The 285,913-nt window shown below is 45.0% G+C and overlaps 3 protein-coding genes and 1 long non-coding RNA gene across 7 annotated transcripts in view; 2 read left to right on the top strand and 2 right to left on the bottom strand.

Moving 5' to 3' along the window:
* The window catches only part of ZCCHC14 (zinc finger CCHC-type containing 14), an 87,025-nt gene extending 78,867 nt beyond the window's left edge, over nucleotides 1-8,158 (bottom strand). For both annotated transcript variants that reach the window (XM_082270404.1, XM_082270405.1), the window contains exon 1: nucleotides 8,063-8,158. The gene's annotated coding sequence lies outside the window, so the exon portion shown is untranslated. The remainder of the gene's footprint in view (nucleotides 1-8,062) is intronic.
* Nucleotides 8,159-44,717: 36,559 nt separating this feature from the next.
* On the top strand, nucleotides 44,718-237,955 carry JPH3 (junctophilin 3). The gene is made up of 5 exons (XM_082270411.1): nucleotides 44,718-45,265; nucleotides 141,246-142,023; nucleotides 203,365-203,489; nucleotides 212,254-213,158; nucleotides 237,216-237,955. Exons 1-5 carry the CDS (start codon nucleotides 44,884-44,886, stop codon nucleotides 237,294-237,296), a joined length of 2,271 nt encoding a protein of 756 aa, XP_082126537.1. The 5' UTR covers nucleotides 44,718-44,883; the 3' UTR covers nucleotides 237,297-237,955.
* A 949-nt stretch (nucleotides 237,956-238,904) lies between these two features.
* Nucleotides 238,905-239,944, top strand: LOC309566080. 2 transcript variants are annotated; one of them, XR_014225849.1, is made up of 4 exons: nucleotides 238,905-238,928; nucleotides 238,962-238,995; nucleotides 239,132-239,165; nucleotides 239,199-239,944. It is a non-coding gene; the product is annotated as an uncharacterized lncRNA (long non-coding RNA). The 2 variants fall into 2 exon arrangements; XR_014225850.1 differs by lacking the exon at nucleotides 238,905-238,928 and having other exon boundaries at nucleotides 238,938-239,063.
* Nucleotides 239,945-257,697: 17,753 nt separating this feature from the next.
* KLHDC4 (kelch domain containing 4) overlaps nucleotides 257,698-285,913 on the bottom strand; it is a 65,812-nt gene continuing 37,596 nt past the window's right edge. The window contains exons 6-12 of one of the 2 annotated variants that reach the window (XM_082270262.1): nucleotides 285,332-285,424; nucleotides 284,060-284,219; nucleotides 282,163-282,232; nucleotides 264,661-264,869; nucleotides 262,630-263,050; nucleotides 261,736-261,855; nucleotides 257,698-257,971 (exon numbers count right to left, since the gene is read on the bottom strand). In XM_082270262.1, the coding sequence (XP_082126388.1) occupies nucleotides 257,796-257,971; nucleotides 261,736-261,855; nucleotides 262,630-263,050; nucleotides 264,661-264,869; nucleotides 282,163-282,232; nucleotides 284,060-284,219; nucleotides 285,332-285,424 (1,249 nt within the window). In that variant the 3' untranslated portion in view covers nucleotides 257,698-257,795. The remainder of the gene's footprint in view (nucleotides 257,972-261,735; nucleotides 261,856-262,629; nucleotides 263,051-264,660; nucleotides 264,870-282,162; nucleotides 282,233-284,059; nucleotides 284,220-285,331; nucleotides 285,425-285,913) is intronic. The other variant, XM_082270263.1, reaches the window with a different exon arrangement.

The raw sequence follows: 285,913 nt of genomic DNA, 5'->3' as shown, positions 1-285,913 counted from the left end.
TGGAGGGTGTACTGAGCTGTATGTGTGCTGCACTGTGTATACTGACATGTATGGAGGGTGTACTGAGCTGTCTGTGTGCTGCACTGTGTATACTGACATGTATGGACGGTGTACTGAGCTGTCTGTGTGCTGCACTGTGTATACTGACATGTATGGACGGTGTACTGAGCTGTATGTGTGCTGCACCGTGTATACTGACATGTATGGACGGTGTACTGAGCTGTATGTGTGCTGCACCGTGTATACTGACATGTATGGACGGTGTACTGAGCTGTATGTGTGCTGCACTGTGTATACTGACATGTATGGAGGGTGTACTGAGCTGTCTGTGTGCTGCACTGTGTATACTGACATATATGTAGGGTGTACTGAGCTGTATGTGTGCTGCACTGTGTATACTGACATGTATGGACGGTGTACTGAGCTGTATGTGTGCTGCACTGTGTATACTGACATGTATGGATGGTGTACTGAGCTGTATGTGTGCTGCACTGTGTATACTGACATATATGTAGGGTGTACTGAGCTGTATGTGTGCTGCACTGTGTATACTGACATGTATGGAGGGTGTACTGAGCTGTATGTGTGCTGCACTGTATTTCCTGATATGTAAACAAACAATGCATTCTGTATACAGGCCAACTAATCGATTATGAAAACAGTTGACAACTATTTTCATAATCAATTAATTACTAAGGGAACTAGTGCGCAGGAGGTGTTCTTGGGACAGATGTGTTATAGACCTTTAACCAATAGGGGTATACTATCAGAGATGCAGCCAATAAACCACAGCAATGCTATGTAAGTGATGAGTAAAGACTTTTTTTCATAATCGATTAGTTGTTTTGGCCCTAGTTTTTGGAGTGTTTTAATTTTTTTAAATGACCAAAAAAACAGCAAGCAGGATTTTTAAGGGCCAGTTCATACCACAGAAACAAAGTCCAGATGCGTTCCGGATGTTTTTCTACATGCCCATATTTAATGATTTTTTTAAAGCATTCTGGTGCATTTTTCCCTGTTTTTTACACCACATGCAGTCTAGTGCGGTTTTTTTTTTCTGCATCAAAAACACATGGGTAGTAGGCTATTATTATTATTATAATACAGGATTTATATTATCGCCAACAGTTTGCGCAGCGCTTTACAACATACAGACAGTACAGTTACAATACAATTTAATACAGGAGGAATCAGAGGGCTCTGCTCCTTAGGCTGCATTCACATGTCACATATAATATATATAATACATCTAATCGCGGGCAGAACCGTCGCGGTTCCACCCGCGATTCGGGGATTTATTGCAAATCGCGGGACGCCTAGCGTTGCCCGTTGATTTGCAATAGCCCCCCCAAACGCAGAGCGATGTTGCCGCGATTTACACCCGCCGAATCGCGGCAACATCGCGCAAACAAAATCGCGGGACGCAATACGCTCCAAAAAAGTACAAGAGCTTCTTTGGAGCGTATTGCGTCCCGCGATTTTGTTTGCGCGATGTTGCCGCGATTTACGCCCGCCGAATCGCGGCAACATCGCGCAAACAAAATCGCGGGACGCAATACGCTCCAAAAAAGTAAAAGAGCTTCTTTGGAGCGTATTGCGTCCCGCGATTTTGTTTGCGCGATGTTGCCGCGATTCGGCGGGCGTAAATCGCGGCAACATCGCTCGGCGTTTGGGGGGCTATTGCAAATCAACGGGCAACGCTAGGCGTCCCGCGATTTGCAATACATCTCCGAATTGCGGGCGGAACTGCGGCGGTTCTGCCCGCGATTATAAGCTGACATGTGAATGCAGCCTTAGAGCTTACAATCTAGTTTATTTGGTTTTCGATGGCAAAGTACACACCAGTGCGGTCAGTTGCAGAAAAAAAAAAAAAAAGTAGAACATGCTGCATTTTTTTCTGCACTGAGCTGTACTGGAATGCGGTAAAACGCATCAAAAACACACAAGAACACATCTTATTTAAGGTGAAGAAAAAAGAAGGGGAAAAAATGCATCAAAAACACGCACGAGAAAAGCATTCGGAACGCATCCGGACTGCGTTTTTATGGTGTGAACTGGCCCTAAATAAGGACATGTGTGTTCCAGTGCGTTTAGCTGCATTTTTGATGCCTTTTAAACGTTCCAGTACAGTTCAGTGCAGAAAAAATGCAGCATGTTCTACTCTTTTTCTGGAACTGGAATGTGCTGGAAGTGACCGGTGTGATCTATGCCATTGGAAACCATATAACCTACTTTCTGTGTGTTTTTGCTGCAGAAAAATAAAAAAAACGCACTGGACTACATGTAGTGTGAACTGGCCTTTAACCACTTTACCCCCGCTCACTCGAGCTCTACTGCGGCAAAGTGGCTCGTTCCCGTCCAGCGACGTAGACCTACGTTGCTGGACTCCTCCCTTGTGGGTGGCGCTCGCACGCCGCTCCCGCTGTATTCAGTCACAGCAGGAGTCGGGCCAGGGGAGGAGCGGTGGTGATCGCCACTGCTCTTCCCCGATCGTCAGGGAATCGAGTCTGGAGATCCGCCCGGGCGGATCTCCTAAGTGACAGACAGTGACAGATTGCAGGATTCAGCATAGCTGAACATGCGATCTGTCCCTGTGTCACATAGTCCCCTCCCCCCCCACACGTCAGTAAGCACCAGGCATACATTAACCCCTCCCTCTCCAATAAAATTAACCCCTTCCCTGCCAGTGTCATTTTTACAGTAACAGTGCATATGTATAGCACTGATTACTGTAGTAATGTCACTGGTAACCCCAAAAGTGTCTTAAATGTCAGTCAAGGGTCCGATCTGTCCACCGCAGTACCGCAAAAAAAAAAAAAAAAAAAATCGCAGATCGCCGACATTACGCGTTAAAAAAAACCCACCAAAAATGACATAAATCTTTCCCTTTGTTAGTAAACGCAATAACTTTTGCGCAAACCAATCAAAATACGCTTATTGTGATTTTTTTTTTACCAAACATAGGTAGCAGAAAACAAATTGGCCAAAAATTTAAAAAAATTTTGATTTTTACATTTTTTTGGGGGGGAATTTCATATAAAAAAAATGTGAAAAATATTGTTATTTTTTCAAAATTTACGCAATTTTTTTGTTTATAGCGCAAAAAGTAAAAATCGCACAGGTGATCAAATACCACCAAAATAAAGCTCTGTTTGTGGGGAAAAAAAGGACATAAATTTCGTTTGGGTACGGCATCGCACGACCGCGCAATTGTCAGTTAAAATCGCACAGCGCCAAATCACAAAAAGTGGCCTGGACGTAAGACAGCAAAATCCTCCGGTGGTAAAGTGGTTAAAGGGATGCATTTTTCTTGCGCTTAGGATCCTTTCACACGGGGCGGACCATTTTTTGATCCGCTTTTGCACTTTTTTTTTTTTTTTTACGGACACGGATGGCACTTGTGTCATCCGGTCCGTATGTCCGTTTATCATCCCATCCGTTTGCGGATGATAAACGGACATAATGTATGTCAATGGGATTGCGGATGTCAGCGGATGACACCACTGACATCCAATTTTGCGTCCGTTACATTTTTTTAAACTGAAGAAAAATAGGGTTCTGTTCCATTCCAAAAAAACGGAACTGATAGAAAAGGACGCAAATCGGATGGTCACCTGCTGACATCCGCAATCCTATTTACATGCATTATGTCCGTTTTTCATCCGCAAAAAAATGGGCAGAAAAACGGACATATGGACCACCGCCTGTGTGAAAGGACCCTAAGGCTACGTTCACATGTGGGCGTAGCAGATCACGGGCAGAATCACCGCAATTCTGCCCGCGATCCGGAAATCGTTGCAAATCGCGGGACGCCTGTGCTTTTCCCGTGATTTGCAATGGCACCCCAAACGCTGTGCGATATTGCCACGATTTCCGCCTGCCGAATCGCGGTAACATTGCGCAAACAAAATTACGGGACGCATGACGCCCCAATGAAGCTCTTGTACCTTTTTTAGGCATCATGCGTCCCTTGATTTTGTTTGCGCGATGTTACCGCAATTCGGCAGGTGGAAATCGCGGCAACATCGCACAGCGTTTGGGGTGCCATTGCAAATCACGGGAAAAGCACAGGCGTCCTGCAAATTGCAATGATTTTCAGATCGCGGTGATTCTGCCCGCGATCCCCTGCGCCTACATGTGAACGTAGCCTAAAGGTGCCGTTAATAGCTGCCAATAAATTCATATTCAGGAAAATTGACCTGGGCAGGAAGGGGGTGAAAGTGCCCTGTATTTAAGTGGTTAAATTCATGATATTAATAAAAAAGTAGAATACAATTATATAAAAAAAATACATACATTTTTTTTTCGGTTTTTCGGCCAAGTGCATCCTGCATTTTCGGTTTCAGTACCAAAATTTCCATTCGGTACACCTCTACCTGTCAGAATTTCAATGCCGTCTGTGCCCCCGTTCGGGAGATTTGTCCAATTTACTCTTTATAGAGTGAAAGAAAAATCCTAAACTTTAGGTTGTCACCAGAACAGGAAGAGAGGGGAAATCTTCCAATGGGGACACAAGTTTTGGTGTCAACCAGGGATTCCCTGAATTTGTACAAAATTCCTTTCAGTTCCTGTTGTGACTTTAGGACAGGAAGCAAAGGGAAATCTCCCCAGTGGGACACAGAGGGCAAAAAGAAACTGACAGGGGTTATAACCCTCCCTTACTCTCTCCAAAAATGGAAAAAAATCCTCCATTGGGGTCCATACAAAATACAGAACAAAACTAACTCATCTGTGCCTTTAGATCTTTCAGCTTGATTGAAAAGCCGCACTCTGATTGGTTGCTTGATGCACCCACTTCAGGTTTTACATATTACCCCCCCATCATTAGACAACAGACCTACAAACACTGGAGGTCTGCTGATGAGATAGAGGGGCCCTCAACTACAATCACATCAAAGGGCCACAATTCCTGTTCAGTATATGTAGTGCTGTAAAAGATAGTCAGAGACTGCAGACATGTTACAGGAGAGGGTCAGAGACTACAGACATATTAAAGGAGATGGTCAGAGACTGCAGACATGATACAGGAGAGGGTCAGAGACAGCAGACATGATACAGGAGATGGTCAGAGACTGCAGACATACTACAGGAGAGGGTCAGAGACTGCAGACATACTACAGGAGAGGGTCAGAGACTGCAGACATATTACAGGAGAGGGTCAGAGACTGCAGACATACTACAGGAGAGGGTCAGAGACTGCAGACATACTACAGGAGAGGGTCAGAGACTGCAGACATACTACAGGAGAGGGTCAGAGACTGCAGACATACTACAGGAGAGGGTCAGAGACTGCAGACATGCTACAGGAGAGGGTCAGAGACCGCAGACATATTAAAGGAGATGGTCAGAGACTGCAGACATACTACAGGAGAGGGTCAGAGACTACAGACATGATACAGGAGACGGTCAGAGACTGCAGACATGTTACAGGAGAGGGTCAGAGACTACAGATATGTTACAGGAGAGGGTCAGAGACTGCAGACATACTACAGGAGATGGTCAGAGACTGCAGACATACTACAGGAGATGGTCAGAGACTGCAGACATGATACAGGAGAGGGTCAGAGACAGCAGACATACTACAGGAGAGGGTCAGAGACTGCAGACATACTACAGGAGAGGGTCAGAGACTGCAGACATACTACAGGAGAGGGTCAGAGACTGCAGACATACTACAGGAGAGGGTCAGAGACTGCAGACATGCTACAGGAGAGGGTCAGAGACCGCAGACATATTAAAGGAGATGGTCAGAGACTGCAGACATGATACAGGAGAGGGTCAGAGACAGCAGACATGATACAGGAGATGGTCAGAGACTGCAGACATACTACAGGAGAGGGTCAGAGACTGCAGACATACTACAGGAGAGGGTCAGAGACTGCAGACATATTACAGGAGAGGGTCAGAGACTGCAGACATACTACAGGAGAGGGTCAGAGACTGCAGACATACTACAGGAGAGGGTCAGAGACTGCAGACATACTACAGGAGAGGGTCAGAGACTGCAGACATACTACAGGAGAGGGTCAGAGACTGCAGACATGTTACAGGAGAGGGTCAGAGACTACAGATATGTTACAGGAGAGGGTCAGAGACTGCAGACATACTACAGGAGATGGTCAGAGACTGCAGACATACTACAGGAGATGGTCAGAGACTGCAGACATGATACAGGAGAGGGTCAGAGACAGCAGACATACTACAGGAGAGGGTCAGAGACTGCAGACATACTACAGGAGAGGGTCAGAGACTGCAGACATACTACAGGAGAGGGTCAGAGACTGCAGACATACTACAGGAGAGGGTCAGAGACTGCAGACATGCTACAGGAGAGGGTCAGAGACCGCAGACATATTAAAGGAGATGGTCAGAGACTGCAGACATACTACAGGAGAGGGTCAGAGACTACAGACATGATACAGGAGACGGTCAGAGACTGCAGACATGTTACAGGAGAGGGTCAGAGACTACAGACATGTTACAGGAGAGGGTCAGAGACTGCAGACATACTACAGGAGATGGTCAGAGACTGCAGACATGTTACAGGAGAGGGTCAGAGACTACAGACATGATACAGGAGACGGTCAGAGACTGCAGACATGTTACAGGAGATGGTCAGAGACTACAGACATACTACAGGAGAGGGTCAGAGACTACAGACATACTACAGGAGAGGGTCAGAGACTGCAGACATACTACAGGAGAGGGTCAGAGACTGCAGACATACTACAGGAGAGGGTCAGAGACTGCAGACATGCTACAGGAGAGGGTCAGAGACCGCAGACATATTAAAGGAGATGGTCAGAGACTGCAGACATACTACAGGAGAGGGTCAGAGACTACAGGCATGATACAGGAGACGGTCAGAGACTGCAGACATGTTACAGGAGAGGGTCAGAGACTACAGACATGTTACAGGAGAGGGTCAGAGACTGCAGACATACTACAGGAGAGGGTCAGAGACTGCAGACATACTACAGGAGAGGGTCAGAGACTGCAGACATACTACAGGAGAGGGTCAGAGACTGCAGACATACTACAGGAGAGGGTCAGAGACTGCAGACATACTACAGGAGAGGGTCAGAGACCGCAGACATATTAAAGGAGATGGTCAGAGACTGCAGACATAATACAGGAGATGGTCAGAGACTGCAGACATGTTACAGGAGATGGTCAGAGACTGTAGGTCTCCAGAGCCATACAATAAATCACATGATCAGATTGTTTATAAACACCGGTGGAGGGGGGAGAGATATAAATGTATCCAATGAGACAGAACATTCCAATGTCTCTGATGACAGCCAGCTGGGGTGACTCCTCCCCTCCGCTGTCACTGAGACAGGAAGTGATGGGAATTCCACAGGTTACTGTTGTCACCAGAACCCATGGGGACACCTGTTCTGGTGACAACTGTCCGGGACAGGAATTGAAGGGAATCTCTCTACCAGAAACACAAATAGTAATAAATGTATATCGGGACGGCGTGATATCTGGACTTGTGCTGCCCCCCGTATCGGCCTCCCACCCCCCGTGTCACATGGTACAATCTGATTGCGGCTCACCAAATACCCCGACAGATCCGAAGACGTCCCACCTGGCCACACACCGAACAATCACCGCCAATATCATCTTTTTACGCCGATCGCCCTAAACGAGCCCGATCGTCCAATCAGATTGCGGCCAGCTGTACGGCATGACCTTGTTTACATCCCAGAACCGATCTCCAGAGGCGATTATCGTCTCACAGCTGGAAATCGCCAGCGCTGATTGCCATTCGCCGTCAGCGGTCGTTGCCATGGGCGATCGCATGGATTTGGCGGTCACCCAGTGTGGTTTGGCCCATTGACAAGGACAGGGTAAACTACAACTCCCAGCATGCCATGCTCAGGCAGTGAACCCCCCGACCGGTCGGCGGCGACTGCGGTCACCCTATGTGGTCCGGCCCAGCGGTGAGCATAGGGTTAACTACAACTACCACAGCATGCCATGGGCGGGCGTGGGCACTCCAGGGACCCCGCCCCCTCCCGCTTACACACACCCCCATACACAGGCCGGTACACACCGGGAAGGATCCGTCCGCCGTCTCTCCGTTCTCTGGTCCGTTCGGGAACCGTTACCAGCGAACGCCTCGCGCTGGTACCAAGTCCCGCCCTCCTCCCTTCGCGCCATTGGCCGGCTGCGCTCACCGTCCCGCCCCCTGTGCGCAGGACGCGCCTGCCATTGGCCGCCGGTACCTGTCAATCTCAGGGCGCCAGCGCTGGCGTGTGGCTGTCAATCAGCGAGAGAAGAGGAGGCGTGGCCGAAGCATCCTCCCTTGAGTGACGGTACTGTGGGCGGGGACTCAGGAGGAGGAGAGGAGCCTGATTGGTCAGTCACGTGACAGTGACCTGTCATCAGCTCTCTTAAAGTGACAGTACGACACGGAGCTTTACAGGATTGACAAACAAACGGCAAGGGGGTTACTGCTGCCCTAGGGGCCATGGACCAATTAAAAAAAATGTTTAAAGAATTAGATTTGGTGGAGGAGAGCAAGTTTAATAATGCTTAAAGGGTAATTCCACTTTCGCGGGGAAAAAAAATCAGCAAATGAAGAAAAAACCATATAGTGTATACAATTGTGACACAAATCATATTGTGATTGAATGGTATTAAAAAAAAAATTTGGTTGAACCTGACTATGTAACTATATAAAATTACTTTTCTTTTTCAATCTGCAGCCGCTGTAATTTTCTGAAAATGCAATATGGCCGCCTGGAGGGGTTCTGTACACAGAATGTATACTGACCACACCCCCAGAAACATCATTTCCTGCTTGTGTGATTGGCTCACCAATTTTCCCAGAAGTCTGCACTAAGATACAAGTCAGATTCCTGGCATCCCCTGCAATAAAAATGTCATTTTTGGTGAGATACTCCCAATAGGAACACGTCTAAAGGTATGCAGGCCCAGCAGATTTCTTCATTAGAGCCCTGCAGCTGCCACAGCTGATAGATAATTATGAAACCACTCCCATTAGACCCACTCAGCACAAAGGAACAAACAATGATTTCTTCAGAATAACAAAAGGTAGGAATCTGCAACAAAGTTTGGTAAAATCCTTGTAATGTACAGAGATCACCCAGAGGGGAATGTTTTTTTCTCAACAGAAGTGGAGTTACGCTTTAAATGGCAACATTAAAAATGCACAATTCCTTTAAATATAATGTCGGGGGGGGGGGGGGGTTGCCCTGCCCCTACCTGTGAAGTGAGAAATCTGTACGATATAAACAACCTACTACAGCAACGGTGAGATTTACAGAGATTACTCAACCCAGTGATGTATTTAGGTTTTGTGCTTCCCTAGGCCTGACTAAACATGTGCACCCCCTAATTTAAATATGACCCCCCCTTCCTATAAAGGCCACACCCCTTCCTGTTTATGACCCACCCTGTCATCTGTAAACCACAGACCATAACAAGAGTCTATCAGTGTCCATCAGCATAGCTTCATCAGTTCCCATAAGTTCAGCCTTATTAGTGCTGCCTCTTTACTGCCCATCAGTGCAGCATATCAGTGTGGTCTCATTAGTGGTCACCAGTGCAGCCTTATCAGTGCCTATTAGTACAGCCTTATGTCACAGGATTAGTAAGATTACTCTGTTAAGATATTTGGACTTGTGTTTGCTACCACTGATTGTAATTATAGGATTATTTCACTTATGTGTATAATAAATAGGAAGTCCTTAGACATTATACAAATAATGAAATATTTTTTTTGCTGCCCCCCTGCAAAGTGCCGCCCTAGGCCTGGGCCTTGTTGGCCTAGGCCAAGATACAGCACTGACTCAACCCCTTGGTGCTGGCACCTTTCCGGCCCTTCAAAGGGTTTCAGATCCTGGGGGCGGGGTTTATTATAATGTGACCATTGTGATTGGCTGTCACAGCGGTCGCATGATCGGCTGATTGCACGTAGCGATTTCTGTTAGTCATCGGTAACTGTGCCTGGAGTTCGCTCTGTGTTGACATTCTGGTACCCAAATGTGTAGCCGATCGACATCAAGGCCAACCCGCCGAGACCGAGAGGCCGGATAATTGCGTTCTGTCCCCTCAAAGGAGTTAAAACGGCTTTAACCTCTTCACGACCAGGGTCAAAACAAACCTTGACGCCCAAACCCAATAATGCAACTTTGACACGTGTTAATAAAACTGTACATAACATCCCAACTACTTAGTATATAATGGGGGAGTATACCATGGTTTATTTTTTTTTTCCAGGAAAAATTGGGCTTTTATTTGGTAATGGTAATGGATATCCCCAGATTTTTTTGTTAATTAAAAGAAACCATTCCAAAATAGAAAAAAAAAAATTTTTTTAAATTGATCTGTATATTTTAATGCCATTACCATGACCCACCACCAAAAATTCCGCAGAAATAAATTCTCCTACTCCTGACTATCACAGTGACAGCACATATTATTTATCTTTGTTCCTGTAGTAGGACCAAGAAACATTTGTATGCATTTTATGTCCTACCTAAACACACATAATATAATATAATATAATATAATATAATATAATATAATATAATATAATATAATATAATATAATATAATATTATATAATATAATATTATATAATATAATATTATATTATATTATATATATTTTTTTAATAGTAAATTGGAATTTACCCATAACAACTTGATAAAAAATAATGTTCTTTAGTAAGGAAAATACATTCCACAATAATATTTATTCTCCCAAAATTATTATGTGCTGTAAATCGCCTCCAGAATTGCTCCTGTTTCTTTTTGCTGGAGGCCGCCATTTTGCTGAAGCCCAGAGCCCCTGAGCAGCATTAAATCATAAAGCAGAACTTAACCCATTGATTTAACAGTTTTAATAAAAGTTACATTCCTGGAATGCCGGGATTGCTAACTGTCACTTTTGCTTGTGTCCTCAACCAAACTGTCACAAAAATAGAGAAATGGTCTGGTGCTACCTGTGATGCACCTTCATCCCTAATAGTCATACAAATAAAAACAAACATTTTCCCTGGGATACAAAATAAATTAAACATGATAGATACATTTATTGAAAAAGAAATACAACTGTCATCATGTTTTTTAACCACTTTACCACTAGAGGATTTTGCTGTCTTACGTCTGGGCCACTTTTTGCGATTCGGCACTGTGTGAATTTAACTGACAATTGCGCGGTCGTGCGACGCCGTACCCAAACGAAATTTACGTCCTTCTTTTTCCCACAAACAGAGCTTTCTTTTGGTGGTATTTGATCACCTGTGCGATTTTTACTTTTTGCGCTATAAACAAAAAAAGAGCATAAATTTTGAAAAAATAACAATATTTTTCACATTTTTTTATATGAAATTCCCCCCCAAAAAAATGTAAAAATCAAAATTTTTTTAAATTTTTGGGCAATTTGTTTTCTGCTACCTATGTTTGGTAAAAAAAATCACAATAAGCGTATTTTGATTGGTTTGCGCAAAAGTTATTGCGTTTACTAACTACGGGAAAGATTTCTGTCATTTTTGGTGTTTTTTTTTTAACGAGTAATGACGGCGATCTGCGATTTTTTTTGCGGGACTGCGACATTGTGGCGGACAGATCGGACCCTTGACTGACATTTTTGACACTTTTGGGGGTACCAGTGACATTACTGCAGTAATCAGTGCTATATATATGCACTGTTACTGTAAAAATGACACTGGCAGGGAAGGGGTTAATTTTATTGGAGAGGGAGGGGTTAATGTAGGCCTGGTGCTTACTGACGTGTGTGGGGGGAGGTTACTGTGTGACACAAGGACAGATCCAGGGTTCAGCTATGCAAAAGCGGGCGGACCTCCACACTCGATTCCCCCAAGGGGCATGAAGGGGAAGCCAATAGAGTAGCTGGTGCATGCCGAGACCGGCAAACGCCACCTTATTGGCAAAATGGTGCCAAGGCGCAAAAATCATCTGGTCGACAAATGATGGCCTAAGGCTCACTGGCGTGACGACACTGCGGGTGCCAGCATCACACGTCGAGTGCCTAGACATGGCGCTGATGTTTAGCTGGCCCCACCCACAAAGACAGAAGGGGACAGCCAGGGAGGAAACCTCCCATTAACATTGCATCTCCTGGGACAAAAAAGCCACAAAACAGACCCACCAAAAGGGAATGATTAAATTATTAAATAACTATGCCAAACATTTGTGCATTGGTGTCTAGTGTGTCAATGTTGGAAATAGGACTTAGAGGTAGAAACAGACCATGGTGCGCAAGAGGTGTCTTCCACCTAAATTACATGTAACAAAAATAGAGAAATGGTCTGGTGCTACCAGTGATGCACCTCCATCCCTAAGAGCCGGTTCACACTGGGGCGACTTGTCGCCGTGGGTCGCCTGCCATAGATTAGCACAGGACCCGTTCTAATAGGAGCGACACAAGTCGCTCCGACTTAGAAAAAGGGTCCTGTACTACTTTGGGGCGACCTGGAGCGACCTGCATTGACTTCAATGATATGAAGTCCGTCCATGCCGCTCCGAGGTCACGGTGCGCGCTGTGCACCGCGACCTCACAGGTCGCCCCGGCAAGTCGGGTCGCTGCTATGTGAACCGGCTCTAATAGTCATACAAATAAAAACAAAAATTTGCCCTGGGACTTTGAATGAGGTGCACCACTGGATACAAAATAAATTAAACATGATAGACACATTTATTGAAAAGTAAATACAATAGTCATCATGTTGTTTAACATCCAATACAGAGTTGGGGAATTAGTGTCCCCTATGATCTAAAAGATATTTACTATTACTATGGTACATACTCTAAAATCAATGCTTTTATTTTATAGACATGTTTTAATGTGCATCCACTCCTGAGGAAGTGAGCAGTGGATCGCGAAATACGTCAAGTATATCAGATGCCTTTTTTCAATCATGTATTTATATCTGAATTGTTTATATCGGCTTGGTATTATTGTATCTATATTGGATGTTAAACAACATGATGGCTATTGTATTTACTTTTCAACAGCCGGTTCCCTACTGCGCATGCGCAAACAGGGCCCGACGGACAACACTCAGGGCCCCCAGATTGGCCCACAAATATCACATGGTACACGGTGCTGTGATTGGTTCAAGTACTATGTGATCACTAAATAAGAGGGGGGTTCCGCGCTAAGGTAAAAGAAAAGGCTGTAGCCTCCCTTAACCGGTTGCCGACTGCGCACAGTATATTTACTGCGGCAGTCAGCCCCGGCCAGGCAGAGTGACGTAGAGCCAATAGCAGGCGAGCGCGCGCCCGCTGAGGCTCGTTAAGGGAGGAGTGCGGGCGTGTGACCGGCGGACCCGATGTCCGCCGGTCACTCGCCGATCGTCGGTACAGCGGGAGAAAGGCAGAGCGGCTTATGTAAACAAGCCGCCTGTCATTCTCCCTGTGTAAAAATGGAGATCAGACGGTTCTACTATGTAGAACCGTTGATCTTTGTTTTTACACCAATAGCATTGTCCCGCTACAGTTAGAATCACGCCCCTAGGACACACTTAACCCCTCCCTGTCCAATACAGTTAACCCCTTCCCTGCCAGTGTCATTTTTGCAGTAACAGTGCATATAAATAGCACTGATTACTGCAGTAATGTCACTGGTACCCCCAAAAGTGTCAAAAATGTCAGTCAAGGGTCCGATCTGTCCGCCGCAATGTCGCAGTACCGCAAAAAAAATCTCAGATCGCCGCCATTACTCGTTAAAAAAAAAAAACAAAAATTACAAAAATCTTTCCCTTTGTTAGTAAACGCGATAACTTTTGCGCAAACCAATCAAAATACGCTTTTTGAGATTTTCTTTACCAAACATATGTAGCATAAAACAATTTGGCCAAAAAAGTTAAAAAATTTTGATTTTTACATTTTTTATGGGGGGAATTTCATATAAAAAAAAGTGAAAAATATTGTTATTTTTGCAAAAATTACACTGTTTTTTGTTTATAGCACATGATCAAAAAATCACACAGGTGATCAAATACCACCAAAAGAAAGCTCTGTTTGTGGGAAAAAAAGGGCGTGAAATTCATTTAGGTACAGCGTCGCATGACCGCGCAATTGTCCGTTAAAGTCACGCAGTAAAAAATCACAAAAAACCCCCTGGTTAGGAAGGGGGTAAAATCTTCCGGGGCTTAAGTGGTTAAAGGGCTATATTAGTATGTAAAAAGCAGGGGGTAGAGGGAAGGTGGCGCTGCCTAGGGAGATAATATATAAGGAAGTATTAAGATTACACCAAAGACTCAGTACTGTATAACATATAAAGTGCTCCAATGCTGGGAAAAACCCGTGATAGTGTAAATCAATAATGATATTAAAATTAATAACAAACTTAAGAATAAAAAGGCATTCAATACGTGGTAAATAAAGTGACTCCATGCAGATGTAGATACAGTTAGTCTAAACCAGACCACATACTGACAGGTGATAATAGTGACTGAGTGCAAATAGTGATATAATATTTCACAGTCACGCAATAGATAAATTACATAAATAGTGAACAATACGGTGTAGTAAATCAATATGAGCTAATAAATAATTAAATTAAAAAATCTTGAATTCATGCACATCCAAACATGAATAAATGCCGGTTAACACTGATCCGACTTGTTAGGCGACTTGGTCGCCTGACAAGTAGCGTTCCATGCTGTGCAATGGAACCGTTCTAATCAGAGCGACTCAAGTCGCTCCGACTTAGAAAAAGGTTCCTGCACTATTTTTTTGCAAAGTCGGAGCGACTTGCATTGACTTCCATTATGTGAAGTCGTTGCAAGCCGCGCTGAAGTCACGCTGCACGGGCGACTTCATTAGTCGCCCGAAGTCGTGGCGACTTCGAGTCGGATCAGTGTGAACCGACTCTAATAGTGACTAAGTGTAAGGTGCTGTAGTAGATCAAATAAAATTAATAGTAAATAAATATGGTGAACGGTAGAGTGTTTCGCACTTTAAAAAGTCCTTGTATTCATGCACATCCAGTGAGGAGAACGATGATCGTGTTATATCCCAAGGGTCTAGTTGGGAGTATTGTGAAATTCGAGTGCTTGTGATCCCACTAGTAAATTATGCACTCACCAGACAGCAGACTTGTATAAAGTACTCAAAATTTCTACTTGAGTAAAAGTACAAGTGCTCGATCAAAAAATTACTTGAGTAGAAGTGGAAGTGCTCGCAGAAAAAGTTACTTAAGTAGAAGTACTAAAGTATTCAACATTTTTTTTACTTTAGTATTGCAAGTAGTTTTTTCAAAAAATTTGCTACTTAAGTACTAAAAGTAAAAAGTACCAGTAGTTTTGAAAAAAAAATTCTACTCAAGTACTAAAAGTAGAAGTACAAGTACTGTGTTATGTAGTTATTAAAGAAATAAGTCAAAAGTTTGAACATCATATTGTTTTTTATTATTTCAAATGATTTATTCAAATGATTAACCTGTGTTTGTTAGTAGTTTCTTGATGCACTTTAAGCGCTGTAGCACCATTTATTTGTTTGTTTCATATTTTCTTTTTATTGGAAAGATTTGGTATAGCAGCTTTTATTATACACAGCCTTTATTTTCGTATGCGCTGATTTACAAATGACATTATACACATTTTTTTGAGCTTTATGCAACCTGCCATCTACTGTTCTGGCAGTGGTAATTTTTTTAAAAGTAACGAGTAACTATGCAGCACAAAAAAAAAATACTTGAGTAGAAGTATCGAAATCATCGAAAAAATGTAGTGAAGTAAAAGTAGAAGTAGGAGAAAAAAATTCTACTCTAGGAAAGTACAGATACCGCATTTCGGTACTTAAGTACAGTACTTAAGTAGTTCTACTTCGTTACTATACATCTCTGCCAGACAGACCTACCCCACACAGGGGTAATGAGCCAAGATATAATCAGGGTATCCTCTATGTAAGATTCCAATCACTGGTTTCCATCAAGGGTCCCCAAATCCTGGGTAGGAAGTCCATGGTATCAGAGTACTCGTCAGTGCCAGCTATCCTCAGGTGGTGAGGTGTACCCCACATAAAATAAACAAGGAGGGACCAATAGCGTCAATAAAATATTTATTTGCAAAGGTAAAACAGGATATTCACACAGTAGCAAATGTATCAGAGCGTTGTATGTGGGTTGCCGGAATGCACTGCGTTCCAAAGCCCAGAAACCGGAAGTGACGTGACGGCGCTGTACGCGTTTCATCATAAGACATCCTCAGCAGCATCCGGGACATCACGTTTGGGTTCCTAGTAGGAAAGGGAGATCAGAAAACGGACATTTGCTGGTCTCCCTCACCTCTACCTGGTGGCCTAGCCTGGCCTGGCCAGTGGTGTGAAGCCCAGTAAACATGGCTGGGGGGCACGCAGGGATGTGATGGGGGTGTACATTGCCCTAATCACCTCCATTTGACAGCCGGCAGTCAGCTTGTCAGATTTACACACATTCACTTCCCTTTGTGCAGGAAGGTTGATGCTGTGATCCCGGGACATGGCCTGGGACACTGCAAGGGCTTGATAGAGCGTCAAGATGTGAGAGTGTCCTGGCAAATCCAGAACAGCTGATATCTATGATTTGGAGTTCCTGTTCTGGGATCTTCCATTGTGCATTTCTTGTCCAATATACTGCTAAAAAACGCTGATACTGCCTCTAACATCCTTCTAACTGCCCAGAGACTTTGGGAACTGTGGATTTGCGACATTTATCTCTATATTTGTGAATGGGATTAGCTATCTATTAGCTATTATCTATTTTGCATAGAAGTTTACAGAGGCGCAGTTTTACGCCAGCTCTTGCTGGATAATCCCCAGTTGTCAGATTAGGCCAAAACATGTGTATTTTCACAAATCAGTGGATTAGGCTGAATGGGGATTTTCTGCAATCCCATTTTCATCGAGTTAAAGTAGCTTTCCACAATCCCCGTTGATATATCAGATACCGCTGAATGCAGAGATAGCTTGGCTAGAACTTTGAGAAGTGCCTCTGTCCGTCAGGTGTTTTTCTAGGTGCTTCCAAAAATTCTTAGACCCTTATTTATAAAGAAGGCCACCAATACATTGTCCATTGGGTACTTTTTCACTACATTTATAAAAAACATTTGGCTTATTCTCCTGTAAGTCTACAGATTTCTATTTGGCCAACATCTGCATTTTACATTCTTTAATAGGAAATTGGGGTCACAGAAATATGCAGGGGCGTACGTACAAGGGTCGCCATTGCAACCCGGCCCCATGCTCCACTGGATCCGTGTGGCCCCCCTGTATGCCTGGATAGGAAGGCGGCAGGGGGCGGCGGCATGTAGAGGAACAGATCCCTCCATGCAGCCACTGAATGCTCAGTTACCCTCCTCTTCCGCAGACATTCAGCGGCTGCAGGAGGGAAATAGAGGGCATTGATTTCTCCACATGCTGCTCCCGCCACCTCCCTATCACTGTCCTGCTTCCTCGGGCTCATGTGTCCTTCCCTGGTCCCCCCTTGCCCCCCTGCTTTTCCTCAGCGGGTTTCCCCCTCCTACCTCCCGCAGGCTGCTGCAAGGAATCTGTCAGCATGGAGAGTAGGGAAGGAGCTGGTAAATGTGTAATTTACCGACCCCTTCCTTGTCTTTATGAATTGAGTCAGTGATTAGTACCAATCACAGACTATTTTTTCTTATTTTTGTATTCATTTATAGCTGAGGCATAGTAAACTGTGTTTACTATGCTTCAGTTTAACAGTGAACGCGAAGCTCTGTACAGAACAATTCCTGTTCATTCATTCTGTGCAGCTGAGGCTGCAGAGAAAGGGACTGTTGAATCTTTTCTCTGTCTCAAAAGTGAGACATCAGGGGTCTATTTAGACCCCTGGTATTTCTTCAAAGCCCCCCAACAGGGTTCCTAAAAAGTATGTAAAATAAATAATAAATAAAATGGTAAAAAAAAATAATAATAATAATAAAAAAAAAAAAAACTACTGACACCAGTGGCGGAACTACCAGGGTCGCAAAGTTCGCACTTGTGACTAGGCTCTAGTGTTCTGCCACAGTGGGAAGACTCGAAGACGGCAGGAAGGTGGCCCACTGTGGGACCGTAATCAAGTGTCCCACGATGGGACTAAAGGGCCCCGGGATCAGTGGGAAGGGCCCTGGTTCGGGGCCAGGGGGGCCCTTCATTATTTCTTGCACCCTGAAAGTTCTAGTTACACCTCTGAGAACATGTGTCTTTTTTAGATGTATATGTGAAATTTATCACCTTAAAGTGAACATATGGAGTCTTAGAAAAATTCTAAAGCCAGTTCCTGGCAATATAATAGGCGTTCCAGTGTTAGGTGACCCTTAATTCCAGTGCTGAAGTCTCCATTTTATGGTCCCCCTGGCAGGTGACTTGGGCTAACCGAGACTTGGGTCTGGCAGTTGGTCTTCTTCAGAGCTCCTTGTGGTAGAGATGGACCAGGAATCTTAGGGGTCTTGTTTTTCCTTTGATGCAAACTTACACCAGGTCACAGGCCTCAGGATTGTCAATAGAGACTGTTCCTAAGTCAGGACCCATTCAGAGGATTTTTTAGGCTGCAGACAGGGGAGTAGTCAGGTCCAGGTAGAGACTTATGCAGGCAACAGGCATAACAGTAATCAGGTCCTGGGATGGGTTGAGGCAGGCAACAGGCAAGAGATTAGTCAGGTCCATTCAGGGGGTGAGGCAGGCAACAGACAAGACAGTAGTCAGGTCCAGGCAGCGGGCGAGGCAGGCAGCAGCTGAGAGAGTAGTCAGATCCGGACAAGGGTCATGGTAGGCAGCAGGTGAGAAAGTAGTCAGGTTCAGGCAGGCGGCCTCACAATCCTGGAAAGCCTGGCAGGGATCTTATGAACACTGGAAGTCCCAGGAATCCTGGAAATTCTGTAAGACCTGGCAGGGATTTAGGGAGTACTCTTTTTTTTTTTAAAGATATTTTTATTGAAAATTTTCAAACAAAAAACATACAGGTAGTGATAAGAAGTCACATCCAATAGCATACGCCATTAGATGTGACAACATGAGTAACATGTGCAAATTAACATTGCAATAATACAGAACCAAAGGGTGCTTCAAACGTGGGATCATGTGGAGGTGGAGGGCTGCACCATCCCCCCCAGCACCCCTACTGGGAACAACCTGTGCCCGGGGAGGCAGCAGCCCCACAACCCCCCACATCATGTAAGAGGAAGATATAGGTCGCCATGAGATTGAAGCTAAGGTATATGGAATTATCATATAATTATAAATGAATAAGCAATGAAGAAAGAACATCACAGAATAGTGTACATAACAGAGTTGGTAGGATCAATGTTATAAAGGTCCTACAGAGTGTACCAGAATTACCAGTATAGTAGTATAGTTTACGGTAACTTTTTGTCTAGTTGAAAGTGTGAGCACCAAGGCATCCAATCGCGAGAGAACTTGGATGCACGGCCATCTTTGATCGCCAACAGTCTCTCAAAGGCATACATCTCGTGAACAAGTCTGATGACATCTCTAACCTCAGGGGGTTCCAAGGTTTTCCAATTTCGTTAGAGAGAAAGCCTCGAGGCTTCTTACACTCCATCAGCCTTTTAAGCATTTGTCACTTCCAGGATTGTCCCGTCCCGCACACTGTGGTTCCCACCCCTACATTATTGCTTTGCACTGTAGGGACACAGGGGTTAGGTAATAGAACTACAGCATGTGGCCAAGGAATACTCTTCGTAGTATTGTATGCCAAACAAACTAACGGAGGTGGCAGCACTGGATCTGGCTGTTTAGTGCCCATACCTTCCTGTTGATTGGATATTTTTTTTTGCCCATACCCTGCTGTTTTCTAAAGGTTCTGAGACCATACTCTCCTGGTTACCAAAAGATTTTGATACCATACTCTCCTGGTTACCAAAAGATTTTGATACCATACTCTCCTGGTTACCAAAAGATTTTGATACCATACTCTCCTGGTTGATTAAAAGTCACGCCCATACTCCATTTTCTAGAACTTTTTCTGCTCATATCATCCTGCTCTCTAGAAATGTTTGTGCCCATGTTCCATGTTGGCTAGAGATTTTTTTATGTCATTACCTTCTTGTTGTGTAGAAGTATTTGTGCACTTACCCTCCTATTGTCCAGAAGTATTTATATCCATACCTCCCTGTTGTATATAGGTATTTGTGCGAATACCCTCCTGTTGTCTAGAAGTTTAGTATCCATATCCTACTGTTGTGTAAAAGTATTTGTGCCCATACCCCCCTCCTTTTGACTAGAAGCATTTGTGTCCATTCCCTCCTGTTGTCTGGAAGTCTTTGTACCCATACCCTCCAATTATCCAGAAGTATTTGTGTCCGTACCCCCCTGTTGTATATAGGTATTTGAGTCCACACCCTCCTCTTGTTTGGAACAATTTATGTCCATACTCTCCTGTTACGTAAAAGTATTTGTGCCCATGCCCTCCTTTTGACTAGAAACGTTTGTGTCAATTTCCTCCTGTTGTTTAAAAGTATTTGTGTCCTTACTCTACTGTTATTTAGAAGTATTTTTGTCCTAAACCTCCTGTTGTCTATAAGTCTTTGTACCCATACCCCCAATTGTCCAGAAGTCTTTGTACCCATACCCTCCAATTGTCCAGAAGTACCCCCTGTTGTATATACTGTAGGTATTTGTACCCATACAGTTCTGTTGTCTAGTAGTATTTGTGCTTACACTCTCCTGTTGCATAGAAGTATTTGTGTCCTTACTTTCCTGTTCCGTAACAGTATTTGTGTCTTTACCTTCCTTTTGACTACAAGCATTTGTGCCTATACCCTCTTGTTGTCTAGAACCATTTTGCCCATACTACCCTTCTGTTGTCTAGAAGTAATTTTGTCCTAACCCTCTTGTTGTCTAGAAGTATTTGTACCCATACTCTACTGTGTAGAAGAGTATTTTTGTCCTTACCAGTGGCGGCTGGTGCTCCATGGGTCGGGGGGGCGTCAGACGGACCTGACCACAGACCACACCAGCTCCAGCCCGCACCGCACAACATACCCCCCCCCTTCCCCCCGGTTGCCATGTCCCCCCTTCTTTGGTCGGGCTTCCCCTGCGTCTCCTCTCTCCTCCTGGCTTCTCCTTTCCACCAGGACCCGCTTCTTGATTGGCCAGGAGGAGAATTTGTGTGACAATAGCGAATATAGATTCGCTATTGTCACACAACTGGGTGGGCTCAGGGCGCTGTGTTCTGCCCACCCTTTTTTGAAGCCTATTAGAGCCTCTGGCTCTAATCACGTGCTTCAAAAAAAACAAAAAATTCCCCCATTGCAATCCATGCATCCGGCACCCCGTATGTAGATTAAGGGGCTGAACGCATGGATGGGGGGGGGGCGGCCCCCCTGCGCCCCTAATGGACGGGCTGCCACTGGTCCCTACCCTCCTGTTGTCTAGAAGTACTTGTGCCCAAACCATCCCGTTGTGTAGAAGTATTTGAGTTCTTACCCTCCTGTTGGCTAGAAGCATTTTGTCCCTACTCTCCTGTTTAGAAGTATTTGAGTTCTTACCCTCCTGTTGTGTAGAGGTATACCCATACCCTCCTGTTGTGTAGAAGTATACCCATACCCTCCTGTTGTGTAGAGGTATACCCATAGCCTGCTGTTGTGTAGAGGTGTACCCATACCCTCCTGCTGTATAGAGGTATACCCATACCCTCCTGTTGTGTAGAGGTATACCCATACCCTCCTGTTGTGTAGAGGTATACCCATACCCTCCTGTTGTGTAGAGGTATACCCATACCCTCCTGTTGTGTAGAGGTATACCCATACCCTCCTGTTGTGTAGAGGTATACCCATACCCTCCTGCTGTGTAGAGGTATACCCATAACCTCCTGCTGTGTAGAGGTATACCCATACCCTCCTGCTGTGTAGAGGTATACCCATACCCTCCTGTTTTGTAGAGGTATACCCATAGCCTCCTGTTGTGTAGAGGTATACCCATACCCTCCTGTTGTGTAGAGGTATACCCATACCCTCCTTTTGTGTAGAGGTATACCTATACCCTCCTGTTGTGTAGAGGTATACCCATACCCTCCTGTGTAGAGGTATACCCATACCCTCCTGTTGTGTAGAGGTATACCCATACCCTCCTGTGTAGAGGTATACCCATACCCTCCTGTTGTGTAGAGGTATACCCATACCCTCCTGTGTAGAGGTATACCCATACCCTCCTGTTGTGTAGAGGTATACCCATACCCTCCTGTCTAGAGGTATACCCATACCCTCCTGTGTAGAGGTATACCCATACCCTGCTGTTGTGTAGAGGTATACCCATATCCTGTTGTATAGAAATATTTGTACCCGTACCCTCCTGCTATATAGAACTTTTCTGCCATATACATGCTTATGTTTAGAAGCTTTTTGTCCACATCCCACTAATATCTATTAGGTTTTTTCTTTATGTGAACATTCATCCCCCCATGTAGTTCACATCACAGCCTTTTAGTTAAGTGTGTTGTACACAACTGAAATTGGGTCTGGGTTGAGTTTCCCCAGAAGGCATTAAGAAGGGCTTTGAATCATCATAAGATTTTCAACTTGCTAGGAGTGGGCATCGATTACCTTATAGAAGACAGTATAGGATTGTTATCACAGAAGTACCATACAGTATCTACACATCAGCCAGTCTGAAAAAAGGGCAAGATTTGGGCAAGTCGGTGGATGGATGGTTGGTGGCCAGAAAGGCTGCAGATGTCAGGAGATAGTCATCGATATTAATCGCCCTTTTATTCCATTTCCTCGGCACATACAAAGCACAAACCAAAACGACAGAAGAGTCTTAAGAAGATTTTGCGGCTTCTTTCTGGGATTAGACGTAATTTGATGTAATTATCCCCAGTGCGGAGCTAAGAGTCTCACCATACATTGTGTCTCATCCAGGACCCCCATCTGATCCCTATTCTTTTGCACACTTAGATTGATGGTTTGTTTAACTTATGGAATTTACAGAAATAAAAACGCCTCCTTTGCTCCACACGGATCGATATCATCTCCGCAGATGGGTATGTATTGGACTTTGTATCAAAAGCAGAGACAATGGTTACTTTGTATGTTAGCGTTTTCCATTCTTCAAAAATATAAAAGACACAAATGATGAAGCTTTGCACTCAATAATATATCATTACATTTTAATGCAAGAAGCTTATATACCTGAGTTTGAAATTAGGTCAGACCCTGCACAGCAGAGCTCAGAACATGGGAGGAAAAAACAGCAAGGAACCAATCAGTTGTGCTGATGTGGAAGTCTCAGTCGCAGTCCCGCTAAAAATCGCAGATCGCCGCCATTACTAGTAAAAAAAAAAAAAACAATAAAAATGACATAAATCTTTCCCGTAGTTAGTAGACGCGATAACTTTTGCGCAAAACAATAAAAATACGCTTATTGCAATTTTTTTTTACCACCATATGTAGCAGAAAACAAATTGGCCTAAATGTTAAAAAAAATTTGATTTTTACATTTTTGTTTTTGAGAATGTCATATAGCAGAATGTGAAAAATATTGTTTTTTGTTTTTTTTTTCATAATTGTCGCTGTTTTTTTGTTTATAGCGCAAAAAATAAAAATCGCACAGGTGATCAAATACCATCAAAAGAAAGCTCTGTTTGTGGGAAAAAATAAATTCCATTTTATTTAGGTACAGCGTCGCACGACTGCGCAATTGTCCGTTAATTAATGCAGTGCCGAATTGCAAAATATGGCCTGGTCATTAAGGGGGAAAATCTTCCGGTCCAGAAGGGGTTAAATGTGTTCTATCTGTGTATTTGTATGTAGCTGTTTGCCTGGAGTTCTGCTCCAAGCTTAAATTTTATTTATTTTTTTTCAAGTCAAGTATAAGACCCCTTATCACGGGGCGGATCCGCTCGAGGACTCCACTAGGTCCGTTGATCCCCGCTGAGCAGGCGGATAACAGGTTCATCTCTGCTCACTGTGCAGAGATGGATCTGTCAGAGTCTTGCTCTCCTCTATGGGGAGAAAGGATGAAAGTGGACCCACTGAACAGATGACAAACGTGTCGCCATCCGTCTGTTTTCAGTGGATCTTCACGTATCGCCATCCGTCTGTTTTCAGCGGATCTTCATGTATTGCCATCCGTCTGTTTTCAGCAGATCTTCATGTATTGCCATCCGTCTGTTTTTAGCGGATCTTCATGTATTGCCATTTGTCTGTTTTCAGCGGATCTTCATGTATTGCCATTTGTCTGTTTTCAGCGGATCTTCATGTATTGCCATCCGTCTGTTTTCAGCGGATCTTCATGTATCGCCATCCGTCTGTTTTCAGTTGATCTTCACCTATCGCCATCCGTCTGTTTTCAGCGGATCTTCATGTATTGCCATCCGTCTGTTTTTAGCGGATCTTCATGTATTGCCATTTGTCTGTTTTCAGCGCGCTCCCGCCCCCACTCGGCAGTAGGGATTACGATTGTCGCCTGAGACCCGCGATCACTCCCCCGCTGAGAGAGAAGAACGGTCGGCTGTTGTAAACACAGCTGACCGTTCTTCTCCCTGGAATGATCACAGAGCGCCTGTGATCCTTCTATATAGGATCACAGGTCTCTATGAGCATTTCACAAACCACGCCTCCCACAGTTAAAATCACTCCCATTTAACCCCTTGATCATCCATAGTGTTAACCCCTTCCCTGCCAGCGTCATTATTACAGTAATAGTGCATATTTTTAGCACTGATTTCTGTAGTAATGTCATATAGCAGAATGTGAAAAATATTGTTTTTTTTTCAGCATTGTCGCTCTTTTTTTTGTTTAAAGCACAAAAAATAAAAATCGCACAGGTGATCAAATACCACCAAAAGAAAGCTCTATTTGTGGGAAATAAAGCAGATCAATTTTATTTAGGTACAGCGTCGCATTACTGCGTAATTGCCCGTTAAAGTAACGCAGTGCCGAATTGCAAAATATGGTCTGGTCATTAAGGGGGCAAATCCTTCCGGTCCAGAAGTGGTTAAATCCTCTACCCCTAAAATTTCCCCTCCTAGTACAAATCTTCTCTCCCCACCACTTTAAATCCCCCCTCCCAGCACAAATCCCCCTAAATCCCCCCTCCCAGCACAAATTCCCCCCTTAAGTTCAGCTTTAAGTGCCGGTTCACATTTCTGCGATGTGGGAACGCTGCGAATATACATCGTGTTCCCGCATCGCATCCGCACCCCTGGCAGTTCACACTGCCATATGCGATACGCTGGGAGTGTCAATTAAAAGTTAACGACACCCCCAGATCAGATCGCATATCGCAGTGCGATCTGAAAGTACGCACAGAATCGGATCGCACTAGTGTGAACCACCATGCGATCCAATTCTGCTGTGGACCAAAAAAAGGGTCCTGTGTGAGTTAGGTGTGATTGCGGTGCAAATTCAGCCATACAAACTGTATGGCTGAATTTGCACCGCACCGACATCGCATGTAATTTAGGAGCAGTGCGCTCCGAATTACATGCGATCTCTGTGATCGCAGAAATGTGAACCGGCACTGACTGGTGGGACTGCAGATCATTCACTAAGCTTTGAAAATCTTTGCTTCCTGAACTCTCTCAGCTCCTCTGTCTACGCACTGGAATGTTTGGGGGGAAAAAAAAAAAAAAAACATTCCTTCCAAGTAATGACCAAAAATTTCCATTCTGGTCACAAGCAGAGGCATGCGTAGCAGCGAGCTGAAAAGCTGTAGGATGCAGTACCCGTCCCAGCCCACTAGGGGCCCCCCTTGCTCTGTGCCATGATGCTACGTGATGATAAGGGCCGCAACTGTGCGACAGACCAACCCAGATATTCCGCTCACATCCCAATCTACACCGACTGACTGCAAAGTTCCAGCTCCCCTCCCCCCGCCTACTGCTGCTACCTTCACACAGATGATCGCTCCTCAAGATCTGCAGATTGTTACACCGAGAGTACTGCAGAACATCGCTCCAACCCAGCTGCCTCCTGACAGATACATATTGATATATTCTGCAGACTATTACACTGCAAAGCTCGAGATCTGCAGAACATTGCTCATCCCATCTTCCTCCTGACACATATTGATATTTTCTGCAGAATTGTCCCTCTCTCTAGAGATCTGCAGAACATTGCTCTATCCCGCCGACCCCCTAATATATACCTGTCAATATAATTTCTGCAGATCATTACACAGCAAATCTTTGTAGAGATCGACAGAACATTGCTCCATCCCATCTTCCTCCTAACAGATGCATATTGATATATTCTGCAGATTATTCAGTTTCTCTAAAGATCTGCACCCCCATCTAAACATTGATAACCCCCAGATAAACATTGATATACTCTGCAGATTATCCCATCACTGGCCTCTCCAGAGATCTGCAGAACATTGCTCCATTCCATATCCCCCTGATAGATCTATATTGATATACTCTGTAGATTATCCCATCACTGGCCTCTCCAGATATCTGCAGAACATTGCTCCATTTCACCTCCCTCCTGACAGATACTTATTGATATATTGTTTAGATTATTGCACCACTGAACTTTCTAGAGATCTGCAGAACATTGCTCCATCCCATCCCCCCCTCATAGATCTATATTGATATGTTCTGAAGATTATTCCATCACTGACCTCACTAGAGATCTGCAGAACATTGCTCCATCCCATTTCCCCCCAATAGCTACATATAGATATGAGGCATCAGATCCATAATGATATATTCTGCAGATTATTCAATCTCTCTAAAGATCTGCAGAACATTGCTGCACCCCATCCCTGTCCTGACAGATACACATTGATATTCTCTGCAGACTCTTCCATCACTGGCCTCTCCGGAGATCTGCAGAACATTGCTCCATCCGATTACACCTTGATAGATCTTTATTGTTATATTCTGCAGATTATTCCATCACTGACCTCACTAGAGATCTGCAGAACATTGCTCCATCCCATTTCCCCCCAAACAGCTACATATAGATATGAGGCATCAGATCCATAATGATATATTCTGCAGATTATTCAATCTCTCTAAAGATCTGCAGAACATTGCTGCACCCCATCCCTGTCCTGACAGATACACATTGATATTCTCTGCAGAATCTTCCATCACTGGCCTCTCCGGAGATCTGCAGAACATTGCTCCATCCGATTACACCTTGATAGATCTTTATTGTTATATTCTGCAGATTATTCCATCACTGACCTCACTAGAGATCTGCAGAACATTGCTCCATCCCATTTCCCCCCAAACAGCTACATATAGATATGAGGCATCAGATCCATAATGATATATTCTGCAGATTATTCAATCTCTCTAAAGATCTGCAGAACATTGCTGCACCCCATCCCTGTCCTGACAGATACACATTGATATTCTCTGCAGAATCTTCCATCACTGGCCTCTCCGGAGATCTGCAGAACATTGCTCCATCCGATTACACCTTGATAGATCTTTATTGTTATATTCTGCAGATTATTCCATCATTGACCTCTCTAGAGATCTGCAGTACATTGCTCCATTCCATATCCCCTGATAGACCTATATTGATATATTCTGCAGATTATTTCATCACTGGCCTCACCAGAGATCTGCAGAACATTGCTCCATCCCATCTCCCCCTGATAGATCTATATTGATATATTATGCAGATTATTCCATCACTGACCTCTCTAGAGATCTGCAGAACGTTGCTCCACCCTCCCCCACAGACAGATACATTTAGATATTAGAGACATCAGGTCTATATTGATATATTCTGCAGATTATTCCATATCTCTAAAGATCTGCAGAACATTGCTGGACCCCATCTCTTTCCTGACAGGTACACATTAATATGCTCTGCAAATTATTCCATCACTGGCCTCTCCAGAGATCTGCAGAACATTGCTCCATCCGATTACACCTTGATAGATCTTTATTGTTATATTCTGCAGATTATTCCATGATTGACCTCTCTAGAGATCTGCAGAATATTGCTCCATTCCATATCCTGCTGATAGATCTATATTGATATATTCTGCAGATTATTCAATCACTGGCCTCACCAGAGATCTGCAGAACATTGCTCCATCCGATTACACCTTCATAAATCTATATTGATATATTCTGCAGATTATTCCATCACTGACCTCACTAGAGATCTGCAGAACATTGCTCCCTCCTGACAGCTACATATAGATATAAGAGGCATCAGATATTTCACGCAGTCATGTGATGATGATTTTATTCCTGGAGATAATCATCCATAAAGTTCCTCTGGAGCCATGAAATACTGAATGTGTCTTCTTGTTCTCGGTTGAATTATAGAACAAACCTGGAAACAAACAGACCCATAAATCCCAGCCCACCCCCTGCTCAGGGCTGTCACTGGAGCTGGACAGATGGAGAAAATTCAGAGCCTCACAGATGTGTACAGCTGTAGCATTGGTGGTTCAGTGGTAGAATTCTCGCCTGCCACGCGGGAGGCCCGGGTTCGATTCCCGGCCAATGCAAAGCTGTTTTTTTAATCAGTAACTAAGTTTCTTTTTTTTTATATCCATCAGAGAACTGGAGGTTATTAGATTTCTATGTTGTATGTTGTGATGATGGCTATAAGAATCAACTTCTGTCATCCACAAGTTATTGTAGAACATTGTTTGGTGCAAACAACCCCACCATGAAATTTCCGGAGGCCAGTGGGTTTCCTCAGCACAGCTCAGTAGTAGAGTCTTGTACTGAGTTAGCCATCAATAAATGTAGAAAGTTCTGGCTTTAGCTGATCCCTTTATTTTAGAACTTAGGGCTTGTTTCCCCTTAGGTTGCTGGTTGCTAAAAATATGCAGCTGAGCCGTGTTTTTATTGCCCCCCTTTAACCTGTTTACGACCGCCCACCGCAGATATACTGCAGCAGGCAGTCGCTCCCGCGCGAATCGCCGTAACTGTACGGTGCTCACTCACAGGAGGCTAGGGGGCGAGCGAGCGTGCGCCGCCAGTGGCACGCTCCCGCGCCGCCGATGCAGCGGCCATCCTGAGACCCGCGATCGCTCCCCGCTGAGAGAGAAGGACGGGCAGCTGCCCACCGTTCTTCTCCCTGGAATGATCATAGAGCCCCTGTGATCCTTCTATATAGGATCACATGTCTCTATGCTCATTTCAGAAGCCACGCCCCCCACAGTTAGAATCACTCCCCTAGGCTTACATTTAACACCTTGATCACCCACAGGGTTAACCCCTTCCCTGCCAATGGCATTATTACAGTAACACATTGTAAAGCGCTGCGCAAACTGTTGGCGCTATATAAATCCTATATAATAATAATAACAGTGCATATTTTTAGCACTGATTACTGTAGTAAAGTCACTGGTCCCCCCAAAAGTGTCAAAAATGTAATTTAGGGGTCCGATCTGTCCGCTGCAATGTCGCAGTCTGGCAAAAAATCGCAGATCGCCGCCATTACTAGTAAAAAACAATAAAAATGACACAAATCTTTCCCCTAGTTTGTAGACGTAATAACTTTTATGCAAACCAATCAAAATACGCTTATTGCAATTTTTTACCATAAATATGTAGCAGAAAACAAATTGGCCTAAAATGATAAAAAATTTAGATTTTAACATTTTTTTTGGGAATGTTATATAGCAGAATGTGAAAAATATAGATTATTTTCAAAATTGTCGCTTTTTTTTTGTGTATAGCGCAAAAAATAAAAATTGCACAGGTGATCAAATACCACCAAAAGAAAGCTCTATTTGTGGAAGAATAAGGACATCAATTTCATTTGGGTACAGCGTCGCACGACTGCGCAATTGTCCGTTAAAGTCACGCAGTGCCAAGTTGAAAAAAGTGGCCTGGTCATTAATGGGGCATATCCTTCCGGTCTTAAAGTGGTTAAGCTGCAAAGGCAGTTGGATATGGGTGTACACATGCCGCGGTACAAATTATACACGGTGTCAAGTTCAACTGCCCTGCAACCGCAGAAGGGTTGAATCAGGCGATGAGGGGGCAAAATGTCACCTCCTTGCTGCCTGTCAAATGCACACTGCAATCAGCCGCAGATTATTTTTCAGAGGGGAGGCAAGGTCAGCCATGGCTAAAGATAGCATTAAAGTGGCATTAAACCCCAAAGCAAACATTTATTATATTGCAGCTTACCAATTCTTAGATGTGATGGCTGCATTTGTTTCATTTAGGCTTTCTTTCTCCTATTTTCAGTTGGTGATCCAGCCAGTAAGTCTGTTAGCACAAGCTCTCCAGCAGAATGTATTAGTTTACATGGATGAGACAGTGATACCAAAGAGGTTTTTTTTAATGACAAACCTGGTCAACACATGTGAGCTACTACTGGAATGTCAGATCACGGGCAGTAATTCAATATGTGGCATTTGAACGAATCATGTCTCAGGGTCTGATGAGGAAGCCATAGCTGTTCACTGTGCATGGCTGCAGCTTCCCCATTAGACCCTGAAGCAAGAACGGTATACCGCAGATGGCACACAGAACAGGGCTCAAGCTCAACCCCGCCCCCTGTTATGTCCAAGCCAATGAGGAGGGAGAGAGCCAGGAAAGCAATGGCTCCCATGCACATCGTTGGATCGAGATCAGGCTCAAGTGGGTATGGGGTGGGGGGGGGGAGCTGGTGAGCTGCACACAGAAGGTTTTTTACCTTTATACATAGAATAAAAGAAGAACCTACCCTTTTCCCACACTGCCTCCCACCTGTGCCTCTGCCGCCCAACTGTGATACTGCCTCTCACCTGTCCCTCTGCCCCCCACCTGTGACACTGCCTCCCACCTGTCCTGCTGCCCCCCAGCTGTCCCGCTGCCCTCCACCTGTGACACTGCCCCCGACCTGTGACACTGCCTCTCACCTGTCCTGCTGCCCCCCAGCTGTCCCACTGCCCCCCACCTGTGACACTGCCCCCAACCTGTGACACTGCCTCCAGGTGTCCGACTGCTCCTTCACCTGTCCTGTTGCCCCCCTACCTGTGACACTGCCCCCCACCTGTCCTGCTGCCCCCCATCTATGACACTTGCCCCTTCTGTCCTGCTGCCCCCCACCTGTCCTGCTGACCTCCTCCCATGACACTTCCTCCTCCTGTTTCGCTGCCCAGTGCCTGTCCCACTGCCCCCCTTTCATCCAGCTGCCCCTCTCCTGTCATGCTGTTCTTCTCCTGTGATACCCCCCCCCCCCCCCGCTGTGCCACTGCCCCTCTCCAATCAGCCTACCCCTATCCTGTCCCCCTTCCCCCTCCTAACCCACTGCCCCCTAGCTATCCCACTTCCCCCCTCCTGTGGTAGGAGGAGTTGGACTGGAGGAGGAGGAGGACATGGGATGGAGGAGATATGACTGGAGGAGGAGAAGGACATGGGACGAGCCTTTGTGTAATGGCCAGATTAAGTAGAACAGCCAGTAGCAGGCCCTGAGAAATGTTGGTGGTCAGGCTCGGGGGGGGGGGGGACTCAGGCCTTAAGCTGTTTAAGGGGTCCCAAAATTTCTGATGGCTGCCCTGACTATGCTTGACTGTAGGCAAGGCACACTTGTCTTTGTACTCCTCACCTGGTTGCCGCCACACACGCCACACCATCTGAACCAAATAAGTTTATTTTGGTCTCATCAGACCACAGAACATGGTTCCAGTAATCCATGTCCTTAGTCTGCTTGTCTTCAGCAAACTGTTTGCAGGCTTTCTTGTGCATCATCTTTAGAAGAGGCTTCCTTCTGGGAGGACAGTCATGCAGACCAATTTGATGCAGTGTGCAGCGTATGGTCTGAGCACTGACAGGCTGACCCCCACCCCTTCAACCTCTGCAGCAATGCTGGCAGCACTCATACGTCTATTTCCCAAAGACAACCTCTGGATATGACGCTGAGCACGTGCACTCAACTTCTTTGGTCGACCATGGCGAGGCCTGTTCTGAGTGGAACCCGTCCTGATAAACCGCTGTATAGTCTTGGGCACCGTCCTGCAGCTCAGTTTCAGGGTCTTGGCGATCTTCTTATAGCCTAGGCCATCTTTATGTAGGGCAACAATTCTTTTTTTCAGAGAGTTCTTTGCCATGAGGTGTCATGTTGAACTTCCAGTGACCAGTATGAGAGAGTGAGAGCGATAACACCAAATTTACCACACATGCTCCCCATTCACACCTGAGACCTTGTAACACTAACGAGTCACATGACATTGGGGAGGGAAAATGGCTAATTGGGCCCAATTTGGACATTTTCACTTAGGGGTGTACTCCCTTTTGTTGCCAGCGGTTTAGACATTAATGGCTGTGTGTTGAGTTATTTTGAGGGAACAGCAAATTTACACTGTTATACAATCTGTACACTCACTACTCTACATTGTAGCAAAGTGTCATTTCTTCAGTGTTGTCAGATAAAAGGATAGAATAAAATATTTACAAAAATGTATCTGTATATATACAGTATCTCACAAAAGTGAGTACACCCCACTTTTTTTGAAATACTGTATATATATACATATAGATAAATATATCAAGCTTTAAAATTCCATCCCCTACACACACATGCAAGCAATACCCCTTTGCTGCAGCAAAATTAACCACTTGCCGACCAGCCGCCGTACTTATACTGCGGCAGATTGGCTCTATCCAACGAAATGATGTACCTGTACGTCGTTTCGTGGGACAGCTAGTGGGGGCACATTTGGCCACAGGGGAAGCCAATCAGGGGGTCCAGCGGCTGCAATGTCTGCCGGGTACCCGCGATCACTCCTAGTGGAGACAAAATGGCGGTCTGCAGATGTAAATACGGGAGACAGCTATTCTGTCAGTAATGAACACAGGGATCCTGTGTTCCTCTTATTTGGGAACACAGGTCTCTGTGTTCATCCAGCAAGCCCATCCCCCACACGGTTAGAAAGCACCCCCTAGGGACACATTCAACCCTTTGATCGCCCTTGGTGGTACCCCCTTTCCTGCCAGTGTCATTAGTACAGTAACAGTGCATATTTTTAGCACTGATTACTGTAGTAATGTCACCGATCCCCCCAAAAATGTCAAAAATGTCAGTTAGGTGTCCGATCTGTCTGTCGCAATGTCGCAGTCCTGCTAAAAAATCGCTGATCGCCACCAATACTAGTAAAAAAATTAAATATATATATATATATATATATATATATATATATATATATATATATATATATATATATATATATATATAAAACTGACATAAATCTTTCCCCTAGTTTGTAGACGCAATACCTTTTGCGCAAACCAATCAATATATACTTATTGGGATTTGTAGCAGAATATGAATGAAAAAAATTTGATCTTAAATTTTTTTTTATTGGGAATGTTTTATAGCAGAATGTGAAAAATATATATATTTTTTCAGAATTGTCACACTTTTGTGTTTATAGTGCAAAAAAATTAAATCGCAGAGGTGATCAAATACCACCAAAAGAAAGCTCTATTTGTGGGAAAAAAAGGACATCAATTTTATTTGGGTACAGCGTCGCACGACCGTGCAATTGTCGGTTAAAATAACGCAGTGCCGTATCACAAAAAAATGGCCTGGTCATTAAGGGGGTATAACCTTCCCGTCCAGAAGTGGTTAAAGCGGAGCTCCAGGCTCCTTCAGAAAAAAATTAAAAATCAGCAGCTACAAATACTGTAGCTGCTGACTTTTAATATTAGGACACTTACCTGTCCAGGGATCCAGCAGTGTCTTCACCGGAGCAGATTTTTCAATCGGCTATCGGGTGCTGCCGCCAACATCTCGGCTGAGGGAAATCAGCAGTGAAGCCTTGCAGCTTCACACCTGGTTCCCTACTGCGCATGCGCAAAGCACGCTACACTTTATGAATGGCTAGCCAGCGGGGTAAGGAGGAGGGGGCCGAACTTCCAGGCTGAGTTTGCCGCTGCAAAAGTGAGCCAGAAGTGGGAGTGGGTACCTGTCAAAACCAGGGGCCCACTACCCCCAAAAGGTGCCAAATGTATCAGCATGGGGGGGGGGGGGGCAAACAAGTGGAGCTCTGCTTTAAAGTGTAACTCCACTTTCGTTGAGAAAAAAACATTCCCCTCTGGGTGATCTCTGTACATTGCAAGGATTATAACAAACTTTGTTGCAGATTCCTACCTTTTGTTATTCTGAAGAAATCCGTGTTTGTTCCTCTATGCTGAGTGGCTCTAATGGGAGAGGTTATCAATCAGCTGTGCACCTGCAGAGCACTAATGAGGAGAGCTTCAGGGTCTGCATTCCTTTAGACATGTTCTTATTGGGAGTATCTCATCAAAAATGACATTTTTGTTGCAGGGGATGCCTGGAATCTTACATGTATCTTAGGCAGACTTCTGGGAAAATTGGTGAGCCAATCACACAAGCAGGAAATTATGTTTCTGGGGGTGTGGTCAGTATACATTCTGTGTACAGAACACCTCCAGGGAGCCATATTGCATTGCATTTTCAGAAAATTACAGATTGAAAAGGAAAGGTAATTTTTAATAACATTCAATTATAATACAGTAAACCCCCCTCCATTGCGGGGGTTACGTTCCGGACCCAGCCGCGAAAAGTGAAATTCCGCGAAATAGAAAAACCCTATTAAAATGCATTGTAGGCATGTTTTTTTTACTGTCACTGTACGTTTAAAAGCATTTTAAGGTCTTTAAGCACACTTTTAAAACAATAGAAACTCATTTAAACACATAAAAGATACTTAGAGACAGAGCAAGTGCTATGGAAAACACAAAAATATTTCATTTTTAATGATTTATATAGTAAAATAACATTACAAAAAAAACCGCGAATTACCGGGACCGCAAAAACTGAACCGCGATGGAGCGGGGGATTACTGTATGACTTGTGTCACAATTGTATACGATATATTTTTTTTTCTTTGTTTGATATTTTTTTTCCCTACGAACGTGGACTTACTCTTGAAATAAAAAATGCTCACCTAAATCCATGGTAACATGATCCCAATTCTGGACCTGCAGAGTGTGGAGAATCCTTCTTCCATTGTCTATGTTGCTGTCTGGTGACATGGATACTTCCCATTGACAATCCATCAGTGGGACTCTTTCAGGTCCTGAAGACTCCAGTGCGGTGACATCACAATAAAGGCAACAACAAGTCCCATCATCAGCAGGCCAGGAATATGGACTGAATCCAGTCTCCTCCAGCAGAAGAGGCTCTATTTTATATCTGCCCAGGGAAAGGCTGTTGATAAAATATTTTAATAGGTTAGAAATATAACTATTTATTTTATTAAAGGCATTTGCTTTTCTTTTCATACATTTGAATGTCTTCTATGATATCATGTTTATTGAGTTTGGTATATAGCCTGTAGGTGTCACTATTGCAGCTGCTACTGTAAAGAGGGTGAGATTAGATTGTCAGCTGCTAAGCACCATGAATGAGAGTTGAGAGCATCTTCTAATCTAATCTTGTGCGTCTCTTGCTACAAGTGGCAGGTAGATATTGGGGGGTTACAATGAAGGATACAATGCTGTCAAGTACTCCCTATGCTTTAGTGGATTTCCTCTGGGTATTCCAGTTTCCTCCCACACTCCAAAAGACATGCTGGTAGATTAATTGGCTCCTGTCTAAATTGGCCCCTAGTATGTATATGTATTAATGTGAGTTAGGGACCTTAGATTGTAAGCTCCATGATGGCAGGGACCAATGTGATTGCACTATATACTGTATATATATACATATATATATATATGTGTGTGTGTGTGTGTAAAGTGCTGCATAAATTGTATGCATTATATAAGTACCTGTAATAAATAATAACAAATAATGTCATTACCAACTTATATAAATATATATTTCTACCCTTTTAGGTTTTCTTAGGGGTCTGAGGTAGTCACAATCCTGGCCATTGAGAAATGATAAAAGATTAATATCTTCCACCGGCTTGGTGAATAAACGATCAATATCCTCCATAAGGGACAATCAGTCCTGGGGAATAATAGAATCAGATGTGATCAAATGGATCTTTTATTTTAATTAACTTAATGAAGAGGGCATGGGTGTCCGCAGAACTTTTTTCAGGGGGGGGGGGGGCATCATTTTAAGGTCACCCATGCTCCACCCCTTTCAGGGGCAGACTGGCAACTTTCAGCCCAGGGGGCAAGTAAAAACTAGAGGCTCATGGTGCAGCAACTCGGCCCCCCGCCCACTTTCCCTCATCCCCACTCCCACTCTCCCAATCCTCCTCCTGACCCCCATTCAAAGCTGAAGCCCTGCTCCAGATACTCTCTACTTACCGGCTGAATCCGGGTTCCCGACCTGGCCAGCAGGGGGAGGTTGGGGGGAGCTGGGACAGTTTGGTTGGGGCTGGCCGGGGGAGGAGAGTCTCCAGTGGGGCATGAAACCGGCCTCTGTTCAGACACAGTTTACACCATCCACTCTGTCCTTGTCTTCACCTCGCACTCAGTAGATCAGTGGCAAGGACTTTTTACTTCTCTTCACCAGGAATCCTTTAGGCAAGTCTGTGGCAGAAGCGCTGCAGCCTTTTTAGAGGGCATCAGAGCAGCCCAGGGGGCAATTGCCCCCCTGGCCCAGTCCTCCCCTGACCCCTTATTGCCCCCATAGATCCCCCTTTAGAGCAGGCCAGGCCAGGGTCCCCCATAGATCCCCTTTACAGCAGGGTCCCCATAGTTCCCCCTTTAGAGCATGCCAGGCCAGAGTCCCCCATAGATCCCCTTTAGAGCAAGCAAGACCAGGGTCCCCCATAGATCCCCCTTTAGTCTTACATTTTCACTTATATTCCCCGTGCTACCAGGTTCTCCAGCACCAAAAGCTACTCCAGGCTCTCCCTGCAAAGAATATATATACATATTTAGCCAATATGAACCCCTTGAGAGCAGGCCAGGATCCCCATAGATCCCCTTTAGAGCAGACCATGATCCCATAGATTCCCCTTTAGAGCAGGCCAGGCCAGGGTCCCCCATAGATCCCTCTTTAGAGCAGGGTCCCCAAAGATTCCCCTCTAAGACCGGGCCAGGATATTTCCGGGGGGGGGGGGGCACTCGCCACCCCTTGCGGACGCGCATGGAAGAGGGGACCATTCAGAAGTGGGCACTCCTATCCACAGCTAGTACGGATGGCTTTTTGTAATTTCTGGGGTTGGGCTTTACCTTTTCTGGGTACCTATTACTGCTCACAGAGATCGCAGTACTCCCTCTGACAATACATTAATCTGCTTTTCTCTCCAAAAGGATGGTGCCATGTTTAAACAGGCATCGAACAGGGTCCCCGTCTACTCCCTGGACTGAGATGCCAGCTCAGAGATGACACAATTATGTAAATCTTGGCTGTGTTGACAAATGGCTGACACAGATCAGCCCCTGCTGCAGCCTCTCACCTTATGACTTGTCACACAATGTCTCTTTACAATGTAAGACAAGCACAGTTCATATACAGTACAGTGCAAGCCACACACAGTAACTACAAAGTGTAAGACACACACAGTCTTTGTACCGTGTAACACACACAGTCTATAATGTGTAAGACACATAAAGCCTCTATACAACTTAAAACATGCACAGTTCATATACAGTACAAGATACAAACAGTCTGTATACAATGTAAGACACACACACTACATAAAGTACATTGTAACAATGTTTTACAGACACACAGTACAAATAGCAACATCGTAACACACTTAATACAGTACAATATCTCACATATAATACACACAGTGTAATATATAACACATAATGCACAATACAATAGATCACACATAATACACAGTACAATACTGTATATCAAACAGACTCTGCACACAGTATCTCACATCGTAACATGTACAATAAGTCACATAGAGACACAATGGGATTGATTTACTAAAACTGGAGATTGCAAAATCTGGTGCAGCTCTGCATAGGAACCAATCTTTTTCCAAGTTTTTTTTTGTCAAAGCTTGATTGAACAAGCTCAAGTTAGAAGCTGATTGGCTACCATGCACAGCTGCACCAGATTTTGCACTCACCAGTTTTAGGGTGTTTGGCAGCCTAGGTTAGAATATACTGTAAAGGGAAAAGAGGGGCATCATTCCCAAGAAAAGGGGCATTATAAACAGGAAAAAAGAATCACTGGGAGCATCATCCATAGGAGAGGGGACATTAAAGGTGGCATCATCCGTAGAAGAGGGGACATCGCACATAGGAGAGGGGGAATCATCCATAGGAGAGAGAGCATCACAGGGGGCATCATCCGTAGGAGAGGTGGCATCACTGAAGGCATCACTCAGGGGAGGGGGGCCCATCATCTATAGGAGAGGGGGCATCACTGGTGGCAACCTCATCCATAGGAGAGAGGGCATCATCCACAGAAGGGGACATCACTGGGGACAACATCCGTAGGGGAGGGGGCTTTAATAGGGACATGTATCATTTATAGGAGATGGGCATCATCCAAATAAAAGGAGGCAGCGTCCATATGAGAGAGGGCATCACTGGGGACAACATACATAGGAGGGGGCATTATCCATAGGAGGAGGGCATCACCCATAGAATAGGGGGCAATACTGAGGACATTACCCACAGGAGAGAGGGCATCACTGGGGGAAACATTATCCATAGGATAGGGTGCATCATTGAGGGCATTATCCATAGGAATAGGGGCAAAATCCATAGGGAAAGGGCATCATTGGGGGTATCATCCATAGGAGATGGCCATCACTGGGGGCATGCATCATCCATAGGAGAAGGACACCATCCAGAGCAGAGAGGGCATCATTCACAGGAGGAGGCATCGCTGGATGCATCATCCATCAGATAAATGTGAACATTGTGGGCATGAAGTGGTATCACTGGGGGCATCATCCCAAAAAGAGGTGGTATCACTGGGGGCATCATCCACAGAAAAGGGGGAATTATCCACAAAATAATGGGTATCACTGGAAGCATCATCCACAGAATAGGGGGAATTATTGGGGGCACCATCTTCAGAAGAACGGACATCACTTGGGGCATCATTCATAGCTTCACTGGAGACATCATAGGAGGCAACAGGAAGGGGAGTCAGACACAGAAGTTGGGTATCTTCCATTGGGGCATATCCTGGAGGAATATGGAACCATTAATAGGAAAGGTGTCAGGGTTCTAGTCATACCCGCCAGACGGCTAGGCGTGGCCACTCCACTGGTGCCTTTCAGAGGTATTGAACCTGTGTCCTTCTGGCTTCCCAGTCTGCAAACTAGCCTCTGAGCCACTTCAGGACTTTGGAGAACTCCTGTTTATTCCTGTATTGCCTGCAGCACTAGGGGGCTGGATTTCACCAGAGGCTCAGACCTGTCAGTAACTCTCCAGCTGTATTTGATACCTAATTAACAAGGTATAAGTCACTGCCCCTCCCTAAGGGCAGTGTCAGTTCATTGATTCTGGTTTCCTGGTTTGGTTCCTGTTGTTTGAGTTCCTGCATTCCTGTTTGTTTCTGGCATCTGACCCCTGGCTTCACCTGACGGTTCTCCTGCTCTAGTCCTTGCCTGTATTTGGACCTGGTGATCCTGAACAGCCCCCGTGCACAAACTCACAGGCCAGGTGGTTTCTTACCTGGTCACCCTTGTCTGTGTTTGTTTGCAAGGGTGAGCATAAATCTCTGCCTGAATGACTCCCAACAAAGGTAAGCCCTGACAGAATGAACTGACCAAACATGGAGTCAGCAGAGATGTGCAAGATGCTAACCCTGCAAGTGTCCAGCCTGGCCCAGACTGTTTCAGAGCTGCAGCGTGAAATTCTGTTACTTAAAGGCACAGTACGCCCAGTCTCGGAACCTGCATATTCAGAGCCGTTTGTTGTCATGCCTGAGAGATTTGATGGTAGTCGTGCTTCTTTCCAGTGCTTTAAGGTGGACTGCGAAATTTTATTTGCCTTAAAGCCTCGGACATATGCCAGTGACTTTATCAAGGTCCGTGCAGCTATCAATCTGCTGTCTGGATGGATCAAGACATGGGCACACCAGATGTTGCTTGCTCAGAATCCTGTCCTTGACAGCTGGGTGTTCTTCTTGACTGCATTGGACTCGCAGTGTAAGACCTCTAGAAAACCGTCTACTCCAAGGTCAGGTTTCAGAGAATCCAAGATACCCAGAGACAGGGAAAACCAACACCACACGTCAATGTTGCTATCTTGTGAACCTGTTCATAGAGAAACTCCAGAGGTTTCCCATGTTCCTGCCGACTCAGAAGAACCCATGGAGATAGGTCTCATAAAGATAAAGACCAAATTGACACCTGATGAAAGAGACCGGAGGAGAGGCCGTGGTCTCTGCTTTTACTGTGGAGAAAGAGGGCACTTTATCTCTCTGTGCCCTACGCGCCCTCCTAGACCTCGGGCTCTCCATTTGGGTGCTGTTCAGTTATACCCAGTCAGCAATACACCTCTGTCTGTGAATTGCCAACATTGTTGTCACACAAGTTCATGTTCGTCTATGGCCAAAGGTACTCAGACCACTGTGATTGAAACCACCAATGTCCTTCAGGTACCTGATAATGTGACCTCTGTGACACTTCTGTCTAAAGCCCCAGAAGAGGCAACGCTGTCTCCTGAAGATGCAGTTCTTATTAGTACCAACACTACTTCAAGCCTGCTCGAAGAAGATATACCACCAGACTGTACCTATGCTTCTGATGGTACTGTAGTCTGCAAAAAAGACTTGCGTTTATTTGAGGAGGCATTGCGTGCCAGACGCTCCACTCCTGCTGAGGAAAATGTTCACGCCCGGCGGGCGTCCCTAAAGGGGGGGTACTGTCAGGGTTCTAGTCATACCCGCCAGACGGCTAGGCGTGGCCACTCCACTGGTGCCTTTCAGAGGTATTGAACCTGTGTCCTTCTGGCTTCCCAGTCTGCAAACTAGCCTCTGAGCCACTTCAGGACTTTGGAGAACTCCTGTTTATTCCTGTATTGCCTGCAGCACTAGGGGGCTGGATTTCACCAGAGGCTCAGACCTGTCAGTAACTCTCCAGCTGTATTTGATACCTAATTAACAAGGTATAAGACACTGCCCCTCCCTAAGGGCAGTGTCAGTTCATTGATTCTGGTTTCCTGGTTTGGTTCCTGTTGTTTGAGTTCCTGCATTCCTGTTTGTTTCTGGCATCTGACCCCTGGCTTCACCTGACGGTTCTCCTGCTCTAGTCCTTGCCTGTATTTGGACCTGGTGATCCTGAACAGCCCCCGTGCACAAACTCACAGGCCAGGTGGTTTCTTACCTGGTCACCCTGGTCTGTGTTTGTTTGCAAGGGTGAGCATAAATCTCTGCCTGAATGACTCCCAACAAAGGTAAGCCCTGACAAAAGGGGTATCGTCCATAGCAGATGGGTATCATCTATAGGAGTGAGGCATCTTCCATAGCAGAGGGTTATCTTCCATAGCAGTAGGGTATCATCTTTAGGAGAGGGGTGCCATCTGTAGCAGAGGGGCGTCTTCCATAGTTAGGGGTATCATCAATAGGAGAGGGGTTTGATCTATAGGATAGGTCTATCATCTATAGTAGAGAGGTACCTTCCATAGCAGAGGGCATCTTCCATACTGGAGGGGTATCATCTATAGTAGAGGGTTATCTTCTATGGGAGAGGGATATCATCCATATAAGAGGTGTATCTTCCATTATTACATATTTACATAGTTAGTGATGTTGAAAAAAGACACCAGTCCATCCAGTTCAACCTATGATGAGAGTGAGCGTGTGAGTGTGTGAGTGTGTGTGTATTTGCAGTTAATAGTACATTGTATACCCTTGTATGTTGTGATTGTTAAGGTGCCCATCTAATATTTTTTGAAACTATCCATGCTCCCTGGTGATACCACTGCTTGTGGAAGAGAATTCCACATCTTTACCACTCTGACGGTAAAGAACTCTTTACGCAGTTTAATGTTAAACCGCTTCTCTTCTAATTTTGGTGAATGGCAGCGTGTCTTTTTAAATTCCTTTACGCTGAAGGGGTTGTTCCCTATGCTAGGGTCAACAGTACGGTATTTGTACATCGATATCATATCCATATCCTCCATACTGTAGGCATCATCTATAGTAAAATTGTACCTTACACAGCAGAGGGCATCTTCCATAGGAAACGGGCGTCTTCCATACTGAAGGGGTATTATCTAAAGTAGAGGGCTTTCTTCCATAGGAGAGAAGTTTCATCCATAGGACAAATGTATCATCTATAGTACAGAGGTACCTTCCATAGCAAAGGGCATCTTCTATAGGAAAGGGGCATCTTCCATACTTGAGGGGTATCATCTATAGTAAAAAGGTACCTTACATAGCAGAGGGCATCTTCCATACTGAAGGGGTATCATCTATAGTAGAGGGCTATCTTCCATAGGAGAGGGGTATCCCTCATTATTGAGGGCTATTTTCTGTAGGAGAGGGGTTTCATCCATAGGACAAATGTATCATCTATAGTAGAGAGGTACCTTCCATAGTAAAGGGCATCTTCCAGAGGAAAGGGACATCTTCCATACTGTAGGGGTATCATCTACAGTAAAAAGGTACCTTCCATAGCAGCGGGCATCTTCCATAGGAAAGGGGCATCTTCCATAGTAAAGGGGTATCATCTAAAGTTGAGGACTATCTTCCATAGGAGAGGGGTATCTCCCATTATTGAGGGCTATTTTCCATAGGAGAGGGGTTTCATCCATAGGACAAATGTATCATCTATAGTAGAGAGGTACCTTCCATAGCAAAGGGCATCTTCTATAGGAAAGGGGCACCTTCCATACTTGAGGGATATCATCTATAGTAGAGAGGCTCCTTCCATAGCAGAAGACATCCTCCATAGGAAAGGGGCATCTGATCTTCCATAGAGAAGGAGTATTATCTATAATAGAGGGCTATCTTCCATAGGAGAGGGGTATCTCCCATTACTGAGGGTTATTTTCCGTAGGAGAGGGGTTTAATCAATACTACAAATGTATCATCTATAGTAGAGAGGTACCTTCCATAGGAAAGGGCATCTTCTATAGGAAAGGGGCATCTTTCATACTTGGGCGGTATCATCTATAGTAGAGATGTACCTTCCATAGCAGAGGGCATCATCTATAGGAAAGGGGCATCTTCCATATTTGAGGGGTATCATCTAGAGTAGAGGGGTACCTTCCATTGCAGAGGGCATCTTCCACAGTAAAGGGGCATCTTCCATACTGGGGGGGGGGGGGTGTATCTTCTATAGTAGAGGGCTATCTTCTTAAATAGGAGAGGGGTATCTCCCATTACTGAGGGCTATTTTTCGTAGGAGAGGGGTTTCATTCATAGGACAAATGTATCATCTATAGTAGAGAGGTACCTTCCAAAGCAAAGGACATCTACTATAGGAAACGGGCATCTTCCATACTTGAGGGTTATCATCTATAGTAGAGAGGTACCTTCTGTAGCAGAGGGCATCTTCCATAGGAAAGGGGCATATACCATAATTGAGAGGTAGCATCTATAGTAGAGAGGTACCTTCCATAGCAAAGGGCATCTTCCATAGGAAAGGGGCATGTACCATAATTGAGAGGTATCATCTATAGTAGAGACTGGTACCTTCCATAGCAAAGGGCATCTTCCATAGGAAAGGGGCATCTTCCATACTGGAGGGGTATCATCTGTAGTAGAGAGGTGCCTTCCATAGCAGAGGGCATCTTCCATAGTAAAGGGGCATCTTCCATCCTGGAGGGGTATCATCTATAGTAGAGGACTATCTTCCACAGGAGAGGGGTACCATCTATAGTAAAGGGGTGCCTTCCATCCTGGAGGGGTATCATCTATAGTAGATGGCTATCTTCCACAGGAGAGGGGTACCATCTATAGTAGAGAGGTACCTTCCATAGCAAAGGGCATCTTCCATAGTAAAGGGGCATCTTCCATACTGGAGGGGTATCATCTATAGTACAGGGCTATCTTCCACAGGAGAGGGGTACCATCTATAGTAAAGGGGTGCCTTCCATCCTGGAGGGGTATCATCTATAGTAGATGGCTATCTTCCACAGGAGAGGGGTACCATCTATAGTAGAGAGGTACCGTGCATAGCAAAGGGCAACTTCCATAGGGAAGGGGCATCTTCCATACTGGAGGGGTATTATCTATAGTAGAGAGGTACCTTTCATAGCAGAGGGCATCTTCCATAGTAAAGGGGCATCTTCCATACTGGAGGGGTATCATCTATAGTAAAGGGGTGCCTTCCATCCTGGAGTGGTATCATCTATAGTAGAGGGCTATCTTCCACAAGAGAGGGGTACCATCTATAGTAAAGGGGTGCCTTCCATAGTAGAGGGCATCTTCCATAATAGAGGGGCATCATCCATACCGGTGGGGTATCCTCTATACCGGAGGGGTATTATCCATAGGATATAAGTACCATCTATAGTAGAGGGTACCTTCCATATCAGATGGCATCTTCCATACTGGAGGGGTATTATCTATAGTAGAGAGGTACCTTCCATAGCAGAGGGCATCTTCCATAGTAAAGGGGCATCTTCCATCCTGGAGGGGTATCATCTATAGTAGAGGGCTATCTTCCACAAGAGAGGGGTACCATCTATAGTAAAGGGGTGCCTTCCATAGTAGAGGGCATCTTCCATATCAGATGGCATCTTCCATACCGGAGGGGTATCCTCTATACCGGAGGGGTATTATCCATAGGATATAAGTACCATCTATAGTAGAGGGTACCTTCCATATCAGAGGGCATCATCCATACCGGAGGGGTATCCTCTATACCGGAGGGGCATCATCCATACCGGAGGGGTATCCTCTATACCAGGGGGTATCATCTATAGGATTGGGGCATCTCAGGTCCGGTGTGTCCCTCGACTCTCCCATTGGCTGTGACGGTGGGGGCGGTTTCTCCCGGACGGGTAGCTGCATTGCTCCTCCCGCTCCTCCTCCGCTCTTCTCCCCCCCTCCTCCCCCCCTCCCCGGTCTGCTGGGGCGCCCGCCGGGGATCTGAGCATGCAGCATCGGAGGGGCCCCTGATCTCGGTGCAGTGGCCCCGGCCAGTTACATGCATGTCCAGTGGGGGCAGATTTAATTTCGATGACGGGGGGTCGTACTGCGGAGGCTGGCAGGATGGCAAGGCTCACGGGCACGGCATCTGTACGGGTCCCAAGGGGCAGGGCGAGTACAGCGGCTCCTGGTCACACGGCTTCGAGGTGCTCGGGGTCTACACCTGGCCCAGCGGGAACACCTACCGGGGCACCTGGGCGCAGGGCAAGCGGCACGGCATCGGCTTGGAGAGCAAGGGCAAGTGGCTGTACCGGGGAGAGTGGACCAACGGCTTCAAGGGGCGCTACGGGGTACGGGAGTGTACCGGCACCGGGGCCAAGTACGAGGGCACCTGGACCAACGGGCTGCAGGATGGATACGGCACCGAGACCTACTCCGATGGAGGTGAGAGGGGTCCCTACTGACTGCGGGGATCGGGGGTACAGGGGGCAGAGAGGGGTCCCCCGACCCACACCCTACTGACTGCAGGGATGGGGTGTGTGTGGGAGACACAGTATAAAGGGGTGTCAAAGGGCTATGGGAGGGGGGTCACCAAAATATAGGGGATCACGGGAGGATGAGGGGCACAGGGGTATGGCGGATTATATGGGATAGCAGAGCTATGGGGGGCACAGGTGGATGGGTGGGTGCAGGGGTATAAGGAAAGGGCCCAGGGGTATGAGGGAATCACAGGAATATGGGGGGGGGGGGGTCACAGGAATATAGGGAGTAACAGGTATGGGGGTTTACTTAGGGGTATGGGGTAATCATAGGGATAGCATTGAAGATAGCAGGGGTATTGGGGATCACAGGAGTAGGGGGTCACAGGAATATATGGGATAACAGGTATGGGGGTGTACTTAGGGGTATGGGGTAACCATAGGACTATAGGGATAGCATTGAAGATAGCAGGGGTATTGGGGATCACAGGAGTAGGGGGGGGGGCACAGGAATATAGGGATAACAGGTATGGGGTGTACTTAGGGCTATGGGGGTATCATTGAAGATAGCAGGGGTATTGGGGATCACAGGAGTAGGGGGTCACAGGAATATACAGGATAACAGGTATGGGGGTGTACTTAGGGGTATGGGGTAACCATAGGACTATAGGGATAGCATTGAAGATAGCAGGGGTATTGGGGATCACAGGAGTAGGGGGGGGGCACAGGAATATAGGGATAACAGGTATGGGGTGTACTTAGGGCTATGGTGGTATCATTGAAGATAGCAGGGGTATGGGGGAATTACAGGAGTATGGGAGTCACAGGAATATGGGGGTAACAGGTATGGGGGTGTACTTAGGGCTATGGAGGGATCATAGGACTATGGGGTATCATTGAGTTTAGTAGTGGTATGTGGGATCACAGGAGTATGGGGGTCACAGGAATATAGGGGATAACAGGTATGGGGGCGTACCTAGGGGTATGGGGTAATCATAGGACAATGGGGGTATCATTGAGGATAACAGGGGTATAGAGGTATCACAGAGATGGGGGGGGGGGTGGCAGGAGTAGGAGGGTCACAACTGTATTGGGAATGACTAGGGTATGGAATGGGGGATTACAGAAGTATAGGGGGTGGAAGAAGTATGGGGGGGGGGGGTGGCTAGGGAATGAGGGAATCACAGGAGTACAGGGGGTGGCAGAAGTGTGTGTAATCACAGGAATATGGGGGATGGCATAGGCTGTGGAGGATCACAAGTTGTGGGGGGTGACGGGGTATGGGGGATCACAGGGTCAGGTGGTGGAGGGGATATGAGGGATTGCAGGGCATGACAGGAATATAGGGTAAATTATAGGAAGGGGTATGGGGTAATTTGATAGGGGTATGGAGAATATTAGGGGTATAGATGTGATGGTAGGGGTATGGGGAAGGTGGCATGTGCATGGGTAAGATGGTATGGGGGAGGGTAGCAAGCTGGTATGGAGGAGGGTGGTAGAGTGTTGTGACATTGGGCAAGATTTGAGAGAGGAGGATTTCAGGGTGTTGGGGGCATGGGGAGGTTGGCAGGACCCTGGGGCTTGAGATAAGTGGCAAGGTGCTTGGGGAGGATACCCTGGGACATGGGGGAAGACAGCAGTGACAGGGCATGGTGGAGGATGGTAGAATGAAGGGACATGGGGCAGGATTGCAGGATATGCTGGGCCCATGGGTGGATTGCAATGTGTTGGGGCATGTAAGAGTACAGCAGGGTGATGTGCAACAGAGAAGGGTGGAATGGTGACCAGATATGAGCTGAATTTTAAGAAATCTTAGGATTTTGGGTGAGCTATTTGGGGTGGCAGTAATACTAGCCCTGCATGGCAGGGAACAGATGGAGGTTTGCTGGTTGGGCCTATGTTTGTACAAGGACTCCTGATTCTATATAATCCAAAGGCTGGCACATGGGGCAGGGAGCATCTCTTTAAAGCCGTCACTACAAATTCTGCCATCAAATACATTTTCTTTCCTATTGTTGGCAAAAAATTGATGGGCACCTGTGCTGGTTCTTGTCTGAGAAGTTGCTGTTCTTGCTGCCATCTGTGGTGTAAATGGCAAAGCTGTGGTTGCAGTGACTGGCACAGTTTAAACTGCCTGGCATAAGGGATGCTTATTCTCCAAATGTTGCTGATGTTGAATATTGTAAGAGAGATGCAGATATTATATTGCAATGGTAGCAGATATTACATTGGATTTGTATAAAAGTATATTGTAAACTTGATGTGTGCATGGGTATTTGGGCACTCTGCGGGGTCAATTGATGAGGGTAGACCTGGTACAATAGAAAAAAAACCTTAAAATAAAACTTAGTCCCCTTTTCATGTAGTCCCTATGAGCACATTGCACTAACCATTGCAGCCAATAGGATTTCTTCCTTTTTCCCATTTGACTGCAGTAAATGGAAATGGGATTGGTTGCTTGATTACTGCACTTTGAACCCAATCACTGCACTTTGCCCTTTTTTTTTATGAATACGTTTGATTGCTTTAAATGGCTCTTTAAACATAGATTTAAAGAACTGTAGCAAAATGTAACAAATCACCTCCAGTTTTTATAACTGCAACTCTAATAAAGCAGGTGGCTGCAATGATGTATCTCTTAAAGTGAACAGTTCAGTAATCTGAGACTTTGTGAAAGGCTTTGCAGAGATTTTTCAACGAAAGTGTGATGATCAGGTTATGTAGGGATCAAAGCTACTGACCTGGGTGTTGTAATCTGGTAGCAGCATGAATTGGATGTTTCTTTACATTGTAGCATTGTGTTAATCCATAGTAGAGGTAAGTAACTGGTCAATCCCTAGCTGCTCTGGAAGTCCCTGCAGTGAAGGATATGCTGGCATTTGTAGTCTTCTAGCAGCCAGTGACCTACAGGTACCAGCGGCCTAATGCAAGAGTTAATCTGGGCCTTGCATGTGAGGCTGCAATAAGCGATTTCCTCCGGAGACTTCAATTGTGACAGAGCAGCCTCCATCCTTGCTTCCTCTTCCAGATTAACAACCTCCCTAATGCTCCTGTTTTATACCTTCAGCCCTTCTAATGCTCTTGTTTTACACCTCCAGCCCCTTTTATCACCCCTTTTTTATACCTCCAGCATCTTTTATCACTCCTATTTTATACCTCCAGCCTCTCTAATGCACTCATTTTTTTACCTGCAGCATCTTTAATGCTCCTATTTTATACCTCCAGCCCCTGTAATGTTCTTATTTATACCTCCAGCCCCTCTAATGCTCCTATTTTATACCTCCAGCCCCTGTAATGTTCTTATTTATACCTCCAGCCCCTCTAATGCTCCTATTTTATACATGCAGCCTTTCTAATGTGCCTATTTTTTTAACCTCTATCCTCTCTAATGCTGCTATGTTATATTTCCATCCCCCCTAATGCTCCTATTTTATACCTGCAGCTCCTGTAATGCTCCTATTTTATACCTCCAGCCTATATAATGTTCCTATTTTTTTACCTCCAGCCTCTCTAATGCTGCTATTTTGTACCTCCAGCCCCTGTAATGCTCTTATTTATACCTCTAGCCCCTGTATTGCTCATATTTGTTACCTCCATCTGCTCTAATACCCCTACTTTATACATGCAGCCTCCATAATGCGCCTATTTTACACCTCCAGCTTCGCTTTTGCTATTTTATACCTAAAGACCCTCTAATGCTCTTATTTTATACCTCCAGTCCCTCTAATGCTCTAACTTTATACTCAAGACCCTCTAATGCTCTTTTTTTTTTATACCTCCAGCCTCTAATGCTCTTATTTTATACCTCCAGCCCCTTTAGTGTCCTGTTTTATACCACCAGCCCCTCTAATTCTCCTGTTTTATACCTCCAGCCCCTTTAGTGTCCTGTTTTATACCTCCAGCCCCTCTAATGCTCCTATTTTATACCTGCAGCCTCCCTAATGCACCCATTTTACACCTCAAGCTTCTCTATTGCTATTTTATATCTCCAGCCTCTCTAATGCTCTTATTTTATACCTCCAGCCCCTCTAGTGCTCCTATTTTATACTTCCAGCCCCTCTAGTGCTCCTATTTTATACCTCCAGCCCCTCTAATGCTCTTATTGTATACCTCCAGACCCTCTAATGCTCTAACTTTTTACCTCCAGACCCTCTAATGCTCTTTTTTTATACCTCCAGCCTCTCTAATGCTCTTATTTTATACCACCAGCCCCTCTAATGCTCTTATTTATACCTCCAGCCCCTTTAGTGCTCCTGTTTTATACCACCAGCCCCTCTAATTCTCCTGTTTTATACCTCCAGCCCCTCTAATGCTCCTATTTTATACCTGCAGCCTCCCTAATGTGCCTATTTTACACCTCCAGCTTCTCTATTGCTATTTTATATCTCCAGCCTCTCTAATGCTCTTATTTTGTACCTCCAGCCCCTCTAGTGGTCCTATTTTATACCACCAGCCCCTCTAATTCTCCTGTTTTATACCTCCAGCCCCTCTAGTGCTCTTATTTTATACCTCCAGCCCCTCTAATGCTCCTATTTTATACCTGCAGCTTCCCTAATGCGCCCATTTTACACCTCCAGCTTCTCTATTGCTATTTTATATCTCCAGCCTCTCTAATGCTCTTATTTTATACCTCCAGCCCCTCTAGTGCTCATATTTGATACTTCCAGTCCTTCTAATGCTCCTATTTTATACCTCCAGCCCCTCTAATGCTCTAACTTTATACCTCCAGTCCCTCTAATGCTCTAACTTTTTACCTCCAGACCCTCTAATGCTCTTTTTTTCATACCTCCAGCCTCTCTAATGCTCTTATTTTATACCTCCAGCCCCTTTAGTGCTCCTGTTTTATACCACCAGCCCCTCTAATTCTCCTGTTTTATACCTCCAGCCCCTCTAATGCTCCTATTTTATACCTGCAGCCTCCCTAATGCGCCTATTTTACACCTCCAGCTTCTCTATTGCTATTTTATATCTCCAGCCTCTCTAATGCTCTTATTTTATACCTCCAGCCCCTCTAGTGCTCCTATTTTATACTTCCAGCCCCTCTAGTGGTCCTATTTTATACCACCAGCCCCTCTAATTCTCCTGTTTTATACCTCCAGCCCCTCTAGTGCTCCTATTTTATACCTCCAGCCCCTCTAGTGCTCCTATTTTATACCCGCAGCCTCCCTAATGGGCCTATTTTACACCTCCAGCTTCTCTATTGCTATTTTTTATCTCTAGCCTCTCTTATGCTCTTATTTTATACCTCCAGCCCCTCTAGTGCTCCTATTTTATACCTCCAGCCCCTCTAATTCTCCTGTTTTATACTTCCAGCCCCTCTAATGCTCCTATTTTATACCTCCAGGCTCAGGCATCTTTCTGCAGATGGTGGTGATTTAGCGTTCCATTGTTTTCGCGCTCCACCCACCATTGATATATTTTAGTGGATCTCCTCCTTATATTTTTTATGGACCCCAGATATGAGATATCTGCATTGAGGTTCCCAGCTCCGCCTACTTATCCCCTTCTTTTTTTGTCTTAGTCTGTTTTAGAGTAGCTATAACTCCAAACACTACCCTGATCAGGATAATCGAATTTCGGACGTTTTCAATTGTTTAAAATGAGCAGCTTTAAAGCAGTTGTAAAGGTTATTATTTGTCTTTTTTTTTTTGTATTAAAATAAAAAAAAAAATGTTATACTTACCTGCTCTGTGCAATAATATGGCAGAGAGCGCCGCAAACCTCCTTTTCTTGGGTCCCCTGCTGGCACTGTTTGCTCCTTCTGTTCTGTGTTTTCCTTCCCAGCAAGCCGCTTACTAGGAGGGCAGGCGTGCATGCTGACTCCTGAGCCGCTTTATGCAGGGCCATCTTACGGAATGGGCATGCTGGGCAGTTGCCCGGGGGCCCCCACCTGCCCAGGGACCCAGTCCCAGCCAAGCATTAGTCCTGATTCCCGTGTGCATCCTGCTGCCGAACTTAGCAGGTGGTAAGCGCCTGTCGGCCCTGAGCTGCTGTCAGGCCACTTGGGCCATGGAGGGGAAGCCCACAACTGCAGGAATGCCTGTCTGCCTCCACGGTAACAGGTACACACAGTCCGTGTGTGTGTTCCCTGGACCCAACCACCAAACTTGGAAGCTGTCATGCGCCTGGCACTGCTGTATCAATAAATATCGCTTTATCGATAATTTGCATTTTTATTCTCATGAGTGATTGTGTAGGCGGGGCCCCAGTGCACTGCATTACCCGGGGCCCTTTAATGCTCTTAAGATGGCACTGGCACTATGTGCATCTGTAGTAACACACAGCTTTAATTAAAGGTCTTTGGACACTTCCTGTTAAAGGGTGACAACACTCTGTCCTGGTCCCCCAAATGTGCTCCTGTGGGTCGTCACCCAGAAGCACTCCCTGTTGGCTGTGCAGACACACATTGCACAGGCATGGTTCGCGATTATCATCATCAATAAGCAGGTCCAGGGCTGTAATGTGTAGCGATGCTGGAGTGCATATAGGCAGGAAGTGATGGAAAGAGGCTGCTGGAGATCAGCAATATTAGGATTGGGAAAATGGTGTAAATGGTATTTAAAAAGAAATAAAATAAAAAGATAAATGGCCATGGTTTATGTAATGCAGTGAACAGAGTAAACTAATATTTAATATGTAATACCTGGGAGATCTTCCAAATAAGGTCCCACAAGAGATGGTTCAGTCCTAGGACACCTTATGCAATGTCCTATTACCATTCATTAGGAGAGAGAACAAGCTGATCCTGGTGCACAAGAACTGTAAGATCCAAATTCTGATGACTTATTTTATAATTGCTACATCATTTAAATATATGTTCTGCTACAATTTCCCGACATCAATTTATCACTGGTCAGAAGCCAATTACAGTACATCTAAAGTTAAACTTTTTTTTTTTGTGTGGGGGGGGGGGGGGGGGATAGAGTAGAAAATAGTTAGCAGTACTGGGATGCACCGTCTGCGTCCAGGTCTGACCACTCGCAGGTAATCATCGCAAAGCGATTACCTGTGAACAGCTTCAATTAGTTGTGTGTGCCGGCAGCCTCCCATTGCTTTTAATGAAGCTTCCTCCCGCGGCTAATCGCCAGGACCCCCTGCTGATTTTCTGCTCGCTGTGGGCCAGAAACGCAGGCTGTACCCTTAAAGCAGTACTCTTCAGTCCTGCACAGTTGTACAGACTCCTCTCCTGTACTGAATGGCTTACTCCGATTTCACTGCACACTGTGAGCTTCTTACTTAAAATTTGCAGTGGAAGCTGCGGCAAGTCAGATAGAGCCCCCCTCATTTCTTGGCTGGAGGACGTCCAGCATCTATCATCTAGGCCATGGGTGATTGCGGTGTCTGTGCCCTCTGGGAGTGGTCGCCCCAGAGGTGCTCTTAGTAACACTTGGGTGTGGGACCCCAATGTGTGAACCAGCACATGGTCACAGCTCCAAAAACTTTTTCGGCACTGCGCCTTTTAGGGCCTGGCCTTTTGGCTTAATCCGGGGGCAATTTTTGTCTAGCAGGCCTCAGGGCCTAGTCCAATGCACATTCGGCACGGAAACTTTTCTATTTTCTATTTATTTTCTCCCATGTTTGTCACTCTCACTTTTGTGTGTGTTTTTCTCACCGATGAAGGGTGCGAGTCCTCAGGCTTACCCTGACGTCTAGGGGGAGGATGCGTGGCCATCAGGTTCCTTCCTCCCCTGCCTCTGGGGGGTCTCTCTTTGGGAGAGCCCCTCGTCCAAGTATTTTGGGGTCCGGGGTTCGGCTACTATAAGAATGGGGTCTGCCAGGCCTTCTGGCTAGGCGGACCATGTAAACCCTTTGTCCCTGTCAGGAGCGTTGGGCCCCAGGGAATCAGGGTGGAGGTCCTACCCCTTCGGGGGTGGACTAAAAGCACACCCTTAAGCCTCGTACACACGCAACGATCGTTGGCCGTGAATTTTCGGCCAACGTCCGATCGGCCGATTGTCGGCTTGTTAGTATGATGCTTCCGACAACCGACTGTGACTTTTCGGCCGAACAAAATCTGGTGTGCATGGTATAAAATTTGTACCGTCACCAGAACGGCCGATTGTTCCTCAGTCAGTACAGATTTCGGCAGACAAAAATGTGATGAGCAAGACTGGGCATGCTCAGAGAAGAAAAAACACACGGAAAGTAAACCAGAACATGACATCACTTCTGAAGTTGGTTGTTGTTGGCCGACAAAATTAGTGTGCAGTCTAGAGCACATTTCAACCAACACAACAACACTGGACAAAAGACGGCCGATTGGTCGGCCAACAATCGGTGCGTGTGTACGAGGCTTTAGATGCACTTTTTAGTGTGTGTTCACATGCGCAGTTTTTCTTCACTTACGGGTTTTTTCATTGTAGGTTTTTGCACCACCGCGGACTTAAAAAAATAAAAATAAATGGGTGATCGCTTTTAGGCCTTTTGGAAGGATTTGCACCCTAAATGACCAGACCATTTTTTGCGATTTGGCACTGAGTTATTTTAAAGGACAATTGCGCGGTCGTGCAATGCTGTATCTAAAAAAAATAGCTTCTTCTGTTGCTATTCTGGTGACAACAGAAATGTTTAAAAAATGTTCATCATGCTCAGTCCTGGGGATGCAGCGATAAAACCCTGCCAGGGGACTGTGGTCTCAGGCTGCCATGAACTCAATATGTATATTATATAAAGAGAACCAATACAATATACTTATTTATTGATTCTACACTCCATACAGGTTACATGCTCTAGTCTATACCCTTCAGTAGGGATGGGCCAAACACCCCCCTGTTCGGTTTGCACCAGAAAATCTCGAACAGGGAAAAAGCGAACATGTAAACTCTATTAAAGTCTATGGGACACGAACAAGAAAAATCAAACATCCTCATTTTAAAGGCTTATATGCAAACTATTGCCATAAAAAATGTACAGGGACCCGGATACTGCACTGGGGGACATGTATCAATGCAAATTTATCGTTTTTAAAGGAGCAGGGATTTTAATGATACTTAACGTGAAACAATAAAAATGAAAAACTTCTTTAAATAGCGTGCCTGGGGGGTCCCCTTAATGTGCCTGTAAAGTAGCACATCTGTATGATGTATGGAGCCTGCTGCAGCAATACTGAAAATTCTCAAGGATAAAAATGTAATTTAAACTTGCTCACGGCTGTAATGTATTGCCGGCTCCCAGCAATACAGATAAAAAATGAAAAAAAAAAATGGCGTAGGGTCCCCCCCCCAAAAAAAAATCTATACCAGACCCTTATCCGAGCATGCAGACTGGCAGGTCAGGAAAGGGGAGGGACGAGCAAGTGCCCCCCCCTCCTGAACCATACCAGGCCACATGCCCTCAGCATGGAGGGGTGGATGCTTTGGGGCAGGGGGGGCTCTGCCTCCCCACCCCAAAGCACCTCGTCCCCATGTTGATGGGGACAAGGGCCTCTTCCCGACATACCTAGGCTATGGTTTTCGGGGGCCTGCGGATGGGGGCCTTATCGGAATTTTCAAACCCCCTTTAACAAGGGGCCCCCAGATCCCAGCCCGTACCCATTCACCAAAAACGTAAATGTAAATCCATCGTCATTCACGATGCCCGTCGACCCGAAAAATAGGAAAAAATTAAAAAACGCTTTGCCTCTTAAGAGGCTACCCTTTGTATGCCCAATCTTCAGCTTTGACAGTTCTTTTATAGGCAAGGGGCAAGGCCACCCGGGGGCACCCCCCCCCCTTCTGACGTCACGTGAAGTCATGAGACGTCAGAAGGGGCGGTGCCACCGGGTGACGTAGCTGGGTGGCCCCGCCCTTTGCCTATGAAAGAACCGTCAAAGCCGAGGATCGGGCATATGGCAGGTAGCCTCTTAAGAGGCAAAGCTTTTTTTTATTTTTTTGGGTCCAGCGGGCGTCGTGTTTGACGATGGATTTACATCGAGGGACACTATTTTTTTTCTTTTTAATAAAGGACTTGTCAAAAACTCTTTCCTGTGGTTTTTACTTTTTTACACTTTTTTAGTGAATGAGTAGGGGTATGATGTACCCAATACACATTCACATGGGGGGGAGCGGGATCTGGGAGCCCCCTTATTAGAGGGGGCTTCCAGATTCCGATAAGGCCCCCCACCCGCAGACCCCAACAGCCACAGCCCAGGGTTAATGGAAAGAGGCCCTTGTCCCCATCAACATGGTGACAAGGTGGTTTGGGGGGCACCCCAAAGCACCCTCCCCATGTTGAGGGCAAGTGGCTGGAGTTCCCCTTAAAATCTATACCAAACCCAAAGGGCCTGGTATGGATTTGGGGGGGGGGGGAGCCCACATAGTTTTTTTTTTTTTAATTTTGGCGTGGAGTTTAACTTAAAATCTATACCAGACCCAAAGGTCCTGGTTTGAATGTTTGGGGGGAGCCCACGCCGTTTTGTTTTTAACTTCTGTAATAGGGTTTCCCTTAACCACTTACTGTAAATACAGGTAACTTTCACCCCCTTCCTGTCTAGACCAATTTTTGGCTTTCAGTGCTCACTAGCGTCTATGGAAAATCTCAGTCAGCTTGACATGGCACTGCTCCTTGTCATCTATGGGAAATCTTGGTCAGCTTGACATGAAACTGCTCACGAACCATAAGTGACAGGGACACCAAACTTGGGGAGCACAGAGAGGGGACCCAGAACTACAACATCTGCAGATCAGATGATGTCAAAAGGATGTTATAACCACAGTGCATCCGGAAATTATTCACAGCGCTTCACTTTTTCCACATTTTGTTATGTTACAGCCTTATTCTAAAATTGATTAAATTCATTATTTTCCTCAAATTTCTACAAACAATACCCCATGTGGCAATGTGAAAACATTTTGTTTGAAATTTTTGTAAATTTATAAAAAATAAATAAAAAATCCCATGTACATAAGTATTCACAGCCTTTGCCATGGCATTCAAAATTTAGCTTAGGTGCATCCTGTTCAAATAATCATCCTTGAGATGTTTCTACAACTTGATTGGAGTCCACCTGTGGTAAATTCAGTTAATTGGACATGATTTGGAAAGGCACACACCTGTCTATATAGGGTCCCACACAGTTAACAGTGCATGTCAGAGCACAAACCAAGCCATGAAGTCCAAGGAATTGCCTGTAGACCTCTGAGACAGGATTGTATTGAGGCACAGATCTGGGGAAGGGTACAGAAAAATTTCTGTAGCATTAAAAGTCCCAATGAGCACAGTGGCCTTCATCATCGGTAAATGGAAGAAGTTCGGAACCAACAGAACTCTTCCTAGAGCGGCCCGCCAGAGCTCAGACTTGAACCCGATTGAACATCTCTAAAAATACCTGAAAATGGCTGTGCATCGACGCTCCCCATCCAACCATTTTGGAATAAGGCTGTAACATAACAAAATGTAAAAAAAGTGAAGCGCTGTGAAAACTTTCCGGATGCACTTTATATTAACAACTGTTGATCAATACAAGGGGGTTTGGAAAACATGGTATAGTTTGGAAAACTCTTCCTGATCTTCTTCAGTGCTCTGTTGTCTAGACCAGGGGTGTCCAACCTGCGGTCACAGGGCTATAAGGCCAGGCGGCTATGAATGCTGCCCAACAGAAAATCGAAAAACTTACTTAAAAATGTTGATTTTGGAATTTTTTGTAAAAATGCATTTACAGTTAGCGAAAACATGCGGCTAAAGAAAAAATTGACAGTATCTCTTTACTAAACTTTTATAGGTTCTAGCTTCCCGTAAAAAAATCTCCAACTATTCATAGTCACATCTTATTCATGTCATCAATTTTTGGCAGCGCCTATATTTGGGAGCAGCTATTTCCAAGGATGAAGCACACAAAGGGCAAAATTAGAAACAAAATATCTGAGGAGCACCTTCAGAATCTATTGAGAATTGCTACTCCATCCATCCAATCAGATGTCAATGTGTTCGTTTATCAAAGACAGTGTCAAATATCGCACTAGTTTTATGTTACCCTCTTTCACTTTTATATTAAGGAAAAAAATTAAGTTTTATTACTCAGATAGGCATTATCTATATCAGTGATCGTTACATTGTGATCTGCCTGACTTTTTCTGCTCATCAGACATCCTTATTGTTAGTTTATTTTATGGGCGGCCCAAGAAAATCCCTCTTCTTCCAATGTTGCCCAGGAAGGTAAAAAGATTGGAAAGCCCTGGTCTAGACTTATATTCACCTTGGATTTTGGCCAGGTGGGGTTTGGGCTTCGGATACCGAGGACACTGATCCATTCTGTCCCCGTTTCTCTCTCCTATCTCTCTATCTCCCTCTACAGCAGGGGTATTGAATTAAAATTTACAAAGACCTGATCAGTAAAATGTTCTTCCAGCAGAGGTCAAAACCATATTTTTGTTCAATGAGTCTGATCCTTCACATTACAGCCTTCTCCCCATATCACAATCCCATTCTTACATCAACGTCCACATTCCTCCGCACATTGCAGTCACCCAATTCACTTCACAGTTTCCCCTTCATAGTAGAGATCTCAGGCCCCTTTCACATCACTCCCCACCCCCTTCACATTGATGTTCTGAACCCCCTTCCCCTCACACTCCCCCTTTATTCACAGCAGTGTTTTCAAATCATCATCTCCCCCCACCGACCCACCACAGTAATGTCCTCTGCCGTCTGCTTCCACTGCCCCCACTTCACTTCCTCCATAGCACTGCCCCTCTTTACATCAACAACCCCCCCCCCCAGCACTACCCCCATTTCACATCTCCATCTTTCCCATTAACAATAGTGTGCTCTACCCCTCCCCCCTCCTCCTTCACACACACAGCACTACCCCTCCTTCACTACTCCCTCCCCACAGCACTGCCCCCCTTTACTTCAATCCCCCCCCAGCACTACCCCCATTTCACATCTCCACCTTTCCCATTAACAATAGTGTGCTCTACCCCTCCCCCCTCCTGCACACACATAGCACTAACCCCCCTTCACTTCCCCCCTCCCCACAGCACTGCCCCCCTTTACATCCACCCCCCCCCCAGCACTACCCCCATTTAACATCCCCACCTTTCCCATTAACAATAGTGTGCTCTACCCCCCCCCCCCTTACACACACACAACACTACCCCTCCTTCACTACTCCCCCCTCCCCACAGCACTGCCCCCCTTTACATCCACCCCCCCAGCACTACCACCATTTAACATCCCCACCTTTCCCATTAATAATAGTGTGCTCTACCCCCCCCCCTTACACACACACAACACTACCCCTCCTTCACTACTCCCCCCTCCCCCCTCCCCACAGCACTGCCCCCCTTTACATCCACCCCCCCCCAGCACTGCCCCCATTTAACATCCCCACCTTTCCCATTAACAATAGTGTGCTCTACCCCCCCCCCCCTTCACACACACAACACTACCCCTCCTTCACTAAAACAGCGCTGCCCCCCTTTACATCCAACCCCCCCCCCCCCCCCAGCACTACCCCCATTTCACATCTCCACCTTTCCCATTAACAATAGTGTGCTCTACCCCCCCCCCCCCTTCACACACACAACACTACCCCTCCCTCACTAAAACAGCACTGCCCCCCTTTACATCCACCCCCCCCCCTCCAGCACTACCCCCATTTCACATCTCCACCTTTCCCATTAACAATAGTGTGCTCTACCCCTCCCCCTCCTTCACACACACAACACTACCCCTCCTTCACTACCCCCCTCCCCCCTCCCCACAGCACTGCCCCCCTTTACATCCACCCCCCCCAGTACTACCCCCATTTCACATCTCCACCTTTCCCATTATCAATAGTGTGCTCTACCCCTCCCCCCCTCCTTCACACACACACAACACTACCCCTCCTTCACTACCCCCCCCCCACAGCACTGCCCCCCTTTACATCCAACCCCCCCCCCCCCCACAGCACTACCCCCATTTAACATCCCCACCTTTCCCATTAACAATAGTGTGCTCTACCCCTTCCCCCCCTTCACACACCCAACACTACCCCTCCTTCACTACTCCCCCCTCCCCACAGCACTGCCCCTCTTTACGTCAAACCAACCCCACAAAGCAGTGTCAAAAGCAGGAGCTGTCAGGTTGAAGCAGTAGTAAACTTTCCCTATGAAAAAAAAAAATGCACGTTTGGGAGATATTCCTTGTACCTACAGGTAAGGTTTATTATAAGCTTACCTGTAGGTAAAACTAGCACAAAAGAGGTAACTATCACTATAACTTTTCATATTAACAACCTAGTATTGGTTACTAGGACAGCCCTGCATCCTAGCAACCAATCACCTGATGGTTAATTTGAAACGTTAACTCCCGCTTCCACCCTCCGTCCAGTGCTGCTCTGCCTCCCGCTCTCTGCTCTGCTGTAATAATGACAGCAGTGGAGGCTGGGGGAAAGAAGCAGCTCCTAAATAGCTTGACTATGGCAGTCAGGATGGGACAGTGGCTCAGTTCAGATCCAAACCTTGGTCTGCCATTTAGTGAGGCCTGCTCTACAGTATATATACAGTATGTCCCTGCTTCTCCTAATCATGGGAACCACATGATTAAGCTTTCGGGGTGGAGTGAAACATGTTGGGGGCGTGGCCTGGCTGAGCCACGAGCTGAAGCTGTTACACTTTCTTACCTTGGGTTTGCAGAGATGTGTGGCTCATATGGACATTTTCTTCCCTGTACATAACCGCTTCCTGTACCACAATGGCACTAAATGACTGAGTTGCTCAGTTCACATGCCTATTCTCAGGTCTGACTCTGTACATTAACAAACCTGACTCATTACTTCTCTCCTTGACCTCTCAATCAACAGTGCCCATTGCACATGGTTTTGCAGCCTTTGACATTTGCATATCCTGTAAAACCTCTACTGCTTAAATTTCCGCCACCTTGTCTAACCCAGCCATCCCAACCAATTTCATGGAACCTAAGGGTTTCTCCAGAGGTTGCAAGGGGTTCCTTGGATTGAAGCTGATTGACCTACCATCTGATGGTACCTACATAGTTCCTGGGTCAATGTAACTTGGCAAAGCCAACTGCATGAACCCATTGATTTGTGGTATGAGGCCAATTGTACTAACAGGGATGATTGGGGGTATTTTTACTAGGAGGGGAAATTTGGTGGGGGGGGGGGTGGGGTTAGGGTTTGTGTTAGGATGGGGTATAATTTTCACTGGAAGGGGGATTTGCACTAGGAGGGGGGGGGGGGAATTTGTGCTGGAGACATATAGGGAATGAGAGGATTTGAGCAGGGGTTGTTGGGACGGGGGGGGGGGGTTGGGGGGGCCCTCCCACTCCTTGTAATGACAGCCAAGCGGCTTCCCAGCCGCATCAGTTGTCATTACAAGACAGCTGACCGTCAGCTATGGACGCCGGTACCGGGTTGATGCCTCTAGCTGCAGGGATCACTCCGGTACAAGCACTTTCCGAAATATCAGCAATATTGACCACCTTGGTGGCCGACTCCAATATATCGGGGAAAGGGCACATCAGCCCTCGATATATCGGCTTTGCCGATAATCGGTCGATCCCTACTCAAAACGCAATAAAATCGGGCCAAAGTAGACTTCAAGTGGCACAGATATGAAGGGTACTCATTGGGAATAATGGAGAATGACTTGTTATGCGATTTGCAGTCCCAAATCGCAGGAAAAGTCGCACAAGTGCGAAAGGGGCCTTAAATGGTACCTAATGGGGAACTGCCCCAAGAAATAGGCAGACTGCTGGTAATTGAGCCCAGCACCCCAGTGCTTGTTGCAAGCCCACACTGCTAACCATTGAGCCACTGGGCTGCCTCTTGTTTGCTTCAGAATGTCCCGAGATAAAGCCGCTACGCCTTTGGGACCATCCAGCATGTAGCGCGTATGCGCGGAGCATCAAACGTGCCTTGTCTCAGTTGGCTGATCTAATCTGTGGGTCAGCATGGGGAACAATGTGCACTCGAGAGGTTATACAATATAAATCATTCCTGCTTGGCTGTAATAAAAGGCTATCAAAGTACTATACAACGTCCGCGTATAAATCTCATTTAACGTATGTGACCTAAAGGGGGCTCCTAGCCTCGGCCCTAATAGAACCATATACCCAACAAGATGAACAGAAATAAAGGAAGCAAGGAACTGGGACTTTTTCAGGTGCTGATCATCAGATAAAAATAAATATTGAAGACACAAAACAGCACAAAACAACAATAAATATAATATAAATATATAATATATAATAACTATTTAGGTATAATAACTTTATCTTTAACAAATACTTACTTTACCCAAAGGGGCCAATTTACTAGAGAGCTCAATTATTAAAGGCAAGTACATTAAAGTGGAACTTTAGGCCACAATTAAAAATGGGCGAACGGGCAGGATATTTAATGCAGAAAAAACATGCTTTGTCTTCTGCATTAAAGTGGTTCTAAAGCAAGTGATTGTTAACGATCGCCTTGTAAAACAACCCAATCAGTTTAACCACTTTACCACCGGAGGATTTTGCTGTCTTACGTCCAGGCCACTTTTTGCGATTCGGCACTGTGCGACTTTAACTGACAATTGTGCGATCGTGCGAGGCTGTACCCAAATGAAATTGACGTCCTTTTTTCCCCACAAACAGAGCTTTCTTTTGGTGGTATTTGCTCACCTGTGCGATTTTTACTTTTCGCGCTATAAACAAAAAAAACAGCATAAATTTTGAAAAAATAACAATATTTTTCACATTTTTTTATATGAAATTCCCCCAGAAAAAAAATGTAAAAATCAAAATTTTTTTAAATTTTTGGCCAATTTGTTTTCTGCTACTTATGTTTGGTAAAAAAAATCACAATAAGCGTATTTTGATTGGTTTGCGCAAAAGTTATTGCGTTTACTAACTAAGGGAAAGATTTCTGTCATGTTTGGTGTTTTTTTTTTTTTTTAACGAGTAATGGCGGCGATCTGCGTTTTTTTTGCGGGACTGCGACATTGCGGCGGACAGATCGGACCCTTGACTGACATTTTTGACACTTTTGGGGGTACCAGTGACATTACTGCAGTAATCAGTGCTATAAATATGCACTGTTACTGTAAAAATGACACTGGCAGGGAAGGGGTTAATTTTATTGGAGAGGGAGGGGTTAATGTATGCCTGGTGCTTACTGACGTGTGTGGGGGGAGGGGACTGAGTGACACAGGGACAGATCACATGTTCAGTCTGTCTGTCACTTAGGAGATCCGCCCGCTTTGTTTACACAAGCGGACAGATCTCCAAACTCGATTCCCCGACGATCGGGGAAGAGCGGCGGTGATCACCGCTGCTCCTCCCCTGGCCCGACTCCCGCTGTGACTGAATACAGCGGGAGCGAGCCTCCGGCGGCCCACAAGGGGAGGAGTCCAGTGACGTAGGTCTACGTCGCTGGACGGGAACTAACCACTTTGCCGCAGTAGAGCTTGAGTGAGCGGTCGGCAAGTGGTTAAAATGTATTTTATATAAAATATAATTATATAATTAAAAAAAATATTTGTTTAGATATAAAAAAAAACATTATAAATACCTTTTTCCCATTGTTATAAGTGATCACATCACCTCTTTTCCATCTGTTCTTGGCTGCATAAGAGCTGGGGAGGAGAAGCAGCAGCACACTGAACTTTACAGTGAATGGCTGTGCAGGGGGTGTGTGTCAGGACAAAGTCTGATCATTGGAGGAGAGCAGGCTGAGTTCCCAGAACTGACCACGCTGTGGGCTCCTGCTTACTGTGGTCAGTTTTTAATGGGAAAGCAGAGAGACTGACAGAAACACTAGGAATTTCACATGAAGGAAGCAATACAAAGAGGAGAGGATACTTTCTCATACAAGTACATGGTACATCCAGGACCACTAATGGGGGGGGGGGGGACCACCTGTCCTCCTGTAGGGGCCCCGACAGTGCATGGAATCGGTGCGGACGGATGGAGGGGCAATTACAGAAGGAATCCCTGTGCGGCTCTCTGCAGCAGCTGAAAGCCAGTTTCTTTCCCTCCTGCCAGCTTTCAGCTGCTGCGGGGAGAGACACAGACACAGGGCATTGTTCCTGTATTTGCTTCTCCGACACCGATCCCCCCTCCCTGTTCCCAATTTTTTTTTGGGGGGGGGGGGGTCCCTGCCAGGTAGGCTGTACGGGGCCCCGTGATTTCAAACAGCAACCCTGGGTACATCAGACACAGTTCAGGAAAATGAAATGCTCGGGTAACAAACACTACAATTTTCTTACCCTAATGCATACAGTAGAATGCGTTGCTTGCTTAATGCAAGTGCTGCAGTATACCCCCATCCTCCGCCCCCCTTTTTCTTACCTGGCCCCGATCTGATCCAGTGATGTGCACAAGAGCAGCGGCTCTCCCCGCTGTCCCCCTCCTCATTGGGCAATGCTGTGAAGTGAGAGCGCAGGGTTGGGGCCAAGCTGTCAATAGACGCAGACAGGGCGGCTCCAAAGTGAGCATGCACAGGTGCCCCCATGGAAAGCGGGTTTCCGTGGGGGCACTCGCCGAAGAGGAGGGGCTTGGAGCGGCGACAGGGGACCCCAGAAGAGGATTGGGGCTGCTCTGCAAAAGCATTGCATAGAGCAGGTAAGAATGACGTTTGTTATTTTAATACCAGCTCACAGTACAATCTGACTTAACTCCCACGCATGTGCTGGAGTAACGTCACCCAACCAATCTCCCCAACCAATGAAAGTGACCAATGGTCGGGACCTGGAAGCCGGCTGCCCAAAGATGTCAGCAGCCAGGGAGTTGAGGTGAGAATTGTTTCGCTTTAAAATTCACCCTAAATAACTTACCACTTGCTGACCACCGTATGTGTATTAAATGGCCTATCAGCAAGTGGTTATTACAAGATCATGGCAGCAGCTGCAGCCAAGATCTTAGTACCATTTCTGCTGCACAATCACTTTAAGGTATTGAGTTTTACTGCCCCCCCCCCCCCAGTGCACATATGAACAAAGCCTTAGTCTGGTGCTGAGGTGGATCAACCATCATTCAGCAAAAGGCCATTACATGGCTCTCTCCCCTCTTGGTGCAATACAGTGAATAGTAATACTCAGAAGGCGAAACGCGCCGAGCGCTTTTTTTGCCTCTACCCCAGATATAAACATTGTATCACTGGATATTGCACAATCTTGTACTTATGTTAAAGTGATATTAAAGTCTTGTTTTTTTTTTTTTTTTTCTTTTAAAATACCAAACCTGTTAGACTTACCTGCTCTGTGCAATGGTTTTGCACAGAGCAGTCCAGATCCTCCCCTTTCAGGGTCCCCTGACAGCGCCCCTGGCTCCTCCTTCATGCCAGGTGCCCCCACAGCAAGCAGCTTGCTCTGGGGTGACCCAAGCAGGGGTGTTCCCGACCTTCCTGTGATCCTGTGTCCATTCACACATGGAGCCACGACTCAGCCCCCCCTCTGTCTCCTGATTGGCTCACCAGCTGGGATTGACAGCAACAGGAGCCTATGGCTCCCACTGCTGCCAAAAGCCAATCAGGAGTGCGAGTCCCTAGAGAGACAAGGCTCTCAAGGACATCGCTGGATCGAGAGGGGGCTCAGGTAAGTATTGGGCGGGGGCGGGGGCTTCTGCACACAGAAAGTTTTTCATCTTCATGCATAAAATGCCTTTACAACCACTTTAAACCTATATGTTATTCTTGAGTGGGGTGGCCGTGGCGTCCTTTGTCTGTGGACGCACACAACCTAACTTGGTAGCGCATGCGCACAGGTGCCTCCTTAGCACCTGGCTTGCTAAGAAGGCACCCGAAGGAAGGAGAAGGTGACAGCACTGGGGGGTTAAGGGGACTGCCAGATGAGGAGGTGAGGGACCTCTCTTTGCAATGTTGTTGCATAGAGCAACCAAAGAAAAATAAAGAAGCCTTTAGTATCACTTTAATAATGAACTTCTGTTGAGCTCTCTAGCAACTATATACTTGTCTCCTTTGGGCAAAATAAATATTTGTTAAAGATAAAGTTTATCTATTGTTGTTAGCTTCCTAAATAATTATTTTTATCTGATGATTAGCATCTAGAAAGTCCCAGCTCCTTGTTTTTTTTCCTTTTGCTAATTTTTAATATTAAGGAATATTAGGGAAAGGGGGGGGGGGGGGCATCTACGTCAGAAAAGTGATTCCTTATGTCATTATTTCTCTGATCTGTATTGGCAACAATTTTCAAAAACAGAAAACATTTTTCGAAGAGTCGACCTAAGAGCCCATTCACATTAGCGCGACTTGTCAGGCGACTTGTCAGCCTGACAATTCGCGCTCGGTCGCGGTCCATTGATTAGCACAGGACCCGTTCTAATAGGAGCGACACAAGTCGCTCCGACTTAGAAAAAGGGTCCTGTACTACTTTGGGGCGACCTCGGAGCGACTTGCATAGACTTCCATTATGTGAAGTCTCTCCAAGTCGCCCCGAAGTCGCTGTGCACATCGGTGCACGTGACTTCACAGGTCGCCCCCCAAAAGTCGTGTCGCGCTAGCCTGGATGGGCTCAGAGTCCACAAAATGTTATATCTGATCGACCTTAAAGTGGACCTGTCCACAACCTTCAGATATAAATTCCTGACATGTCACAGACCAGTAAACAGCAACAAAATCATTTCTTAGAAAAGCTCCTTATTTTATCATTAGAGAGGCAACTGTGACTTTGCCTAGGCTGAGGTGATGTCATCAGCCTGCTGCAGACAGAATGTAACATTTTCTTAGTCTCCTCTTCCCCATTGATCAGGCTGGGACAAGGGGTGGGCAGTAGAGTCGGCTGCCCTGGGCACTGTGGTATCATGTGAGGGGGCACAAGGGGATTGGATGAAGATTTGTGTTGGGAAGGGGAATTTGGAGGGAGGCAGAGGGTAAGAATGGTCGCAGATTTTTGGGGTTTGTGCTAGAAGTCCTGATATGGAGGAGGGGGAAGGGAATTTATGCTAGGAGGGGATTTTGTTTTCTGGGGGGGGGGGGGGGTTTAGCAGGGGGGCAAATTTGTACTGAGAGGAGGGGGAATTTTAGGGGGTAAGCATGTAGATTAGTGCTTTTTTGGGGGGGCGGGGGGATTTTTGCTGACACATAATGCTCATACACAGTGCTAGAACCAAGTCATCCAGCAGCCAGGGCATGGATGCCAAACTGCGCCTCCCCCCCTTCCCTTATAGTTAGGGTCAGGGCACCCTCCCCCCATCCTTGCAATAAATCATTGCACCCAGGGCAACCATCCCTCCTGCCCACCCCTTGTCCCAGCCCTGCTCATACATCTTGGGGTTCGCTGGGGCTGTAGATGGCTGTAGCCACAAGGGGATTGGGGTAGGAGATTTGTGTTGGAAAGGGGAATTTGGAGGGCGGCAGAGGTTAAGAATCATTGCAGATTTTTGGGGTTCGTGCTAGAGGCCTGATATGATAGAGGAGGAAGGGAATTTATGCTAGCGGGGGGGGGGGGGGATTTCATTAGGGGGCAGATTTTCATTAGGGGGCAGATTAGGGAGTAAGAATGTAGATTCGTGGTTTTTTTTTGCGGGGGGGGGGGGGGTAAATATTTGCTGTCACATAATGCTCATACACAGTGCCGGGACCAGGTCATCCAGCGCCCAGGGTAGGGATGCCAAACTGTGCCCCCCCTTCTCTTATGGTTAGGGTCAGGTCACCCCCCATCCATCCCTGCAATAAACCATTGCACCCAGGGCAACTTCCCCTCCTGCCCACCCCGTGTCACGGCCCTGCTCATACATTTTGGGGTTGACTTGGGCTGTACATGGCTGTAGATGACCTTGTCCCGGCACTGACTACAACATTGTAACTTTGTAGCAAGTCACAAGGTGAGGGGCTGTTCTGTGTCAGACATTTGTGAACACAGGCACCAGTATTTACATGATTGTGTTGTCTCTGATCTCGGTCCTCAAAGTAGATAGTAACCCTGGATAATGCACTGGATGAACAAAGATGACTCCATCCTTCTGGAGAGAAAGGCAAATGAAGACTTTGTTAGGGGGTCCATTTATTCGTCTGTCACTCTGCGATCATTTTGATTGGTCTGATTTAATGTAACGAACGTTAACACGTGTGTATTAATGCAATGCACCTGAATGGAGAATAGTGGATGGGCCTATAGTAAATCTATGTGACACACGGGTCTACTTAAAGTGAGCGACCCTCAGTGACCTCTATTTTTTTATTTTGAGTGTGAGCAGTTATTGTTCCCAATCATTTACTCAGGGGTGTAACTACAGGGGTTGCAGGGGGTGCAAGTGCAACTGGGCCCCATGCTCCAGGGGGCCTGTGCGGCTCCCCTGTACACCTGGATAGGAGGGGCAGTGGGGGCAGCATGTAGAGAAATCACTGCCCTCCTTTTTCCTCCTGTAGCTGCAGGAGGAAAATGGAGGAGATTGGTTCCTCTGTACGCTGCCCCCACCACTCCTCCTATCCAGTTTACTTGTGCTCTGCTGTCTTTGCAGGACTTGTGAAAGGGTCCCGCTGCGGGACTGTAATAAAGGGCCCCGCAACGAGAGTAAAGGGTCCAAAGATCAGTGGGAAGAGCCCCAGGCTTGAAGGGAAGGGCCCTAGCCAGGGGTCCGGGGGGCCCTTCATGGTTTCTTGCACCGGGCCCTGAAGGTTCTAGTTACGCCTCTGCATTTACTTTTTCTACTACAAACCCCCTTTGCCTCCGATGGCCCCTCATCCCGATCGATCACTTGTATAGATAACAGTCCCCCCCTTTCCTGCTGCTTTCCGGTGGTTCTGATCCGACGGTGGCGGCGGCTGGCCATAGCGATTAGCAGAGGAAAGATGGCCTCCGCTCATCTCTATGACCTGGGAGGCCCAGAGCAGCATCATGACGTCACTTCTGATTCACAGCCGATGTAAAGGAGACCATTTATTTGGAAAGCATTAGATTAATGTTTTTTTTTTTTGATCTGATGCTTTTCATTGTAAAGGAGAGATGTGGGGTCTAATTGACCCCAGATCTCTCCATAAAGACCTGTCATGCTTTATTGTTGTCACAAGAGATGTTTACATTTCTTGTAACAGCAATAAAAGTGATCTAAAATATAAAAATAAAGGGACAGTAAAAAAAAAATAAAAAAAAAAAAAATTTGTAAAATAAATAATATTTTTTTTTAAAGCACTCCCGTCTCATCCCCATCCCCCGTACTCATGCGCAGTGATGAACACATATATCACGCCTACATATGTAAACGGTATTCACACCACACATGTGTGGGACCTCAGTGAACGTTATAGCGAGAGCAATAATTCTAGCACTAGACCTCCTCTGTAACTCTAAACTGGTAACCTGTAAACATTTTTAAGTTTAAATATATTTTTATTTTTATTTTAGTTTTTGAACTGACACCAATGTTGGGGTTATTACTGCGTCCACTGACACCAGTGCTGGGGGTTATTATTGTGACCACTGACACCAATGTTGGGGTTATTACTGAGTCCACTGACACCAGTGCTGGGGGTTATTATTGTGTCCACTGACACCAGTGCTGGGGGTTATTATTGTGTCCACTGACACCAGTGCTGGGGGTTATTATTGTGTCCACTGACACCAGTGCTGGGGGTTATTATTGTGTCCACTGACACCAGTGCTGGGGGTTATTATTGTGTCCACTGACAACAATGTTTGTGTTATTATTGCATCCACAGACACCAATGCTGGGGGCTATTATTGCATCTATTTACACCAGTGTTAGGGGTTGTTATTGTATTCATGGACACCAACACTGGGGGTTATTCTTGCGTCCACTGACACCAATGTTGGGGTTATTAGTGCACTCATTGACACCAATGCTGGGGGTTATTATTGTGTCTACTGACACCAATGTTGTGTTTTTTTTTTTATTGTATTCACGGACACCAACACCGGGGGTTATTCTTGCATCCACCGATTGTTGGAGTTATTGCACTCATTGACACCATTGCTGCGGGCTATTATTGTGTCCACTGACACCAGTGCTGGGGGTTATTATTGTGTCCACTGACACCAGTGCTGGGGGTTATTATTGTGTCCACTGACACCAGTGCTAGGGGTTATTATTGTGTCCGCTGGCACCAATGTTGGGGTTGTTATTGCATCCACTGACATCAATGCAGGGGGCTATTATTATGACCACTGACACCAGTGCTGGGGTTCTTTTTGCATCTACTGACACCAGTGTTGTTGTTTTTTTTTTTAATTGTATTCATGGACACCAATGCTGGGGGTTATTTATGAGTCCACTGACACCAATGTTGGGGTTATTGCACTTATTGACACCAATGCTGTAGGCTAATATTGTGTCCACTGACACCAGTGCTGGTGATTATTATTGCATCCACTGACACCAATGCAGGGGGCTATAATGGGGCCCCTGACACCAGTGCTGGGGTCATTTTTGCATCCACTGACACCAGTGTTGTTTTTTTTTTTTATTGTATTTATGGACGCCAACACACCAATTCATGAGTCCACTGACACCAATGTTGGGGTTATTGCACTTATTGACACCAATGCTGTAGGCTAATCTTGTGTCCACTGACACCAGTGCTGGGTGTTATTATTGTGTCCAATGACACCAGTGTTGTGGCTTATTATTGTATCCACTGACACCAATGCTGGGGATTATTATTGAAATGACTGACACAAATGCATGGAGGAGATTGCTCTAGGAAGGGCTGACAGGGTGCTGTACATAGTTTCCTGAAAACATCACAGCCCCCTGCCTTCGTATTTCTCTCAAGAACCCTCACTCCTGAGCCAAGCAGAGGGCTGCCTATTGGACAAAGCTATATCAAAATGCCAAGACCACCCTGGGTAATGCCCACATGGGATGCTGAGCTTCCAGGATTAAAGAATTGAAATCCAGTGAATAAAAAGGTGCTGGTCATGGACACAGGTAGGCTGGGGAGGAAAGGACTAAATGATGCTGGATGTTCTCCAGCCAGGAAATGAGGCGGGGTCTATCTGACTTGCTGCAGCTTCTAATACACATTGTGAGAATCACACAGTATGAAGTAAAATCTGATTAAGCAATTTCACTACAGCGACAAATATGTAATAAGAAAAAGTATTGTGACTTCTGATGGAGACTACAAGTGGCTGTTTGCTACATATTACACAGTCAGAGAATCCCTTTAGCTATTGCCATGACCAGAAAACCTGCCCTGAGAATTGGTGTGCATGTAGACAGGAATTGGCTGCAAAGAGACTGCAGGAGATCAGCAGTGCTAAGACATGCAACAAAGAATGCAAAAAAGAGGATGGAAACAGGATGATATATTATAAATGGCAATCATTCAGTTTTGGGTTTCTATCGATTTGAAACCACAGGGTCAGCAGCTTTCTAAACGTCTTTTTATTAGGTTTGGATTTGTGTAATCCTAGCGCAAAATGTTGTAATGATAATTTTCTTTTGAAATGAATAATACTGATTGCAAATAGAAATCATCTGTTATCTGTGGGTTGATAATAAGAAATAGAAATATGTAGATTTTATGATTGTTAGTAAACAGAAACAAAGATGTAAATTATTATTATTTTGTTACATTCTATGTTATTTTATGTTATCACCCCAGTAGGACTTCATATTATTATTATTATTATTATTATTATTATTATTATTTTGTTACATTGTATATTAGTTTCTGTCATTACCCTAGCATCCTCTGTAGTACTTCATATTTCATTATTTAGAGGTTGAGGAAGAGGTTATTATTATTATTATTATTATTAATAATAATATTATTTTGTTCCATTGTATATTTTATGTTATCACCCAAGCAGCCTGCTATGACTTCTCATTTTATTATTTGGAGGTTGAGAAAGTAATTAATATTATTATTAATATTATTATTTTGTTACATTGTATATTATTTTATGTTATCACCCAGCAGCCTGTGAATGACGTCTCATTTTATTATTTGAAGGTTGGTGAGGAGGTAATTAATTTTATTACTATTTTGTTAAATTGTATATTATTTTATGTTATCACTCCAGCAGCCTGTGTATGACGTCTAATTTTATTATTTGAAGGTTGAGGAGGAGGTAATAAATTTTATTATTATTTTGTTACATTGTATATTATTTTATGTTATCACTCCAGCAGCCTGTGTATGACGTCTAATTTTATTATTTGAAGGTTGAGGAGGAGGTAATAAATTTTATTATTATTTTGTTACATTGTATATTATTTTATGTTATCATCCTAGCAGCCTGTGTATGACTTTTCATTTTATTATTTGGAGGTTGAGGAGGAGGTTATTATTATTATTAATATTAATAAGGTGTTACTAAGCCCAGGAGCCTGCATTCTCTATATCTGGTCTCCCACAGTACACAGAACATGGAAATGCAACTATTTTTACTAAATATAAACTGCTTAATACCTTTTCCTATCATCAGTATATAGCAGTCTTGTGACTTCTATCAGTGTCTGGTTAAAGCTTGTAGGAGGAGTTTTCATTCTACTCTGACTGTCCTATGAGGCTGCAGGACCCCTGACCCTCTGTCTGGACAGTGCTGATTGGCCCTGTGCTGATCACATGCATCCTCCCAAGAGAAAAAAAAAACTCTCTAGCAATACACACCAAACTGAGCATGTGCAGAGTTCCCCCAAGAATCTGTTCTATGAGGAGATTGGTTGGGGACTGTGGAAGAAGGGGAGGATCAGAAAAGACAGGATCAAACAGCCTTTTTTACACATTGCAGAGGATTAACCCCTTAGGTTCCACAGTGAGTCTAACTTGCATGCTTTACTGCATATACAGTTTGATTTTACTATTGTGGGTTTAGTAACACTTTAATAACATTTCATTATTTGGAGATTGGGGAAGAGGATATTATTATTATTATTTTGTTACATTGTATATTATTTTATACTATCACCCCAGTGGTCTGAGGGGGACTTCACATTTCATTATTTGGAGGTTAAGGAAGAGGTTATTATTATTATCATTGATATTATTTTGTTACATTGTATATTATTTTTTACTATCACCCCAGCGGTCTGAGTGGGACCTCACATTTCATTATTTGGAGGTTGAGGAAAAGGTTATAAAGGTATTATTATTATCTATATTAAAGTCATTACTATTTTTTTTTACATTTTATATTTAATGTTACCACCCCAACGGCCTGTGTAGGACTTTATATGTCATTTTTTGGAGGTTGAGGAAGAGGTTATAATTATTATCATTAATATTGTTATTTTGTTACATTGTATATTATTTTATACCAGGGGTGTCAAACTCAATTTAAATTGTGGGCCGCATCAGAATTATGGTTAACCTCAAAGGGCCGGTTGTATCTGTAAGACTATTTACATTTATGCAGGGCTTTTTTCTCAGAGAATAGGTGCAGGAATTCAACCATGCACCCCCCCCCCCCCCCCTGCTGCACTGCATCAAATGGTCAGTGTGGCCAAATTGCACCTACAGTGGGAGGATCCTAAAGGGGCAATAAATACCAGGAGTGCGTTATGTGCAGATTTCAGGGGTGCGCTATTTACAGTGTACAGTGTTGCGGAGTGCTCTACATACAGAGCGTAAGGTTTAGGGGTTTGCTATTCACAGTATGTAGTGTTCAGCTCTCTATTAAATATCACTCACACCACTCCCGCTGGGTGTGAGGGCCACATAATATGGTCTAGTGGGCCAGATTCGGCCCGCGGGCCTTGTGTTTCACACATGTGTTTTATACTATCACCCCAGCGGTCTGAGTGGGACTTCTCATTTCATTATTTGGAGGTTGAGGAAGAAGTTATTATTATTGTCATCATTGATATTATTTTGTTACATTGTATATTATTTTATACTATCACCCCCAGTGGCCTGTGTAGAATTTCACATTTCATTATTTGGAGGTTGAGGAAAAGCTTATAAATGTATTATTATTATCTATATTAAAGTCATTACTATTTTTATTACATTTTATATTTAATGTTACCACCCCAATGGCCTGTATAGGACTTCATATGTAATTTTTTGGAGGTTGAGGAAAAGCTTATAAATGTATTATTATTATCTATATTAAAGTCATTACTATTTCTATTACATTTTATATTTAATGTTACCACCCCAATGGCCTGTGTAGGACTTTATATGTCATTTTTTGGAGGTTGAGGAAGAGGTTATTATTATCATTATTCCTATTTTGTTACATTGTTATCACCCCAGCAGCATGTGTGTGACTTCTCATTTTATTATCTGGAGGTTGTGGAAGATAGGGGAATGTGGTTATAATGAAATTAAAAAGACTGTTGTTGCTAATATAGGGTTTGGTGATCCGAGTATGAGCGATCAGGGGGTCCCGCTCAGGGTTTGCGCCAGCCTTGCAGTAATAATATTTTTCTCTGGTCGGAAGCGCGTCAGTCTCCGGGGAGAAAGCAGCGCAGTGTTTCAGCGGCCCACCTCTCGGATCATGGGATTGATCGGCATGCTGATTAATTTATGGTGGTGGGGGGATGGACTCAGCAGGTCACAGTCTTGATCAATACATAATCTGGGGGGTTCAGTGTTCCCTGGAGAGCTGCACCATCCTGCATTACGGTGCAAGCATCGTACCTTCCTCCGGGGGCCCGGCTCCCTCTGCGGATTGGGGGGGGACAATTAGATGCAGCTGCTGTAAAGGGCCGCAGCAAGCAGGAGGAACTGAGCAATGTAAAATGCTGAAAAAATCAATGAGCGATGGCTGGAGTTGCAAGTTCCTTATTAGCAGACAGCACCCCCCAACCCCCCTCCTCTTTCTTCCCCTCCCTGCGAGGAAAATGTCAGCGTAATATCCAAGAGCAGGTCTTATTTGCTGGATTCCCCTAAGAGAGCAATATATATGCAGCTCAGCTCTGCAGTGCCTTCATCACTACAGAAAGGCCTAGACCTGCCGAATACCAACCAACCTGAGCCAGCCGAGGAGGGGGATACAGATTCATAGATAAAATTATAAATATTATTACCAGTAATATGTATTATCACTGAATAGTTTAACACCATTAGAGACAGATTGATAAACAGAAAGACAGATAGATTGATCTTCCAAAAGAATCAATGTTAAAATATTGGAAAACCTCAATGACAATTTGAATTTATTAAATGTTTATAGGAATTTAAAGTGATCAAGATCAGAGGTCATTCTGCGATAGGGCATACATCTAAATTGTACTGAAAGCAGGATCTCTCCTGTGTGTAGTGCCATCGGTTCATTTACTAGAGAGCAGTGACATCACTGAGAGTGCAGCCTATCAACTCACTAGAGACTGCTGACATCACAAAGAATGCAGCCTATCCATTCACTAGAGACTGCTGACATCACAAAGAATGCAGCCTATCCATTCACTAGAGGCCAGTGACATCACTGAGAATGCAGCCTATCCATTCACTAGAGGCCAGTGACATCACTGAGAATGCAGCCTATCCATTCACTAGAGACCGGTGACATCACTGAGATTGCAGCCTATCCATTCACTAGAGACCAGTGACATCACTGAGAATGCAGCCTATCCATTCACTCGAGACAGATGACATCAGAAAGAATGCAGCCTATCCATTCACTAGAGACCGGTGACATCACTGAGAATGCAGCCTATCCATTCACTAGAGACCGGTGACATCACTGAGAATGCAGCCTATCCATTCACTAGAGACAGATGATTACATCACTGAAAATGGAGCCTATGGATTCACTAGAGACCTGTGACATCACTAATAATGCAGCCTATCCATTCAGTAGAGACCGGTGACATCACTGAGAATGCAGCCTATCCATTCACTATAGACCAGTGACATCACTGAGAATATAGCCCATCCATTCACTAAAGATTGGTGACATCACTGAGAATGCAGCCTATCCATTCACTAGAGACCGGTGACATCACTGAGATTGCAGCCTATCCATTCACTAGAGACCAGTGACATCACTGAGAATGCAGCCTATCCATTCACTCGAGACAGATGACATCACAGAGAATGCAGCCTATCCATTCACTAGAGACTGCTGACATCAGAAAGAATGCAGCCTATCCATTCACTAGAGACCGGTGACATCACTGAGAATGCAGCCTATCCATTCACTAGAGACCGGTGACATCACTGAGAATGCAGCCTATCCATTCACTAGAGACAGATGATTACATCACTGAAAATGGAGCCTATGGATTCACTAGAGACCTGTGACATCACTAATAATGCAGCCTATCCATTCAGTAGAGACCGGTGACATCACTGAGAATGCAGTCTATCCATTCACTATAGACCAGTGACATCACTGGGAATGCAGCCTATCTATTGACTAGAGACGAGTTACATCACTTAGAATGCAGCCTATCCATTCACTAGAGACTGGTGACATCACTGAGAATGCAGCCTATCCAATCACTAGAGACTGGTGACATCACTGAGAATGCAGCCTATCCAATCACTAGAGACCAGTGACATCACTGGGAATGCAGCCTATCCATTCACTAGAGATTGGTGACATCACTGAGAATATAGCCCATCCATTCACTAAAGATTGGTGACATCACTGAGAATGCAGCCTATCCATTCACTAGAGACCGGTGACATCACTGAGATTGCAGCCTATCCATTCACCAGAGGCCAGTGACATCACTGAGAATACAGCCTATCCATTCACTAGAGACCGGTGACATCACTGAGAATGCATCCAGTCATTCACTAGAGACCGGTGACATCACTGAGAATGCAGCCTATCCATTCACTAGAGACCGGTGACATCACTGAGAATGCAGCCTATCCATTCACTAGAGACTGGTGACATCACTGAAAATGCAGCCTATCCATTCACTAAAGATTGGTGACATCACTGAGAATACAGCCTATCCATTCACTAAAAACCGATGACATCACTGAGATTGCAGCCTATCCATTCACCAGAGACCGGTGACATCACTGAGAATACAGCCTATCCATTCACCAGAGACCGGTGACATCACTGAGAATGCAGCTTATCCATTCACCAGAGACCGGTGACATCACTGAGAATGCAGCCTATCCATTCACTAGAGACTGCTGACATCACTGAGAATACAGCCTATCCATTCACTAGAGACCGATGACATCACTGAGAATGCAGCCTATCCATTCACTAGAGACTGCTGACATCACTGAGAATGCAGCCTATCCATTCACTAGAGACTGATGACATCACTGAGATTGCAGCCTATCCATTCACTAGAGACCGATGACATCACTGAGAATGCAGCCTATCCATTCACTAGAGATTGGTGACATCACTGAGAATGCAGCCTATCCATTCACTAGAGACCGGTGACATCATTGAGAATGCAGCCTATCCATTCACTAGAGACCGGTGACATCACTGAGAATGCAGCCTATCCATTCACTAGAGACCGATGACATCACTGAGAATGCAGCCTATCCATTCACTAGAGACCGGTGACATCATTGAGAATGCAGCCTATCCATTCACTAGAGACCGGTGACATCACTGAGAATGCAGCCTATCCATTCACTAGAGACCGGTGACATCACTGAAAATGCAGCCTATCCATTCACTAGACACCAGTGACATCACTGAGAATGCAGCCTATCCATTCACTAGAGACCGGTGACATCACTGAGATTGCAGACTATCCATTCACCAGAGAGTCACCGCCGAGTTCAGAAAATGTTTGTTGTGTGTAATTTTTGCTCACTAGGTTTCCAAACACGTATTTGCTATTGGAAATCCTCCTCTATCGCAGTGCTTAATTCAGAGTGTGCGGCGTGTTGCTGATAACCGTAATTATGAGACAAGTGATAGAAGCGACAAGAGGTCTCTGCTGAACGGGGGAACACCTAGCTGTCATACGGATTTAAAAAATGTAAAGTAACCTACTGTAACTGTTCTTGTGAGTGACATTAATTGCTGCAATCAGCGTTTATTTCTGCCCTCCCAGCCAGCAGGATTGTAAAATGACCGGTCAGCACGAAGCCATCTGCCTCCAGATTCATCTCTCGGCCTGTACCCAGCTCATTGTACTGTGCTTCAGATTACTGGGGGGAGCCACAAGTATGGAAAACCCCAGAATTCTTCTTGAAGATTATTGGGAGTCAGTGGGAGTCTGTGTTAGGGCCTCAATGCCCGCTCTTCTCCAGCACCACCTTTTCTAAGAGATGATTAGTGGCATTAAAGTGAGGGCTTGCACTGAACAGAATCAGGTAACAAGAGGTTGCAGTCCTACCAGGAGCAACCATGAAAGCCCACTGAATGTGGCTACACATAACTCTATAACATTCAGGAAATACATTACATCCCTAAGCACGCTGGCATGCTGCACGGCATAGAGTGATCTGCTCTCATGCTGCAGGCTTACCTAGAGGCACTCTAAAAGTCCTGCTCAATTTACAAATATCAGGTAAAAGCAGTGGCGTAGCGTGGGTTGTCAGCACCCGGGGCAAGGGAAGTAATTTGCGCCCCCTAACCCACAGGATTTTAGCACTCAAATCTCTTCCACTAGATTAGTTAAAGATACCCTTACCCCCCCCTAAACACATGTATTGTTTGTTATGAAAATACTGATGTAATTAAAGTAAAATGCATCTAAATACAAGTTTGAATGATCAGCGTGCCCCCTTTCAATGCAGAGAGACCAGCATGCCCCCTTTCAATGCAGAATGACCAGCGTGTCCCCTTTCAATGCAGAGAGACCAGCGTGTCCCCTTTCAATGCAGAGAGACCAGCGTGCCCCCTTTCAATGCAGAGAGACCAGTGTGCCCCCTTTTAATGCAGAATGACCAGTGTGCCCCCTTTCAATGCAGAATGACCAGCGTGCTCCCATTCAATGTAGAGAGACCAGCATGCCCCCTTTCAATGCAGAATGACCAGTGTGCCCCCTTTCAATGCAGAGAGACCAGCGTGCCCCTATTCAATGCAGAGAGACCAGCGTGCCCCTATTCAATGCAGAGAGACCAGCGTGCCCCCGTTCAATGCAGAGTGACCAGCGTGCCCCCTTTCAATGCAGAGACCAGAATACCCCCTTTCAATGCAGAATGACCAGCGTGCCCCCTTTCAATGCAGAGAGACCAGCGTGCCCCCTTTCAATGCAGAGAGACCGGCGTGCCCCCTTTCAATGCAGAATGACCAGCGTGCCCCCTTTCAATGCAGAATGACCAGCATGCACCCTTTCAATGCAGAATGACCAGCGTGCCCCCTTTCAATGCAGAATGACCAGAGTGCCCCCATTCAATGCAGAGAGACCAGCGTGCCCCCTTTCAATGCAGAATGACCAGCGTGCCCCCTTTCAATGCAGAGAGACCAGCGTGCCCCCTTCAATGCAGAGAGACTTACCTGCAGCGGCGGCTTCTCCTCAGTTCCCCGCGTCTCCTCGAGTCCTCCCGCCTTCTCCACGGCCAATGGCATGCGTTCACCTCTCGGACCCTCTTCCTGATTGGCCAGGAAGAGGATCCGTGTAACAATAGTGAATTTTCATTCGCTATTGTCACACAATGGGCGGCCTCGGGGGGCACTGCTCTGCGCCCCGGGTCCACCCTTTTTTTGAAGCCTATTAGAGCCTCTGGCTCTAATCAGGTGATTAAAAAAAAAAACACTCTGTGACAGCGCCAGGCTGCTGGCTAACTCGCTGCTAAACTGACTGAGCAGTGCAGCCTATCCATTCACTAGAGACCAGTGACATCACAGAGAATGCAGCCTATCGATTCACTACAGACCGGTGTCATCACTGAAAATGTAGCCTATCCAGTCACTAGAGACCGGTGACATCACTGAGAATGCAGCCTATCCATTCACTAGAGACCGGTGACATCACTGAGAATGTTTCACAGTTGCTGTTGGAGGTACTGCTGCCTCTTGTTACTTGATTTTGTTCAGGGCAAGTGTGTTTTGACTTTGGCACAGTTTGGCTATGTTTGTTGGACAGGAAATTCAATTTGTTGTCTGGCGCTGATTTTCAAAGACAGTCCAATGCAGCTGATGAGACCCTGTCAGGTTAAAGTGGACCTATTATAAATTTATTATAAAGCTATGTTAGCACCTTTCTGGGATGGAAACATAAACAGTAGCAGAAGGGCTAAAGTACTTACCTTTGCTGGAGAAGCTGCTGCTCTAGGTTTCTGCTAATATAGCCAAAAGCTATGAGGGAGGATGGGCAATCAGATTGGTTAGGATGCAGAATAAGGCGCACATCCATTCAGCCAAGTCCATATAAATGCAAAATTCTCACACTTGACTGGAGCTAAATCGTCTGTATCTTCCTCATTTGGTCCTGCACTCCTTCCCCATCGTACTCATTACCTCCAGCTCTTCTCCTTCATGTTGATGGTTTGTCTTGAGGTCAAAGATTCACAGTCGGAAGTCATTGGAGACTTAATGGTGAACATTAGTGCAGATCGTATTGTAAAATATCGACATCTGCTACCGCAAATTCAATTGTGCCTCCTAGGGACACGTATGGAAGCGCTTAGCGCAGAGGTATATATGTTTCAAATTAACGCTAAATGGAGAAACGTCATGACTGACCCCACAAGGGGCAGAGACCAGACCCACCATTGAAAATGTCATGACTGGGTCCACGAAGCATAGATGCTAGGCCCAACATGCTCTTGGGGTTACCGCTGTGACCTCTGAATGGTGTTCAGTCATCTGTCTGAATAACCTTCTGAAATTTGGCGCTTTGGCCGATCTGTCTGAGTTTCAGTGGATTCTCTGTTTCTGTTATGCTCTGTCCAATATTCCCCTCCCCCTTTCGGACCCCAATTACCCATCCTCCCCTCCACAAGAAGCCACATCGGAGGCCACATAGGCAGCACCCAACTGTGAGGCCACTTGTTGCCTTGTCCACTGCCTATTTTTTCTAAGCTCATAGAGCACCCTGCCCTTCTCGAGGTGCAGACACACATAATACCCTAAAAATGCCTGCTGAATGTGTTCTTTCCCTCGTTGGTGTGCAATAAGTTCCTTGATTGCACACTGGAACGTTGGGTGGGCCATGCTTGCTTTGGGTTACACTTTCTTGCTTCATGTGGCATTACCTGACTGCCTTGGCCGCTGTGTCCAAGGTCTACCACTAGAGCATGGGAGTTCAACCTTTTGGTTTCTCTGGGCCACATTGAGTGTAGAGAAATTTTTCTCGGGCCGCATATAAAATATATACTATAGTTAAGGTATATAAGTAAATAAATGCCGCCGTGCCCTTCCCGCGCCGCCGCGCCCCCCGCACTGATTTAACAAAACTAGAGGATGATGAAATGAAATGGAATCAGTATACAGAGGTTTACTTATTCTGAGAGATATTAAAGGAACACTCTAACCAGCATGACCACTTCAGTGATTTGAATTGGTCATGGTGGTAGGAGTCAGAAACACTGCACATGCTCGCCTCCCCCCTCCTCTTCGAGGCAGCCTCTGCCTACCATTAGTTGGAAGCCGCTGTGGCCGTGCCCCCGACCTGATTTCCTTCCTCCCCAGCAAAAAAAGATTGCCAGGGGGCAGTGGGCCGCATTGCCTGCGGTTCGGTGCCGCATGCGGCCCCTGGGCCGCAGGTTGGACATGCCTGCACTAGAGCTAGTTCTATTAAAATGTTTAAAATAACATTTTAATGTTAAAAATAATAACATTGATGACATACAGGTTTTTGCAGGACAGGTTACACATTATCCCTTATGCCAAAGTCTGTCTGCCACCCATGCTACAAAAATTTAGGTTGCGCCTAACAAAAATAAAAAAACTGGCCTTGGTTCCAGGGTGTCCCTTCTCCTCCAGGACAAATAATTTGGTGCGCATTTGGTGAGCCACTATCATTGTCATTGGCTGAAGCAACACAAGTGGAGAAGCCCCAAAAAGATGTGAGTAGACCTTGGGTATAGAAAGTTCACTTTATTAAGATGAAGCCAAATGTCATGAGGAACACAAGCAGTGAAGTTCCAAAAAGATTTTGAGTAGACTTTGGGTATGCCAAAATCTGTTTAACCACTTAAGCCCCGGAGGATTTGGCTGCTAAACGACCAGGGGGTATTTTGCGATTCGGCACTGCGTGACTTTAACGGACAATTGCGCGGTCGTGCGACGCTGTACCTAAATTAATTTGATGTCCTTTTTTTCCCACAAACAGAGCTTTCTTTTGGTGGTATTTGATCACCTCTGCGATTTTTTGATCACGCGCTATAAACAAAAAAAGAGCGTCAATTTTGCAAAAATAACAATATTTTTCACATTTTTTTTATGAAATTCCCCCCAAAAAAAATGTAAAAAACAAAATTTTTTAACATTTTCGGCCAATTTGTTTTATGCTACCTATGTTTGGTAAAAAAAATCGCAAAAAGCGTATTTTGATTCGTTTGCACAAAAGTTATCGCGTTTACTAACAAAGGGAAAGATTTCTGTTATTTTTTGTGTTTTTTTTTTTAACGAGTAATGGCGGCGATCTGCGATTTTTTTTTTTGCGGGACTGCGACATTGGGGCGGACAGATCGGACCCTTGACTGACATTTTTGACACTTTTGGGGGTACCAGTGACATTACTGCAGTAATCAGTGCTATACATATGCACTGTTACTGTAAAAATGACACTGGCAGGGAAGGGGTTAATTTTATTGGAGAGGGAGGGGTTATTGTATGCCTGGTGCTTACTAACGTGTGTGGGGGGAGGTGACTGAGTGACACAGGGACAGATCGCATGCTCAGCTATGCTGAACCCTGCAATCTGACCCTGCCTGTCACTTAGGAGATCCAGACTCGATTCCCCGACGATCGCCGCCGCTCCTCCCCTGGCCCGACTCCCGCTGTGACTGAATACAGCGGGAGCGAGCCTCTGGCGGCGCACACGCGCCGACGAGAAAGGGGAATGTCTGGCGACGTAGGTCTACGTCGCCAGACGTTATCGAGCCTCTTTGCCGCAGTAGAGCTCTAGTGAGCAGACGGCAAGTGGTTAAGATAGAGCCAAATGTCATAAGGAACACAATCGGAGACGTTCCAAAAAGATGTTAAATAGACTTTGGGTATACCAAAATCTGTTTAATATAGATAGAATCAATGAGGAACACAAGTGGAGGTGCTCCCAAAACATGTTGGGTGGACTTCGGGTATAGAAAGTCCACTTTATTGTGATGGAGTCAAATGTCATGAGGAACACAAGTGGAGAAGTTCCAAAAAGATGTTGGGTAGATTTTGAATATACAGTTGATTTTATTTAGAAGGAACAAAATGTTTTAATGTGACTTTAGTCATAAAAATTCCAGTGGAAGAACTAGACAACAAGGTAAAACGGTAAAGGTGGCTTTACTGCTTAATCATATCATGTAATATTTCCAATGCATTTTAATTGCATGTGGCTAATGGACTCAAAGAAGCAGTTATGTATGAAATATCTCGAGTCAGTCGGTATATTATTTGACGCTGTCCACATGGGCTCTTGATATGGTCACGCTTACCCCCAACGCTGGTGGTCAGGCACTATAGCTGGCTTCTGTGTTCTTCACCTATAGCAACCCCCTGTCCTAAAAGGCAAGCAGGTCCACCAGTATTCGGTTGTCCCCAAGTCTTATACACAATGCTATAGTGCCTGGCTACCACGCTGGAGCAGGCATGAACTAAGCACAGTAGACAGGTACTTGCAGGTTAGCAGGCAGGCAAAGTGATTCAATGACAGTCCAGGGCTGGCAAGGTTTCAAATAGTCAGGGTCAAATCCATAGTCAAAAGGCAGGCAGAGTTCAGAGAATAGTCCGATATCTGATCTGAGGTCATCAACGAGGCAATCCCGACACCAGAGCAGGACAGACAAATGGAGCTTGAGCTCGTGTAACAATCGCTATCACCAGCAGCAGACTGCAGGCTTGGCTGGCTTAAATCAGGTTTGTTCTCCACCCAGAGACTGGCCACATCAATCACCTTGCAGGTGGACAGACAGGGAGAATGTATCACAACCAACGCCAGGATGCTGGAATGAGACTAGCAGTTGTGATGGAGCAGAAGTGCTACACACTCCTGACAGTCTGACTTTTCATTGTCCTCCTGAGACATCTTTGGTCAGAGAGCTTCCTTAACCACTTAAGCCCCGGAAGGTTTTACCCCCTTCCTGACCAGGGCCTATTTTGCGCTTCGGCACTGCGTGACTTTAACGGACAATTGCGTCGTGCGACGCTGTACCTAAACGAATTTGACGTCCTTTTTTTTCCACAAACAGAGCTTTCTTTTGGTGGTATTTGATCACCTGTGCGATTTTTTGATCATGCGCTATAAACAAAAAAAGAGCGTCAATTTTGCAAAAATAACAATATTTTTCAAATTTTTTTATATGAAATTCCCAAAAAAAAGTAAAAATCAAAATTTTTTAAACAATTTGTTTTATGCTACCTATGTTTGGTAAAAAAAAATCGCAAAAAGCGTATTTTGATTGGTTTGCGCAAAAGTTATTGCGTTTACTAAGGGAAATATTTTTGTCATTTTTGTTGTTTTTTTTTTTAACGAGTAATGGCGGCGATCTGCGATTTGTTTTGTGGGACTGCGACATTGCGGCGGACGGATCAGACCCTTGACTGACATTTTTGACACTTTTGGGGTTACCAGTGACATTACTACAGTAATCAGAGCGCTATACATATGCATTGTTACTGTAAAAATGACACTGGCAGTGAATGGGGTTAACTTTTTTTTGAGAGGGAGGGGTTAAGTGTGTCCCTAGGGGCGTGCTTCTAACTGTGATTGGATGTGGCTTGAGGTGTAAGAACAGAGATCAACGGTCCTACATAGCAGAACCGTATGATCACCATTCTTACACAGGGGAGAATGACAGGCCTGCCTTTCTCCCGCTGTAACGGACAATCGCGAGTGTCCGCCGGGCACACCGCGGGGGGGTCCGTGAGCGAGCGGGAGCGCGCCTCCAGCAGCGCGCACTCGCTCCCTAGAGCCTCACAGGCTAGCGACGTAGTACTACGTCGCTTTGCCTGTGAGGGGCTGACCGCCGCAGTAAATAGTCGTGCGCGGGTCGGCAAGTGGTTAAGCAGGCCAAACAAACTTTCTTAGAACCTTCTTTTCCTAAAATATTTCATTTGAAATCCTACCCATCTATGGCCAGCATTAGTCAATGTTATCTGGACCCAGGATCTTGGATATTCTAAATTTACTGCTAAACTTCACCCAGTGCCACCAATTACCTACATCACTTTAGCGATTGCCAATGAAAGGAAGGGCTTCCAGGGAAGGTGTACCTGTTGTTGGTTTTCCCAGAAGAGAGGAGACATCTGAGCAGCTGAGGGTGGTGGGAAGACACATATGGTGGCCTTATTGACCACTTATAATCAATAGTTATAGAGAGCTTCCTTGTGCCTTCCATCTTCCCCAGAACAGGACCTTCTCTGTTAAGCCTGGCCGAATTCTTTGATTTTCAATGGAAAACCTTACTGACCAGTTTAGTTGCCCGGCTGTCAGGCCATTTCTCAGACCTGTAAATCTAAACTGATTCCCAGCATGATTGTCCAGGTCAACCACTCTACTGAAGTCAGAGGCAGCAGCCAGCCACTGAGGATTTTCAAAAGTAATCCTTTATCCTTGTTTCCAGCAAGCAAGATAGATTTATATTCCTTTGAAAATCAGTTCAATGCCAAAAGCAATGGCGCCCAGGGGGGTCATGATAGTCCACCTATAGCTAAACTGCCACAGTCATCATTTACAGTGATTGGCGGCCACCTACAGTATCTCACAAAAGTGAGTACACCCCTCACATTTTTGTAAATATTTTATTATATCTTTTCATGTGACAACACTAAAGAAATGACACTTTGCAACAATGTAAAGTAGTGAGTGTACAGCTTGTATAACAGTAACTTTGCTGTCCCCTAAAAATAACTCAACACACAGCCATTAATGTCTAAACCGCTGGCAACAAAGGTGAGTACACCCCTAAGTGAAAATGTTCAAATTGGGCCCAATTAGCCATTTTCCCTCCCCAGTGTCATGTGACTCGTTAGTGTTACAAGGTCTCAGGTGTGAATGGGGAGCAGGGGTGTTAAATTTGGTGTTATCGCTCTCACTCTCTCATACTGGTCACTGGAAGTTCAACATGACACCTCATGGTGAAGAACTCTCTGAGGATCTTAAAAAAGAATTGTTCTTCTACATAAAGATGGCCTAGGCTATAAGAAGATTACCAAGACCCTGAAACTGAGCTGCAGCATGGTGGCCAAGACCATACAGCAGTTTAACAGGACAGGTTCCACCCAGAACAGGCCCCACCATGGTCGACCAAAGAAGTTGAGTACACGTGCTCAGCGTCATATCCAGAGGTTGTCTTTGGGAGAAAGACGTATGAGTGCTGCCAGCATTGCTGCAGAGGTTGAAGGGGTGGGGGGTCAACCTGTCAGTGCTCAGACTATACGCCTTATGCGGCATCAAATTGGTCTGCATGGCTGTCATCCCAGAAGGAAGCCTCTTCTAAAGATGATGCACAAGAAAGCCCGCAAACGGTTTGCTGAAGACAAGCAGCCTAAGGACATGGATTACTGGAACCATGTTCTGTGGTCTGATGAGACCAAGATAAACTTATTTGGTTCAGATGGTGTCAAGTGTGTGTGGCGGCAACCAGGTGACGAGTACAAAGACAAGTGTGTCTTGCCTACAGTCAAGCATGGTGGTGGGAGTGTCATGGTCTGGGGCTACATGAGTGCTGCCGGCACTGGGGAGCTACAGTTCATTGAGGGAACCATGAATGCCAACATGTACAGAGCATGATCCCCCCCTTCAGGAGACTGGGCCGCAGGGCAATATTCCAACATGATAACGACCCCAAACACACCTCCAAGATGACCACTGCCTTGCTAAAGAAGCTGAGGGTAAAGGTGATGGACTGGCCAAGCATGTCTCCAGACCTAAACCCTATTGAGCATCTGTGGGGCATCCTCCAAGTGAAGGTGGAGGAGCGCAAGGTCTCTTTACGTCCACCAACTCTGTTATGTTATCATGGAGGAGTGGAAGAGGACTCCAGTGGCAACCTGTGAAACTCTGGTGAACTCCATGCCCAGGAGGGTTAAGGCAGTACTGGAAAATAATGGTGACCACACAAAATATTGACACTTTGGGCCCAATTTGGACATTATACCCTAAGGGTGTACTTACTTCTTGTACACCCATACATTGTAGCAGTTTTTTCAGTGTTGTCACATGAAAAGATATAATAAAGCATTTACAAAAATGTGAGGGGTGTACTCACTTTTGTGAGATACTGTACATACAGTACATCTGGAGCAGCGACTCCCTCAAAGCTAAATTCTAGGCAAACAGCGTGATCTGTCTTTTTTGGCAAATGTTTCTTAATTCTGTCTGGCTATACTTGTGAGTTATCAGACAGCACAGCATGAGAGAGTGATAACATTTTCTGAAAACGTAAAGAAATACAATGGTGCCACCTTTCCTGCGATTTTACAGTACAGAAACAGAAGCCCCTCCTCATGTGTTTTCTCCTTGAATCTCGGTGTGCTTTGTGTATTTCTTCCAGATCTGTGCAGTAATCCAGTGCGAGACTTCCTGTAATAAAGACCGCTCACTGCTGCTCTCTCTCCTTGTGCAGGGTGACTCGTCTTGTCTCCGCCCCTCCTGTAGTTTTTTTCAGGAAGTCTCTAGTGGGTGGAGCCTACCAGATCCCTCCCAGAGCTTTGTTCTCTGCACAGGCAACATGCAGCACAGTGATAATGTCACTACTATTTTTACTGAGTAATATCTGCTTCGCAAGGGTATTTGGTGCACACAAATAAGATATTGAGGAATTTATTTCAATAAACATTTTTGTGTCCACAATTAAAGTGTTATTAAACCCTTCTTGAAAATATGAATGAATACATTTTGATGCATATTTTATGTTACTATCGCTTCCTGACCCCAGTGTTGTGAAGTCTTTCCAGCATTATTAGCCTATAAAAGTTTACCCTATTGAGTTTACATCTATAGGGGGGTCACCTTTGTCTCCAGTGTTTCCCTGGGGTCACACCAACATTCTCGCTCCTGCCGCTTGGTGCCCTTCTTGTGGAGCGCATCCTCAGGAGGCACCACTTGCGCTGTGTCTAGCCGGTCCATGCTCAGTAGTGTCCATTGCTTTTTTGTGCTCTGGATCCATGCCCTGGCACTGCATGGCAGGGCTGTGCTTGTTTGGGGCATGTGCCAGTGGTCTATACTGTGCATGCGGCAGGTGGACACAGCACTAGCAACCCCCCTACTGCTGTAAACAGGGTGTGTGCATAAAAAAGTAAGCATTCGTGCCACACAAAAGTAAACAATGTTACTTTGTATCTTTCAGTCTCCTGTATGATCAATGTTTATAAATAATGTAACTTTCTATCTCCCCATCACCCATTTGTACAATATTTTAAGGCAATGTTACTTTCTATCTCTCTATGTCCAGGCTGAACAAGAATTACTTTATATCTTTTTATCTCCTGTCTCATCAATGTTTATAAACAATGGTACTTTGTATCTCCCTACCTCTCGATTGAACAATGTTTATAAACAATGGTACTTTGTATCTCCCTACCTCTCGATTGAATAATGTTTATAAACAGTGTTACTTTGTATCTCTCTGTCTTCGGTCTCATCAATGTTTATAAACAATAGTACTTTGTATCCACCAATTGAACAACATTTACAATGTTACTTTGTATCTACGGTATTTATCTACCATCTGAACACTGTTTATAAGCAATGTTACTATCTATCTTCCAGCTAAACAATGTTTATAAACAATGTTACCGTGTATCTCTCTGTCTCCTGTCTCATCAATGTTTATAAGTAATGGTACTTTGTATCTCCCACTTGAACAATGTTTATAAACAATGTTACTTTGTATCTCTGTCTCACCATTGTTTATAAACAATGGTACTTTGTATCTCTCTGTCTCACCATTGTTTATAAAACAATGGTACTTTGTATCTCCCAGTTGAACAATGTTTAAAAATAATGTTATTTTGTATCTCTCTAGCTCCCATCTGTCTATTGTTTGTAAGCAATGTTACTTTCTGTCTCTCTATCTTCCAGCTGAACAATGTTTATAAACAATGTTACTGTGTATCTCTCTTTCTCCTGTCTCATCAATATTTATAAACAATGTTACTTTGTATCTCTCGGTCTCACCATTTTTTATAAACAATGTTACTTTGTATCTCTCTGTCTCACCATTGTTTATAAATCTCCTGATTGAACAATGTTTACAAACAATGTTACTTTGTATCTATTTATCTCCCGTCTGTCCACTGTTTATAAAGCAATATTACTTTCTATCTCTCTTTCTCCCATCTTACCAATGCTTGTTTATAAACAATGTTACTTTATATCTCTCTGTCTTCTGTGTCATCAATGTTTATAAACAATGGTACTTTGTATCTCCCAGTTGAACAATGTTACTTGGTATCTCTCTATCTCCCATCTGTCCATTGTTTATAAGCAGTTACTTTCTGTCTCTCTATCTTCCAGCTGAACAATGTCTATAAACAATGTTACTTTGTATCTGTCTGTCTCCTGTCTCATCAATGTTAATAAACAATGGTACCTTGTATCTCCCGATGGAACAATGTTACTTTGTATCTCCCAGTTGAACAATGTTACTTGGTATCTCTCTATCTCCCATCTGTCCATTGTTTATAAGCAATGTTACTTTCTGTCTCTCTATCTTCCAGCTGAACAATGTTTATAAACAATGTTACTTTGTATCTGTTTGTCTCCTATCTCATTAATGTTAATAAACAATGGTACTTTTTATCTCCTAATTTACCAATGTTTATAAACAATGTTAATTTGTTTCTCTCTGTCTCATCAATGTTTATAAACAATGGTTCTTTGTATCTCCTGATTGAACAATGTGTACAAACAATGCTACTTTGTATCTATTTATCTCCCGTCTGTCCACTGTTTGTAAGCAATGTTACTATCTATCTCTCTATCTTCCGTCTGACCAGTGTTGGTTTATAAACAATGTTACTCGCTGTCTCATCAATGTTTATAAACCTTGATATTTTGTATCTCCCAGTGGAACAATGTTTATAAACAATGTTACTTTCTATCTCTCTATCTCCCATCTGTTCATTGTTTATAAGCAATGTTACTTTCTATTTCTCTATTTCCTGGCTAAAAAAATGTTTATAAACAAACAACCTGACTTTGTATCTCTCTATTTCTTGCCTGATCATTATTTATAAGCAATGCTACTTTGTATCTCTATCCGCCATATGAACAATGTTTATAAACAATGCTACTTTGTATCTCTATCTGCCATATGAACAATGTTTATAAACAGTGTTACTTTGTATCCCTCTATCTGCCATATGAACAATGTTTATAAACAATGTTACTTTGTATTTCTGTATTTCATACAAAAATACAAATATTTTACACTATTTGGGTGGAGCTCAATGTAAAGGCTTGGGTTTAATATTACTTTATTGTTTGTGCTGGCTTTTGAGGTATCCACCGCCCAATAGGATGGATCTCCACTTTGCCTTGAGCTTTGATGTGGGAATCACAGTTGCGTCCGAGGAAATCTGTCTCTGCACACAACTGACAACTGGGCCCAATGTTTCCATAAAGCAGCGAGTGTAGCCTGAGTGGTAGATACTTCAAAAGCCTGTACAGGTAGAAAGGAAGAAGGTTACAAAGAGTGCAGACAAAGCTGCGGTATTACATGGCGGGCCGCCTGGCTTTAGACCAGGTTGGAGATTATTAAACCGATAATTACTCATTTTGGTGATCTGAAAATCTCTTCAGATCCCCCTCTCCACCCAGGAAGGTTATTCATACACGTCCAGATGTTTTCACACCCCTGCAATAATAGTTCAATGCGTTCTGTAGGCATTGTGTGGGCTGACAACGCCGTTCTCAGATCCCTGCCTGCAAAATGATACAGAATAACCAGCGGCTTTTCATTGTAGCAACAACAATGCTAGTCTAAAGGCCCGTACACACGTGCAGATTGTCGGCCGAAAAGATTCGGCCGCCGAACGATCGGCCGATTTTCGGCTTGTTAGTATGATGCTTCCGACAGCCGACAGCGCACTTTCGGCCGAACAGAATCTGTCGTGCAAGCATTAAAATTTTTGTATGCCGACACCAGAACGGCCGATTGTTCGCCAGTCAGTACAGAATTCGGCCGACAGACAGCAGATTTGCAAGACTGGGCATGCTCAGAAAAGACAAAACACACGGAAAGTTAACCATCACATGACATCACTTCTGCAGTCGGCTGCTGTTGGCCGACAAAATTCATGTGCAGTCTTTTGCAGTTTTCAACAGACACGACAGCCCTGGACAAAAGACGGCCGATCGGTCGGCCGACAATCGGAACATGTGTACGGGGCTTAAAGAGCCAAGTCCACCCAAAACAGCCATGGGCGGCACCTGGATGGTTGATTCACCCACTGTTATCTTTTAGGGTCCCCAGTGGTGAGATCTCCCCCTTCACCTTAGACTTTTCTTTCTATTAAACAAAATGCAGCAGAAAGCGTGAGACTACTGTGCAGTGCCATCTTAAGAGCATTAAATGGCCCCGGGCAATGCAGTGCACTGGGTTCCGCTTACACAATCACCCATGATAATGAAAATGCAAATTATTGATCAGGCGATATTTATTGGTACAACAGTGCCAGGCTAATGACAGCTTCCAAGTTCGGCGGCTGGGTCCGGTGAACACACACACGGATGGGAGTCAGACTCGACTGTCCTGTGTGTGTCTGTTCCCGTGGAGGCGGTCAGGCATTCCTGCAGTTGTGGGCTCCCCCTCCACGGCCCAAGTGGCCTGACAGCAGCGCAGGGCCGACAGATGCTTGCCACCTGCTAACTTCCGCAGTGGGGTGCACACGGGAATCGGAACTAATGCTTGGCTAGGGCTGGGTCGCTGGACAGGTGGGCCCCCCCGGGCATGTGGGGCCCCCGGGCAACTGCCCAGCGTGCCCATTCAGTAAGATGGCCCTGCTACTGTGCACATCACTGAATAATCAAGGCATGTAGAGTCCACCTTTACCTTAACCTATGAAATGACACACCATCCTTGTATACTAACAGTGGATATACCTGTGCGCTCTTTACTTTTTATTAAAGTGGACCTGTCATCAGATATGTTTTTATATTAAGTGTTCAGTAATGTGTTAGTGTAACCCCTTCCAGGTATTTATTACCTATAACAGGGATCACAGTGGGCCCCCTGACAATGCCTTTGTCTTCTTTTCCCTCCAGAAGGACGGCACCATACTTGTTCAGGTATCACCCAGAGTCACCAACTACTTCCTAGGCTTAGTGATGACACAATCATGTAAATCCTGTGAAGTTCTTGGCCGTGTTCACAGATGTCTGACACAGATCAGCCCCTGCTGCAGCCTCTCTCCTTGTGAGCTGCTACAATGTTACAGTCTGATCACGGGGGATGGCGACTGAGGAAATGCTTCCTCTTGCCTGCAGCTGACTGATGGCCACATCTCAGGCTAGGCAAAGTGATTCTGAAAATTGAGACAGTATATTGGGATATGTCAGGGATTTATTCATGCAGAATCGATGTATGCATTATTGTAACGACCATGTTTTTTATGATTTTATTCTGTGCAAACGGTTATAAAAATATTATTAATATTATTATAACCGTTTGTATTATTAAAAAATAGATATTCTTACAGTTGTCTTCTAAAACACTGTGCATGACTGATTGTTGGGGGGTGGAGGGGGGTTGACAGAGATGATGCTAAGCTTGGGTTGGGGCCAAGCTCATCAAAAAACTTCCTAATATCCATACTCAAAATATATGCGTTCTTAAATTCCTTATATATATATATATATATATATATATATATATATATATATATATATATATATGTAGATATATATATATCTATAGGGCTTGACAACCCCCAGGCGCCAGGTCGCCATGGCGACAAGAGGTTTCGGCCTGGCACCCGAATATTCCCCACACTCCGTGCGTGCCCCTCACCCCACTATGTATCCTGGGCTCTGATCTATTTACTCAGTGCAAACTAGGCTTTTATATTTTACCAAAAAATGTGGTAATTTATTGCGTTTTTATGCCCCCTAAAATGAACTTTTAATGTGTTTTTTTACTGAAATTTTGTGCTTCCTACACCTTTGTGGTAATATAGTACGCCTGAAAACGTTGATTATGATACACATGTTAAATATCTCTGCGCACGCCAGAATGAGAGCAATATTTCTAGCACCAGACCTCCTACGTAATGCTAAATTGATGACCTATAGATAGGGGGCTTTTAAAGAGTTGCCCTTGGGAAATGTAGGGTACTCACATGTTTAAAGTTTGACATGTTGGGTATCTCTTTTAAATTTTACATTAAAATAAAATAATTTATTGTCTTTTTGTGCCCCCTAAACTTACCTTTAATGTGCTTTTGTTTGCTGCAATTTGAGGTAATATCGTGTGACATAAAAAAAGTGGAACTACCGCTATTTTCTGTCTGCTTTCAGAAAATATATAATGTTTGTTTTTTTTTTGTTTTTTCTAATCTTCAGGCTTAAAATGATTTTTTATGCGTGTGCAAAAAAATGCAAAAACAGCTGTGGTTTTGAAAGGTTAAAGGTTAAGTTCACCCTTTAGGAATATGTTACATAACTTTTTTTGCTGGCTCTTATGCCCCATACACACGTGCAGATTATCTGCAGACTTTTGTCTGCAGACTTACCAAAACCATATAATATGAGGTCAAACCTAAACACTTTCAATTTGTATGCAATCCGACAGGACCTTGCACTACATAGAAAAGGTAAGTCTGCAGACAAAAGTCTGCAGATAATCTGCACGTGTGTATGGGGCATTAGATAATTATATATATATATATATATATATATATATATATATTCTAACATGTACAATATATATATATATATTCTAACATATACTATATATATATATATATATATATATATATATATATATATATATATATATATATATATATATATATATAAAATTTTATTTGATTTCATGTCATTTGATTTCCAGTATTTTGTGTGTTTTATCTGGAGCCTCCTATTTGGCCGGTGACAGGCACATCTCTCTGTCTGTCGTCGATAAGATTTGCGCGGGCTTTGACTGCAGGCCCCGGCAATTGCAAATGGCCGCCCCAGCGCCAGGCGACGTTGTCAGAGCTGTCACAGCGCTGTGCCCTGATTGATGGTGCGTTAGTTGCGTAGCACCATATGCCAGTCACTCGGCTCCACGGGGAATTTGATGTCGGCTGTCACACATGGGAATCAGGCGGCAGACTCGGAATAAATGAAGTTCTGCGGAGAGGCATCTCACACTCCATTTCCCCCGCACGCATTTTTTTCCGTTCCGTAAACATTACCGCGCATCCCGTGACAAATTTAAAGCCGTAAATGGTTTTATGGGCATTTTATGGTGCTTTACATGTAGATGACTTCCGTGACATTGTGTTCCCCGTCACCGGCGCAGAGGGGGAAATTTATCGCTGGCGTCGGTGCGACGTCGGCCAATAATTCACAATTTTTTCTCAGATCTCTCGGGAAGAAATCTTCCATTACTACACCTACTTCAGATTTTTATTTTTGTCGCCACATTTTTATCTCATTGAGATCTCCTGTCCCTGTGACACCGGTAATGAGTGTCACGGACTGCAAAAAATAAATTGTCAGGAAGGCGCCATTGTTGTTCAGGCATCAACTTCAGGGTTCTGGACTAAGATGCTTGCTCCAGAATGGCACAACCATGTAACTCCTGGTGCCTGTGCAGTTCTTGTCTGTGTTCGCAAATGTCTGACACAGAACACCTTCTCTTATCACTTGCTACAAAGTTACAATTTGCAGTCTGATCACTGGGGGAGGGGAGACTGAGAAAATGCTTCCTCCTTCCTGCAGCAGACTTATCACTGGGGGAGGGGAGACTGAGGAAATGCTTCCTCTTGCCTGCAGCAGACTGATCACTGGGGGAGGGGAGACTGAGGAAATGCTTCCTCCTGCCTGCAGCAGACTGACCACTGGGGGAGGGGAGACTGAGGAAATGCTGCCTCCTGCCTGCAGCAGACTGATGACATCATCTCAGCATAGTCAAAGTCACTGACTGGAGGTCAAAGATGGCTTTTTGTTGATAAAAGGAAAGACTTGTTTGATAAATGGTAAGGTTGGTGCATATTGTGACATGTCAGGGATTTAGTCATGCAGACTTGTGACAGGTCCAATTCAAAGGGAGTTCTCCATTAAAAATAATGGGCATCATAGGGCGGTGTTATGTATGTTTTCAATTGAGGGGGTTTGTAGTAATGCCCCCCCTCCCCCCCCCCTACTTTCCTTGGCACACATTCACCCTACACTCCCTTCTTCCCCATTGAATTAGAATAAAATCTCAATATTCTCAGTCTCATTGTTCCTCTCTGTGCTCAGAAGACACCGAAGTGTCAGCAAGACAGGAGAAATTAAAACTCATTGTCTGCAGGCTGGATCCGTAGGCCGTCATGAATTATGCAGGCCTCCAAAGGAACGCATATTAACCACTTCTGGACCGGAAGGTTTTTACCCCCTTAATAATCAGGCCATTTTTTTGTGATTCGCCACTGCGTTACTTTAACTGAAAATTGCGCGGTCGTGCGACGCTGTACCCAAATATAATGTATTTCCTTTTTTCCCACTAATAGAACTTTATTTTGGTGGTATTTGATCACCTGTGCGATTTTTATTTTTTGCGCTACAAGCAAATAAAAAGGGACAATTCTGATAAAAAAACAATATTTTTTACTTTCTGCTATAAAAGATTTCCAATTAAAAAAAAATTAAAAATCTATTTTTTTTCAGCATTTTGGCCAATTTGTATTCTGCTACATATTTTTGGTAAAAAAAAAATCCCAATAAGTGTATATTGATTGATTTGCGCAAAAGTTATCGCGTCTACAAACTAGGGGAAAGATTTATGTCATTTTTATTTATTTATTTATTTATTTTTTACTAGTAATGGCGGCGATCAGCAAATTTTAGCAGAACTGTGACATTGAAGGGGACAGATTGGACACCTAACTGACATTTTTGACACTTTTGAGGGGACCAGTGACACTAACACAGTAATCAGTGTTAAAAATATGCACTTTTACTGTACTGACACTGGCAGGGAAGGGGTTAACACCAGGGGCGATCAAAGGGTTAAATGTGTCCCTAGGGGGTGCTTTCTAACTGTGTGGGGGATGGACTTGCTGGATGAACACAGAGACCTGCAGTGTTCCTAAATAGGAACACAGGATCCCTGTGTTCATTACTGACAGAACAGCGGCCTGCAGTGTTTACATCAGCAGACCACCATTCTGTGTCCATGGGGAGAGATCGCAGGTGCCTGGTGGACATCGCGGCCGCTGGACCCGCTGATTGGCTCCCCCTGTGGGCAATCAGCGTGTGGTCGCGCCCCCACTACCTGTCCCACGAAACAATGTACAGGTACGTTGTTTCGCGGGACAGAGCCAACCTGCCACAGTATAAGTATATATATATATTTATTATTGTTGTTAATAATATTAATGTAAAAAAAAGGATATATAAACACATATATATATATATATATATATATATACACAATAGATAGGGAGAGCAGCACACAGTTGTGGAACAGTGCAATGACCATATATAAAGAAAGTTAAAAGGATTTCTGCACATAACATTTATTGAACCGAATGTTCTTACATATCAAAAGTGTTCCATGATTACAGTTTCGGGCTTACAAGCTCATGCCCTTTTTCAGAACAGAATACATCTGTATTTATATACACATGTATATACATGTTTTATTGTTAATAATAATAATAATTAGTATTATTATTAATAATAATAATAATAATAATAATAATAATAATAATAATAATTACACACATATAATTATACACAATTATAATATATATTATTGTATATATATATATATATATATATATATATTTTTTTTTTTCAAACTATGATTATTATTAATATTTTTATTAACAGCAACAATAATAAAAAAAAATTAAAAAACTGAAGAATCATAAAATATATAATTAAAGTAACATTATCTGCAGTACCATTGTTGTACTAATATTGACAACAACAATAAAAAGAGAACATATATATATATATATATATATATATATATATATATATATATATATATATATATATATATATATATAAAAAAACAATAATGATAATAATACAAGAAAAAAATCTACTTCTTGTCTTATGTTTCCTATGTACCTATCTGGTGCCCCTGACCTTTCATTTCCTCCTCTAACCCTCTTAGGCTGCATTCACATGTCAGCTTATAATCGCGGGCAGAACCGCCGCGGTTCCGCCCGCGATTCGGAGATTTATTGCAAATCGCGGGACGCCTAGCGTTGCCCGTTGATTTGCAATAGCCCCCCAAACGCCGAGCGATGTTGCCGCGATTTACGCCCGCCGAATCGCGGCAACATCGCGCAAACAAAATCGCGGGACGCAATACGCTCCAAAGAAGCTCTTGTACTTTTTTGGAGCGTATTGCGTCCCGCGATTTTGTTTGCGCGATGTTGCCGCGATTCGGCGGGTGTAAATCGCGGCAACATCGCTCGGCGTTTGGGGGGCTATTGCAAATCAACGGGCAATGCTAGGCGTCCCGCGATTTGCAATAAATCTCCGAATCGCGGGCGGAACCGCGGCGGTTCTGCCCGCGATTATAAGCTGACATGTGAATGCAGCCTTAGAGACAGGTGATAAAGCCCATATTGTCTAAGGCAGCTCATCATGTCATCAGGTCCAGGTCCCATAGAATTATTTGGCCATTATAGTCAAAGTCTATCTGTCTGCCTTCTACAGTGTATCCACACTGTAGCCATATTATTATTATTTTTATAGAGGATTTATATAGCGCCAACAGTTTGCACAGCGCTTTACAATGTGAGGGAAGACAATACAGTTACAATACAGTTCAAAACAGGAGGAACTAGAGGGCCCTGCTCGTTAGAGCTTACAATCTAGAAGACAGGTTATATGGAGAGAAGGGACTGAAAGGATCGAAAAAGTTCTCCAACCAACTCAAAAAATACGAGGACTATTCCTTATTTTAGGAAAGTGGGCGGGGCCATTGATATAATTCTTTTTCACCACTTTTGCCAGATAATAATCCAGAACCGCTTGTGTAAATCGCAAATATAACCTAATATCATTGAGCCATTTATTCCAAACTGTATACAGCTGTTTCGGGCTCTTTAACTATCATCACTGCAGTGTATGGAAACCATGCACTTTACACACATAGAATTCAGTTTTTGTATTTTTATTTAATTATTTTCATATTGTTGGACTGCTATAGAGTTGTTGGTGGCCGTTCCTCCTTTCTCGTCGGCTGCAGTATTTGGGGAGGGGTAGTGTAAAGGAACATGTTTTTAGCTGAGTTAATTGACAGGGGGGGGGGGAGTATGAGACTCATATCGCTACATCAACACCTCCACCGCGATGGGCGTCTGAACGGTGTGTTGGCGGCTGGGAAGTAATGAAGATGGATGGTCCTGCTTCTCCTGAGAAGCCATCACGCAGTAATGCAATATATTCCTCGCATTCCCTGCCATCTCCATATGGAAGTGTGCCGGGATCTGATTAACTGCACACAGGCAGCCGGCAAAAATGGAAATTGGAGATCTCTTCTCCGGGAGATGGATTTGGGCACTTATGTCCTCGAGTTCACGTTATCAGGGGCCTCTTTTATGGAATGCAATCAAAAAGTCCGGTAACGTTATGGAAGGTTACCTGAGTTTTTGATTTATACACATCCACCTCTATTGGCTATTGGGTGTTTGGTTTTAACTCTGATGCCATGGCGGGGATACTATACTGATATTGTATTGAAATAGAGATGCTCTTTAAAGCCCTGATGAAGGGTTTTTGCCCACCGAAATGCAGTGGATACTCATTCCATTGTATCTGAACCTTTTAACAGTTTCAGTTTACATTTTTTGGGATCCTGTGGTGGCTGGTCACATGATCACATCTCATGGCATTCGGTCCTATGAACTCTGCAGAGGAGGTTAATCACATTTAGATTGGGTGATCTGTTCTTTCAGCAGAAAGGTGCATGGCCTTGGTTTTGGATCACATGCCTGACCAGGGCTGGGGCAAGGGGTGGACAGGAGGGACGGCTGCCCTTGGCACTGTGGTATCATGTGAGGTTCAGAGGCACCACAAGGAGATTGGGGGGAGATGATTTGTGTTGGGAGGGGAAATTTGAGGGGCAGCAGGAGGTAAGAATTGCTCTAGGAGGGGAAATTTGGGGAGATGAAGTAGGTGAAAGTGATTTGGGGGGGGGGGGATTCATGTTGAGAGGGGAGATGGGGGATTCAGGGGGTTGAGCTAGAAAAGATATGATGGTGGGGATTTTTTTTTGGAGGGGTATTTCAGCTAGTAGGGATGATTGGGGGGCATTTGAGCTAGGAGGGGAATTTTTTTTTGGGGGGGGAGGTTGGGATTGTGTTAAGATAGGGGATTGGGGGAGAAGAACTTGTGCTAGGAGGGGAGATTTGTAGTGGGGGGGATTTTTTGTGCTTAGAGGGGAAATTTAAGGGGTAGAGGATTTGTGCCAGGAAGGGGAAAAAGTTTCCCTTTGGAAATTTCTCTTTCCTGTCTATATAATATGAATTATAATAATTATTAATTAATATGAATTAATAATAATAATATAATATTAATAAGTATTCATGAATAATTATTAATATAATAAGTATAATACTACCCACCAAAGGATTTGTATTTCCGGTTCTAAAGTTTTACACAACTCTGTCACCCATTGTCTTTCTGTCTGCCAGTTACACTTCCAGATCTTGCCCCTCCTCCAGTCTACGATTGGACAGTGAAAAGAGAAGCAGCAGACTGATGAGGCCATCTCTCTGTCACTGCATTTTCTCCTCCTATCTGTATTCTCTTTGTTAGCACATGAGCACTATAAAACAGCTGATTGGCTCCTTGTGCTATTTCTCCCTCTCTCAATCTGAGTTCTGCTGTACAGGGACTGCAGGAGGCTGGCACCAGGTCGCATTTAGGTACTTACACTGCTTGCATTTAAAGTGGACCCCCACCCAAAAAGTCATGTCATGATGGCCTGCCTTCTATCCGGCCCCCCACCCCCACCTCCACCTCTTACAATTGGATGTATTATTTTTAACTAATGCCTTTTATATATGGTGCAAAGCAGCACTTCCACTTTTCTCGCCTAGGTTAGAATTATAAGTATATAAATAAATTCTGCGCTATAATGTGTGTCACAGGCTGCAGCCTACCTCACATATAACCCCAAAGGGGTTATATAGACATGAATGAATAAAGGGAGGGATAGGTGACGCTGCTTGAGGGCAAGTAGGATGTGAACCTCCATCGGAAATTGAGCTAAATCTAATAAATTCCGTGACAGGAAATAAAGTGTTAAAGGTACAGAGAATATATTTATGAGTGTATACACCAATGATACCTCAAAAAAAAAAAAATGTAAAAAAATATAGAAAAAATGATAAATATAAACCAAAAAGCACATCAATAAAGTGACAAAGTGTAAAAAAGTGACATCTGTGTAAAAAGTGAATAATTATACACATAAAATTATTTGATCAATAAAAAATATATTTTTAAAACTACAGTACTTGTAAAATCAATGTGACGTCATCAGGAGAAGCCTGATGTCACATCGATGAAACGCGTAGAGCGTCATTACGTCACTTCCGCTGTGCACATTTACGGTCCATGAAACGCACAGCGTTCCGGATACACCGTTTGTTTTAACAACCTCAACTCTGTGAGTATGCAAGAATCTTTTAATAAACAAATTTTATATAACGGATTTACGCTATGAGATCTTTCCATCTTTACATAACTGTGGTCATTGAGAACAGACTTTAATTGAACTGGTACTTGTGGTCCATATATCCATTATTGGGCATGCATAGGAGAGCCAGATTCCGACCTGTGATTAATGCTCATTACCCCTGCAGGGGTGCGATTTGAGCCCAAAGAAGATGAATGGGCTCAAATCGCACTGCAAAGAATCACATACGATTTTAACAGGAGTGTGCTGCGATTCCTGTCTGAGTCACATTCAGTTTCCCCCATCGCTCCTGTGTGAACCCAGGCTGAATTTACTACAAGTCTGGGTTCACACCAGAGCGGTCCGAGAAGCCGCATGCAATTCGGACAGGAATCACACCGCATTCCTGTTCAAATCGAATGCGATTCTTTGCAGCGGGATTTGAGCCCATTCATTTTGTATGGGCTCAAATCGCACAGCAAAGGTATCGGAGGATTTTCACGAGTATGAGTACTCATGAAAATACTCGGTATCGGCACAGATACCAGTATCGGTGCAACCCTAATTTGTAGAATACAAAGTTGCATTAATTTGCGTCTTTTATATCTGCCTGGAGTTTGGCTTTCATAGACATTTATTAGGTTGAGGATTTTATAAATGATGTTATTAATGAGGATGAACACTGAAGATACGAGACGTCGTTTATAATAAATGTGATGCATCGGAGGAGAATGTCAGAACAAAGTATGGGAGTTCTTGGTTTTTAAAACGCTACATTCTGTTCTTTCTGGAAAGTCCTCCTGGACAGGCTCTTTAATATTTATTTAAAAAAAGGGCCGATATATACAAAGCAGAAATCCAGCATCAAACTGGCAGAGATTGTAACCCCGACCTCCAGTAAAAATCCCAACCCATCGAGGGGTAGAGAGCGCCTCCCACAGGCAGATCTGTTATGTATCAGTAGGACGGAGCGCCGCATCCTCCTGATGTATTTTATAGTTTATTATTAAAGTGCTCATAAAAAGATACAAAAGTGAAGCAATCAATCACTTATAAAATATTGGTTCTGCTAAAGAGCAGTCAGGCCAGATTTACAAAATTATCACTGGTATCCGAACGCCAACCACCACCAGTAATTGAAGATGAGACTTAATGTGTTTTCAGAGGCCACGCCCCTTTGTCAAAGCCAACAAAATTATTCATACTAAAGAGGTTTATAGCCGTTCCGTCAAGTCTGCACTGTCCTACCTGCATGACCAGTTCCGCCCCACATCAGGCAGTGCATCAGCCAATGGCAAGCAGAAGACAGCAGTTACCATTGGCCAGTGTGATGCCTGATGTGTGGCAGAGCTGGTATCCTATTGACCAGCCACACAAGCTTTATACTGGAGGGTGCAGGTGTGAGGAAGCAGCTATGAGCCTCTGCCTACAGATTACTAGGTTGGCGCTGTTGAAGGCCTCCAAAAATTAGCTGGGGGACACCCAGCATAATCTAGCTCAGGGGTCTCTAAACCACGCCACTGGGGCCGGACGTGGCCTTTTGCTTGCCTTTAACCGACCCTTAAGGCATTCTTACTGACAACAACATTGCGGCCTAATTCCTGCCACTGACACCAACAATGGGGCACTATTTTTTCCACTGACACCAATGATGGGGCACTATTCCTTTCACTGAAAACAAAAATGGGGCACTATTCCTCCCACTGACACCAACAATTGGGTACTATTCCTCACACTGGCACCAGCTATGGGGCACTATTTCTCCCATTGATGCCAACAATGGGGCACTTTTCCTCCTACTGGCACCAACTATGGGGCACTATTTCTCCCATTGATGCCAATAATGGGATACTATTCCTTACACTGGCACCAACTATGGGGCACTATTTCTCCCATTGATGCCAACAATGGGGCACTATTCCTCCCACTGACACCAACAATGGGGTACTGTTCCTTGCACTGGCGCCAACTATGGGGCACTATTCCTCCCACTGACACCAACAATGGGGTACTGTTCCTTGCACTGGCGCCAACTATGGGGCACTATTCCTCCCACTGACACCAACAATGGGGTACTATTCCTCGCACTCATACTAACTATGGGACACTATTTCACCCATTTATTCCAACAATAGGATACTATTCCTTGCACTGACACCAACAATGGGGCACTATTCCTCACACTGACACCAACTATGGGGCACTATTTCTCCCATTGATTCCAACAATGGGATACTTTTCCTCCCACACCAACTATTTCTACCGTAATACTAAAGATCGGGCATTCTTTACTCGCACTGGCCACAGTCCAGCCCCCCTAAAGTCTGGCCCTTTGTTCACAATGTTTGGAGACCACTGATCTAGCTCTTTCCCTCCCAGCCTGGCAGTCCCTGACCCGACCCTTTCATTCATTGGGTTTCAGTTCTTTCAATCATGGAGGCTCAAAATCCCATGTGGGTTTTTTGCTTGCAAATACATGCAATGCATACTAATACAGCCTGCATTAGAACGCCCACTCCTCCAGACTGACACCCGCATATTGAGGAATTTTAAAATTTGTGTAACTCCTCCCACTGCTTGCATCAGGACTGAGGGCTCCTGAGGCAGGGTGCTGGGATGTTTTTAGGAGGCTATGTACAGCACACTGCCAGCCCCTCCCACCAGCCATGATCAGCCTGCAGGGGTCTCCAAACTTTTGAAACAAAGGGCCAGTTTGTTGTCCTTACAACTTTAGGGGGGCCAGACTATGACCAGTGGGGGAACAAAATATCCTGGGGTCAGTGTAGGTATACATTGGTATCAATAGAAGGAATTGTACCACATCATTGGTAATAATGGGTAGAATAGTCCCCCATCATTGGTGTCAGTGGGAAGAGAAGTGCACTGTTGTTGGTGTCAGTGGGGAAGAATATTGCCCCATCATTGGCGTCAATGGAAGTATACAATGCCCCATGATTGGTATTAGCAATAGCAGTAATTGTGCCACATTGTTGGTAATAATGGAAAGAATAGTGCCCCATCATTGGTGTCAGTAGGGGGAGAAGTGCCCCATTGTTGGTGTAAATAGGAGGAATAGTGCCCCATCATTAGTGTCTGTGGGAGGAATAATGCCCCATCATTGGTGTCTGTGGGAGGAATAATGCCCCATTATTGGTGTCTATGGGAGGAATAATGCCTCATCATTGGTGTCTGTGGGAGGAATAATGCCCCATCATTGGTGTCTGTTGGAGGAATAATGCCCCATCATTGGTGTCTGTGGGAGGAATAGTGCCCCATCATTGGTGTCTTTGGGAGGAATAATGCCCCATCATTGGTGTCTGTGGGAGGAATAATGCCCCATCATTGGTGTCTGTGGGAGGAATAGTGCCCCATCATTGGTGTCTGTGGGAGGAATAATGCCCTATCGTTGGTATCAATAGGAGAAATAACACCCCATTATTGGTGTCAGTGGCAGGAACTATTCCCCACTGTTGCTGACAGTGGGAAGGAATAATGCCCCAAGGGCTGAATAAAAGCAAGTAAAGGGCCAATCATAGGGAAGAACTGACTAAAAAAAGATATGTAGCAAAATTTGAAAGGTTTTATTGGATACTGTCATTATCATATTGATGAGGGGGGGGGGGGGGGAGGAACTAGAGAAGGCAAAATATAAGCCAATTAATCTTCACTTTTAAAAACCACCCAATGCCCTTCCCATTGACTCCACTGCATTTCGCCAAAATATTCAGATTTTCGCCAAATGTCAGGAAAATGAAAACAAAATTTTCCTAGTTTCTCAGTAACAGGTTCCATTTCAACAACAGGCCGCCAGCTATGTAAGAAGGAAAGTCCCTGGTTAATTTCAGTTGTCAGTGAGTAGATGTGTCGGGGGGGCCCTCTGGATATCAGGGTTGCATAATGTGCGATCGCAGAGCTGCCCCGGCGGCCGGTGATAGATTATTATAACACGCAGCCTCTTGTGTGCCATTCCTGCGAGATCAGCACCATGGACAGCCCCCCTCCTCCCCATCCCGTCCTATCTTCCAGCACTGAGTGCGCAGACGGGGCCACCCTGAGCTACGCGGCCCCAATGCAGCACAACCGAGAAGGGCCGGCGGCATTTTCTGCCATCTAAGGACTTTGTTGATTGGCCATTGAGTAGCCGGGTAGTGCCAGAGCAGTTAATGGATAATGGAGATTACATCTGGTCAGCATTTTATCTCCCCCCCCCCTCCCCCACCTCCCTCTGCATACACCGCAGCCAACAGTGACTCAAGAATCTGCTTCATTAAAGAATGTTTTATATCTCAGGTGCTCTGCGCTCCAGCTGAGACGCGCTCCCATCGTGCGTTGCTTTCATCGCCTTCTGCTTTTTTTTTTTTTTCATTCAAGTTTTTATTCTGCTATGAATCATTCCTCTTAACATAAAGAGCCACAAGAAAATGCAAAATCATATTTAAAGGACCCCCCCCCCCCAAAAAATAAAATAAAAATTAAAGCAGGAGGTGTGTGTGGACTCTCCCCCTTTTCTGCGTGTCATGGTTGAGCTGGTCTGATCCGGCACAAAGGATGATATTTAGAAAGTCGTGTCACCGGTGGTGAATCAATCATTGTCATATAAATCGCATGAATCTGGGAGACTCACCTGCAGAGAGATGAAAGAAAGCCTGACACTATTATATGATAGATAGATAGATAGATAGATAGATAGATAGATAGATAGATAGATAGATAGATAATATTATACTATGTATTACATATATTCAGTGGTGGCTGGTGCTCAAAATTTGGGGGGGGGGGGGGGGGCGCAAACAGAAAAATGTAATAGGCATTGCTTTGCGGCAAAAAACGCTGTAAAAAATTGCGTGACTGCGAGGTCACAAAAGTGTGAAAAGGGCCTTCAGTAATCAAGGTATAGTGTGCCCCCTTTCAATGCAGAGAGACCAACGTGCCCCCTTTCAATGCACAGTGACCAGCGTGCCCCCTTCAATGCAGAGACCAGCGTGCCCCCTTTCAATGCAGAGATCATCGTGCCCCCTTCAATGCAGAGATCATCGTGCCCCCTTCAATGCAGAGATCATCGTGCCCCCTTCAATGCAGAGATCATCGTGCCCCCTTCAATGCAGAGATCATTGTGCCCCCTTCAATGCAGACAGACCAAAGTGCCCCCTTTCAATGCACTAGATAGAGTGTATATATATATATATATATATATATATATATATATATATACACACACTATATTGCAAAAGTATTGGGACACCTGCCTTTACACGCACATAAATGGCATCCCAGTTTTAGTCCGTAGGGTTCAATATTGAATTGTCTATGGGAATGTTTGACCATTCTGCCAGAAGCGCATTTGCAAGGCCAGGAACTGATGTTGGACAAGAAGGCCTGACTTGCAGTCTCCGCTCTAATTCATCCCAAAGGTGTTCAATCGGGTTGAAGTCAGGACTGTGCAGGCCAGTGAAGTTCCTCCACCCCAAACTCGCTCATCCATATCTTTATGGACCTTGCTTTGTGCACTGGTCCAAATCATTTGGAGGAGGAGGGATTATGGTGTGGGGTTGTTTTTCAGGAGTGGGGCTTGGCCCCTTAGTTCCAATGAAGAGAACTCTTAAGGCGTACCAAGACATTTTGGACAATTTCATGCCCCCAACTTTGTGGGAACAGTTTGGGGATGGCCCCTTCCTGTTCCAACATGACAGCACCAGTGCACAAAGCAAGGTCCATAAAGACATGGATGAGCGAGTTTGGGGTGGAGGAACTTGACTGGCCTGCACAGAGTCCTGACTTCAACCCGATAGAACACCTTTGGGATGAATTAGAACGGAGACTACGATCCAGGCCCTTTCGTCCAACATCTTGGATGAGAACCTTCTTCACTCAGCTAGAACACTGAAGATGGGTCATGAATGGGTCTTCCAGCAAGACAGTGACCCAAAACATACCACCAAGGCAACAAAGGAGTGGCTTGAGAAGAAGCACATTAAAGTATTGGAGTGGCCTAGCCGGTCTCCAGGCCTTAATGTTATAAAAAATTTATGGAGGGAGCTGAAACTTCGAGTTGCCAAGCGACAGCCAAGAAACTTTAAGGATTTAGAGATGATCTGTAAAGAAGAGTGGAACAAAATCCCTCCTGAGATGTGTGCAAACCTGGTCACCAACTAGAAGAAACGTCTTATCTCTGTGCTTGTCAACAAGAGTTTCTCCACCAAGTACTAAGTCATGTTTTGCTTGGGGTTCAAATACCTATTTTACTCACTGAATTGCAACTCAATTCATAACATTTCTATCATGTTTTTTTCTGGATTTTTGGTTGATAATCTGTCTCTATCATTTAAAATATGCAAAAAACACGAAACGCGCAGAGCCCCCAGATGTGAAGACATTTTACCTGGATATTGACTATGTATCATTTATGATTTATTATCTTTTATGATACATCTACTCATTTATCATGCTACGGTATGAATTGTACCAATACATGTAATATATACCGTATTTATCGGCATATAACACGCACCGGCATATAACACGCACCTCAATTTTAGGAGAGAAATTTCAGGAAAAAAGCTTACATTTAAAATAAACGGCTTTGAACTCAGAACATTTCTTTTTAATCAAATGACGTATCACCAGTGCCCATGAATGCAGCCTCATCAGCACAGTGTCCAGCAATGCAGCCTCATCAGCACAGTGCCCATGAATGCAGCCTCATCAGTGCAGTGTCCAGCAATGCAGCCTCATCAGCGCAGTGTCCAGCAATGCAGCCTCATCAGCGCAGTGTCCAGCAATGCAGCCTCATCAGCGCAATGTCCAGCAATGCAGCCTCATCAGCACAGTGCCCATGAATGCAGCCTCATCAGTGCAGTGTCCAGCAAGGCAGCCTCATCAGCGCAGTGTCCAGCAATGCAGCCTCATCAGCGCAGTGTCCAGCAATGCAGCCTCATCAGCGCAATGTCCAGCAATGCAGCCTCATCAGCGCAGTGTCCAGCAATGCAGCCTCATCAGCGCAATGTCCAGCAATGCAGCCTCATCAGCACAGTGCCCATGAATGCAGCCTCATCAGTGCAGTGTCCAGCAATGCAGCCTCATCAGCGCAGTGTCCAGCAATGCAGCCTCATCAGCGCAATGTCCAGCAATGCAGCTTCATCAGCACAGTGCCCATGAATGCAGCCTCATCAGTGCAGTGTCCAGCAATGCAGCCTCATCAGCGCAGTGTCCAGCAATGCAGCCTCATCAGTGCAGTGTCCAGCAATGCAGCCTCATCAGCACAGTGTCCAGCAATGCAGCCTCATCAGCGCAGTGTCCAGCAATGCAGCCTCATCAGCGCAGTGTCCAGCAATGCAGCCTCGTCAGCGCAGTGTCCAGCAATGCATCCTCATCAGTGCAGTGTCCAGCAATGCAGCCTCATCAGCGCAGTGTCCAGCAATGCAGCCTCATCAGCGCAGTGTCCAGCAATGCAGCCTCATCAGTGCAGTGTCCAGCAATGCAGCCTCATCAGCACAGTGTCCAGCAATGCAGCCTCATCAGCACAGTGTCCAGCAATGCAGCCTCATCAGTGCAGTGTCCAGCAATGCAGCCTCATCAGCGCAATGTCCAGCAATGCAGCTTCATCAGCACAGTGTTCAGCAATGCAGCCTCATCAGTGCAGTGTCCAGCAATGCAGCCTCATCAGCACAGTGTCCAGCAATGCAGCCTCATCAGCACAGTGTCCAGCAATGCAGCCTCATCAGCGCAGTGTCCAGCAATGCAGCCTCATCAGCGCAGTGTCCAGCAATGCAGCCTCATCAGTGCAGTGTCCAGCAATGCAGCCTCATCAGCACAGTGTCCAGCAATGCAGCCTCATCAGCGCAATGTCCAGCAATGCAGCGTCATCAGCACAGTGTTCAGCAATGCAGCCTCATCAGTGCAGTGTCCAGCAATGCAGCCTCATCAGCGCAATGTCCAGCAATGCAGCTTCATCAGCACAGTGTTCAGCAATGCAGCCTCATCAGTGCAGTGTCCAGCAATGCAGCCTCATCAGCACAGTGTCCAGCAATGCAGCCTCCTCAGCGCAGTGTCTATATATGCAGCCTCACCAGCGCAGTGTCCAGCAATGCAGCCTCGCCAGCACAGTGTCCAGCAATGCAGCCTCCTCAGCGCAGTGTCTATATATGCAGCCTCACCAGCGCAGTGTCCAGCAATGCAGCCTCGCCAGCGCAGTGTCCATATATGCAACCTCGACAGCGCAGTGTCGGGCCGGCCCGAGGAGAAGAGAGAACGAGCTATCGCTGTCATCTGAAGTCCCCGCGCCTATGATAGACGTCACACGTCTCGACATAGGAGGCGGGACTTCCTATGACAGCTCGTCCTTCCTTCTCCTCGGCCCGGCCCGCCCCCTTCTGCTCTGGGCGCTTCTTCCTGGCCTTTTTTTTTATATCGGCGTATAACACGCACTGTTGCTTTTTCCTCCTTTTTTAGGAGGAAAAAGTGCGTGTTATACGCCGATAAATACGGTATATATTTTTTATGTCAGTTCTCTCTTTATTTTTGTCCGTATTTTACCTGGAATCTTTTTATATATTTATGTCTACTATGAATTATGGAAAAAATTACAAATTTGTGATATTATACAATCCTGCTATTTATTAAGTGACCTTCCTCATATAAATCCATGACCACTGTTCCTTTTTTGCATGTACATATAGGGATGGAGGTTGGTCAAAGTTTATACCTCCGATCATACTCTTTTTTTCTATCATTTAAAATACACCTATGATAAAAAAAAAACGATAGACCCTTAATTTTCTTGTAAGTGGGAAAACTTACAAAAATCTGCAGGGGATCCGATATTTATTTTCCCCACTGTAGGTTGTACCCGTTTATCTGCAGTATCCTTTCCTATACATCCATTCAAAGTCTAGAATTTATAAAGCTTTTCTGAGGTGTCAGAACACAGGAGATGGAGAGCTGAAGTTACACTCTGCAGAGTTCACTTAGTAGAGCTCTAAGAGCTGATTGGAGGGAAGGGACACACCCCTTTTTTACACAGGAACAGAGCTGAGGCTGTGTACTGGAGCTTCCTCTCCTGTCACATTTTTTCTCTTGGTGTCAGGAAAACTTGTCAGAAGCGATTAATGCTGATTGCAGAGTAACGAAGCAGCAGACAGAAATGACACTTGCTTTGGATTGAGACAGGTACACATTATAGAGAGATATGCTTTGTTCATATTTCATGTCTAAGGTTTACAACCACTTTAATTTTGGCATGCCTGTTGTACCGCTAAGACACATGAACTTCCTTCGTGAAAATGGCGGCGGGCCCTGTGATTCGATTGATTTCTGAGGCATCATGTGTAGAAAATTCTCATCTTGAAAAAAATATGAGGCAATTATGATAAAAGGGACTTTGACAGACGCACAATGGGAGCGTGGCGCTGTGCGCGTTACGTCGTGCATGCTGGAGAGAATAATGCAGGACTCTTCGACAATTACAGACAAAAGAGACGAAGGAACTGTTGGGGAATTAGGCGATAGCTGCAGCCAGCCGCTAATTCAATTGATGGGAATCCGCCGAGACCTTCCTATAAAAGCGGCATTAGAGAGGAACGTGATAATAATTGTGCCATGGCTGAAATCACCACTCCGCCTAAAAGTGAAACATCCACTTTTACAAGATTAGGAAACATAATCATTTCCAAGTCAGTAATATGGGTTGCCAGGATTGTAGTGTCTTGCAGATTCTTACCTGCTTCTGGTATGTAGATACTGAGATAGTTCCAGTTCTGTTTTCCCAGGTTTTATTTTATCGAGGACACAGACAGCAGTGAGAACCAGACAGGAGATCCAACCCTTCCACACTCCATGCAAAACAAAAAAAAAAAGTTTTGACTTTCCTTACAATATCAACAGCAACTGTACTTCATTGAAGGAGGGGGGGGGGGGGTCACCTTAAAGTAGTTTTAAAGCCTTACATATATCCAGTGAAGTGACTCGCCTCGGGTGATACACAGGGAATAAATCCTCCTGCATAAGTTGCACCTGTTTATCTGCAGCTGCCTTTTCTCTACATCCATTTAGGATCTGCCTGAGCATTCATAAAAAAGGGGGATGGAGAGCTGAAATTACACTGTGCAGAGCTCTGTGAGAAGAGCTCTGACAGCTGATTGGAGGGAAGAGACACCCCCCCCCCCCCCCGTCTTCACACAGCTCACAGGAACGGAGCTGAGACTGTCAATCACAGGCTGAGTACTGGAGCTCCCCCTGGACATAATTTTTCTCTTGATGTCAGAAAAACTTTTTAGAAATAACTGATGCTGATAGCAGAGGGACAAAGCAGCAGACAGAAATTACACTTAGTGCTCTTAATTTAGACAATTACTCAATATAGAGGGATGTACTTTGTTCATATTTCATGTCTGAGGTTTACAACCACTTTAAGGGTGGACAGGTGGGCAGGACTCCAACACAAGCTCCACCCCTGTACATCTGTGTCCCTCCTATAAATCAGGATCTCCCTTTTCATCAGAATAGCCCCTATATGTCAGAGTTCTCCCTTTACATCAGAGTTCCCCTTATACTTCCTTTAAATCAGAGCATCCCTGTATATCAAAAGTACCACCATCATGTCAAAGCCCCTCCCCCTGTCACATCAGTGGTCCCCCATTTTTACAGAGTCCCCCCTCCCCCACATCAAGTAAGATTGCCCCTATGTGTAGAGTCCCCACTTTATGTCAGAGTCCCATTTATACATCAGAGTCCCCCAGTACATCATTGTCCCTCCTCATCAGGATCTCTCTTTACATCAGAGTAGCCCGTATATGTCAGGGGTCCCCTGATATGTCAGAGTCCCCCATTTAAATCAGAGTCTCCCTGTACATCAGAGCCCTCCCATAACATCACATTCCCCCTCCCCCCTTACATCAGTGGTCCACCATAATGTCAGAGCCTCCCACATCAGGTAAGAATTCCCCCTATATATTGATTCCTCCCCATATGTCAGAGTCCTCCTGTACATCAGTGTCCCTCCTATACATCAGGGTCTCCCTTTATACAAGATTAGCCCCTATACATCAGAGTCCCCCCCCCCATATGTCAGAGTTTTCGCTTTACATCAGAGTTTCCCTTCTACGTCAGAGTCCCCCCTTTAAATCAGAGTCTCCCTGTACATCAAAGTCCTCCCTATATATCAGAGTCACCCCCCCCCTTTACTTTATGTCAGCGTTCCCCATTTTACATCACAATCCCCCTTTATATGTCAGAGTTCTCCTTTTACATTTTAACTGTCAGAGTTCCCAATCACATCACCTTCCCCACATCACAGAGTCTTCTCATTATATAAGAGTCCCCCATCACAAAGTCCCCATAAATCCCAGAGCTCCCCCATCACAAAGCCCTCCATCACAGGTGCCACATTGTGACTGCCAACACCATAGCATCAAATAGCACCATGCATACTCTACTGGAGTGTCATTGATTGTTATGGTGCTGCAGGGCTGGCCCAAAACATTGGCCTGCCTGGGTCCAAGAATAAAATGCTGCCCCCCCCCCCCAAAAAAAAACACACCCACCAAAAGGCCCCCATCTACATTATTTTATATCATGATAATTAAGACTACAATTAAATTTATCAGGAAGTTAGATTTACATGCAACAGCACCTTGCCTATATGCAAAATGTGTGAGGGGCTGCTTTGTGGGCTATAGAGACAAAAAAAAACAGTAATTACATTATTAAATATAAAATTTAGAAAATATAAAAGATAATATCTGGTTCCCGACCGCCCGCCCCGATTTACAGCGGCAGTGCGGCCCTCCTGTGCAAAATGACGTAGACCTATGTCGGTCGAGCGCCTGCAGCTAGGGGCAGAGCGCGTGCCGCCGGCGGGGTGCTCCCGCCCCCACTCGGCAGCAGGGACTCCGATGCACAGGGCAGGCGGCTCAGATTGCCGCCTGACACCCGCGATTGCTCCCCGCTGAGAGAGGAGGACGGTCGGCTGTTGTAAACAGAGCTGACCATTCTTCTCTCTAGAATGATCACAGAGTGCCTGTGATCCTTCTTTATAGGATCACAGCTCTCTATGATCATTTCACAAGCCACTCTCCCCCACAGTTAGAATCACTCCCCTAGGCTCACATTTAACCCCTTGATCACCCACAGTATTAACCCCTTCCCTGCCAGTGTCATTATTAACAGTAACAGTGCATATTTTTAGCACTGATTGCTGTAGTAATGTCACTGGTCCCCCCAAAAGTGTCAAAAATTTCAGTCAGGGGTCTGATCTGTCCGCCGCAATGTCGCAGTCCCACAAAAAATCGCAGATCGCCGCCATTACTAGTTAAAAAATAAAACAATAAAAATTACATAAATCTTTCCCATAGTTAGTAGACGCGGTAACTTTTGCGCAAACCAATCAAAATACGATTATTGCGATTTTTTTTTTTTTACCAAAAATATGTAGCAGAAAACAAATTGGCCTAAAATGTTAAAAAATTTTGATTTTTAATTTTTTTTTTTTTGAGAATGTCATATAGCAGAATGTGAAAAATTATTATTATTTTTTTTTTTTTTCAGAATTGTCGCTATTTGTTTGTTTATAGCGCAAAAAATAAAAATCGCACAGGTGATCAAATACCACCAAAAGAAAGCTCTATTTGTGGAAAAAAAAGGACACCAATTTTATTTAGGTACAGCGTTGCACGACCGCACAATTGTCCGTTAAAGTAACGCAGTGCCGAATCGCGAAATATGGCCTGGTCATTAAGGGGGAAAATCTTCCGGTCCAGAAGTAGTTTAATATACTGTTATCTTCTTCCATAACTCACCACCGGACCAGTTCACCAAACACCCCCTGTCTGTCCTCAGTCCTCCTGTCACTCCTGTGTCTGCCACGGCCCCCGCCCTAGAAGATCCAGCCTGCCCTGCATGAGATGGAGTGCGCTGATGTCTGACGTCATTGCGCACACCACAATCGCGCAAGGGACGTTCCCTGGAGAAGACGCTCCGCCTCCTCATACTCATCAGTTTGCACTATGGGCGGCAGTATGAGATGGGAAATGCCTCCCGTAACGCGCCGCAAACTGATAACACACAAAACAGCTGGAAAAAAAAACCTTGGGTGTCAATTTGCCGCCCCTCTCAAAGTTCTGCCTGGGTCCGGTGGACCCAGCGGGACCCATGGTAGGGCCGGCCCTGTAGTGCTGAGGCCAGCCCACCCACACAATGGCAATTTATAACGCTGATCCAGGCCAAATGGGTCCCATGCTCACAGAAAAGAAAACCAAACAGCACCTCTGAGTGTAACCTGGTTGAGAAACACTGGTCTAGGCTGAGACGGCTCTCATTTTCTACCATAAAAAAAAATGGGGGCAACTCAAGTTATTGCGAGCAAAGAAAAGAGCTCCAATGTCTTCCAGCACACTCTCCGGCTGGTCCTCACTTAAAAAAAAGGTGTTTTAGATATTTTGTGCACCTGGTTATTGATTATTTTCAATTTTGTCTCCTAAAAAATAAGCAACTGGTAGAGCGATAATTTCCGCCTGTGTGATTGAACACATCTTGGTCGCAGGCCATGTCCCTCGCCTTCCTGCTCACGGGCGAAGATGAGCTTAATCGGGAAGGTGAATTGGGTTTAGGAGTGTTTTCAAAGCACATAATCCTCTTTGTGCTTCGTCTACTGAGACCCGATGGGGGTTGTATCTTACAGCGGACCTGTGAGCTGCAACCAGACAAACAGCGCTTGTGACAGCCCTATGTCCCCTTTCACTGCCTACGTCTGCGCAGAACTACATGTACCAGGAGAGTCTGCAAATCCCAACCACTTCCACGTCTATGGACCATGATTATAAAGCTTAGAAGGTGACTTTCCCCAAACATTCGCTGGTGGTTAATTAATCACTCTCTTTTAAAATGCATGCACATGGAAGATTCACTTGCATTAAATGTTCGGGGAATGTAAGCCCCCGTTCACACTGGGGCGATCCGACTTCCCCAGGCGACCACACAGGTCGCGGCGCGCTGCTCGCACCGCGACCTCGTAGCGGCCGGCACGGACTTCATAACATTGAAGTCTATGCAGGTCGCTCCGGGTCGCCCCAAAGAAGCTCCGGACCCTTTTTCTAAGTCGGAGCGACTTGTGTCGCTCCTATTAGAACGGGTCCATAGCTTCTGTATGGCAGGCGACCTACGGCGACCTGTCAGGCGACCAGGTCGCCCCAGTGTGAACGGGGGCTAACAGTCACTGTTTTTATTGAAATACACTATGTAGCACTACTCCCGAAGGAGCTGCTGACTACGGGTTCCCCTGGGTTACCATTAGCAACAGTAGAACATTCATTTTTCCAAGTGTTTTTACCTTAGACAAGGACCTTTGGTTTTTATGTTTTATCAGGAACTTGGATAGGAGAAGGGATGAGTGAAATACTCCAACTAAACTAAACTATGCACAATAGGCAGGGACGACTTGAAAAATGCTGAGTAACTCTGAGTAACTCTGTGTAACGCTGAGATGAGCTAGGCCACTGCTTCACTTTTCCCTTGGCTGTAAAAAGAGTTCTTTAACCACTTTACCACTAGAGGATTTTGCTGTCTTACGTCTGGGCCACTTTTTGCGATTCGGCGCTGTGCAACTTTAACTGACAATTGCACGGTCGTGCGACGCTGTACCCAAACAAAATTTACGTCCTTTTTTCCCCACAAACAGAGCTTTCTTTTGGTGGTATTTGATCACCAGTGCGATTTTTACTTTTTGCGCTATAAACAAAATAAGAGCGTAAATTTTGAAAAAACAATATTTTTCACATTTTTTTATATGAAATGTAAAAATCACATTTTTTTTAAATTTTTGGCCAATTTGTTTTCTGCTACCTATGTCTGGTAAAAAAATTCACAATAAGCGTATTTTGATTGGTTTGCGCAAAAGTTATTGCGTTTACTAACAAAGGGAAAGATTTCTGTCATTTTTGGTGTTTTTTTTTTTAACGCGTAATGGCGGCGATCTGCAATTTTTTTTGCGGGACTGCGACATTGCGGCAGACAGATCGGACCCTTGACTGACATTTTTGACACTTTTGGGGGTACCAGTGACATTACTGCAGTAATCAGTGCTATATATATGCACTGTTACTGTAAAAATGACACTGGCAGGGAAGGGGTTAATTTTATTGGAGAGGGAGAGGTTAATGTATGCCTGGTGCTTACTGACGTGTGTGGGGGGAGGTGACTGAGTGACACAGGGACAGATCGCATGTTCAGCTATGCTGAACCCTGCAATCTGACCCTGTCTGTCACTTAGGAGATCCGCCCGCTTGTGTTTACACAAGCAGGCGGATCTCCACACTAGATCCCCGACGATCAGGGAAGAGCGGCGGCGATCGCCACTGCTTCTCCCCTGGCCCGACTCCCGCTGTGACTGAAGACAGCGGGAGCGAGCCTCCGGCGGCGCGCGCGCGCCGCCGAGAAAGGGGAGTGTCTGACGACGTAGTACTACGTCGTCAGACGATAACGAGCCACTCTGCCGCAGTAATATTACTGCAGGCAGACATAAAGTGGTTAAGCTTCCTGAGGTGATTCTATCCTAAGGCAAGCTATTCTTTGGGTAGACTGTACTGCTGAACAACTTCAGGGCCCTTCCTGGAGCCCCCTTTATCCCTAATCTTCAGGGTTAGACTACTTGGCAACCCTTTACTGTAACACTCTGGGCGAGCTGGCTCCTTGATCCCCTGACTTCTCTGGAGTGGTCCCCTTTCTTAGGCAGACCCTTGGGCAGGTCTATTAGTCCTCATGATACATTTTTCCCAAAGTCTTCTGTCCAACAGCTCCACTGGTCAGCACACTGGATCCTCTGTAGCACAGCTCCACACCTGGTCCCTAGGCCGACTGCCTGGACCACCTTCCTCACACCTGCAGGAGGAAAGACAGCCGTCCACCTCTTCCTGGGACTTTGCTCCCTCCAAAAGACACCCTGTCACATGCCCCCTCAGGATTTACTCCCAATCCCCGGATGCATTTCAGCAATGCCCACCCACTGGGGCAGTCATAAACCCTGGTGTGCTATTGGTTAGGTTTCCTCCACTGTCCAACATGCTCCCTCATTGGATACAGTGGGGGGACTCCCCAGATCCAACAAGCCACACCTGGGAACATGTGACAGGCTAACTAACAGATCAGACTCTCCTGATAAGCAGAAAGAGCCACCAAATGTATTTGCCTAGCACCTACCTAGGAGGGTGTTACGCCTATATTACCAAAAGTATTGGGACACCTGCCTTTATACCCACATGAACTTTAATGGCATCCTAGTCTTAGTCCATAGGGTTCAATATTGAGTTAGCGGACCCTTTGCAGCTATAACAGCTTTAAAGCTTTAAAGCGTTTGTTAGCCCAAACAATGTGCTCCTGTCACTGCTCAGCTTAAATAGGCCGTTTGGCGCCAATGCGTGCGTGCGAACGAGCGCTCGCGCATGCGCACACACACATTTCTCCCTGTGCACACAGTAATGTGCCTGGACATGCGCACCAACGCCTGTTTGGGTCCAGCTGAATGTCTCTTACACACAGTCTCTCAATTTTTCTCTTTGGCTCGTCCAATATTCAGTCCAGGGGTATGTAGTTGTTTTTGGGTTTTATTATAAATTAGGGATGGGAGAAGGGAATAGTGGGTTACTCCGAATTAACTATGCACAATATTGGAGGACTCCTATCTCTTGGTACTGCCAGGCTGTTGATCCACCTTGCCACTGAGGTGAATTTAGCATGAAGTCTCTTTCCTAAGATGACTTGATGAACTAAGGTTATCTCCTCAGTATCCTCTTTCTTGACTGCCGACACCTGTCCACTGACTGTCCTACTCTTGGGGTGGCCCCCCTCAGGTCAGGCCCCTAAACACAAGCCCCTGTACTAACGATACTGTTTTTCTAGAGTCTCCAGTATCTCCCCCTCAGTCAGTCCTCCTGGACCTCTGGGTTCAGCTCCGTTCCTCTGGACCCCAGGACAACCTCCTGAGGCCACGTGCTACTGCTTCAGAGGAGGAGGCAGCCGGCACCCTCTCTCTGGGACTCTGCTCTCCAGCCAAAGACCCTGCAGCGCATGTTCTCCTGGCTTTTATACAGTATCCCAGAATGCACCAAGGCAACCTGCCCCTGCCAATCACCAGGACTGTACCAAAGCCTATGCCCCCATTTGTCAGGTTTCCTCCCACTGTCCAACATGCTTCCCTATTGGACCAGTGTGAAACATTCTCTAGACATAATGAATCGCATACAGAGCACAATGAGTAGACCTCATTAACAGATCCTGCTCTCTAGAAGGCAGAGAGCAATATAGATTTGCCTGCAGCTCCTCTGATAGGCAGACAGAGCCAAAAACCTTTCTCACTCACCAGCACCTACCTAGGAGGGTGCTGCATTATATAATCCTCTGTGTAACCTGATGACAAGTGCGCTACTGTCTCTGTGTTTTATAAAAATATGCCGCCTTTACCGTATTGCAGAGCGGCTCCCGGCGATCACGTGACCAGCCGCCTCTCTCTCCCCTCTCCTCCTCTCGCCCCGACTGACATCAGCAGGGTAATCTCAGCCCCGCCCCCTGCATATGTCAGACAGGGAGAGGAGAGAGCCGGCTGGTCACGTGATCGCCGGGAGCCGCTCTGCAATATGGTAAAGGCAGCATTTTTTTTTTTATAAATAAAACACAGAGACAGGAGCACTTGTCATCAGGGTACACAGAGGATTATTTAAAGTTGAAAGAGTGGGTTAACAACCACTTTAACTCTTCTGGGAAGGCTGTCCACAAGGTTTAGGAATGTGTCTATGGGAATGTTTGACTATTCTTCCAGAAGCGCATTTGTAAGGTCAGGTGCTAATGTTGGACGAGAAGGCCTGGCTCGCAGTCTCCACTCAAATTCATCCCAAAGGTGTTCTATCGGGTAGGACTCTGTGCAGGCCAGCCAAGTTCCTCAACCCCAAACTCACTCATCCATGTCTTTATGGGCCTTGCTTTGTGCACTGGTCCAAATCATTTGGTGGAGGGGAGATTATGGTGTGGGGTTGGGCTTGGCCCCTTAGTTCCAGTGAAGGAAACTCTTAAGGCGTCAGCATATAAGGACATTTTGGACAATTTCATGCTCCCAACTTTGTGGGAACAGTTTGGGGATGGCCCCTTCCTGTTCCAACATGACTGTGCACCAGTGCACAAAGCAAGGTCCATAAAGACATGGATGAGCGAGTTTGGGGTGGAGGAACTTGACTGGCCTGCACCCGATAGAAAACCTTTGGGATAAATTAGAGCGGAGACTGCGAGCCAGGTCTTCTCATCCTCCACCCCAAACTCGCTCATCCATGTCTTTACGGACCTTGCTATGTGCACTGGCGCGCAGTCATATTGGAACATCCCCAAACTGTTCCCACAAAGTTGGGAGCATGAAACCCAATAGAACACCATTGGGATTAATTAGAGTCGAGACTGTGAACCAGGCCTTCTCGTCCAACATCAGTGCCTGACCTCATAAATGCACTTCTGGGAGAATGGTCAAACATTCCCATAGACACACTCCTAAACCTTGTGGACAGCCTTCCCAGAAGAGTCGAAGCTGTTATAACTGCAAAGGGTGGGCCAAGTCAATATTGAACCCTACAGACTGAGACTGGAATGCCATTAAAGTTCATGTGTGTGTAAAGGCAGGCGATACTTTTGGTAATATAGTGTACGTCCCTGTGTGTTGGTTAATATAGTTCCAAATCCAATCACATATAAACTTTAATATGTAACTTCAAAAATCATTTTAAAAGTCTGTTTTAAATTTGCAGCTTTTTATTAGAATAATTCCTGTTCTGGCAATTCCTAGGATAGGGGGACAAAACTCCCCATCTCCCAGTTGTCCTCCTGCATTGTCACACACACACACACACACATGCTCCCCTAGTGGAGCCCGAAGGCATTGCTCAGGCATGGTCCGCTGTTGTCACTAAAATGAAGCTGGTCCAGAGCGGCTGAAAGAGGCTGGAGGAGATCAGCAGCACTGAGATGAGAAGATGAAAGCAAGGATTTTAAGGAAAATAATATGACAATTGTTTAGAATAGGGCTTGACAAATTTATGAATCTAAGAGCCAGCTAAAAAAAAGGTAGGGGCCAGTTTTTTTAACTAACAAATCTTACAGGTGGAACATGTAGCATGTTCTCAGAGGCGAGCTTATCCTTTAACCCTTTCGCTGCCAGAGCCATGTTTGCATTTTTTGAAAAAAAAAATAATAATTTTAGGCCTAAGTGTCGGTTCACACTATGGCGATCCGACTTCGGGGATGACCTGTGAAGTCGCGTGCACCGCGACTTCGGCGCGACTTGCACGGACTTCACATAATGGAAGTCAATGCAAGTCGCTCCGATGTCGCCCGAAGTAGTACAGGAACTATTTTCTAAGTCGGAGCGACTTGAGTCGCTCCTATTAGAACGGCTCCTGTAGCACAGAATGGACCGCGACTTGTCAGGCTGACCAGTCGCTTGACAAGTCGCGGTAGCGTGAACCGGGACTAATCATATTATAAAACCCCCATTATATATTTTCTGAAAACAGACACCCTAGAACAGGGGTGTCAAACTCATTTTCATTGTTACTGGTTATGATTATTACTGGTTTCATTAATAACTAAAGCGTAACGCTCTGAAGGACAGGCGCATACTGGCATGGAGCACACTCCTTTGGGGGGACGGGGGACAGTGGGGGGAGCACAAACAAGCATCTCTATGGCTGCACAGAAAATCACAGGATCTATAGGAGGAGCTCTGTTCTCCTCTGAGGTGTGAGGGCCACATGAAATGGCTTAGAGGGCCACATTCGGCCCGCGGACCTTGTGTTTGACACATGTGCCCTAGAAAATTAAAAAATAGCAGTTTCAATTTGTTATGTCACACATTATTACCACAAAATTTCAGTAAAAATTAATTAATTTTAGGGGCACAAAAACACAATAAATTGCTTATTTCTTTGATAAAATAAAAGCCTAGGTTGCACCGAGTAAATAGATACCCAACATGTCAAACCTTAAACATGTCAGTATCCTATATTTTCCATAGGTGACGCTTTAAAAGCCCCCTATAGGTCATCAATTTAGCGTTGTGAAGGAGGTCTAGTGCTAGAATTATCGCTCTCATTCTGGCGTGCGCAGCGATATTTAACATGTGTATCACAATTAATGATTTCAGTCATAGGTGCACCACTGTGTGCGTTTACGGTTGTATGTGTGTTTATTTCGGGGTGGGAGGGCCTCAATTTTTTTTGGGGAGGGGGGTTATGTGCTTGGGTGGAACTTAAAGGAGTTGTAAAGTCAGGTTTTTCATTTTAATGCATACTTTGTGTAGCAGCCTCCCCAGCACCTCCTAATACTTACCTGAGCCCCTCTCTCTCTAGCAATGTCCACAAATCCCTCTCCTTTCTGATTGGCCGGGACACAGCTTCGGCCCCATTGGCTCCCGTGGCTGTCCATCAATGTCAGTTAGCCAATAAGAAGAGAGAGGGGCTGGCCAAATGGCAGCTCCGTGTCTGAATGGTTACACAGAGCTGTAGCTCGGCTCGGGTGCCCCCATAGCAAGTTGCTTGCTGTGGGGGTACTCTACAGGAGGGAGGGGCCAAGAGCAGAAACGAGGGACCCGAGAAGAGGAGGATCTGGGCTGCCCTGTGCAAAACCAACTGCACAGAGGAGGTAAGTATAACATGTTTATTTAAGAAAAAGAAAGAAAAAAATTAGATTTTACAATCACTTTAAAGGAGTTGTAAAGTGAGAAGGTTTACATTTTAAACTTTACATTTTTTTACAATTAACAAAACATTTTTTTTTTTTTAAACATAACTTTTTTTCCATCACATAGGAGACAAAAGTCCCCTATATGATAATTCTTTTTTTTTGGTTACACTTCAATTTAATGAGACATCCAGGGTCTAAAATACCCCTCAATGTCTCTCTTGTGCTCCACTGAATGTAATGCAATGCGTATCCCACTGCATTAAATTCTTTCCTGGCCTTGTGAATGGTGCAATTGAAGTCTATGGGATAAAAAATTGTCGATGCTCCAAAAAAAAAAGCAACTGCACTGCTATCACTGACGCACGCCATCGCAGCACACAGGTGTGAACGAGCACCATAGAAAAGCACAGAGATTCTTCTGACATGAGCCAGGCAATGCGCGTTAAGTTGCAGAAGAGTGAACAGGGACTTATTAGGCTGGGTTCACATTTGTGCGTTGTGGGAATGCGTGCAAAATTCTGTGCGTTCCCGCAACACAGAAAAAGCGTGAGTTCCTTTTGCAGGCATGTACCATGTGTTCTAGCGCAGTACAATTAAAAAAAAAAAAAAAAAGATTTATGCACTTCTTTTGGGGCAATTTTCATACTTAGGGTAGCACATTAAAATGAACGAGCTGCGCAAAATCATGCAAAAACACACGCGCACCAACACACCTGCAGAGGTGAGAACACAGCCTTAGGCCTGGTACACACCTATGTTTTTTTTTTTTGGTATTTTTTGCTTTTTGGAGAAACACACTACAGTTTATCTAACCCCTTAACGCCGACGTAATGCAAATTTGCATCCTTCGGGTTCAAGGGGTTGCAGCTGCAGACACTGCAAGCATCACCCCGGTACAGTTTTTTCGAGCAGACCGTCGGCTTTCTTGTGATAACAACCAATGTGGCTAAGCAGTGGCTCGGCCTTTATCACAAGCAGCGGGAGTGGATGACTCCCCTCCTGCCACCTTCCGCCCCTCCGCCAGGTTCCGCCGAGCAGGAGGCCCGAGTGATCGGCCAGCATGTCCACCAGCTGGCTGGAGTCCCAAGCATAGTTGGATTCGGCTTTAATCGGGTCTCGGATCTAATAATGTCATGACATCACTTCCGGTTACTGGAACCTTAAAGGCACCAGATGTAAAAAAAAATGACAGCATTCAAAACAGCCAAACTTGGAGTTTTGAATGCTCTTAAGTGCAGAGGAGGGATTTGGAGTCTTTTAGACCCCAGATCCCTCCATAAAAAGCACCTGTCACTGCCTATTACTGTCACCAGTTTCCATTCCTTATGACAGCAATAGAAGTGATAAAAAAAAAATTAAATTTACAGTATAAGAATAACAAAATACAATAAATAAAACATTTTTTTTAAAGTGCCCCATCCCTCCGTACGCAGAAGCGAACGCATCCATAAGTTACTTTCACAAATGTAAACAGTGTTCCAACCACACATGTGAGGTATCATCATGATGGTTAGAGTGAGAGCAATAATTTTAGCACTCCGCTGTAACTCTAAGACTCGGTTCACATTAGCGCAACTTGTCAGGCGACTTGTCAGCCTGACAAGTCGCGCTCCCTCGCGGTCCATTGACCGCTACAGGACCCATTCTAATAGGAGCGACACAAGTTGCTCCGACTTAGAAAAAGGGTCCTGTACTATTTCGGGGTGACCTCGGAGCGACTTGCATAGACTTCCATTATGTGAAGTCCCTGCAAGTCGCTCCAAAGTCGTGGTGCACGGGACTGACAAGTCGCCTCCCGAAGTAGTAAGGAGTCGTGTCGCGCTAATGTGAACCGGCTCTAAACGGGTAACTGTTAAAAATTTTTAGAACGTCGCCTATGGAGATTTTTAGGTACCGTCGTTTGTTGCCATTCCACGAGTATGCGCAATTTAACCACTTTACCACTAGAGCATTTTGCTGTCTTACGTCTGAGCCACTTTTTGCGATTCGGCGCTGTGCGACTTTAACTGACAATTGCGCGGTCGTGCGACGCCATACCCAAACGAAATTTACGTCCTTTTTTTCCCACAAACAGAGCTTTCTTTTGGTGGTATTTGATCACCTGTGCGATTTTTATATTTTGCGCTATAAACAAAAAAAGAGCGTAAATTTTGAAAAAACACCAATATTTTTCACATTTTTTATATGAAATTCCCCCCAAAAAAATGTAAAAATCTAAATTTTTTAAAATTTTTGGTCAATTTGTTTTCTGCTACATATGTTTGGTAAAAAAAATCACAATAAGCGTATTTTGATTGGTTTGCGCAAAAGTTATTGCATTTACTAACAAAGGGAAAGATTTCTGTCATTTTTGGTGGTTTTTTTTTAACGCGTAATGGCGGCGATCTGCGATTTTTTTTGTGGGACTGCGACATTGCGGCGGACAGATTGGACCCTTGACTGACATTTTTGACACTTTTGGGGGTACCAGTGACATTACTGCAGTAATCAGTGCTATATATATGCACTGTTACTGTAAAAATGACACTGGCAGGGAAGGGGTTAATTTTATTGGTGAGGGAGGGGTTAATGTATGCCTGGTGCTTACTGAAGTGTGGGGGGGGGAGGTGACTGTGTGAGCCAGGGACAGATCGGAGTGTTCAGCTATGCTGAACAAGTGTCAGAAAAAGGCTTAGGCTCCAAGGAGTTAACTTGGTCCCCAATGGGACACATTCACATCTATGCTTTTTTCAGCCGGCGGCACGCGCTCGCCCCCTAACTGGAGGTGTGCGACCGACATATACCTATGTCGGTTCGCGCAGGAGGGGCTGCCTGCCGCAGTATAACTGCGGTGGGCGGTCCTGAAGCGATTAATAATATTATCTGCAAGCATTGATGGAAATTGGAAGGTTGAGTTGTGTCTCCCACGGACCTGGCAGACTGGGTGATACTTTGGGGGGGGGGGACGTCCCCTCCCGCTCCTTGTAATGACAGCCGAGCGGCTTCTCAGCCGCATCGGTTGTCATTACAAGACAACCGAGCGACAGCTATGGACGCCGGTACTGGGATGATGCCTCTAGCTGCAGGCATCACTCCGGTACAAGCACTTTCCGAAATATCAGCAATATCGGTCACCTTGGTGGCCGATTCCCATATATCTGGGAAAGTGCAGATCGGCCCTCAATATATCGGCTTTGCCGATAATCGGTCGATCCCTACTTCAATACCCTGATAAAGTGGGGCAGCCCTCGAAACATGTTGACCAATACCTGGAATCCTAAGGCCTAAAGATACACTACCATGACCATCACATGTGTGAATATGTTTTAATTGTTTTTAATATGAAATAAAACTCTATGTCATTTTTATATTTGTTGAGTTGGTGATTAATATACCCTAGAAGGAACATACAAAGACCCCTTCAATTTCATGGTTTCTGTATACTTATTCCTAACTCTGGAGAGCTCACAAGAACTTCTAACTATGAGAATTGTTTACAGCCAGAGGCAGACATTTTTCAGCATGCTGGACAGTCCTCGGGATCTTTTGGTGATCTTTCGGTGATCTTTCCATTTCCTATAGAAGGCTATCAGTAGCCGAGTCCCCCAGAGGTGGCGATATACTGGGGAGCGCAGTAGTGAGAGATCTGGCTGGATTTAGACGCGTTCTCCGCTCAGTTGAAGCCCCCATAGCCGCAGGTAGAAGAGTTAATTGAACATTCGGCATGAAAACAATCTGAGCGCTCCGAAGAAGCCAATTTTAGCTCTCGGAATAAAAAAAAAGAAAAAAAAAAAAAAGGTGAAATCTAAAAAAGGTCTCTTTGAAGGAAACAGTCAGTGACCTAATTTACTCATCCACCTTGGAGTACGTGCGCAGCCAGCGACAAGTGAGTCAGCAGGAGCGCCAGAATTTTTTTATCGGGGGCATCGATTAAACCTATTACGGCACAGAGAGGTTGTTTTATAACGGCGCAGCGACCTTTTATGCTGCACAAACAAAGGCGGGCGCTGCGCTTATAAAGGGACCGTGAGGTTTGTGGGGGGGGGGGGGGGGGAGCGCTTGGCGAGGGATGAGCTCACAGCGCATAATGTTGAGGAAGACGGCGGTGAGCGCAGGGCAGCCATCAAAATGGACCTTACAGTCGCGGCGTACTGCATGGTTACATTTCTAACACAGCATACAGCAACCGTAAAAAAAATGTTTTTTTAAACTCCAACTTTTATGACAAAAAGCTGTCCTTGAGTAACTTTGCCTAGGCTGAGATGATGCCATCAGTCTGCTGCAGGCAGGAGGAAGCATTTCCTCAGTCTCCCCTGCTTCAGAGATCAGTCTGTTGCAGGCAGGAGAAAGCATTTCCTCAGTCTCCCCTCCCTCAGTGACCAGTCTGTTGCAGACAGAAGGAAACATTTCCTCAGTCCCTTCTCCCCTAGTGATCAGTCTGCTGCAGGCAGGGAGAAGCATTTCCTCAGTCTCCCAAATTCCCAATGATCAGCTTGTTTCAGACAGAAGGAAACATTTCCTAAGTCTCCTCTCCTCTAGTGATCGGTCTGCTGCAGGCAGGAGGAAGCATTTCCTCAGTCTCCCCACCCCCAGTGATCAATCTGTTGTAGACAGAAGGAAACATTTCCTCACTCTCCTCTTCCCTAGGGATCGGTCTTCTGCAGGCTGGGGGAAGCATTTTCTTAAAAAGCCATCTTTGACTTTTAGTCAGTGGCTTGCCTAGGCTGAGATGATGTCTTCAGTCTGCTGCAGGCAGAAGGAAACATTTTCACAGTCTCCCCTCCCCCAGTGATCAGTCTGCTGCAGGCAGGGGAAAGCATTTCCTCAGTCTCCCCTCCCCCTGTAATTAGTCTTCTGCAGTCAGGGGGAAAGCATTTCCTCTGTCTCCTCTGTCCCAGTTCCCCCTGACTGCCTGCTGCAATCAAGGGGAAGCAATTCCTTAGTCTCCTCTCCTGGTAATAAGTCTGCTGCCGTCAGGTCGAAGCATTTCCTCAGTCTCCTTTCCCCCAGTGATTAGTCTGCTGCATTCAGGAGGAAGCATTTCCTCAGTCTCCTCTCCCCCCAGTGATTCTTCTGCTGCAGGCAGGGGGAAAACATTTCCTCAGTCTCCTCTCCCCCAGTGAATCGTCTGCTGCAGGCAGGGGGAAAGCATTTTCTCTGTCTCCTCTCCCCCAGTCCCCCTGACTGTCTGCTGCAGTCAAGGGGAAGCAATTCCTCAGTTCTCTCTCCCCCAGTGATTAGTCTGCTGCATTCAGGAGGAAGCATTTCCTCAGTCTCCTTTCCCCCAGTGATTCGTCTGCTGCATTCAGGAGGAAGCATTTCCTCAGTCTCCTCTCCCCCAGTGATTCATCTGCTGTAGGTAGAGAAAAGCATTTCCTCAGTCCCCCCCCCCCCCCCAGTGATCAGTCTGCTGCAGGCAGGAGGAAAGCATTTTCTCTGTCTCCTCTCCCCCAGTCCCCCTGACTGTCTGCTGCAGTCCAGGGGAAGCAATTCCTCAGTTTTCTCTCCCCCAGTGATTAGTCTGCTGCATTCAGGAGGAAGCATTTCCTCAGTCTCCTCCCCCCAGTGATTCATCTGCTACAGGTAGAGAAAAGCATTTCCTCAGTCTCACACGCCCAGTGATCAGACTGCAACATTGTATCTTTGTAGCACAAGTCACAGGGTGAGAGGTTGCAACAGGAGGCTGATCCGTGTCAGACATATACAATTGAAACCAAGAACTGCACAGGCACCATGATTTCCATGACTGTGAGCTGGCATCTCAATCCAGAAAATAGAAGGGGATTCTGGATGGCTGCCTGAACAAAGATGGTGTCGTCCTTCTGTAGAGAAAAGCAGATGAAGGCATTGTCAGGGGAAGCACTGTGATTGATGTGACAGGTAGACACCCCAAGGGGGAGGCTATGAAAATACGTCTTCAAATAACAATACCTACTTTTTCCTTCATCTTATGTGCAGTATGTCTGGTGGCAGCGGGCAGGTCATGTGACCCATTGAAAGCATTCCCTGTCTTCTGTAAATCTTCCAGCTGCTGCAGCATGGCAGTAATCACCAGGGAGAGGGCAAGGATAATATATTTATTAGATATTACAAGAAAATCTTCCCTATAAAATTCCATCTTCTCTTAAAAAATAAAATTAGCATTATGCGTGTCGTAACGAATTCCGTTGGCGCCTGAGCTTCCTGGGATAACGCCGGTGCTATTATAAGACGTGGAAGGTGTTCAGCGTATGACTCACACATGCTGAGAAAGGAACGTGTTTTGTTAAAGAAGCACTCCGATCTAATTAGGATACAGGTTGTTATTTTTAAAATAAGTATTCCAGTTGAAATCAGGATAACAATTAATGGAATAAAATCAATTAGCGAATCTAGTAGGGCTGTAGCAGTGCTGTATTTTGGCCTAGGCCTACAAGGCCCAGGCTTAGGGCGGCATTTTGCAGGGGGGCAGCAAAAAAGCCACCCTCCTCCACCGCAGACTCTTTTGGCCACTGGTTGCTAGCGTCGCCTCTCTCACCTCTCTCTCTCTCACCCCCCCCCCCTCTCTCTCTCTCTCCCCCTCTTTTCTCTCTCACACACACCCCCCTCTCTCTTTCTCTCTCACCCCAGTCTCTCTCAACCCCTCCTCTCTCATACCCCCACTGTCACCCCCCTCTCTCTCTCTCCCTCCCCCCCCTCACCCACCCCCCTCTCTCTCTCCCTCCCCCTAACCCATCCCCTCTCTCCCTCCCTCCCCCACCCCCCTCACCCACCCCCCTCCCTCTCATCCCCTCTCTCCCTCCCCCCTCACCCACCCCCTCTCTCTCTCTCATCCCCCCTCTCTCTCCCTCCCCTCCTCACCCACCCCCCTCTCTCTCATCCCCCTCTCTCTCTCTCTCCCTCCCTCCCTCCCTCATCCTCTCTCTCTCTCTCCCTCCCTCACCCACCCCTCCTTTCTCTCTCTCTCCCACATCCTCTTACCCCCCCCCCCCCTCGTGAGATCTCAGGGGTTCATGCTGGCACTTGAAGTCCTTCAATTTTGGAGGGAGTCACATTCGTTAAAAAGGAAGGAGCAATGCACATTTACATAGGAGTCAAAAGGGGGCGCCCAATTTTAGTCTTGCCTAGGGCAGCACAAAACCAAAATACACCACTGGGCTGTAGATATTTTTTTTTTTTGGGGGGGGGGGGGGGGGAGTCAGCCTTGAGTTCCCAGAGAACAATAATTATCACGTCTGTCACGCTGTGACAAATTGTAGTGTGTAAATATTTACAGTATATACAGCGCCCCCAGCAGGCACATCTGTTAGGCTACGTTCACATGTGGGCGCAGCAGAACACGGGCAGAATTACCGCGATCCGGAATCATTGCAAATCGCGGGGCGCCTGTGCGATGCCCGTGATTTGCAATGGCACCCCAAACGCTGTGTGATGTTGCCGTGATTTCCGCCTGCCGAATCGCTGTAACATCGCGCAAACAGAATCACGGGACGCATGACGCCCAAAAGAAACTCTTGTACCTTTTTTGTGCGTCATGCGTCCCACGATTCTGTTTGCGCGATGCAACATCGCACAGCGTTTGGGGTGCCATTGCAAATCACGGGCATCGCACAGGCGCCCCCGCGAATTGCAATAATTCTGGATTGCAGGCAGAATCACCGCGATTCTGCCCGTGATCCGCTGCGCCCACATGTGAACGTAGCCTCAGTGAAGCAAATCGTAAACATGGCTTCAATGTAAGCCGAGCCCTGCCTGTCAGCTTCATAGATGAGTCAGGTGGTCTTCCAAGTGGCAGCGCGGCACCCGCAGCTGATAGGCTACTCTAGCCTTGCTGCTGTGAAATTGATCGATGCTCTGGGGGAGGGGGGCGTTTGGACCCCCTTGACCCCTCCCTTATCTACGCCCCTGCTTGACACCCTTATGTGCTATGTGTCTGCGACTGCCTGCTATGTCCTGCTGGTTTATGGAAGACAGGAATCTGCACCAAAACTTGCCTGTGTAGTACTTGGCTTGGCTGTGTTCACAAATGTCTGACACTGGAAAGAGAAGGGGGGAGGGGGGGGGGTTGGAGAGAGATTTCTCCCCTACCGATAAGAATAGGACTTTAGAGGATGTCCTATTCTTATGGGTGGGGGAGATTTCTCTCTCCCACCCCCCCCTTCCCCCTTTCCTGTGTCTATTTGAGGATGTGGATATAAGACTGATACACTTGCATATCTTAATAAATGTCTGACACAGATCAGCCCCTTGCTGCAGCCTCTCACCTTGTGACTTGCTACAAAGTTACAATGTACAGTCCAATCACTGGAGGAGAGGAGACTGCAGCCGACTGATCTCAGCCCAGGCAAAGTCACTGACTGGAGCTCAAGGATTGTTTTTTAAAGGATTAATCTGTATCACCAAGAAAGGGCCACTAATATGCAGCAATACTAAGCAGTAAGCTTAGCTTGAATAGGCAATCCGCTAATATGGCTGCCCTAATATTTGGGTTAAATGACATTACAAGCAATGTACCAGATAGACACACTATAGAACCAAAAGTATTGGGACGCCTGGCTTTACACACACATGAACATTAATGGCATCCCAGGCTGTAGGGTTCAATATTGAGTTGGCCCACCCTTTGCAGCTATAACAGCTTCAACTCTTCTGGGAAGGCTGTCCACAAGGTTTAGGAGTGTGTCTATGGAAATGTTTGACCATTCATCCAGAAGCGCATTTGTGAGGTCAGGCACTGATGTTGGATGAGAAGGCCTTGCTCACAGTGTCCTCTCTAATTCATCCCAAAGGTCTTCTATCGGGTTTCATGCTCCCAACTTTGTGGGAAGAGTTTGGGGATGGCTCCTTCCTGTTCCAGCATGACTGCGCACCAGTGCACAAAGCAAGGTCCACAAAGACATGGATGAGCGAGTTTTGGGTGGAGGAACTTGACTGGCCTGCACAGAGTCCTGACCTCAACCGGATAGAACACCTTTGGGATGCGAGCCAGGTTTTCTCGCCCAAGATCAGTGCCTGAACTCACAAATGCACTTCTGGAATAATGGTCAAACATTCCCATAGACAAACTCCTAAAATTTCCGGACAGCCTTCCCAGAAGAGGTGGGCCAACTCAATATTGAACCCTATGGACTGAGACTGGGATGCCATTAAACAGAGGTGGGGGACTTGAGTCACATGACTTGACTTAAGTCACCAGTTTGAGGACTTGAGACTTGCTTGACTAAAATTATTAAAATACTCGACTTGACTTTGACTTGGTATTCATAACTTGAGACATATGACTCGAAAGGACTTTACTTTTTTAAGTTATTAAATATTTGCATTTTCTCAAGATGTGTTAAAGCAAAATGAATGTGCCTGTTATGTTTCTGATACCACAGTCACTTAAAACACCTCAGTGTGTTCTGATTTTTAGGACCCTGGCTGTTTAACAATGGAAATACTCAACTTGTTTTTAGTGACTGTGGTGTTGAAACATGACCGGGTGAAGGATTTTGAGCTGCTTGGGCATTCAAAGTGTTCCTTTAATATGCCAAGAAAAAAGCACTAAGCAGTTTTGTTAATGTTGAAAATAACTGAAAATAAACTGATTTAAAGGTGAAAATTGGGGTAGATCGGTATTTTGACTTGATTTGTGACTTGCCCAAAATAAATGACTTGACTTGACTTGCTTGACTTCTAGCAGGGACTCGACTTGACTTGCTTGCTTTTCGCCACAGTAACTTGGGACTTGATTGAGACTTGAAGGTTAAGACTTGAGACTTGCTTGTGACTTGCACATGTGTGACTTACTCCCATGTCTGCCATTAAAGTTGATGTGCGTGTAAAGGCAGGCGTCCCAATACTTTTGGTAATATAGTGTATGTAATACTGCAGATTGATATATTGCAGCCAGCCAGCAGGTGGGGCTGTGCTCTCCTTTTAACAACTGAAACATTGTATCATCTCACCTGTGCTGAAAGAATCTCGCTCTTCATGTAGGGATTACTTATAACTGTGGCTGTCATTGCTGCCCCTTTGAAAGCGTTCCGCAGTAAATCGCTTTTCAGAGGTGTTTCACATGTGGCTTGAATTGATTTGTCCCCTTCAGAGTGCATGTTTTAACCCTTGAAATGTCGTAGCACTGTGCATTACACGCCTTTGCAGCATGGCCCTAATAACTTGAATGGGTTGCATTTGAGGGAGGTGCTGCATGCTGAATGAGACCTTTGATATCATTTTTGGGACAGTCGTGAAGCAAAGCATCACAACTGCGGCAGGTGAATCATCTCCTCTGGCTGCCGGTTAGGGGGTGGTAAAAACACAAATCACCCGCCTGTTTTTACAACACTGCCAGCTGCAGGTGTAAATGAGGTTTTAGGCTCTATTTGCATTCCGTGAATGCATCCAAAAGTGCAAATTTTTGCCTGCGTTCAAAGAACGTGTGAAAAACGCATATCACGCTTGTGGTACCATTCATTGTTAATGTCACCCCAAACACACGTAAAACTCGACACCCAAAAAAGTATAGAAGCTCCTTTGGCACGTTTGTTGCATGAAGGGCAGCCAATGGCGTGCAGCATTAAAAAAAAAAACGCCCAAAAAAGCATGTTCACGCGATGCTAGGTGTGAACCTCATCATAGCTTCTATTCATATCTGAGCCTTCCATGCATAAGTGTGTGTTTTCGCACGTGTTCACAGAATTTATTAATATGTGTGTCACGCTGGAGGCACCATTCATCGTTAATGGCACCCCAATAGTAGCATGAGTTATTGTGTGCGTCAAAACTCATGAGAAATGCGTCAAATCGCATAGAGCTCAACGTATAGGGCAACCCATTTAAAGTGGAACTCCAACCAAAAGGGGAAGCTTCACTTGTTTGGCACTGCCACATTTGGCACTTTTTGGGAGTGAGGGAGCGAGCAACTGCTTTTAACAGGTACCCACTTCTGGCTTAGATTGCGACAGTGAGCTGAGCCAGAAGTCCGGCCGCCTCCTCCTCCTTCCCTTGCAGTCTACATGGGTCCCAGAAGACTACAGGACCATTTACAAGGCGCGGTGCGACTTACGCATGCGCAGTAAGAAACAGGTTGTGAGGCCGCAAGGCTTCACTTCCTGTTTCCGTTACTACAGATGCTGACGCCTGCACCCGAAACCGATTAAAGAATCAGCTCAGGAGAGGACATCGCAGGATCCCTGGACAGGTAAAGCCCCGTACACACGTCCCGAATGTCGGCCGAACGATCGGCCGTCTTTTGTCCGGTGCTGTCCTGTCGGCTGAAAACTGCAAAAGACTGCACATGAATTTTGTCGGCCAACAACAGCCGACTGCAGAAGTGATGTCATGTGGTGGTTAACTTTCCGTGTGTTTTTTCTTTTCTGAGCATGCCCAGTCTTGCTAATCGGCTGTTTGTCGGCCGAATTCTGTACTGACTGGCGAACAATCGGCCGTTCCGGTGTTGGCCAACGAAAGTTTTAATGCCTGCACACCAGATTCTGTTCAGCCGAAAAGTCGCAGTCGGTTGTCGGAAGCATCATACTAACAAGCCGGCAATCGGCCGATCGGTCGGCGGCCGAATATTTACGGCCGACAATCGCTACGTGTGTACGTGGCTTTAGTGTCCTTATATTAAAAGTCAGCAGCTACAGTGCTGACTTATTTTTTTCTGAGGAAGCCTGGAGCTCCTCTTTAAACAAATAGGCTGCCCTATACATTATGTGTAGTGTAAAAATGCACAAAAAAAACGCACAGAAAAGCGCGCATTTACATGATGCTCAGATGTGGATGCAGCCTTAGTGTCATCAGTGCAGTGACTCCTTACTTACTAAATAGCTCAGTGGGAGGTTTCAGTGCCGGTTCACACATATGCGATGTCAGACATTGCATGTGATTCGAAGCGCACTTCTCTGCAAATCACATGCGATATCTGTGCGTTGCGAATTCAGCCATAAAAATTGTATGGCTGAAGTCGCATTGCATTCGGACCAAAGTCGCAAAGGACCCTTTTTTGGTCCGCACCAGAATCAGATCGCATGGGTGTTCACACCTATGTAATCTGACTTCTGTCTGAACTGAGAGTTCGCACTGCGATATGCAAACTGATCTGGGGGTGTCATTAACTTTGTATTGACACCCCCAGTGATTCGTTTATGGCATTGTGAACTGCCTGCGAGTCTGAATGCAATGCGGGTTCCCGCATCGCATATGTGTGAACCGGCACTCAATCAGACAAACGGAGCCTTGTGGCAAAGCTACTCCCACAATGCTGTCCTTTTAGCTATCCCACACTGCTCTGGGAATCCTTTATTTGTAAAACAATAATTGCATGCTGTTTGTATAGTACAAAAATAGATATAAAGAAAGAGTTTAAAAACATATAAATGTCATCCAAACCCTGCAGATTTGGAGGCCACAAACCCTCTGATGTACTGTGAGCAGGGATGGGGGATTTGTTTTGCGCATCCTGCGTTCTGTGGGTTTATGTTTTCTTTATTTCTCAGAGAAGTTTCCCCGGAGATTCCTCCTTTGTCTGGGAACAAAGACTTCCTTCGGCTTGGAGAGGAATGATTAATAGGGTGATATCCAGGCGAGTGATAGCGCATGATGCGCCACTGATGATGCAGCGTCAGGCGTCCTTTTTGACGTTGTGTTTGATGTTTGGCGTGTTTTCTTTATTATCTCTAGTGGATTGAATCTCCTGAGACCGCCATTGTTGCAGCTTCCTGTTGAGCTCTGCGCGGTGTAGAAAGGAAACTGTGACAACTCCGGGAAATCCTCTTCAGGGGGTCTCTGCTTTGCTGAGAGGTGGATCCAGATCAACTTCTAACACAAGTGGCTCACACATAGATTATGCCTATTAGTGCCCATTCATCCTAGTGCACATGCGTGTTAATTCCTATTTTTCTTGCATTACCGTGCATTGCATTAAGGCAGCCTGTTCAAAAGAATGATTTTCCTGTGCACTAAATCATGCAAAAAAATGGACATGAACCTTATTCAGCAACAGAGCACGCCGTAATGCTCAGGAGTGCATTTCCATGCGATGTGGTGCACTGCAATGCAGATGCGTTGGTGCTGTGTTGCCTTAAACCCTTGGCTTCGGCGCCAGCTATCACTTTAGGAGGTTTTAGATGCTAGGACTCAGCGGTGCTGGGTTTGTGATCATGTGCCCGCCGTGATTGGCTATTATGGTGAACACATGATCAGAAAGCTCCTGATTGAAAGCCACCTGTAAATGTGTCGGGTGGGCGCTCTTGGCACAGCTGTGTTTGCAATGTGGTACACAAATATACAGCTGCTCGTGGCCAAGGCCCATCTGCCGAGATGCCACATATTTGCGTGCCGTCTGTGCCAAGAGGTTAAAGTGGTTGTAAAACCTTCCAAATACCCAGTGAAGTGATTGGCCTTAGGTGATAGGCAGAGCTGAAACAAATACTCCTACGCAAGTTGTATCTGTTTAACTGCAGCCTTCTCTTCTCTACATCTATTCAAAGTCCAGAATTTATAAAGCTTATCTGAGCTGTCAGAAAGCAGGAGGCGGGAAGATGAAATTACACACTCCAGAGCTCAGTGAAGAGAACTCTGAGAGCTGATTGGAGGGAAGGGACACACCCTCCTTCACACATCACACAGGATATGTGCTTAGGCCCCCTAAGCTAATGTAGCAAGGTTTCCAGGCCTATGGCCTTATGTGGGTCTGCCATTAGTACCGGTAATCCCTCCAGCCCATGTGAGCTGCGGCCCTAGGTGTGATAATGAAGCAGCCACAACTCCGGCATCTTTGTTTGTGGTTTTTATTGGAATTAGGGAATGGGAGAAGGGAATGAGTGGGATACTCCTTGAGGCTTAAACTAATTACAATTGGGACTTTTACTTCTGAAATGCCCGTTGGCGCTTCCTTGACGCCAGCCAGTGCCAGCCAATGCTCACTGACACTGAGAATATTCTGTGAAACAGAAGAAGTGCTGAATCCTCGACTTCTAGTCCAGAAGATCCAAGACTGAGAACTGTAGAACTCCTTACACTGATGCACTGTGAAAGTCACTGAATACTGTCCCCCCACCTGGCACAGCTTGAGGTAGTATTATAGTGGAACTCTGTATAGCTATCACTGTAGCTGACACGCTCTGTACAATTCAGGGCCCAAACTGCAGGTGCCCCCTTTAACCTCGAACTCTTCAGGGTCCACTGACTATGTACCCCCTCTGTAGCTTCAGGGTCCTCAACCTAGGTACCCCCTTTGCAGCTAGCTAACACTGGATCCCAGAACCTCTCCTGGAGTGCTCCCCTCTAACTTCAGGCAGACCCCCAGGGGTAATCCTCAGTACTCACGACCTGTGTAGGCTTTCCTGGGACTGGACCCCTCTCTCTCTCCGTAGGCTCTCGGCACACCGGATCCCCTCAGCTCAACTCAGCACTCTCTGGACACTCAGGCGACACCCCGAGACATCCACCTTCCTCAGACAGGAGGAGAGACAGCCACACTCGCTCTCCTGGGACTCTGCTCCCGCCAAAGACACCGTGGCACGCACTTCCCCCCAACTTATACCAACTCCCAGAATCCTTTGCAGCATAATCAGCCTTCTGAGGCAGTTAAAAGCTGGGATGTGTCACCTGATTGGGCTTCCCACACTGCCCTATGAGAAGCCTCTCACAGGAGCCAGTGAGGATACTTCTCCCCTCAGCAGGCACATCTGGAAGCCCTGACACCTTAACCAACAGATCATAGCCCTGCTGTTAGGCAGACAAGGCCCACTATACATTTGCCTAGCACCTACCTGTAGGGTGCTACAGCATGGTGACTCATGCTGGAAGCAGATGAAGGAAGACAAGTACACACTATAGAGGGATATGCGTTGTTCTTATTCCATGTCTGAGGTTTACAACCACCTAAATGCATTGGCATTCCAATAAAACTGTGTAATGTGTGCATGTTATATGGCACCCCAATGCCCTAAGGCAGCGGCCCCCAAACTTTCGAAACAAAGGGCCACTTTACAGTCATTAAGACTTTAGAGGGGTCAGACTGTGGCCAGTGGAAGTAGAAAATGCCCTGACATCAGTAGGAGTAAAGAATACAGTAGGCTTGATGGTCATTGTAAATAAAACAAAATTGCATTGTTGGTATCAGTAGGAGGAATAGTGCTCCATCTTTGGTATCAGTGGGAGGAATATTGCCCCATTATTGGTGTCTGTGGAAGGAATAGTGCCCCATCATTGGTGTCAGCAGGAGGAATAGTGCCCCATTATTGGTGTCTGTGGAAGGAATAGTGCCCTATCATTGGTGTCAGGGGGGGGGGGATAGTGCCCTATCATTGGTGTCAGTGGGAGGAATAGTGCCCCATCACTGGTATTAGTGGGAGGAATAGTGCCCTTACATTGGTGTCAGTGGGAGTAACAGTGCCCCAAGGGCCGGATAAGGGCAAGCAAAGGGCCACATCTGGCCTCTGGGCCACAATTTAGAGACCCTTGCCCTAAGGCAATACAGAATTAACACACATGCTTTGCAGCGCACCACAATGCAGGGTAACATTTGAGTTTTCAAATATGATCCATGTCGGGTTTCTTGGATGTTTTGGCGCACTGCCAGACCATCTAATTTAATGGGTTCCCTTAATGCAACGCATGTTATTGCAAGAAACAAATGCATTAATCATATGTAAAAATGGATGTGCATCCTTTTTGGCAATGCAGAGTGCCACAATGCGCAGTAGTGAGTAGTGTGTTACTGTGTGTTGTGGTGTGCTGCGACAGATGTGCATTGGAGCTGCATTGCCTTAGTTCATTGAGGTACTATTAAAAATGTGTATTGTGCACACTTTGAATGGCGCCCTGAGGTACTAAGGCAGTGGAGCTCTAGGACACATGGATTGCAATACCCCACAACGCATGGTAATGCACTATAGTGTATTGTGCTACCAAAAATGATGTTGGGTTTTTTGGAGGTTTTGGTGCATTGCCAGGCCATTTATTTTAATGGACTGCCTTAATGCATTACGCATTATGCTCTATATGCAAAACACACAATAAGGTACGGTACATGCATCAGTGCCATGCACCAGGGCGCCATGGTCTCAATGAACCTTTAAGGAGGTCAGTTTACCAAGAGTTTTTGCAGACCTTTTTACCCACTGAAGTTTAAATTCCTTTTTAACTGGCAATCTGTGAGCCCTGATGAAGGAGGGGGCCAAGCACAGTCCATGATATGCGTTGGTTGCCATTTTGGATTTTTGAGTAAATGCTTCTCTGTATCGGTTTTTATATCCATAAATTATTTTTTATTCACTTAGCAATTGTTAACAAATTTTACTACTCCGTCAATTTCGTATTTCAGACAACCCTCCTCCTCTTCTTCTTCTGAGAGTGTCTAAGCTGGCCCAGCTCCTCTGTCTCTCCCTTCATTTCACTACATAAATAACCTTTTAGATAGCTGGTGGAGGGGGTGGAGTGAATAGGAATACTATAGAGCCCTGGTGCCCAACCTGCAGCCCTTTGCCCCTTTTTTGCAATCGTAGGGGCCCCTGCAGACACTAATCTGTTTTCCCCTATTGCCTTGTTATAGCATTGATTTCTATCAGTCTCATGTAATATGTTTCCAGTCCCAAGCTCCAACATTTCCTGTGTTATTCCACAATCTCTGACCATCTCCTGTAATATGTCTGCAGTCTCTGACACTCTCCTGCACTATGACTGCAGTCTCCGACCATCTTCTGTAGTATGTCTGCAGTCTCTAACCATTTTCTGTAAAATGCCTGCAGTCTCTGACCATCTCCTGTAGTATGTCTGCAGTCTCTGACCATCTCCTGTAGCATGTCTGCCGTCTCTGACCATCTCCTGTAGTATGATGCAGTCTCTGACCATCTCCTGTAGCATGTCTGCCGTCTCTGACCATCTCCTATAGTATGTCTGCAGTCTCTGACCATCTCCTGTAGCATGTCTGCCGTCTCTGACCATCTCCTGTAGTATGTCTGCAGTCTCTGACCATTTCCTTTAGAATGTCTGCAGTCTCTGACTCTTTGACCATCTCCTGCAATATGTCTGTAGTGTCTGACCATCTCTTGTAGTATGTTTGCAGTCTCTGACCATCTCCTGTAATATGTCTGCAGTCTCTGACAATCTTCTGTACTATGTCTGTAGTCTCTGACCATCACTTGTAGTGTGTCTGCAGTCTCTGACCATCTCCTGTAGTATAACTGCAGTCTCTGACCATCCCTTGTAGTATGCCTGCAGTCTCTGACCATCTCCTGTAGTATGCCCGCAGTCTCTGACCATCTCCTGTAGTATGCCTGCAGTCTCTGACTGTATCCAGTTGTGTGTCTGCAGTCTCTGATGCTGATCATTAACTGAATCCTGGGCCCCCATGTCAAAAAATGTGACTGTCAATGCTAGAGAGTATCACTTAAGTGACAGTTCTGAGTCTGCTGCGGCACCCAGCAGCAGTTTGTGGGCCTTTGAATGCCTACACAAGAGAGGCTTTTACATAATACAATAAGAAATGTATATACAGTAAATATATACAAATGATTTGATGACTGATCAATGAGTATACAGCAACTGTCAGCACCTAGCTTCTGCTGCACTCAACGCGGCCTGTTAACCAGCGATGACGCCAGAACCATTGAGCTTGGGTGACAAGTTTGACGGTTAAATTAGAACAAGACCTTTGCGATTCAACTGCTTGTGCAAACAGCCGCAAGCGCAAACTCTCCGAGCTACTTAGACGCAGCTTTGACATAACGCATCCCCCGGCTGAGCTGCTGCAACATCTGCTGCCTCGGCACCTGAGACCACGTACCTGTCAGAGAGAATCTACCATAGAAATCCTCACATATTCCTGGCTCAGTGCCAGAGGTCCAATCTGGGATGTATAAGCGGGGGTCCCCCTTATCAAAGTAGGGCTAAAGGGGGCGGAGCCATGTACAGGTCACTTCACTGGAGAGAATTCAGGGAGCTCATTATTTATTCTTCTCTTTATTTTTTATGTAACTTTTACAGTTTCCTGTTCCATGTTTCCACACTTGTATTGTATTACATATCTATAGAATATTCCTCTACTGACCCTCTGTCTGTCTGTCTGTCTGTCTATCTATTTATCTATCTGTCTACATAATATCTATCTATCTATCTATCTATCTATCTATCTATCTATCTATCTATCTATCTATCTATCTATCTATCTATCTATCTATCTATCCATTATCTATCTATCTATCTATCTATCTATCTATCTATCTATCTATCTATCTATCTATCTATCTATCTATCTATCTATCTATCTATCTATCTATCTATCTATCTATCTATCTATCTATCTATTCTTTATCTATCTTTAATCTATTTTTCTATACATAATAACAAAAAATATGTAATATATGTAATATATAGTATAATATTATCTATCTATCTATCTATCTATCTATCTATCTATCTATCTATCTATCTATCTATCTATCTATCTATCTATCATCTATCTATCTATCTATCTATCTATCTATCTATCTATCTATCTATCTATCTATCTATCCATCCATATATCTATCTATATCCATCCATCTATTTATCTATCTACTGTCTATTCTTTATCTATCTTTAATCTATTTTTCTATACATAATTACATAAAATATGTAACACATGATATATTATCTATCTATTGTCAAATCTATCTATCTATCTATCTATCTATCTATCTATCTATCTATCTATCTATCTATCTATCTATCTATCTATCTATCTATCTATCTATCTATCTATCTATCTATCTATCTATCTATCTATCTATCATCTATTTTTCTATACATAATAACAAAAAATATGTAATATATGTAATACATAGTATAATATTATCTATCTATCTATCTATCTATCTATCTATCTATCTATCTATCTATCTATCTATCTATCTATCTATCTATCTATCTATCTATCTATCTATCTATCTATCTATCTATCTATCTATCTATCTATCTATCTATCTATCTATCTATCTATCTATCTATCTATCTATCTATCTATCATCTGTCTATTCTTTATCTATCTTTAATCTATTTTTTCTATACATAATGACATAAAATATGTAATACATGATATATTATTATCTATCTATTGTCAAATCTATCTATCTATCTATCTATCTATCTATCTATCTATCTATCTATCTATCTATCTATCTATCTATCTATCTATCTATCTATCTATCTATCTATCTATCTATCTATCTATCTATCTATCTATCTATCTATCTATCTATCTATCTATCTATCTATCTATCTATCTATCTATCTATCTATCTATCTATCTATCTATCTAGAGGCGTAACTAGAACATTCAGGGCCCCGGTGCAAGAAACCATGAAGGGCCCCCTGGACCCCTGGCGCCCTTTACTCTAGTTGCGGGGCCCTTTATTACGGTGAGGGAAGGAAGAATTCTGAAGGGGGGGGCAGCACAGAAGGGGGGGGGGGCAGGGGAGCACACAGGGGCCCAGAGACAGCAGAACACAAGTATACTGGATAGGAGAAGTGTACAAAGGGCAGCGTACAGAGGAACCAATCTCCTCCATTTTCCTCCTGCAGCTACAGAAGGAAAAAGGAGGACAGTGATTTCTCTACATGCTGCCCCCGCCGCCCCTCCTATTCAGGTGTACAGGGGAGCCACATGGGCCCCCTTGAGCATGGGGCCCGGTTGCGATTGCAACCCCTGCAACCCCTGTAGTTACGCCCCTGTATCTATCTATCTATCTATCTATCTATCTATCTATCTATCTATCTATCTATCTATCTATCTTTAATCTATTTTTCTATACATAATAACAAAAAATATGTAATATATGTAATACATAGTATAATATTATCTATCTATTGTCATATCTATCTATCTATCTATCTATCTATCTATCTATCTATCTATCTATCTATCTATCTATCTATCTATCTATCTATCTATCTATCTATCTATCTATCTGTCTATCCTATACATAACAACATATAAATTACAACCCTGCAGTGGGGCATTATGGGAAATGTGAATTGTGTTTTCTCCGGTAATTGTCTCTGCTGGAATCTTGAATGGTATTTTCTATGAACAGTCTCTGTACACAAATACAACAAAGAAGTATCACCGAGTAGTTTTTATAGTCGCTGTTTGTCTTTGTTCCTTTATAAAGAATGAATTTTCAATTATCAGAGCTTTTCAGCCAATCAGATTCAATCTTCTATTCTTCCAGTTGTCATTTTCTTTCCGGCTATTTCCACATGGGTACTAAATGGGTTGCTATAGTACAAGGCCTGTAGATGAGAAATACGGGGCCCCAAATCCCCAGCCAATCAGCTTCAGTATTTCCTTGTAGTAGCATGAGCTTCCCCTCCTATTGGAAATAAGTCCTCTGATCATAGTTATGGGCCAATAGGAGATTGCAGGAGGCGGGAGAGCTCTTGACACTACCAGAAGGTGTTGAAAATGATTGAGATTTGGAGGACCCAAGATTCTATAGTGGTCATGTATCATTGTCACGGCCATCCCAGTACCTTTACGGTGATGGCAGGTGATAGGTGTTTATAGGGCGCCGCGGACAGCTGTTATTTCAGACATTTGATTATTGAGGTCCATTGCAGTTTTTGGTAACACTGTGTCCTGTATTTTTGTCTCTTCCAGGTACCTACCAAGGTCAGTGGGCCGCGGGAATACGACAAGGGTTTGGTGTGCGTCAGAGCGTTCCCTATGGGATGGCTGCAGTTATCAGATCCCCTCTTAGGACCTCTATAAACTCGCTCCGTAGCGAGCACACCAATGGGACGGCCATGCACCCAGACGCCTCGTGCGGGGTGTCCGGCAGCCCCGCTGTCTCCAGGGGAGGGTTTGTGTTGATGGCGCACAGCGATGCGGAGATGTTAAAAAACAAGAAGAAGGGCATCTTCCGGAGGTCCATCCTCAGCGGCCTGAAGCTGCGCAAGTCGGAGTCGAAGAGCTCACTGGCCAGTCAGCGGAGCAAGCAAAGCTCATTCCGCAGCGAGGCCGGCATGAGCACCGTCAGCTCCACCGCCAGCGACATCAACTCCACCATCAGCCTGGGCGAAGGCGAGACGGAGCTGTCCGTCATCGAGGACGACATTGACGCCACCACCACCGAGGTCTACATGGGCGAGTGGAAGCACGATAAGCGATCGGGCTTTGGGGTGAGCCAGCGCTCCGATGGGTTGAAGTACGAGGGCGAATGGGCCAACAACAAGCGGCACGGCTACGGATGCATGACCTTCCCGGATGGCACCAAGGAGGAGGGAAAGTACAAGCAGAATGTTCTGGTGAGCGGAAAAAGGAAGAACCTGATACCACTCCGGGCCAGCAAGATCCGGGAGAAGGTGGACAGAGCCGTGGAGCAGGCCGAGAGGGCGAGCAACATTGCCAAGCAAAAGGCGGAGATTGCGGCGTCAAGGTGAGGAGGCAGGGTTCCTGTGCATGTGCATGCTTGGACGGAAGAGATACATGGGGAAGGGGGTGGAGATTCACCCCTAAATTGGTTAAGGCATCATTTATTTGTTTTGGTTGGAATTATATTGGACCAGAGGTGTGGCCTGCTTTACAGTGGGTTGTAGTCAGGAATGTTGGAAAATGTGTAAGTAGAGTTTTAATGTTAGGTTTAAAGGCAAGGTGAGGGCTATCGTTAGGACTGCAGTAAAGGTGTAGGTTAGGGTTTCCATTAAAGTCAGGTTTGGTGTTAAGGTTACCATTAAGGGGAGGCTCAGCGTAAGTCTTACTATTGAGTAGGGGTGCACCGATCCGACTTTTCTTGTCCTGATACCGATATCTGGCATTGTGTATCTGCTGATACCGATACCGATCCGGAACTAAACACATACACAATATGCATGTGGCTGCAGTACAGAGCAAAGCCGCTGCTTTATGTGTACGGCTCCTCCATTCACAGGCGGTGTGCATCTGATATCACGCCGCCTGTGAGCCGGGCCTATACAGGAAGTAGCGGCTCCCATCCCATACTATTACTACACCAAGTGAGGGACGGCTGAGCCGAGACTCAGCAAAACCGGATTGGGCCGTGGATTGGCGGCTCCGTGCAAGTAAGGGACGGCTGAGCCGGGACTCAGCAAAACCGGATCGGCCCGTGGATCATTTAATTTTACCGATCCCCCGATCCAGCTATTGTGGCAGTATCGGCGCCGATATCCGATCCTAATATCGGATCGGTGCATCCCTACTATTAAGGTGACTTTTAGTGTTAAGGTTGCCAATGAGGTAAATGGTTAGTGTTAAGGATATTGTTAGGGTAATGCCTCGTACACACGCAACGATTATCGGCCGACCGATCGGCCGACTTTTGTCCAGTGTTGTTGTGTTGGTTGAAATGTGCTCTAGACTTGCACTGGACTTTTGTTGGCCAACAAAAATGTACTTCAGAAGTGATGTCATGTGCTGGTTTACTTTCCGTGTGTTCTTTCTTCTCTGAGCATGCCCAGTCTTGCTCATCAGATTTTTGTCTGCCAAAATCTGTACTGACTGATGGAAAATCGGCCGTTGTGTTGACGGCCAACAAAAATTTTATAGCCTGCACACCAGATTTTTTTCGGCCGAAAAGTCAGAGTCGGTTGTCGGAAGCATCATACTAACAAGCCGAAAATCGGCCGATCGGACGTTGGCCGAAAATTTACGGCCAATAATCGATGTGTGTGTACGAGGCTTAAGGGTTAGTGTTAGGGTTTCTGTTATGGTGTAGCTTAGTATGAGGGGATACCATTAAGATGAGAACTAGTGTTAGGGTTACCATTAAGGTTCAGGGAAAAAAAATATCCAATTGGTGCTTGGACTCTGATGTGAGTTCATACCAAGTTAGTGAGAAGACAAAAACATTCATAGAGCTCACTGGCTGACAACAGACAAGGCTACCTTCCAGTGGGTACCCCAGCAGGTTACCAAAAAAAAACATGTACTAATGGAAGGAGAACAAGACCAAGGAATAAAAGAGTCCAAATTTATTTATTAGCAATAATAAAAAACAGCTAATGCGTTTTGAGTAAGTAAAACTCTCCATTCATCAGGGCTTCAGTTAAGATAAGAACATTGAACAGACGCAAAATAGAGCTTTCCTGTGTAAATAACCTTAAATAAATCAGGAAAGTTACCGGCCAGCAATTCGCTTTTCTACTTCCTTCCATGGGCATGCACAGGGGGTGTGCTAGATGTGACTGGGCACACCCTAATCACTCTTTGCAGTGCCGATTTTCCCTACTGCCCAGGCTTCCCCATGTGCTGCGCCCCCTGCAGTCCTGCTGGCTTCCCTCCTCTCCCCCTGTCTGCTGCGAAGGTGTTTCAGGATGGAAAGCAGGGGAAGGGGCTAGTCAATATGTTATTTACCGGCCCCTTCCTTTTCTAAATGAACATAGTGAACACACTCACTTACTGTGTTCATTCATAACTATTACTGTGTTCATTCATAACTAAAGCATAGTAAAGTGTTTTACTTACTAAGTAAAACGCTTACTATGCTTCAGTTTGTTAATGAACAGGAAGCCGCTCAGCACAGAGCATTTCCCATTCATTCACTGTCCAGGGTAGCTGAGGCTGCAGAGAAAGGCGTGTGCATTTGAGCTTTGGGGTGCACACCTTAACCACTTGCCGACTGTGCACTGTACATTTACGTTGGCAAAGTGGCAGTCCCAGGCAGAATCATGTTAATAAACGTCATCTGCCTGGGAGGAGCTAGGGGGCGAGCGCTCGCCCCCGGCGGCGCACGCTCGCCCCCTAGCTCCTTCCAGGCAGATGACGCTCCTGCCCCCGATCGTCAGCAGGGAAGCTGGCGCGAGTGTCAGGCGGCTCCGATTGCCGCCTGACACCGGTGATCTCCCCCCGCTGACAAAGAAGGACGGACAGCTGATGTAAAATCAGGCACATGCGATCCTATATAGCAGGATCGCAAAGCCTCTGTGATCATCTCACCAGCCCAACCCCCCCACAGTTAGAATCACTCCCCTAGGCTCACATTTAACCCCTTGATCACCTATACTGTTAACCCCTTCCCTGCCAGTGTCATTATTACAGTAACAGTGCATATTTATAGCACTGATTATTGTAGTAATGTCACTGGCCCCCCCAAAAGTGAAAAAAATGTCAGTTAGGGGTCCGATCTGTCCGCCGCAATGTCTCAGTCCCGCTAAAAATCGCAGATGGCCGCCATTACTAGTAAAAAAAAAAACAATAAAAATGACATAAATCTTTCCCGTAGTTAATAAACGCAATAACTTCTGCTCAAACTAATCAAAATACGCTTATTGCAACTTTTTTTTTTTTTACCAAAAATATGTAGCAGAAAACAAATTGGCCTAAAATCTTAAAAAATTTAGATTTTTTATTTATTTATTTTTTGGGAATGTTATATAGCAGAATGTGAAAAATATTGTTTTTTTTTTTTTTTTTGCAAAATTGTCGCTCTTTTTTTGTTTATAGCGCAAAAAATAAAAATCGCACAGGTGATCAAATACCACCAAAAGAAAGCTCTAATTGTGGGAAAAAAAGGACGTCGATTTTATTCAGGTACAGTGTTGCACGACCGCGCAATTGTGAAAATGAAAGGGAATACAAAAGGACTCATGGCCATTTGCTAAAATTAGAAGAGAAGCGGTTTAACCTTGAACTGCGTAAAGGTTTCTATACCGTCAGAGCGGTAAGGATGTGGAACTCTCTTCCACAAGCAGTGGTATCAGCGAGGAGCATCGATAGTTTAAAGAAATTATTAGATGGGCACCTTAACAACCACAACATACAGGAGTATACAATGTACTATTGACATAAACACTTATCACATGCTCATCATAGGTTCAACTGGATGGACTGGTGTCTTTTATCAGCCTCACTAACTATGATAGTGTGAAATTAGACAACAGTTCTCAGGGCATTACACATTGAAGCTCATACTTTGTCCTGTAGCCAGTGGCGGTTTTAGGCATGGGCGAACGGGGCAGCCGCCCGGGGCGGCATTTTTTCATGACACGTGGGGGGCGGCATGACAGTGTTCCCCAACCCCCGGGCCGCGGACCAGTGCGGGCCGTGGATCAAATGGTACCGGGCCGCCCGAGGAACTTTGAACAATTTCACTGTGGCAGCCAAGCCGAGGCGCAGAGCATTGCTCCCCCCGAGCCCGCCCATTGTGTGACAATAGCGAATGAAAATTTGCTATTGTCACACTGATCCTCCTCCTGGCCAATCATCATCCTCCCGTTTCCTGATTGGCCGAAAGGCAAACCCCACGCCATTGGCCGAGGAGGAGGCGCCGCGGGAGGACTGAGGAGACGCGGGGAATCCGGGGACTGAACTGAAGAGAAGTGAGGTAAGTGCACGGACGGCTCTCGCGGGGGGAACGCTGGCGCTCTGCGTTGAAAGGTGGCACGCTGGCATCTCTACATTGAAAGGGGGGAATGCTGTGGCACTCTGCATTTATTGGGGGCATTGCTGTGGCACTCTGCATTTATTGGGGGCATTGCTGTGGCACGCTGCATTTATTGGGGGCAATGCTGTGGCACTCTGCATTTATTGGGGACATTGCTGTGGCACTCTGCATTTATTGGGGGCAATGCTGTGGCACTCTGCATTTATAGGGGGCAATGCTGTGGCACTCTGCATTTATAGGGGGCAATGCTGTGGCACTCTGCATTTATTGTTATGTTGTCATGTTATTTTTTTTTTTTTTGGGGGGGGGGGGCGCCGGGAGGGAGTCTTGCCCGGGGAGCAATTAACCACTTGCCGACCGCCGCACGACTATCTACGGCGGCGGTCAGCCCCTCACAGGCAAAGTGACGTAGGTCTACGTCGCTCGCCTGTGAGGGTTTAGGGAGCGAGCGCGCGCCGCCGGAGGCGCGCTCCCGCTCCCGCGTGGTCACGGACCCCCCTGCGCGTGTGACTGGCGGACCCGATCGCCGCCGGCCACTCTGCGATCGGCGGGGGAGAGGGAGAAAGTCAGGCAGCTTGTGTAAACAAGCTGCCTGTCATTCTCCTCTCTGTATGAGAGCTGATCACATGGATCTACTATGTAGATCCATTGATCACTCTGCATACAGTTGAAGCCACAGCCAATCACAGTTAGAATCACGCCCCTAGGGACACACACAGCCCCTCCCTCTCAAATAAAGTTAACCCCTTCACTACCAGTGTATTTTTACAGTAACAGTGCATATATATAGCACTGATTACTGTAGAAATGTCACTGGTAACCCCAAAAGTGTCAAAAATGTCAGTCAAGGGTCCGATCTTTCCGCCACAATGTCGCAGTACCGCAAAAAAAATCGCAGATCGCCGCCATTACGCGTTAAAAAAAAAAACAACAAAAATGACAAAAATCTTTCCCTTTGTTAGTAAACGCAATAACTTTTGCGCAAACCAATCAAAATACGCTTTTTGCGATTTTTTTTACCAAACATAGGTAGCATAAAACAAATTGGCCGAAAATATTAAAAAATTTTGATTTTTACATTTTTTTTTGGGGGAATTTCATATAAAAAAAAGGGAAAAATATTGCTATTTTTGCAAAATTTACGCTCTTTTTTTGTTTATAGCGCGTGATCAAAAAATCGCACAGGTGATCAAATACCGCCAAAAGAAAGCTCTGTTTGTGGGAAAAAAAGGATGCCAAATTCGTTTAGGTACAGCGTCGCACGACCGCGCAATTGTCCGTTAAAGTCACGCAGTGCCGAATCGCAAAATACCCTCTGGTCGTTTAGCAGCCAAATCCTCCGGGGCTTAAGTGGTTAATGTAGAACCGCCACTGCCTGTAGCAGATATATTACAGTGGAATTTACTGTGGAGATATAAAAACATACTAAATATATAAGAGTAGTTAGTTAACAACTACATTGAATAAAAATAATAAGCATTTGATTAGGTACAGGTTTCACCATCAGATAGCCATCTGTCCCATATCTTTGTATAATTGAGTGGACATCCTCTGTGTGTGTGTAGATCAATTTCTTATATGGGAGGGTGTCATTATTCTCTTTTCTCCAGCACTGGACCGTGGGCCAGTATTTACCTAGCCAGGAAAAGCATTTCACGCCAAAAATTAGAGGGGAACTTACCAATATCCAGATCCGGAAGCAGAGCTTGGGTTCTAAGTCAATTGACAAGCCCATTTTGTCATTTCGCAAAACGGGAATCACTTGGACCCAAAAAGTTTGAATAAGCCAGAAGGTCCGATCAAATGATAGAAAGAGCCAGGTGCATTTCTTCCCAATCAGTGTCCCCCATAACTTCAATGTCACCCTCCCCTCTGTTTTTAGCTTTATAAGCCAATGCTGTAGCATTGGGGAGCCAGAGAGTGGAGTAGTTTGTGGATGTCAATTTAATGTTAATTTAGTGGATTCTAGGCCCAGGATTGTATCCAGCGCTAGAGGAGTAGTCAAGGAGAAAGTAATGGCAATAAACTGGGTTCATAAGGCATGTCGAAGTTGTAGATGTCTAAATAAAAAGTGATTGGGGAGGAAGAATTCATCCTTGAATGCTTGGAATATCTTGGGTTCAATGGGAGTCATACCTTGGTGTATGTACAGTGCCTTGAAAAAGTATTCACACCCCTTGGAATTTTCCACAATATGTCATGTTACCACCAAAAACTTAAATGTATTATATTGGGGTTTTATGTGATAGACCAACACAAAGTGGCACATAATTGTGAAGTGGAAGTAAAATGATAAATGGTTTTCAACATTTTTTACAAATAAATATCTGAAAAGTGTGGCGTTCATTTGTATTCAGCCCCCTTTCTTCTGATAACCCTAACTAAAATCTAGTGGAACCAATTGCCTTCAGAAGTCACCTAATTAGTCCATTTGTGTGTAATTTAATCTCAGTATAAATACAGCTGTTTTGTGAAGCCTTCAGAGGTTTGTTATAGAACCCTAGTGAACAAACGGCATCATGAAGGCCAAGGAACACATTAGTGATTGACCGATATCGTTTTTTCATTGTCGATACTGATATTTTGGTCATCGCGTATCGGTATCTGCCAATATGGGCCGATATTTTCGTACTATTAAAAATATATATATATATATTTTGTTTTACTTGACAGGTACTCTTGTGGAGGGATCTTGGGGTCTAAAAGACCCCAAACCCCTCCTCTGCACTTAAAAGCATTCAAAACGGCAAGTTTGGCTGTTTTGAATGTTGTAATTTTTTCTAAATCTGGCGCCAAGTACCCGGAAGTGATGTCATGCCATCACTTCCGGGTTTTTGCATGGAGACCCTATCAGAGCCGAATGTTGCTTTGATCGGGTCTTCGGTGGCCGTGCAGGCTGGTTGCCCAGGTGTCCCGGTGGGACAGTACACCCAGGGGAGCGCAGGAGGCGATGGAGGGGGGGACAGGGACGTCCCCTCCCACTCCTTGTAATGACAGCCGAGCGGCTTCTCAACCGCATCGGTTGTCATTACAAGACAGCCGAACGTTGGCTATGGACGACGGTACCGGGGTGATGCCTGTAGCTGCAGGGATCACTCCGGTACAAGCCTTTTCTGAAATATCGGTAATATATATGTATAGAGCTGCAAGAAAAAGTATGGGAACCCTTTGGAATGATATGGATTTCTGCACAAATTGGTCATAAAATGTGATCTGATCATCATCTAAGTCACAACAATAGACAATCACAGTCTGCTTAAACTAATAACACACAAAGAATGAAATGTTGCCATGTTTTTATTGAACACACCATGTAAACATTCACAGTGCAGGTGGAAAAAGTATGTGAACCCTTGGATTTAATAACTGGTTGAATCTCCTTTGGCAGCAATAACGTTTCCTGTAGTTGCAGATCAGACATGCACAACGGTCAGGAGTAATTCTTGACCATTCCTCTTTACAGAACTGTTTCAGTTCAGCAATATTCTTGGGATGTCTGGTGTGAATCACTTTCTTGAGGTCATGCCACAGCATCTCAATCGGGTTGAGGTCAGGACTGACTGGACCACTTCAGAAGTCGTATTTTCTTCTGTATAAGCCATTCTGTTGTTGATTTACTTCTATGCTTTAGGTCATTGTCCTGTTGCAACACCCATCTTCTGTAGAGTTTTAGCTGGTAGACAGATGGCCTTAAAGCGGTAGTATACTCATTTTTTTTTACTTTAACCTACAGGCAAGCCTATAATAAGGCTTACCTGTAGGTACAATTAATATCTCCTAAACCTGCACGGTTTAGGAGATATTTGCCCTGCATGCAGCCACTGACGCTAGCGGCGCATGCGCTCTGAAGGTCCGGGGGACCAGACAAATCAGGGATAAAGTTGTGGAGAAGTTTAAAGCAGGTTTAGGTTATATAAAATATCCCAAACTTTGAACTGTTCAATTCATCATCCAAAACACAACTGCAAACCTACCAAGACATGGCCGTCCACCTAAACTGACCGGCCGGGCAAGGAGAGCATTATCAGAGAAGCAGCCAAGAGCTGGTAACTCTGGAGGAGCTGCAGAGATCTCACAGCTCAGGTGGGAGAATGTTCCCAGGACAACTATTAGTCGGCATTCCATAAATCTGGCCTTGGAAGAGTGGCAAGAAGAAAGCCATTGTTGATAGAAAGCCATGCAGTTTGTGAGAAGCCATGTGAGGGACACAGCAAACATGTGAAAGAAGGTGCTCTGGGCAGATGAGACTAGGGCCGAAACAACTAATCAATTATGAAAATAGTTGTCAACTATTTTCATAATTGATTAGTTGGTCGGCCGATTAGACCCCATTCACACTAGCGCGACTTGGTCGCCTGACAAGTCGCGGTGGGTCGCTCACCATTGAATAGTACAGGACCCGTTCTAATTATAGGAGCGACACAAGTCGCTCCGACTTAGAAAAAGGGTCCTGTACTACTTTGGGGCGACCTGGAGGCGACTTGCATTGACTTCAATGATATGAAGTCCGTGCATGTCACGCCGAGGTTGCGGTGCACGCTGTGCACCGCGACTTCACAGGTCACCCCAGCAAGTCGTGTCGCCCCTGTCTGAACGGGGTCTTAGTTGTCCTGCATACAGAATGCATTATTTGTTTACATATCAGGAAATACAGTGCAGCAAACATACAGCTCAGTACACCGTCCATACATGTCAGTCAGTGCCTGAGAACATGTGATTGTGAATGTGTGAGGAGCAATGTTCACCTTTGGGAACATGTTCCATCCATAGGATTAGTAAGCTGGCTCCTAAATTCGAAGCAAATTTGTAAAGCCCTGCCTAATGGGCCATACACACTATAAGATTTTCTGAAGACTTTTTCCTTTAGATTTACCAAAACCATATAATATAAGGTCAAACCTAAACACTTTCAATTTGTATGCAATCTGGCAGGCCCTTGCACTACATAGAAAAGGTAAATCTGAAGGAAATCTGCCAACAAAAGTTGGATAGTGTGTATCCAGCTTTAGATTGTACGCTTCTTGAGGGCAGGGACTGATGTGAATGTACAATATATATGTAAAGCACATTGTAAATTGATGGTACTATATAAGTACCTGAAATAAATAAATGAGTATTAGGAGGTTCCATTAAAGGGAGGATTGGTGTTAAGGTTACCATTAAGGTTCTGGTTAGTGGTAGGGTTACTATGTAGGTTCTGATTAGTGTTAGGGTTACTATTAAGGTTCTGGTTAGTGGTAGGATTACTGTTACGGTTCAGGTTAGTGTTAGGATTACTATTAAGGTTCAGGTTAGTGTTAGGGTTACTATTAAGGTTCAGGTTAGTGTTAGGGTTACTATGTAGGTTCAGGTTAGTGTTAGGGTTACTATTAAGGTTCAGGTTAGTGTTAGGGTTACTATGAAGGCTCTGGTTAATGGTAGGGTTACTATGAAGATTCGGGTTAGTGTTAGGGTTACTATTAAGGTTCAGGTTAGTGTTAGGGTTACTATGTAGGTTCTGGTTAGTGTTAGGATTACTATGAAGTTTCTGGTTAGTGTTAGGGTTACTATGAAGGTTCAGGTTAGTGTTAGGGTTACTATGAAGTTTCAGGTTAGTGTTAGGGTTACTATTAAGGTTCAGGTTGGGGTTACTGTGAAGGTTCAGGTTAGTGTTAAGGTTACTCTTAAGATTCAGGTTAGTTTTAGGGCTACTTTTAAGGTTCAGGTTAGTGTTAGGGTTACTATGAAGCTTCAGGTTAGTGTTAGGATTACTATGAAGGTTCTGGTTAGTGTTAGGGTTACTAAGAAGGTTCTGGTTAGTGTTAGGATTACTATAAAGTTTCTGGTTAGTGTTAGGGTTACTATGAAGGTTCAGGTTAGTGTTAGGGTTACTATGAAGTTTCAGGTTAGTGTTAGGATTACTATGAAGGTTCTGGTTTGTGTTAGGGTTACTATGTAGGTTCTGGTTAGTGTTAGGATTACTATGAAGGTTCTGGTTAGTGTTAGGGTTACTATGAAGGTTCAGGTTAGTGTTAGGGTTACTATGTAGGTTCTGATTAGTGTTAGGATTACTATGAAGGTTCTGGTTAGTCTTAGGGTTACTATGAAGGTTCTGGTTAGTGTTAGGGTTACTATGAAGGTTCAGGTTAGTGTTGGGGTTACTATGAAGGTTCAGGTTAATGTTAGTGTTAGGTTTACTATTAAGGTTATAGTGTTAGGTAGTGTTATAGTTATGGTTAATGTGTTAGGGTTGCTGTTAGGTGAGAATTAAAGTGATGAAAAGGATAGATGCTGGATGTCCTTCAGCCAAGAAATGAGGTCTCTATCTGACTTGCTGCACCTTCTAATGCACATTATGAGAAGCTCACAGTGTGCAGTGAAATCAGAGGAAGCCATTTCAGTCCAGGAGTGGAGCCGCTACAACTGTGCAAGACTGAAGGGGGGGGGGGGGGGACAAAGTTCCACTTTAATGAATATTTATTGGACAGCTATAGAGTGTTTAGTACATAAAGTATATCTGGAGTTGCACTAGTCGCAGGGCAGTAAGTTGTATCTGAGCACCTGCAGCTGTCACACGGAGGGAATTCCTCTGCTTGACCCAGTTCCCCTCCTAATCCATTAAAGCCTGTTGTGTTCACCTGTCCGCCCTCTCTGATCACCTTGATGCGCCGTCAGTGCTGTCGTCTCCCTTTTCAGACTCTCAGATCTGACAGAGCGCACGGGGGACTCGCTTTGTGCTGCCACCCACCTACCATGTGTGTGCAGCGCTGGGCTCCAGTGATTCATCACCTGTGTGATCGGAGTGGCTCTGGGGAAAGTGGGGGGGAGGGGGAGGTGCAGCGACACCCATTAAAATCCAGACAGATCATGTGCCAATAAAAAGAGAATAATGCCCCATACACACGTGCAGATTATCTGCAGACTTACCAAAACCATATAATATGAGGTCAAACCTAAACACTTTCAATTTGTATGCAATCCGGCAGGCCCTTGCACTACATAGAAAAGCTAAGTCTGCAGACAAAAGTCTGCAGATAATCTGCACGTGTGTACGGGGCATAACGCTTTGCACACTAAAAAGGAGAACGGAGAGAGGCGAGACAGAAAAAGTGATCAGACATTACTGGTGTCTGAGATTTGTTGTAAGGAATGATAATTCTCATGTAAGGCAAGGTCAAGATAGAACATTCTGCTTCTATGGGGTCTTGAAAACATAGTTTCCATCGCACACAATATCATCCCACCTGGCAGTGATCTCATTGCAATCAGCAGTTCAAGTGTCCTCTAAAACATCAAATCTTAACAAATGTCCTGTCATCAGCAATCGGGGAAATAGTGATTACTGTTCTGCAGACAACCCAAAATTTGGGATTTTATTTTACTTTCAATGATCACGGTAACGGGTAAACTAATAGAGAGGGTGACTCTCCCTAACACAGGGGTAGAGGTAATAATAAAAAACCTGATAGGGGTTCTAATCCCTCTCCGCTCTATAAAAAAACGTAAAAAAAGTTTTGCCTTAACCACTTCAGCCCCGGAAGGTTTTACCCCCCTCCTGACCAGGCCCTATTTTGCGATTCGGTACTGCATTAATTTAACGGATAATTGCGCGGTCGAGCGACGATGTTCCCAAATTAAATTGATGTACTTTTTTTCCCACAAATAGAGCTTTCTTTTGGTGGTATTTGATCACCTGTGCGATTTTTATTTTTTGCGCTATAAACAAAAAAAGAGCGACAATTTTGAAAAAATAACAATATTTTTCACATTTTTTTATATGAAATTCTCAAAAAAAATGTAAAAATCAAATTTTTTTAACATTTTAGGCCAATTTGTTTTCTGCTACATATTTTTGGTAAAAAAATATCGCAATAAGCGTATTTTGATTGGTTTGCGCAAAAGTTATCGTATCTACTAACTACGGGAAAGATTTATGTCATTTTTATTGTTTTTTTTTAACTAATAATGGCGGCAATCTGCGGTTTTTAGCGGGACTGCGACATTGCGGTGGACAGATCAGACCCCTAACTGACATTTTTGACACTTTTGGGGGTACAAGTGACATTACTACAGTAATCAGTGCTAAAAATATGCACTGTTACTGTAATAATGCCACTGGCAGGGAAGGGGTTAACCCTATGGGTGTTCAAAGGGGTTAATGTATGCCTATATGCTTACTGACTGTGTGTGTGTGTGGGGGGGGGGAGGGGGGTTCTGCTGTGACAGGCACAGACAGAGTACAGTTTCAGCTTAGCTGAAACTGCTGATCTGTCCCTGCCTGTCTCGCAGAAGATCTGCCTGCTTTGTTTGCATAAGCAGGCGGGTCTTCTCTCCGTTTACCGGACAATCGCAGGAGGAAGTCGGCAATTGCTGTTCTCTCCACCAGCGGCCCACCTCCTGCTGTGTCTAAACACGCACGCGCCGCCGAGACTACATGCACTCCAGTCACGTAGTACTACGTGACTGGACGCAGGGGAGCCGCTCTGCTGCAGTAATATTACTGTGGGAGGTCGGCAGTGTTGGGGTAGTTACTCAAAAAATGTAACTAGTTACTAGTTACTTCTGTAAATTGTAATGAGATTACTTTACTAGTTACTGCATTTGAAAAGTAACTTCACTACTTATTACTTTACTTTCCTCTTTCTTAATTGACCGTGTAGAAGAAGATACATGACACCCTTTCTGCATCGAGTTTATTGTATAAACACAGGCTTTGGGAAACATGAGAACAAAACCTGAAAAAAACAGAATAAAACATAAAGTGCAACAAAAAGTCATAAACTTCATCCCTCTCTATTCTTCGAAATAACGATTGTATCGCATGGCTTGGGTAACGCAGGAAAGCACGTTCCTATAGCCTAGTAAAGTAGTGTAGTTACCTCCTATAGCCTAGTAAAGTAGTGTAGTTACCAATATTAGTATTGTAACTAGTTACTTTACTTAGTTACCAAAAAAAGTAATGTAGTTACTGTAATCAGTTACTTTGTAACTAGTTACCCCCAACACTGGCGGTCGGCAAGTGGTTAAGTTATACTATAAGGCAGGGATGGGGAACCTATGGCCGGGGGGCCGTATGCGGCCCTCAAAGTCATTTGGTCCGGACCCCCGTGCAGCTGAGTCTGTGTCTCTCAGCTGATCTGTCAGAACAGAGCTGATGCTTCCTATATAGTTCCGGCTCTGTTCTCACAGTCTGAGTGAGTCACAGGCGGAGTGATATCAAATGCACTCCGCCTGTGACCAATACAGGAAACATCGCCCCTTCCTCCAGCGAGGCGCCGCTGCTAACCAGCATTTCCCGCCAGCAGCACATACAGCAGTACCAGCCAGAGCCAGCTGTAGCCACAAGCAGTACCAGCCAGCTGTAGCCACAAGCAGTACCAGCCATCTGTACCTGCCAGCAGTTCTTTTCAAAACTTACCACCACAAAGAGTCGACTGCGCTCCAGACTGATCGACTCAAACCTGGAAAACCAGTTGCGAGTAGCAACATCGTCAATACCAGCTAACATCACACACCTCACCAAAGAGAAGCAGTTGCAGCCATCACATTAGGGGTGAGTCAATTAAATGTTTGACCAAATATAACACATTTTTAAGTTGATAATTTTGTATGGCCCCCGAATGAGTTTATAAATACCCAAATGGCCCTTGGCAAAAAAAAGGTTCCCCACCCCTGCTTTAAGGGTTAGTGTTAGGGTTATTATTATTATTATTATTATAATATAGGATTTATATAACGCCAACAGTTTGCTTAGCGCTTTATAACATGAGGGCAGACAGTACAGTTTCAATACAATTTAATACAGTAGGAATCAGAGGGCCCTGTTTGTTAGAGCTTACAATCTAGGAAGGAGGGGTCAAGTGATACAAAAGGGAATAGCTGGGGTGGGGGTGGGGGGCGGGTTAGCTTATGGAGAAAATAAAAGTACAGTTGTTAGGGGAGGGCAGGATAGGCTTCTCTGAAGAGAAGAGTTATCAGGGATCGTCTAAAAGTGGACAGAGTAGGACAGTGTTTCTCAACAATTTTTCAGTCAAGGCACCCTTAAAAAATGATGGACAGTCTTGAGGCACCCTTTAAAAATTATAGACAGTCTCTAGGCACCCTTTAAAAATTATGGACTGGGGGGGGGGGAGTGGGAGGAGGGAGTATAGGGCCATTTTGTATTAAGGTCTGGAGTGGGTTGCCTTTTGTATTCTTTTTCCCATTCCCTTCCCTCCCCCCTCTTCTTCCTTTTTGTGGAGGCGACGGGGGGAGAGGGCTGGTGAGTGTACTGGTCCAGTGGGTGGACATGGATCGGAACGTTAGGGTGGTTGCCCCCTGGGAAGTTATGGACAGAAGGTGGCACATGGTAGTGGGTCACCAAATTCCATACATCTAACAAGATCTGGACAGTTGTCCAACCCTCTGTGAGGATAACCTCTTTGGGAAGGGTAACGGGGTGGGATGGGGAAGGGGCGGGGGCGTCTTTTTTTTTTTTTCTTTCCTCCCCTCTGTAGGTCTTCTCTTAAGGAAAAGAGGTGCTAGCTGCTCCATTGGTTGCCCATGACTCTGGTAAACCTAGTGTCATACAATGTTAGAGGCCTGAATACACCTAGCAAAAGACAAGAGGTTACTAAAGAATTGCATCATTATGGGGCTAGAGTAGTCTGCCTACAAAAAGCCCATATTACACATACATCAGGGATTAAATTGTCTTCCCGGTTTTTTTCCTATATGGTTCTATGGCAACTCTGGTTCGAGCCATTCACGGGGAGTGGCGATTGGATTTGATAGGAGCACTGTGTTTACATTGAAGGAGCAGCTAGCAGACCCTGAGAGGAGGGAAGATTATTCATTATGAAGTGTACCTTTGCAAATATTTACTCCCAAAAAAAGATCCAAAATAGATCTTGAGGAAAACCCTGAAAAGATTGATGACATTCAATAAAGAGGGGAGGCTTATTGTAGCAGGAGCGGGAGAGCTAAATATGTGGTTGGACCCATGTCTGGATTAATCAATGGGGACTTTCCCTCTCCCATTACAAAGGCAGAATGAAACTAGAAGATTATTGGGGGAGTATCAACTAATGGATGCCTGGAGGGTGAAACATCCAGAACTTAGAGATTACACTTGCTATTCTTCAGTACATGGGTCTTATTCAAGGATCGATTACATTTTAATAGAGCTTCAACTCCTAGTCTCCCATAAGGATGCAATAATTAAGCCCATTACACTCTCTGATCAGGTCCCGGTGATAGTGCAGTTAGATCTATTTTCAGCAGCACCTAGAGGTAGAGCCTGGAAACTGAACGTTTCTCTCATTCAGGATCCTAAGATAGTTGAGAAAGTAGAGAAGGAGATGGAAACCTTCTTCGTTATCAATGATACACCAAAGATTTCAGGAACTACCCCAATGGGAATAGCATAAGGCTTTTATAAGGGGGATAATAATAGGGATTGGGACACAAAGAAAAAAGGAAAAGAAGGAGAGGATGAACCAAATACTTAGGGAGATACATACATTGGAACAACGGACTAGACCCAAAGGCATCCCAGAGAAGTTTGAGCTAATTGAGAAGAGAGGGGAATTGACGGCACTTATGGAGCAGGAGACAAAAAGCGAATTTCATATAGTTATGAAAGAAAAATATCAATGGAGAAAAAACCTGGGAAATGGCTAGCAAAAGCAGTGAGGGAGGAAAAAAACACATCCCATATTCCCAAAATTAAAAGTGAGAATGGAGAAATTGTGCATTCGTCCCCAGGTATTGCCCAGATGTTCCACTTGTATTACAGTCAGCTCTACAATGTTAGACAGAAAGAGAAAGGTAGGGATAGAGGTAAGGAAGATCTGGCTGCGAGGGAATACCTGCAGGAGCTTGATCTCCCAAGACTACCCAGAGAGGAGTTAGAGGATCTAGAAGCCCCGATCACATGGGAAAATTTGGGGTGGGCGATAAAGAACATGGCCCTGGGGAAGAGCCTGGGTCCTGGTGGATACTCAATCTTGTATTATAAATGGTTTCAAAAAACTACAGTCCCCAAATTACTACCTCAACACACTGGGGGAAGGGGAGAATTTAGGAGAGGAGTCTCTGCTTGCCTACATAACTCTTATTTTGAAGGAAGGGAAAGACCCTACAACACCAGTGAGTTATAGACCAATTTTTCTTTTAAATACAGATATAAAAATCTTCGCAAAAATAATACCAGAAAGATTAAAACCTTTACTACCAAAATGGATATATAATGATCAGGTGGGCTTCGTGTCTGGTCAGGAGGGGAGGGACAACTGCCTTTAATCACTCCTTTTGATCCACGAAGCAAAAAAAGAAGGGCATACCAGCTGTACTATTGTCTATAGACTCCGAAAAGGCCTTTGACAGGGTCAATTGGGGTTTCATGTTTGAAGCTCTGAGATACCTAGGCACTGGAGAAAGGATGATAAGATGGATCTCTGCCTTTTTGAATGGCAGTTTGTCCCCCCCCCCCTATGAACTATATAACGGGACTAGACAAGGGTGCCCCCTTTCCCCAATGTTGTTTGTCCTAGCTCTAGAACCCTTATTGGCAACAATTCAAAAAATCAGGACATTAGAGGGGTTAGAATGGGGAGTAAGGAGTACAAGGTGGCCGCATATGCCGAGGATGTACTATTCTTTATCTCTAACCCCAGGCTAACACTCCCGGTATTGATGGAGGAATTAGGGAGATATGGGATACTATCAAAATTTAAGGTTAACATAGCTTAATTGGAGATCTTGAATATTACAGTACCAAAGAGAGAGCAACAGGCAATTCAGCCTAAATTTCCCTGCGTATGGTGTAGAGAGGAACTGGGATACCTTGGAATTAAATTACCTACACCGTTAGTGACTCTGTATAAGGCTAATTATATGCCAATGTTAAATAAGGTGAAGGAGCAGCTGAACTCCATGAGACCTTTTTCATGGTTGGGTAGAATAAATGCGGTAAAAATTAACATTCTTCCCAAACTTATATACATATTCTAAATGGTCCCAATCGCCCTCCCCAGGCCTACTTTAGGAAGTTAAGGGCAATGGTATTAAAATATATATGGGTACACAAACGCCCGAGAATCGCCTATGCAGTACTAACAAAGAGAAAGGGGTCCGGGGGGTACCTGCGCCTGATTTAAAAAAATATTATCAGGCAATTTATATAGCACGAATAGCAGATTGGATACACAATAAGGAAGGTAGGAGTTGGGTGGAAATTGAGTGCGCACAAAGCAAGGTAGACTTAGGAAGGATGGCTTGGGTGCCATGAATATATCAAGACTTGGTCAATAACACGAGTGCTTTGACTAGGAGCACGTTAAGAATTTGGGACAGTTTATGTAGACTATTTCACTGGGAATATAATGCACCGTTGATTTCATTAATAGACACAAATTAATTTAAACCAGGGAAAGAGGACTATCTATATTTTGTTAGATGGGGAAAAAAAGGAGGTGATACAGTTAAAAGATGTAATGGTAGGAAATAGATTGTGCACTTTTTTTGAACTAACACAAAAATGGGGGAATATGCCACTTTATAAATGGAGATATATACAAATTCAGCACTTTGTGCACTCCCTACCGCAGCCTCTGCGGGGAAGGGATAATACAAGACCAATGGAGAAACAGTTTAGTTCTCCCGTATGTACCAAGCATAGCATATCCAAAATATATAAGATTGTATTAGGGGAAACAGAGTCTGTATACCCACCTTATCTAGGGATATGGAAACAGGAACTAGGACCCCTCATAGACGAGGAAAAGAGGAAGAAAGTGTTGAAATTAGCTTGTTACTCATCGGTTGATTTATGGACAACAGAGATGTGTTACAAGCTTTTTGCTAGATGGTAGCTCACTCTGCAGAGGGCCCAGATGTTCAGGGCAGAGATATCCCTAACTTGTTGGAGGGGGTGCGGAGCTTCTGGGACCTTCGTGCATCTGTGGTGGGAGTGCACAAAGATTCAAGTTTTTTGGGAAGGGATTATTAGGTTAATTTACTAGATTACAGAGACTGTATTCAGGTGGAACCTTGGAGTTGCCTGTTTCTCAACACAGAGAAAAAGATGATGATATATAAGAATACGCTAGTGCCTCACCTACTGAATGCAGCTAAAACCCTGATTCCGGCATTTTGGCGGTTGCCAGAAGTCCCGAGTATAAGGGACCAGGCTGTAAGGGTGGATTGGGAAAGATCCATGGAGGAAACGATGTATACAGTGGAGGACTCCTGCAAAAAATATCTGTATATACTGTATGGGGGGGACTGGCTGAAGTTTAAAAAAAACTAAGGACTATATAAAGATGTTGGGTGTTTGAGGTTGATAACAGAGACAGCTTAGGGAGCAGAATGACCTGGGCCTGAGAGACCAGGATCAAGGTCAGGAACTATGATGCTTAAAGCGGAGTTCCGGCCACTAAATTTTTTTTTCAATAAAAATACCCCCGGGACAGTCAGGGCTAGTACATTCCACAATGGATAGCCTCTGTACTGTCCCGGGTCGCACTTACCTTTTAGAAGAAATACTTACCTTGAAAATGTATTCTCCAGCGCTGCCATCTCGGATGTGGGCAGCTGAAGCCAGCGCGTCCTCTTCTGCGTCCTCTACCGTGTCCTCTTCTCCCAGAATGCCCTGCACCGGCCCCACTCGTCACTTCCGGTGCGGGCGCGTCATCCCTCCACAGCTTCTGGGCATGCCCAGAAGCTGTTTAGCAGGGAATGAGGTGCCGCACCGGAAGTGACGAGCGGGGCCGGTGCAGGCCCATTGATTCCTGGGAGTGATGACATTCAGCTCCCAGGAATCAATGCAAAGAGGAAGTGACGGCGCGGGCCGCGGCCACAGAGGGAGGAAGTGGAAGAAAGGTGGGTATATTTTTCTTCAATAACAAGGTAAGTAAACAAAAAAAAATCGTAACTATCCATTTAGTTTTCAGGTGACCAATAGCAAGCGGATGGCCCAAAATCGATTATGTCGATTTTGTGGCCGGAACTCCACTTTAAGAGAAAATGAGTATGATAGAGTGTGTAGGTAGCAGAGAATGCAATAAGAAGGGATTGGGATATTGATTTTTTTTTTTTTTTTTTGTGGTTGGGGGGAGGGGTGAGAAGGGGGGGGTGCTAATATAGAAAGATTGAAAACTGAACAAAATGTTAATATACAAAAAAAAAAGAAAATACCTGTGGCGAGACAGAGAAGAAATCTTCAGATAAGACATTCAGGTGGAGCAGGGTTGGAAGTGCTCCCATCTAAATAAATAAACCCCACTTCTAGAAAGAACCCCACCAGCAAACGTGCCACCCAGCAAAGGGTTACCATTAAATTTCAATATTAGGGTGAAAGTTAGTGTCAAGATTAATGGAAAGGTGAGGAACTATTTCCATAGTGTCACTTTTACACCCTTGATCAACGTTATTTGCAAGCCGTGTTTTTCAATTTTTAATAATCCATGTATTTCAGCTCTAATTCACTTTATTGTTCATTTTGTATGTCATATATTTGTAAGTAGACACGTGATGTGTCAATTTATCCACTATTTTTAATGAATTGAATAAAAATATATTTTTATACAACTGTATGTGTGGTAGCCTATATAGTCCCACCTCTAGGGGGTTTTTTTGCCTTTTGTTCACATTACATAGGGACGATGGCAACCCACATCCTGGGTTCTGAATAATTGGGGATCATCTACATATATATGTAATGTAGTCTACGTGGAAAGCACATTGGGTGAATACACAGGAACACAATTAGGAAACAATGATGGAGAGTTGTCACCCTTTAGCAGGATGTGCCTAAACAAAAACATATAACCTTTATGACAGAATCACCAGCGAATATTTTACGGACTTTTGAAATGACGATACCAGGTTAAAGATTATACAAGATTTTAGTGTTTGGGTTTTCATTTACTTGACTTCTTAAATTAATGCATAAAGGTATTAGGTGATATACAGTGCCTTGAAAAGGCATTCATACCCGTTGAAATTTTCCACACTTTGCTATGTTACAACCAAAAACGTAAATTTATTTTATTCAGATTTTATATAATAGACCAACACAAAGTGGCACATAATTGTGAAGTGGAAGGAAAATGATAAATGGTTTTCAAAATTTTTTACAAATAAGTATGTGAAAAGTGTGGTGTGCATTTGTATTCACCCCCCTGAGTCAATACTTTGTAGAACCAACATTCACTGCAATTACAGCTGCAAGTCTTTTTGGGGATGTCTCTACCAGCTTTGCACATCTAGAGAATGACATTTTTTGCCCATTCTTCTTTGCAAAATAGCTCAATCTCTGTCAGATTGGATGGAGAGCGTCTGTGAACAGCAATTTTCAAGTCTTACCACAGATTCTTAATTGGATTTAGGTCTTGACTTTGACTGGGCCATTCTAACACATGAATTTGCTTTGATCTAAACCATTCCATTGTAGCTCTGGCTGTAAATATAGGGTCATTGTCCTGCTGGAAGGTGAACCTTCACCCTAGTTTCAAGTCTTTCGCAGACTCTAATAGGTTTTCTTCTAAGATTACCCTGTATTTGGCTCCATCCATCTTCCCATCAACTCTGACTAGCTTTCCTGTCCCTGCTGAAGAAAAGCATCCTCACAACATGATGCTACCACCACCATGTTTTACGGTGGGGATGGTGTGTTCAGGGGGATGTGCAGTGTTAGTTTTCTGACACACATAGCGTTTTGCTTTTAGGCCAAAAAGTTAAATTTTGGACTCATCTGATCAGAGCACCTTCTTCTACATGTTTGCTGTGTCCCCTACATGGCTTCTCACAAACTGCAAATGGGACTTCCTATGGCTTTCTTTCAACAATGGCTTTCTTCTTGCTACTCGACCATAAAGGCCAGGTTTGTGGAGTGCAGACTAATAGTTGTACTGTTGACAGATTCTCCCACCTGAGCTGTGGATCTCTGCAGCTCCTCCAGAGTTACCATGAGCCTCTTGGCTGCTTCTCTGAATAATGCTCTCCTTGTCCGGCCTGTCAGTTTAGGTAGATGGCCATGTCATGGTAGGTTTGCAGTTGTGCCATACCTTTCCATTTTTGGATGATGGATTGAACAGTGCTATGTGAGATGTTCAAAGCTTGAGATATTTTTTTATAACCTAATCCTTTTTTAAACTTCTCCACAACTTTATCCCTGATCTGTCTGGTGTATTCCTTGGCCTTCATGATGCTGCTTGTTCACTAAGGTTCTCTAACAAACCTCTGAGGTCTTCACAGGACAGCTGTATTTATACTGAGATTCAATTACACACAGGTGGACTCTATTTACTAATTAGGTGATTTCTGAAGGCAATTTGTTCTACTAGATTTTAGTTAGGGGTATCAGAGTAAAGGGGGCTGAATACAAATGCTTTTCAGATATTTATTTGTAAAAAAAAGTTAGAAAACCATTTATCATTTTCCTTCCACTTCACAATTATGTGCCACTTTGCGTTGGTCTACCACATAAAATCCCCATAAAAGATATTTACATTTTTGGTTGTAACATGACAAAATGTGGAAAATTTCAGGGGGTATAAATACTTTTTCAAGGCACTGCACATACAAATATACTGTGTGTTAGTGTATATGAATAGAGTTTATAAAGTACATTGTATATCATCATAATTGAGTATTGTCCATGATATTATTTACAATAAATATATACAGGACCACTGCTAGGGGGTACAGACAGCCCTAACTTACTGGGCTGGGCCCCATCAGGTTAGCAGAAGGGTTCAGTAGGTGCAACTCACAGTCCACCACCAATATCCTCTGCATCTATAGCGGCGGCGGCAGCGGCGGGGGGGCGTAGCTCAGCAGAGCTCACAGCATAAAAACTTCAGAGGATCAGCTGTGAGCCATGCAGAGGGCGCCATAGCAATTCCTACAGAACGGTCCCCAGGGGCCAGTGGGTGGACCCTCTCCTGGTGAAGTTTAACTCAAAATCCTGGAGACGAGAAGAGCCTAAATATGAGTAGTGGGGGGCACAGTGTGTCAAATGGGACCAGGGGTTGCAAAGTTAGGTGTTTTGGAGAATGCATTGGTGCAAAGTAATATGTGATGGGGAATCTAGGGGTGCAAAATTTAGAGTAATGGGGGATGCAGTGGGTGCAAAGTGTTGGGCAATAGGGGGTGCAGGGGGGTGCAGAATGTAGGGCCAAGGAGATGCAGGGAGTACAGAATATGGGGTAATATGGGATGCAGGGGGTGCAGAGTGTTGGTTAATGGGGGATGCAGGGGGTGCAGATTGTAGGGTCAAGGGGGATGCAGGGGGTGCAGAATATGGGGTAATGTGGGATGCAGGGGGTACAGAATGTAGGGCAATGGGGGATGCAGGGGGTGCAGAATGTATGGCCAAGGGAGATGCAGGGAGTACAGAATATGGGGTAATATGGGATGCAGGGGGTGCAGATTGTTGGGTAATGGGGGATGCAGGGGGTGCAGATTGTAGGTTCAAGGGGGATGCAGGGGGTGCAGAATATGGGGTAATGTGGGATGCAGGGGTGCAGAATGTAGGGCAATGGGGGGTGCAGGGGGTGCAGAATGTATGGCCAAGGGAGATGCAGGGAGTACAGAATATGGGGTAATATGGGGTGCAGAGTGTTGGAGTGTGGGGTAATGGGGGATGCAGGGAGTGCAGAATGTAGGGCCAAGGGGGCACAGGGGGTGCAGAATATGGGGTAATGTGGGATGCAGGGTGCAGAATGTAGGGCAATGGGGGATGCAGAATGTAGGGCAATGGGGGATAAAGGGGGTACAGAATTTTTGGCAATAGTGGATGCAGAATGTGGGGTAATGTTGTGTGTAGAATGGGGGGCAATGTGGGATCCAAGGGGTGCAAAATGTAGGTTAATGGGGGTGCAGAATGTGGGGTAATGGGGGATCCAGGGGTGCAGTATCCAGGGGTGCAGTATGTGGGGTAATGGGGGATGCGGGGGGGGTGCAGATTGTGGAGTAATAGGGAATGTAGGGGTGCAGAAAAAGGAGTATTGGGGAATATAGGAGATACAGAGTGTGAAGTAATGGGGATGCAAAATGTGGAGTAATGGGGGTTACAAGGAGATGCAGAGTGTGGGATAATGGGGGATTAAGGGGGTGCAAAATTTAGAGTAATGGGGGATGCAGGGGGTGAAGAGTGTGGGCTATTAGGGGATGTAGAGTGTGGGTGTTGATAATTGGGGATGGAGTTTGGAGTGATGCAGTATTGGGTAGTGGAGGATATGGGAGGTGTAGAGTAAGGGGGGATACAAGGAGTACAGAGAGCAGGATAGTGGGGACTGTTGGGCAGTTGGTAGGATTGCGGTGTACCAGGGGGTCCTGTCAGGTAGGCTGTACAGGACCCCATGATTTCTTCTAGTATATATATATATATATATATATATATATATATATATATATATATACACACACACACACACACACACTGTATATACACAATCACACGCATTTGTTGTACATTATTGCCATGGCAGAGTCAGAGGCATGGTATGAATCATGCTGAGGACAGCCTGGTTCCCTGTCCAGATGGCTCCTCTCTGCCACGGCACTCCATACAGCAGGCCCCATCATGTGTGGCGTCTGTCCATAGCTGTTACTCATTATGAGTCACTTTCCAGCATCTCGGAGCTAGAGCCACTTCTGTGCACTAAACGATGCTTCTAAGCATCTATCGTCTCTCCTCTGCAAAATATGGGTCCTGGGGCAAATCCAGCGACCAAACGCCATGTGCACCGTGCCGCGTATTTTGGGATTGCAGCCTCTGTAAATTTGCAATGCAAGCCCTTCATCCTAGGAAATATGCAATGGCAGCATTTGGGCCCACAGTAGCATAATCCGAAAATGATTGTATTATTATTATTGTAGTGTATTGTTACTCAAATGATAATAATAATAAACATTTGGGGTAGGTGGGTCATCTGAGCACCACATCCCTCCAAATAACCTGTTTTGTTTATATAATTATGTTTGTAAATCACAATAAACATGTAACAAGGTTCATTTTGCTGAAAAGATTGGTATACAAAATTATAATATAGGAATTTTCTGTAAAACAATACAAATGTTCCACAAAATCATATTATACAAATGTTCTACAAAATGATATAATTCTACAAAATATTATAGAAGTGTTTTACATAATGATACAAATGTTAAACAAAAATATACTGTATTATACAAATGGTATACAGTACTATAAAATGTTCTACAAAATTATATTATGGAAATATAATACATAATAATACAAATGTTAAACAAAAATATACTGTATTATACAAATGGTATACAGTAGGGATGATCGAACTTTTGAAAAGTTTGGTTCGGCCAGAACATCCAAACTTCCCGAAAGTTCGGCCTGGATTTCAGAACCCCATTGAAATCAATGGGACCCGAACTTTGGTAATCAAAAAACACAATTTTTAAGCCCTAAAACCAAATAAATGCCCCTAAAAAGTGCCTAGGGTTCTGGGTCATGCCCCATTAACTATTAATCACACAAAAAAAGTTCTTAAAAATTGTCATTTTTGATAAAAAAGCCAATTATTGAAAAAAAAAAAAGAGGTTTTTTGATTTTGCCTTTAGCCGCCGAGTAACCCGGCCGTGACGTCATCCAGATTACTACATCTGAGACCCGATCAAAGCTGAAGTCGGCTTTGTCCAAGACTCCAACCAGCTGGCGGACGTGCCGGTTGGTTGCTCAGGAGACCCAGGCAGAGCCGCAAAAGGTGGCGGGAGGGTGGGGGCGTCCCCTCCCGCTCGCTGGGATAACAACTGAGCGGCTCTGGAGGTGCATCGGCTGTTATAACCTGAAAGCTAACTGCCGGCTCTAAAAAATGGAACCAGGTTGATGCCTCTAGATGCAGGCATCATCCCGGTACAACTACTTCTCTGAGCCGAAGTGGTTAAAAAGAGTAATAATTAAAAAAACATATTTTTTCATTTTTTAGTTTGTTAGATATTTTTGTATGCTTGGCACCTGAAAAGTTTAATATATATTTAAAAGGTTATTTACTTTGTTACCATAATGATGGTGATGTAGGGAGGTATATCCCTTTTAGATTGTAGGCTCTAAGGAGCAAGGCCTTGTGATTCCTCCTGTATTGAATTGTATTGTAACTGTACTGTCTATACCTATGTTGTAAAGTGCTGTGCAAACTGTTGGCGCTATATAAATCCTGTATAATAACAATAATAACGATGTGTGGAGACTATAATGATTACGTAGCTGGAGACACTAAGGCTGGCCATACATGGATCGACATTCAGCTGGTTCACAGACACATTTCTATCCATTTGTGGCAGGCTGGTTGTTGAGATTTCAATCTACCAATCGACTTCTATCCAACCAGAATTTTGGATTTCCCCCACTTGATCAGCACCGCAGGCTATAGCTGGCAGCAATGATCAGTGTATTCTGACGGAGGGGAAGTCTCCCCGCTGTCAGAATATATAATATGCTCCATCCACATCAAGTGTGTGGATTTGAAAATCAAGTCATTGACTTATCTATGGCCTGCTTTAGTGGGGCGTGGGAGGTTTGTAGGGCTTCAGTTCCTTTATGGTTGGGTCACCCACAGGTCTTGGGGATCTTGTAGTGGTACATATATTACCGCTATGTGGAGTCCCTGTAAAGGGATGGTTAGTGCAGCCTTCGTCTTTATGAAGACTAGGCTATGTCAGGCCAAGATCGGCAAAACTGGACTGAAGATTGGCAACACATTGACTCATCCTAAGCCCCAGGTTCGGACATTTGCATGTTGGGAACATGTGCAAAATCATGTACTTTTGCGCTATCCCACCATGCTGAGAAACAAGCTGCCACTTAGCAGCCGTATGGCAGTGCCATTAATTGTCACAGCCAAAACTGCATTATTTGGAACACATTTTTTTTTTTTTTTGGAAAACTGTTTTTTTGTGTTTTTGCAGAAATTGTGTTAATCATCTTCGATGGAGTGGTGGAGGGGGGAGGGGTGGAACCTCTTTCTTATTTTCCTGCCATTTCAGTGCTTCATAACAGATTTCCCCTCACTTCCTGTCCTGCTGACAATGTTTTACCAAACAGAAAGTAAGGAAAAGTCTCCAACAGCAAAGCTGCCAATAAAAAGAAAAAAATAGAGTGGGGGAAGGCTAGAACCCCTGAGTTTTTTTTTCTTGTATCCCTGTTACAGGTTTTCCTGCACTTCCTGTCTGATAAAACGCGGCCAACACGGCGGGCTCAGTCACCTCTAAGTGGTGGCAGAAATGTCCGCACAGTGACATGAGGGAGGTCACGTGTCCTTCACACACTCTTCCTCTGAAGTGTGACACTGATAAGGAGGCCAGGCGGCAGACCCCTTATCTAGAGACACAAAACACAGCTCTCCATCACAATGACTACAACACAGACTCAACTATTGTTCAAAGTATTCATTAAAGTGGGGGACATTGGAGTGTAAGCTCCTCTGGTGCAGAGACTGATGTGACTGACTCAGTGTTCTCTGTACAGCACTGCAGTATATGTCAGAGCTTTATAAATGTGTAATAATATGGTATAATTGGGGGGGGGGATAGGGGGGCATTAGAGTGTAAGCTCCTCTGGTGAAGAGACTGGTGTGGCTGGCTCAGTGTTCTCTGTACAGCACTATGGTATATGTCAGAGCTATATAAATGTATAATAATAGTGTGTAATTGTGGGGGGACATTAGAGTGTAAGCTTCTCTGCTGCAGAGAATGATGTGACTGGCTCAGTGTTCTCTGTACAGCACTGCAGTATATGTCAATACTATATAAATGTATAATAATAGGGAATGCTGTAATTGTGGGGAGGATATCAGAGTGTAAGCTCCCCTGGTGCAGAGATGGATGTGACTCTGTACAGCACTACTGTATATGTCAGAGCTATATAAATGTATATTAATAATAATAGTGTACAATTGTGTGTGTGTGTGTGTGTGTGTGTGTGGGGGGGGGGGGGGGGTATTAGAGTGTAAGTTCCTCTAGTGCAGATATTGATGTGACTGGCTCAGTGTTCTTTGTACAGCATTGTGGTATATGTCAGCACTATATAAATGTATATTAATAGGGTATAATTGTGGGGTTGTGGGGAGGACATTAGAGTGTGAGCTCCTCTGCTGCAGGGAATGATGTGACAGGTTCAGTGTTCTCTGTACATCACTGTGGTATATGTCAGTGATATATAAGTGTATCATAATAGTGTGCATTTATGGGGAGGACATTAAAGTGTAAGCTCCTCTGGTGCAGAGACTGATGTGATTGGCTCAGTGTTCTCTGTACAGCACTGTGGTATATGTCAGAGCTACATCAATATATAATAATCATAGTAAGGACTCTGTCACCTCTGAGTGATGACAGAAAGTGACATGATGGAGGTCAGACATTCTTCACACTCTCTTCCTCTGAAGTGTGACACTGATATGGAGCCGAGGCTGCAGACTTCATATCTGAGACACAAGACGCAGCTCTTGACTCAACAACTACAACCACTTCTACGAGGCCAGAACTTTTCTTTTTAGTTTTGGCTTGAATGTGGAAGGAGATGTGGGGGGACCCCATGCCATGCCATTCCTTTTCTTTTGCATGTGGCCCCCTTAAAATACACATCAGACCCTTATTCGAGCATGCAACCTAGGTGGCCACAAAAGGAGGCGACAGCGAGCACGCCCTCCCCACTTCCTGCAGAAACATACCAGGCACATGCCCTGCTGAAGAAAAAAAATGAAAAATTACATTGGGTCCCCCCCTTATAACCTCAAAAAAGAGGGGGATAGGGAGAGTGCCCCTCCCCGACCTCCTGTAGCATTTCAGTTCTGTCAAACATAGAGGCTCAGCATCACATGTGGGCGTTACCTATGCTAATACAGACTGCCTAGGAACTTCTACTCTTCCAGACTGAGACCCACCCATAAGGGCATTTAAAAATTTGCATAACTCCTCCCATGGGCCAGCCCACCACTTGCATCAGGACAGAGGGCCCTTGAGAGGAGTACTGAGTAGTGATCGACCGATTATTGTTTTTTTATTGCGATTACCGATATTTTGGTCATTGCATATCGGTATTGGCCGATATTGGCTGATATTTTCGTACATTAAAAAAAATGTTTACTCTTGTGGAGGGATCTGGAGGTCTAAAAGACCCCAAAACCCTCATCTGCACTTAAAAGCATTCAAAAGACCAAGTTTGGCTGTTTTGAATGCTGTTATCTTTTCGACTTTGGCGCCGAGTACCCGGAAGTGATGTCATGACATCACTTCCAGGTTTTTTTTTTGTTTTTTTTTTTCTTTATTCAATTTTCCAGGTAAAAAATTATTTACAACACTCCAATCGCTGGAGAATTTTTTCATATACATTTTACACATATTACCTTTTATCCCTTTTTTTTTTCCCCCTCCCTTCCTTATCCCTCCCCCCCCCCCCCCGTCTCTTTTTATCATTCGACTCCTATTATTTCTCTGTATTCCCTTGTGTCCTTAAACTCTTGCCACTCATCCCAAATCTCCTCTTCATTCCCCTGTTCCTCCTCCTCCCAGGTCCTCAGCTGCTCCAACTTTCTTATTTTCTCTACTTTTAACAGCCAATCTTTCCTGGAGGGGGCCTCTTCTTTTTGCCAATTAAAGGGAATCAAGCTCTTAGCTGAGTTTAATAAGTGAGGGAGTAATGTTTTTTTATATTGCTTCACTGACATATGGGTTCCATGGAACATGCATTTCCAAGGATCCAAGGGAATATCTATTTTAGTAATTTTACTTATTAATTCTATAACTTCACTCCAGAATACTTTAATTTTTGGGCACTCCCACCATATATGGGCTATAGTCCCTACCATCTGACATCCCCTCCAGCAAAGTCTTGAACTCTCCACCTGAATTCTTCCCATCTTATCAGGAGTGTTGTACCACCTTGTGATCAATTTATAGTTCATCTCCTCCGTGTTGGTGTCTATCGCAGATTTATGTACTAATTGAAGGCTCTTATCCCACTGTTTGTTGTTACTACACGGGCCGAGGTCTCTTTCCCATTTTTCTTTTAATGATATTCCTCTCTCTTTTGTTATTGTTAACAGTATTTTATACACATTCGAAATATTATTTATTATCTTATCCTTAAGACATAATTGCTCAAAAGGGCGGAGGTCGTTTATATCTCTCAATGGTTGCGGTAGTGACAATGTGAAGTGCTTTAGTTGGATATACCTCCACTCATTTATCTTCCAGTTTTCTTTCCTTTGTTTCAGCTCCGCCAAGGTTATAATTTTCACCTTCTCTACTATATCCCCTAATTGTGCTTCTCCTTCTTCTATCCATTTACCTAATTCCTTCTCTTCCCCTGGTGCAAAAAAATTTGTGCCCTGTAACGGGATCAGTGGTGAATTGTGTTTCCAATTTTCTTTTTTATGTATATTATCCCAAACCTTAATAGCATGTCTTGTGATTATATGCGTGTTAGTGTCCAGATTTCTAAACCTCTCAGGTATCCATATAACTTTTGCTAGGTGTGTACCACTCATCGTGCTTTTTATTACCACCCAATTTCTATCATCAACTTCCAGGTTTTTACATGGAGAACCGATCAGAGCCTAATGCGGCTTTGATCGGGTCTTCTCTTCGGCGGCCGTGCAGGCTGGTTGTCCGGGTCTCCCAGTGGGACGGGAGACCCAGGCAAGCCGCAGAAGGCGGTGGAATGGGGGGGGGGGGGACTCCTTGTAATGAAAGCCGAGTGGCTTCTCAGCTGCATCGGTTGTCATTAAAAGACAGCCGACCGTTAGTTATGGACGCCGGTGCCCGGGTGATGCCTCTAGGTGCAGGCATCACTCCGGTACAATCACTTTCTCGAAATATCGGTAACCTTGGTGGCCGATTCCGATATATCAGGGAAAGTGCATATCGGCCCTCAATACATTGGCTTTGCCGATAATCGGTCGATCCCTAGTACTGAGGCAGGGGGCTGTGATGTTTTCTATCTACAGCACCTTGCCAGCGCCTCCCACCCGTCATGATCCCCCTACACCAGGGGTCTCCAAACTGCGGTCCGGCGTGCCAGATGTCGCCCTTTGCTAGTCTTTATCTGGCCCTCTGGGCACTATTCCTCCCACTGATATGAGGCACTATACTTATAATTCTTCCACCGATACCAATGATGGGATACTATTCCCCTACTAATAGGGGCACTGCTCCTTTCTCCTATTGACCACCAAACTTGAGGCCATATTTATTCTCATTGATGCCGAGCCCGGGACATTTACTGCCCCTGCGGGCCACAATCTGGCCCTCCTAAAGTCTGAAGGATAATAAACTGGCCCTTTGTTTAAAATATTTGGAGACCCCTGCCCTAAACCAATAGTCCTGACATTGCATAGAGAAGCACAGATCACTGGATCTAAAATAATGTATGTAATGAAAACAGAAAGCTTTATTTAAAAATGTCATTATCGTGTTGATAAGCGGGGAGCGGGGGGAACAGGGAAGGAAAAATGTAAGCAGATTAAACTTCAGATTTTCTGTAAACTCTCACAAAGGTAAACTGAGAGGACCTCCTGATTTAGGCTTTGCTGCAGTGTTTGCTGGATGGGATTAGATGCACACAGAGCAGTTTTTCTTGTTTTTGGAGTCGATCTTTAATGAAGCAGATAAGAAAAGAGCCGAGGAGGGGAGAAAATTTTATAGAGAAAAGTTGAAAAAAAAAAAAAAAGACCAGATGGCCAACTTGATCCCAAGAAAAGAAGTGGGAGTGATGACAAGTGTCGGCAGAAAATTCATTTGGCACAGCGTAATTCTGCAACAAGATTATCTCACAGAATAAAAATGTTCTCTTATCACCTCATCATCTGCATATCCAGAATCTATACATGGACAGCATGGCTTCCTAGTGGACAGCGCTGGTCCTGGGCTCCATTCCCCCATAGAGTTCTGTCTGTGTGGGCAAGTAAATGGTTTCCACCCAAAATTTCCAATCCAAAAATTGAATGTAAGCTCCTCTGGTGCAGAGACTGATGTGACTGGCTCAGTGTTCTCTGTACAGCACTGCAGTATATGTCAGAGCTATATAAATGTGTAATAATAATGGTGTGTGACTGTGTGGGGTACAGAGACTGATGTGACTGGCTCATTGTTCTCTGCACAGCACTATGGCATAGGTCAGCCATATACAGTAAATGCATAAAAGTGTAAGGGGGGGGGGGGGCATTAGAGTGTAAGCTTCTGTGATGCAGAGACTGATTTGACTGGCTCAGTGTTCTCTGTACAGCACTGCGGTATATGTCAGAGCTATAGAAGTATATATTTATAATAGTGTGTGACTGTGGTGGGGAATTGGAGTGTAAGCACTGTGGTACAAGACAGTTATATAAATGTATAAGAATAATAACTGTGCACATTTGTGGGGGACATTCGAGTGTAAGCTCCTCTGATGCGGAGACTGTTGTGATTGGCTCAGTGTTCACTGTACAGCACTGCGGTATATGTCAGAGTTATATAAATGTGTAATAATAGTGTGGGATTGTAGGGGGGGGGGGCAAAAGAGTGTAAGCCAGTGCTGTATTTTGGCCTAGGCTAACAAGGCCCAGGCCTAGGGCAGCAATTTGTAGGGGGGCAGCAAAAAAGACGCCCCTTCCACCTGAGACTCTTTTGGCCACTGGTTGTTAGAGCCGCCTTTCCCACCTCTCTCTCTCTCTCACTCCCTCCTCTCTCTCTCACTCTCTCACCCCTCTCTCACCCCCCTCTCTCTTTCTCTCTCATCCCCCCTCTCTTTCTTTCTTTCTTTCTTTCTTTCTTTCTTTCTTTCTTTCTTTCTTTCTTTCTTTCTTTCTTTCTTTCTTTCTTTCTTTCTTTCTTTCTTTCTTTCTCTCTCACCCCCTCTATTTCTCTCTCTCTCATCCCCCCTCTCTCTTATACCCCCCCTCTCTCTCTCTCTCACCTCCCCCCCTCTCATCCCCTCTCTCTCTCCCTTTCATCCCCCTCTCTCTCCCTTTCATCCCCCTCTCTCTCCCTCACCCCCCCCTCTCTCTCTCTTTCTCTCACCTCCCCCCCTCTCATCCTCTCTCTGCCTTTCATCCCCCTCTCTCTCTCTCTCATCCCCCTCTCTCTCTCTCTCATCCCCCTTTCTCTCTCATCCCCCCTCTCTCTCTCTCTCACCCCCCTCTCTCTCATCCCTTTTCTCTCTCTCCCTCCCCCCTCTCTCTCATCCCCCTCCCTCCCTCACCCACCCCCCCTCTCTCTCTCCCATCCCCCCTCTCCCTCCCTCCCTCACCCACCCCCCTCTCTCACTCCCCCCCCCTCTCGTGAGATCTTAGGGGTTCATGCTGGGACTTGGAGTCCTTCAATTTTGGAGGGAGTCACATCCGTTAAAAAGGAAGGAGTGGGGCAAATTTACATAGGAGTCGGAAGGGGGCGGTGCCCAATTTTAGTCTTGCCTAGGGCAGCACAAAACCAAAATACACCACTGGTGTAAGCTCCTTTGGTGCAGAGACTGATGTGAATGGCTCAGTATTCTCTGTACAGCACTGTGGTATATGTCAGAGTTATATATTATGTGATGGTGGTGTTGGATGGTGGTAGAGTTGCGGTGTAATCCTGAAAAGGAGGATGAGGCTCTCTCTCGTCTTTGCTGCTTCGGGGTTAGAGTAAAGTGTGTTTTCTTAGACAGGCTAACAGCTTAATTGCTGCCTTTCAGCGCAGCTCTCTGAAGCTTGTAAACCCGACCGCTTGACTTAAAAAGCCCTTAATCTGTGCGGGAGATGTTAGTTCATGAGCCTGCGTACAGTGAAAGTGATCCTGATAGAGCAACGGACTACAGGAGGGACCCGGGCTATTCACACTCCATGTGCTCCCACTTTCTATAAATTATTCCTGGGTGTTCCCACCTCACCCATATTATTCCTGAATACTCCCACCTCACCTATAGTATTCCTGGGTGCTCCCATCTCCCTTTAATTGTTCCTGGGTGCTCCCACCTAATCTGTATTATTACTGGCTGCTCTCATTATTCATGGCTGCTCCCACCTCCCCCAAATTATTCCTGGGTGCTCCCACTTCCTCTTCAATACTGGGTGCTCCAATCTCTGTATTATTCCTGGGTGCTTCAGCCTCCTCTTTATTATTCTTGATTATTCTTACCTCTTATGTAATATACCTCTGGGCTCCCACATCCTTCATGCTATCCCTGGGTGCTCCCACCTCCTCTTTATTGTTCCTGGGTACTTCCACCTTCTCTTTTTTTCCCTAGGTACTCCTAGCTCCTTCATATAATTCCTGGGTGCTCTCATCTCTCTCATATAATTCCTGGGTGCTCCCACCTACCCCATATTATTCCTGAGTGCTCCCATCTCCTCTGTATTATTCCTGGGTGCTCCCATCGCCTCTGTATTATTACTGGGTGGCCCCACCTCTGTATTATTCCTGGGTGCTACCACCTCCTCTGTATTATTCCTAGGTTCTTGCACCTCCTCTTTTTTTATCCCCCTGTGCTCCTACCTTCTCTGTATTATCCATGGGTCCCCCAGTTTCTCCAAATAACTCCTGGATGCTCCCACCTCCCCCATATAATTCCTGAGTGCTCCCACCTCCCCCATATTATTCCTGGATGCTCCCACCTTTTTTTTTTTTAATCTCTAGGTGCTTCTACCTCCTCTGTATTAGCCCTGGGTACCTAATCTCTTCTATACAATACCAGGGAGCTCCCACCTCCCCTATTTAATACCTGGGTCCTCCCACTCCCTCTATCTTATTCCTGGGTGCTCCTACCTCCTCCATCCTTTTCCTGGGTGCTCCCACTCCCTCTATCTTATTACTGGGTGCTCTCACTCCCTCTATCTTATTCCTGGGTGCTCCTACCTCCTCCATCCTTTTCCTGGGTGCTCCCACTCCCTCTATCTTATTACTGGGTGCTCCCACTCCCTCTATATTATTCCTGGGTGCTCCTACCTCCTCCATCCTATTACTGGGTGCTCCCACTACCTCCATCTTATTCCTGGGTGCTCCTACCTCCTCCTTCCTATTCCTGGGTGCTCCCACTCCCTCTATCTTATTCCTGGGTGTTCCTACCTCCTCCTTCCTTTTCCTGGGTGCTCCCACTCCCTTTATCTTATTCCTGGGTGCTCCTACCTCCTCCATCCTTTTCCTGAGTGCTCCCACTCCCTCTATCTTATTCCTGGGTGCTCCTACCTCCTCCATCCTATTACTGGGTGCTCCCACTCCCTCTATCTTGTTCCTGGGTGCTCCTACCTCCTCCATCTTATTCCTGGGTTCTCCTAATCCCAGTCCGTATAATATCTGTCCTACAATTCTATATGTACTGTGATTTATTGCGCATTCAGAAAGAATCTTTCTAGACGCATACATGAAGAAAAGGTTTATTCCTTTCTTTGGAAATCTGAAAAATCCATTTTCACTGACAATGAATACTCCTAAATCTCTGGTTGATTTGAAGTGACAGTAGACGTCTGAAGGAGCTCAGCTGTGACAGTTCCTTCTCAGTACAGGATTCCTTCATTAAAAAATATGAGCAGGTTGTGTATGGTGGGCGATAAGCCATGAATTGTGTACGGAGGAAAGACGAAAGACGATTTTCTTATCAGTACAGGAAGAATTCTTTACAGTAAGAGCGGCTAAGCTATACAGTGCATCACTGCAGGGGATAGTAATGGTAAAATCAATAATGGAATTAAAGAAGGGACTGGTGAATGTTTTACAGTGTACGATATCCACAGGGCGAATTTTATAATATAATACAGTATGATGGGAATAGTTTGATTCCAGGAATTGATCTGAGTGCATGTCCTGTGAGCAGAGAAAGAGATCAATTTCTAAAGAATGGCAAAGCAATACCTTTTCAGTTCACCGGGCTTTGGCCATTTTCATATTCAGGAAAACAATGCAAGCTCTACCAATCAGAATATATTCTGTACTGGACATCGGTAAGGTGAATTCTGATTGGCTGGAATAGACTCCTCAGTTTTGTCTTTAGTTTTAAGAAAATGTAACAAAATGATACAAAATATCAGATTTATTTTATTTGGAATTTTTACATCATTTAAAATATTTAAATTTCAGTTGTTTATGGTGTCTCTAGCCCTGATGAAGGGAGTGGGGCCTTGCCCTTGAAACACGTTGTTCTGATTTGTTTAATCTTAGGAAATCAGTACATTTGGGGGTTGATTTACTAGAGGCAAAAGGTGCAGTTGCTCCAGAGCTTAGTAAATGAGCAAAAGCTCTACTGCCTTCCATCATCCAATCATGTGAAAGCATAACTGCTATTTTTTTTTTTCTTCCTTGCATATGATTGGATATTCTTTTCAAAGTGAAGCTTCATCTCATTTACTAAGTCCTGGAGCAACTGCACTTTTCAAAATGTCAAATATTTGCAAATATTTTCCTTTAGTAAATCATCCCCTATGCATTGTGTGCCGCTTCTCAGGGGTTCAAACAGAATTGTGAATTGTGCAGATCAGCCAATCGGCTTGCAGGTGACTATAGTCAAATTAAATGGGGGGGGGGTGACCTCTGATTGGCCATCATGGGTTTCTGTCATCTGCACGTTATCAGTCGCTGTCGCAGATCTGCTTTTCTCTCTTATTCAGGATTTTTATTAGTAGAGACGACATTCCAAAAAATAAAAGTTACCTCTGAGATGATTTATAGTAGACACAAAGCTGAAAGCTGATCAGTAATATTTCATGGGCTTTAAAGTATAAGTAAAGGTAATTTTTTTTTTTTTTTATTAGAGTGGAGAGGGTTTGGAACCCCTGCCAGTTTTTCTTGCTGACTGTGTCCCCATTAGGGAGATTCAGCCCCTCTATTTGTCCTGTTTACCATTATCATTGAAAGTAAAAGAAAATGCCAAATTTTGGGTTGTCCCCAGAAAAGTAATAGAAAGGAAATCTTCCAATGGAGACGCTAGTTCTGGTGATCTGGGGAGTCCCAATAAATTCCCTTAATTTGCAGGGACTTCCTGTTTAGCTATGGGACAGGAAGTAAAGGAAAATCTCCCCAATGGAACACATATGGCAAAAAAAAAAATTGACTGGTTATAACTTTCCCTTACTCAATCCAAAATGAAAATAAAATGTTTTGCCTATAGTTCTACTTTAATGTCATTTACTTTTTCAATAATTTTTTTTAAAGTGGAACTTAACTGTATCTGAGCACTACAAATCAAAAACGCTATTTAATTCATTTTTAATATTCAAAGCAAAATCCCCCATCCATCCATGTCTCCAGGCTTTATTTTGCACTTTGAAAACCACCTCCCTAGCATTTCTGGCCGTGGCCATCTTAAGTAAGGGCAGATGATTCATATTTATGTAGCATTTACTTCCTGGAATGCAGTCCTTAGCCCTTAGCTTAGGCATGCAGGCAGGAGGGTGTGCTTAGCTGAGAAAACCCCTCCTCCCTTCCTGAAAAAACATGGGATGTATTAGATTATTAGCCTAGGTATGAAAACAGGAAGTAACTGAAGAAACGTTAAAAAAAAACAGAGTTAGGTACTTGGTAACTTTTTCTAGAAAGTCTTCCAGGGCAGCATCTGAGAGATAGGTGTCCTCCCACCTAAATCTGGAAACACATCATCCACCATTTTAAAAGCCCATCAGTGCCTCAGTAATATACAAGTACCGGAGGAACAACAGACAAATATACACTATCCTTCCATAAAGCTTCCGCCTAAAAAACATAGGGACGGCTGCCCTGGAAGACTTCCTAGAAAAAGAGTTACCAGGTACCCAACTCTGTTTTTCTCAAGTCGTCTTCCAAGGCAGCACCTGAGAGGATTTTGCTAGTAATACTCTTTTGGGGGGGGGGGGGGGGGCTACAGCCTAAGGAACCTTCCCACTGAAAGATTGGTCTTGGCTGGACAGGTAATCTATCCTATAATATTTTGTAGGGGTACTGAAGCTTGACCAGGTTGCCACCGCCCACCTGGAAGATCTTGTCTGGCGTAACTTCTGCTTTCTCCACATATAAGGTTGGCCAGGCCCTGGTAGAATGGGCTGTGATCCCCTTGGGTGGTACCTGGTTGAGATTGGTAGATGTAAGAGATGCTAGTCTGATCTAACTGCCAGCCCTGTGGAGCTATTGAGGCGAACCCCTTCCTCAGTCCATACTGATGTCAAAGATTTGAGAAATGACTCCACTGAGAGGGTCTACCTATAACTATGAAGAGTAGCAGGGAACCCCTAATTAAATCAGTTTTATGAATCATACTGAAATTGATGACTCTGTGGGCCATTGGAATAATATTCCACACACTGAAGACAATAGGGACCAAAAACCCCCTACTGCGGTAAACAGAATGCCACCCAAAAAAGGCCACAAAAAAAAAAAAAAAACATTGGCCCCCGGGACCACCCAGACACCATCCAATGAGCAGCCAATCAGGCACTGTAAGCATGGAGACGCTGCTTTCCATCCCTGGTTGGGTCTGCAGATTGCTAAGATCACCCATACCCGAAATTGGAGTGAACTACTATAAGACTATAGAGACTGGGGCAAAAAACAGTCTAGTAGAATTCCATGATACCTAGACCATAATTACCACTGCAACTCCTGATGTGTCCAAATAGCTACTTAAAGCATTGCCTAACATACAACGCCCTTGACCATCGGTGTAAAACGGGGTGACCAGGAAAGCGCTCTGACCATAAAAGAAAGAAATACAAAGAAACTGCTAGACTGCCAATCAGTTGTTACACATATGAGCAATATGTAAGAACAATCATGCAAGTACATTCTTGCATACGCAATATAAATGTCTCCTCATCTGAATTCAAATATCAGGTGTTCTTCCTGTATATTAAGTCTGAGTCCCCCCATGGACTCTGGCACTAGTTGTGATACTGGTATGAGTAGAGTTGGGTAGATCCCTGCTTGAAAAGACTGAATCTGTAGCAGTAAGAGCCCGTTCACACTGGGGCGAACTGTCAGGCGACCTGGTCGCCTGACAGGTCGCCATAGGTCGCCTTCCATAGAAAAGCTGTGGACCCGTTCTAATAGGAGCGACACAAGTCGCTCCGACTTAGAAAAAGGGTCCGGAGCTTCTTTGGGGCGACCCGGAGCGACCTGCATAGACTTCAATGTTATGAAGTCCCTGCCGGCCGCTCCGAGGTCGCGGTGCGAGCAGCGCGCCGCGACCTATGAGGTCGCCCCGGCAAGTCGGATCGCCCCAGTGTGAACGGGGTCTAACAGGATAACCTGTTCATGTTGTTTGTTACACCACGTTATGTTACATAGTTAGTCAGGTTGAAAAAAGACACAAGTCCATCTGGTTCAACCAAAAAAAAAAAAAAAAACAGTATTGAAAACCCAGCCATACAATCCCATATACACAATCCTATGCCCGCTGTTGATCCAGAGGAAGGCGAAAATAAACCCCAGCAAAGCATGATCCAATTTGGTACAGCAGGGGAAAAAAATTCCTTCCTGATCCCCCAAGAGGCAATCGGATAGAGATGTTAGAGAGGACGGTCAGAAAACAAAGTCCTGCTATATCACCTTAGGCTGGCCCCTTCTGCAGGTATAGCCAGGGCTGCTGATAGGGGGGGACCACCAGCCCTCTTGTAGGGGGCCCGAGCACACAGGGGGGCCCACACAGAGAGGGGGATTAGTGATGGACAACAAATACATAAATCTTCCTCCAGCACCTGAATCTGATCTGTCCCTCTCCCTGCTATCAGCTTTTATCTGTTGAGAAAGAGACAGTCGTCCCTCACTAATCCCCCTCCCTTGTGTGGGCCCCCCTCCCAGCACTGGCTCTAATGTTATCTCTACTCAGGAGTTTATTTGTAAATTGTAACCTTGTTTCTCTCTCTCTGTCTCTCTGATCACTGAGCTCCAAATGCCCAGCCTGTATATTTTTCTCATCTCATCTTCTTTTTTATTTAACATTGTTTTTTTTTTTTTAGATTTAGCAGGAATTATGCGAGTTATGTTATATTTGTGTCTGATAATAGTGATTTTGTTGTAATTTTAGCTAAATATATCTTTAATATTTTCTTGGGGGGGCCCCGCCAGGTAGTCTGCATGGGGCCCAGCGATTTCTAACAGCAGCCCTGGGTATAGCTATGTAAAATGCTAAAAATAAGGGTCTCTACTGTGTAAAATTCAGTAATACTCTGACTCATCCTGCTTTGCACATGCTCAGTTGCTCCCCATTTTATGCATTTTTAGGCAATGCCGAGATTGTAGACCGATCTGCTGATAGACTTAAAGCAGAATTAAACCCTATTATCCTTTACTGCCTAGGAAGCTGCTTCTGTCTGATCTGTAACCGTCATGGTGCTTGATGGGGAAACCCCAAAACTCAAGGGGTTTCAGTTACATTGACTGCTGAAGCCGAATTAAAAGAAAAATGTATTTTACAAGCATGAGGGGAGAGCAACAAGCAATACAGAGCATTGTTTCAAATAATGGCTGCTCTACTAACTAAGGATTTTCTATTACAATTGATAAATTCTGAAGTGGGTGGCACCTAGCTAACTAAATTCTTTTGAAGTCCCATTTGAGTCTTTGGTGACATTCTTTGATATGCGGATGGTCATTCACATAAACGTGTCACTTCCAAGGTTCGTTAGCTGAACAGATCTTCAAAGATTTGAGATAGCAATCTTGAAAATGAAGGGCTGGGCAACTGGTGTGAAACTGGTGGTCTCAGACACAAGAAATGCAAGATGTTAGACAATCTGCTTCATTACAAATATATTTTATATAAAAAACGGAATTTTTGTAAAATCTTACCTGTAAAATTCCTTTCTCTGAGTCCTCCGACAGTCGCCGCCTCTTCATATTCGTCACATATGGGGTATTAGACTTTGCTCCGAAGGAGTAGCTAGGCAACAGAATATGTTAACATTAAAGCTTTTAACATATCCCACCCTCAAGGGGTGGTCCCCTCAGTCAATACCCTCCTACTTCCTGCAACCATATCTCAGTTTCAGTGGAATAGCAGTAGAGTATACAACCAAACCCCAAAAGAGGGGCGGGGGCGGCGACTGTCGGAGGACTCAGAGAAAGGAATTTTACAGGTAAGATTTTACAAAAATTCCGTTTTCTCTTACGTCCTCCGACAGTCGCCGCCTCTTCATATTCGTCATATATGGGGACGTCCCAAAGCAGTGCAAACATGAGGGGTGGGAAACGCATCCGCGCCGAAAGGCAACGCAGTCTCCGCATCAAAGAAAGGAACCTTACCAAAGGAAGGAAACCAGCTGGGCTACAGGAAAAATAATTGCCCAACAGGAGCAACAACCCAGGAAAAGACAAATAACCAGGGGATAAAAAAACTTATCCCAACAGCCAGAGGTCCCCAACAAGGGACCCTAGGGAATTGCCCCACTAAGAACCTTGCGGCCAAAGGAAGCATCCGCCGATGCCTGAACATCTACTTTGTAGAATTTCGTGAAAGTGTGCACGGGCGACCAAGTCGCCGCCTTACACACCTGGGCTACAGAAGCCCCATGACGACCGGCCCAAGACGTACTCAGAGATCTAGTAGAGTGCACCTTCACAGGCACAGGGGGAACCTTCCCCCGCAAAGCATAGGCCTGTTCAATGGTCTGCCTGATCCATTTGGCGATGGTAGAGGCCGACGCCGCCATGCCCTTCCGAGGACCCTCTGGAAGAACAAACAAGGAGTCCGTCTTTCGAAAACACTCAGTCGATTTAAGGTAAACCCTTATCGCCCGAACAACATCCAAAGAATGTAATCTCACCTCCTTTGGATGTTTAGGCTTCGCGCACAGCGAAGGCAAGACAATATCCTCATTAAGATGGAATTCCGAAACTCGCTTCGGAAGAAAAGAAGGATTAGGTCGCAAGACCACCTTATCCAAATGAACAACCAGATACGGAGACTTGCAGGACAAAGCCGCCAGCTCCGACACTCTGCGAGCCGAAGTGATCGCAACCAAAAAGGCGACCTTTTTGGACAACATAGACAACGAGATCTCCCTGATCTGTTCAAAAGGAGCACGTTGTAACACAGATAGAACGAGATTCAAGTCCCAAGGGGGCAGAGGATCCCTCCAGATGCCGCACTCCCTGAACAAAAGTGCCAACCAAGGAGTTGGAAGCCACGGGACGTTGAAACAGAACGGCCAGCGCAGACACCTGACCCTTTATCGTAGCCAGCGCCAAACGCTGATCGACACCCGTTTGAAGGAAGGACAGCACTCGGGAAACCGAGTATGTGCGGGGTGAAAACCCCCTGGACTCACACCAGGCAAAATAGGCCTTCCAAGTACGGTAATAAACCTTCCCCGAGGAAGACTTCCTCGCGTTGATCAAGGTATGAACGACCTCTGGGGAGAGACCCTTCTCCTTCAGGACCTCGGTCTCAACAGCCACGCCGTCAAAGCCAGCGACTGTAAAGCAGGATGGTATATCGGTCCTTGAGACAGGAGATCGTCTCGAGGAGGCAGACGCCACGGGGCGTCGACCGCCAGATTCACGAGGTCTGCGTACCAGGACCGGCGAGGCCAGTCCGGTGCCACAAGAATCACCGTGCTGCGTTCCGAGTGTAACCTGCGAAGGAACCTGGACAGCAACTGAATCGGTGGAAACGCGTACATCAGCCTGTACTGATGCCACGGGGCCACTAACGCGTCCGACGCGTCTGCCCGAGGGTCGCGCGTCCTTGCCACGAACCTTCTCACCTTGTTGTTGAGACGAGACGCGAACAGGTCCACATCTGGAAGACCCCACTTCGCGCACAACATCTGGAAGACAGCCGGGTGGAGAGACCATTCCCCCTGATCCAGGGTCTGGCGACTCAGATAGTCCGCCTGCCAGTTCTCCACCCCCGGAATGTGAACCGCCGTTATCGCCGGGACATGAGTCTCGGCCCAAGACAGAATGTCGGCCACTTCTCGAGCCGCTCGGGCACTCCTGGTGCCCCCTTGGTGGTTGATGTAGGCCACCGCCGTGGCATTGTCCGTCTGCCCCCGAACCGGGCAGCCCTGCAGCCGGTCCGTCCAGCGACGAAGACAGAGATTTATCGCACGCAATTCCAGAATGTTGATCGGAAGGGAAGACTCCCCCTCCGACCAAGTTCCCTGGGCGGACAGAACGCCCAGAACACCACCCCAGCCCGACAGGCTGGCATCCGTGGTGATCACCGTCCACGAGATAGGACGAAACGACTTGCCCCCGGACACCATCGGGGACTGGAGCCACCACAGAAGGTCTCTTCTGGTGCGATGACTCAACGAGATTTGAAGATCCAGAGATTGAGGTCGCCCGTCCCACATGGACAGGATCTCCGCCTGGAGACCCCGCGTGTGAAACTGGGCGAAGGGAATCACCTCGAAGGCCGAGACCATCAATCCCAGACATCTCATGCACGTCCGCAGAGACGAGTGCGGAACGTCCCTGAGGGACCTGACTTCCTCCTGAAGAGTTCTGAGTTTGTCTTCCGGCAGGAAGACCTTCGCCTGCACCGAGTCCAGAATCATTCCCAGGTAGGGAAGACGAACCGACGGACTCAGTGTCGACTTTGGAAAATTTATCGTCCAACCAAACTCCTGCAGAGTTTGCATCGTGACAGACAGGTCCCTCTCCAGACCCTGGCTGGTCGCAGACCGAACCAGAATGTCGTCCAGATACCCCAGGACAATAATGCCCTGGGCCCTCAATAATGCCAGAACCGGTGCAAGCACCTTGGTGAAGACCCGCGGAGCCGAGGCGAGACCAAAAGGCAACGCCACGAACTGGTAGTGATCCTCCGCAATGGCAAATCGAAGGTACCTCTGGTGACCCTCGAAAATGGGGATGTGAAGATACGCATCCTTCAAATCGATGGAGGCCATGAATTCCCCCGGAACCAGGGCAGCCACCACCGACCGCAGGGATTCCATGCGGAACTTGCGAACCCGCACAGAGCGGTTCAGAGCCTTCAAGTCCAGAATCGGACGAACCTTGCCCTCCTTTCTGGGCACGGTGAACAGATTGGAATAAAACCCCCGAAATCTGTCCCGATGAGGCACCGGAACTACCACTCCCTGAGCCCTCAGGTCCCGCACCGCCAGGTGCAGGTCCCGTAAACGCTCTGGAGACAGTTGAAGATTTGAGGGAAAAAATCTGCTCTCCGGCCGAGAGAGAAACTCGATCCTGTAACCAGATCGAACGATCTCCTGAACCCATCTGTCCCGCACGCGGGCCAACCAGGGCTGAAGAAAACCGAGCAAGCGTCCCCCCACCCCAAAACTGGGTGAGGGCGCCCCTTCAGGCCGCACTGTTATGGGCTGCGGATCCGGATTGACCGGACTTCTGTTTTCCAGACCAGGGCTTCTTCTGAGAGCCTTGACCCTTGAACGGTTTGCCGTTGTAGTGCGACCGAAAGGCACGAAAGGACCCCTGAGGGGGCCGAAAATTCGCATGCTTCTTCCCAGAAGCCCCCTTAGCCTTGGGGAAATGGGGCAAGAGAGTGCTCTTACCTCCGGTGATCCCCTTAATCAACACATCCAAGGACTCCCCAAAAAGGCGAGACCCATCATAAGGCAGATTGGCTAAGGTCTTACGTGAAGACTGGTCCACCGACCAACATTTCAACCAAACCAGGCGGCGAGACAACACCGCCACGCTGTGCACACGTGCAGCCAACGGGACTAGGTCCAAGTCCGCATCACACAGATACATGACACCCTGGTGGATTTGATCCACCATATCCAGGGTCACCGGCGAGGCCGAATCGGCCACTAGGACGCGCCTAAGCATCTGCGTCCAACTTGCGACCGCCTGGGCCGCCATGAGAGAGGCAAACAGAGCCTTAAGCATAGAACCCGTAACAGAATAAGTATGACGGGCAAGAGACTCCAATCTCCTATCCGTGGCATCACGGAACACAGGGGAATCCTCTGCAGGAATCGCAGTGGATTTGTTTAAAACCGCAATTGCGTGATCCACTGGGGGTGGCACACACCACCTTTCATCAGTGGAAGGCGAGAAAGGATAACGCAGCTTGAACCTACTTGGTACAGCAAAAGGTTTGCGCAGATTGCGCCATTGTTCCTTAACAGCGCGCTGAAAATCATCATTGCAGGGAAAAACCTGCGGCGTCCTGCGTTTTCTCTGCGTCCCATAAGCCGCCAAGGCAGATGGGGGGACACACTTCATCCTGCAAACGCAGCGTTTGTTTTATGGAAGCAATCAATTCATCCATGATTGCAAGCTCTTCAGGCGAGCCAGGGGGAGAATTATCAACCCCTTCAACTTCAGCCTCCACCTCGGACCCCAGTAGATCCAGGGAGGAGCGGGACCCCGATAAGGAGGCCCCCGCCATAACAGCCCCATCACCTTCACCCTCAGAATCAGAGGAAAGAGAAACTCTGGGTCTTTTAGTAGATTGAGCAGCCACCAGCATCTGCACCTGAGCAGCAAGGCCAGCCACAATAGTGGCTAAATCCCCCCCTGGGGGGAAAACAGCGGTCCCCTGGCTTTCCACCAAGGCGGTAGGAAATTTGCCCTCCTGAGAATCCATTGCCCCTATTACAAATGCCGGATAAGAAAGGGTTAACTGCCCCTTTAACAAGCGCGGCGAGCGCAGCCCACCGCACCACACACAAGCACAATGAGACCCCCACAGGGACAATAAAACTGACACAGGCAATGGATAGGAAGGATATAACCTGAGGAGACCCTCGCCGCTGCTGCTGCCTCGATCGGTGTTCCTGGAGAAGAGGAAGTGATGCTGCCAGGGCGCTCTATGAAAGCCTATGGGAGGCTACAAGAAAATGGCCGCCATGCATTTAGAACATGCGGCCAGAGCGAGTGTAGGCAAAATGGCGCCGTTTGGCGCCGAAACCGCCGCTCCACAGTACAGTAATGCACACATGTCATCCATGTATAAAAAAACATGTCAGATCGCCGCAGCGATCGCTGTATAGTGCCCAAACATGCCCAAAACATGCCCCACAGCACACAGCTTCTCACACTGACAAGGCTGACACACACACAGTGTCACACAGCTCCCCCCCCCCCCCTGCAGCCCACAGCATGCAGCCGAGTGATAGGGAGACAAACAGTGTGAACAGAGGCAGGTTACACAGTCCCAGACTGACACCCCCCCAGACAGACAGGTCCCCACATAGATACACTTACCTCACAATGGCGTGGGGGACCCGCACAGGCGAACAAGCCGCTGCACATGAGGCAGGGAGAGTCGCATACAAGACGCACAGAATGGGGGTTAAGAAACCGCACAGCGTCCAGTGAGGTAGCCACCTCACCAATCATCCCTGCACCGAACAGGGATGGGTCGTTCACTGTGCCAGGAGCGTTACCTGGCTGAACGCTCGATGGCAGGCTGGGAAGCCACTGACCCACGACCTGCGACCAGGGGGATCAGCCTGAGACCCAGCCCGCATGATCCTCTTCATCCGAAGAACTAACTAACGCTGACAAAAAGAACAGCTAAGTAAAGGTAGAGAGAAAACTCAAACAAAAAATCAAAAAAGAAGAAAGAGTCTGGGGCACAAAGCCCCAGCACAGAGAGAGCCAGCCACTCCTGACAAGCTAGACATTGAAACTGAGATATGGTTGCAGGAAGTAGGAGGGTATTGACTGAGGGGACCACCCCTTGAGGGTGGGATATGTTAAAAGCTTTAATGTTAACATATTCTGTTGCCTAGCTACTCCTTCGGAGCAAAGTCTAATACCCCATATGTGACGAATATGAAGAGGCGGCGACTGTCGGAGGACGTAAGAGAAAATATTTTTATAACTAAAATGTCTGTTCCCTTTTCCCCATCAGTGCTGCACATGCAAGTCACGACACCAGCCACTTGATGGCTTAACAGCCTGGTTGATGCAACAAGCACATGTTACAGCTAGCAATCCAGGCATTTCAGGAATGTAACTTTTTAGAGACCTACATCGGTGGAATTTTTTCCACTGTAGGTCCCTTTTGCCCTTGTGCGACCTAAAAGTCATGCGATTTTGAATGGACTGAAGCAATGCCTGTGTAATCTTGAGGTCTATAGACCTCAAAACACATCAAAGTCGGGCCAAAGTAGTGCAGGGACTACTTTGAAGTTGCTGCGACTTAAAGAAGTCGCACAGATATGAACGGTACTCATTGGAAATCGAGTATAACTTGTCATGTGACCTGCAGTCCCAAGTCGCAGGACAAGTCACACAAATGTGAAAAGAGCCTTATGATTCACTTCTGTTCAGGAGCCATATAAAAAGATACATATTGACTATATTTGAATATAGTGCTATAACCCCAGCCAGGTATAAGGCCAGAGTGATAGCAAATAATGATAGGCTAAAACACCCATAAACACTGCACATAAAATGTGCTGCAGATTATCATGTGAATGATCTGGCTGCCTCTGCAGCCCTGGCCCAGGATATATTATTGTATAGAACAGACACTATGATATAATGTAGTGGCCCCACATCCTTAGTGTAGGCACACCCTCTTATATAATGCCATAACCTGAAGACCATCTCTACTGTAGGGATGTCTACATTAACACAATTGCTTTTAATGAGATAAGTGATATAACATATTCCCCTGAAGCTAGAGGACTGGAATCATGTCCTATAAGCTACCAGTGTCAGGCCCAGGGAATATGTCTGGTAATGCCTGAATGTGTGGGATATGATTGTCTGCTGAATGAAGCCTCAGGAGCTAGGCCTCCTGGGCAATCCATATACACAGACAGATACAACCTAGTCAGCCTCCTGCCCAGAGGCCTTACCCCCAAACCAGACACACACATGTTATCTATGCATAAAGACAACCATATTGCCAACTGCATATAGTCGGAGTTAAAGCAGTATGCCTATAATAATAGCTTCCCAAATAATGGCCTATATACGGCTAAGGCCCATGCACAAAGTAGACTATCAGTAGTATCAAATAAAAACAGAGTCAGAGATAATTGGTAAAAGCCTTGATCTGCGACAAGGAGAACTTAGGTACTGGACCAGAGGCATACCTAGAACCTTCAGGTCCCCAGGTCAGGAAACCATGAAGGGCCCCCCGTCCCCCTGGCCGGGGCCCTTCCCTTCAAGCCTGGGGCCCTGGGGCCCTTTACTCTTGTTGTGGGGCCCTTTATTACAGTCCTGCAGTGGGCCCCCTTCCTGCCATCTTGGGGCCTCCCCACGGTGGTGGAATGCCAGGGCCCGGTCGCAAGTGTGACCTTTGCGATCCTGGTTCACCCACTGGTGTCAGTAGTTTTTATTTTTTGGTATTTTAATTGTATTATTTTTTATCCTTTTATTTTATTTTTTTACAATGTCACTGACTTTGACTCTGTCCATTCAGAAAAGGAAGGAGCTGGTAAATCACATATTTACCAACCCCTTCCTGGTTCTCTATTGTGACACATCCCCTGCAGAAGCCAGCAGGAGAGGGGAGGGAGCACAGTAGGGGGGGCAGCACAGTGGGGGGGGGACCAGGGGAGCACACAGGGGCCCAGAGACAGCAGAACACAAGTAAACTGGATAGGAGGAGTGTCGGGGGAAGCATATAGAGGAACCAATCTCCTCCATCTTCCTCCTTCAGCTACAGGAGGAAAAAGGAGGACAGTGATTTCTCTACATGCTGCCCCCACCGCCCCTCCTATCCAGGTGTACAGGGGAGCTGCACAGGCCTCCTGGAGCATGGGGCCCGGTGGCAATCGCAACCCCTGTAATTAAGCCCCTGTTCTGGACATCTAGTTGCCAAAGTTCAACGTAGGCTCCATTCACACCTGACACAAGTCGCTCCGACTTAGAAAAAGGGTCCGGAGCTTCTTTGGGGCGACCCGGAGCGACCTGCATTGACATTGATATGAAGTCCGTGCCTGTGAGGTCGCCCCGGGAAGTAGCGTCGCCCCAGTGTGAACGGGGTCTAAATATAAAATAAATATAAATATAAGTAAATATAAAATAAATATAGTAAATATAGAAAATAAAGTACATAAATATAAGTAAATAAGTTATTTTACTTATTAAGCATGTTAGCACTTAATCAGTTAATTTTTTGTATCATATGTAATTTTATTAGTTGAGTGTAGTTTACACGCATGGGGAGGTATAATTATTTAGTTTTATTTTTAAAGAGATAGTGCACATTTTGCTTAATTCTCCCTTTGAGAATTGCCCATTAAAAAGCAACAGCGTCCCCAATACCTCTCTCCCTACACTTACCTGTCAAAAACAGGTACCCGCTACCCCAGAAAGTTGCCAAATGTGGCACCGGGGGGGGGGGGGGTAATTGGATAAGCGGAGCTTCCCCTTTTGGGTGGAACTCCGCTTTAATCAGACATGGCCAACAGTCGTCAGTATCAGGAAACTTTCCCTGAGGAATGCCATGCAGCCATCATTGGAGTGTATGTAGACAGGAAGTCTCTGCAAAGAGTCTGCTGGAGATAGACAGCACTGAGATGTAATAAAGGATGAAAAAGATGAAAACAGGATTTTAATAAAAAAAAAAAGAAAAAGCAATTACATAGTTACATACCCTGTTTCCCTGAAAATAAGCCCTACCCTGAAAAATGAGACCTAGCGTGATTTTTGAGGATGGCTGCAATATAAGCCCTACCCCGAAAATAAGCACTAGTTAAAATCCCTGTAAAAACATGTAATCCATTTCGTAAAAAGATTATATAATGTGCATTGTGTCTGTTTGTAACTTTATTGGGAAAAATACCTTAATTACACAATAAAGTTACAAATGGAGACTCACTGGACATTATATAATCTTTGTAGTTTGTGAGGTTGAAAAAAGACATCAGTCCATCCAGTCCAACCTATGATGTGTGTGTGTGTTTGCTGCTAACCGTACATTGTATACCCCTGTATGTTGTGGTCTTTAAGGTGCCCATCTAATAGTTTTTTGAAACTATCAATGCTCCCTGCTGATACCACTGTTTGCGGAAGAGAATTCCACATCCTTACTGCTCTGACAGTGAAGAACCCCCTACGTATTTTAAGGTTAAACCGCCTTTCCTCTAGTTTTAGTGAGTGGCCACGTGTCTTATTGTATTCCCTTTCTCTGAAAAGTTTGTTCCTTATGCTAGGGTCGCCAGTACAGTATTTGTACATTGATATCATATCCCCCTCAATCGTCTCTTCTCCAGAGAGAATAGGTTCAGTGCTTGTAGTCTTTCCTCATAGCTGATGCCCTCCATTCCCCTAATTATTTTTGTTGCCCTTCTCTGGACTTTCTCCAGTTCCAGCACATCCTTCCTGAGGACCGGTGCCCAGAACTGGACAGCATACTCCAGATGTGGCCGGACCAGAGTCTTGTATAGCGGGAGAATAATCTCTTTATTTCTGGAGTGAATCCCCTTTTTTATACATCCCAGTATTCTGTTGGCTTTGCTTGCAGCGGCTTGGCATTGCATGCCACTGCCAAGCCTGTTGTCTACCAGTACCCCCAGGTCCTTTTCCATCCTAGACTCACCCAGAGGCTCCCCCCCTAGTGAGTAGCTTGCTTTCATGTTTCTGACGCCTAAGTGCATTACTTTACATTTTTCAACATTAAACCTCATCTGCCATGTAGTTGCCCACCCCATTATTATGTTCAGATCTGCTTGTAAGGTTTCCACATGCTGCAATTGTATATAATATAAAGTGCACAGAGCAAATTCGTTTAAATCTACCTTAATTTCCTAAACATTACATTTTAATGTTTAACCCCTTCATGCCGATGGAACGGAAATATGCGGCCTCGGCTTCAGGGGGTCGTACCGGGTTGATGCCTGCAGCTAGAAGCATCACCCCGGTACCGTTGTTTAGAGCCGATGGTCAACTTTCTTGTAATGACAACCGATGGGGCTCAGCAGCCATTACAAGGAGTGGGAGGGGACACACCCCCCTCCGCCGCCTTCTGCGGCTCGCCCAGGTCTCCCGTCCCACCGGGAGACCAGAGCGACCAGCGGGCACGTCCGCCGACTTGCCGAAGACGCGAACAAAGCCACATTCAGCCCTGATCGGGTCTCCGATGTCAAAAACCCAGGGAAGCAATGTCATGACATCACCTCTGGGTACTGGACCCTAAAGGCACCAGATTTAAAAAAAAAAAAAAATGACAGCATTCAAGACAGCCAAACTTGGCGTTTTGAATGCTTTTAACTGCAGAGGAGGGATTTGGGGTCTTTTACACCCCAGATCCTTGCATAAAGAAGGATTACTGCCTATTACTGTCACAAGGGATATTTACATTCCTTGTGACAGCAATAAAAGTGATCAAAAAAACTTTTTTTCTAAATGGACAGAGTAAAAATAAAATAATTAAGGGAAACAAAAATTGAATGCGCCCCATCCCTCCATGCTCGCACGCAGAAGCGAACGCATACACAAGTCGCGCCTGCATATGCAACTCTAAACAGGTGACTGTTACATTTTTTAAAGCGTTGTCTATGGAGATTTTTTTAAGTACTGTAGTTTGTCGCTACATCCACGAGTGTGCGAAATTTTAAGAGCCGGTTCACACTGGGGGGACCTGTCAGGCGACCTGGTCGCCTGACAGGTCGCCGTAGGTCGCCTTCCATAGAGAAGCTGTGGACCCGTTCTAATAGGAGCGACACAAGTCGCTCCGACTTAGAAAAAGGGTCCGGAGCTTCTTTGGGGCGACCTGGAGCGACCTGCATAGACTTCAATGTTATGAAGTCCGTGCCGGCCGCTCCGAGGTCGCGGCGCGAGCAGCGCACCGCGACTTGTGAGGTCGCCCCGGTGAGTCGGATCGCTCTAATGTGAACCGGCTCTAAATCTTGACATGTTAGGTATCTATTTACTGTGCGTAACATCATTCTTTACATTATACAATCAAATTGGGCTAACTTTACTGTTTTTTTTTTTTTTTTATTTCATGAAAGTGTATTTCTTCCCCAAAAAATTGCATTTGAAAGACCGCTGCGCAAATACCGTGTGACATAAAATATTGCAATGATCGCCATGTTATGTTACTAAATAGATAAAACAGAATATAATTATGTATAATAATATGAATATATTATTATTAGTCATTATTTATAATAAAACTGCTCTGTGCGATCCTCGGCTCATTATGACGATAACCAAGCAACAAGAATTCTGCAGCCAATTTATAGAGGTTTTGCTGTAAATCTCGCGGATGATCGGCTCCTCATTACACCATCATAACAAATTAATCAGAATTTTTATAATCTGGATTACAATGTATCTATTCAGTGAGAAGCGATCCATCACCAGGCTCCATATACTGTGTTCCATTATAGAGGACTTTAATGACGGATATATAAATTCCAGCAGACAGATTTCATAGAAGGTGTCTATGGTGCAGATCTGTCCTCATGCTATAGTAAATTACATGTAATTAAAACCTCATTATCTTAATAAATGTGTGTGGTGATATAAAGCTTCCCACACGTGTAGCAAATCCTCTCCTGTGTACTCTCAGTTCCATCTCCATAGTATAATCCTTTGAAGCTGCAGCAGATATATTGAGCCCAATCTACATTGCCTGCCTGAGGTGCTTCAATCATCATCCATCTCCTCTCCCCCTGATCCATCGTTGGCCCACCTCTCACTATCTGTGGACAGTTCTGAAAAAAAAAACATTATTTTTCACTTTCTGCTATATAACATTCCCAAATAAAAAATTTAAAAATAAATGGGGATGCATGTGGGGCACTGACACTAGCGAATCACAGTGGAGGGGTGAGTGCTGGGGGACTGTGGAGGGGTGAGTGCTGGGGGACAGTGGAGGGGTGAGTGCGGGGGGGGGGGAGGGATCAGTGCTGGGGGCAATGGAAGGAAGTGAGTGCGTAGGGACAGTGGAGAAGTGAGTGTGGGGGGACAGTGGAGGGGTGAGTGCTGGGGGCAATGGAAAGGGGGAGTGCTGGGGGACATTGGAGGGGTGAATGCTGGGGGTCAATGGAGGGGAGAGTGCATGGGGGCAGTGGAGGGGTGAGTGCGGGGGGACAGTGAGGGGTGAGTGCGGGGGGGGGGCAGTGAAGGTGTGAGTGCGTGGGGGGCAGTGAAGGGGTGAGTGCAGGGGGTGAGTGGAGGGGTGAGTGTGTGGGGGCAGTAGAGGGCTTAGCGCGGGGGGAGGCAGTGGAGGAGTGAGTGCGAGGGGGCAGTGGAGGGGTGAGTGCGGGAGGGGCAGTGGAGGGGTGACTGCGTGGGGGGCAGTGGGGGGGTGAATGCGGGGGGGACGGTGGAGGGGTGAGTGCGTGGAGGCAGTGGAGGGGTGAATGTGGGGGGCAGTGGATTGTTGAGTGCGTAGAGGCAGTGGAGGGGTGAATGCGGGCGGGCAGTGGAGTGGTGAGTGCGTGGAGGCAGTGGAGGGGGTGACTGCGTGGGGGACAGTGGAGGGGTGAGTGCGGGGGGGGCAATGGAGTGGTGAGTGCATTGAGGCAGTGGAGGGGGGAATGCGGGGGGGGGCAGTGGAGTGGTGAGTGCGTGGAGGCAGTGGAGGGGTGAATGCGGGGGGGGCAGTGGAGTGGTGAGTGCGTGGAGGCAGTGGAGGGGGTGACTGCGTGGGGGACAGTGAAGGGGTGAGTGCGGGGGGGCAGTGGAGTGGTGAGTGTGTGGAGGCAGTGGAGGGGGTGACTGCGTGGGGGACAGTGGAGGGGTGAGTGCGGGGGGGGGCAGTGGAGTGGTGAGTGCGTGGAGGCAGTGGAGGGGGGAATGCGGGGGGGGGGGGCAGTGGAGTGGTGAGTGCGTGGAGACAGTGGAGGGGTGAATGCGGGGGGGCAGTGGAGTGGTGAGTGCATGGAGGCAGTGGAGGGGGTGACTGCGTGGGGGACAGTGGAGGGGTGAGTGCGGGGGGGCAGTGGAGGGGTGAATGCGGGGGGGCAGTGGAGTGGTGAGTGCATGGAGGCAGTGGAGGGGGTGACTGCGTGGGGGGCAGTGAAGGGGTGAGTGCAGGGGGGCAGTGGAGGGGTGAATGCGGGGGGCAGTGGAGGGGTGAGTGCGGGGGGCAGTGTAATGGTGAGTGCGTGGAGGCAGTGGAGGGGGTGACTGCGTGGGGGACAGTGGAGGGGTGAGTGCGGGGGGGGCAGTGGAGGGGTGAATGCGGGGGGCAGCGGAGGGGTGAGTGCGAGAGGGGCAGTGGAGTGGTAAGTGCGTGGAGGCAGTGGAGGGTGAATGCGGGGGGGCAGTGGAGGGGTGAGTGCGTGGGGGACAGTGGAGGGGTGAGTGCGTGGAGGCAGTGGAGGGGTGAGTGCGGGGGGGGGCAGTGGAGTGGTGAGTGCGTGGGGGACAGTGGAGTGGGGAGTTTGGGAGGGGCAGTGGAGGGGTGAGTGCAGGGGGGCAGTGGAGAGGTGAGTGCGGACCTGGGGGGGGGGTTGTTTGCCACCCCCCCCCCCAAAAAGTTTAGCACCAGCCACCACTTTGCAGACTGATGACATCAACTCAGCATAGGCAAAGTCACTGATTGGAGCTCAAAGACGGCTTTTTAATGATGAAAGGGTGGAGCTTTACTGATAAATGATACTGTCGCTGTAGATTGTAACATTTCAGGATTTTAACAATGGCAGCCTCCTATTTCTCTCTGGTTAGATAGTTGAGAACAATAAGGGGGCAAATTTCAATCTTTCATATTTCTGTTATCAGAAATTCTTACCCAAGCCCAATCTTGGCTGGCATGGCATGCTGGGACTTATAGTTCCACAGCGACACATAGATATGTGATATTTGTTCATCGGACTTGTTCATGAAACGCGACGAGTTCCTCCTAGAAAAGTATCGCCGCAGCGAAGGAAGATGAAGTGGGAAGGTGCAAGGAGGGGGGGGGGGGGGGTATTCGCCTCTCTGTGCTTCCACCGCCGTGCAAATTGTCCCTGAATTATTAATGTCCGCTGCAGACAGCCGGCCTTCTGCAGACAGTGGATCTGTGGAGGGCTGGGAGTGGAGCCTACGCAGCCTGCAGAAACCAGCTGAGCCATGCCACCTGCCTTGTGCCATTTCACCCCCTTATTGTAACCCCAAATTCCACCTACAGGAAGCTCCCGAGGGGTGCTCATTTGGGGGGGGGGGCACTCTGGGCCTACCCCTCCCCCGTGACACCTGGCAGTACAGCAGGACACACTGCATAATAAATGTCCTTATTAATGGACTGACGAAGGGGGCCACTGCATAATTAATCACAAATTTCTGACACAGAGGACCCCGGAAGATTTATTTCTGTTAATTCTCATTATTCTCTAAATATAAATGCAAAAAAACTCCAAATGTGGAGGCCCAAATGACAGTCACCGCTCCCTCAGTATTATTTAATCATATGTAATACCATTCATTTTGATTATTATTATTATTATTTAATATATTTATTATTTATATTACTTTTAAACATGATCTCACTAATGTGACTACTTCCATTTAAAGTACAGCCAGCGCCCTCCATGTACTCCCATCATAACCTGCAAAATATTTTTAAAGTGGACCTGTCAGTAACTTCACACATCTGCATGAATTAAACCTCACAATGCACAATGCACAGCAACACTTTCATTTTCAGAAAAAAATTAAACAGCCATGCTCGAGCTCCAGTCAATGACTTTGCCTAGGCTGAGATGATGTCATCAGTCTGCTGCAGGTAGGAGAAAGCATTTCCTTAGTCTCCTACCCCCTGTGACCAAACTGCAACATTGTAACTTTGTAGCAAGTCACAAGTTTGCACCAGGTGCTGATCTGTGTCAGACATTTGTGAAGACAGCCAAGAACTGCACAGGCAACCAGAATTTATATGGCTATGTCATCTATGAACTGGCATCTCAGTCTGGGAAATAGTTGGTAACTCTGGATAATGCATGAATGAAGATGGTGCCGTCCTTCTGGAGAAAAAAAAAAAAAAAAAAAGCAGATAAAGGTATTGTCAGGGGGAATATTGTAATCTCAGTGAGAGGTAATATATACCTGGAAGGGTTACACTGACATATTACTCAGCATGCAGGGACTTACTATGAAAATATATCTGATGCTAAGCCTTTAAATCTGTGTAGTCAGTCTTGTGATTTTCAGTGCCTAGCCAATTTGGGGAGGGGGCACCATTGCCATAGAGGACATAATATTAAATAATAGATGTTGGGGGAATGGAGTATATTTTGGGGAGGTGTTGAACACTATTTTCTCCCTCATACCACAGGTGAGTTCCTTCCCTCCTATAGCTGCCCAAATATTGCATTTTTTATAAAAAAAAAAAATAATAAAAAAAAAAAATTATATATATATATATATATAGTTGTTAGTAAGAGGAGGAATATTCTACCATAGTTGGTAAGAGGAATAAAATTCTACCATAGTTAGTAAAAGGAGTAATATTCTACCATAGTTAGTAAGATGAGTGATATTCTACCATAGTTAGAGGAGTAATACAGTATTCTACCATAGTTGGTAAGAGGAGTAATATTCTACCATAGTTAGTAAGAGTAATACTATTCTACCATAGTTAGTAAGAAGAGTAATATTCTACCATAGTTAGTAGGAGTAATACTATTCTACCATAGTTAGTAAGAAGAGTAATATTCTACCATAGTTAGTAAGAGGATTAATATTCTACCATAGTTAGTAGGAGTAATAATATTCTACCATAGTTAGTAAAAGGAGTAATATTCTACCATAGTTAGTAAAAGGAGTAATATTCTACCATAGTTAGTAAGAGGAGTAATATTCTACCATAGTTAGTAGGAGTAATAATATTCTACCATAGTTAGTAGGAGTAATAATATTCTACCATAGTTAGTAAAAGGAGTAATATTCTACCATAGTTAGTAAGAGGAGTAATATTCTACCATAGTTAGTAAGAAGAGTAATATTCTACCATAGTTGGTAAGAGGAGTGATATTCTACCATAGTTGGAGGAATAATATTCTACCATAGCTGGTAAGAGGAGTAATATTCTACCATAGTTAGTAAGAGGAGTGATATTCTACCATAGTTGGTAAGAGGAGTGATATTCTACCATAGTTGGAGGAATAATATTCTACCATAGTTAGTAAGAGGAGTAATATTCTACCATAGTTAGTAAGAGGAGTAATATTCTACCATAGTTGGAGGAGTAATATTCTACCATAGTTGGAGGAATAATATTCTACCATAGTTGGTAAGAGGAGTAATATTCTACCATAGCTGGTAAGAGGAGTAATATTCTACCATAGTTGGAGGAGTAATATTCTACCATAGTTGGTAAGAGGAGGAATATTCTACCATAGTTGGAGGAGTAATATTCTACCATAGTTGGTAAGAGGAGGACTATTCTACCATAGTTGGTAAGAGGAGTAATATTCTACCATAGTAAGATGAGTAACATTCTACCATAGTTGGAGGAGTAATATTCTACCATAGTTAGTAAGAGGAGTAATATTCTACTATAGTTAGTAAGAGGAGTAATATTCTACCATAGTTAGTCAGAGGAGTGATATTCTACCATAGTTGGTAAGAGGAGTGATATTTTACTATAGTTATTAAGAGGAGTGATATTTTACTATAGTTATTAAGAGGAGTAATAATCCTGAAGAAGTCATGTGGGCGGTGACACAACGCATCGGGCAGAGCAGAGTGAGGTCATGTCCAGTCGTGGCTGAGACTGGAAGCCCTGATTTCCATTTATTTATAAGATTGCTATTATTTGGACATACTGAGGGGAGGAGCAGAAATTGACAGTGCGATCTCTCATTTAAGTGCTACCCGACCTGTATGAAAATATGGGTCTATATCTAAGATGAGCGGGCACTCTACACAAAGGTGGAGCATGGGGTTTGTGAGCACAGCGAGGTGGAGTTTATTTGGATCAACTGTTGACAGAATTGCGCGGATTGAGAAATTTCTGAACACCAGATATTGGATTAAGTTTTATACATTTTCCTGCTTGCATGGACATTTACTGACAACACTTTAGTGAACATTACGAACTTCACTGACAGCACTGGGACTATTATATAAATTCTCACTTGTGAATGATATTTTGGCAGTATTGGATTATCTACTCTTTGCACTTTATCTAAAGCACTGAATTTGTGAATTCAATTTTCAGTAAAACACATAGCACTATTTGCGTACTCAGTACTATTTGGAGCACTTCTTGCACGAATGAATTGATATTAGTTTTTATTACAGGTACTGATATAGCTCTGTAAATTTACACAGTGCTTTACATATACATTGCACATTCACATCAGTCCCTGCCCTCAAGGAGCTTACAATCTAAGGTCCCTAACACACATTTATACATACACATATCAGGGACAATTTAAACAGGACCCAATTAAAGAGGAAGTAAACTCTTAACTTTTTTTTCCGTGCAAAATAAATGCATAATGTGCTAGTATGCATCGCATACTAGCATATTATGTGACACTTACCTGCAACGAAGCCCACTTTGTCCCTGCTGCCGGCCGCATCCATGTTCACCCGTCTTCCTTCCGGGTCTGTGGACTCCGGCTTTATTACTGGCCGGAACCGTGTGACGTCACCCCCGTGCATGCGTGCGGGAACCGCCAGTCACGGCACAGGGTTCTGAAGAAATGGCATGGGTGGCCGTTTCTTCAAAACGCATGCGCCGATGACGTCCTTGGCTGCATGCAATGTAAAGATCTCCTAAACGGTGCAAGTTTAGGAGCTATTTATTTACAGTAGCTATAGGTAAGCCTTAATTTAGGCTTATCTGTAGGTAAAAGTCATTAAAGTGGGTTTACAACCACTTTAACATACCAGTATGTCTTTGGGGTGTGGGAGGAAACCTACACAGGCACAAGGAGAACATGCAAACTCCATGCAGGTAGTGCCGTGGTTGGGAGTTGAACCAACAACCCTAGTGCTGCCAGGTAGAAGTGCTAACCACTGAGCCACTTTGCTGCCATTTTAGCTTATTTGTATTTCATAAATATTCTTTAGCATGTTGTGTTTATACATTTTATTGTTTGTGCAGATCACATTAACTGTGTAGCTTCATGAGAATATTGCTCCTCTTACTAACTATGGTGTATGGTTAATTACTAGAGCAAGCACCACATTATTTATGCATTTCTATTGATAAACTGCCACCATCATTCTATAAAAATGGTGTCTGTTGGGTTACATGAAACACTCAATCAATAATCAATAGTCAGTCAGTGACAAACATCTCCATTGATCAATCTTCAAACAATTTGAAGTAAGGAGGGCTGTCCGGTATGCTTTTGTTGCTGCTAGCAGCAGGCCGGGTACTTGTGTGCCAAGAACTGAGCGGCCACAGTAGCATTACATTTCTGCTGACAAGGAATTATGGGAAAAAATGTATCCATGCAGCCATGATAAGGGGGTTTATCTTCCCATAGGGTCATGCGGTTACACAGCTCTGGCAGTATGATGCAGGCTGATGGTTCACCATTTTTGTATAAGTTCTCCGTGTTTTGCAGCTCAGCATGCTGTCATGTTCTTGTGGCTTCTTGGGACCCTGGGGGGGAACCTCTTTTGTAGCGATTGATAAATATGCGCTACCTTGGAAAGGAGGTTCTACAAAAAGGCGTGTTTCCCAGATAGAGGTTAGGTGGATTTATGAGTTAAAGTCCTATGTCCCCCATGGACATAAATTCTTTTAGAAATATCTCTTGATAGGTTTTTTTTATTTTATTTTTATTTTTTAAGTCATAGTACTGTTTATTATGGATATTCATCTATATAAATATAATACATACTAGCAACCTGATTTTGATATAATTATCAATAGATTGTATTGGGGTCCCCTGCAGAAGGAGGACAGCCACCTTCCCCCAAATATCCTCTTCTTTTTTTATCAAAATGTACTTTTTATGTAACAGTACATTTCTCCTGGCAAGATATGAGACATATATCCTCCTGAAATATTTGTTTGTGTTAGATAATATACAGTGCCTTGAAAAAGTATTCATACCCAGGGCAGCCATTAGAAAATTTGGGGCCCCTTACAAAGTTTTAGGCCTGGGCCCCCCAGGCTTGACCACCAACATTCTCCAGGGCCTCACACCTCTGCCATCTCCTGACCCTGCTGGGTGGCTGGGCCCTTCAGGATGCCCGGGCCCCCTACATGTGTATGGGCTGTCCCCCCCTGATGTCATACCCCTTGACATTTTCCACATTTTGTCATGTTACAACATAAAACATAAATTGTATTTTATTGGGATTTTATGTGATAGACCAACACAAAGTGGCAAATAATTGTGAAGTGGAAGGAAAATGATAAATGATTTTCTAAATTTTTTACAAATATCTGAAAAGTTTGGCGTGCATTTGTATTCACCCCCCCCCCCCCTTTACTCTGATACCCCTAACTAAAATCTAGTGGAACCAGTTGCTTCCAGAAGTCACCTAATTAGTAAATAGAGTCTACCTGTGTGTAATTTAATCTTGGTATAAATACAGCTGTTCTGTGAAGCCCTCAAATGTTTGTTAGAGAACCTGCAGTTTGCGAGAAGCCATGTGAGGGACACATCATACATGTGTAAGAAGGTGCTCTGGTCAGATGTGACCAAAATTTAACTTTTTGGCCTAAAAGCAAAACGCAATATGTGGCAGAAAACGACTACTGCACATTACCCTGAACACACCATCCCCACCATGAAACATGGTGGTGGGATCATCATTGGAGAGATGTTCTCTTCAGCAGGGACAGGGAAGCTGGTCAGAGTTGATGGGAAGATGGGTGAAGCCAAATACAGGGCAGTCTTAGAAGAAAACCTGTTAGAGTCTGCAAAAGACTGGGGTGAAGGTTCACCTTCCAGCAGGAAAACGACCCTAAACATACAACCAGAGCTACAATGGAATGGTTTGGATCAAAGCATATTCATATTTTAGAATGACCCAGTTAAGGTCCAGACCTAAATCCATTTGAGAATCTGTGGCAAGACTTGAAAATTGCTGTTTCCATCCAATCTGACAGAGCTTGAACTATTTTGCAAAGAATGGGCAAAAATTTCACTCTGTGGATGTGCAAAGCTGGTAGAGACATCCCCAAAAAGACTTGCAGCTGTAATTGCAGTGAAAGGCGTTTCTACAAAGTATTGACTCAGGGGGCTGAATACAAATGCACGCCACACTTTTCACATATTTATTTGTAAAAAAATTTGAAAACTATTTATAATTTTTCTTGCACTTCACAATTATGTGCCACTTTGTGTTGGTCTATCACATAAAATCCTAATAAAATACAATTTACGTTTTTGGTTGTAACATGACAAAATGTGGAAAATTTCAAGGGGTATGAATACTTTTTTAAGGCACTGCACATTTAACTAGATCTGACATTATTCAGGATGTTTAAGATGTTACACCTAATTGATTAACATCTTGGTTACTACCATTCATAATCTTGGTTATTAATATTTTGTTGGTTACATACACCAATTTGGACTATTTAGTCTTTTTTTTAAGTTGTACTTGAGCGTTATGAATTTTGAATATCTGTGAACCGGGATTTATATTCCAGAACAACGCTTTGATATCATTATCCAGAATAAAGTCTGGTTGTCATTGTTTTTGTTAAACCAAGGCTTGGCTATCTATAAAAGTGTATAAACAACCATCTTATTTCCAAACTGAGGTTTACCCATTAGGCTTACTGGAAAGACGACCATATTATTTTTCAGAATGAGGTTTGGCCATCTATCTTGATACAACAGTGGCCATATCAACAGGCAGCCCGATTTGAACAGAGGGGACAGCTGTGCTCTTTCTGCTCCGGACAAAATATATATATATGCGTGGTGATGGACATGGACTGCATGCCCCGATTACGTCAACTCTGACGAAAAGCATAGGGCGGAGTACATGTCTGTAATGCTGCAAACCAACTCTGTTTACAAGCGGACCAGTTCCCGGGAACCATTACATTTTACATGCTGGATTTTATCTGGATTTCTGTAAGTTCATAGCAACATTTTGTTTTAAGAAAGCATCATACGTTTTTTTACTATGTGGGAAATTTCTTTCTTCCATATGGGTCGTGATTTGAAGCGATTTTCACTGTCAGCCATGACATGACACTGCCCCCTTCAGCCTAAATACAAAGGAAATTAATCAGATTTTCTGTGTATTACCCACGCTTATCTAGACTCTTAACTTGGAGTCTAGTGTTTGGGTAAGCAAGCATTTTGTATGATTCACGTTGGAGGTGCACCTGGGTGAGATCTCAGATTATCCGCTCACCTATCAGACACTCAGCAAGAGACTTTTGCTTCACCATCACTATTTAAATCCTCTTTGGAGCACAACATGAGCTGTTTTTTCTATATGGACTTTTTTTATTTCACTTTGATCGTTTAGCACCGCAACGTATGTTATGCATATGTTCTTGTGGCTGCCTAGCTCCATCCTTCGTTCCACCCATCACAACCTCATTATGGGGGTACAAGAAAAGCTGTTATTTGGATTAGGAGTTAGTCTGTTACTTTGATATTCTGGGATTTGTAGTTATGTAATGCATCGTATGTTACACCTGCTCTCCTTACCTTTTTCATCCGAGGATCTATGTCTTCTCTCACGCAGGACGTCCCACTCCAGGGCCAAGGCTGAAGCAGCAGCTGCTGCAGCTCTGAAGGCGCAAGAGGAAGCTCAGATCGCCAGGATCGCTGCCAAAGAATTCTCTCCATCCTTCCAGCACCGGGAAAACGGTCAGTGCCTAGTTTTGGAACTCGGGAGGGGTAGGGGTAATAACATTATTAGTAGATGGTCTGACAGACCCTGATACCTCCGTCTGACCTTCTGCATCAATAAAAAGATTTGTAAAGTAAGACCACTTTTGGACCCTCATTTACGCCCCCCCCCCCCCCCCCCTACGTGCTATATGGCTGCAACGGGACAGGGAGATAACATTACATCTACCAGCTCCGTGGCACTGGTCTGCCTCTGTGCTCACCATGAGCTCTCTCCCTCCCCTAAAACTGAACTCTGGGAAAACTTCAGAACTCCCTATTAAAAAGCACTTTCACTTACCTGATCCCTAGCTCCTGCAGGCTTTCTCCTTACCGTGCCACTGGTTTCCCAAAGCAGCTTCCCTTCAGTGCTTCATCACTCACACTCTGACATTGTCACGTACAATGCAGGGCCAGCAGACCTGCATTCAGGGCCGGAACAAGGGGTGGGCAGGAGGGACGATTGCCCTGTGCACAATGGTTTACTGAGTGTAGCACCCTCTAAAATTGCACATCATGAATGGGGGAAGGGGGCGCCGTTTGGCATCTTTGCCCTGGGCGCTGAATGATCTTGTACCGGCACTGCCTGCATTGTAAGCAAGGATGCCAAGGGCCCCTCCACAACCGAGTGTATCAGGAGAAAGAGGGAAAAGGTAAGTGATCAGTGTTTTTTTAATGTACCCTAGACAAAATGAGCATTTCGTTTAGCCCTTGCAAAGTGGGGTGGGGTGGGGGGTTGTTGTTGAAATTTCCTGGAAGTCAACTTTAAGCTCGCTCCCCTGACCAACCTCATACAGATTGGGAGACTTATTATTAAGAAACATCCAAATTCCATACAACGTACATTGTAATCTCCCAGCCTCATCTCTCAGTGGTGTCATAAGACCTGGCAGTAGTAAAAAGCTAATGGCTGCTATTTCAGCTGTCAATATGGCTGCCTCCACTGCATCTCTGTGACAGGTTCACTTTAACATTAGCAGCAGCTTCAATTTTGTGTGTACGTATATCCAAAACTTTTTTTTTTTTTTTCAGTTTTGGATAGGGTAGAAAGGGGTTAAATCCTCTGCAGGTTTATTTTTTCCAGTCTGTTTTCCATTGTAAAGATTTCCCATCACTTCCTTTCCTGGAGACGGAACAGGAAGTGAGAACAAATCTCCCAAAAATGGGAGGAAATCCCTTCTTATACAGTTGTCACCCAAACAGGTGCCCCAGTGGAAGATTTCCCTTCTTTTACTGTTTGGGTGACAGTTGTAAAATTTTGGATTTTCGTGACTTGTGGTCCCAGTGACGAATAGAGAGGGCGAACCTCCTCAGTGGGCAATAAATTCCTGACCTGGGGTCCAAACCCTCCTTGTCCCTTCATACACTTCATAACAGGTTCTTAGTTGGTAAGATGTTAGAGAACAAAGAGGCATGATGTCTGCCTTGTTCGAAAACCCAGCTGTACTTCTGATTGCTTCTGATTGGCTGCCCTGATCACCGCCAGATCCCTTTTGGCCCCCACTCCCTGAGCTGGCAGTAGAGCATCTTGGAAAAGACGCTGCATAAGTCTGAGCTAACCCTGATAATAGGGGGAAGGGGCAGACCAGGAAGCAATTAGGCGGACCGTCCCTAGAGCCAGGGCTTCACCGCAGTGACTGCTGCTACGTCCGCCATCAATGCTGCTCGCCTTCCAGTGATCTTCTTACACCGTCCCATTAATAAACCCCAGCGGGGCCGAGCTTCACAGTACAGTCTAATGCAACACGCCGCTAAGACCGAATGTCAGGGTATAATTGGTGCTTCTACTACAATAGAGATCACTATGAGGAATCACAGGAATTCAAGTTTTTATATACTGTAAATACAGTATATATATATATATACTATATATATATATATATTTATATATGTGTGTGTATATATGTATATATATATATACATACACACACACACACACACACAAAATATATATATATATATAATATATATATATATATATATATATATATACACACACATTATATTTCTAAATTATTATTTATATATACACTATATTACTATATTATTAAGTATCGGGACGCCTGCCGTTGCACGCACATGAACTTTAACTTTAAACCGGAAGGTTTTACCCCCCTTAATGACCAGGCCATTTTTTTTGTGATACAGCACTGTGTTATTTTAACTTACAATTGCGCGGTCGTGCGACACTGTACCCAAATAAAATTGATGTCTTTTTTCCCCCTACAAATAGAGCTTTCTTTTAGTGTTATTTGATTACCTGTGAGACTTTAATTTTTTGCGCTATAAATGAAAAAAGAGTGACGATTCTGAAAAAAACAATATTTTTTACTTTCTGCTATAAAACCTTCCCATTAAAAAAAATGTAAAAATCAAATTTTTTCATAATTTTAGGCCAAGGTGTATTCTGCCACATATTTGTGGTTAAAAAAAAATCCCAATAAGCGTATATTGATTGGTTTGCGCAAAAGTTATCGTGTCTACAAACTAGAGGAAAGGTTCATGTCAAGATTTTTAGCGGGACTGCCACATTGCGGCGGACAGATCGGACACCTAACGGACATTTTTTTACACTCTTGGGGGGGACCAGTGACATTACTACAGTAATAAGTGCTAACAAATATGCACTGTTATTGTACTAATGACACTGGCAGGGAAGGGGTTAACACCAAGGGCGATCAAAGGGGTAAATGTGTCCCTAGGGGGTGTTTTCTAACTGTGTGGGGGATGGACTTGCTGGATAAACATAAAGACCTGTGTTCCTAGATAGGATTCCTGTGTTCATCACTGACAGAACAGCAGTCTGCAGTGTTTACATCGGCAGACTGCCGTTCTGTCTCCACCGAGAGCGATCGCAGGTGCCTAGCAGGCATCGCATCCACAGGACCGGCTGATTGGCTCCCCCTGTGGCCAATCAGCATGTGCGTGTGTGCCCCACCATCTGTCTCACGAGGCGACGTACAGGAACAGGTATTTCATTTCGCGGGACAGAGCTGAACTACCGCAGTATAAGTATGGCGGCTGGTCAGCAAGTGGTTAATGGCATTCCAGTCTTAGTCTGTAGGGTTCAATATTTAGTTGGCCCACCCTTTGCAGCTATAACAGCTTCAACTCCTCTGGGAAGGCTGTCCACAAGGTTTAGGAGTTTGTCTATGGGAATGTTTGACCATTCTTCCAGAAGCGCATTTGTAAGGTCAGGCACTGATATTGGATGAGAAGGCCTGGTTCACAGTCTCTGCTCTAATTATGGACCTTGATTTGTGCACTGGTCCAAATCATTTGGTGGAGGAGGGGTTATGGTGTGGGTTTTTTTTTCAGGGGTTGGGCTTGGCCCCTTAATTCCAGTGAAGGGAACTCTTAAGGCATACCAAAACATTTTGGACAATTTCATGCTCCCAACTTTGTGGGAACAGTTTGGGGATGGCCCCTTCCTGTTCCAACATGACTGCACACCAGTGCACAAAACAAGGTCCATAAAGACATGGATGAGCAAGTTTGGGGCAGAGGAACTTGAGTGGCCTGCACAGAGTCCTGACCTCAACCCAATAGAACACCTTTTGGATGAATTAGAGCGGAAACTGCGAGCCAGGCCTTCTGACCTCATAAATGCGCTTCTGTTCTGGAAGAATGGTCAAACATTCCCATAGACACACTCCTAAACCTTGTGGACAGCCTTCCCAGAAGAGTTAAAGCTGTTATAGCTGCAAAGAGTGGGCCAACTCAATATTGAAAACTATGGACTGAGACGAGGATGCCATTAAAGTTCATGTGCGTTTAAAGACAGGCGTCCCAATAATTTTGGTAATATAGTGTGTGTGTATGTGTATATATGTGTGTGTGATATCCTGCTGGTGGATGTAATCGATAAGATAGAGAGAATGTCCAGAGCAAACTATTCTCTATGGAGGATCATATTGGAGGTTTCATATTTTGGTGGTGGGTGTAATCAGAAAGGTAGAGGGAATGTCAGGAGCAGAGTATTTTCTACCTTCGCCATTGAGCTGATATGACCACGTGAACAAATATGGACAACATCATTAACCAGATATGGCCATGTGCCCATATTAGGTCAATGATGCCACTAACATCCTTGTCCCTTTGTTATGTGTGTTTTTTGAGCAGGGATGCTGGTGATATCATTAACCAAACACGTCGACATGGCCATATTTCAACAATGTCATTGACCAAATATCACCATATAGCCATAATAGGTCAATGATGTCACCAACTTCTGTGCCCCAAAGCCACACGTAACAAAGGGGCAGGGGTGTTGGTGACATCATTGACCTAATTTGGGCACATGGACATATTTTAACAATATAAAAGGTGATTATACCCGCGCTATGGGTTTTTTTGATCAGTGTCCTGTCAATTATGGTGTATTCACAACTATGTGTAAATAATTAACATATAATAGACTCAAATTTGAAAGTGCATAAAAAGTAAAAAAAAAAAAATTGAAATTGAAGCTGCTGCTAATGTGAAAGGTTAAAAACCTCATACAATGACAAAAAAAGTTATTAAACTTCGCACTGCTTCCTTAAAACAATAACACGTACTAGTAGTATATGAAGTGTCAGTGCAATCAATGATATATAAAGTGAAGGTGAAATCAAACAAATAAATGTCCATCAATGATAGTTAGGTGCTAGTGATGTCTCATATAGGATTCAGGTGACACTCCTTGCTCCCCTCCTGAGTCCCCACTCACCAGCAATATGATTAAAAGCAGCGTGGTATATGGATGGATGGATCTAGCTCCTTCCTTTTCTGGCAGTCACCAAGGCTCTCAGCATAATGATGGTATATGTTCCAATGAAGAGAGAGATAATCATACTGTTTGCTTTATTGAAAGATAAAAGCATAAATGCACTTACAGCAATAAAAAAAAGTTTGAGCAAGTAAACCAAAGGTTCGTCGCCAGAGCATTTGTATCAGCTGTCGGTTTGACGTCTCTACCTTTTTCCCCGCTTGACGCGTTTCGCCCCTCCCACTCGGCGTCTAAAGGAGCTAGGGGCGCTTGTAACTGGCTCTCTCTTTAATCCTAAACCTCTCCTACTACACTCAATACCTCCCACTCCTCCCTGTTACTTCCAATTTATAGGGTTCTGCATCACATCTTGAAGTGGTGCGACCCCCATATTGGTACACTCTATTGTGTGAATACTATGTCCTCCATATGTCTACCCCCCATGACAATTCCCAAATATTGTACTAACATTTAATCCTTAAACAGGTGGCTATACATAAAGTTTGATCAATTACAATATAATTATAATTTGATTATGGACCAATGGATTTACCACTCCATGGGTATATTATCTTATATATAACGATTCTACCTTTTATTGTCTATATGGACAGCGTAACCCATGCTCATACATTTACAACATTATATGGATACAAATGTATATACATTAAACAAAAAATAAGTATATTGAACCATAATTACTACAGGTGATTACACAATATAATATATATATATATATATATATATATATATATATATATACATATATATATATATATATATATATATATAAATGAAATATAAAAATTCTAAAATGTAGATTTTAAAAAAAAATATATATATATATATATTTTTTTTTTTTAATTAGTGATGAAGCAGTTTATATCTAGGTCCATGTTTAACCCTAAAGGTGCCATCGTATGTAACTGATATATCCATTTTGTTTCATTTTGTGAAATGGCCCTTTTCATATTTGTTCCCCTCCAGTGTTTTTCAATTTTATCTATTGCACAAAAAGACAGTTTGGTTGGGTCCCTTTTAGAATAAGAAGTTTATAGTAAAGAGATTAATAAACACAAACATTAATAAACAGGTTTATAGAAAAAGGATGCAAACATTCATATTTACAAAAGGTCCAGAATGAAGTAAGCACTATGAATAGAGGAGAACTTCTTATTCCCAAACAAAAAAAGAATGATGAATTTGATATAGTATTTTGTACAGAATATAATCGACAATACAAACAAATAAAAAAAGTAGTTAAAAAACACTAATCAATATTACGCAGAGACCCCATTTTTTTGCCAAATCCTTACCTAAACGTCCCAGATTTTTATATAGACGTCCACCAACCTTATCAAAAGTATCCCTGACCCACCTAAAAAAACAGTCACTTTTTTAGACCAGGTGGGATTTTTATTCAGATGTGGAAAATGCCTCACATGCAGAACTTGCAAATAAGAGAAAAGAAAAACAACACATTTCCAATCTAATGCCGCAGCACAAGTATATGAAATATCTAGATTTATTACGTGTTGCAGCACACGCGTCACATACCTATTATTGTGTGATTGTGGACTGCAATATGTGGACAGAACTAATGGCACTTTTCCACTGCATGGTACCGCATGGTACGGTGTTGGAACAGTTCGGTATGGTACGGTGGCACTTTTCCACTACATTTAACCGAACGGTACTGCTCGCTTAAACAGTACCACCTCAGTTGTGGTTCCAAGAGGGCCATACCGGTACCATATCCCACAATCCTTTGCATGCAACCTTGACTGTTTGTCACTTCTAGCCACTGATTGGTCAGAGAATCGTTGTTATCCCACCCACTTACTACTTTAGTGGAAAAGCAAACCGTACCGAACTGTTCCAACATCGTACCATGCGGTACCATGCAGTGGAAAACCAAATGAGCCAAGCAGGGCGAAGCAGGGCCGAGTGGAGCCAAGCCGGTACTTGCAGTGGAAACGTGCCATAAGAGAGAATCAAGAATAAGACTCAGGGAACATGTAAACAAAATTAAAAAAGGTTTCCGTCACCATAGTCTCTAGAATCCTTTAAGAAGATACCATAATAGGTAAAAAACTGTCTTTTTGTGCAATAGATAGAATTGAAAAACACTGGAGGGGAAAAAAATATGAAAAGGGCCATCTCACAAAGTGAAACAAAATAGATATACCAGTTACATATGATGGCACCTTTAGGGTTAAACGTGGATCTAGATATAAACTGTTTCATCACTAGATTTAAAAAAAAAAAAAAAGATTCCTTTAAGAAGATACCATAATAGGGACCGTAATAGAGACCCAACCAAACTGTCTTTTTGTGCAATAGATAGAATTGAAAAACACTGGAGGGGAACAAATATGAAAAGGGCCATTTCACAAAGTGAAACAAAATGGATATACCAGTTACATACGATGGCACCTTTAGGGTTAAACGTGGATCTAGATATAAACTGCTTCATCACTAAATAAAAAAAAAAAATCTAATTATTTTAAAAATAAATTTTATCATTTTTTTATTTATGTTTTTTTTATATATATTTTTATATATATGTTATATTGTGTATTTATCTGTAGTAATTATGATTTAATATACGGTACTTATTTTTTGTTTAATGTATATACATGTATATTTCCATATAATGTTGTAAATGTATGAGCATGGGTTACCCTGTCCATATAGACAATAATAGGTAGAATCATTATATATAAAATAATGTACCCATGGAGGGGTTAATCCATTGGTCTATATTCTGATAGTATTGGTGTTGGACCGCATTGTAATTGATAAAATTTTATGTATAGCCACCTCTTATTGATTTAATGTTAGTACATTATTTGGCAATTGTCATAAGGGTGTAAACATATGGAGGACATAGTATTCACACAATAGGGTGTACCAATATGGCGATCACACCACTTCCGGCTGCCAACCGGAAGTGATGCAGAATCTTGTAAATCTGAAGTAACAGGGAGGAGTGGGAGGTATAGGGTGTAGTAGGAGGGGTTTAGGATATAAGAGAGAGCCAGTTGCGAGTGCCCCCAGCTTCTGAAGACGCCCAGTGGGAGGGGTGAAACTCGTCAAGCGGGGAAAGAGATAGAGATGCCAAACCGACAGCTGATACGAACACTGTGGCGGTGATCCTTTGGTTTACATGCTCAAACCTTTTTTTACTGCTGTAAGTGCATTTATGCTTTTATCTTTCAATAAAGCAAACAATATTTTGCTATGATTATCCCTGTCTTCATTGGAACATATACCATCATTATGCTTTGAGAGCCTTGTTTACTGCCAGAGAAGAAAGGGGCTAGATCCATCTATCCATATACAACGCTGTTTCTAATCATATTGCTGGTGAGTGGGGACTCAGGAGGGGGGCACGGAGTGTCACCTGAATCCCATATGAGAAGACATCACTAGCACTGGCACTTTACGTAATAAAGGGCAGAGATGTGGTGATATCATTACCCTAATATGGCCATATGGCTATTTTTCAGCAATTTCATTGATCAAGTCTGAAGATGTAGCCATATTAGGTCAATGATGTCACCAGCATCCCTGTCCCACAGCCATAAGTAACAAAAAGGCAGGGATGTAGATGATATCATTGACCTAATATGAGCACATGGCATTGAGCACAAATGGCCAATGTCATTGGCCTAATATGGCCTTGTGACCATATTAGGTCAGTGATGTCACAAGCATCCTCATCCTTTGTTACATGCAGGGGCAGAGATACTGGTGGCATCATATGGTCATCATATTTGGTCCATGACATTATCCAGATATCACAATGCAGGGCAAGTAATTCCACGGCCGCAGCTAATTGAGCCAGCAGGCAGTTATCATGTGACTGTTCAACCGAGGTTGGGCCGAACCTTAACCTATTCCTAGTCATAGGTATATGTATGATGTTACATTAATATGGGTTGTTTGTTATGCCTACGTAACATTGGTTTTCCCTTTCTCTGTGCCCAGGGCTCAAATGCCAGAGGCCAAAACACCAACACTCCAGTGACGACATCGAGGTCATCTCAGCAGAAACCCCACCGCAGCAAGATAGCCCGGAACTGTACCGGAAAGGGACCACCCCGTCCGACGTCACTCCGGACGACAGTCCGACAAGGAGCCCGCTATGCAGCCCACCCTCCACCCCTCCTCTGTCACAGCCAGCCCCTAAGTCCAGGAACAAGAGCGCCCATTTCTCCCGACAGCTGTCTGTGGATGAGGACAGGGGAGGGGACATCCAGATGCTGCTGGAGGGCCGAGGCGGGGACTATGTCAGACCCAACAGTTGGGGAGAAGTTGGCGGGGGTAGAGTGGGGATAGGGCCGGGTAACCCACTGGGACCTTGTTCCATCCCAGAAGACCTGGTGATGAAGAGCACTGGCCACAAGCACCAGGTCTCCAACCACAAGCCGAGGGAGCGGTGGGCCGATTCACCCACCACGGTGTCATGGACTTCCCACCGAACCCACAACCACAGCCCAGGTGGTAACAAGCTGCTGGAGGTGGACGAGGAAAAGCTCAGCAACTACGAGATGGAAATGAAACCCCTGAAGAGGATGGATTCTTATATGCAAGAGATACACACCCAAAAAAGACACTACGTCAAAGGCGGCCCACGGAATCCCGCTGAGGGCCACCACCTAGAGGACCGCACGTACGGCGTTCAGAGACTGAGGTCCAAACCTCAGAACAAAGAGAACTTCCGGCCGGCAGCCCTGGCTGAGCCCACCGTGCAGAAACTGGATACACTGCGGTTTGGGGAGAAGGGCGAGTCTCGGCTCCTGCGTCGGGATTTGACCCTTTCCCCGCCTCAGAAATCTTTACCTGTTGCACTAGAATCCGATGAGGAGAGCCCGGCAGAGCTCAAACCCACGGTAAGGGCTGAGCTCCTTATCTGCTCTTCACTATCATTTTTTTATATTTTCTATGTTCTTTTATAAAATCATAGAACAGATTTTAAGGTGTATGTATAGCAAAAACTTTTCGTTGATATTTTGGATAGAGTAGGAAAGGAATACATCCCTGATCAGTTTATTTTCTGCTATCTGTGTCCCCCACTAGGGAGATTTTCCCCTAAAGCAAGTTTATTCTGCTTATATTTTGCCCTCGCTAATTCTCTGCTCCCACCCCTCAACATAAAAATTACATTTTTAATGTAAACCTTCCATTTTCATTACAGATCTTATTTTAGTCCCAAATATGTCATCACTGGGACTCTGCACTTCTTTATGCAATGCAGGCAGATCATGGCTAGTGGAGGGGCTGGCAGGGTGCTGTACATGGCTTCCTGAAAACATCACAGCACCCTGCCTCAGTACTCCTCTAAAGAGCCCTCAGTACTCCTCTCAAGAACCCTCAGTCCTGATGCAAGCAGGGGGCTGGTTCTTGGGAGGAGATATGCAAATATCAAAATACCTTGATATATGGGTGTCGATTTGGAGGAGTAGGTGTTCCTAGGCAGCCTGTATTTGCAAGCAGAGCGCCCTAGTTTTATGATGCTGAGGCTCCATTTTTGACAGAACTGAAATATAATTAATGAAAGGGGCTGGCCAGGGGGGGAAAGTGCTAGATGATGCTGGACCTCCTTCAGGCAGAAAATTAGGCGGGCTCAATCTGACTTGATGCATCTTCTAATGCACATTGTGAGAAGCTCACAGTGTGCAGGGAGAATGGAAAATTGTATCAAATACTTACCGTCATTTTCTTTTCCTAACGCCAATACATAGCAGCATCCATATGATATAGCTCCGCCCCTATATCCACCCACAGGAAGGACCTGTTTAAATCTATAAAAGTCTGACTGAGAGCAACCTTCCACATTCTCCATATAAAGCACAGGGATCAGAGGGAGGGTTCGTATGCTGCCATGTATTGACTTCAGGAAAGGAAAATTACGGTAAGTATTGGATACAATTTTCCATTTTCCTGACACCAACATGGCAGCATACATATGATAAATAATGACCTTTTGAGAGGGAGGGTTTAATGCTGCAAACTTAAGCCCCATACACACGATAAGATTATCGAACGATCTGCCGTCCGTTTTTTGTGGCATGCTTGTCTGATGTGGAATGTGAAGAGGTTATTTTCATACGAATTTTCCCGTATGACAGAATTCTACTTCAGAAGTGATGTCATGTGTTGGATTGCTTTCTATGTGTTCTTTCATCTCTGAGCATGCCTAGTCTTGCTCATAAGATTTTTCCCTGTCTAAATCTGTACTAATGAGACGAAAATCGGACGTGTGTCGACAGAGGACAAAAATTTTAATGCCTGCTCATCAGGATTTTGTCAGCCGAAAAGTCGGAGTCGGCTGTCGAAAGCACCATACTAACAATCCGAAAATCCGCAGATCGATCGTCGGACGAAATTTCCCTTCCGAATTTCTTATCGTGTGTACGGGGCTTTAGTCTTTATTTGACAATAGACATAGAAGCTTGAATAGTTTTCTTCCCAAACTCTACTATAGCGAGAGCTGCTGGATCCACCTTGTAGTGTCTTAAGAACGTATCATGTGAAGACCAGCTATCCGCTCTAGAGATAGGTTGTTGGAGAAACATGGACTTTAAAGGCACTGAGTATATTAAAATATAACAATTTTATTGATACACAACTAACAATACATCAAAGACATAAGTAGCTTGCCTCAAAAAAGGCGTCAGTATATGTAACCTCCATAACAAACTAATGAGGTACAAACACAAACAGTGGTAACTGCGGTATTTTTTAGATACTTCACATCAAAAGGATCTCACAGAAGATGACAGGCGTGTGTACTGCCGTCCATCGAGATCGGTTGATGTGATGATAGGTATACAGAAATTTCATAGAAATTTCATAGAGCCAGGTCGCTCGACATGTTTCGCTTGAGAAGCTTCTTCTGGAGCTAATAGTTCAGTGCTCTGTATATAATCAAAACATCAACATGGTATAGAGCTCAAAGCCTCAATATGTTGGCGGGGAAGGTGGAGCAACTTGGAAACAATTGATGAAGGCACAAATCATGTCCTTGCATACTAACCGCCTGCAGTTGTTTATCAGGGTCAGATATTGTAGGTCCAAACAGTACAATTGTTCTGTAGGAAATCATGGGGCAGGGCTACCCAGTAGAAAAATCGGTAGGCAACCACAGCAGCAGGGGAGGGCTGGCAGCCTTAGGCCTGGGGGGCAAGTCCAGTCAAGTGGCCCATTGAACCATGGAATCAGCTCACTATCCATGCCCACCTGGTTTAGGACTGACAGCTGTATACAGTGTCTGGCCCCTACATTAATCCAGCCCTGAGTGCAGCCATTTTACTAGTTTTTACCACTTTTCAGAGTGGCCCGGGGGGCAATTGCCACCCTGCCCCCCTTGCCAGTCCTCCCCTGCACAGCAGGACTTGCTGCCTGTGGAAGTGGCCCTGAATAAAGTGGAAAGCAATCAGATATGCGGCCAACAAGCGTGTCTCCACCTTCCCCGGATGGGGATAAACCGCCAGCTAGCCGCTCTGCAGACTGTCTCCAGAGACACTCCTGAATGTGCTGCCCAAGAAGAAGACATTGCCCTGGTTGAGTGAGCTCTAACCACCTCAAGAGGATTATTCATGGCCACTCTATATGCTCGATGAATAGTTTTAACTAACCAGGCCGAGATGGTTCTGGCCAAAGCTTCCCTTCCCTTTAAATTTTCCGGTAGGTAGGATGAAAAGTCTGTCATAACGTCTGAACGCAGAAGTAGCCTGGAGATAGGATTTGAGGACTTTTAGAATGTCCATTTCATGCAGGTAAGTATCTGATTCTTCTGGGAAGGCTGGAAGCACCCATTCACTGGAGAGGTGAAATATTGAAGCCACTTTTGGGACAAAGTGATCCAATGGTCTCAGCACAACCCTATCTGGGAAAAACTAAAATTATTAATGTAGCACCACCCCCGCAGGAGCTGCTGATTATATTATTGGGTCTACACCCTGCCTAACAACCCAATCAAATTGGCTCGATCCCTCCTCAGGCACAACTGACCCAGAATAGGACTGGACTATCAAATAGATACACAGGTTGGAATACAATACTTCACTATGCAACAATACCTTGTTACCTTCTTGAATAGTAGTCCTTCTGGGTGACACAATGGAACAACGCACAAGATTGTAATTAACCAAACTTAGTTTACTATATATCAAATTGAATAGGGGAGATACAATACAATACAATACAATACAAGTCCATAAAAGGTTATTTAAAACAGCTTTAAAAAGGTAAAAGAATACCCCCACACTCCTCCTGCATTAAGGCTAGACACAGTACCAGGTAGGTGGGCCTATCTGAGTCCCTCCCCCAGAGTTCTCTTCTTTCTTGTTGATCTTCGCTAGCAAGGTTATTGAATAGAGCTCATTTGTAATCCAGATTAGGAATAAAGATCAAGAGAGAGAAAACAACGAGCTGTTAGTTGTCACCGCAGGGTGTCTGCGTAACTGAGCAATAACTTCTGCGAGAGAGATAAGCCTCTGGCGACTCCTTTACAGACCTTATTGTTTGTCTATGAGTCTCCTGAGAGAGTATGGTGATAAACCCCGGGGTTTTATCACCTCCTGCTGCGCTACCGCTATCTGTAGATAAAACTGTCTCTTCAGCAGATAAAGTCAGTTATTGGGCATGTGCCCTCTCACCAACAGAAGTTTCTCCTTCGCGCGCTTCCACTGCGGTCTCAGTCCTTTGGCTATATGCCAGCCGCGCGGGGTCCTTCTGGCGGATGACTTCCGGTCTCGGCAAACAGCAGTATGACCTCCAGGAATGTGCCTCGTGCTTGAGATGGGACGGTTCCACGTCGTCCCTCCAGGCTAAAAGGCTCTGGCCCAATATCCAGTGTCAGTCCTTCACTCTCGCTCGCTGGTTCCTCAGAGTCCAGCGCAGAAAGGCCCCCCTTCGCGCGCTTCTCAATCCTTTAAATAACCTCCCCCATAGTGCCGTGCGGTGCAGCCGTGCACCCTGGATCTTGCAAAGCAGCCTGGGAGATGTAGTTTCTTCATCTTGTGAAAAGGAAGTCACAGCCCGGGAAATTCCATGCAGCTACCACTAGAGGGAGCCTAGTTCCTGGATCTTGCAAAGCAGCCTGGGAGATGTAGTTTCTTCATCTTGTGAAAAGGAAGTCACAGCCCGGGAAATTCCATGCAGCTACCACTAGAGGGAGCCTAGTTCCTTCCCACATATCAAACAGTGTCTTTAGGCATGTTTAACCCCGCTACACACTCCCCCCACTTGAGAAACTTTGGTCCCCAAAGAGGTCAACAGTATGTACCCTAGTGCATAGGTTGGCATTATACAACAAAAACATTAACATTTTGCTGAAATAAGTCAATCTGAATACATCCAATTTTATATTCTAATAGCAGTGCAACAGTAAAACGATAAAGTGCAATTAATAAGCAAATAAGTGATTTCTACAGTGTTAATATAGTGCTGATTTCTAGTGCTTTTATATAGTGCTCCTTTAAAAAGCACATGTGCCTTTGCAATTTCTTAAACACTTACATCTTAAAGTTTGTGTTGAAAAAAAAACATCAAAAGGTGAGAAAGAGAAAAAAACATATAGTGAGGTCAGAGCAACAAAATGTGCGCAAACATTAACTCACAAAGTAAACCAAATTGTGAACATCAAAAACTGTGCTTATTATAATGGCCAAACCCAATATCCTTATGTACAAACTTAAATGCAAACGTTTTCTACTTCAATACTTTGTTCTCATGATCTCTCACAGACCCCCCAAAACTTGGGTGGCTTGTACAGTTGTGCCTGGGGGTGAGCTAGGGTTGTCCCCCACCAAATCTACAGTGGAGGAACTAGGCTGGTCAGGAGACCTTTTGGAGATAAAAACAGCTTCTTCCGAACATTCACCCAATTGATCATAGGTCAGTCTCTTAGGTGGGTGAATGACTCTCCTTTCCCTCTGTTCCCGTGGAGGCATGCTCTCAGAGGTACTAGGATCAGGCACTTCTGAGGATTCTTCCATGTCCCCCTCCTCATGTTCCAACACAGAGGCACCTGATGGTTCAAGAGAGGTCAGTTCTTCTTCAGAGAAGGGTGCAACCTCCTCCTCAGGATCTTCATCCTCAGCTGCTTCTTCTGGAAGCATATGAAAGGGTATGAATTCAGGGGCTTCTGCCCGAAGGGCTCCTCTATCAGCCAAGTCAGACGAAGACAGGGAGGCAGGTGTGGGTTCTGGCAACTGAGATGACCACAACCAGTCGGGTACCTCCTCTTCATCTTCCAAATCTTCAGATGGAGAACTTCCCTCTCCCTCATCTGGGAGCATCGTCTGAGATCTGGTAACTGGTCTGGACCGGCGAGAAGTCGAAGGGGCCGCTGACAAGTCTTCCACAGGGGGCATACGAACCGCTTCAGAGAGAGGCAGCAAATGGTTCCGATGCCAAGCCTTCAATGGACCCACACTTCCCTCAGGCCGAATTTGGTACACAGGAAGGTTTGGCAGTTGCTTACAGATAACATAAGGTTGGGACTTCCAGCGGTCTGCCAACTTGTGTTTTCCCGGGACACCCAAGTTTCTCAACAAAACCCTGTCCCCTGGTTGCAGGTCATGGATCCGAACTTTTAGGTCGAAATTTTTTTTATTCCGCAGTCCACGTTGATCAGATGTGGCCTGAGCCTTGTCATAGGCCGCTTTCAGACTCTTCCGCAGTCGGTCCACATATCCTCTATGCGATGCTGAAGAGGTATGATCAGGCGAAATGCCAAAGGCCAAATCCACTGGCAACCGAGCCTCCCTTCCAAACATCAGCCGATAAGGGGAATATCCAGTAGCATCACTGACAGTGCTGTTGTAGGCATGCACAATGGCAGCTACGTGCCTGCCCCAATGCTGTTTCTTCTCTGAGCTCAAAGTCCCCAACATATCCAAAAGAGTCCTGTTAAATCGTTCAGGCTGGGCATCCCCCTGTGGATGGTAGGGAGTGGTTCTAGTCTTTTGAATGCCTAACATATCTAACAGTCTCTTGATCAGTCTGCTTTCAAAGTCCCTTCCCTGATCAGAATGGAGGCGCTGTGGTAACCCATAATGTACAAAGAACTTCTCTACAAGAACTTTGGCTACCGTTGAGGCCTTCTGATCCCTTGTTGGGAATGCTTGAGCATATCTGGTAAAATGGTCTGTTACCACAAGGACATTCCCCTGGCCACTCAGATCAGGCTCTAAGCAAAGGAAATCAATGCACACCAGCTCCATGGGTCCCTGACTTTGTAGATGGCCCATTGGGGCTGCTTGACGTGGCAGAGTCTTCCTCTGTATACACCGGACACAAGAATGACAGTATCCTTCAACTTCGGCCCTCATACAAGGCCAGTAGAACCTGTCCCTGACAAGCTGAAAGGTTCTTTCGGGCCCCAGATGGCCATGATTATCATGAAGAGCGGCCAGAACTCCCTCTCTGTATTTAGCTGGTAAGAACAGTTGCCACTTCTCCTCCAGATCTTCAGATGGACCTCTCCGGTAGGCCACTCCTTCTCTGATCTGTAACCGGGTCCACTCTCTATGCAACAGACGGGCCCCCTGAGGGGAGTCAGTTAGAAGCAACTCAGGGCTCTGGATCTCCAGGGCTTCCAAGAGAAGTTTTCCCAAAGGGTCTTCCAACTGCTCCTTCCGCAAGTCCCTTTTGGACAGCCGGGGCAAACCCTCCCCTTCAACTTGGGTCACCTGGCAGTAGCATTTGGGTACTCCGATAGCCGAAACCCCAATCTCTTCTGCTCTTGACCCTCCTCGGGATCGAAATTCAGTTCCCTGATATAGGGCACGCACCCCTTCTGGAGCCAAATGAGTCCATTCTTCCGCAGGTTCCTGTGGAACATGCAACCTTCTGGATAGGGCATCTGCATCCCTATTTCCGATTCCTGGCCGATACTTCAGGCTAAAATTGAAGCTAGAGAGGGCAGCCAACCATCGATGTCCTGTTGCATCCAGCTTGGCCGTAGTCAACAGATAGGTGAGGGGATTATTATCTGTCTTGACAATGAATTCAGCTCCGTACAGGTAGTCTTTCAATTTGTCAACCACTGCCCACTTCAAGGCCAAGAATTCAAGTTTGTGAGTAGGATAATTCCTTTCAGCAGGCAGTAGGCTTCTGCTCACATAGGCAACAGGTCGCAGATGACCCTCATGCTCCTGATAAAGTACCCCCCCCAGCCCATCTCGGCTGGCATCAACATGCAGTTCATATGGTTTTGTGGGGTCCGCATAGGCCAACACAGGGGCAGTGGTTAGGGTTTCCTTCAGCTGGACAAAGGCCCCTTCGCATTCCGGGGTCCACTGATCCTGGATGGATTCCTTAGCCTTCCGGGGGCCTATGGTGGACTTCGCCGGCTTTACCAACTCAGGGACATCATCTTCTTCATTCTTCAGGAGCTCATTTAGGGGTCGGGCAATCTGGGCGAACCCCTCCACAAACCTCCTGTAATAGGAGCAAAAGCCCAAGAATGACCGGAGTTCGGTCACATTTGTGGGTCTCGGCCAGGAAGCAACAGCATCCAGCTTGTCCGGGTCAGTGGCCACCCCTTCTTCAGACACGATATGGCCCAGGTAATGGACCGAGGACTGATAGAATTGGCACTTCTCAGGAGAAAGTTTCAGACCTTCTTCATGTAGCCTCTTCAAGACCTTTTCCAACCTCTCCTCATGTTCTTCTAAAGTTCTGCCAAACACGATAACATCATCCAAGTATACCAGTACCTCTATCAAATTCATATCTCCAACGGTCCTCTCCATCAGCCTTTGGAAGGTAGCAGGGGCCCCGGACAACCCCTGAGGCATGCGATTGAACTCAAAGAACCCCACAGGGGTGATGAAGGCTGTTTTCTCCCGATCTTCAGGGTGCATGGGGATCTGATAATACCCACTCTTTAAGTCCATCACACTGAACCACTTCGCCCCTGACAGACTCTGTAGGGCATCTTCGATTCGAGGAGTGGTATACTGGTCTGGGATGGTTCTTCTGTTCAGCGTTCGGTAGTCGATACAAAGCCTCAAAGATCCATTTTTCTTCCGGACTACCACTATCGGGGAAGCATACGGGCTCCTGGATTCTCGGATAATCCCGATCTTTTTGAGCTCTGCCAGCTGTTGACGTAGATCTTCTAAGTCACCTAAGGGGACTCGCCGGACTCTCTCCCTGAAAGGCTTGTCCTCACTCAGGCGGATCTTATGAGTGGCGCTCCTGGCACATCCCACGTCAAACTCGTCCTTAGAGAATATTTCCCTCCATCGAGCAAGTTGTGCCTTGGCCCTCTTCACCCATTCCGGCGGGAGGGCAGCGTTTCCAGAGCAAAGCTCCTCTATAACCGCTTCACCCTGTTCCTTTTCTTTGAAATCAATGGGGGCAACTGGGGTAGCCGGGTTGACTTGGCCCAGGAGCACTCTGGCCGGTACCTTCACTGGTGTAATAGAGGTGTTTCTGACACTCACTAAAACCCTTCCACGGTTTTCCTGTAACACCTTCAAAGGGATCACCTCAGGGATCACTTCTATCCCTCTCTGTCTCTCCTTTTGACCTGATTCAAAGATAATGAAGGGACCCGGCTGTTGCCATGTGAGTTTAACAGAAGCCTTAAAACAGGCCACCTCTCCTGGCTGTAAGACCTTTTCTGCTCTATCCAGCTTCCAGAGTCGTCCAACTCCTTCTGCGGGGGTCTCTTGCCCCAACACTAATCGTTGGTAGGCCTGCCGTAGCATGGGATGGATCCTTGGCGCCTGAGCATCTTGTCCCTGGACCAGTTGTATCAGAAGGCGCCTTACCAGGTCAGTGTTTGTTCCTACGATGAGAGAGCTTTTGTTGGCCCCTGGTGGACGAGGACAGACCACCGCTAAGGTGTCGAAGGTTTCCGCTTCACCAGCCACTGATGGATCAAAGGTCAACTTGATTGGCAGATACCCGTCATAGGGAAAACTTTGGGTCCCAATACCCCATATCTCCAGATCTTCCAACTTCTGCAAAGGTAGATGGGTAAGATATTTATCATAGAAGTCTCTATACAAAAGAGTCACCTGGGCCCCTGTGTCAAGGAGGGCTCTTGTGTAAATTCCTTCCACCTGAACCGAGACCACTGGGGAGGGCCCGACCAAGTTAGTTGGGAATTCTCTTGATGTAGCCTTGTTATCTGATTCAGTTCTCTGTACCCTGGCCCTCTTCTCCTTTTTCTTCCTTGATCTAGGCCCCCGCCGAATCCGGTGTGCATTGACTTTCCTTCCCTCAGTAACCCGGAGTCTAGAACTGGGGGTGTTATATTTGGGTCTGACCCCCTGACTCAGTTTCCCTGATCCTGCACCACTTCTGGAGTCCCTTAAGACTGGCGGACACCCGGTTGACTCCTTCACCGGTGTCCTCTGAAGTTTCCCGCTGGCTCGCGAGGTTTCGCGGCAGCATTTCCTGAGCTGGGACATACCCTTCTAACATGCCCAACTCCCCCGCAGTTGAAACAAGTTAACAATCTTGCAGGCCGTGGCTCTGGATCTGTGCTGAGACTAACAGGTTCATCTGGCCTCTCTGATATACTCCCCTTGGGTAGAGTGGATACCTGACCAGTCAGGATGGACACCATTTCTATCAACTGAGACACTTGGGTCTTTAGGAGTTCAACTTGAGAGTCACCCTCTTCCACACTTATCACTCCAACCCGGGCAGTTGAGTAAAACTGCCGACTTTTCTTCTTGTTGTCCAACATGACCTCGTCCTCTCTGACCATTCGAATCAGATCGGGGTATTCTAGAATGCCGCCATCTCGACGAGTTCGTAACAGTATGGCAATGGGATCTAAAGGTTGAGCCCCTTTCAGAACCTGTCGTGCACGAGTCTCATCTATTTTCCGGGGGTCTATTCCTTTCTTTAACAGAATCTGGTGGATAATCCTATCCAGACGTTTAATGAATTCGGACAACTTCTCCCCCTCTTCTTGATAACAGTGGTCCAACTGGTAGAGAAGTTCAGCCGCGTTCTCCGTCCGACCAAACACATCTTGCAGAATGTCCAAATAATCCTGTGCAGTGCAGTTCTTCTTGCTAAGCTTTAGATTACGTACAGCCTCTAATGCAGGTCCCCTTAAACTCTCTGTGATCCTCTGCTTCTTGTGCTGTTCTGGTACCTCCCATTCCTCCAAAGCCTGAGTGGCGGTATCTAGCCACTCTTCGAACCCATCTTCTGCTGAAGGCACAGGCTGTTTCCCAGAGAATGTCCGGAGCTTCCTATATCCAGTCATCAGATAGCTCGAGGAGTCCCTGCTACATTGTGCCACAATCTCCCCAAGAACAGCACACAGTTCTGAGCTAAAAGTCGACAAAGGTGATGACTCAGGATGCCCTTCTTGGACACCTTTTTCTTGGCTGGATACCCCAGGGGTGGTGGATGAGGGACCCGCAGTAGGAACTCCTGGATGTATCAGGAAAAGTTCTGTTTGGTCAATAGTTTTTACACTGTTTCCATTGAAATAATCAGGGACCCCTTTCCTCCACTCACACAGTGCATACGTGTGTGGGGCAGTGGTGTCAGTTTTTATGTCAATCACCCAGAATTTCCTGTCTGTGGATAGTGCCCTTAAAACAGGGAGGAGCTTTTCTTCAGTCCAGGCTTCTCCCTTGATTTCAACCACCAGGCCATTTTCCACTATGACATTCTCTTCCTTGCACCACTCAGCAGCAGCGACAGGATCCATTTCTGCGTGGGAGGGGATTCTGGGGCTGAGAGGGTTGTGTTGCAGGACTGTAGAAATCCCGGACGAGCCCCCACGTGTAGCACCACCCCCGCAGGAGCTGCTGATTATATTATTGGGTCTACACCCTGCCTAACAACCCAATCAAATTGGCTCGATCCCTCCTCAGGCACAACTGACCCAGAATAGGACTGGACTATCAAATAGATACACAGGTTGGAATACAATACTTCACTATGCAACAATACCTTGTTACCTTCTTGAATAGTAGTCCTTCTGGGTGACACAATGGAGCAACGCACAAGATTGTAATTAACCAAACTTAGTTTACTATATATCAAATTGAATAGGGGAGATACAATACAATACAATACAAGTCCATAAAAGGTTATTTAAAACAGCTTTAAAAAGGTAAAAGAATACCCCCACACTCCTCCTGCATTAAGGCTAGACACAGTACCAGGTAGGTGGGCCTATCTGAGTCCCTCCCCCAGAGTTCTCTTCTTTCTTGTTGATCTTCGCTAGCAAGGTTATTGAATAGAGCTCATTTGTAATCCAGATTAGGAATAAAGATCAAGAGAGAGAAAACAACGAGCTGTTAGTTGTCACCGCAGGGTGTCTGCGTAACTGAGCAATAACTTCTGCGAGAGAGATAAGCCTCTGGCGACTCCTTTACAGACCTTATTGTTTGTCTATGAGTCTCCTGAGAGAGTATGGTGATAAACCCCGGGGTTTTATCACCTCCTGCTGCGCTACCGCTATCTGTAGATAAAACTGTCTCTTCAGCAGATAAAGTCAGTTATTGGGCATGTGCCCTCTCACCAACAGAAGTTTCTCCTTCGCGCGCTTCCACTGCGGTCTCAGTCCTTTGGCTATATGCCAGCCGCGCGGGGTCCTTCTGGCGGATGACTTCCGGTCTCGGCAAACAGCAGTATGACCTCCAGGAATGTGCCTCGTGCTTGAGATGGGACGGTTCCACGTCGTCCCTCCAGGCTAAAAGGCTCTGGCCCAATATCCAGTGTCAGTCCTTCACTCTCGCTCGCTGGTTCCTCAGAGTCCAGCGCAGAAAGGCCCCCCCCTTCGCGCGCTTCTCTCTCCTTTAAATAACCTCCCCCATAGTGCCGTGCGGTGCAGCCGTGCACCCTGGATCTTGCAAAGCAGCCTGGGAGATGTAGTTTCTTCATCTTGTGAAAAGGAAGTCACAGCCCGGGAAATTCCATGCAGCTACCACTAGAGGGAGCCTAGTTCCTGGATCTTGCAAAGCAGCCTGGGAGATGTAGTTTCTTCATCTTGTGAAAAGGAAGTCACAGCCCGGGAAATTCCATGCAGCTACCACTAGAGGGAGCCTAGTTCCTTCCCACATATCAAACAGTGTCTTTAGGCATGTTTAACCCCGCTACATTAATAATAAAACAAAGCAAATAAAACGAATGTGCAGACAAAAATGCAGATCCAGAAAATTCTAGTATTCCCTTACATCAGTGATCAGTGAGAAGAATGTCCCTTACATTAGTGGTCAGGGGGATGAATGCTCCTTACATCGGTGATCAGTGGGAAGAATGTCCCTTACATTGGGGGTCAATGGGATGAAAGTTCCTTACTATGGTGGTCAGTGGGAAGAATGTCCCTTACATTAGTGGTCAGTGGGAAGAATGTCCCTTACATTGGTGATCAGTGGGATGAATGCTCCTTACTATGGTGATCAGTGGGAAGAATGTCCCTTACATTGGTGGTCAGTGGGAAGAATGTCCCTTACATTAGTGGTCAGTGGGAAGAATGTCCCTTACATTTGTGGCCAGTGGGAAGAATGTCCCTTACATTGGTGGTCAGTGGGAAGAATGTCCCTTACATTTGTGGCCAGTGGGAAGAATGTCCCTTACATTGGTGATCAGTGGGAAGAATGTCCCTTACATTGGTGATCAGTGGGAAGAATGCTCCTTACATTGGTGATCAGAGGGAAGAATACCCCTTACATTTGTGGCCAGTGGGAAGAATGTCCCTTACATTGGTGATCAGTGGGAAGAATGCTCCTTACATTGGTGATCAGAGGGAAGAATGCTCCTTACATTGGTGGTCAGTGAGAAGAATGCTCCTTACATTGGTGATCAGTGGGAAGAATGTCCCTTACATTGGTGATCAGTGGGAAGAATGTCCCTTACATTGGTGATCAGAGGGAAGAATGCTCCTTACATTGGTGGTCAGTGAGAAGAATGCTCCTTACATTGGTGATCAGTGGGAAGAATGTCCCTTACATTGGTGATCAGTGGGAAGAATGTCCCTTACATTGGTGATCAGAGGGAAGAATGCTCCTTACATTGGTGGTCAGTGAGAAGACTGTCCCTTACATTGGTGATCAGTGGGATGAATGCTCCTTACTATGGTGATCAGTGGGAAGAATGTCCCTTACATTAGTGGTCAGTGGGAAGAATACCCCTTACATTAGTGGTCATTGGGAAGAATACCCCTTACATTAGTGGTCATTGGGAAGAATACCCCTTACATTAGTGGTCAGTGGGAAGAATACCCCTTACATTAGTGGTCAGTGGGAAGAATAACCCTTACATTGGTGGTCATTGGGAAGAATACCCCTTACATTGGTGATCAGTGGGAAGAATGTCCCTTACATTAGTGGTCAGTGGGAAGACTGTCCCCTACATTAGTGGTCAGTGGGAAGAATGTCCCTTACATTTGTGGCCAGTGGGAAGAATGTCCCTTACATTGGTGGTCAGTGGGAAGAATACCCCTTACATTAGTGGTCAGTGGGAAGAATACCCCTTACATTAGTGGTCATTGGGAAGAATACCCCTTACATTGGTGATCAGTGGGAAGAATGTCCCTTACATTGTTGATCAGTGGGAAGAATGCTTTATACAGTAGTGATCAGTGGGAAGAATGTCCCTTAGACCAGTGTTCGGTGGGAAGAATGCTGCTTACATTGGAGGAATGCCCCCTTACAAAGACGTAAAAAGATTACTGATTTTTGAGAAGAAATTGCTCATTCTGAAGGAATGTCTCTCAATCTGGTGTTCTATGGAACCCTGGTTGAGATTGGCTGCTTCATACAATGTATCAATTTCAAACTTTTAAGATTAACGCTATCACCGCTGGCCAGGGCTTTAGGATTCAGCGCTGTGGGCTAAATTGACCTTGTCCCATGGCCACATTTGAACCAAATCCCAGCTCATCTCTACTCCTGTTCCTCTCGGAGGAGCTGCGAGATCCCGGGGTTAAAGATGGAGGGTTACGGCAGGGTGTTGGTGCATGTCTTGTATCCAGCCAGCTGACTGTCACCCTGTCGCATTTGGTTGGCTGCCTTGTTGCTAGGCAACATCTTACGCTTCCCCTCTCTCAGCAGCATCTCTGTCAGCTGACGAGGGGAGAGGCGATGCAGAGGATAACAGCAGGGGGAGGGGCTGCAGCAGACGATTAGCACTGATTAGCTTGTGCTGTGCATATAATACAGACCCTACAATGGTGTGCATATGGCCGAAGTCCGACATCCAGCCACATTCTATCATTATACTTGCCCCCTACAGTCATACATTATATTATACATTTATATAGCTCTGACATATACCGCAGTGCTGTACAGAGAACACTGAGCCGTACAGTCATGCTATGATTATTATACATTTATATAGCTCTGGCATATACTATGGGGCTGTACAGAGAACACTGAACCAGTCACATCAATCTATGCATCAAAGGAGCTTACACTCTATTGCCCCCCCCCCCCACAGTCACACATAAGTATTAATAATACTAAAAGTATTCATATATAATAATAATAATATAATCATTTAAATACTACTAATGTTTAGCAATCTTAATACTATGGTACACAACCATAGTACATTATTCTTCCATACTTTAAGACAAAACCACCAAAATCAGATATATTTTTGGTACCCAAACCTTTTCAAACGTTAAAAGGAACATTTATTGGTACTTGTGCCATCAGATTGCTTGTTATAGATTCTTCTTTGTAATTTTATGATAATTTGTTTCATTTTCTGTTTGCTTATATTACTTTGAAATTTCTTGGAAAATAATAATGAAAATTAAAAAAAATAATAAAATAAAATACAGAGCCAGTCACATCAGTCTCTTCACCAGGGGAGCTTACACTCTAGTGTCCCCCCACAGTCACACTATTATTATACATTTATATAGCTCTGACGTGTACTATGGGGCTGTACAGAGAACACCAAGCCAGTCATGTCTGTGTCTGCACCAGAGGAGCTTACACTCTAATGTCCCCCCACAGTCACACACTATTATTATTATTATACATTTCTATAGCCCAGACATATACCATAGTGCTGTTGAGAGAACACTGAGCCAGTCACATCAGTCTCTGCACCAGAGGAGCTTATACTCTAATATCCCCCCACTATTACACATTATTATACATTTATATAGCTCTGACATATACCATAGTGCTGTACAGAGAACACTGAGCCAGTCACATCAGTCTCTGCACCAGAGGAGCTTACACTCTAATGTCCCCCCACAGTCACACTATTATTATTGTTATTATCATACATTTTTGTAGCACTAACATGTACATTGGGACTGTACAGAGACCACCAAGCCAGTCATGTCAGTCTCTGCACCAGAGGGGCTTTCACTATAATATCCCCCCACAGTCACACATTATTTTTATACATTTATATAGCTCTGACATATACCATAGTTCTGTACAGATAACCCTAAGGCGGTCACATTAGTCTCTGTACCAGAGGAGCTTACACTCTAATGCCCCCCCCCCACATTCACACACTAATATTATTATACAAACTATAGCCCTGACATATACAGTAGTGCTGTTTAGAGAACGCAGAGCCAGTCACATCAGTCTCTGCAACAGAGGAACTTACACTCTAATGTCCCCCCACAGTCACACATTATTATACATTTATATAGCTCAGACATACCGTAGTGCTGTACAGAGAACACTGAGCCAGTCATTTCAGTCTCTATACCAAAGGAGCTTACACTCTAATGGCCCCCCACAGTCACACTATTATTGTTATTATCTTACATATACTGACATATACTATGGGGCTGTACAGCTTACACTCTAATGCCCCCCCCCCCCCGTCACAAACTAATATTATTATACATTTATATAGCTCTGAGATATTCTGTAGTGCTGTACAGAGAACACTGATCCAGGGGGGACAATAATAATGATGTGGTGTGTTCAGAGCAGGGGCTGACTGGCAACTTTCGGCCCAGGGGGCAAGTACAAAGCAGAGGCCCATGGTGCAGTGGCTTTGCGCCCCTCCCACTCTTCTCCTGGCCTCCTCCTGACCCCCATTCAAAGCTGAAGCTCTGCTCCATGTACTCTCTACTGATTGAATCCAGGTTCCCCACCTGGCCAGCAGGGGGCAGTTGGGGGTTGCTGGGACAGCTCGGTCAGGGCTGGCTGGGGGAGGAGAGTCTCCAGTGGGGCATGACACCAGCCTCTGCTCAGACACAACTTACACCATCAATGCTGGGGGGGGGTCTGCGCTTTTTCCTAATCGTCATCCCGCACTCAGTAGGTCAGCAGTGGGGACTTTTTACTTCTTTTCACCAGGAATCCTTTAGCCATGTCTGTGGCAGAAGCGGTGCAGCCTTTTTATGGGGCATCAGAGCAGCCCGGGGGGCAATTGCCCCCCTGCCCTCTGGGCCAGTCCTCCCCTGTTTCAGAGACACCTGGGCTCACACTACAAGCAAATAACTCAGGGTAGTGGAGGGTATCCTGTACTATGTCATCATTGCTCTTATTATTGTTCCGATGGTTCATTTACGGTTGGACAGAAGATAGAGATGGCTCTTCAAATCTTTCAGCTCATAGTTACATTGTTAGTCAGGTTGAAAAAGACACAAGTCCATCTGGCTCAACCAGTAAAAAACAAAACACAACCATACAACCCCATATACACAATCCTATGCCCACAGTTGATCCAGAGGAAGGCGAAAGCATGATCCAATTTATTACAGCAGGGGAAAAAATTCCTTCCTGATCCCCGAGAGGCAATCGAATATTCCCTGGATCAACTTTACCTTTAAATTTTAGTACCTAGTTATATTATTTACACCTAGGAAAGAATCCAGGTCTTTTTTAAAGCAATCTAGTGAGCTGGCCAGAACCCCCTCTGGAGGGAGTCTATTCCACATTTTCACAGCTCTTACTGTGAAGAAACCTTTCCATATTTGGAGACGAAATCTGTTTTCCTCCAGACGTAAAGAGTGCCCCCTTGTCCTCTGTGATGACCTTAAAGTGAATAACCCAACACCAAGTTCACTATATGGACCCTTTATGTATTTATACATGTTGATCATATCCCCCCTTAATCTGCTCTTCTCAAAAGAGAATAAATTCAGTTCCTCCAATCTTTCCTCATAGCTGAGCTCCTCCATGTCTCTTATCAGTTTGGTTGCCCTTATTTGCACTTCATGAAATAATGCCGCATTAATAATTTTTCATAACATAATTACACCACAACAGAGGGAATTCACCGGGAGGAATCAGCATGTATTGCCATACTGAATGTTTTAGTGGTTTAATCAAGATTCTTCTGTGACCCCGGGAAAAAGCGTTCTGTCTATAAACTCCATCCAGAACTTTGAAATTCGTCATTTACAGGTTGGCCCATCCAATAGATTTTTACTTGCAGTTTACGAAATATTCACAGGACATTTGCAAGACATCTAGGCAAGCTATAGATTTTATTACTTTTTGCAGTAACCCCAGATAAACATTATTTACCATTTCCATTTGATAACGCCATGCCATTTCCATTGCTCTGCTGCAGTCATTTTTGATATGACACTTTTTTTACATTGCTCCCCCTGGTGGCTCTGCTTGTACCCTACATGGTCAATATCTGTGAACACCTGACCATCACACCTACAGTATATTATATCGTCAGATGTACATGAACTCCCCCTCCTAATAATGGAGTTCAGGTGTCTCCAGTGATGGGTCCTGTTAATACTATATTATACTAAGATATTGTAGACCATTGTGCTCTTCCAGCCTTGTTGTACCAGTTTGGTGAAGACCCTTCTCCGTTACCCCGTGACTGTGCCCTGTGTGCAAAGCCAGCCCCATAAAGACATTGTGGGACCAGTTTGGTGTGGAGAAATTTGAGTGTCCTGACCTCAACCCCACTGAACACCATTAGAATGAATTGCAACGCCAATTGCGAGCCAGGTCTTATCGTCCAACATCTGTACCTGACCTCACAAATGGGCACAGATTTCCCCAGACACCCTCCAAAATCTTAAGGAAAGTCTTCCAAGAAGAGTAGAGGAATTTATAGCTACAAAGTGGGCAACTCCATAATAATTGGTCATGAGGGAAGGGCAGTTCCATATTAATGATGACCATGGGGGGGGGGGGGCAATTCCATATTAATGACCATGGGAGAGGGGGCACTCCATATTATTGGCCTTTGGGGGAGGGGGTCAACTCCATAATAATGACTATGGGGGAGGGCAACTCCATATTAATGTCCATGGTGGGAGGGGGGAAGCTCCATAATAATGGTCATTGGGGGAAGAGCAACTTCATAATAATGACCATAGGGGGAGGAGACATATTAATGAGCATGGGGGAGGGGGCAACTCCATATTATTAGCCATTGGGGGAGGGCGGCAACTCCATAATTATGGCCATGGGGGGCGTGCAACTCCATATTTTGATCATGGAGGGAGGGGCAACTCCATAATTATGGCCATAGGGGGAGGGGTGGGCAACTCCAAATTAAAGTGGTTCTAAAGCCTTAAGGTTTTTCACCTTAATGCATTCTATCCATTAGGTGAAAAACCTTCTGTGCTGCAGGATCCCCCTTAGCCAACTCTTACTCTTACGCCGAACCAGTCCATTGGAGTGCATAAGAGCAGCGACTCTCGTGCTGTCTCCCTCCACCATGAGCAGATTGTCAATCAGATGCTGTGCCGAGCAAACAGGGGGGCAGGGCCGAGCCACCCACTCTGTGTCTATAGACGCAGACAGGGTGGCTCAGGAGCGAGCCCGCACGGGTGCCCACATGGAAAGCGGCGTTCCGTGGGGGCACTTGCCGAAGAGGAGAAGCCTGAAGCGCTAGTGGAAGATCCCAGAAGAAGAGGATCGGGGCTGCTGTGTGCAAAACCATTAATCAGAGCACAGCAGGTAAGTATAACATGTTTGTTATTTTAATTAAATTAAGCTTTAAAGTGTTACTAAACCCAGGAGCTTGCAGTCACTATATCTGCTCTCCCACAGTACACAGAACACGGAAATGCAATTATTCTAGTAAATATAAACTGCTAAATACCTTTTCTCATCAGTATATAGCAGTCTTGTGACTTCTATCATTATCTGGTTAAAGCTTGTAGGAGGAGTTTTCATTCTCCTCTGACTGTCCTATGAGGCTACATGACCTCTGTCTGGACAGTGCTGATTGGCCCTGAGCTGAGCACATGCACCCTCACAACGAAAAAAAAAAAGCAATACACACCAAACTGAGCATGTGCATCGTGCCCCCAAGGCTCTGTACTATCAGGAGATGGATTGGGGACAGTGGAAGAAGGGGAGGATCAAAGAAGACAGGATCAAACAGCATTTTTCCACAATGAATATAACAAGCATGCTTTACTGCATATAAAGACTGATTTTACTGTTGTGGGTTTAGTAACACTTTAATGTCAAATTAATGACCATGGGGGGAGGGCTACACTCCCTATTGGCCATGGATTTGGAATGAAAGTCTAACAAGCTCATGTAGGTGTAATGGCCAGGTGTAAACAGATTTCATCTACAGAGTGTATCTGTATGGGTATACAATGTATATCAGCCTGCTAAGTGTCTGCTGAGATTACAGGATAAGCCATGTCCTGCATCTGCAGTTTTCAATCAGTGTTGAAGCTGAACTGTAGAGAGGATAAATCTCCAGTTAGAGTCATCTGATCTGCAATCTTGATTTAAAGTGACCAGGGAAAAAGCTGAACTCAGAATGAACGCGGTGCATGCAGCCCAAATCTAGAGCAGCACTTTTTTTCTACTTTCTTTCATCCCTCCTCTACACTGAATGTAATCGCTTCCTGCAGTTTCTGCCGCTTCCTGCACCCACTAATACAAGCTGGGAGACGTCTGTCCTTTCTCTGTTGGTATTTTCTGCTATCTTCCACCACCCATTGAAGCAACCAATGCATTGTTATCTCCCCTCCCCCTTTCCTCCTGAAATGATAATGATTGGTCAGAGATTTTGTAAGGCGTAACTTTCTCTGCAGCTTCAGATATTCATAAATGCTCAACATCGCCCCCTAGCTGGCACTGTAAATGTCCTAATAGTTACATTGTATCTTTGCCAGAATCAAGACTCGCTGATTGGAACTTTTCCAGTGCAGGAACAACACATCTGCCAAGTCCAATCAAGTCTTTTTTTTTTTTTTTAGGCTTGAGTAGAGTGGGACTCTTTAACTTTTGTTGCTAAAAAATGTCCTGTCTTGTAAAGGTGTCCGACAAATCAGAAAGTAAAAAAAAAAAAAATCTCTGCAACAGGGACACAACTTAAACAATATTTTAAGTATAAAAGGGTTTTTTATGCTGTCTGTGTCCCTGTGTCCCCATTTTGAAAATGTTTTCCTCACTTCCTTTCTGTGTAACAGAACAGGAAGTGAGGGTACACAAAAATCAACCTTTCTGCAACCAAAACTAAAATAAAGTTTAGGCTTTGCCCTTTAATAAACCCTGTGTATATACTGCATGTATATTTTAGGGATCGACCGATTATCGGCAACACCGATATCGAGGGCTGATCTGCACTTTGCCCGATATATAGGAATCGACCCCTGAGGTAACCGATATTGCCGATATTACGGAAAGTGCTGTACCGGAGTGATGCCTGCAGCTAGATGCATCATCCCAGTACCGGCATCCATAGCCGACGGTCGGCTGTCTTGTAATAACAACCGATGAGGCTGAGAAGCCGCTCGACTGTCATTACAAGGAGTGGGAGGGGACGTCGCCCCCTCCCGCCGCATTCCGCGCCTCTGCCGGGTCTCCCGTCCCACCGGGAGACCCGGGCATCCTACCTGCACGGTTCTGATCGGGTCTCCATGTAGAAACCCGGAAGTAATGTCATGACATCACTTCCGGGTACTCGGCACAAAATTAAAAAAAATGACAGCATTCAAAACAGCCAAACTTGGCGTTTTGAATGCTTAAGTGCAGAGGAGGGGTTTGGGGTCTTTTAGACTCCCAGATCCCTCCACAAGAGTACCTGTGAAAAAATAAAAATAAAAAAAATGTTTTTTTAAATGTCCGAAAATATCGGCCGATATCGATATCCGATGACTAAAATATTGGTATCGGCATCAGCAATAAAAAAACGATATTGGTCGATCACTAGTATATTTATATTCTATGTATATACTGCATGTATATCTAGTGATCGACCGATATCGTTTTTTCATTGCTGATACCGATATTTTGGTCATCGCGGTTGATATTTTGGTACATTTAAACATTTCTTTTTTTTTACTTGACAGGTACTCTTGTAGAGGGATCTAAATGACCCCAAACCCCAACTCTGCACTTAAAAGAATTCAAAACGCCAAGTTTGGCTGTCTTGAATGCTGTAATTTTTTTTAATCTGGCGCCGAGTACCCGGAAGTGATGTCATGACATCACTTCCGCGTTTTTTGCATGGAGACCCAATCAGAGCCGAATGCAGCTTTGATTGGGTCTTCGGCGGCTGTTCAGGTTGGTTGCCCGGGTCTCTCGGCGGGACGGGAGACCTGGGCGACCCACGGAAAGCGGCGGGAGGGGGGGGGGGCGCGTCCCCTCCCGCTCCTTGTAATGACAGCCGAGTGGCTTCTCAGCCGTATCGGTTGTCATTATAAGACAGCCGACCGTCGGCTATGGACGCCGTTACCGGGGTGATGCCTCTAGCTGCAGGGATCACTCTGGTACAACACTTTCCCGAAATATCAGGATTTCGGTAAACTCATGGGCCGATTCCGATATATCGGGGAAAGTGCAGATCGGCCCTCGATATATCAGCTTTGCCGATAATCGGTCGATCCCTACTTTATACCCTATGTATATACTGCATGTATATTTATACTCTATGTATATACTTATTGCATATTTATACCCTAGGTATATACTGCATGTATATTTATACTCTATGTATATATGGCTTTGGGATTTATTTTAAAATTTGTCAGACCAAAAAATTGTCTTTTTTGCTTTGGATGGAGACGGGAGGGATTAGAACCCCTGCCTTGTTTTTATTGCTATCTGGGTTTCGTTACCAGATGGGAAATGAACAGAACTCTACAACAGGGACATAAACAGAATTTAAAAATTGTTTTTATTTTTGCAGAGTAGGTGAAGGTTAGAACCCAAACTCAGCTGAGGGTGCCAGACCAAAGATCTAAAATGTAAAAAGTGAAAAATCTTTTAATTTGTGTTTTCTCATAATAAAGACAACATTGATCAACCAATGTGTTTCGGGGGTTTAGAATTTCCTTCTTCATCGGGGCTTATAAATGTTGTAACTGGACTCAATAAAATAAAATAAATTAAATTAGAAATAAATTGTAATAATAATTAAAAAAATAATTATTAAAATTAAATAAAAATAAAATAAAGCAAATAAAATTCAATTAATTCAATAAAATAAAGTGTTTTTAGTACTTGTAAGCATTTAATAAATAGTGCACTCCCAAAGTGCTTATGGTCACTGTCCACCAGGGAATTATTTGGGATTATTTGCAATTTTAGCACTATTTCTAGCATGTATAGCACTAGCACTTTTAATAAGCACGTTGCACATAGTAATTTATTTATATGTGGTTTTGTACTTGTATTTGCAATTTTAGGTTGGTATGTACTAATTTATGCACAACAGCACCTTCCCTGAAACATCACTACATAATTAATATTTATATAATTTTTCACATATTTTTACATATTCCCACCTATTAGGTAGCGCCACAAACCAACATCCCACATTAACACTTTGATACCGTACCCCAGTCCTCATGGGGTAAGTTGGTGGCAGCTTACACCTCCATATCTTTTAGTAGATTACATTTTTTCCATAACGCTGGTCTTATTAGTTTTCATTTTTTGCAGGTGTTTGGAGGCAAGCATTGACATCTAACAAAAACGCTGGTAACCTGCCCAAAAAAGAAGCTCATGTATTTTTTTGAGCTTCAGGCATTTTGCTTAGGCGACAAAACCCTCAGGGGCCATTGAAATGAATGGGATTTTGCTTGTTGGGCATTTTGAGACTTCAGAGATGAGCGTTTTACGAGCTGAAAAATGCTCAGGTGTGAACAGGGCCAAAGACTCCAATGAACAATCTAGATTGTATCAACCTACTTTGAGGGGACCCCCTGCCACCATCAGGGTTCACCTTTCATTGATATATAAAATTACAATTCTGGGTTTCCGGAGTACAGAAAAAAAAAGGGGGAGGAGTTGATGAGAGAGGATGTTCCAGATTTTTTTTTTCTGTCTATGTACCTGTTGCAGATTGTCCTCACTGCCTGTCTGGTGAAAAAGTAATCAGCAGGTCAGGAAGTAAAAGAAAAATCTCTTTAACGGAGCGCTGGATAGTAGTAAAAATCAGACAACATTTCTAATCCTTTTCTAGGCTAAATAAAAAAAAAGTTTCTGGTTTGACATACATTTTAAGGGGTGTATTCCTAATAAAAAAAAAAAAAAACAATGCAACGCTATTTGTCCAGCAAGACATTTTTTTTTCTCCAGGTCGAATGTTCTTCATTTATGACAATAACGTGAATCAGGAAAATACCATGTTATGGCCACTAGATGGAGCTAATGATAGTACATACAAATTAATTTCTTATGATCATCAGCTCCATCCAGTGGCCATGATGTGGTATTTTTCTTATTCACACTATTTATGTAATTAAAGAACATCCAAATTGAAGAAAAAATAATCTAGTAACATTCGATTTTGCTGGCACAGTAGGACAGTACATGCATTTTTACTGGATGAATAGCTCTGCACATTTTTTTTTTTTTAATAAATAATAAATCGATTTTGCTGGCACAGTAGGACAGTACATGCATTTTTACTGGATGAATAGCTCTGCACATTATTTTTTTTTTAATAAATAATAAATAATAATAATTTTTTAATAAATACACCTATAAGTCTTATCTGCATGGACTATGCTGTTTCTTTTTTCTTTCCTGTTTTCTAACTCTCTGTCTCCTTTCTGTCTCTTTCAGGGCTCCGCCCCCATCCTGGTAGTCATGGTTATTTTGCTAAACATCGGAGTTGCCATTTTGTTTATTCACTTTTTCATTTGATGGGACTGCTCCAACGTTTGCAAAAAAAAAAAAAAAAAATGAAAACAAATAATAAAATTGTCAAAACTTAAAACAAAAAAAAAAACATATATATGTAAACTAAAAATTCTAGAAGTCTGGACGCAGCTTATAGAGCCAGGAATGCAACTATGGCTCCGTCATCGGCTGAATTTTCTGATTGAGCCTCTACGTTTTAATATCCATTATTTAATTTAATTTTTTTTTTCTTCCAAAGGAACAAGAATTAATTTTGAATCACAGTTTGCCTTTCCCCTCCCGTGGGTAACGTCATTTAATTATTTTTTTCTTTCTTCTTTTTTTTTTTGTTTGTTTGTTGGGTTTATTCCTTCTTGCTTGTTTGGCATGTGAGAATGCAAAAAGATATTGACTTTTTTGGTTTTCTTTTTTAACCCTGGTCAGTCCTTTCCCGAAAGCTGCGTTGTACATGTGAGATGGGTTTTAACAGGGAAAAAACCTAAAAAAGAAAAAAAAAAAAAAAAAACAAGACACTTGGTTGACCCACTTAATGGACGATGTTGTGGACCATTCATGGTAAGAGGTTACCCACGACTGTTTAATGGTCTTCATTCTAGGCGGATGCTATGAAAAAAAATGTAATATGTAGTGCCATCGCTAACTAATGTTTTAATACTTTTTTTTTTCTATACAGCTAGACATTAAACAGTAGGCATTCGCTAGAGCTCACAGCAAATGGTTCTTCATGAGGCCATTTCTGTGATTTTCCACTTTTTATTGGGCCCAAATTCTAAATAGTTTTTCCAAAAAAAATTAATTTGTAAAAAATGTATACAAATTATACAAGTTTATTTCCAGCCCAAAAAAAATGTTTTGGCTGGACAGAGAAAAAAAATGTATATTGAAGTTAACCCATTTCTAATCTGGACTTAACGGCAGATAATTCTTGAAGCTCAGATTTTCATCAACCAAGGGCCCACTCGCACCTCTCAGTTCCGATGTTCCCAATGGTGCCCCAAGACACCTTGGACACGTGTCCAAAACAGAAGAAAAAATTGGATACAAAATAATTTCTATAACGACCCATTTGTGGTCTGGCAGAATCACTTAAAAGTTTGTTTTTTAGGATGCACATGTCCAAAAGGAAAAAAAAATGGATACCCCAAAAAATTGGACAACCACCCATTAGTGCTCTTGGAAAAATATAAAAAAAAAGTAGTTTTTCTTTTTAGTGAATGTGGTCCAATAAAAAGTGCACTTTATTGATAGCTCATTAGCGAACATTTTTATGTTAAATTGTGTTCACTTCACACATCCAGTTTCTTTTCGAGAAGCGTTTCCTTTTTTTTTTTTTTATTCACTTTCTATACACTGCTCACCAAAAAATAAGACCCTGCCAAATCATTTTAGAGCATACAATCAATCAGTTTGCTACAGGAACTGATGACCTAGGTTTAAAAACATTGATAGGGAACTGATGGCCTAGGTATCAAAACACTGATAGGGAACTGATGGCCTAGGTCTCAAAACATTGATAGGGAACTGATGATCTAGGTTTTAAAACATTGATAGGGAACTGATGGCCTAGGTCTCAAAACATTGATAGGGAACTGATGGCCTAGGTCTCAAAAAATTGATAGGGAACTGATGACCTAGGTTTTAAACATTGATAGGGAACTGATGGCCTAGGTCTCAAAACATTGATAGGGAACTGATGGCCTAGGTCTCAAAACATTGATAGGGAACTGATGGCCTAGGTCTCAAAACATTGATAGGGAACTGATGGCCTAGGTCTCAAAACACTGATAGGGAACTGATGGCCTAGGTCTCAAAAAATTGATAGGGAACTGATGGCCTAGGTCTTAGGGCCTTGATAGGGAACTGATGACCTAGGTCTTAGGGCTTGATAGGGAATTGATAACCTAGATCTTAGGGCCTTGATAGAGAACTGATGACCTAGGTCTTAGGGGCTTGATAGGGAACTCATGGCCTAGGTCTTAGGGGCTTGATAGGGAACTGATGACCTAGGTCTTAGGGGCTTGATAGGGAACTGATGACCTAGGTCTTAGGGGCTTGATAGGGAACTGATGACCTAGGTCTTAGGGCCTTGATAGGGAACTCATGGCCTAGGTCTTAGGACCTTGATAGGGAACTCATGGCCTAGGTTTTAGGGCCTTCATAGGGAACTCATGGCCTAGGTCTTTGATGCAGTGATAGGCTAGCTAAAAAGTAGCTACATCCATTATTTTTGTGTCACCGTTGTACCTAAACGGACCTGTGAAGTGAACACAATTTTCCTTAGCCCGCCAAGAATGCTTTGGAGGATTTCATTTTCATGGTGCAATATTCACTTATGACTGGCTAAGAACAGCACCCCTTCCTTCTACCCCCACCAAAACTGGAATGTAAACTGCGGGGCATTATAAAAAACTGGCTCTGCTGCTGCTGAAAACCATCCCTTCCCCAAATCAGGATTATAACAGCAATGTGAACATTGTATCTCTGGCATAAGTTATTTTATTCAGCTGAAAAAAATATCCGTACCCCCGTCTGTCTTTGCATGCAAGGTGTTGGCTTCTAGTCTTCTTTTCATCCACTGTAATGTAATCGGAGTGCCACCTGTCTCTTCACTAACACATTTTGGCCCATGAGAAATTTTGGAAAATGTTAAAGTTGTTGGTTTCAAATAGAGAGAGGTGTTTTTCTGAAGTCTTACTTTTCCTTTGTCTTGGCACCAAACTTGTGGCATCGATGGGTTGGCCATAAACAGCAAACCAATCATTTGCCAATTATTATTTTGGCTGTGGACTATTGGGTGTTTCATGTAGGAAGACTTGCTAAAAGAGGGGCTGCGACTTCAAAATAAGTTCATACAGTTAAGTGGAGGAAGATTTCCAATAGGCCCACTAGCTCTGGTGAGGTGGCTTACATGGTCTCCTCAATGGGTACTCAAAGGTGACTCAAACCATCAAATATAGAAAGAAGCGCCAAACCACAAAATGAGAGAGTCCAGGAAACAAGTCTTCATAACTTTATCATATAATAGCCAACGCCTAAAAAAAAAAAAATGAGTTTAACTGCTGCTAATCATTTTGGTATAACTGATTTTAACCACTTGAAGACCGGCATTTTTTTGGCACTTTTTGTGTACATGTGAAAATCTTTGCTAGAAAATTAGTTAGAACCCCAAAACATTATTTATTTTTTAAAGCAGAGACCCTAGAGTATAAATTGGTGGGTTTTGCAATTTTTTTTATATCACATGGTATTTGCGAAGCCGTTTTTTTAAATGCCGTTTTTGTTGTAATAACAGCCGAACCGCTGCTTAGCCAGAGAGCAGCTGCAGGCAGGCTTCGCTCCAGTACAAGCACTGGAAGTCAAATGATGTACAGGTACCGTATTTTTACATTGTGTCCAATTTTTTTTAAACCCTGATGCAGCAGTATGTTTAATTCCCAAAACGCTTTGGATTTTATATGATAAAATTATGAGCAATTAAAGACTTCTTGGACTTTCGTCTTGTGGTTTGGCTTTCCTTACTAAACCTATATGGTAAAAAAGCATCCGGTACACTATCTGTAGAGTAGCTGTTTTTTCTCTGTTACTTCATAGCACAAAATTACAATGATCAGCAGGCCCTTTCTAAGCCAGCCAACTGGTTCTGTTAATTTTTGTTCTATGTTCAGAGACAAAATAATAAGAGAAAGGTTGTATTCAAAGATTTGGAGATTTAGAATAACACCCCCTGATTTTCTTTTTTATTGTCTTTACAATCTACAAATCCTGGATGAGGAGTCTGGTCATGAGAAGGACCATAAAGGAGGAGGTCCGGTTCAGGTTCTAATGCCATTCTACCCTAGAAGCTAACAAATTAGAAGGATCAGATCACCAAGCAAAAGAAGGGTCCTTAAGCAGGCAGAGGTCAGGGCAGGCAGCGTTAAGGTTGAGCCATTACATAGGCAGAAGGTCAAGGTTGGTGGCAGAAAGGAGTCATATCACAGGCAGAAGGTCAAAGTACTGCCCTACAGACAACAGGAGCCAGAAGACATCCTTCATCAAAACAAGAGTAGTAGTCTGATGTAGGACAGAAGAGCCCAATTTCTCCTCCATACCAGGTGTCTGCTACACTTGCCCAACATTTTTATCCCAATCTTTTTCTCAGCTATATGTAAATTCACACGTACACCACTGCCACTGCAGGGCAATATTCCAGGTGGTCAGGTGACTTGATCCAACATGGCCGAACATCTTTTCAGTCTTTGTCTATCCCAGTAAAACTGCCTGACATATTTTATACTGTGAGACAACTTTAATTTGATTGATGGTTAATTTTATCAGCCCGTTACCATTTTAAAATGGTTCATGCAAGCTTCTGAGCAGGAGGACATCATAATAGCTTGTGTGAGGTCCTTAGGAGGATGACATCAGGGTGGCTCATATGAGGTCCTGAGCAAGATGACATCATGGTGGCTTATGTGAGGTCCTAGGTGAGATGACATCATGGCGGCTCATGTAAGGTCCTGAACAGGATTTTATGGTGGCCCATGTGGTCCTTAGCAGAATGACATCATGGTGACTAATGTGACATTCTTAACAGTATGACTTAATGATGGCTTGTGTGAGGTCTGTAGCAGGATGACATCAGGGTGGTTCATGTGAGGTCCTTAGCAGGATGACATCATGGTGTCTCATGAGGTTCTGAGCAGGTTGACATCAGGGTGGCTGACGTGAGGTTCTGAGCAGGATGACATCTTGGTGGCTGGTGAGGTCCTGAGCAGGATGGCACATAATGGCTCATGTGAGGTCCTGAGCAGTATGACATCATGGTGGCTAATGCAACGTTTTGAACAGGACACCACTACTGTGGCTCATGTGAGGTCTTCAGCAGGTTAACATCACAATGGCTAATGTGATTTCATTAGCAGGAAGACATCATGGTGGCTTATTTGAGGTCCTTAGCATGATGACACCATGGTGGCTTGTGTAAGGTCCTGAGCAGGTTGACATTGTGGTGGCTCATGCAATGTTTTGAACAGGACACCATTACTGTGGCTCACGTGCAGTTTTTAGCAGGTTAACATCATGATGACTCATGTTTAGTAATTAGCAAGATGACATTATGGTGGCTTATATGAGGTCCTTAGCAGGATGACATCAAGGTGGCTCATGTAAGGTCCTGAGCAGGATGACATTATGGTGGTTCATGTGAGGTCCTGAGTAAGATGACATTACAGTGGCTTTTGTAAGGTCCTTAGCAGGATGACATCTTGGTGCTTGGTGAGGTCCTGAGCAGAATGACATCCAGGGGGCTCATGAGCAGTTCTTATGGCACTTTTCCACTGCAAGTACCGGCTCGGCTCTACTCGGCCCTGCTTGGCTCGGTTTGCTTTTCCACTGCTGGTACCGCATGGTACGGTGTTGGAACGGTTTGGTACGGTATGGTTTGCTTTTCCATTAAAGTAGTACTAAAGTTAAGTGGGTGGGATAACAACGGGGTGGGTGGGATTCTGTGACCAATCAGTGGCTAGTAGTGACTGCATTCAAAGGATTGTGGGATATGGTACCGGGTATGGTACCTGTTGGAACCACAATCGAGGTGGTACTGTTTTTGAGAGCCGAACCGTTCAGTTCCATGCAGTGGAAAAGCGCCGCCGTACCGTACCGAACCGTTCCTACACCATACCATGCGGTACCATGCAGTGGAAAAGCACAAAAGCGAGCCGAACCGTTCCTACACCATACCATGCGGTTCCATGCAGTGGAAAAGCGCCAGCTGGTTACTATCATGGTGGCTCATGTGATGTTTGCAGCAAGATGACATCATGGTGGGTTATGTGAGGTCTTTAGCAGGATGACATCATGATGGTTCTTGTAAGGTCCTGAGCATGATGATATTATGGTGGCTCATGTGAGGTCCCGAGTAGGTTGACAACATCGTGACCTGTTTGAGGTCCTTAGGAGGATGACATTGTGGTGGGTCATCTAAGGTCCTGAGCAGTATGACATCATGGTGGCTCATGTGAGGTTCTGAACAGAATGACATTAGAGTGCCCAACCAAAAGAAACAGGTTCACTTAACTGCCCTTCCCTGCAGCTTATGCCCATCTTCCCTTCACTGCTCTTTTTCCCTGGTAGAGCAAAGTGAAATAACTGGTAATTCCATATTTTGAGATTATGTGATACTTTCTTTTCCCTCACTATACAGTGCTGGGTACCTAAACAGCTAATCTGAGGACTCCAGCCCTATACTCTGGGGGTGGGGAGAGTCCTTATCGACTACAGGGACTTGGAGCTTACAAAGCCCTTCTACTCTTCTTTCTGGAGGATGAATGTGGTAAGGCGCAGAGAAGGAAAGCTAAAAAATAAGCAGCCGGACAGGAAGGGGGGCAATTAGGTAAACCACAAATCACAGGTCCACTTTAAAGTGAATGTATGCACACAAGCAACCTATCACTCCGCTAGGAACGTCTGATGGCACCAATTTTCAGGGCATTGATAGACTTTGTTCTGCCCCCCCCCCCCCCCCCCTGAACACTGCTTGGGGCTTTTAGGTAATAATTAAGTCATAAAATTCAGCAGTACTGGATGGTGCAGCTGCAGCATTATCACCAGATCTTATACTCTTCACAACCAGATATTGGGGGAGGGGGGTTCGTCATTGTTGGGGGTGGGATGAAGCTGTTAAGTGGGTCCCAGAGGGTCCGTGGATGTCCACGCTTGAGATTAACAGCATGTTATTTCTTTGCACAATATATGCAGAATCCGACTGACCTTGTACAGAGATACTTTGGAAATGACAAAAACAAAAAAAAAAACAAAAAACAGAAAAAAAAAGACAGAAACAATGTATTCTTTTCTATATGTCTCCCAATCTCCATTTGTTGGAACTTCTTTGTACCATGCCTGCTGACCCCGTTCCCTCAGTTCCTTATGATAAATATGCATATTCATTAAAAATTACGCATTCTTGTTTCACCTTTCTTGTGGAGCCTCGTATAATTTCACCATCGTGTGGAGTCTTCTGTATTAATGCTTTTGTTCACAGGTTCCACATGGAGGTATTCTAAAACAGTGGATTTTTTCTTTGTGTTCTCAACTTAAATTATGGGCACTATAAGGAGCTCAAAATCATAGGAAATAAATGTTTATAAATGTCAGCTCCATCCAGTGACCATAATGCAGCACTTTCCTGAATCACTACACATTCGACCTGGAGAGGAAAATAGCCTAGAACAGGGATTCCCAAACTATGGCCCTCCAGTTGTTCAGGAACTACAATTCCCATCATGCCTAGTCATGTATGTGAATGTCAGAGTTTTACAATGCCTCATGGGATGTGTAGTTCTGCAACAGCTGCAGAGCCCTGGTTTGGGAATCCCTGGCCTAGAACATTTGATTTTGCCCCCATTCCCCGAGGAGGAATGTACATGTAGTTTTATAGGATTGTTAGCTCTTACACCCCTAAGTGCACAAAATAACATTTATTATTTCACATATAAACACATGCACGTTTAATGGCTTTTTATCCCTTTAACCTTTTACAGCCAATGAGAGATGACCCTTTAAAATTTTGTAACACCAGTGGCTTAGATGGGCTTCTTGGTCAAGTGATCACTGCAATTGGTTATCTCAGTGATCAAGTGATCTGCAGTCCACCCCATCCAGCTCCGTATCAACCAGATCCAGATCAATTGATCACAGTGATCTGGAGTCCACCCTTCCAGCTCCAGATCCCTTGATCACAGTGATCAAGTGATCTGGAGTCCACCCTTCCAGCTCCCAATCAACCAGCTCCAGATCACTTGATCACAGTGATCAAGTGATCTGCAGTCCACCCCTCCAGCTCCTGATCACAGTGATCTGGAGTCCACCCCTCCAGCTCCCAATCAACCGGCTCCAGATTACTTGATCACAGTGATCTGGAGTCCACCCCTCCAGCTCCCAATTATTAACAGTGCCTGGGAGCTTGCACTGGCACCAAAGCCACTGTGCTGGTGATACTGAGTGAGCACACTTCCAGGGAGCCAGGCGTACGCATAATTGGGGTTGACTGGGCTGTCACATTATTTGCATGGCCAGTGTTGGGGCTGTAGAAGTTCTGCAAGTACAGAAAAGTACCTGTTGATCTGCTGAAAATCCAGTGAGCTCCTAACTTCCTGTACTGAACTGACAACACTGCCTTTGCTGCACTGAAATCCCAAGCGGTATTGTCAGCGCTCACCAGTGACAAGACAGGAAGTGAGAGTGCATCTCCCAGCAGCAACACAGACAGCTTCAAACCTGTAACAGAATTTATGAAAACAATGCCTCGTCCTTCTATAGTCACTGAAAGGAGCGCTATCTATAACCCTCGTCACCTGCTCAGCCATTTAGGGTCACTCTACATGCCAGCTGCTCAGCTTTGTGAATGAGGCCCAGATCTTCAATGACCTGCGCAAGGCATTTCTTAGCAGCTGGTGGTGTCAGGAGTTGAGGCCTCACATGCAGCTTCAGTGTTAGCACACAACACATCATATTAATAAAGCTTCATTGGCACAGAGAGAATTGTTCAGACAACACTTGTGGAGCCGACAGGACGATTCTACACGCCCCATGTAGCAGCGACATCAAAGATTTGTGTCATGGCTGCAAAGCAGATGGCAGCAGCCCTATTCTGGAATGTGGTGGAAGAAAATGGGGATACGGCGAAGGGAGTATTATCAATGAAAATTCAGGTTAAAAAGGTATATATAAAATATACATTCTATTAAAAAATATATATATATATATATATATATATATATATATTTGTGTGTTTATACTACTTCCTGGGATGTTTGTACTAGTTTCCAGGTAAGAAGTCTTATCTTCGTTTATTACAGCTGTCATTTCACATTTGGTTTGACAAGGAACGTGGTTTATTAAAAATTGTTAGGCCCCTTTCACACGGGCGGTGTGCGCCCGGCGGAATTCCCTTTTGCTCAGTGGGGATTGATCCCCCGATCACCGCTGAGCAGGTGGATGACAGCTCAGTCTCAGCTTGGAGATGGAGCTGCTGTCAGAGGGAGATCAGATGAAAATGGACCAACTGTCCGTCTTCATCTGATCCGATAGATGAATGGAAAATAGGGTTTTCATCCGTCCGGATTTCACGGACAGGATCGGATATGTCAATGCTGACATCCGCTGCTCCAGGGCTGCATGGAGCATCCGCTCAGGTCCGCCTGAAAAACTGAAGGTGGATCTGATCGGAAAGCCCGTGTGGTAGGGGCCTTATTGGGAAAATGTGACGTGTATATTTTCACTTGGCTTGAGAATTGAGAAGTAAAAGAGCAATTGAAACGAATTATGGGCTACACATTCTTCAATTTGCTATATATATATATATACACACACACATATACATATACACACACACACACACACACACATATATATATATATATATATATATATATATATATATATATATATATATACATACAGTAAAAAAATATTTTATTATATATTTTCATGTGACAACACTGAAGAAATGACACTTTGCTACAATGTAAAGTAGTGAGTGCACAGCTTGTATAACAGTGTAAATTTGCTGTCCCCCTCAAAATGACTCAACACACAGCCATTAATGTCTAAACTGCTGGCAACAAAAGTGAGTACACCCCTAAGTGAAAATGTCCAAATTGGGCCCAATTTAGCAATTTTCCCTCTCTCGTCTCAGGTGCCTGTCAGTGCTCAGACCATACGCTGCACACTGCATCAAATTGGTCTGCATGGCTGTCGTCCCAGAAGGAAGCCTCTTCTAAAGATGATGCACAAGAAAACCTGCAAACAGTTTGCTGAAGACAAGCAGACTAAGGACATGGATTACTGGAACCTTATCCTGTGGTCTGATTAGACCAAGATAAACTTATTTGGTTCAGATGGTGTCAAGCGTGTGTGGCGGCAACCAGGTGAGGAGTACAAAGACAAGTGTGTCTTGCCTACAGTCAAACATGGTGGTGGGAGCGTCTTGGTCTGGGGCTGCTGGCACTGAGGAGCTACAGTTCATTGAGGGAACCATGAATGCCAACATGTACTGTGACATACTGAAGCAGAGCATGATCCCCTCCCTTCAGAGACTGCTGCAGGGCAGAATCCCAACATGATATCGATCCCAAACACACCTCCAAGACGACCACTGCCTTCCTAAAGAAGCTGAGGTAAAGGTGATGGACTGGCCAAGCATGTCTCCAGACCTAAACCCTATTGATCATCTGTTGGGCATCCTCAAACAGAAGGTGGAGGAGTACAAGGTCTCTAACATCCACCAGCTCTGTGATGTCATCATGGAGGAGTGGAAGAGGACTCCAGTGGCAACCTGTGAAGCTCTGGTGAACTCCATGCTCAAGAGGGTTAAAGTAGTGCTGGAAAATAATGGTGGCCACACAAAATATTGACACTTTGGGCCCAATTTTGACATTTTCACTTAGGGGTGTACTCGCTTTTGTTGCCAACGGTTTAGACATTAATGGCTGTGTGTTGAGGGGACAACAAATTTGCACTGTTATACAAGCTTTACACTCACTACTTTACATTGTAGCAAAGTGTCATTTCTTCAGTGTTGTCACATGAAAATATATAATAAAATATTTACAAAAATGTGGGGGATGTACTCACTTTTGTGAGATACTGTGTACACACACACTTACCAAAAGTATTGGGACACCTGCCTTTACACGCACATGAACTTTAAATGCAACCCAGTCTTAGGCCGTAGGGTTCAATATTGAGTTGGGCTGTCCACAAGGTTTAGGAGTGTGTCTATGGGAATGTTTGACCATTCCTCCAGAAGAACATTTGTGAGGTCAGGCACTGATGTTGGAGGGAAGGCCTGGCTCACAGTCTCCGATCTTATTCATCTCAAAGGTGTTCCATCGGGTTGAGGCCAGTCATGTTCCTCCACCCCAAACTCACTCATCCATGTCTTTATGGACCTTTCTTTGTGCACTGGTGTGCAGTCATGTTGGAACAGGAAGGGGCCAACCCCAAACTGTTCCCACAAAGTTAGGAGCATGAAATTGTTCAAAATGTCTGGGTATGCTGACACCTTAAGAGTTCCCTTTACTGGAACTAAGGGGCCGGGGCCAAGCCCAACCCCACACCATAATCTCCCCTCCACCAAATGATTTGGACCAGTGCACAAAGCAAGGTCCATAAAGATATGGATTAGCAAGTTTGGAACTTGACTTGCCTGCGCAGAGTCCTGACCTCCACCCGATAGAATACCTTTGGGATGAACTAGAGCGGAGACTGCGGGCCACACCTTCTCATCCAAAATCAGTGCCTGACCTCACAAATACACTTGTGGAAGAATGGTCAAACATTCCCATAGATACACTCCTAAACCTTGTTGGACAGGCTTCCCAGCAGAGTTAAAGCTGTTATAGCTGCAAAGGATGGACCAATGCAATATTGAACCCTATAGACCAGGGGTGGGGAACCCACGGCCGGGGGGCCGTATGCGGCCCTCGAAGTCATTTGGTCTGGCCCCCCATGCAGCTGAGTCTGTGTCTCTCAGCTGATCTGTCAGAATGGAGCCGATGCTTCCTATATAGTTTTGGCTCCGTTCTGACAGTCGGAGTGAGTCACAGGCGGAGTGATATCAAATGTCACTCGCCTGTGACCAATACAGGAAACATCGCCTCTTCCTCCAACGAGGCGCCGCTGCTAGCCAGCATTTCCTGCCAGCAGCACACACAGCAGTACCAGCCAGAGCCAGCAGTACTCACAGCAGTACCAGCCAGCTGTACCCACCAGCAGTACCAGCCAGCTATACCCACCAGCAGTACCCGCCAGCAGTTCTTGTAAAAACTTACCACCACAAAGAGTCGACTGCTCTCCAGACTAAGGCTCCATGTACACGGGACGTTGTTAAAAGTCCCTTTGAATGCTGGAATTTTTAGGACGTTTGAAACGTCCGTTCGGTCGCGTTTGTACCCGCGTTTAGCGGGCGTTTAGCGGCGTTTGCGGGCGTTTGCGTTTAGAAGCGTTCCTAGAGGTCAAAAAAATTATTCCCCTTTAAAATGGAAAAACGCGAACGCTAAACGCGGGTCATCGCGTTCGGACGCGTTCGGACGCGTTTGTGCGTTTGAAACGCCGGGAAACACACGTTCGAACGCAAATAATTGCGTTCTAAAAACAGTCCCTGAACGCAACTGCCTGCAAATGACTGTAAACGACCTGGTGTACATGGACAGATAAGATAAAATGTAGATGGGTTCAGGGGCTTCTGAAAAAAACGCCCAACTGCTCCTAAACGGCCATTTCCAGCGTCCCGTGTACATGGAGCCTAACCAACGCAAACCTGGAAAACCGGTTGCGAGTAGCAACATCATCAATACCAGCTAACATCACACACCTCACCAAAGAGAAGCAGTTGCAGCCATCACATTAGGGGTGAGTTAATTAAATGTTTGACCAAATATAAAAGGCACATTTTTAAGTTGATAATTTTGTACGGCCCTCAAATTATTTTATAAATACCCAAATGGCCCTTGGAAGAAAAAAGGTTCCCCACCCCTGCTATAGACTAAGACTGGGATGCTATATGGGGCCAGTTCATACCACATGTAGTCCAGTTCCTGCATATAAAAAAAAGCATGGAAAGTAGGTTATTTGGGTCTTTAACCAGTTCTTGCAGTTTCAGTGCGTTCCATTTCCAGAAAAAAGTAGAACATGCTGCATTTTTCCTGCACCGGAACGCTGTAAAATGCATCAAAAATGCACTGGAACGCACCTAAATGCACTGGAACACACGTCCTTATTTAAGGTTAAGCAAAAGGAGGTTGATAAATGAACTGGACTGCATCAAAAACGCACTAGGATGCATGAAAAACGCACAGGCATTAAAGCATCGGGAACGCATCCAGACTGTGTTTCTTTGGTGTCAACTGGCTATTTAAGATCATGTGCGTGTAAAAGCAGGTGTCCCAATACTTTTGACAACATAATGTAATTTCTTGCTATCCATAGGAGCAGTAGCAGGTAAGAATCCTATAAAGTTTGTGTATTAGGTTTATCATTGACCCTAAAGGGATTTTTTTAGTTCTCTGCAAAAGTGGAGTTCCAAGTCAAGAACCCAGCCAACTGGAGTGTCAACAAACCGGATCAGTGATCTTCATTCTGCGCCCGCGACCTTTCCCGAGTGTCAGAATCCTGAGAGGACTGCAAACTCTCTGAAGATGAGAGGTGACATCACTTGACCGGCAGACAATGCATTCTTCACAATTCACAAGTCACCGATAGAGCGGAGGTCCCACTTGACATGAAAGTGCTTCTGTCTAACATAAAGGGCTTTATCAGCTGACACATGCTTACCATGTAGAGCAGCCAGCAACAGATGAAGAGAGAACAGATAGCGAGAAGATTTGTAAAGTTACAGCAGTCAGGGTATAAATACTAATTTCTTGACTTGAGTAATCCAGCATCATCTAGCTTTTTTCTCCTCGGTCTAACTGTCCTTGGCTCACCCCTATCATTCATTGGATTTTCAGATTAGGGATCGACCGATTATCCTCAAAGCCGATATATAGAGGGCTGATATGCACTTTCCCCGATATATCAGATTCGGAATCGGCCCCTGAGGTTACCGATATTTCGGTAAAGTGCTTGTACCAGAGGGAAGCCTGCAGCTAGAGACATCACCCCGGTACCGGCGTCCATAGCCAACGGTCAGCTGTCTTGTAATGACAACCGATGCGGCTGAAAAGCCGCTCGGCTGTCATTACAAGGAGAGGGAGGGGACGTCCCCCCTCCTTCCGCAGTTTGCCCGGGTCTCCCATCAACCTGGGAGACCCGGGCAACCAGCCTTCACGGCCGCTGAAGACCCGATCAAAGCCGCATTCGGCTCTGAAAGGGTCTCCATGCAAAAACCCGGAAGTGATGCCATGACATCACTTCCGGGTACTCGGCGCCAGATTTAAAAAAAATTACAGCATTCAAAACAGCCAAACTTGGCGTTCTGAATGCTTTTAAGTGCAGAGGAGAGGTTTGGGGTCTTTTAGACCCCCAGATCCCTCCACAAGAGTACCTGTCAAGTAAAAAAAAAATTATAATTTTTTTTTAATGTACGAAAATATCGGCCGATACTGATACGCGATGGCCAAAATATCGGTATCGGTAACGAAAAAACGATATCGGTCGATCACTATTTCAGATATTCTAATCATGGAGGCTCAGCATCAAATGTGGACAATGCTTTACGGCAGTCTACATGCAAATGTAAAGAACAAACAAAAACTCTCCTGCACTCGGGTGGTATGTAACAAAGGATAAGTGTTCTAATATGGTCTTTGTATGCACCACTCTAGGTCTTGCTGCCCCCTCAGGACCAAGGGTATACAAAATACACTGAAAGACAAGAACAAAAGAAGGGCGCACCGACCTCATGCATTACCACTAAAAAGGTTTATTGCAATCCAAACAACGACATATATTGTACTGAGAAAGGACTGATGATATCGCACATAAAACACAATGGAACCGATGGATCCAAAATAACCAGGGAACCCCTGTGCTGGATGACGTGCTGGTGTCAGCAACTGTCTGGCTGGGCTGACGCGTTTCGAGGGAGGACCCTCTTCAGTAGCATGTTTTGGCTCTGAGGAAGAGGGTCCTCCCTCGAAACGCGTCAGCCCAGCCAGACAGTTGCTGACACCAGCATGTCATCCGGCACAGGGGTTCCCTGGTTATTTTGGAGACGATCAGTTCAATTGTGTTTTATGTGCGACATCATCAGTCGTTTGTCAGTACAATACATGTAGTTTTTTGGATTGCAATAAACCTTTTTAGTGGTAATGCACGAGGTCGGTGCGCCCCTTCTTTTGTTTTGGTCTTACATGCAAATAAATGTAGCCTGCCTAGGAAAGCCCACTCTTCCAGACTGACACCCATACATCCAAGACATTTTTAAAACTTGCATAGCTCCTCCAAAGAGCCAGCCCATTGCTTGCATCAGGGCAGAGGGTGCTGTGATGTTTTCAAGACATTAATTACAGCGCCCTGCTGGCCCCTCCCACCAGCTATGTTCTGGCTGTATTGTGTAGAGAAGCACAGACGCCCAGTGATGGGATCACTAAATTTAAAATAAGGATCTTCAGTTCATCCCACAACTCTATTCTCGTAGTGTTCTAAGGACATTTCAGGACCTGAAAGTAAGTCGTTATCAGCTTCCCCGCCAGGACTTTTTAAAATATCTACAGATACGACATGCACTCCAAACTCAATTTAAAAATACAGAGGTAACTGTAAGACCTTTGGCAATGATGTCCCTCCTGGCAGCTGCTAGCGAGAAAAGAGGCCTAGTTTCCACCCCATATAGTAAATTGCGGAGTTGTATACAGGATGTAAAGACTGGGCCAGGTAGAACAGGATAGGAAAAGGACGTGGGAAATATATCAGATGAGGAATGGTAAAATATCTTAGAGATGGTCCCTACTGTGTCCCTGTCACCAGCCATTGACACAATTGTTTATCGTACATAGAACTTATCGCACACCAGATAAGCTATTCCGGTGGGATAGGAGGAATGCCCCAGGGTGCCTAAGATTTCAACAATCACCAGCTGACCTCCTCCACATGCTCTGGAGGTGTCCCAAATTATTTAGGTACTGGTGAACACACTAAAGAGGCTATTAGTGATACAGATTACCTTGGATCCTAAGATATGTTTATTAAGCTGATTTAATGAAGAAACACTATCACCCGAGGTTTTAGTACCACTTACCAGATTATTATTTATCCACTTGCCGACCGCCCCACGCAGATTTTCCTGCGGAAGGGCGGCTCGGCTGTGCATAATCACGTACATCTACGTGATTACATGCACGCGGTTTCGGCGGCGACAGCGGGAGGCAGACGGCGGGCTCAATCGCCACCCGCCTTCCACAATCTTTTGCTAGACTGACAGGAGAGCTGTCTGGAATGTAAACAATGCAAGACGGCTCTCCTGTCAGAGAGGCTGGGAAAGATCGTACGATTCAGCTAAGCTGAATCACGATCTCTCTCTGCCTCTGTTAAATCCACTCCCCCACAGTTAGTAAGCACATATAGGGAACATATTTAACCCCTTGATCACCCCCAGTGTTAACCCCTGCCAGTTCTACGATCTTTTGCTAGACTGACAGGAGAGCCGTCTGGAATGTAAACAATGCAAGACGGCTCTCCTGTCAGAGAGGCTGGGAAAGATCGTATGATTCATAGCGCAAAAACAAAAAACAGCAGAGGGGATCAAATACCACAAAAAGAAAGCTCTATTTGTGGGAAAAAAAGGACATCAATTGTATTTGGGTACAGAGTCGCACAACCGCGCAATTGTCAGTTAAAGCAACGCAGTGCCGAATCACAAAAAATGGCCTGGTTATTAAGGGAGTAAAACCTTCCGGGGCTGAAGTGGTTAATGAAGAAACACTATCACCCGAGGTTTTAGTACCATTTACCAGATTATGATTTATAGCCCATAAAAGTATCGCTATGAAGTGGATGTCTCCTAGCCCACCTTCCCATGAGGACTGGCGACTCCAAGTGAATGATGCCCAACTAAGAGAACAACAAATTTACAAGAACAAGGATACACCACAGAAGTTTTATAAAATATGGGAGCCATGGTTGGCAGTATCTGGCATGGCCCCTCTTTCTCTAATCTCCTTTAGATTATTGCAATGTGGATAAACTAGTAATAGCATAGACAGCAGCAGTCTCTGTGGGAATGATAGCACATAACTATGTTATCTGAGATGCTATGTGATATTGCTGTGTATGGTCATATTGTTTTTCTTCATTCCTTTTTTGGGGGTGGATTTTTCTATGTGTTGGTTTGTATAAATGTAAAAATACAAATAAAAAGTATTGTTTTGGAAAAAAAAAAAAAAAAATATTTTAAATACGGTATGTAATGAAAATGGAAAGCTATTTAAAAATGTCATTGTCAGTTTGATTGGGGTGGTGGTGAAGGTGGAAGGGGAGGTCCAAAGTAAATTGAACTTTGGATGTAGAAATCCCCTTCACACCTGACTGGTCCACAAAATTTTTTTAGTGGAATTTCAAACACCAATGCTCAAAAGAATATAAGCTGGACCTTTACTTTTATTTCATGCAGTACTTTACTACGTATGCTATGTGCATTGTGGTGCGCTGCAGTGCAGGTCCTTTAAAAATCAATTTTTTTTAACATTTTAGACCACTTTGTATTCTGCTACATAAGCGTATTTTGATTGGTTTGCGCAAATGTTATTGCGTCTACTAACTACTAGAAAAATGTAATTTTTAGTGTTTTTTTTTTTTCTTTTACTAGCAATGGCGGCGATCTGCGATTTTTAGCGGGACTACGACATTGCAGCGGACAGATCGGACCCCCTAACTGACATTTGTGACACTTTTGGGGGGGACCAGTGATATTACTACAGTAATCAGTGCCAAAAATATGCACTGTTACTGTAATAATGACACTGGCAGGGAAGGGGTTAACACAGTGGGTGATCAAGGGGTTAAATGTAAGCCAGCCTAGGGGAGTGTTTCTAACTGTGGGGGGATGGGCTTTTGAAATGATCACAGAGACCTGTGACCCTATATAGAAGGATCACAGGTGCTCTGTGATCATTCCAGAGAGAACGGTCAGCTGTGATTACAATAGCTGACCGTTCTTCTCTCTCAGCCGAGAGCGATCGCGGGTGGCTGGCGGCAATCGGAGCCACTGGCCCTGTGCATCGGAGTCCCCACTGCTGAGTGGGGGCCCCCTAGCAGCAGGCGCACGACCGATGTAGGGCTACGTCGGTTCACTGCGGAGGGGCTGCCCACCTCAGTATATATGCGGCGGGTGGTCCGGAAGAGGTTAATAGAAGTTCTGTGTGTAGCCATAACACAGTGGTGTGAAGCTAGCCTTAAAGATATATAAGGCAAAAAAATGAGTGCAGCAGAGGGTGATCTTGGTCAGACAATTGAGAACACCGCCAAGAACTGCAGACACCAGGATTTACATGATGACTGTCATCTCTCAATCAGTATCTCTGTCCAGAACGTAGATGGTGACCCTGGATGATACCTAAACAAAGATGGCTTCGTCCTAGATTAAAAAGCAGATTAAGACAATGTCAGGGGGTCCTGTGTTGAACTGAATATAGGTAAGGTTCTCCACACAGTACAAAGATCCTGACATGTATTGTATTGTTTGTGTTCTCTATTATGGGACCTCATGATTAAAGCATCACGTCACAAATTGGGGTGAATATTAATTTTCTCAGAGCTGGAAAGAGTTACTACGTCTTTTGTGGCTGGCCTAGGAGGTTTACCAGCAGCACAGAGACGAGTCGCCTGCTGGGGCAATGTGCCATTGTTTATGTTGTCACATTGCATCAGACAGTGTTTACTCCAACCATAGAGGAGGCCGAGAGCCCATTAGGAGTTTATAAAAAGGCATCAGAGGTGCTAAGCAGGTCCCAAGTCACTCAGCTTCAGGATTCACTTACTAGAGATTATAACATGAAACGTGTGTGTGCAGTGCATGTGAGAGAAAAAGATTTCATTTATCAAAACCTGGGACCGGTGACATCACGGAGAATGCAGCCTATCCAATCACTAGAGACCAGTGACATCACCAAGAATGTAGCCTATCCATTCACTATAGACTGGTGACATCACTGAGAATGCAGCCTATCCAATCCCTGGAGACCGGTGACATCACTAAAAATGCAGCCTATCCATTCACTAGATATCGGTGACATCACTGAGAATGCAGCCTATCCAATCACTAGAGACCGGTGAGATCACTGAGAATGCATTCTCAGTGATGTCATCGGTCTCTAGTGAATGGATAGGCTGCATTCTCAGTGATGTCATTGGTCTCTAGTGAATGGATAGGCTGCAGTCTATCCATTCACTGGAGACAGATGACATCACTGAGAATGCAGCCTATCCAATCAGTAGAGACCAGTGACATCACTGAGAATGTAGCCTATCCAATCACTAGAGACCGGTAACATCACTGAGAATGCAGTCTATCCATTCACTGGAGATTGGTGAAATCACTGAGAATGTAGCCTATCCATTTACTGGAGACCAGTGACATCACTGAGAATGTAGCCTATCCATTTACTGGAGACCAGTGACATCACTGAGAATGTAGCCTATCCAATCACTAGAGACCGGAGACATCACTGATAATGTAGCCTATCCAATCACTAGAGAAATGCAGCCTATCCAATCACTAGAGACCAGTGACATCACTGAGAATGCAGCCTATCCGTTCACTAGAGACCGGTGACATCACTGAGAATGCAGCCTATCCATTCACTAGAGAACGGTAACATCACTGAGAATGCAGTCTATCCATTCACTGGAGACCGGTGACATCACTGAGAATGCAGCCTATCCATTCACTAGAGAACGGTAACATCACTGAGAATGCAGTCTATCCATTCACTGGAGACCGGTGACATCCTACCTACTTCAGTCTGTTTCTAGCAGGAGGAGGTTAACTCTTTAAGCCCTGGTGCCCACCCTGCAGCCCTTTTAGACTCCAGCAGCCAGTGAAGGGGCATTGATTTATAAATGGGCTGTAATCGTAGTGATCTCTAGCAGTTTCATGTAACATATCCCCAGTCTCTAACCATCTCCTACTATATATTTCAAGGCCTTAACTACATTGATAGCATGTCACCAGTGTCTGACCATCTCCAGCAGGTTATCTGCAGTCTCTGGCAATCCTTCCTGACATTACATATGCTGAATATTATGGAAGTCCCCCTATGCGTATTGGGGGCAGCAGGTGAGGACCCCAGTATCTAGTATGTTGACCATTACTGATCTAAAGAATAATTCTGCTAAGCAGTATTGCATTTACGGCAATTTTTGTCTAAACAGAGACACAAGAGTGACCAATGAGTTCACTGAGAATGCAACCTATCCAATCAGTAGAGACTGGTGACATCACTGAGAATGCAACCTATCCAATCCCTATAGACCGGCGACATCACTGAGAATGCAACCTATCCGATCCCTAGAGACCAGTGACATCACTCAGAATGCAGCCTATCTGATCACTAGAGACCAGTGACATCAATGAGAATACAGCCTATCCATTCAATAGAGACCGGTGACATGACTGAGAATGCAGCCTATCCGATCACTAGAGACCGGTGACATGACTGAGAATGCAGCCTATCCGATCACTAGAGACCGGTGACATCACTGAGAATGCAGCCTATCCATTCACTAGAGACCGGTGACATCACTGAGAATGCAGCCTATCCATTCACTAGAGACCGGTGACATCACTGAGAATGCAGCCTGGAGAGCATTAACATCGGATTATTTGCAGAAATATTCGCTCTTCTTCTTGGTTGAAACATACACATGAGAGAGCCAAAAATACATATAAAATAATTCTCTGTTAATTTTTCAGCAAAACCATCAGAAAACAAACAAACATTCTCTCTCAGGATTTGGTAAACAGTCCAGAAAAGTTCAAGAACAAAATTGAATAATAGTCCATTGAGCTTTGAGGACAGTCTAATCCCTAAACTCGTAGAACGTCTTTGCCATGGCATGTGCCACTTTCAGCACTTTTTTTTCTTTGGCCTCAGACCCCAGGTTGGTTCGAGCCAGCTGGATCCAGTACTGTTCTGTCCGTGCCAGGTAATCCGAGTACTTCTCCTTCGGTTCCACTGCGGGATGCTCATCATCATCTGTGGGACAAAGCATGAAATGAGGCTTCAAAGAAGTCCATAAAAGACCTCCACCACAACTGCACATATACACTGTGCTGCCACTTCATTCAGTGAAGGGTTAGCCTATGAAAGGTCTACATCATGACTAGTTAGTCTCTCCAACCCCATGTGACACAGCTGGGCCAATCACCAGGCATAAAAGGAAGGGGAGCGAGTCACATGATCCTCTATACTCAGAGGTATCAGATATTTTAGTACAGATTTCTGAATCAAGCAGTGGAAGAGGCGGCTAATTTTTAGTCCTTTTTCACACTGGTGTGGCCGCAGAGCAGTGCAATTTGCACCTCTGATTTCATTGTGGCTTGGCTTGCGACTTTGTTTAACCACTTCCGCAGTTTTACGTCGGTACTTTGACGTTAAATACCGGGGTTATTGTATCAGATAGATACCATAACCCCAGTATTTTCTTACAGAGTGGGTGGCCCTCTTTCACATAAATGTGGTCCCAGCTGTGGATTTGCCACGGGATCACTTTTATGGGCGGTGGGAGAGGTAACCCCCCCCCCCGGTCATTTTCCCTGCTTACTGGAGCCGTCCGTAGCAGGGAAAACGATCTGGTCTGTCCAAGGCAGGAAGTCGATTGAGGGAAAAATGGCCCCCCACTCGACTCCATGGCCTTGGAGAACCAGAGCGACGTCATACGTCGCTTTCTCCCAAGGGCCCATTTTTTATTTTTTTTGCTTTTACGTGTAGATGTGAGATCTAAGGTCTTTTTGACCCCAGATCTCACATTAAAGAGGACCTGCCCTGTTTATTTCTATTACAAGGGATGTTTACATTCTTTGTAAAAGGAATAAAAGGGATCAAACAGTGTAAAAATAAAAGGTTAAATAAAAAAAAAAAAAAATGTAAAAGCGCCCTGTCCCTCCGAGCTCGTGCACAGAAGCGAACCCATACGCAAGTCGCGCCCACATATGTAAATGATATTCAAACCACACATGAGGTATAGCCACGATCGTTAGAGCGAGAGCAATAATTTTAGCCCTAGACCTACTCTGTAACTCTAAACTGGTAACCTGTAGAAATGTTTAAAGCGTCGCCTATGGGGATTTTTAAATACCAATGTTTGTCACTATTCCACGAGCGTGCACAATTTTGAAGCATGACATGTTGGGTATCTATTTACTCGGCATAACATTATAGAAAATAATTGGGCTAAATTTACTTTTATTTTTTAATTCAAAAAAGTATATTTTTTTCCCAAAAATATTGCGTTTGTAAGACCGCTGCGCAAATACAGTATTGAAATGATCTCCATTTTATTTTTTAGAGACTCTACTAAAAAAAATATAGAATGTGTGGGGGTTCTAGGTGCTTTCCTAGCAAAAAAATTGGATTTTTGACTTCCCATAAAATCCATTTCTTTGATGTTCATTGACGGACACAGCTCCTGATTCTTCTTAACCATTTGGTTATACTGCCCCCTACAGGAGTAGGACACTAGGCAGGAAAAAACTTGACTACGCCTATGGGCATTCCCAGGGGGTATACTCCCTCTCTCAGCTATAGACACTCAGTTTTGTTACAAGCAATGTCAGAAGAAAGCCAACTCCACAGAGGGGTGGGTGCTGTGTCTGTCAATGGGCATCAGAGAAATGGATTTTACGGTAAGTCACAAATCCGATTTTCTCTTTCATTCATTGATGGACACAGCTCCTGATTCTTCTTAACCATTGGGATGTCCCAAAGCAGTGTTAAACATGAGGGGTGGGAAAAACATAAAAAAAAAATTCAGAAGGCTAACCATAGCTAACCAGGTAACAGAGCTCTACCATAACTGGAGCTCACCTGAAAAACAATACACCCTCAAAGAGGACCAGGTCCTCTAAAACAGCAGCCTTCAAAAGCTTGAGCCAAAAGAAGCATCCGCAGATGCCAACACATCCACTTTATAAAAACTTTGTAAAAGTGTGCCGTGACGACCAGGTGGCCGCCTTGCAAACCTGCCTCACTGACGCCTGATGACAGAAAGCCCAGGAGGCACTAGGCGCCCTAATAGAGTGCGCCTTGACAGGGAAAAGAGGAACCTGACCCTTGATGGAATAGGTCTGAACCACCGTCTGATCCATCTGGAAATGGTCACAGAGGAAGCGGACAACCCTTTGTGAGGTCCGTCCGTGAGCACCATAGAGTCTGACTTCCTAAAAGACTCTGCCAGGTACACCTTAATTGCCCAGATCACATTCAAGGTATGCAAATAAATTTCCTTTGGATGTTTAGGCCTGGGGAAAAAGGGAAGGCAACACAATGTTTTCAGTCAAATGAAAGTCAGAGACCACCTTAGGAAAGAATGACGGACAGGGGCGTAGCACCACCTTATCCTTGTGAATTACCATAGGGTGAATGACAAGATAATTCCAACATCCTGCGCGCAGAGGTGAAAGCCACCAAAAAAGGCCACCTTCTGGGGAAAGCAGGAAAAGCTACATATTTTCAAAGGGAGGCTTCTGTAGAGCTGAAAGCACCAAAATTAAGATCCCAGGGCGGCAACGGAGCCCGCACTGAAGGAACCAAATGTTGGACACCCTGAAGAAAGGTACACACCAGGGAGTGTCTGGCCAAAGGTCATTGGGAAAAAAAATGCCAAAGCCGATACCTGGCCCTTGATTGTACTCAAGGCCAATTGCTGTTCAACCCCCCCATTGAAGGAAGGTTAAAATTCGATCCACCAAGAAGGAGCGAGAATGAACCCCAAGAGACTCACACCACGCAATGTACATCTTCCACGTACAACGGTAGATCTTCCTAGAAGTAGATTTCCTAGCTTTCAACAGTGTAAGAATCACTGACTCAGACAAACCTCTATCCTTCATCACCTGGCGTTCAACAGCCAAGCCGTCAAAGCCAGCGACTGTAAAGCAGGATGGAAGATCGGTCCTTGGAACAAAAGATCCTCCCTGAGAGGAAGTCCCCAAGGAGCATCGGTGACCAGCAGTACCAGATCAGCGTACTAAGACCGCCGAGGCCAGTCTGGAGCCACTAGAATGACCGGAATCCTTTCTGCCTCAATCCTACACAGGAGTCGTGGCAGGAGTTAGAGGACTGGAACGAATCTGCAGCCCACCTTAGAATGCTGGCTACTTACCGAGCCGACAGGACACTTCTTGTGCCCCCTTGGTGACTGACAGACTACAGATTGTAGATTCTCACTGGAACAAAATAACAAAAGAAAGAAAAAAATTCCCCAAAAAAAAAAAAAAAAAAAAAAAAAAAAAAAAAAAATCGCCAGGACCAGAGATCCCAGCAAGGAACTAAGTACTTACTCCTGTCTAGGCAGAAAAGAACTGAGTGCCTATAGCTTAGAGTGGGTATATATCCCCTGGGACTGCCCATAGGCATAGTGTCCTACTCCTGTAAGGGGCAGTATAACCCAAAGGTTAAGAAGAATCAGGAGCTGTGTCCGTCAATGAACGAAAAAGAAATACTGATTTTAACTAGTAAACAACAAGTGTCAAAAAAAGGCCTGGTCCATAAGTGGTTAACAGAATCATAAAAAGGTAGTGCAGGAACCTTTTTCAAAGTTGCGGCGACATGTCGCCGCAATGTGAACGGTTCTATTGATGGCAATTGGCTGCGACATGTCATGCGATTTGGAACTGTCAAATTGCATGACAAATCGCACCAGTATAAACATGGGCTAAATTAGGGTTCTATAAGGGTGCAATCTGCACATGCTATACACAAACACCATCTGTGGAACACATACAAAGATTACATCATACCACTATCCTCTTCGCTTTCATCATCTTCATCCTCCTCTTCCTCTGCTCCTCCCTCTGCGCCTTCGGTCTCTTCCTCCTCGTCACCCTCAGAGTCAGATTCATCCAGCCACTCTTGTGTCTCTGTTTAGACAAAAAATGGCAGTAAATACAAGACTGCTTAGTAGAGTTATTCTTTAAATCAGTAACAGTCAACATACTAGATACAGAGGTCCTCAACTGAAGAAGCTAATGGAGCACAATCTGCAATCTATTAGCTTCATTAGAGGACAGTTAAAAACATCAGGAGTTTTTTTTAGACCCCTGATGTCTTACCAAAAAGAATTTGATTTATATTTGACAAAAAATGGGTAATATGTTGCACATGTGTGTCCTAAAACTAACTTAACGTATATTTTGTATTGAAATGTTGGGTTTTATAAACCACTGCGCTAATTTTGTGTGACTTAAAAAATATGAAACTACCACTATTGTGTTCTCCAGGGTGTCTGCTTTCAGAAAATATATGTAGTTTGGTGGTTTTAACTAATCTTCAAGCCTAAAATAATTTTTTTTAAGCATGTGCAAGAAACTGGTGATGAGCGTACACAGGGCTTTCATTGCTGAACTCCTGACTGGTAATACTCATAAATATTAAAGTGGACCTGTCAGTACCTTTACCTAATATATTACTGACATTTTCCAAAATACAGCAACTGTAGATGGTGATCCTAGTTGATGGCTGAACAAAGATGGCATTACACATTACTTAGCATTCACATATGTAAGATGGGAACATACCCGATGACAGGTCCCCTTTAAAGTTGAGGCTCTATGTATGTGCTGCTTACAGTAACCAATCATATTCTTCCTTCCAGAGAAGGCTGTGCAGTACACACAGACAACCTCCTGACTTACTTGGGTCCATTTCCACCAGCACTTTCCATTCCTCCATCTTGTGAAGGTCAAGGCAGTAGAGGTCATTCAGCGTGAACTGGCGGTCGCCAACCTCGAACATTCCTCCGTACACGTACAGGAGCCCTTGCTTGACGGTTATCATGGTGTTGGAGCGCGGGCACGGCTCTACCCTTGGCCCCGTTGTTTCTTCCTTCTCGTCATCGTCCTCTTCTTCGTCGCTGTCCTCCTGGTCGCTGGCTGGTCCTGTCTGGTTGGAGATCACCTGCTTGATGGTCATCACAGTCCCATCTTCAGCCACGATCTCCTTGATGATTTCCATGGGTTCTGCCGGGCGCTGAGCAGATGCCTCATCACTGCCGGCTGCCTCGGTCTCTGCGCTCTTGTCACCCCGCCGCCTCTTCTTTCGCTCCGATTTGGGGCCCTGAAGTAATAAAAGACACAAACTACGGATCAAATTTCTAGAGACAACAGTCAGTGATAGCATGAACGTGAGATGTCCTCTCTCTTTACCCCAAGATTAAAAAAGTGTGTTTCATGACAGTTTAAAAATTTGCTAAATTCAGCTTTTAATAATCGGTAACTTTATCGATGTATAAAATGAGGGACTGGAGGCTACGTCTCCTACAATATGAATTGTTGTATTCACCGGGCGTGTCCACAGTGCAGCAGGCATGAGTGGGCATGGCAGAACCAGAAATCTCCTGGCCTGTCAGTCAAGGTACAATGTCATGCTGGGCAGGAAAGATCAAGTGTCTCCTGGCCTGTCAGTCAAGGTATGATGTCATGCTGGGCGGGAAAGATAAAGTGTCTCCTGGCCTGTCAGTCAAGGTATTATGTCATGCTGGGCAGGAAAGATCAGGTGTCTCCTGGCCTGTCAGTCAAGGTATGATGTCATGCTGGGCAGGAAAGATCAAGTGTCTCCTGGCCTGTCAGTCAAGGTATTATGTCATGCTGGGCAGGAAAGATCAGGTGTCTCCTGGCCTGTCAGTCAAGGTATGATGTCATGCTGGGCGGGAAAGATCAGGTGTCTCCTGGCCTGTCAGTCAAGGCATGATGTTTATGATACACAGTGCACAGAGGAAAAACAGAGAAAAGTATATTTACATCGATTCACATCGGTGCGATTTGTCATGCAATTTTACAGTTCCAAACCGCATGAAAAGTTGCACTCCACTGTCGGCAATGGAACCGATCGAATAGCTGTGACTCATGTCACAGCAACTTTGAAAAAAGTTTCTGCACTACTTTTTACCGATTTCATTGCGACTTACATAGACTTCTGTTGTATAAGGTCACAAGCTGCAATGATATCAGCAGTGCGGCTTTAAAATTGCGCTAAAGTGACGTGATTTCAAAGCTGCACAGGTGTGAATGGAGCTTTAAGGTAACTACTTTAACCACTTGCTGACCAGCATCCATATTAAAACGTCCTGTCAGCAAGTGGTTATACCAGGTACCGTTTTTTTCAGCTGGCCATCGGCTTTCTTGTAAAAGTGATATGGGCGGCAGCAAGGGACCCCCTTTCTTCCCGCTGCCACCTGCAGTGTTTCCTAAACCTGGGGCTGCATTAAACAAATGTGACGGCTGCCCACAAAGGAGATGGAGGAACATTCTTCCCCCGATTCCTCTGTGATGAATTGACCCAGAAAAGATGACAATTTAATCACTTCTGGCTTCAGAGCCGTCACCCCTTGGCTGATACAGCCAGGGAAGCAGGTAATCAAGCACAATTTGTACTTGCTGAGCTGCTTTGTAGGGAAGGGGAGACATTGGAGGTCTAATAAACCCCTAATGTCTTCATAAAGAGGGCCTGTCATCTGCCAACAGTTATTATAGGGGGGCTCACCCCCTTGTGACAGGAATGAAGGCAAATAAAAAAAAAGAAAATAAGTAAAAAAAGTTAAATACAACCCTGTCTTCCTAAAGCGTAACAAACACATGCACGCATAGGTCCAACAAACACACACACATGTAAATGGTGACTGCACTACACATGAGATATTGCTCCAAACATCAGAGTGCGAGACTTACTTTAATTTGGCCAGCAAACCAGCGGTTCTTCGTCTGATCATAAAAGTAGATGTCGTTGAAGAAATCCCCTTCAATGCTTTCCTCCTCTTCCTCATCGAAGACCCCCCCAAAGAGAATGCTGCGGTAATTAACGCCGACCGCCATGGCAAATCCTGTCCGAGGGTTAGGCTTCACGCCGGATGGGTTTAGTCTGGTCCAAGTCCATTTATCTGGAGGGGAAACAAAGGGTATTGGGTTCAGATTGTGGAGGAAACAGCCATTTGCTGTGAGCTGCATTGTGTATGAGTGACTGGGGTATGTGGACACACACACATGGTGTGATGATGTGCAACAGTTGGAGTTTTTAAAAACACCTGCAGTAGAAGCTACTGCTGTCTAAAAACAGACATACACAGTGTTTATAAACGGACATGAGATTCACCTTTCACACAAGCGTCTCCCATTGCGATCACCAGGGGATCTGTCCGCTGATCTGAGCAGAGTGGGTGAATGACAGGTCTGTGTAGTTGGGATCGACCGATTATCGGCTAAGCCGATATATCGAGGGCCGATATGCACTTTTCCCGATATATTGGAATTGGCCCCGGAGGTTACCGATACTGCCGATATTTCGGGAAAGTGCTTGTACCGGAGTGATCCCTGCAGCTAGAGGCATCACCCCGGTACCGGCGTCCATATCCGACGGTCGGCTGTCTTGTAATGACAACCGATGTGGCTGAGAAGCCGCTCGGCTGTCATTACAAGGAGCTGCAGGGGACGCGCCCCCCCCCCCTCCCGCCGCTTTCCGTGGGTCGCCCAGGTCTCCCGTCCCGCCGAGAGACCCGGGCAACCAGCCTGAACAGCCGCCAAAGACCCGATCAAAGACAGAGGATAGAGATGGATGGAGTGTGTCAACCTCTTGCCAAAAATAGTTTTGCAAGGGAGACTGAAATCATCATTTGACTTTTTGTTTAGAATTAAAGAGTAGCGATGAGGCATTGCGTTCACATGACACCCTTAACTAGAGTACAGCTTGGGGCTTTTGAGCAGTAACTTAGTGTAGAACTACAAGCTCCAGCTTTCTCGGCTGTCAAAAGAAAAGTCTGCCACTAACAAGCAAGATGGATGGGAAGGCTACAATGCACAAGTGTGACCTCCTCCCCCCTCCATATCTCTCCGGCGGCCTAGTTGTTCCATTAATAACACTGGTTCGTCTTTTTTCCCCATTTTCTTTTCTTGAAGCGTCTAAGTGCGTCTGAAAGCCTAATCACCCGTGTCCATCCATATGCTCCCTTTAACGTCTGCAGGCCCAGGGGATATGTGTTTATTCAGATGAAACAGCGGATCAGCTGGTTAAGGCGGCCGCTTGACATTCTCCTATTTTTACTAGGATGCAGATTTAGAGTAATAAACAGGATGCCGGGTAACAAGTGCAGCACAGGGCAGCTAACCCCGTCCAGCAAATATTGCAGCCATGCCGCAGATAGAAAAATTTACCTACAGTGCCTTGAAAAAGTATTCACACTCCTTGAACTTTTCCACATTTTGTCATGTTACAACCAAAAACGTAAATGTATTTTATTGGGATTTTATGTGATAGAGTGGCACATAATTGTGAAGTGGAAGGAAAATGAGAAATGGTTTTCCAAATTTTTTACAAATGGATATCTGAAAAGCGTGGCATGCATTTGTATTTAGCCCCCTTTAGGCCCCTTTCACACAGGGAGTCCGTCAGGCGGACTCCGTTCTTTTTTCAGCGGGGGATCGATCCGCCGATCCCCCGATGAGCAGGCGGATGGCAGCTCTGTCTCTGCACTGTGTGCGGAGACAGAGCTGTCAGGTCCCCATTCTTCTCCATGGGGGAATCGGATGAGAACAGACCGTTTGTCCGTTCTCATCCGATCCGATCCGCCAGACGGATGGAAAATAGGGTTACCATCCGTCCGGATTTGACGGATCGGATGTCAGCAGACAGGTCTACGCTGACATGCGATGCCCCATAGAGATGCATGGGGCATCTGTTCAGATCCGCCTAAAAAATGGACAGGTGGCTCTGAACGGTCCGCCTGTGTGAAAGGGGCCTTACTCTGATACCCTTAACTAAAATCTAGTGGAACCAATTGCCTTCAGAAGTCACCCAATTAGTAAATAGAGTTCACCGGTGTGTCATTTCATCTCAGTATAAATACAGCTGTGAAGCCCTCAGAGGTTTGTAAGAGAACCTTAATATCCTTTCACAGGGGCGCCTAGGCTCAGCAGGGGATCCCTGTGGAGCAGGTGGATGACAGGACCTGTCCACTCCACTGTGCAGAGCAGACACGGACCGAGTCCTGCTCTCCTCTATGGGAAAAATTGGACCGCATGTCCGTTTCATCTGATCCGCCAGACAAAATGGAAAATAGGGACACCATACATCTGGATATTGCGGGCAGGATTGGATAAGATAGCAGCAGGTGTCAGCGGATCTACGGCTCCATAGGAGAGACTGCAAGGTCCGATCAGGTCCGTCTGAAAAACTGACAGGCAGACCGGATTGGACAGCCCATGTGAAAGGAGCCTTAGTAAACATTCAGCATCATGAAGGCCAAGGAACAAACCAGACAGGTCAGGGATAAAGTTGTGGAGAAGTTTAAAAGGTTATAAAAAAAATATCCCAAGCTTTGAACAGCTCACCAAGCACTGTTCAATCCATCATCCGAACATGGAAAGAGTATTGTACAACTACAAACCTACCAAGACATGGCCATCCAAATAAACTGACAGGCCGGGCAAAGAGAGCATTCATCAGAGAAGCAGTCAAGAGGCCCATGGTAACTCTGGAGGAGCTGCAGAGATCCACAGCTCAGATGGGAGAATCTGTCCACAGGACAACTATTAGTCATGCACTTCACAAATCTGCGCTTTATGGAAGAGTGGCAAGAAGAAAGCCATTGCTGAATAAAAAGCCATAAGTACCATTTGAAGTTTGCGAGAAGCCATGTGGGGGACACCGCAAACATGTGGAAGAAGGTGCTGTGGTCAGATGAGACCAAAATTGAAATTTTTGGCCTAAAAGCAAAACACTATGTGTGGCGGAAAACTAACACTGCACATCCCCACCGTGAAACGTAGTGGCAGCATCATGTTGCGGGGATGCTTTTCTTCAGCAGGGACAGAGTTGATGGGAAGATGGATGGAGCCAAATACAGGACACTCTTAAAAGAAATCCTTTGGCGGAGGTTCACCTTCCAGCAGGACAAAGACTCTAAACATACAGCCAGAGCTACAATGGAATGGTTTATATCAAAACATATCCATGTGTTACAATGGCCCAGTCAAAGTCCAGACCTACAGTATCTCACAAAAGTGAGTACACCCTTCACATTTTTGTAAATATTTTATTAGATCTTTTCATGCGACAACACTGAAGAAATGACACTTTGCTACAATGTAAAGTAGTGAGTGTACAGCTTGTATAACAGTACATTTGCTGTCCCCTCAAAATAACTCAACATACAGCCATTAATGTCTAAACCGCTGGCAATGAAAGTGAGTACACCCCTAAGTGAAAATGTCCAAATTGGGCTCAATTAGCCATTTTCCCTCCCCGGTGTCATGTGACTCGTTAGTGTTACAAGGTCTCAGGTGTGAATGGGGAGCAGGTATGTTAAAAATGGATTTTTGTAAAATCTTACCGTAAAATCCTTTTCTCTTAGCTCATTGACAGACGTAGTCCTCGGTGATACAGCACCTTCGGGTTATGTTGCCTCCACAGGAGCAGGACTAGACAGGAAATTAAAAAGCTCTGACCACACCCTAGGGGCAGTCCCAGAGGGTATATCCTCTCTCTCTCTGCCTCAGCAAATCAGTTATGTGAAAAAGCAGTCTTTAGAGATTTTAACCCAACCCAACTCAAAAAACAGAGGGGCGGGGACTACGTCTGTCAATGAGCTAAGAGAAAAGGATTTTACGGTAAGATTTTACAAAAATCCATTTTTCTCTAGCGCTCATTGACAGACGTAGTCCTCGGTGATACAGCACCTTCGGGACGTCCCAGAGCAGTATCACAAATGAGGGGTGGGAAAATGAAAATCAAATCCCAATCTAGAAGGCCCAACCGGTGCCAACTAGAAGTTTACAATGCTCATCCTTAATGATGAGACTCAACAAAAAAAAGAGAAAAATTTTTTTTTTTTTTTTTTCAAACAGAAAAAACCCTCGAGGTAGACCACCGGTCTCCTCAAATTGCGGCCTGCAAAACCTTGCGGCCAAATGAGGCATCCGCTGATGCCGTCACATCAATTTTATAGAATTTTGTAAAGGTATGTACCGACGACCAGGTGGCCGCCTTACATACCTGGACCACTGACGCCTGATGGCGAAAGGCCCAGGAAGTACTGAGCGCTCGAGTGGAGTGCGCCCTAACAGGGAACGGAGGACTCTGACCCTTAATAGAATAAGCCTGTACCACCGTTTGTCTAATCCATTTGGCAATGGTCGCGGCAGATGCAGGCAAACCCTTTCTGGGGCCATCCGTGATCACAAAAAGTGAATCCGTCTTACGGAATGATTCCGTAGCTTTCAGGTATACCCTGATTGCCCGAACCACATCTAAGGAATGCAACGCATGTTCCCGATGATGCTTGGGCTGAGGACACAAGGAAGGTAGTACAATATCTTCATTCAGATGAAAATCTGAAACCACCTTAGGAAGAAAAGATGGCTTAGGATGAAGTACTACCTTATCCCTATGAATCACTAGGTATGGGGACTGGCATGATAATGCAGCCAGTTCTGACACCCTGCGAGCAGAAGTAATAGCCACCAAGAAGGCCTCCTTCTGGGATAAAGTAAGCAAGGGAATCTCCCTGATGTTTTCAAAGGGAGGTTTCTGTAGAACCGACAAAACCAAATTAAGATCCCAGGGCGGTAAGGGCGCGCGGACTGGTGGAGCCAGGTGCCGCACCCCCTGGATGAAATTCCGCACCAAGGACTTGGTAGCTAAAGGCTTCTGAAAGAAGATTGCTAATGCTGAAACTTGACCCTTGATGGTGCTCAAGGCTAGCTTCTGCTCAACCCCTTGTTGCAAAAAGGCCAATATTCGAGTCACCGAATAGGTACGTGGAGGAAATCCTAAAGATTCGCACCACGCAATATAAGTCTTCCATGTGTGATAATAGACCTTGCTGGAAGTCGCTTTCCTTGCTTTAATAAGGGTAGGAATGACTGAAGTAGACAAACCTCTGTCCTTCAGTACTTGGGTCTCAATGGCCAGGCCATTAAAACCAGCGACTGTAAAGCATGATGGTAAATTGGTCCTTGAGACCACAGACACTCCCTGAGACGAAGTTCCCACGGAACGTCTGCGACTAGCATGTCCAAGTCGGCCAGGCCCGCTTGAGGAGGCCAGCCTAGAATTTCTAGGACCACTGGCGCTGATAGAATCTGAACCAGGCGTCCCTAGAGGTATCTGGCCCCGACCATCCGAGAAAGTCTGGTCGTTTTCTGTTCCCACACATTTATCAGATACCTGATTGTTATCAGGAAGGGTGATCTTTTCTGGTTGAACCTCAGGGACCGAAGTCACCCGACTAGAGGCTACTTGGCCTATCTGGTCAACCAGATCCGATTCCTGTGAGGTATAGGGACTAATCTTAGGAAAAGGTAAAGGAAAAGATCTATTCAGGGAACGGTAACTACCGCTTCCTGTAGTACTTAAATGTTGGAAGGGAAGAATCGCACCGGTAGTAGTGGTTGATGCTCGATCTAATGTCCTGAATACCGGTGAAAACGTCCCCCCACCCTGAAACCGGGTGGGGGCACACCTTCAGGCTGTGTACTCCTTTGCTTCGGGTTTGGCTGGGTTGGTCCTCTGCTTGTCCGACCAGCCCTTCTTGAACCCTCCTGGAGGAGTCTTGCCTTTCCCGCTTGTACCAGCCGGGCGCCCTTTATGGGCGGTAAAGAAAGGTCCTCCCTTGTTGCGAGGTCCCTTAGCTTTAGCAGCCTGTGGCAAAAAAGTGCTCTTGCCCCCAGTGGCATCCTTAATGATTTCATCTAGGTTGGCCCCAAATAGACGATTCCCCTGAAAAGGGAGATTTGTCAAGGTCTTTTTGGAACCTAGGTCAGCTGACCAGCATTTTAACCACAGCACACGTCTGAGGATGACCGCTGACATAGATGCATGCCCTAATAAGGGAGTAGTGTCCAAGGCTGCGTCACAGATAAACTGTAGCCCTTGTATAATCTGTTCCATCAAATCAGATGTCTCCTGGGGAATATCTTTTCCCCTAAGGTCTTGGCGTACCATTCTCGCCCATTCCGTAAGTGTCTGGGAAACTAGACCAATAACAATTACTGGTCTAAATGCTGACCCTATCAGAGAGAAGATGGTGCGGGACTCTGCTTCCATCTTTCGATCCACCGGATCCTTAAAGGACGAAGTGTCCTCCACTGGGATAACCGTGGCTTTATTCAGCCTGGAAATAGGTGGATCCACCACTGGTGGTACCGTCCATTTCTTAATGATGGATTCCTCAAACGGATAGCGTCTAGCAATACGCTTGGAAATAGTAAAGGTACGTTTAGAATGCTCCCATTCTCCTTTAATCTGATTACCGAAACACTTGGGTACAGGAAAAACCTTCACCGTTTTGATGGGCTTATTAGTACCAAAAGGAATCTCTGTTTCAGTTGCCTCTGCCGGTAAAGCCTCAAGTTTTAAGGTTTCCTGCACTGCCACAACTAGTGCGTCCACCAATGCTTCTTCCTGAATTATAGCGGGAGAAGAAACGTCCTCCTCACTGTCTGAGGGGGCTTTACCTGAGACAACAGCCCTTGCAGAGGAACCTGCAACTGCAGTGACCATCTCTGAATCTGAGTCAGAGGTGTCAGATAGTATAGGGGTAGGCGGGGGTCGCTTCCTTGACCCCCGTCCCTGACAGGCCGCCTCCACCCGAACCACCATAGACTCCAAGATTGCTGTAAATGACTCTACACTCTGTGCACCGGCGGGTCCCGTGGCCCCCTCGAGGGAAACAGGTGGGGGAATATGTGTGGCAGGGTCCATGATAATTCCAGTCACTTCCTGGATAATATAATTCAAAAATAAAAAACTTTTTTTTTTTTTTTTTCAGACCCCCAGCGCCACAAAAAAGCCCCTTAGTGTTACCTGCTAGAGATCCCTATCGATCGAGAGAGAGAGAAATAGACCCCCAGGCTCACCACTTGATGCTCAGAGTTTAACTGCAACAGGTTACAGCGCTGTCTTGACAAACAGGAAGTCTTTTGGCTGGCTGCCCAGGAAGAAAGGAGGCGGCTCCGCCCCTCTGCACGCCTTCCGGCGCCTCCCCTAGCTCCACGAGGTGTTTCGATCACCTCAAACATGGCCGCCCCCATGCTGGAGACACGAGGCTACGCCAAAATGGCGGCTCGTGCGATCCAGCAAATAAAAATGGCGGCGGCCTGCATGGGGATTTGGCGTGGTTGGCGGTACCGGCCCTGGCGGACCGCATGGCCATTCGGGAGGCCTGCTAATAGCTGGAGATCTGATTAGGAAGGCAGTCTACATGTCCGTGGCTTCTGACTGGTAGGTAGCTTATTCTTATCATAAGATTCCCAGAATGCCACTGATTACAATCTTTTTAACATGTATACAATTAGATTGTTAGCTCCCAAACCAAGCCTCCTGGCTTTTTGCACATAAAATCACACTCAAAGTAGGAGGATCTGTGTCATTTATAGGATAGAGAGGGACTCTATCTTACCATACAGAGAGGGGCCCGCGTTCACCACAAGACCCGTCAGGGGAAAAGGGGGAACATACTACTCACCATACCGGAACCAGGCGGGCACCAACTCCTGACAGTACCCCTCTCCACCGGGGCGGGAGGGCTGTCGACCGATATGGACGCCGTGACTCATGGTCTTTGGCGTTTCAGCGAGACGTTTAACTCGCGGGGTCAGTCATTTAATGGGACTTTGTCGCGGCCGACCCAGCGCGGAGCTATGGCCTGCACGCGCTCGTAGGCTGAACTGGGGTGACCACCGGATCTCAACATCCAGCCCGTCGCCCAGTTCAGCTTTCTTGCTTGAAGATCTCACAGGAACACTGGAGAAAAAAAGCTGTCTAAAAAAATCTTGCCAGGACCTAAGATCCCAGCAAGGTATCTAGGTCCTTACTCCTAACTAGACAGAAAATAACTGATTTGCTGAGGCAGAGAGAGAGAGGATATACCCTCTGGGACTGCCCCTAGGGTGTGGCCAGAGCTTTTTAATTTCCTGTCTAGTCCTGCTCCTGTGGAGGCAACATAACCCGAAGGTGCTGTATCACCGAGGACTACGTCTGTCAATGAGCGCTAGAGAAATTTGGTGTTATCGCTCTCACTCTCTCATACTGGTCACTGGAAGTTCAACATGGCACCTTATGGCAAAGAACTCTCTGAGGATCTGAAATAAAGAAAGAATTGTTGCTCTACATAAAGATGGCCTAGGCTATAAGAAGATTGCTAAGACCCTGAAACTTAGCTGCAGCACAGTAGCCAAGACCATACAGCGGTTTAACAGGACAGGTTCCACTCAGAGCAGACCTCGCCATGGTCGACCAAAGAAGCGGAGTGCATGTGCTCAGCGTAATATCCAGAGTATGTCTTTGGGAAATAGACGTATGAGTGCTGCCAGCATTGCTGCAGAGGTTTAATAGGTGGGGGGGTCAACCTTGCAGTGCTCAGACCATACGCCGCACACTGCATCAAATTGGTCTGCATGGCTGTCGTCCCAGAAGGAAGCCTCTTCTAAAAGGCAAAGCACAAGAAAGCCTGCAAACAGTTTGCTGAAGACAAGCAGACTAACGACCTGGATTACTGGAACCATGTCCTGTGGTCTGATGAGACCAAGATAAACTTATTTGGTTCAGATGGTGTCAAGCATGTGTGGCAACAATCAGGTGAGGAGTACAAAGTGTGTCTTGTCTACAGTCAAGCATGGTGGTGGGAGTGTCATGGTCTGGGGCGGCATAAGTGCTGCTGGCACTGTGGAGAATCCCCAAAAAGACTTGCAGCAAAAAGTGGTTCTACAAAGTATTGCCACACTTTTCAGATGTTTATTTGTAAAACATTTTGAAAAGCCATTTATCATTTTCCTTCCACTTCACAATTCTGTGCCACTTTGTGTCGGTCTATCACATAAAATCCCAATAAAATACATTTATGTTTTTGGTTGTAACATGACAAAATGTGGAAAACTTCAAGGGTTATGAATACGTTTTCAAGGCACTGTAAAAGCTGACCTCCGGCCTTCCCTTCAGTCTTTCACAGTTGTACAGGCTCCCCTCCTGGACTGAAATGGCTTACTCTGATTTCACTGCACACTGTGAGCTTCTCACAATGTGCATTAGAAGCTGCAGCAAGTTAGATAGATCCTGCCTCATTTCCTGGCAGGAGGGCGCCCAGCATCATCTTCTAGCCCTTTCCTCTCCAGCCTGTCCCTGACCCACCAATTAAATTGTTTGGATTTTTAGTTCTTTTAATTATAGAGGCCCAGCATCACATGTGGTTGTGCATGCAAATGCAGCCTGCCTAGAACGCCTACTTCTCCAGACTGACACCCACCCATCAAGGCATATTAATATTTGCATAACTCCTCCCAAAAGCCAGCCCACTGCTTGCATTCATTCTGAGTGCTCTTGAAAGGAGTACTGAGGCATGGTGCGGTGATGTTTTCAGGAAGTCATGTACAGCACCCTGTACTAGATAGGCATACTGGATTTTTACCCTGGGGTCACTTAATCCCAAGGGGTAAATGAGGAGATTGAGCTCCACTCTGAAGGTGTCACATCGGGGTTATGGGACTTTGTCCCACGGCATTTTGTGTTGTCCTTGCTATAGTGGTCGCATGGTAGATTGCATGCGACTACTAGACTGCCTAACACATTGGCACCATCCACCATCCACTAGTCCAATACCCCTCTGCCCACAGTAGACCCAGTGTAGGGGTATATGCCTATGGAGTACGGAACATAAGCATTTTTAAGATTCCATCAGCCATTGTGGTATCACCGTGGATGCAGGCATATGTTCTACCACATGCTCGGTTGCGACCGTGCATGTGCAATGGGCCATAGGTGGGAGCACATCAGCCTGCACATATATGTGGGCTGTCGAAGACAATCCTTTTGGATTCACTTATATTTAGATCCATCACTGTACTCTAGCTCAAAATTGACAGGAGGTGGGTGTAGTATAAGTACAAGATTGGGCCAATACAGGAAGGAATGTGTATAACCTAGAGTGGGGACTCAGCAAGACTCTTTATTAAATTAAGGCCCCCCCCCCTTTTTTCCTGTCTCTCCCCTCTTCTTTCATCCTCTGTTTCCTGGAGACTGCAGTACACTACATGGTACACGGAGTCCTCTTTGGTCTAGGACTGTGAGGGACTCGGTGGATCATGTTACCATCCCTTCTCCTTGTGTGTCTGTCAGGCTGGGGCGAGTTTGGGTGGCCGTCTGAGACGCTCATTGGTCCCTGGGGCTGTGACTTACGGCATGAGGCAGCCTCAGAAAGAACCAGAAGTGACGCCGCGGTGCATCCGGAAGTGATGTGTTGAGCAACAAGAGGCAGATCCGCCCAAACTTCTGGGTGTACGAGCAAGGCTTGCGTTCCAAGCAAGTGTGATGCGGCTTGGGGCACTGATGGCGAAACAAGCCCTGGCTTGCGGACTATACAGAGGAATCCGTCATTTTGGGGCACGATCCCCAACATCCTTTAATCCAATCAAGGTTGGAGAACATAGAGATATATATACATACATATAGATACAAGTATTGTATCCGTTCTGTATTTTGGCCTTTGTTTTCTGGTTTAAAGCCAAAAGTGAAGGCCTAGCATAATCCTAGTCATTATATTTGTTGGCTCTGTTAACGATTCAAAACATTTATCTTTTTATTCTTGCTTTTAGTTGTTAGCATCATTTTACCTTTGTTAATATTACCATCATTATTTGCAATTGGTGTATGTGTATGGCTGGTTTGTAGACACAGGGGTAGCAGCTTGCACTGTGTGGTCTCTCACTTTTTTGGATGTTATAAACCATCAGTAAACAAACTCCATCCCAGCTATGTACACCCTTGACCTTTGCCCCTTGTGGGGCAGAGCTGAGTAATGAGGGCGGTACAGACTGGCTATATAACACCGTGTGAATTTAAGGTGGGTCAGTAGTACTTTTGGCTCTGAAGAAGAGGGTTCTCCCTCGAAACACGTCAGCCAGGCATATGCGGACGCCATCCCTTAATTCAGCACCATAGGAGTATCCTGGCAGTCCTGAAAGTGATTGGTTCCATTTTCCTTACATGTGTACTATTATCATGCATTTGTGAGTACAATGTATGCTTTTTGTTGTTGTTTTTTCAGTATATTTGGATACCCTTGGTCCTGAGGGGGCAGCAAGACCCTAGGTAGTGATAACAAAGACCACACAAGACCACTCACCTTACCACATACTATTTGAGCGCAGGAGAGATACTGTTTTGGTTTACATTTCAGGTTAAATCTGAGTGATTTGAAATCCCCTGCCAATTCCACAGACCCACTCACATGCTACACTGCAGAGTGCATGAGCATCATGAGAAATGTAGTTCCAAAACATCTGGGGTGCCAAGGTTCGCCATTACTGCTTGGAGGCTCGGTTCACACTATTGCGATGCGGGAAGGCTGCAAATTCGCAGCCTGTTCCCGCATCGCACACGCACCCCCGGCAGTTCACACTGCCATATGCGATACGCTGGGGGTGTCGATGTAATCTTAACGACACCCCCAGTTTGATCGCATATCGCAGTGCGATCGTGCAGTTCGCACAGGATCGGATCGCACAAGTGTGAACCGCTGTGCGATCCGATCCTGATGCGGCAGCAAAAATGCCTCCTGTGCGTCTTTGCTGCGGGTGCGGTGCGAATTTAGCCATACAAACTGTATGGCTAAACTCGCACCGCACAGCTGATCGCATGTCATGTCGGAGCAGTGCGCTCCGACATGACATGCGAACCCGTCACACGCAGAAGTGTGAACCGGGTCTAAGGGAATGAAATGATGGAATCCGAGCAGCCATTATGTGTTATGACCTGTAAAGGCTCCGTTCACACCTGGGCGATTCTGCCCAAGATTTTAATTTGCGGGAAAAAGAGGGCTGGTTGTGCAACGCTTTACTTCTTACCCCAAATCACGGCAAATCGCAACCCACGATGCATGTTGCTCGAAAAGGAGCAGAAGCTTCTTTTGAGCGACAGCATTATGCATTGCGATTTCTATCATGTGACAATCAATTTAGAATCGCTGGCAGAATTACAGCAAATCCAATCGCCTAGGTGTGAACGGAGTATTTGAGTTACGTAAGCATTATACCAGGAAGGCTGCTGGCACATGACAAACTGATCCAACAAATGCCTCTGCCTAGGCTGAGATGATGTCATCAGTCTGCTGCAGGCAGGAGGAAGCATTTCCTCAGTCTCCCCTCGCTTCAAAAATCAAACTATACATTGTAACTTTAAAGCAAGTCATAAGGTGAGAGGCTGCATCAGGAGCTGTATCAGACATTTGTAAAACAGTGAAGAACTACACAGACACCGGGATTTACAGGATTGCGAGCCATCATTTCAGTCCAGGAAGGAGGAGATGTGACCTCAGGTGATGCCTTAACAAATATGGTGTCATCCTCCTGGAAAGAAATGCAGATGAAGGCATTGTCAGGGGGAGTACTGTGATCACTGTGAGAGGTAATAAATACCTGGAAGGGTTGCACTGGCCCTGTTCCAATCCAGGTCATGATAAACCATGAGATTAGTATAATCTAAGTAATTGTATGCAGCAAAATGAATAAAAGTACATGTAAGCTGATACTGCAAACCTTGAGCCCAGACACCAACAGATCCCCCTCGGGGGATGCCCCACAGGAAAACAGCTGATAAAACACCTCTGGATGAAGGGACCACTCCCCTTGGTCCAACACCTGCCGACTGAGGTAATCCGCCTGCCAATTTTCCACCTTGGGAATGTGCATGGCGGAGAGAGCTGGAACGAACTGTCCTGCCCACCTTAGAATGCCGGTTACCTCCAGAGCCACCCTACAACAAAATGATGGCACCACGAGGCATACAGGGACCCAGGACCAGGCCTCAGGACAGATCCAGTCAGGATGGGGGGCAATGGCAGGAGCCCCCACCAGGTGCACCCCCCCCCTGCACAATCGATCGTCTGGCCGCCGCTGGCCCACCCCCCACTGCTATTAGCACCCTGCCCCCACCCCAGGAACTTCAGGAAGGTGGCCAGACCACCCAAAGAGAAAACATCCTCAGTGCATGTGGAGGGGGGGGGGGCAGAAAGAGGTACTTGACAAAGGGGGGGGGATGCCTACAGGACCGAGGAGAACCTGGGGGTCCGAACATCCCAAGGAGGGGCCCACATCAACCCCAAAACCCTCCAGAGGTAGAGGTGGCAAAGCTACTAACCATACCAGGAACCAGCGGGCCACCACACACAGACAGATCCTGCTCTCCATCAAAATGGGGGGGCTGTCGGCTAGGAGGAATGCTGCGACTCAGGCTGAGGTGAGGTCGTATGCGACCTCGCAAGACATTTAACTCGCAGGGCCTGTCCAGTGGGGCTATGTCGCGGCCAACCTAGCGCGGAGCAGAGGCCTGCGTGTGCTCGTTGGCCAGACTGGGGTGACCACTGGATCTAGATTATCCAGTCCGTCACCCAGTTCGGCAGTAGATTGTAGATCTCACAGGAAAAATCCGGGAGAAATAAAAATGTTCTATCTAAAACATTTTGCCAGGACCAAAGATCCCAGCAATGAACTAGGTCCTTACTCCTGACTAGGCAGAAAAAAACTGAGCGACTTTGGCAGGGAGAGGGAGTTTACCCCCTGGGACTGCCCATGGTTGTAGCCAGAAGTTTTTTCTGCCTAGTGTCCTACTACTGTAGGGTGCAGTATAACCCCAATGGTCAAGAATGACAGGAGCTGTGTCCGTCATTGAACGAAAGAGATATAGATGTTTTTTTGCTGAAAAAGCATGTGTTAGTTGCATGCTGTGACTCCCTGGAGATCCGCCCCGCCCCCACCAGGCTTACTGTCTCCCAAGATACAGCATGTCACCAGCCACCCGCTGCTCCTTCTAATTACTGGTTGGCAAGGCCGGCATCGAGCAGTTCACCACCTGATGTTTGTTTTGTGGGCTGCATGAACAAGGCATCAGCCCACTGGTGAAATTATAGCGTGCTGCCTGAGGGGGAGAGTCGGTTACATAACACACAGGGAACAGATATTATATTTTTTTCAGCCACAAATGGTGATCCTAAAGTAGTGGTAAAGATATAGGGATCCTCCCCTCAAATGTGGCCCCCCAATATCTTCAAAGGACCATATATAATATTTATCATCGGTAATGCTACAGAAATCAGTCATAGACGGAAGACCTCCTAGAGGAAATAGCTACAGACAGTTCTACGAAGAGAGCGAGTTCATGCTAAAGGACACTGATCTCCAAACTGCAGCACTTTCCTTGCCTTTATCCAACCATTGGGCTGAATTTCTCCCACTGATACGAAGCAATATTCCTTCCACTGACATCAAAGATGGGGCACTGTTCCTCCCACTGATACCAATGATGGGACACTATTCATCCCACTGATACCAATGATGGGGTACCATTTCTTCCACTGACACCAACGATGGGGCACTATTCCTCCTACTGACACTAATGATGGGGCACTATTCCTCCCACTGACACTAATGATGGGACAATATTCCTCTCACTGACACCAATGATGGGGCACTATTCCTCCCCGCTTACACCAATGATGGGGCACTATTCCTCCCCGCTGACACCAATGATGGGGCACTATTCCTCCCCGCTTACACAAATGATGGAGCACTATTCATCCCACTGACACCAATGATGGGGCACTATTCCTCCCCACTGACACCAATGATGGGGCACTATTCCTCCCCGCTGACACCAATGATGGGGCACTATTCCTCCCCGCTGACACCAATGATGGGGCACTATTCCTCCCCGCTTACACCAATGATGGGGCACTATTCCTCCCCGCTGACACCAATGATGGGGCACTATTCCTCCCCGCTTACACAAATGATGGAGCACTATTTATCCCACTGACACCAATGATGGGGCACTATTCCTCCCCGCTGACACCAATGATGGGGCACTATTCCTCCCCGCTGACACCAATGATGGGGCACTATTCCTCCCCGCTGACACCAATGATGGGGCACTATTCCTCCCTGCTGATACCAATGATGGGGCACTATTCCTCCCACTGACACCAATGATGGGGCACTATTCCTCCCACTGACATCAATGATGGGGCACAGCAGCTATGTGATCTCTTTACTCACTGGCCAGAATTCAATTGAACAATGTGAACCACTCTGGAGTGTAACTATTCTGGAAGATTTATCCCCCTTTATGACCAGGCCATTTTTTGCGATACGGCACTGCATTACTTTTACTGACAATTGTATCCAAATGAAATGTATGTAGTTTTTTTTCTAACAAATAGAGCTTTCTTTTTATGGTATTTGATCACCTCTGCGGTTTTTATTTTTTTGCGCTAAAAACAAAAAGACCGACAATTTTGATTTAAAATAAATAAATAAATAAATATATATATATTTTACTTTCTACTATAAACATATCCAATAAGAAAAATTTAAAAAAATTGAAAAAAAAAAAAAAAAAATCGAATTTCTTTATCAATTTAGGCCAATGTGTATTCTGCTACATATTTTTGATTTAAAAAAAAAAATCCCAATAGGCGTATATTGATTGGTTTGTGCAAAATGTAAAGTGTCTACAAACTATTGGATATTTTTATTTTATATTTACTTTATATTTATTTTACAAGTAGTGGAGGCGATCAGTGACTTCTAGAGGGACTGCAATATTGCGGCAGACATTCTGACACTTTGTTGGAACCAGTGACACCAATACAGTGATCATTGCTAAAAATATGCACGGTCACTGTACCAATGGGAATGGCTGGGAAGGGGTTAACATCTGGGGTGATCAAAGGGTTAAATTGTGTGTCTAGTCAATGTTATACTATACTATGTGAGGTGCTTTTACTAGGGAAAGAGATGGAACTTATTCCCTGCTTTGCAGAGGGCACAAACTCCCTCCTTTCCCTCCTGTCAGAACGGCAATCCGCCTTGTTTACATAGGCATAGGCCATTCTGCCTAATGATCGGCGGATGCTGAAGGACATCAGGTACCACGCACCCACCGATGGGCTTCCACCTTGTGTAATCACAGCGGAAATGAGCCACCAGGGTCTACCTGGAAGTGTCAGATTATGTATATATACATGATCTGGTGCACAGGTGCCACCCTGTAGCAGTAAAACTGCTATAGGGTGGACCTGAAGCAGATAATGGCCCCTTTCCAAATCAATGCTCCCAATGCTGAGTGTTTGCGTACCACGTAAACACCAAAGGGCAGCATGTGGATCACGGACTGCAGGTTGAGCACCAGGGCTCAGGACCTTCTTCACCTGACCCTGGTAAGTATGTTCAGCAACATGTGACCAATCAGATCAATGCTGTCATGTGGGATAAAAGGGAGGAGCTTGACTATCCCTGTGCTAATTACTAGTCCTCAGAGGTATCGGGTAGCTAGAGAAGCGCTGTAAAGGCCCCTGTTGCAGCCTCTTACCTTGTGACTTGCTACAAAGTTACAGTTATTAGTCGGGAGGGGAGACCGAGGAAATGCTTCCTCCTGCTTGCAGCAAACTGATGACATCATCTTAGGTTAGGTAAAGTCACTGGATAGAGATGCACCAAATGATCAGCGGCCGAAACATAGCCGGCAAAAATGGTGTTATCGGCATTTTGCTGGTAATCGAAAAAGGTGCCGATAATGACACTGAAAACAGAATTTTGCCGGGATTTTACTATGCTTATGGTGTGTTTTTTTATAGGTCACGTGACTCAAAAACTGCATCAAAGACATAACACGGGTGCGTTATTGATGCATTCTTGCTGCATTTTCAATGCATTTCAATGGAGAGGGGCGTTTTTTTTTAACTGATCAAAAATGCAGCAAGCGAGATTTTTAACACACACACACACACACACACACATTATATATATAGATATGATATATAGAGAGAGATACATACATACATACACACACAAAAAAAAGTATATTTTTTTTTGGAAAACTGTAATTTTCGGTTTTTGGCAAAGTGTAAGCTGCATTTTTGGTTTCAGCATCAACATTTCCATTCGATGCACCTCTATCACTGGACTGGAGGTCAAAGACCGCTCTTTAATGATAACAGGTGGAGCTTTTCTGATAAAGGACACTGTTGCTGTATAATGTGACATGTCAGGAATTTGTTATTATGGCGTAAACTAATTGACAGGTCTGCTTTAATCATTCTAGCATTTTTCACATACCATTCGGATTTTGTGTATATTGATTTTTAAAATTCTTTTTATAGTTTTGCAATCAAGAAAACAAAAGATACTGCTCACCTGCACCATCTGTCTTCAGTAAGAACATGTCTGTGTGGACGGTCCCTTTGTCAACATCCTTCTTTACTCTCTGGAAAAATGATTACAGTCAGAGACCACCAAAATTTAGACACACAGGGTAAAATTGTTCTGAACTGGCATCATATGTTGGCGCTGCTGTTAGTTCGATTACATCTAGCCTCTGGCCTTCCCTTCAGTCTTGCACAGTTGTACCGGCCCTTCTCCTGTACGGAAATTACTTACTCTGATTTCACTGCACACTGTGAGCTTCTCACAATGTACATTAGAAGCTGAAGCAAGTTAAGATGAGCCCTACTCATTTCTTGGCTGAAGCATCATCTAGTACTTTCCTCCCCAGTCCGTCTCTGGTCCACCCCTTTCATTCAAAAGGATATCAGTTCTTTCAATCATGAAGGCTCAGCATCACATGTGGGTGTTACCTAGGATGGTCTGCATGCAAACACAGCCTGCCTAGGAATGCCCACTCCTCCAGACTGACACCCACCCATCAAGGCATTTTGATATTTGCATAACTCCTCCCAAAAGGCAGCCCACTGCTTGGATCAGGACCGAGAGCCCTTGAGAGGAGTACTCAGGCAGAGTGTTGTAAGGTTTTCAAGAAGTCATGTATAGCACCCTGCTAGCCCCCCCAATGAGCCATGATCTGCCTGCATTGCACCGAGAAGCAGAGAGACCCAGTAATGACATCACTGGGTCTAATTTAGGGAACATAAAGGAGCAAATAAGAGAAGTTGATTGTTGGTGTTTATTTCACATATCCCCTAATGGAACATTTTCAGCAGTAGAATTTAATGCATACAAGTTTGTGCCATATAAGGTCATGTGATGCTGACATTGGGTCCTTTCATGAAACTTGAAGGCTGCAGATTACCTTTTAATAAAGTGAACAGAAAGCATTTCTAAATCAGTATTGGTAAATATTCTCCACCTAAAATGTTCTGTGATGTAAAAACCAGCTGCACACAAAGACCTAAAAGGAGGCTGGACCTAGCTATGCCAGACCTAGCTGTACCCAATCTGTGGCTGTATTATATGGCTGTGCAATTACAGCATCTTTGCAGGGAGCTCACCTCCACCTCTGGCTCGAGTCACCCATCTCTTGATGCCTCTGTAAGCATCTTAATATACACCACTAAAGTGGCGGATATCCCTACAGGGCTGGAGGCGGATCAGTGGGAGAAAGTCTTACAGGCAATACCCGCATGCTCCCTAAATGTGACACAAAGGCTCATGCAATTATGTATACTATGAAGAGCGCACTATACCCTGGTTAGGTTGAACAAAATGGGCATCTTAGATCCCCCACCTACAGCAAATCCTTCAGGGATCATGAGGACTTGATTCACCTGACTTGGCATTGCCCAAGCTTCATGCCTATTGGACAGGAGTATTGCAAACAATAAATATGGTATTTCAGCTTTCTACATCACTAGACCCCAAACCATGTCTTTTGGGTATCTTGGATGTTTTTCAACTTGATGTTTATAGTTAGGCGGTAGCCAGGGCTCTTTTCCAAGCTAGAAGGGTCATACATGGATACTGGAAGTCCACTGTTTCCCCATCCCACAAGAAGTGGGTGCAGTGTATGGGTGCCACTCTTAGACTGGAAAAATATATCAGCACAAGGGATGCCATCGCAAATTTGGAAACCTCTGGGGCCCCTGGCTAGATACCCCAGGCTTGAGTCTATTAGAATTGGTACTGCATAGGTTGCTCCAGAAGAGGAGGTAAGGCTCTTATCATTGCACAAAGCAGATTAAAAAAAAAAATATTCTAAGAAAAATAAAATGTCCCTTTAAGATCACTTTAATTTTGTATGTATTACCCATTTCACCATTAGAAGCAACACTGCAGCCTGTGTGCACACAAAACCCACCTGCTTGGAATAACCGCCGTAGATGACCACGCTGCCATCCTGAGTGGTGGTCATTTGGCAGCCAGATCGTGGTGAAGGACCGGTCCCAGACGGAGAGATCTTGGCCCACGTAAAGGTATCAAGGTTAAAGGTGTATAAGTCATTATAGTAGATGTAGTCCCTAAAAATGAGTAGACACTTTTTACACTAAGTAATTTGGAATGGGTTGTAAGGCACCCAAGGAGCAGGCAAAAAAAAAAAAAAAAAGTGGGAATGGGCCAGGTTGGAATAGAAAAAAAAATGGCAGGAAAGGGGCAAGCAAGAGAACAGAGAGCAGTGGAGGCTAAGCAGAGGAACAGAGGGCAGTGAAGGGTAGGAAGGAGAAAAGAAGGCAGAGAAGAAGCTGTCAGAAGAACAGAAGGTATGGAAAGAGCAGGCAGATGAAGAACAGATGGCAGGAGAAAGGCAGGCAGAAGAACAAGAGAGGGCAGAGAAAAAGGCAGGCAGAAGAACAAGAGAGGGCAGAGAAAAAGGCAGACTGAAGAACAAGAGAGGGCAGAGAAAAAGGCAGACTGAAGAACAAGAGAGGACAGAGAAAAAGGCAGGCTGAAGAACAAGAGAGGGCAGAGAAAAAGGCAGGCAGAAGAACAAGAGAGGGCAGAGAAAAAAGGCAGGCAGAAGAACAAGAGAGGGCAGAGAAAAAAGGCAGGCAGAAGAACAAGAGAGGGCAGAGAAAAAAGGCAGGCAGAAGAACAAGAGAGGGCAGAGAAAAAAGGCAGGCAAAAGAACAAGAGAGGGCAGAGAAAAAAGGCAGGCAGAAGAACAAGAGAGGGCAGAGAAAAAAGGCAGGCAGAAGAACAAGAGAGGGCAGAGAAAAAGGCAGGCAGAAGAACAAGAGAGGGCAGAGAAAAAGGCAGGCAGAAGAACAAGAGAGGGCAGAGAAAAAGGCAGGCTGAAGAACAAGAGAGGGCAGAGAAGAGGCAGGCAGAAGAAGAACATGAGAGGGCAGAGAAGAGGCAGGCAGAAGAACAAGAGAGGGCAGAGAAGAGGCAGGCAGAAGAACAACAGAGGGCAGAGAAGTGGCAGGCAGAAGAACAACGGAGGGCACAGAAAAGGCAGGCAGAAGAACAGACGGCAGAGAAGAGGCAGGCAGAAGAAAAGACGGCAGAGAAGAGGAAGGTGAGAGAACAGAGGGCAGGGAAGGGACAGGCATGAGAACTGATGGTAGGGAGAGGAGCTAGACTGTTAGGACTAGGACAGGCAGGGGTATGAGATTGCAGGACACACTCTTACCTTGTGCTCTCATGGAATCCTCCAAACACGATCAGTTGTCTCTTGGTATAAATCATACGGTGCCCACTTCTTCCAGAGGGGCCCCCAGTAGCCCTACACACGAGAAAACATAAGAAAAGCGCAGGTCAGTCAGCATTTTGGTTTAATAAGCAGGACAAGCTGATTAACAGGACCATTAAGGCCTCATGTACAATGCTACTTGTAAACGGACGTTTAGGAGCAGTTGGGCGTTTTTTTCAGAAGCCCCTGAACCCTCCTCTATGTTATCTTATCTGTCCATGTACACAGAGTCGTTTATAGTCATTTAGAGGCAGTTGAGTTCAGTGTCGTTTTTTGGAAAGGAATTATTTGCGTTCAGGATGTTCAGAACTTGTGTTTACTGGTGTTTCAAACGCAAAACGTGACCGAACGCGGTCACCCACGTTTAGCGCTTGCGTTTTTACTGTTTAAAGGGGAATGATTTTTTGACCTCTAAAAATGAATCTGAGTAAAACGCGGAATGCAAACGCGACACAACGGACGTTTTAAACGTCCTTTATATAGCTGTTAAATTCCAGCTTTCAAAGGACTTTTGAAAACGTC

The sequence above is a fragment of the Pelophylax lessonae genome (genome assembly GCF_965119305.1).
Source record: "Pelophylax lessonae genome assembly, chromosome: 10".
Classification (NCBI taxonomy): domain Eukaryota; kingdom Metazoa; phylum Chordata; class Amphibia; order Anura; family Ranidae; genus Pelophylax; species Pelophylax lessonae.
Note: the sequence above shows the minus strand (reverse complement) of the source record. Positions and strands in the feature narration are given on the sequence as shown.

What these genes read in the sequence shown, in the direction of transcription:
- JPH3 (XM_082270411.1), top strand. Translation starts at nt 44,884, where the DNA reads ATGTCCAGTGGGGGCAGATTTAATTTCGATGACGGGGGGTCGTACTGC. An exon ending in CGAGACCTACTCCGATGGAG is followed by an intron (nt 45,266 to 141,245) that starts GTGAGAGGGGTC and finishes TGTCTCTTCCAG; the next exon opens with GTACCTACCAAGGTCAGTGG. An exon ending in GCGGAGATTGCGGCGTCAAG is followed by an intron (nt 142,024 to 203,364) that starts GTGAGGAGGCAG and finishes TCTCTCACGCAG; the next exon opens with GACGTCCCACTCCAGGGCCA.